At 35.9% G+C, this 288358-nt stretch overlaps 2 protein-coding genes across 4 annotated transcripts; one reads left to right on the top strand and one right to left on the bottom strand.

Annotated features, from left to right (window-relative positions):
- Positions 1–31844: 31844 nt before the first annotated feature.
- Positions 31845–32631, bottom strand: LOC149556581 (uncharacterized). Its single transcript, XM_089829913.1, has 2 exons — positions 32505–32631; positions 31845–32422 (listed from the first exon to the last, which is right to left on the bottom strand). The coding sequence occupies exons 1-2, from the start codon at positions 32629–32631 to the stop codon at positions 31845–31847; spliced, it is 705 nt and encodes a 234-aa protein (XP_089686039.1).
- Positions 32632–113223: 80592 nt separating this feature from the next.
- On the top strand, positions 113224–279746 carry NSI (nuclear shuttle interacting). 3 transcript variants are annotated; one of them, XM_089830969.1, is made up of 9 exons: positions 113224–113542; positions 173882–173973; positions 174399–174459; positions 230973–231165; positions 275916–276015; positions 276209–276309; positions 277911–278004; positions 279064–279117; positions 279600–279746. In XM_089830969.1, exons 1-9 carry the CDS (start codon positions 113487–113489, stop codon positions 279665–279667), a joined length of 819 nt encoding a protein of 272 aa, XP_089687095.1. In that variant the 5' UTR covers positions 113224–113486; the 3' UTR covers positions 279668–279746. The 3 variants fall into 3 exon arrangements, with proteins under 3 accessions (XP_089687095.1, XP_089687096.1, XP_089687097.1); XM_089830970.1 differs by having other exon boundaries at positions 113228–113542; positions 279064–279162; positions 279224–279746; XM_089830971.1 differs by lacking the exon at positions 113224–113542 and adding an exon at positions 114439–114573.
- Positions 279747–288358: the final 8612 nt, after the last annotated feature.

The raw sequence follows: 288358 nt of genomic DNA, 5'->3' as shown, positions 1-288358 counted from the left end.
CAATTTTTTTCCACGCGAGTCAACTTTGCATTTTTGCAATGGGTTAAAATGTTGTGTTATCCCACCCTGCATTTTTTGATAGTGGCATGAATTGATTTTTCGTGGTCATGATGTGTTACATAGACCATTCATTTATTGTAGAATGGTATTTGGGGCCTTGTTCCACAATTTCAAGTCATCTCCATGCCCTTTTAATGCATGTAATGGTCAAATATTTTTTATTTGATCCCTTTTATGCCTGGATATGTTGTTTTGGGTTTCTTCCTATCACTTCATGGGCAGATTGTATTTCATGATCATATTTTATTCTAATTCTTGAGTTATTGCTCCTCTGCAACTATTGACTCCACCTTGGTTGGGGTATGAACTTCATGGTTAAATTTGAGCTATGCTTGATTTATAAAGGCAAGTTGTAAATATTTTCTAAGGGTTCTTTTATGTTTTTAACTTTGTAGTGGCATTATGCCTGCAACTTTTTGCCTTTAATGAATAGAAAACTTAGCTTTTACCTCATCTTGCCAAATGATATATTGTGCAGTTTATGCCTTGTTTGGATTATTTATTTACTTCTCTTTCGAGTTTGTATGTTGTGTGTCTTGTTGTTGAATGTTGCCTTGTGAACTTGTTTCCTTGCAACATTTCATTAGGTTTACCTTCACATATATTCTAAAATAGTAGATTTAGGTCAAGATCAGTCTATTTAGGTGATTTCTTCATGTTTTTGTGTAGTTGTAGACAAAGTTGCAACCAAAAATTCAATTTGGTGCATCACCCCCCTTTCTCTTTCTATTTTAAATTTTAGTTTCTTTCTCCCTTTTCATCTCAAGTGTTAATGTAGGTGCATCGTAATTGTAAAGAAGGTGGCCTTCTCCAAGACTCGACCTCAAAGTGCAAGTCCCAAACTTGGAGGTTGTTTCCATGTTACACGAGATCACTTAAGTTTCATACCTCAAGTAAGGGTGCATACTTTTGTGTCAATATTTTTTTACATGCCTAGTAGGAAAAACATTCAAAGCTTGAAATCAATTTCTAGAATGTCCACTGGTCATACCATAGTTTTTGGCATGCCCAATGGGACAAGAAGATTCTACTACATAAGTTCAATGGTTAGCCAATTGATCTCTTTCCATTGAGAGTTTGGGTGTTATTCTTAGTGAAATGAGCCCCTTGGAGGCATTCATCTAACACCATGGTGACTTTATTCATTCACTAGTTTCAACAGAACAAGTGTTGATTTGTGTTAAGATCTTTTGATTTATTTTTTGTGTTTCTCTAACTTTCTATGAAGTTCTTGGTTTAAATGCTTCTTCATGGACCCCTTCATGAAGATGATTTTTTCAATCCTTCATATTATGAGAATAAAGATGAGTTTGTGGTCTACCTCCACTCCCAAGAGAAGGAAGCGAGGGTGGTCTAGTTATAGGAGGACCTCATGAGAAAGTTGGTTATTGCAGTACTGGAGACAAGGCTCAAGCTTTCTGAGTTGCAAGAGGTTGAAGCAAAGGAGCCTTCAAGGAAAAAAATTTCTCACTTCATAAAGAGAAGTCCTCCTATTTTGCAATAGGTGGAGACACAGACATTACTAACCATACCATTAGAGATAGCACCTATTGGCCAAGATGATTTAGAGGTTGTAGTGCACAACATGGTCAAGGTTGATTGTCTAGACCCAATGTCATCAAGAGGATGCCCTATAAGGCATCTATCACTACAACAATGTATACTTTCCCTGGTCATGCTCATTCTAGAGCATGATCGTGAAGACCAAAAGGAGAAGAAAGTTTGTCTTTCTCAAGATCAAGGTGTCCCAATGTTGGAGAGCTTCTTTGTTTTCAACATTGGAAGGAACTCAATGTAGCAATGTGCTTGTTGTGCATGCTACTATTTTCAGCTGCTCACGAGCATGGAAGGAATAATTAGTTTGTGAGGAAGGGCAACTATTTCAACAATCCAAACAATGGATTTGTTTTATTTTTTGTATTGTAAATATATGTACATAGTAGGGTAGGTTTTCAAATTTCCAAGAAGTGTGTGCGCAAAACTTTCCAGAGCTCCCTGGAACCTCTTTTGTTTTTTGGTTGGTTGAAGAATTTTATGAAGTTGCAGGTGGGATAAAATGTCTTTTATTCCTAGTGACTCCATGCCCAATGGATTTCTTAAGGCCACCGATCTATGCTTAGTAGGTAAGAATCCCCTCTGAGTTGCTGAGAACATTTGTCATTTTTGCCCCCAATATAGCCCATCATTGATAACTGATTTGAGAGATCTTCAATGGATTATTTTCTTTGTTGTGGGTTGCACATTTTTTGAGGTTAACATTTCATGTTAACATTGTTCATTGTTTTGGAGAGGCACTTTTATGCTTTTTTCGAAATAGTGAATTTCGCTATTTTGGAAGGCTTATCTTCTTGCCTCTCCAAAATAGAAAAATTTGCTATTTTTGAAAGTGACTTTTTGTGCCTTCCCGAAATAGAGAATTTATCTATTTTGGAAGACTTCCTCCTTTGCTTCCATGAAGCAGCAACATCGGTATTGTGGCGAATGGGCTTATGCCACGTGGGGGTGGACAAACTTGTGTGTTATCCCCATTTTCCCCATTTTACAAGGGTTATTTATGGTGGCCCACAAAATCACAAAATTGTATGTTGCCTCTTCTACTATGCATTGGGGAATGTGCCAACCAATAGATTTGTGCCACGTGGTGGATTCTTCTTTTTCTCCTGGGTTATTTTTGATCTGATGGCTCTCACATTTTTGTGTTATTGCATTTTTCTCTTGTGAACATATGATTATCATCAAATTTGGATGCATCTTTTGGGATTTCGTGAATGCATCTCAGTTGTGTGTTTGATATAAAGAAGATCTTGATCTTTTGTTGTGTTTTAATCATGCACTGGGGAGAATTTTTGTAGCATTTGGGTCGTCCATGTTCAAATGAAGATCTATATTGACAATTTGCATCTTTTTCTAGGAAAATTAATTTTTTCCCACCGGGGTCAACTCTGCATTTTCGTAGTGGGTTAAAATGTCATATTATCCCACCCCACATTTTTTGATAGTGGTGCAAATAGATTTGCTACTACCATGACACATTACATAGACCTTTCCTTTATTGCATAATGGTATTTGGGGCCTTGTTTCACAACATCAATTCATCTCCATGCCCTTTTAATGCATGTAATGATCAAATCTTTTTTATTTGATACCTTTTATGCGTGGATGTATTGTTTTGGGTTTCTTCCTATCACTTTATGGGCAGATTGTATTTCATGATCAGATTTCATTCTAATTCTTGAGTTATTGCTTCTCTGCAACTATTGACTCCACGTTGGTTGGGGTATGAACTTCATGGTTAAACTCGAGTTATGCTTGATCTATAAAGGCAAGTTGTAAATATTTTCTAAGGGTTCTTTTATGTTTGTAATTTTGTTGCAACATTATGTCATGCAACTTTTTTCCTTTCATAAATAGAAAACTTAGCTTTTACCTCATCTTGCTAATATGATATATTGTGTAGTTTATGCCTTGTATAGATTATTTATTTTCTTCTCTTTCAAGTTTGTATGTTGTGTGTCTTTTTGTTGAATTTTGTCTTGTGAACTTGTTTCCTTGCAACATTTTGTTATTTTTACATTCACTTGGATTCTGAAAGAGTATATTTAGGTAGAGATTACTCTATTTAGGTGATTTGTTCATGTTTTGTGTAGTTTAGGCAAAGTTGCAACCACAGATTAAATCTAGTGCATCACCCCCCTTTCCCTTTCTATTTTAAATTTTAGTTTCCTTCTTCCTGTTCCTCTCAAGTGGTAGTGTAGGTGCATCCTAATTGTAAGGAAGGCATCCTTCTTTGAGACTTAACCTCAAAGTGCAAGTACCACACTTGGAGGTTGTTTCAATGTTACACAAGGTCACTTGAGGTTCATACCTCAAGAAAGGGTGCAAACTTTTGTGTTAGCAATTTTTGGAACACTCAGTGGGACAAGAAGATTTAGCTTTATAAGTTCGGTGGTTAGCCAAGTGATCTATTTCCATTGGGAATTTGGGTGATATTCTCAGTGAAATCAACCTTTGGAGGCATTCATCTAACACTATGGTGACTCTATGCATTCACTAGTTTCAATAGACCAAGTGTTGACTTGTGTAAAGATCTTTTGATCTTTTTTGTGTTTCTCAGACTTTCTATGAAATTCCTAGTTTAAATGCTTCTTCATGGACCCCTTCATGAAATTGATTTTTTCAATCCTACATATTATGAGAATAAAGACAAGTTTGTGAACTACCTGCGCTCTCTAGAGTGGAAAGCAAGGGAAACCCAATTAGAGGAGGAGCTCATGAGAAAGTTGGCTATTGCAACAGTAGAGACAAGGCCTAAGCTTATCGAGTTACAATCGGCTAAAGCACAGGTGCCTCAAGGAAGAAATTTGCTCACTTCTTATAGAGAGGTCCTCCCATTCCACAAAAGGTGGAGACACAGACATTACTAGCCATACCATCAGAGGTGGACCATGTTGGCGAAGAGGATTTGGAGGTTATAAAGCATAACATGGTTAAGGATGATTTCCTAGACACAATGCCATCAAGAGGATACCCCATAAGGCATCTAGCACTACAAAAATGCATGTTTCCCTTAGTCATGGTAATTCTAGAGCATGAGGGTGAATATCACAAGGAGGAGCAAGTTTTTCTTTCTTAGGATCAAGGTGTCCCAATGTTGGAGAGCTTCTTTGTTTTCAACATTGGGAAGGAACTCCATGTAGTAGTGTGCTTGTTGTGCTTACTACTATTTTCAGCTATCCATGAGCATGGAAGGAAAAATTAGCTTGTGAGGAAGGGCAACTATTTCAACAAGACATTCAATGAATTTGTTTGATTTTTTGTATTGTAAATATTTGTATATAGTAGAGTAGGTTTTCAACTTTCTAAGAAGTGTGTGCACACAACTCTTTGGAGCTCCCCCGAAACCTCTTTTTCTTTTTGGTTGGTTGCATAATTTTATGAAGTTGCAGGTGGGATAATGTATCATTTCTTCCTAGTAACTCCATGCCCAATGGATTGCTTAAGGCCACTGATCTATGCTTAGCAGGCAAGAATCCCCTTTGAGTCACCAAGAATGTTGGTCATTTTTTGCTCCCCCCCCCATATAGCCCATCACTGATAATTGATCTAAGAGATCTTCAATGGGTTGTTTTCATTTTTGTTGGTTAACACATTCTTTTTTTGGGGTTAACATTTTGTGTTAATCATTTTCATTTTTTTGGAGAGGCACTTCCATGCTCTTTCTGAAATAGCAAATTTCACTATTTCAAAAGGCTTATCTTCTTGCCTCTCCAAAATAGCAAAATTTTCTATTTTAGAAGGTGACTTTTTTTCCTTCCTAAGACAGAGAATTCATTTATTTCAAAAGACTGCCTCCTTTTCTTCCTTGAAGTAGAAATATTAGTATTGTGGCAAATGGGCTTGTGCCATGTGGCAGTGGGCAAACTTGTGCGTTATCTCTTTTTCCCCATTTTGTAAGGGTTATTTTTGGTGGCCTGTGAAATTGTGAAATTGTATGTTGCCTCTTCCACAATGTATTAGGGAATGTACAAACCAAAAACTTTGTGCCACGTGGTAGATTCTTCTTTTGCTGGGTTGCTTTTGATCTGACGACTCTTTCATTTTTGTATTACTGCATTTTTCTCTTGGAAAGATATGATGACTCTCAAATTTGGATGCATCTTTTGGGGTTTCCTGAATGCATCTTAGTCGTCTATTTGATATAAAGAACATCTTGATCTGTAGTTGTGTTTTAATCATGCATTTGGTAGTTTTTTGCAACATCTATCTGTCCATATTCAAATGATGATCTGCACTAGCAGTTCGCATATATTTTGGGAAAATCAAATTTATTCCACATAGGGTAGCTCTGCATGTTCGCAGCAGGTTAACATATTGTGCTATCCCACCCCACATTTTTTGATAGTGGCATGAATTGATTTTTTGTGGCCATGACATGTTACAAGGACCATTCCTTTATTGTAGAATGACATCTAGGGCCTTGTTCCACAACATCAATGTATCTCCATGCCCTTTTAATGCATGTAATAATCAAATCTTTTTTATTTGATCCTTTTTATGATTGGATGTGTTATTTTGGTTTTCTTCCTATCACTCCATGAGAAAATTGCATTTCATGATCAAATTTCATTCTAGTTCTTGAGTTGTCACTACAACTATTGACTCTACTTTAATTGGGATTTGAACTTCATGGTTAAATTCTAGTTATGCCTAATCTATAAAGGCAAGTTGTAAATGTTTTCTAAGGGTTCTTTGTTTGTAATTTTGCAATGACATTATGCCCTATAACTTTTTTCCTTTCATGACTATAAAACTTAGCTTTTACCTCATCTTGCTAATATGATATATTTTGTATTTTATGCCTTGTATGGATTATTTCTTTTCTCCTCTTTCACATTTGTATGTTGTGTATCTTGTTGTTGAATGTTGTCTTGTGAAGTTGTTTCCTTGTGTAAGGAAACTTGGCAACAAATAATATAACTGTTTCCACATAACCCATAATAGATCTAAAATAAACACGCAATTAAAATCCACATGCAAGAGAATAGACAACATACCCACAAAATGTGACACAAGATATACCCTGGGAAACCCTCATTGAGGGAAAAACCCAGCCTCCAAAAGCATCCATCACCATGTATTATTCAGCAAAAAATACCATTGCCATACATCCATGGAAGCCTTCATGGCCATAGCCACAACCGAGAAAACTATGTGAACAAGCATGAATCCACACATCCCATGCCATGCTTTCAACCTTCACAAATGCTCTCTTGGCTAACCTGTCAAGCCTTGTCCCGCTTGACTCTTGCCGTTTGTCTTCTCCTTGTCACTCTCTCTCTCTATACAACAACTACCCTTGTGGTTGCTTATATAGTAGCAAGTCCCACAAAACCACCAAGTGGTATTACATAAACCATGTGCTAAAACCATGTGCTACCTAACCCACTGACCCCACATTTAATATTGGGCATTTAATTCTTTTCCCCAATATTAAATAATTACATGAAATATTATCACAATGTTACAATACAACTCATCAAAAATATTCCATTGGAATCTTTACATGTTGCACGTCCATCTAGGCACAACATTACATAACAAAATAAAATATAACAATATTATGCAATGTGTGCAACACCCATTATCTCAACAATCTCCCACTTGTTGTATACATTGCATAGGGTCAATCCGTAGCCACATAAATGAACAAGGGAACAATCCCTCCCAGCACATCCACCATCATGGATCAAAAATACACCAAGTGCTCCATCCTGGTACCCATAACAAAATCAAAGTATCCAACATCTTGAACATGAATGATCTCACCTCCTATTATGCCACTGCCACTGGACATACATAGAAGCCATCCAAAGAGAAAACCACCCAACCTGTCGCATTAGAAGATCATAAAATCCTGTACCAACTGAAATTCCAAGCACAAAAAACCTGATCCAAAGGTAATCACATGTATCCGTAGTTGTCAAAATATCCATAGCTGAAATAGCACCCACAGCGAGTGCCAAACCCATCCAACTATCCATACCTCAAAGGTATAACAAGTGAATCTCATATCACCGACATATCCAATCTGCAACCTGCAATCACAAGCCTCAAGAGCAATACCTGCCACATATATACCAAGAAGCTCCCACAGCAAAAGATAATGTCAAATCTATAACCAATCCACTCACAACATCTCAAAGAAGTGAATCCATGTAGTATCAAGGACATCCACAATACATAAACTAATATCCTGCAAGAACAACTCTCATAACAAGTCTTCAATGCTCTCCCAAGTTCACTACAACCAACAGAGGAAAGAGATAAAGGAATAACCATGTCATCTCTCACATGACATGCATGAGCACAAACCAGTGATCACAATCTCCAACCAATCTCAAATCCAATGTAAGAAAAATTGAACATCCAGGAAGATAACCAAGACCAGAGAAACCATGCAAATCATAACCTGTATCATGTCCTTCTACACACACCTCTAGATGTAAACTGTGCAAGTATGATCTCCTCCATTAAAACCCCAACAAGAAGCCTCAAAAACACCCAAACCATACCATATAACTCATCATGGATGTAAGCCTCTCACAAGAAGATCAAACTCAATAAACCCATTCCTAAACCAAGGAATATGCCCAATATAAAACCATCTCCCAAACTCAACCAGCATAACAACATATGCACATGGAGATAACCAATGCTTAACCATCTCTCAAATGAACCCTCCAGAACTAACTCATGTACCATAGCTCAAGATCCATATCCATGAAAGATAAGCATAAATATAATGCAACTGAGAGAAACAATGGGCTATACCTCTCAAGTAGCAAACTGCCGAGTAGACCAAGAGTGGGGAATGAGAATGCTCATCAAGATACCCAAGTCTCCAACCAAGACTCATCTAAGAACAATCTCCTCTCAAGTCCATATCAGGTGACTGCCCCTCAGACTTCTTACTAAAACCATCAACCATCCCAACAAATACTTCTCTAATCCAAGAGAAATCAGCATCACCACCGTCTCTAAGTATCCATGAGCACCTGTAACCAATCAATCCATGCCAACTCCAAATGCAACATAGCAATAACATGAAGTATCCATCTTATGATCATTGTATTCAATACCAAGAAACTAAACCAAGATCAATGTCAAAGTTCCAACCATGGCCTCAGGAACATAAACATGACAACATGATCTTACCATCTCAACTAAAGAGATAACATGCTCCACATGAACATACTATAACATGTCACAACTCTAAACGCATATCAAGAGTCTACCATGACATAATAATGAAACCATCCTCATACCAAGGATAACATGCCAAATAAAAGCATAAACCACACCTTTTCCAAGAACCCTGTGAGTCCTCAAGATGCAACCATCTCCACACACCATGAAGAAAACCATCTCCACATACCAAGAAGATAACAAGTGCACCATGCAAATGTCAAAGATGCTTCTGCAGCAATAGGATCTAAGACAAACCTCCAACATCTGCAAACACTCAATAAATATATCAATGCCAACAACTCCCACTCAACCGTGGTACCAAGCCACCTATAGCATCACAAAATCCATCCTCTCCAAACCAAGAAGATATAAACCAAACCAGGAACTAATCCTGTACTGTCACCTCATCACTGTCACAAGCTCCCACTAAACCGTGTATCCAAGCTATCCATGACATCATGATGAAAACCCATCCTCCAACCATGAGAATCAACCAAGGCATCAAACCATCAAAGAACTCAAAGTGCACATCATGAGCTCCTCAAAAGAAACCAAATAACCATGATCCTCAACCACGAAGATATACCACCATAACTGAATCAGAAATCCAAGCTAATGAACATCAAGGATGTACCTGTATAACTAATCATGTCATGCCAAAATCCATGACACCATGATCACATCCATGAACTGAGCATCTGGCTCTCAATATGTCTAACCTGTCAGCATAATCAACCATAATCCTCTGCCATGACTGTACCTGGTAACAACATCTCATCCCTTCTACATGAAGATAAAATCATGTGACTTAGGGCATAGACAACCCAAATCCAAGCCACCAATTTGAATATGCATCAATAATGAAAGATCAATGGGCAAAGACAACCCATAACCAAGCTATAAATGCAACCTGTAAGTATAGACCACTTACAACACTGCACAACTTGTAGACCCAACAAGTCATCATGCATATCCAAACCAAACACTAATAACCATATCATCATGAGACCAATCTAAAATATGAACTGAGTATATAATGACATCAAATCTTAAATCTCCAATGCCATAAACTCACAATGTTACCATAGTCAAAATATACTTATAAACTGTTCAGATCAATATATCAACAAATAAATCATGCCAAACATGCACCAAATCTGAACCAATTTGTAGAGCTCTCCAAGAGCTTTCCATTGACTACTCGAAGTCCAAAATTTGACTCTGTATGCCCAAGTTATGCCCTAATCCGTGCTCAAAATAAATAACATCTAACTTTAGGGCTCTGAAAACCTGACAAAATTTCAAAATCATGGAACCAAACCTACACCATCTTGTAGTGCTCTGAATTAGCTTTCCAACACCTGTAAGAACTCTAAAATCTAATATTCTGAGAGAAAGTTATGGCCATTTTACTAAGACAATCTTTTTACCATTTTCAGTACGATTTTTCATTTTTAATTTTTTCAGTGACGAAAATTCCGACGGGATTAAATTTGATGGCCATCATGGGCTGAAATGATATATTTTGTATTTTATGCCTTGTATGGATTATTTCTTTTCTCCTCTTTCACATTTGTATGTTGTGTATCTTGTTGTTGAATGTTGTCTTGTGAAGTTGTTTCCTTGTGTAAGGAAACTTGGCAACAAATAATATAACCGTTTCCACATAACCCATAATAGATCTAAAATAAACACAGAATTAAAATCCACATGCAAGAGAATAGACAACATACCCACAAAATGTGACACAAGATATACCCTGGGAAACCCTCATTGAGGGAAAAACCCAGCCTCCAAAAGCATCCATCACCATGTATTATTCAGCAAAAAATACCATTGCCATACATCCATGGAAGCCTTCATGGCCATAGCCACAACCGAGAAAACTATGTGAACAAGCATGAATCCACACATCCCATGCCATGCTTTCAACCTTCACAAATGCTCCCTTGGCTAACCTGTCAAGCCTTGTCCCGCTCGACTCTTGCCTTTTGTCTTCTCCTTGTCACTCTCTCTCTCTATACAACAACTACCCTTGTGGATGCTTATATAGTAGCAAGTCCCACAAAACCACCAAGTGGTATTACATAAACCATGTGCTAAAACCATGTGCTACCTAACCCACTAACCCCACATTTAATATTGGGCATTTAATTCTTTTCCCTAATATTAAATAATTACATGAAATATTCTCACAATGTTACAATACAACTCATAAAAAATATTCAATGGGAATCTTTACATGTTGCACGTCCATCTAGGCACAACATTACATTAAAAAAATATATATATAACAATATTATGCAATGTGTGCAACACCCATTATCTCAACACCTTGAAACATTTCATTTGTTTTACCTTCACGTGGATTTTGATGAAAGAGTAGGTTTGGGTCAAGATCTGTGTATTTAGGTGATTTATTCATGTTTTCTATAGTTATAGGTAGAGTTGCAACCACAAATTCAATCTGGTGCATCACCTCCCTTTCCCTTTCTACTTTAAGTTTCAGTTTCCTTCTCCCTTTTCCTCTCAAGTGCTAGTGTAGGTGCATCTTGATCTTAAGGAAGTTGGCCTTCTCTGGAGATTCAACCTCAAAGCACAAGTCCCACACTTGTAGGTCATTTACATGTTACACAAGGTCACTTGAGGGTCATATCTCAAGCAAGAGTGTAGACTTTTGTGTCAACATGAACCTTACATAGAGGATGTTGTTGAGGGCTATAATGGTAACGATGGAGGTGGAAGATGTGGAGGGAATAGAGGTGGAGGTAGTGAGGGTAGTGAAGGGTCTTAGAGCATACATATGTGTGATAGTAATGCCCCTAGTAGTAGTTGGTCAAGGCCTCACACAAGGAAGATAGGAGTGGGGGGATAATTGGAGTTGTGGAGATGAAAACAATGATAGAAGGAGATGAGACAAAGGGGACACACCTTGTGAGACATCGAGTCGATAGAGCACAACAATAATAGAAGGGGGCATAAATAGCCAAAGTAGAGGGTGTCAAAGCAACTGATAGATGATGGCATAGTAGCTCATCTCTAGGAAGAGATTAGAGCAATATAGGAGGAGCTATATTAATAGAAATACATCACTATCTTCTTGAGGAATCAAAAACTATAGGATGTGAGATAGGAGCCCATAACTAGAGAGAAGACTTGGATGCATGAGAGGGATAGAATCAAGGACATAGAGAGGCATGGTGCTTGGGAAGGGTACTATTATGGCACCTATATTGTACTGGTCCTTGAGGATAGGTGAGTCCATGATTGCTCTTAGTGTGCGAGCCAATTAGAGGGAATGATACAACCTCCTAATAGAGTCTATCCTCCTCCACCTATCTAGGAGGGAGGAAAAAAATCTTGAGATTGTGCATGTAGATTATACTTAGTATTGAATCTTGATATTCAAATTTTGGCACTTCAATTTTTTAACATTTTTAGTTTTTTTTCTCTAATCTATACATATAGTCTAATATGCCATTTATATATGAGATACTAGATTCAATGATTGACCATTGCCTACTTGTCTCCTTTATGTGTTGATACTCATATTTTGGATGCTCTTTAATTTATGTACTTTACTTTCATGTTCATGTGATTGTGTCAATAGATGCTCTCTTTTTTATAATACCATGATATGTAATGAGATCTCATATTTGATATGATACGAATAATCTAAAAACTGAACATTTTGAGTAGATCAAGTATGATGATATGATTAACCCCTTGATTGAAGGATAGAAGGAAGTTATGTGAGGTAGATGAAATAGATCAAAAAATAATCAAAAGTAGAAGAAAAATGAAGTTGATGATTAGAAAAGTAAGAGAAAATGATGACTAAAGTCCCTCACACAACATAATATTCAAAGATTAAGATGCAACCTAGGATGAAAAATACAAATGTGGAGTGCAAGGATCTTACCTAATCCTTATTTTCATCATCAGGCCTTCTTAAGGGATGTTCAAGATCATACAACCTTCAATAGTGCCAATGCGGCTCTGAAGATATGAATACAATCTATATCAAGAAAGATGTAGGCAACTAACATATGCATCAAAGACATAGTTATCAAGATGAATTAGATTAAGTTTCCAATTAATATTGCAAGACTACACAAACATTCAGGCATAAACAACATAATAACCATAAGTGTGGTCTTCTGTAAAAAAAAACATGATGCATATAGTCAAGGATATAGTTTAAACTCACCTAAGTATTCAAATAAGTTAGGTTTAGGTATATGTGGCATTCCAATTGTGATGGGGGAACTTATCATAGACACTTGATGTATCAAACAAATAGGATCACCGAAACCACACCCACAAGCATAAGAAAAAGAAAATATGTCCCATGCCCTCAGTCTTGTCGAGTGACATCCATGAGAGACTAAGGAGGGAAAATCAATGAAAATCACTGATAAAAGATAACATACAAATAAAATATCATTAAGCATCTAGTTGTCATTTCAATTTAAGCACGGTGTAAAAATTGTCACTGATGTTTTTAAGAATTATGCTTGTGAGAGAAATATAGGTTAATTACTTAGACTAGTAGCAACATGTTGATTTGAGGTAAAAAATCTGATTAGTATTGAGAAACACTCAATGTCTAGTTAACAAACACTAGTTTGGGTGGTGTTGACCAACACTTTTTTTTCTTGGAGACAATGATGACACAAAACATGGCCCCTAGTTAGACTTTGATGAAGACTGGTTCTAGACCATAAAGATATGTTACAAAACTCAACTAGTTCATTGCCAAAGCCATAAGTTGGTAGATGAAGCACAAAGATCACAAGTAGCACCTATTTCTAGGCTTTCACCACTTGGTAGGACTATTCTTGCTATCATGATACTTGTTTCTAGGTTTTCACGAAGGAACCATTTTTTTTATTTTTAATTTTTTAAGGATACATCAAAGCACTTATTTTCCATATTTTCACTATGATGATCAATTATTGGGAATTTTTATGATTTTAAAAAAAAAAAAAAAAAAAAAAAACCTTTTAAGGATCATAGATCAATTTTTTGGGGATTCTTTCAGGATCGTATATGTTATGTATAGGAACTCTAGATGTAGATAATGTTATGCATAGAACTTATTCAAATGGATGATGTTAATAGGTTTTGGGATCTATTCTCCCTCTAGTGTAGAGAGTTGATCAACACTTGAGCCAAAGGAAGTTGTGATAATTTAAGGAACCAACCAATTAGGTTGGAACTTCCCTTTCTGTACATAATTATGTTGATTCTTGGGATTTTCTCTCAAAATTAGATGAGCAACCTTAAAAGAATGATGGTATAATTTCTTGTTGTATCTCTTTGACATTATTTTTAAATATATTTTAAGGTGATCAAACATGATTTTTTTGGGTTCATCTAGTAGTTCAAGCTCCTAAATGTGTGATATTATATAGTCTTCATCCATTACAAGCCCTTTTAGGGAGACTCTAAGAGAATGCATTTCTACCTTGATAGGTAAGACCACTTTAGCCCCATAGAAAAAGGATGAAAGTATTAGTTCATTGGTATGTCAATACTCTTCCTATATGTCTATAAAGAAGGAATAATTTGAAGATGCCAATCTCTACCAGACTTGTTAACTGTCTTGTACAAGATCATTAGGATAGTTTTATTTGATGCTTCAAATTATCTATTTTTTTGAGGATAGACGTATATGGATGACTAATTTTTCTTTATTTTAAACTTCTTACATAGCTTTTTAAGGTTTTTATTCGTGAACTCTCCTCTATTATTGATAATTATAGAGGAAGGCACACCATATCAATAAACGATGTAATTTAGGATAAACATGGACACCTATTTTCCTATAGCAGCAAAAGGTGGTACAACTTCAACTCATTTAGTGAAATACTTGGTAGCTTTACTGATGAACTTGTGTTGTCTTGATTGATTAGGATATATCTGACCTACCAAGTCAAAGGTCCATTGTTGAAAAGGCCAATTTGTGATAGAAAGAATGAGCTCCCTGCCTAGAGCATGTATCAAAATGTCATGCATTTGACATTTATTACAAGACTTGGCATTAATAACAATATCTATTTTCCTAGTAGGCTAGTGATAACTATCCCTAGGCAACTTTTGAGCTAGCACAAGGCCATTAGAGTGAGACCTACACACGCTCTCATATACTTTAGCTAATGCGTGCTTAATTTTTCTTTCTCTAGACATATAAGAAAAGTACCATCTAGATCCCTCCTAAACAAGTCGCCAAAGATGATGCTATTGAACTGCCTCACAATATGTGTATCATAGTCATGCACTAGGCCTTTCTTAGGAATAATATATTCAAACTAAGGACTATTTTCCCCACCATGAGGTGCATTTAATCTTATCAACCCAGGGACATATACTTGAAATGGTCAGCATAGTATGTGCACTAGGTCTCTTAATGAGTCACTAAGCTTATGCTGCAGGAAAGTAAAAATGCAAGGAAAAGAACTTACACTACTGCTGCAGGAAGATAAAACACTTAACTCTATGAATACTAGAAATACAATGGAAAAGATAACAAATATTCCAACTTGGCTCATCCACTAAAATTGTTCTTACATATGCTGCAAGAACATTCACAGAGTACGATGCTATAGGAAGGAACTTACTACTTCTACTTAAGATACTACTAATGCTTGAAAATAAATATATTCTATCCTAATCTAATCCACCTCCCAAGTGGAACCCCTTGGTTGGCTTCTCTAAACTATTAACACAAGATAGAAGCCAAAGAAAACTATTTCATTCCATTTAGATATTCATTATATAACACAGAACTATAAAACACAATTGTAAAAGTTAACAGTCTGCACTCAAAAATTTTCTTCTTAATCCTAAAAAAACTTAACACATTGGGGTTGATTCCTACATATATAGGAGATCAACACTTTATTTCATAACAGAAAAGTAAATGTCCTAGCTTTAAATCCGCAGGAGACAAAATAGGAAGAACAACTGAAGGCAGGAAGAAGAAATAATGGCTTAAGGTAGGAATAATAAAGTCTTAACATCTACTCACCATAGAGTAAATGCAGAGAAGGAAATAAATCTTCATAACTCCTCCTTACTCGTTGCCTTGTTTTCTGGAACCGTTACAACTTTCTCCACCGTGGTTGCTCCTTAGCGCTCGCTTCTCCTTGAATGTTGTTGACACCTAACTTTTGAATACCTTCAATAATCTTTTAGTCTTCATTCATAGGTTAGTTATGAAAAAAATCATGTTTGCAAATAAACATTTATCAAATTAAATTCAAACATAAGAACACACTAACTATATGAAATACTACATACTAGATATAATATGAGCAAAAGATGACATAGTTTCTACCGCATAGGTTCATCAAAGGTTCGGTAAACATAGGTCCATAAGTGTTTTAATAAAGAAAAACAAAGTATCTTAAACACCACAAAATAAAGGCAAATTTTAGTCTCATAATCTGCCCCCTACCAAACTAATGCTTGTCCTCAAGCATTGTACTTCCTTGTTAGAGACTCAAACTCTCCAATTTCTATCCTCCCCTTTCTATTTCTCTTAAAAGTGTACTAAAATCCTCTAGTTCTCTCCCACACTTCTCTCTGGTGATCTTCTCACAACTTATCAAGTCTATCAACATTGATATCATACAAGGGCCATAGGAACATTTGAGGTTGCATTGTTAAAGGACACCACAACTCCAGTCTTGGCTACTTTCCTAGTTCTAAATATTTTGGAACTTTGTGTAGCATGGCTTCCAAGTTAATAGGACTGTGTGGTTTTGATTTCTTAAGAGATTTAGGTAGTCTTGCCCACCTGCTCCTTACACTAATCATGGCTCTCTGAAATGAAAAGTAGGGCAAATTTTCATATTCAGCATAAACCTTAGTTCTAGAAAAAAATATCTTCTCCCTTACTATTGGATTCTTGTTTCCATAGGTCAATGTAAACCAATCCCAAAGCATCTCCTCTAGCTTACTACTTTCTGCTCTCAAAGGTAAAGGTTCTGCTCTCTCCTCATCTCTATTGTCATTCAACTGCCTACCATAATTCACTTCATTAGACATCCATGACATGAGAGTTTTTAAATGTACATCTCCTATGTAAAGCAAAGGATCCCACTAAGTCTCTATAGGAATAACAAAGTTATGAACATATAATTCACACAATAAGTTCTATTGCCATGGTGGTAAAGTTTGATACAGCCCATAAAATTCTTGTGCTGACTTAAACTTTGCATTCACATTCTTGAGAGTTATCATTAACTAAAATAAAAGAAATTTCTCTTTCAAGCAAAGAGCATAGACTCTAGGTGGTGGCCTACAAGCAAGGGCTTGGTCAGCTAGCTTAAGGGCATGGTCCATGCACTTTTTTTGGCTTTCTAGCTGTTCTTTCAATTCAGTAATTTCCTCATTTTGTGATACTATAATCTTATTCATCTTCTACTTTTCTTCTTTCTACAATGCTTCAGCAAACAAATACTGTGCATAAAGTTGAAAAAGGAGCTTCTGCAGGGTGACAACACTCTTGTCTTCTCCTTCATGATCCTTTTTCCTCCTTTGTTCCTGCCATAGATGCTTTGCCAAACTATTGATCCATGTTGATCTATGTATAACTAAGGTAGTATTCGGATCAACGTACTCAAGAACTATTTCATCCCTATGGCTAGAAGTGTTTGGTAAATCTGCTGGGGTATCATCTATACTTTCTTTAATTTCTTTTCCACACTCTATAGTAAGATTATCAAGAGTATTTGTTATCTCAGGATGAGGGGGAGAATGATCAAAAAAAATTTGCACGGGAGATTCCCTAGTGGATGTTTTAGACAACATAGGATCCTTAGAAACCTACCCTCTCATTCTAGGGCTTCTCCGTATAGGGATCTCTTCCTATGTTACAACCTTTTGCCTACTTTTCTACTTCGGTGTCACTACTATAGGATCAATTGTTGTAGGACCCTTCTTTGTTCTCTTTTGTTTTAGAATTGTAGGACTTGGTTCTTGTTGAACAGAAGTTTCTTCTAGTAATTTTTGTTTCCTCTTAGCTTTGTTGGTAGCAAGTTTAGGGATTTCTTGTACAGGTGGAGGCACATTTTCTTGAATACTGGTAGTTTCTTGTTCATTTCCTTAAGTCTTTTCAGTTTCAGCTCCTTGAATGTTTTGAAATGCCTTGACTGATCCCTTTAGTGACTGTAGAATGTAGTCCTTGGCCTTTCTTCATAGTTGACCTTGAATAGTTCTGATAGATCTTTTTGAGGTCATCCCAAGAAGCTTGATATACATCACTGCCAGCCATCAGGTCTAATGCTTCCAAACAGTCAGCATTCACACCTCTCAAAAAGACTAGCTTTTGTGAGTCTTCAGACAACATGTGCTGAGGATTCTTTTGCAATGTATATAGAAAATGTGAAACATAGTCTTCCAATGTCTCCTCCTCCTTCTGTGATATCCGGAAGATATCATCCCCTCTTATACTAGATGCTTTGCAATATTCTTTACACTTCTCTAGGAACAAAGCTTGCATTTCATCCCAAGTTGTGGCTGCATTGGCTCCTAAGCCCATGAACCATCGTATAGTTGATTCTTTCAATGTTACTGGAAATAATTTAAGCTTATGGGCATCATTGTTGTAGTCAAAACTATGAAAAAGTATGTCAAACTCAAATAAGAAAGTATCAAGGTCTTCAGTTGCAAGGCCATAGAACTTTGGAAGAGTAGTGGGAGGTATGTTCTTGAGATTGGCATTGGTTACAAGACTTGGAAGTGGAAATGGAAAAGTAGGTTGTGCCATGACTGGTGGTAATGGATTTTGAGGTTGTTGCTAAAAAGGAATGTTGGGCACTAGATGATTAACAACTGGTGGATTTAGGGTAGTGTTATAAAGTAAATTGGCCAATACTTCAATGAAAGATTGGAGACCAAATATATCTATGGGTTCAACTCTTAATGATGATGTTGTGGGAAAAAATAGGACTTGTGTCTTCAAAAGGTAACTCAACTTCTTCTTCTTCAACTTCTTTGTTTAAATTAACAGATCCTCGTAGAAGAAATCTGCCATGTTCATCTCGTCATCTTTCCCTTCGATGCATGCAATTAAGCTTTTCACACTGGTAAAAAGAACTCAAACTAAAAACTATGACTCAAAAATGCTCCTAGCTTGACACCATCCCTGGCAACGGCGCCAAAAATGAATCGTCTCACAATAGGTGTATCATATTCATGCACTAGGCCTTGCTTAGGAATAATATATTCAAACTAAGGACTATTTTCCCCACCATGAGGTGCATTTAATCTTATCAACCTAGGGATGTATACTTGAAATGGTCGACACAATATGTGTACTAGGTCGCTTAATGAGTCACTAAGCTTACACTGTAGGAAAGTAAAAATGCAAGGAAAAAAACTTACACTACTGTTGCAGGAAGGTAAAACACTTAACTCTATGAATACTAGAAATACAATGGAAAAGATAACAGATATTCCAACTTGGCTCATCCACTAAAATTGTTCTCACATATGTTGCAAGAACATTCACAGAGTGCAATGCTACAGGAAGGAACTTACTACTTCTACTTAAGATACTACTAATGCTTGAAAATAAATATATTCTCTCCTAATCTAATCCACCTCCCACGTGGGCCCCCTTGGTTGGCTTCTCTAAACTATTAACATAGGATAGAAGCTAAAGAAAACTATTTCATTCCACTTAGATATTCATTACATAACATAGAACTGTAAAACACAACTGTAAAAGTTAACATTCTACTCTCAGAACTTTTCTTCTTACTCCTAAAAAAACTTAACACATTGGGGTCAATTCCTACATATATAGGAGATCAACACTTTATTTCATAACAGAAAAGTAAATGTCCTAGCTTTAAATTTGCAAGAGAGAAAATAGGAAGAAGAACTGAAGGCGAGAAGAAGAAATAATGGCTTAAGGCAGGAATAATAAAGTCTTAACATCTACTCACCGCAGAGTAAATGTAGAGAAGGCAATGAATCTTCATAGCTCCTCCTTACTTGCTATCATGTTTTCTGGAACCGTTACAACTTTCTCCACCGTGGTTGCTCCTTAGTGCTCGCTTATCCTTGAATCTTGTTGATGCCTAACTTTTGAATCCCTCCAATCATCTTTCAGTCTTCATTAACATGTTAGTTATGACACAAATCATGTTTGCAAATAAACATTTATCAAATTAAGTTCAAACATAAGAACACACATTTTGATCACTATATGAAATACTACATACTAGATATAATATGAGCAAAAGATGACATAGTTTCTACCCCATAGGTTCATCAAAGGTTTGGTAAACATAGATCCATAAGTGTTTTAACAAGACAAATAGATTATCAACAAAGTATCTTAAACACCACAAAATAAAGGCAAATTTTAGTCTCATCAGCTATAATGAGAGGCTTTATAGATAATTTTCCATTATTTTTTATGGGTTAGATTATCAGGGATGACTTGGTCACGTAGGATGGAACATATAGTAACACAGTGACATGAATCATGGTCATTAATGGTACAAATTATGTAGGAATATAGGGAATCAAAGGTTAAGAAGTGTAACTCTTCCACTACGAATTCATATCTAGATTCATTCTCTTGAAGTCAAATAATTGAAGCAAGAGTAGACATAGTATCAACAACCCTATTCTCAACTTTTGGAATTTGTTGAAAAGTTACAAAGATAAAGTAGCTCTTGAGGTCACCAACCATCTTCTTATAGGGCATTGATCTTTCATCCTTTGTTTGATAATGATTATTATTTGTTTGATTATTATTTGTGAGACTTCAAACACATGAAGCTCTTTGATCCTTCATTCAATGGCTAACTTGGTATTATTAGTTAAAGCCTCATAATCAACAATGTTACTTACACAAGGAAAGAACAACTTATATGCTTTAGGAATGGTATATCCCTAAGGTATACCAAATAGGACTCTTGCACCTAAACCATGCTATGTGTAGGAATCATAAAAGAAGAGACTCCAAGTGAATTTAATCATATGTATAATGAATGAATCTAGAAAGCCTATTTGCATAGGTGTTTGATCTTGTAGAGGGAAATCAACCAACTGATTAGCAATAGCTAGTCCTCGTATAGCTTTATGGTCAACATACTTAATGTCAAATTCTAAAAGAAACATCGTCTATTTATTTAATCAACGAGTGAGAGATACAAGTTGTGTGGTATGTATCCAAGTTTTTGAGATTCAAACACTACTATGAGGTAAACTTTTTCAATATTTTTGTAATTTATGTCATATGCTACTAATGTTCTTTTCATGTTGTAGATAGTTCTTTCTTTTCCATGTCCATATTATTGTGCTAAAAGTGCCCCCAGGGAGGTTGTTGTTGCTATAATGAAAACTACAAGAGGATTTACTAGAATATGAAGCATCAAAATAGGTAGATTAGCCAAATATTATTTTATTTGGTTCAAGCTCTTTTCACAATCTTCATTCCACACACACTTAGCTCCTTTATGTAAGTTTTTGTTAAAATATTGTATTCTATTAGCAAGTTGGGTGATAAATCTCCTTATTGATTGTAGGAATCCTTATAGACTTCTCATTTGACTGATGTTTCTCTAAAAGGTAGAATTTACATGATTTCTTAAACTTTCTCAAGATCTACCTCAATTAATTTTTCTAATATGATGTAACCAATTAGTTTCCCAAAGGTAACCCCAAATGCACACTTCTTAGGATTGAGTCTAAACTTAAATTGTTCAATGCGATCTAAGATTAACCCTAAGTCTCCAATATGTATGTTTCTCTTTTTAGATTTTGTGTTCAGCTGTCATTCCAAAATATTACATAGTTTAATGCATCATATCATGAAATATGGTTATCATGGCTCTTTGATATGTAGCTCTATCAATCTTAATTCCAAATGACATGACGTTCCAACAAAAGGTTCCACATGCACATGTAAAGGTTGTTTTCTCTTGATCCTCAAGAGATACCTTGATTTGGTTATGTCTCAAGAATCCATCCATTAAAGAATACATATCATATCCTACAATCATATCCATTATCATGTCAATGTTAGGAAGTGGAAAATCACCCTTAGGACATGCTTTATTTAAGTCTCAAAAGTCAATGCAAACTTGAATGGATTTATCATGTTTAGAGATGGAGACAATATTGGATATCAATTTAGTGTAATCAATAACTCTTAAAAATCTATCTTGAAGGAGCTTCTCAAGTTGAGCTTTAGCGAGTAAAGCCACACACATATGCATTTTTTTAATTTGTGTTTTATAGGTCTAATACCAAGAGCTATGGATAAGTGATACAATCAATCTCCAACCCTGGTATGTCTGAGTAAGTCTAAGAAAAGTTTATTTTCTTTCCCATAAAGAACTTAGTAAAAAAAGTTCTTTTAATAAAGAATGAGCTAAGTGTATGATGTGCAGCATCTCATTTTTTCCAATATTGATTGGTTGTGTTGGTTCCATCAAAATTGATAATATTTCTTTGAAATAACTAGGTATCTACTACCAAGCATCTCATATCTAGGCACCTTAAGGAGGTTTTCACCTTTGGATATATCCTCTGGTTTTACTTTTTTTGGCTTTGACACTGCCACAAAGTGGTTTGTGCCATCATAGCGCTTATTCGTTTTCTTTTCATTTTTATTTTGTGGCTAAGATACTTGACATCCAATAGGTTTTAAACTATTATTAAATTGAAGTGATTCATAGTTAATATAGTACACAACCTTGGCAGGAATCAAAGGCATGCATAAACCCTTTTTGAAAGATAGTGGACATATGGTCTCAAGCGAAAATGATGTCTTAGGTTGTTTCGTTTCCCTCTCAAGTTGGCTCATTTTCTTTCTCATCACTTTGATTTGCATGTTTAGGATCTCATATGGTAATAGTTCCTCCCTTTGAATCAATTCCTTTATATTGAGATTGTATTGAAGTTTTACTCCTTGAGAGGCTAAGTGCAAAAAGTATTTATCCTTGTCTTGATTCAAAGTTAAGTTCATGACCTTTTACAAAATCTTGTCTTGTTGAAAGTGTAGGAGATCTTCCTCATTGATCTCTACATATGAATCATGATCTTGGAATTCTTGTTGTGATGAATGTCTAGTGTATTGAGAGGCATGTTATGAACTATGTGTAGAGGTGTGATGCATAAATTCTTGATTCAAACATCTAACTCTATATTCCAAAGATTGCCTTGTCCAAAAATTTTGTCTCCTAATCATGACAAGAGTTCATCTATCTTTCTATTTTGCTCCACCATTGGTATGGCCAAAGAAAAAGAACCTTTAGACCTAGGTGAAGAAGGCAATGACTTACTAAATGTATTAGCAAAGGGATTAAAGCCCCAAGGTTCTGGCTCTTCCAAAGGTATCTTATGAAAGAGAGCCTTGAGATGCTTTCCTTGGTGAATCTAATATCTTGAAAGAAGCTAATAGGAAAAATAAAATATGCTTGGTTTCCAAACAAGGTAAGAAAGGTATACACTTGTCGAAAGTAATGATGTAAAAAGAGAAATGATAACTTGTAACAAGTTGTACAAGTTGAGGGCATGAATACTCGAGGTACAACACTCATGAACAAGAAAAGATAACATAAAAATATCCAAAATAGATGATAAGGAAAAGATGTGGACAAGTCATACAATCTAGTGACCAAGGCTTGTAGTCAAGTAATTCAAGCTATTTTTTAGCTAAAAACTCTCTAACTTGTTATAGTAAACCAAAATTAGAAAAAAGACCAAGAATGGGAAGACCTAAAGAAATTTGGATCAATTTTCAAGTGTTGGAAATGTATGACAATAGAGGACCAGTTCCTATGATAAAAATTATTGAATGAGGTGATAAAATTGACACAACATGATAAAACTCTAAAAGGAAGGAAATAGAACTCTCTGAGGTGAAATAACTGTTGAAATCATGTGATAGATTTCCAAAAGAATGATAATAAAATATAGATAATGAGAAGATGACAAAACCCTATATTGTATGATAAAATAAGGGTTGTATGCAACCAAAGAATCTAGAAGTGAAATTTTTTTGATAGTTTGACCCAAAGCATGTGATTAGATTTGTTGTTTTACAAATTTAACAATGTTTAACGATGTCTAGGATCGATTGTAGCAACAATTTTTTGTTCAAAGTCACTCACACAAGACATACTATGATGTAAGAAGTAGTCTTAAAACAAAATCACAAGGGAAAAAATAATCTTGAAAGATACAAACACTTGTGAGTTCTAGTTTGGTATAATCCCTAGGTATTGTCAATGTGTATATTCAAATTATTTCCATGGGTCTAACACATTTCAAAGAAATACAAGCACTTTCTACCTAAAGGACATGGATAGTATCAAACCTTTTCCCACACTAAGTATCTCATGAGTACTGACATGCTAGATAGTGAGTGGCCCTTAGGTCCAAAGATGCCCCATTCACATTTGTAGACCATGGAGTAAAAATGATGAGTGTAAAACCTTCAGGTGATTTAGATAGTCCACTCAGATCAATCCTTGCATAAAGATTATGGTAATTTTGGAAATATAAGGGTGGCATCTAAACTAATGTTCTTTGTAAGGGTTTCATTTGTGGAACTCACTTGGTCTTGTTATAGGATTAAGGCCTCACAACCCAAGTGTACTTAGATATGGTGGTCTCACTAGGAAAATTAAGACCTCAAGGGCTCCACACATAAACAAGGATACCCATATAAGTAGTTCCACCAGGGTCCCACTAATTGGATAGAAATAACTACACCCTCTAGGAATTTGGTCTCAATGGGAGGCTTTTTTTTATAGTGGGTTAGAATAGCGAGGTCCACTTTCTCCCACTGAGGTCATTCCCATAAGATTTTTCCTTCAACGATAGGCTCTCTAAAGTATATAAACAAAAATAAATGATAAGTAAAGGTCTACATTTCTGATTTTCTTTAAGATGAAAAGAGCATACTTTCCTACTTCGCATGCTTCTCCCAAACATGCCATAAACTTGGTTCATTAAGGTTACTAAAGAGAAATCTTCTTCCAACTCACTTTTTATGATTAATCCAAAGTGCCTATGTTTCTGATTGTCTTAGAAAGAAAAGAGCATAATCCCCCCCTAATGGAGAAACCCCTACTAATGAGCTTTTAATGTGCCTAATAAAACGAAATGAAATCTAAAAATAAGCACAATGTTTACTTAAACCTCCAAGACAACCTAGAAAATAAATGGCATTAGTAAATCTAGATTTTCAAACTTTGATAGGTGAACTTGCAAGTTAGGGCATAAAATATTAAAATAAAAACACATAAACCTACAAAGCCACTTGATTAGACAGTATAATATGCTATGGAAAAATAGAAATTCCAAATGAAAATCAAATGAAAGAAACTTAAGCTGCTAAAACTAGAAAATGCTTGCTAGAAAAGTTTTACGATGAAACAAACTTCACCAAGATATTATACGATAGAATTCTAGAAGTTGTGCAGTATAGCCCACAAAATTTTTAGAACTATATGAACCAAATGATAAACTTATAGAAGGTAAGTGATTTTACATAAAAAAGCATAACATTATATTATAATGACAACTTATCATATACAGACCAGAGAAATATCAAAGACAAACCATGTAATTTTGTCATACAATATTTCATATTCAAGTGCAAAAACAATAGATTGGTAATAGAAAAATTTAAAAAAATCAAAGTGTAGAGCTAAAACCTAGTTTCAGCCCCACAATGGGCACAAAAAATGTATACCAAAAATATGGATACTTCTATAAACCCTTCTATTTGAGAAATCCAATAGAAATTGAATCCCAAATGGAAGTTTATAGCTTCGTATCTATGCTATTCAAGAATCAAGTAGATAAAGACGGTGGCTCTCAAATGAACCTAATAAGAAAGATCCCTACAAGGTGCACCATTTAATGCAAGATTGAAAAGATATCAAACAACGAGAATACAAGTATCCAAGATCTCCATGACGGTATGCAATTGAGAAAACTAAGCTAGATGATATGCAAGAGATGTAAGAGTACAAATAAAGTAAAGCTAAACTAACAAGATGATATGATTACTATACTGTCCTAGTTAGACAAGATATGCTAAGCTAGATGTAATAAAGTAATATCAACTAAGATAAATGAGGATGTAGGAAAGCTCAAGAAAGCAACTAACAAAGTGACAACATAGCAATGGGATGAACTTTAGATTGATGCAAGAGTGAGGAGAGAGCCTCCTTTTATAGATATTTAGAAATGATTGGACAACCAAGATTAAGAGGCAAAAGAATGAGTAATGGTAGAGATTGATTCTTGGTTGATACATGTGCTCATGGCATAAGAGGAAAAAGAAAAAGCTGAGATTAAGAGACAAAACAATTAGTGGTTGAGATAAAGAGGCAAACCAATGAGTGGTTGAGATAAAGAGGCAAAGAGCCCTTTGAAAAATCAAAAGATTCCACTCATTAGAAATTGCACTTTTAAGTGGGTGGGATTTTATTTTTATTTTTATTTTTAAAATGCTTTTTCATGTGTACTTAGGATAAAGGGGAATTTTTTATTTAATTAAAAGGGGACATGTTCTTTTAATTAAATAAGCTTAGGATAAAGTGGTCAAATTTAGGATATTATCAAATAATGATTATGTAATTATTTGGTCAATGATTAATAATTAATTAATTATATAAAATTGATCTATTGCATAATAAGGTCTAATATATTGTTTTAAAATGCCTTGAAAAGGGGATTATAATTTACCAGACCAAAATTATGTGATTACAATAACTTATATTAAAAAAATTAATTTGTGAATACCTACGAGAGTTATTCCTCAAAAATAATTTAAAAACCATTTTAATGAGCACAACATATAGAAATCATGTTTGATCCATTTTTGTAGCAAACTCACCGAAATATGCACTCTTCATCAATCCATCCTAGATCTCTTGTATTTAACCATTTATTTTTACTCCATGTATTTTTGTTGGAATTCCTTTGGCCTTAATACTTAAGCATCACATGTGAGCCTCCTCATTTGATTTGGGTTCTAAATTCCTTTAAGAAGACTATGCAATTTGAATTTTTTTGGTGATGTATATCCTTTTAATGCTCTGTGCGAAACAAAATTTTGTTCATGTTCCTTCTTTGCAACTTTAAACTTAGCTTTATGTCAAATATATGCTCAAATTCTCACTTTGAACATTTTTGGTAAAATTGGTCATAAAAAACCTATATCAAAAGTTTTTCATTTTAACCTTTTCTCTCAAAAATATCTCATGTTCCTTTATTACATGTTAAAGTTCTTTGTGCCTTATTATGCTCTTAGTTACAAAAGGATCTATCCTTATATGTTACTTTGGTTGTGACTACTAACATAACAAGTTCTTTACAACTTGGTGTAGAGACCGACATAGTCATTAATTATATTTCAGTCCATAAATCCTAAGAACTTTAATTTACATGAATTTGTGGTATTGATCTGGAGCTTTTAGGAAAATGAGGCCTTATTGGAGAATATGTCTAGAAGCCACAAAGGCTCCAACTAAGTTTTCCCAAATTGAAGAGATTATTTTGAAGGGAAGGAGAAAGGTCCCTAGGATTTTTGGGGGACTTACAAATGTCATCGGACATGGATCTAGCATCTAAACAAGGAGTTATTTTTGAATATGGTAAAAATAAGTTTTGAAGGGATCCAAATAATTTAACAAAAAGTCCTAAAAAGATCTTACATTAAGAAGTATATCCTAAAGATGGACAACTTCCAATAGAATAAATGTGATAAACCAATAGAAAAAAGATGACAAAAATTCCAAAGAAGGAAACACTAAGCTAAATTCTTTAGGGTACTAGCCACCTCCACGTTGAGCCGATTCATATTCAGTGCTACCTTCTTCATCTCATGAATGTCCTAAGAGGTCTTTTCAACTTTCAAATTTTCCCCAGTTCTCTTATCGAGTCCATATTAATCTTTTGAACCTTTAACTTTTTCAATATCAAGCTCCACTGTCAACTTAAACTAATGCAGGCTCTCCAAATTACTCACCATTGTGTTCATACTATCAGCATTGGTATTGATAACCTTGTGGCCAAGGTTCATTACCTTCTAAAGTTCTTTCTTAATGTTCTTTAGCTTCTCTTCAAGAGAAGATAACTTTTCCTCATAGTCCTTTGGTCTATTTAGGGCCTCAATAGTTTTGTTAAAGCAGTCAATGACATAACTTTTTGCCTCTTCAATCCATAGTTCCTTATCTTTTTTGGTTTTCTTCTACCACCAATCTCAACCACCTTTAATTTATTTCTCATTTTCATGTAATTAATTTTATTTTCCTTGATTTCATCAAAGGGTAGTTTGACAAGTCTAAAATAATCCATAACCCCATTAATCGCTAGAATCACATCTAGAAACTCTCAGTCTAGCTTAAAACAATGAGAATTTGCACCGAGATCACATAGTAATATAAGGCTATCCTCTCTATCATTGGAAGGGTAAGACAACTAAGATTCATTTGAGGTAAGGGAGGCCTTAGACACATTCTTACCAAGCCACTACGACTTCTTGTTGACATGGAAGGATTGTGGCTATTTTCTAAAACCATACTTTATATTGATTTGGTAATTATACCAATACATAATAGTCACTTAAATTATGATGGAGTGAAATGACCAGGCCATCTCTAGTCCAATTTGTACAAGGACAATATCAGATGGCTTAAACATAACACATTAAGACTTGATTTCTAGGCTAAAAGTATTAAATAGTCAAAGTTAACTTATTTTTCCAAACTTAATTTTTCTATTAGTATGTGATGTTTAAGGATAGCCGAAAGACGAGGCCTTTGCACTATGTGTAATGGTATTATACATCTCTTTGGAGAAGCAATCAAGTTTTTGCTTGATCTTTCCACCACCTTCGATATTTGATCCAACTTATAGACTCCATCATCAACAAAAAATTTGGGAGAAGTGTTTGAAGATCCCATCTCTTTAAAATCTAGTAAAAAAATTGTTTTGTCTTTAGAAAGGATTCAAATATCCCATCTCTTAAAAATCTACTGCAAAAACAATTTTTCCTTTAGCAAAGAAGTTGAATCCTAAAAGTTTTAAATTTTCTCATCTATACATAGTTGGAGAACTAAGTAAAAATTAAGGAAAAAACATTATTGATAATATGGATTGATAAATTTTCCAACAAATTTCAATGAATTCTTCAACACTGCTATTAGATCAAGCTTATGATTTTCCCTAATGAGCTTCCCTTGTATTTTTGCCTATATAAATCTCTACAAGCCAATATGTTTATTGTTTCTCACAACATTGAAATTAACTTAGAAGAGAGCATCAAGTCTTTGAGTGGTTCTACCAACCATGGTAGGTTATGGCTTATTATAGTGAATCCTAGAATACATCCAATTCATCACTCTATTCTTTGAGATTTAATTTCTTATTTGGTTCCTCTACAAAAGGTATGAATATCTTTTTCTCATAGCAACTATAAACCACATTGTGTTTTGGCATCCCCTTATTGTGTATGCATGTGTATTATCTTCATATGTATTTGGTATAGGATTTCTGAAGTCTTTATGATAACTCTCCATTTTGTTATATTAGAGTGTGTCAAGGAAGAAAGGGAGTTCAAAAATCCCTTTGAGCTCTAAAGGCTTCCAAAACCAATTCCACAACCTGATGATTATTTGATTCATTTTTTTCTTACTTTATTCTAAAGTATCACACTGCTCATTTATATAGTTCTAAGAAGTATGTTGATCACTACTTTTGGATTTGTAAGTAATCATTAGATTTTATATGGTTCAGGGAACCATGTCAATATAGAAGAGTTCTTAAACTCCTATCAGATTCATGTTAAGTTTCAGGATTTGCACCCTACTGAACTAGTAATGTTCAGTAACCCTTACTTAACATGGGAGTCATTTCACTATGTGAGACTGGATAATGAAATGAAACCTCCGAATTCTAGGTCGGCTCCTATTGGATTTTCAGTGGTAATCTCTACAACTCAATGAAAAATTACAGGAAAAAGGTAAGAAATGACTAAAAAAAAAACCTAAAACCTAAGGTTTAAATTAAGGAGGTGATACACCAGAATTTAATATGAAGATGTAACACACACATAACAGAGAGGATTATATAGTTCTATGAAATACAGATAAGGCATATCTTCCTATAAAGGCTTGCACAAGTGATTTATGATAAGGTTTCAATACTGAAACCACAAAAAGAGGATAAATTACTACCTCACTTTGACTAATTTCACCTATAAACACATATCATAACCTACAAGCAGACTTACTTTTCCATAAAAAGGTGCTGGAATGAGACAGAAAACAGGGAATAATGTAAACATTCACAAGTTAACTTATCAAATCATTCAAAAACAACACAGAATTTGTAGAAAGGAAAAGAGCTTAACAATTTACTTCATAAAGCATAATCACACTACTGTCACTGGCATTATTTCTTCAAAATGTTGAATTACAGACCCTATAACAAAGCTTAGGACTCAAAAAAGTCTCAAAACTCTATCATAAAATAAAAATTCCTTCTAAATGAGTTGAAAAACTCATTAAGTACAAAACCCAACCCTTGGGTCATATGCAGAATGATAGCCCCAAAAAGATGACTTAATCACTTTCATAATGAAGTCCTACCCCTGGGAAAACTCCATTATCTCATAAAGAACCCAATGACTTACTGATAACTGCCCTAAAAACACTCCAACAGCTAATAAATCCCCTCCAACTACCAAGGCAAACTCAAATTTGACCCCAAAGCCTATATTTTCTCCTAAAAGGATTCACAATGTCTGCAAAAATTTAAAGACCATAATGGGAGAAAGATGACTGACTTCTTTTCTCTTAAACCATGAAGAGAAGCTATTAAATGATTTATAACTTTATCATTTAATTGTTTCCCTTTTACAGAAAAACATTAACAAAACTCACACCTCTCTTATTTTTATATTTTGCATTTTAAACAAACAAAAATAATATTAATGATAACAATGTATCACTTTAATATTATTTTGTCTATCATCTATGCAGAGTATAACACCATTTACTTTATTAGGAAATACCCCCTTTTACAATAAAACGTTGATGCAAAAATTAATCAAAGGGATAAAAATCCCAAACTGAAGCCTGCAGATTTCAAAGAATTATGTAAGTTTGAAAAGGCGTAACAAGCCTTTAACCCTAAAAAGCTTTCACTTTACATATGCAGCTTTCACAAACAAAAATCTAAAGAAATCGAGGGTTTAAAGAAAATGGAGAAATTTGTTGGTCTCTGAACCGCCATGAGAAGTATTTCAAGGCATTTCTGCTCCTTGCACTATGAAAGTGTGTTGTAGATTTAGCAATCTTTATGAGAAAGATGTATTGATTTGAAATGAAACTGCCATTGGTACGATTGTTGGAAGGTAAGCTTGTGTTTAAACTATATCCTATCTTGATGTTCAGATTTCTTGTTTTTTTGTTGGCGTTTGGGAGTCTTCATGTGATTTTTTACATGATCTTGTATGCTGGAACCATGAGCTAATAAAACCCAAATGGGATTTCATTATATGTCACCATGTAATTTTAGAAGGATTTTCCATAAAAAAAAAATGTCTTAACAGGCCATGAAATGCTGGTATGGGTTTCTTACATACTAAAACATGTATGTCTTAGTTTTTTAAGGATTTTTTGAAATTTCAAATATGCTTCCCGTGCCTCTTTACCCGCAGGCTCCAATATAACTTAAAGCCATTTCAGTCAACCTCTCTTTTTTAAAACTTCAATGCTCTATTTGATGCTACTACCAAGTCTTGCATTGATTCTGAGATTGTCCAAATTGAGCATGAATAGTGGAGAAAATTAATCTGTATTTTGCATGGATGGAAATCCCAACTCTGCAGAACTTTTCTGAATTTCAATCTCGATAAAACCAAACTCATGCTCCCTCATCAACTTCTCTTTAAATAACTTGGAAAATACAAAGACAGTCAATCTCATTTTTTTTGTGTTTTCTGAATCCTTCAACTTGGCTTCAAGAGCATTCACACACTACATAAGATGATCTTCAGAAGCACGTGTCTCTTCCAGCCGCTTATGTAGTTTCTCTACAAAATATCTGGAAGATGTTAACTCCTCTTGCATAGCAACCATTTGAGCATGATAATCCTCTGTTTTGCTAAAACTCCACATGTGTGCAGGGTCCTGTAGAAGGCACACCACCTTATCTTCATCAGTTTTGTCATTGAGCACCCCAATAGCTCCTTGCCAAATTCTATAAAACTTTTCAACAACCTGTTCCAATTTTGCAATTTCTGCTTTCGGCTCCCCTAAATTATGTTGCAGTTCACAGCAAAGTTTTGCTTCCTCTAAATGATTTGCAATGATTTCTTCTATCATGTTTTGGAGCTCATTCAGTTTATTAGACATGGCTTTTTCTTTCTCATGAGATATCTCAGCCTCCATTAGAGCACGATCCCTATTAGAAAATGCAGCTACTACTCGACTTTGAAAGAATTTTATTTGCTTCTCTACCTCAAAACTCTTCTCAAGCTCTGCTTTGTATAAATCTACAAAATGGCTTTTGATACGATAAACTTCTGAAAGCTCCTCCTGGAGAGTGTGATTATCTTGTTTGCATGCAACTAGCTTCTGCTTAAATGTTTCAATCTCCTACTCCAAACCTTTGGGCCTGAATCCTTGTTATAATACCTATGTACCCAGTTCCTACTTGTTGCATATACAACTGTTCAATATCTTTGTGCAACTCCTCACATTCTTGCTCAAGTTGATCAACAAGATGCATCAATGCAGAAATGTTGTTAGCACTATTCCCCATGGGATCTCTAACTCATGTATGATCATTGTTGAAGATGTTTATTTTCTTTTCCCTTAGTGCTCTGCATGATGAAATGATGTTCTCTTGACTATTAGGATACTCTAAATTTCATGTGATATTTAGGCTATCCTTCATGAGGTTCGAGCACGGGCTCGTGACACTCATAAATGATTTTATTTCTTTTAGCACTAGATTTCAATATCACTGCTTACTTTTCTTTCATAGTGAACTGCATCAACAGATAGAGTATGTGTAGTTGTAGAGATAGGCAGTTATTGCTTAGATCCTTCAGGATCTAACATTAGTTGTTTCATGTTTTTTCTTGCAACTGCTAGAGATCATGGAGCTCGGAGTTGGAGTCTGTTGTACCAGCAAAAGAGTGCATAACCAGTCAAAGCAACAGGCAATGAATGGTTATCTCTATGCCTATTTCTTTCATGCATATGTATCTGTTCATGTATTTCTTTATGAAAGAAATGTAGTATAGTGAGCTATACTCATGGCTTGTGTGAGATCTTTTTCCATTTAGCATATTAATTCATTTCATCGTTTGAAAACATCAATGTATATTTGAAAGTAAATAAGTACAAAGACATTTCTATTGTTTGAATAATATGAATGGCACTTCTATAACTTTTATTGCATGTATGCTTAAAATTTTACACGTGCAAATTTTAGTAACATTTTTGGCAACTTCTGTTGTATGTCTGCTTGCTTGACATTTGACCAGTGTTTAAATTATCTTTATTCTTTGGGCATAGAGTCTGATTATGTAATCCTAGCACCTAAACCTTACACAAAGTGACTCCTAAAGTTTCTGGTTTAGTTTTGAATGTATGTTCATCAATTTAATAAGACTGAAAATTTTTATTAAATTGATGGGTATGTAGGGTTGAAACTCAAGTACCAAATTTAGGAGTTGAACCATAATAGTCGACCATTTGGTTGGTGTATGTGTAGATATATGGACTTATGTAACTGTATGTATGCAACGTATGCATGAATATGCAGATATGTATAGCTGAAAGCCAGACATATTTATTGTTAGCGATATGTATGTGTGTACGTGTGTATATGTTGGATACGTGCATGTATGTAGGCACATGTATCTATGCATGCGTGAATGAAATAAGTGGATATGACTACAAAAAAACATAAACCAGCAACTAAACTAACCTAAACTACCAAACCAAAATAGAACAGAAAACAAAACTAAACTAAATGTAGATGCATTTATTGAAAACAAGGGAAACTATCCTAGTATGTACAAGGTAGGGCTGCAACTCATACCTCAAAGCATGGTTTGAGGTGGATCTCGTTCACAGGGATCGGTAATATGTCTCCTTCCATGGTAGCTAGCTGGTAGGCATTATGTTGTTTACAATCAGCAATCTGAAACGGCCCAACCCACAATGTGATCAAATTTATTGTGTTGGCTTGGCTTGCTCTTCAAAACATCCCACTTTAGTACCATGTCACCAACATGGAACTCCCGAGCTTGAGCTCTTTTGTCAAAGCTCTTCTTGATCTGCATTTGTTGATACTCCATAGTTTCCATGGCCTTTTTCCTTGTTTCCTCTAGCTCCATTAGCTAGGCACACCACACTAAAATAGGATCACCATCTTCAAACAAAACCAGTTGTGTAGCAAGGTCAAGTGTGGGTAATTCTATTTTAATGGATAATCTAGCTTCTTTCCCATAAAAAAATCTATAAGGCGAGTTTCAAATAACTTGCTTTGGATTAATCATGTCAACCCATAAGGTGGCTTTCAACTTTGAATGCCAATCCCTCTTATTCTCTTGCAAACTGTGCTTAATAATCCTATAAGGCTCTTGTTTGAAGACTCCACTAATCCATTACCCTATGGGTAATAATTAGAGCTGGTGCTAAGATAAATCCCATGAGTAAAGGCCCAATCAGTTACTTTCATTCCAATGAAAGCAAGCACACTATTTGAGATTATAGAATCAGGTACTCCAAACCTGTTCACAATGTCATCATAAAAACTTAGGATTGTTGTTTCATTTACGTCCTTTAACGTTGTTGCCTCAGTCTAGCGAGTGAAATAATCAATGGCTGTGATAATCCACTTGTGACCTGCACTAGATGGAGGGTTAATGGGCCCTATAAAATCAACTCCCCACTTTTGAAAGGGTTGTTCTGTTTTAATTGGCTACAAAGGAAAAGCTGGAAGCCTTTCTTTTCTTGCAAACATAGCACATTTAGTGCATTTTTTGACATGTGCATGACAATCCTTGAACAAATCAGGCCAGTAATAGCCTGCTTGTAGAATCTTATAAGTTGTAGTCCTTGGAGAAAAGTGTCCTCCTGAATGACCATCATGAAATTCATGCAATATTTAAGCAATCTGATATGAATCCACACACCTAAGAAGGACTCCATTGAAATCTTTTCGGTACAAAATGTCGTTAAGCAGCACAAAAGGGATTGATTGCAAGCGATAGTATCTTTGCTTTGCTCTATCTAAGGTAGCTAGACATTGACTGGTTTTCAAAAAATGCATCATATCCTTTAACCAGCTTGCTAGTTGCTTATTAGTTCTAGCAGCTCCAATCAGCAAAACTATATTTTCTTGCTTCTCAAGTTTTGAAATATCCTTATCCGTAATTTGTTCACATAATCCCTTTCCTCTAACTAGCTTAGTTATCTAAATATCTACGTCATACTCCATGATGCGTGTAATCCAACCAGCTCTCTTTTCATTTAGGTCCTTACTTAAGAGGAACTCCTTAACACTAGGGTGCATGACATGAAAAATAACCTTGTTATGTATCAACAAGTGCCTGAACAACAAGGACATGTTTTTCAACAAAACTATACCTTTGTTCATACTCTTCTAGTCCTTTGCTGAAAAATGCAATTGGCTGTTCCAATCCTTCTGCATTTTGTTGTACCAACATGGCTGAAATCACATCATAGCCCCCATAGGCATAAAGAATGAAATCCTTACTGAAATTAGGATTAATTAGGACAGGTGCTAATGCTAATGCATTTTTAATGGTTTGAAATTATCTTTAGCCTCCTTTGTCCATGTGAAAATTGCATTCCTTTTAAGCATAGTTGTTAAAGGCTTCAGAAGTGTTGCAATATCAAGCAGAAACCTTTGCACAAAATTGATACGGCCAATAAAACTTTGAAGGCCTTTCTTGTGTTGTGGTAAAGGCGACTCCAAAATTGTTGCAACTGCCTTAGATACAATGTATCCAAGTAATTTCCCTTTATGCATAGAAAATATGCTCTTTTTTGGGTTTAAAGAAATGTCAAATTCTCTACAGCGCTCAAAAATTTGCCTTAAATGATCAATATGATCTGCTATTTTTTGTGAGTAGACTGTGACATCATCTAAATAGACCAAAACAAACCTATACATCAAATTTTTGAAATCCATCTTCATAGCCTTCTGAAAGGTAGCTCCATCAACAAACAATCTGAATGGCATTCTTTTGTACGCCATTATGCCCCATTTTTTTGTAAACACTATTTTATATTGGTCCTCTTCCTTTATCAAGATTTGGTTATAACCTGAATAAGCATCCAGCAAAGAGAACCTTTTAGCCCTTGACACACACTGTAATATCTGCTCCATGGATTGAAGTGGGTGCCTATCTTTCAACGAGACCCGATTCAAGTCTCTAAAATCTACACACAACCGTAACTCTCCATTTTTCTTCCTTACTGGGACCAAATTTGCAACCCAACTCATGTGCTTGATAGGAAAAATTATCTTACTCTCAATTAATTTGAGAACCTCTTTGTGCATCAAGGGTTCCAGCTTTGGATTAATAGGCCTTTGCCTTTGACACGCTGGTTTTGCTGATGGTTCCAGCTCTATTGTGTGCTATGCCAATCTCAGATTGAATCCTTTTAAATCACTATATTTCCAAGCAAACACATCACTGAATTCTTGGAACAAGTGAAGAAAATCTTCTTTTTCTTCAGCTGAATTTACTTTACCAAATTTCAGGCATTTACTTGGTGCAATTTCTAGGTCTGCATACTAATTTTTTGTAACCAGCAAGTTAGCCTTTCCATATTTGAGCTGATCATTTGAATTTAAAATGATCTCCAGTTTTACTAAACCCTTTGGCAACTTATTATTTTTTAACTGGATCACCTAGTCACCATACTGATCCTTATACCTCTGCTGATTAGAATTAGCAAAAATGTGTTCTTCCAGCAAAAATTGTAAAATTTGTTCATCACTGTCAAAAACTTGCCAGTTAGTATCATTATCAGGAACTGAAGGCCTAGTAATGATCTTGATATGTTTTTTATCAGTATGTGTAGACATGATGTTAAAAATATCATACTGGGCTCCTACAGCTGCTAGCCTGTCAGCATGCTGATTTTTGTTTCTAGGAACAGCCAGTAAGTTAAATGCATCAAAATGTTCAAGTAAATCCCAAACATGATGTCTATAAGATTTCAAAATATCATTCTTTATAGCATTTAGACATTTGATTTTATTTACTACTAATTCACTATCACCATATACTTTTAAAAACTTGATTCCGTGCTTTCTTGCGCATTCTAACCCTTGGATTAATCCTTCATACTCTGCTGTATTGTTGGTACAAGAAAAATTGAATCTAAAAGCAGCATAATATTTCTCATTATCAGGTGAAATCAACATTACACCCCCACCAGCACCTTGTCTACCTCTCGAACCATCAAAAAACATGCTCCATAGCTGATCTTTGGATTTTGCCGACTGACTTGCTGGTTTGACCAAAGCTGGAATGACTTCATTTTGTTCATGGATAATGTAGGTCCCTAAGTCAACATTTTTTATATCAAAGGTTTGACTAGAGGACCATTCATCAAGAAGAATATTTGGGACGTTATCTAACTGGGTTCGATTTTCAACTGTTGTATGACACTCCTCTTCATTAAATGCAAGCAGATTTGCATTGACAGCACTGGGTGGATAAGGCTCTATGTGATTTTTTTCAATTAACTCAGATTTAATGGTTACTTTAGTGCCATATCTAGTCCTAAAAAGCATATGAGACCAATCAGATGACAAATAGCTACCAATCTTAGCAGTGAAATCCCTAGACAAGCAGATAGCAAAATACGGGGTTAAATCTATGACATATATATCCTATTGAATGGAAAAATTAGGACAGGCATGAAGGGTGACACTTTCATCTTTAATCATGCCTATAGTACCTACAGACATCCCATCAAGTTGAACAACACCCTTTTCAATAGGTTGGTATTTCAGTCCTAACTGGTCAACTATCTTTTTTGGCATTATCGAGCTTGTAGCTCCACTATCTACCATACAGTTATGGACTAACTTGTCACCAATTATCAAGGAAAGGTAAAAAGGAGGCAGTTTTATTACCTTATTTGATTCCTTGGCAGTTTTCTCACTGTCATCTTTCTTTTCATCAGCATTGGTTAACACCGCCTTTGTTGAAACATTCATCACCTTTGCAGAATTTGCTTCATCCAAGAGAACCCTTTGCAAGATATCTATTTGATCGAGAATAGCTAAAGTATCCCACATTGACATAGACACGTTCATCTTCTTCATATTCTCCACTATGTTAAATGGTGCAGCAAAGTGTGATTTTTGATGTATCTTAGCAGCAGCATGTTCTGCTGGTTTGTGAATGGTTTCCTTGGTGATAGGGACGTGAGTGTCTCCCACCATGTTTGTATCACTTGATGATGGCTCAGCTGTATTAGTTGCTTTACCCTTGTTTTTTGTTTGATCTATTTCAAGAGCTCTTTTCTTAGCTCAGGTATTTGCTGATATTGATAAGTCATTATTGACTGCACAAAACTCATCTCTCTACCAGTTGAGGAAAGCAGTCTCAGAAGTCGATACATCGTGCTACTATTCAGGTGCATCATTTGTGACATTTTTTTGTCCTACTACTATATTTTGCACCATTAATGTCTGATTTATAACTCCATTTGTGCATGTAGCTTGATTGTGTGGTTCATTATAGGGATAACACCACTCAAAGTCCGCTATAAGATTATTTTGCATGGGCACTATGTCTCTCACTAGATTCGTAGAATTAAAAGGAACTAAATTATATGGACAGAAAGGCCTTTGGTTAATATTCTGCCTGTAGCCCATTGCATTACCTTGAAATGGCAGCCTATTTCCTTGAGGTTGGCTTTGATTTTGTTGCTGGTAAGGCAGATTTACAGCTGGATTCTACTATTGGTAAGACGGCCTAGGCTAAAATTGTTGCTCTTTAAGATTAACCAGCTCATTACTTAAGTTTTGCATCATATTTTCAATTTTGAGCTGACTATTCTTAATCTCTTGCAGCTCTGGAGAAGGACCTGTGATATTTGAAGGGCCTGCCATTATAATTTCTTGGCCGAGAATAGTAGGTAATGGGTTAAATGGTAGAATTACCAATGGTATATTTGACTGAATGTCCAAAAAAATGGGCATTTGAGGTCTAGGGGCTATTTTACTAGCCTAGATAAGACTATTTTCAGCTCTAATAGCAATCTCATAAACTTGAGGCAGTGAAACACCTCCCATAGACTGAATCATTACTGAAATATTGCTATTTGAACTTCTCAAATAATAAAGAAAAGCATGATCTACTGAAGGTCTTACCGTATTGGGCATTCTAGTCTAGGTCCTTTGAAACCGATTATTAAAATTCATCATTTGTTCTTGTGGTGCACGCTTTATGGTTGTGAGCTGCTCCACAAGCAACAAAAAGTCTAACTTATCCTCAAAATGTCTTCTCAAAGCGTCACCCAAAGCATCCCATGAGCCTATAGAACCAACAGCTAGGCTTCTGAACCATTGAAATGCTTTTCCTTTTAATAATGCTGCCAGTAGCTTAGTAGACACATGCTCCTCTATAACATGATGTATGTTGCATAAAGTTGCAACATCTCTTATGTGCTTATATGTTGTAGTTTGATTTTCTCTTGTGAAATCAAGAAGACTCTTTAATGCAGCCAGTGGTATATCATGGTGTTGAGAAAAATTCAAGGGACTCCCTTGATTAAAAGGCACAAAAGCATATGCCCTTGCCATTGGTGGAGGTTGATGTACGGGCTGTTGTACTAGTTGTTGCTATACAGGTTGCTATTGAAAACTTGTATTGATTGTACTTGCTGGTATAAAACCAGTACTTGCTGAATTTTCAGTTGAATCAGCAGAAATGTCAAAAGAATCAACTCTTACTGATGGGCTTGCTGAATGTCTAACTTTTCTTTGACGTGTTCTATTGTATACATGAAGACCAGGGGCTGAAAGTCGCTTCCTTGATGCTGGATTTGTCCTGGATAAGCTCCTTCCACGTCTTTTTGGAGTTTCCAACTGCAGATATTCAAAAGAAGTGGAAATTCATGTTTGAATCTTTCTCGTAAATTCATCACCTTCTGCTGGCTAGTTGAAAAATGACCTTCAATTGTACCAGCACAATTATAAAAATGTGCTTGTGTCCCACTAGGCATGCCAAAACTATTAAGTTTCAAGATTTTCACCCTACTGAACTAGTAATGTTTAGTAACCCTTACTTAACATGGGAGTCATTTCACTATGTGAGACTGGATAATGAAATGAAACCTCTGAATTCTAGGCTGGCTCCTATTGGATTTTCAGTGGTAATCTCTACAACTCAATGAAAACTTGATGGAAAAAGGTAAGAAATGATTGAAAAACAAACCTAAAACCTAAGGTTTAAATTAAGGAGGTGATACGCTAGAATTTAATATGAAGATGTACCACACACATAACAGAGAGGATTATATAGTTCTATGAAATACAGATAAGGCATATCTTCCTGTAAAGGCTTGCACAAGTGATTTATGATAAGGTTTCAATACTAAAACTACAAAAAGAGGATAAATTACTACCTCGCTTTGACTAATTTCACCTATAAACACATATCATAGCCTACAAGTAGACTTACTATTCCACAAAAAGGTGTTGGAATGAGACAGAAAACAAGGAATAATGTAAACATTCACAGGTTAACTTATCAAATCATTCAAAAACACACACAGAATTTGTAGAAAGGAAAAGAGCTTAACAATTTACTTCATAAAGCATAATCACACTACTATCACTAGCATTATTTCTTCAAAATGTTGAATTACAGACCCTATAACAAAGCTTAGGACTCAAAAAATGTCTCAAAACTCTGTCATAAAATCAAAACTCCTTCTAAATGAGTTGAAAAACTAATTAAGTACAAAACCCAACCCTTGGGTTGTATGCAGAATGATAGCCCCAAAAAGAGGACTTAATCACTTTCATAATGAAGTCCTACCCCTGGGAAAACTCCATTATCTCATAAAGAACCTAATGACTCACTGATAACTGCCCTAAAAACACTCCAACAGCTAATAAATCCCCTCCAACTACCAAGGCAAAGTCAAATTCGACCCCAAAGCCTATATTTTCTCCTAGAAGGTTTCACAATGTCTGCAAAAATTTAAAGACGATAATGGGAGAAAGATGACTGACTTCTTTTCTCTTAAAACATGAAGAGAAGTTATTAAATGATTTATAACTTTATCATTTAATTGTTTCCCTTTTACAACAAAACATTAACAAAACTCACATCTCTCCTATTTTTATATTTTGCATTTTAAACAAACAAAAATAATATTAATGATAACAATGTATCACTTTAATATTATTTTTTCTATCATCTATGCAGAATATAAAACCATTTCCTTTATTAGGAAATACCCCCTTTTACAATAAAATGTTGATGCGAAAATTAATCAAAGGGATAAAAATCCCAAACTGAAGCCCGCAGATTTCAAAGAATTATGTAGCTTTGAAAAGGCGTAACAAGCCTTTAACCCTAAAAAGCTTTCACTTTACATATGCATCTTTCACAAACAAAAATCTGAAGAACTTGAGGGTTTAAAGAAAATGGAGGAATTTGTTGGTCTCTGAACCGCCATGAGAAGTATTTCGAGGCATTTCTACTCCTTGCGCTATGAAAGTGTGTTGTAGATTTAGAAATCTTCATGAGAAAGATGTATTGATTTGAAATGAAGCTGTGATTGGTACGATTGCTGAAAGGTAAGCTTGTGTTTAAACTATATCCTATCTTGTTGTTCAGATCTCTTGTTTTGTTGTTGGCGTTTGGGAGTCTTCATGTGATTTTTTACATGATCTTGTATGCTGGAACCATGAGCTAATAAAACCCAAATGGGATTTCATTATATGTCACCATGTAATGTTGGAAGGATTTGCCATTAAAAAAAATGTCTTAACAGGCCATGAAATGCTGGTATGGGTTTCTTACATACTAAAACACGTATGTCTTAGTTTTTTAAGGATTTTTTGAAATTTCAAATATACTTCCCATGCCTCTTTACCCACAGGCTCCAATATAACTTAAAGCCATTTTAGTCAGCCTCTCTTTGTTAAAACTTCAATGCTCTATTTGATGCTACTACCAGGTCTTGCATTTATTCTGAGATTGTCCAGATTAAGCATGAATGGTGGAGAAAATTGATCTGTATTTTGCATGGATGGAAATCCCAACTCTGCAGAACTTTTCTGAATTTCAATATCCATAAAACCAAACTCTTTCTCCCTCATCAACTTCTCTTTAAATAACTTGGAAAATACAGAGACGGTCAATCTCATTTTTTTTGTGTTTTCTGAATCCTTCAACTTGGCTTCAAGAGCATTCACGTACTGCATAAGATGATCTTTAGAAGCACGTGTCTCTTCTAGCCACTTATGTAGTTTCTCTACAAAATCTCTGGAAGATGTTAACTCCTCTTGCATAGCAACCATCTGAGCATGATAATCCTCTATTTCACTAAAACTCCACATGTGTGCAGGGTCCTATAGAAGGCACACCGCCTTATCTTCATCAGTTTTGTCATTGAGCACTCCAACAACTGCTTGCCAAATTCTATAAAACTTTTCAACAACCTGTTCCAATTTTGCAATTTCTGCTTTCGACTCCCCTAAATTACGTTGCAGTTCACAGAAAATTTTTGCTTCCTCTAGATGATCTACAGTGATTTCTTCTATCATGTTTTGGAGCTCATTCAGTTTATCAGACATGGTTGTTTCTTTCTCATGAGATATCTCAGCCTCCATTAGAGCACGATCCATGTCAGAAAATGCAGCTGCTACTCAACTTTGAAAGAATTTTATTTGATTCTCTGCCTCGAAACTCTTCTCAAGCTCTGCTTTGTATAAATCTACAAAATGGATTTTGATACGATAAACTTCTGAAAGCTCCTCCTGGAGAGTGTGATTATCTCATTTGCATGCAACTAGCTTCTTCTTAAATGTTTCAATCTCCTGCTCCAAACCTTTGGGCCTGAATCCTTGTTATAATACCTATGTACCCAGTTCCTACTTGTTGCATACACAACTGTTCAATATCTTTGCGCAACTCCTCACATTCTTTCTCAAGTTGATCGACAGGATGCATCAATGCAAAAATGTTGTTAGCACTATTTCCCATGGCATCTCTGACTCATGTATGATCATTGTTGAAGATTTTTATTTTCTTTTCCCTTAGTGCTCTGCATGATGAAATGATGTTCTCCTGACTGTTAGGATACTCTGAATTTCATGTGATATTTAGGCTATCCTTCATGAGGTTCGAGCACAGGCTCGTGACACTCATAAATGATTGTATTTCTTTCAGCACTAGATTTCAATATCATTTCTTACTTTTCTTTCATAGTGAACTGCATTAATAGGTAGAGTTTTTGTAGTTGTAGAGATAGGCAGTTATTGCTTAGATCCTTCAGGATCTAACATTAGTTGTTTCATGTTTTTTCTTGCAGCTGCTGGAGATCATGGAGCTCGAAGCTGGAGTTTGTTGTACCAGCAAAAGAGTGCATAACTAGTCAAAGCAACAGGCAATGAATGGTTATCTCTATGTCTATTTCTTTCATGCATATGTATTTGTTCATGTATTTCTTTATGAAAGAAATGTAGTATAGTGAGCTATACTCATGGCTTGTGTGAGATCTTTTTCCATTCAGCATATTAATTCATTTCATTGTTTGAAAATATCAATGTATATTTGAAAGTAAATAAGTACAAAGACATTTCTATTATTTGAATGAAATGAATGGCACTTCTATACTTTTATTGCATGTATGCTTAAAATTTTACACGTGCAAAATTTTAGTAACAATTCCACAAAATGAAAATGTCAATGAATCTTTCTACTTTCACTTCTTAATAGTGCATGTTCATTGTTGGGTGTCTAGGTTATTCCCAAATTATGTCGGGGGCCAGTAATGGTTTAAGAACATACTTGAGATTCTCATAGATTTTAACTCACTTTTAAATGGAAAGTTTGACCATCAATTTTGTAATTGAGTTATTGTTACAACATTTCTTAAATTTATGGTTCTATATGACATGTTGAGTTCCAACTTGAACAGTGGAATTTAAAAGAGACCGACAACTTGGAAAAGTAACTCCAATAACTTCTTCTAATTTTGAAGAATGAGCAACGAGGACCAAAATTTGAATGGGGAATGAAATTTTGGGCAAAAATTTGGCTTAGTTGGGACAAGAGTTGCAAAAATTAGTGAATTGAAGCTAGACTCCTTTATTAAGACTAGTTCTTGAATCCATTGAGTTATATAGAGTTAGGGAGCATGTTGGAGGGAATGAAACTGAGCAAGTCAAAATTGGGCAAAGTGGGAGAAAAAAAAATAGCATATAAAAAGCTTCCTAATTACTCACATGGTAGGGAATCCTTAACACTAAAAATATTACTCGATTCTCATGTGAAACCATTGATACACTAGGAAAAATAGGATGTGTTGCAAAAAATGGATAGCATGCCAATGGGACATCAATAATTTTAAAATAACATTTCAATCCATAAGAGACTCTCTATGTAGAAGAAGGCTATATATATACACATCTATACATATATACACACATACATACATATATATATGTATGTATATACATATGTGTATATACATATATGTATATGTATGTGTATATATATGTATGTATATATATGTCTGTATATATGTATGTATGTAGGTATGTATGTATCTATATATATATATATATATATATATATATATATATATATATATATATATATATATATATATATATATATATATATATATATATATATATATATATATAGAGATACGTACATACATACATACATATATATACATATACATACATACATACATATATATTCATGCCTAATTAATCATATCTCATCGTAAGAGTTTGTGACTTCTTGAAGGCTATTATCAATATCTTCTTATGGTTCCCTAAACAAACTATGTTCCAAGAAAATTTCATTGTTAGTTGAGATAAAAGGGGAATCATTTTGAAGCAAACACCTTTTGTGTAAACCTAAATCTAAACTAACCATGTTTGATAAGAATTTTGATTTTTCACCATCATTATCAGCTCTATCAAATATAAAAATCTTTATTCATTAAAAAAACTATTTCATTGTTCCCTGCTATTGATAACTCAACATTCTCATATTTTGCTATAATTTTCAATGGAGGAAAATTACCAACACTAAAGACTCTAGGACACCAAACTATAATGCAAAGAACATAAGAGAAAACTGTTGTTATTCAGGACAAACTAAATCATTTGATTTAATGGCCAATTGGTCTACCTTCCATTGCTCATAAATTTCTATCTTGAATTTACTAATTTATCTTCAATAATACTTCCTCTAAAAAACAACAACAAAAAGCACAAACTTAAATCGTTTGATATAACATCATCTAAAAGTTTGAATAAAGCTTGTTCTTCAATTTTAAAAATTTAATCTTGTTGGGAGAAATGCAACATTAAAGTGGTTTGAACTATCTTCACATCTTTAATTATTAAAATTTGAGATGTCATTATAACATTCTTTATTGATTAATTATTACCCTTAAAATGGATACTTTTGTTGTACAGGTGTGGTTGTTATTGGACTAAAAGATCAATCTAATAGTGCCCAATACAACCAATAGACTAATAGAGGCCATATGAGGCAGTTGGTCCCTTGTCATGAATACTAAATGTGCTAACATCTTTTTGCAGTAATGTCCCCCTCGTTGTTACCCAAGGGCAAAACCATGACCAAGGTTTAGTACCACTTGTTAAAAGTGTGGTTAATGTTGCACCAAAAGATCAACTTGTCAATGCTCGATAGAACCACTGGAGTTAAAGAACTCACAAGAGACAAGTATTCCCTTGTCATGAATCCCAAGGGAGCAATAAAATTCTATCATACAACCTCATAGTTTGGTTGTAACAAATATATGCTTGTATTTCTATATTATTTATTATGAACCACAATATCATCAAATTTTCTTTCATTCTTAGTTGATAGTAGTTCAATATCCTCTTATGCTAAAAAAATGTTGATGGAATTCTTGGTGATGTAACAGAGTCTCCATCTTGCTCATCACTTGATTAAAAGTATATTTCAGCCACATGAGATCTCACTTTCAAATAACGTGAGCCAATGGGTGAAAAATTCTTGTGACAAAGAGTTGTGAGATTAGAACATTCATTAGTGTAAGGTAAATCATGTGCCTTTGGAATTTTTTTGGAATTGTCATTCATAATTTTTTGTTTAAATTTTTTTTTATTTGATTTTTCTCATACCAACCAGATAATAATAAGTCTTCTTTGATTTTAATAGTTTCTTTCTTTGCAACTCCAAGATCACATACCTTTATTTGTTTCAAATAGAATATGGTCTCAAGATATAATATTGTGAAAAAGATAAATATTACATATTCTTAGATGAGTTGATTGACATGTGGAATTTTTGTCAATGATTGGTTGAAGTGATCTGCAAAATCTGTCATCTATTCACCTTTTGTCTTTTTAATTTTGAAAAATTGATAGTGAAGAGCACTGAGATTGACAATCAACTTGAATTCAAGTAAACATTTATCTTTTAGTATATGGCTCAATTCTTAATATTTCCACTTTGTAAATTTTGAAACTAATATGCTACTACTTTGATGATAGATTCAATAAAACCATAGGCAAAGACATCATATTTTAACACTCCCAAAACCCAACGGGCTATGGTGATAGCTTAAATATGATTATTTGTGTCTTGTGTATTTTCTCTTAAATTTTTTGAGAACATTATTTCTTGATCTTGCAGAAAAGGCCACTATGGTGGCAAAGTCAAAGGTTCAAATTAGATTCCCCATTAATAGGAAGCAATCAAGGACATGGTAATCTAACTAAACTTCTACAAAAAAAATTTAATTTGTAAGTTTTGAAATATAGAGTCTCCAACCTCCATCCTGAGGGAAGCACCTTCGCTTTTTAGAGTGAACAAAGTAGCCACACTTCATTTCCACCAAAGTCATCAAAAAATGTTGGTTAAAAAATTGCTCCTCCAAAGAAAAGTACAAAACAATACTCAAAATGCCCAAGAGGAAGGACTAATAGAACCAGTAGTTGGAGAGATCATTATGGGATTGATGATCTTCTTCCAAAATTTTGAGGTATATCTACCTCATATGATCTAAAATTAAAATGGGGGTATGCATTCAACCAGAAAGAAGGAAAGGAAAGATAACATTTTCCCATCACCATGATGGAGATATTAATGGAGATTTAGAAAATAAAGGAGTGGAAACTAATGAAATACAGTCCACATTCCACATACATAAATGATTAATCCAAGAGTAATTAGGATTCCAATTCATATGTATATCTACTTTAGGTTTAAAATACCTCATAGTACATGTGTGCATAACAAATACATAAGAAATCACCAAAGATGATCACACTGGTCAAAAAACTAACTACAATTAGAAATGAATATATTCTAACTTAAATGATATGTATGCATCCATTTCCTTCCTTAACGGAGACAAACAATTCAAAGACTATATTGCCCCTATATAAAAATATCATGTCTAAAACATAAAACTTTTCTCTTTCCCCTTAAAAATTAACAAAATGCCCTAGGCTCTAATTGAGCCATCCTCATGCCTAAAAGGAGAAGAAGGATTAGAATGTGGAACCTTCTTATGGTTCTTTGATTATAATTTAAAGGGTTTTACCTCTAAGACTTTTCAACTACAACTTCTTTAACAACCTCTTTATAGGATTCCACATATTCTTGCACATAAAGTAATAATGTTTAAGAAAATTGAAATATTAGTATGAAAATTTGGTAGCTAGGTAATAAGTTTTATAACGAACCTAATTATTGAACATCTTCTTGAACAATCCCTTATAAAAAAATGCAAAACCATCACGTTCAACCCACATTTGCAATAAGGTCATAACAAAATGTAGTCTTCATCAATCCATCCTAGATTCCTTGTATTTAGCCATTTATTTTCACTCAATGTTCTTGTGGTGTAATTCCTTTGTCCTTAAAACTTGAGCATCATATGTGGGCCTCCTCATTTGATTTAGGTTCCTATTTCCTATATGGACAATATGAGTTTGGAAGAATTTTTCCATGGAGGTCCTTTTGGCTCTCTTCCCTTAACAAGAGTTTATTCACGTGATGCAACTATAGACTTAATTTTAAGTCTCATATATGATCCAATTATCCCTATGAACATTTATGGTAGAATTGTTCATAATAGACCTAGTTGAATTATTTTCATTTCAACCTCTTCTCCTTAAGAATATTTATGTTCCTCTAATACATGTTAAAGTTATTCTTTGTGTCTTATTATAATCGTATGTTCAAAAGGTTGTAGCCTCATATGTTCCTTTTGAGATTGTGACTACTAACATTAGGGTTGCTCTATGACCTTGTGTAAAGAGAAATATATAATCAGTATATATCAATCCATATTGTCTAAGTACTCTATTTATGACACAATATTTTGGTATTGATAGAGCTTTAAATAAATGATTCATTTGTGATTATGTCCATGAGTCTTGAAGGCTCCAACTAGGTTCTTCCAAGGTAAAGCATATTATTTTGAAAGGAAACAAAAGGGCCTTGGGATTTATGAAGTACATTTTCATGTCATTGAACATGGATCTATCATTGAAACACAATGGTTTTGAAATGGAAATAGAACACACAGGGGCACAAAAAGATAATGCATAAGAGAAATGTACATGGACATGCAAAAGTAACTTGTTATATAATACACAAGGAGGCCACATATATGCCCCCTCATTAAGATGAAATCATAAAGCTAGGATGACACCTTGATGAAAAGTAGAGAAGGGATATCAACCTTCAACACGAAGCTGATATCATTTAATCAACAATATACACATATCCTCAGTGAAAGAGAAATGACTCTTTTCTATGTCTAAGGAAAGAAGACTGCATAGAATATATCTTACAAAATGTATAAAGGGATCCATAGGAGGAAGAGATATGTATTCCAAGACATTTATCTCAAGGAATTATTGAACAAAAATAACATCTTTGAGAGAAAAAGGAGGAGAATAATTACTCATCTTTTCATCCCCTATTCCTACATAGGAAAAAATGATTATTGATTAAGGATGACACACTTTAAGCCTCAAAGTAATGGTTCTATTTACGATTAATGCATAATTGAAAGAAAGGAAGAGGTTGTAATCAAGAATACACACTTCTTATAGAAGAGATAATCCCTAATGAAAATAAACAATTCCATATAAGATTGCACTTCACATGATAAATAAAAACCACTTCACTAGGAAAAGTGGATCCTTAGAAAGAGATAAAATTGTAAAGAAAACACATTGTCCCCCAATCATAGAAGAAAGAAAGAAAATGACACATTATGTATTTGGCTTGTTTATGATCAATACATAATTGAAAGAAAGGAAAAGATTGTAATCAAGAATACACACTTCTTTTAGAATAGATAATCCCTAATGCAAACAAACAATTCCATGTAAGATTGTACATCATATGATAAACAAAAATTACTTCACTAGGGAAAGGGTATCCTTAGAAATTTTAGGATTAACCATGAATAGAAATAATAATTACATGAAAATATAACCAATATCATAAAATAATAAATCGCACAGAAGAGAACACAAGACACAAAGATTTAACGTGGTTCACACAATCCCTGGGCTACCTCCACCAAACAATGAGTCCAATATTATTATTATCTAGCTATTAGAACATGATTACAATCCATTAGGATTAATCATAGATAGAAATAAAAATTACATGCAAATATAACCAATATCAAAAAATAATAAATCACACAGAAGAGAATACAAGACACAAGGTTTAACATGGTTCACCCAATCCCTAGGCTATGTCCACCAACAACAATTCCAATATTATTATTATCTAGTGATTACAATCTGCAATCCCTTATAGCTCAATACCACCACAAGCAACTACAATATCACCATACATTATGAAATCCCTAACCCTAAGCCATTTTATACAAGATTATGTCACTTACAAAATTCAGTCTAGAATAATTCGTCCAATAGAAAAATTATAGACAATATGCTTTAAAATAGTAGGGTCATTTTTGTCTTCAAGGGTGTTGCCTTGAAAACCTCTATGTGGGTGTTTCCCTTCAACCCCACCCTATACTGTGATAGGGAGTGCATTTGAGGTGCTTCCCCAAGACCCTGCAAGGGGCACTACCCCCCAATCCCCATAGAAATAATATGGGGGAAACTGTGTTGAATAAACCTCTAAGTCTGATTAGGCTCTACATCACAAAAATCTCCCACTTGGAGACTTATCAGACTCCACAATAGTAACCTCCTAGGTAGAGATTGATCATAGCATCACTAAACCTATAGCTCCCACTGGAATATCAAATTACCCCGAACATTATTGTGTTTTTATTTTTCTCAATCTAGAAGACCAAGAAAAGTTGAATAGGAGTTCATCTTCTCCCTTGTTACTTCCTTGGTAAGCATATCTATTAGATAATCATTTGTTTATATCTTCTCCAGCTTTAACTATCCATCATCCAAAATTGACCAAATGAAATGATACCGCAACTGTATGTGTTTTTCCTTTGAATGTAGAGAAAAATTCTTTGCAAGATGAATGGTTGGCAATTTGTAAAAAAATATTTATTCCTCTATGGTTGTCCCAATTCTTCCATGAATAATTGAAGCCATATCATCTCCTTGGCTATTCTATAGAAACAACATACTTTGCCTCTATAGTGGATAAATAATTCACCTTCTATAACCGAGAAACCCAACTCATTGTTGCCCCACCAATAGTAAATACATAACCTATAGTACTTCACTCGGTATCAATATCTCATACCAAATTTGAGTCAACATATCCCTATAAATAAGTAGTAGAGCCCCCAAAATGTAAAACCTTATTGGATATTCCTCTCAAGTATCTAAGAATCCATTTGACTGCATTCTAATGCTCAATCCCTGGATGACTTGTATACTTGCTAACAACTCCCACTACATGTACAATATTTGGCTTATACATACCATGGAATACATTAAGCTCCCTACATCTGAAGCATAAGGTACCTTGAAAATTTTAGCCTCATCTTTTGGTGTCTTTGGACACATCTCCTTAGTCAATTTCAAATGACCAAGTAAAGGTGTGTTTACAATTTTAGCATTCTCCATAGAGAAATGTTGTAACACCTTCATAATATATTCAGCCTGAGATTAAGTCAATTTTCTCTCTTTATTATCTTTGCAAATCTTCATACCAAGGATTTGTTTTTCTACCCCCAAATCCTTGATAGCAAATGAATGTGCTAACTATTGTTTTAACCCCTTAACATGATCCATGATAGACCCAACTAAAATCATATCATCAACATATAAACATAAAATAATGTAGTTGTCATCATCCAACATCTTAAAATAAACACAATGATATAAATGACACCTATTGTATCCATGTTCATGCATAAAATTGTCAAATTTTAGATACCATTATATAAACTTTTTTGTAATCTACACACTAAGTTCTACTTACCTTTGACCTCAAATCCCTATGGTTGTGCCATAGCCATATATATGTATATGTATATGTATATGTATATGTATATGTATATGTATACATATACATATATATATGTATATATATATGTATATATATGTATATGTATATATATGTATGTATATATATATGTATGTATATATATATGTATATATGTATGTATGTATATATATATGTATGTATATATATATATGTATGTATATATCTATGTATGTATATATATATGTATGTATATATATATGTATATATGTATATATATATATATATGTATATATCATCAACATCATCATCATCATCCAAATATATATACATATATATGTATATATATACATATATATGTATATATATACATATGTATTGTTGGCATTATGATACATTTTTGTCATTAGTTACAACACTTATTGGATTCTGAATGCTTACCGAGCTCTCACCGGAAGCCAAGCTTTACCTAGTTCTCAGTGTTTACCGAGTAATCAAGGTGAACAAAGAAGTTAGTGTTTACCGAGTAATCAAGGTGAACAAAGAAGTCAGTGTTTATCGAGTAATCAAGGTGAACAAAGAAGTCAGTGTTTACCGAGTGATCAAGATGAACAAAGCAGCCAGTGTTTATCGAGTGTTCAAGGTAAAGAAAGGAATCAGTTTTGACCGAGTGAAGATGTACTAAGATGTAACCGAGAACTTCATGATAACCGAGCTCCTGAGGTTATCAAGGAAATTAATTTTTACCGAGCTCAGACGGATATCAAGGAAACTAACTATCACTGAGTCACAAGGTTCTATCAAGTGTTTCCTTTGATCACCGAGCTACAGTTCAGATAGAAGTATTCACCGAGTGACATCTCTTCTACCGAGTCTCCAGTGGTTACCGAGTTCAGAACTACTCAAAGTGTTTAGTATGAACCGTGCCTTCACTTCTACCGAGTGCATGACGATGCCGAGTAACGCAGTGGACGCCGAGTATCAGAAGGACACCGAGTCAGTTCAGTGAACCCGAGTTTTTACCTTCGGCCGACTTTGTATAGAGATTTGCACTTGTTGTTTTGGCCGACCTTGCATGCATTGTTTATTTGGATGGTATATATATGTAATATATTGTATCATTCAGATGTAAAGAAGTAAGAAATGAGATGAAAAGCAATTGCAATGGCAATAGAAATTGTGATTAATGAAACTGCGAAAGTGTGAAAAAAATACATGCGTGCGAAAGTATGTGGGCTGAATTGTGAAGATATTCAGCAAGGTCGAGTTTTGGAGCAGAAAAGTTTTATCTATCAAATCAAGGTGAATCAGAGCATAGCGGATCTTATCAGCAATCAGTTGCAATCAGATCCACTGTTTCATTCTAATAGGTGAATCAGTTTTTGTAAATCCTTTAACAAGGTAGACTTAACAGTCTTTTGTAAATCTCCTAACAGAGTGCATACTTTATTGTATGTTTGGAAATCCTCTAACAAGGTGGATCTAGCAATCCTTTGTGCTCCTAACAGGGCAGATCACCAGAAGTGATCATTGTAAGCCTTAACCGGCCAACTTCATACTGCAGTAACGAAGCTTGTGGGTTTCATCCCCACCCCAGTTTTACTTTCTATTTGGAAGGTTTCTGGGTCACCAAATCTGTGTGTTCAAGTGTTGCAAATGATTTTGTTTCATGCTTACAGTAGGTTACTTGGATGAATGGTGAATATATCAGTATACAATTTTATTGTTTGAAATTTTAGAAGTTACTGATTCACCCCTCCCCTCTCAGTAACTTGTCATATCTTGAATATTTCCAACAATTGGTATCAGAGCTTTAAGGTTCTCAAGATAAAAGTCTCACAGCTTGAGCAAAGATCAAAGACAATGGAGATATTCAGACTTGACAAAACTATTGAGAATGAAAAGCTAGATCTGAAAATGGCCATGGCTCAACTCAATGAAGAAAAAGAGCATCTTTCACCATCCTTGAAAAGAAGAAAAGAACTTGCAAAGCAAATGAATGACCATCAGTATGTTGAAGAAAAGATTGAAGATTTCTCACCATCAAATAGTTCAGATGAAGCTGACAAAGCAATCAAAGAACTTTTAGAAAAGAATGGATCTCTGCAGGAAGAAGTAAGAAAGCTCAAAAGGGAACAAGGAATCCAGTCCATTAGGCTATGCAAAATCTTGGAGCAAAGGAACAAGATAGCTGAAGACTTAGAGGTAAGGAATAATCAATCCTCTCAGCTTGAAAATCTTGTAACTCAATTATCTAATGCAAATGAAGAAATTATGAATCTGAGATCTGAGAATGAGAATTTGAGAAATGACTTAATTATTGAAAGACAAATCAATGCAAGCTTACAAAGTGATCTAATCTCTGAAAAACAAGTCAATGAGAGAATGGTAAAATCTCAAAAGGACATGGATCAATTGAATCTGCAAAATGAAGAAAACTTTCATAAACAAAATGGTAAAGCAGGCCTTGGATACAAGGAAGAAGGTGAATCCTCCAAACAGGGTACTCAAAAGAATCAAAAACCTACTTGCAGCCACTGTGGTAAGTTAAGTCATACATCTAACGGATGTTGGAGCAATGGAAAAGGCAAATTTAATGGAAAGTGCTACAATTGCAATCAGCATGGACACAAAGCCAATGAATGCAAAAAGAAACTGAAATTTGAAGGTAAATGTCACAAATGCCAAAAGCAAGGTCATAAGGCATCACGATGCAAATTCAAATCATTTAATCCAACTGAACAACTTGTCAAAGCAATATTTGGTTGGGACTACAACACTTGGTGCAGATGTCATTATTGTGGAGAATATGGTCATACTGGCATAAACTGTGCAAGGCATCACCTAAGAAAAAGGGATACCACTGTAAGATGTTATACATGTACAGAACTTGGTCATATATCTAAAAACTGCATGAACATAAAGAAAGTCGAGGATGAAAAGAAAATCAAAGTGGAAAATATTCGGAAGCAAATGAAGCAGCAATGGATTTCTAAGTCTACCGAGCCAGATAATTCAAGTGATGGAATGGTCACTCAAGAAGTGAGTGACTCTACCATTTCCAATTAAGACTCATCAGGATAAGATCAAGACTGTATCTACAAAGCAATATCCTAAGCAGTCCTAGAATGAAAATATGATCAAATCAGTATTTCAGATACATCAGGATCATGGTCAGTACATGACCTTACCGAGCTCAGTCAGGTGCAATAAGGCCTCTTTCACCAAGTTGCACTTACCGAGCATGGTTGGTTCTTCTCTTACCAAGTTAAGAGCGGTTTAACCTATTTTATTTTGGTCACCGAGTTGCGAAGTTTAAGCCGAGCTAGTGGATGACAGCCTGTTGATCGCAGCTACCTCCATACTGAACATTAATGGCAAATTTTTCATCAAAAGGGCAGATTTCAACCTCATTTTTCATCGCAAATTCGAGATTTACAAAAGGAGGGCTTTCAAGCGAATTCAAGTGAGTTGAAGAGATTTTCCAGCAAAGTATTCTTACGAAATCTTCTTACTCACCGAGCAGCAATGGCTTCCACAAGCACCAGCAGCAGCAAGGCGAAGAAAGGATCCGAAATGCTTGTGAAGGGAACGGAATGGAAGGCACCGACGTTCAAGCTTGTTCCTGCCATCGCTGAATCACTCGACCCGCATGGAGCTCAATCACAGATTCCTCCAAAGGTACTTCTAATCAATGATATTCATACTCATTTCAAGTGTACTGTGCAAGAAATAGGGACACTAGATATGGATAGCACCCTAGCCGAGTTATGCGCGGATGGAACCCTAAAACTTGAGTTCAAACATTTGGAAACCAAAGGCTTAACCCATATCCCGCATCTGCCAAGAAGTTTTCAAGTGAAATGGGTGAGGTATATCTTGAACCGAGTACATAATGGTCAGTTGTGGTTGGAACAACCAGTTTTGATAACCAAGAAGATGATTCACAAAATCACGGGTCTCCCAATGCTCAGCAAAGCCAAAACCACCAAAACCCTAGGACGGGATGAGTTACAGAAGAAAACCCAAGCTGAATGGGATGGCAGAGGTTTAAAACTCAACAATGTTTCAGATATAGAACTAAAATTTGGTATTTATGTTATTGCATACAAATTGTATAGTTCCAGCAGGCTGAATAGTGTACCTTGCGAGGCTGTAGATTTGGCATATAAAATTGTAAAGAAAAATATGGAGTTTGACCTAGCTGATGTGCTATTAAAACAATTCAATAAAAACATGGAAAGCATAAGGACTGCAAAGACAAACACTTGTAAATTTGGTTCTTTGCTAGTTTGTTTATTTTTCTATGTACAAAAATTCTTTCCATCCAAAGGTACAGTTGTATGGAGGAAAGATACTCCAATTTTGTATCAAATAAATGAATTCATAGTAGAAATGGGTATGAATTTTGACAAAGTAATGGATAATTATTTTGAAGATTTCAAGGAAAGGATGAACAACAGATTTAGAATACCTCCAAAACTTGTTGAAGAGTATAAGGATGATGTCTGTTTCATGGTTGACTGTGACAAGGTATACATACAGGCAGTTAGACCCCGAGTTGCTTGGGTGAAACCTCTTCCATATGAGGTAAATATTGATGAAACAAGGGATATCATTGAAGCACTAGTAAATGAGCCAGTAGACCCAAGGCAACAAATTTTTGGTACTTATGATGAAGCAAAGGCCAGAATTGAACTGGAAATCAAAATTCCACAGGCCATCAACAAAGGTAAGAGGAAAGTGGCCAAACTGAAAACTGAAATGAGTCCTCTTATGGTCACCGAGGGAAAAGGTGAAGATAAAGAAAGTGAAGAAGAAGAAGAAGGAGAAAAAGAATCAGAAAAAGAGCAACCAGCAAAGAAGAAAGGCAAGGTAATCATTACCAAGCCCAAGACGCAGCCTACTGCAGTATTCACTCGGAGAACAAGAAAAGGTATTCAGGAACCTGTATTGGTCAAACCTGCACCTACATTCGAGCAAAGGCTCAAATCATTGGAAGAAGGAGCTGGCATCACAAATTTCAAGGCATTAAGATTTGAGACAAGGACTGATGCAGAGAAAATGCAAATTGAGGAACTGGTACTTAACAAAATGGGAAAATGGAAATACTCCCCGAACCAGATTGCTCCTCATATCTCTAAAGAACTACTGGAGAGAGTACAATCAAGATGGGAGTTAGCCACCAAGACGGTAAAAGATATATATGAGCAATCCCTGAAGAATCTTCGGCCTAGTCTCACTGGAGCAGAGGTAAAATCTAAATTGAAAACCTATGAAGGTAAAATGATGATCAAATTCCACACTTGTTTGGTTTTGATCAAAGATATAGAGCATGTTGTAAATGATGCTACAAACATGTGGAAAAACATCTATCATCTACATAAGCCCAGTGTAGACCCAGTAGAAATAAAGGATGATGACAGCGACAACAGCAGTGATGAATCAGATAGCACTCCATCCATCACAGTTACACCAGGAGAGTTGCATGCAATGATGGAAGAGAAAGAGGAAGAAGACAAAGAGGAAGAAGCTGAAGAGGAAGATAAGGAGGATGATACGGTAAAAATTGCAGCAGCAGTTATTGCATCCCTTCCTCACTCCCCAGCCAAACCTGTGACATCATCAAGGTTGGAGTCAGCTTCAGCAGGTTCATCTACACCAGATTTACCATCTACACCTGCCATATCTCAGCTCCAGGTATCATCAGTAGAAGTGACTACCACTTCATCTACCGAGCTGCATCCCTCTTCGACTACTGAGCTGCACCCATTTTCATCTACCGAGTTAGCCTCCTCGACTCCATCATCATCAGTTGGTATTGCTGTAAGTTCTCAAATTTTGACAACTCAAATTTGTTCTACAATTTTGTCACCATCTACTTCAGGCACAGTGAGCTCAGATACTATATTACCGAGTGTATCACCATTTTTGGCCAGCACTCAAATTTTTGACCCTGTACATACTTCTATTGGCACTCAAACCTCAAGCATCCCAGTTTTTACTGCTAGTCCTTCTATCTCTACTGTTGTGTCTATTCCAAAGGTCAAACCAGTCATCTCAGAAGTCAAACAAAAGCAACCATTAAGACTTATGATCACTGGAAAGGAAATTCTTGAAGACATTGACTTGGACACAGAGATAGTAATTCGAAAGATTGACTTTGATAATGCTACCATTGAAGAAATGAGGTATGCTAGTCAACTTATTGAGAAAAAGGCTACTCAGATGCAGTTAAGATCAGAAAGGGATAAGGAATATAGGATAATTGAGGAAGCCCGTAACATAATTACTGAGGCTATAGGTGTTGATGTTGATACTTCTCAACACATTTTGATTCAACTAGAAGAGGCAGTTAATAAATTCAATGAAGATGCCTCCGGACAAGAAAAGCTAATTGAGCGTGCAGAAAAGAAATTTGATACTAAGGTATTAGGGCACATTGCCCAGAACATTGCAATAAATCAGGTTGCATTAACCTCAGTTTTGGCAGATATGAAAAATTCTTTTAATAATGTAACATCTCTTTTTGCTAAGCTTTGTGATGTTACCGAGTACACTAAAGAAATAAGAGAGAAACTAAATAAAATTGATGAAGATCTGAAGGTAAGCACACAGAACTTGAAGCTTGACCCCAGTTCAAGCTCATCTCATCACCTCAGAATCAAATTTTTGTCAGAGAAGCAGGCAGAGCTGTTGAGGGAAGAGGCAAGGATCCGATCTACATTGATAGATATCCAAAACATGATCCTTCCCATCATGGATTCAATGCAGAAGCATATTGCACATTCAAAGACATTAATCCATGATAATAACTTCTCCATTGCAGATCATGTGATTGAACTTTCGGCTGAAGTTCAAATAGCTCTTTCCACCTGCAAAATTTTGCAAGAGAATTGGGATAAGACTCTCCAGCTTATTCTCCAGGTACATTCAGAGTTCATCTCTCATTTTGGTGTTTCTATATAAGTATATATATTCTTTTATTCTTTGGCATTATTGTCAAAAAGGGAGAGATTATTGTTGGATATGTATACTATGGGTGAATAAGTGTTTTCAGAAAAATTGTACAAAGGAAGAGATATACAACTCATGTAAATAATGTATGTACATTCTATGGGGGAGTTGTATATAACAAAGCTATTCTATGGGGGAGTTGTATATAACAAAGCTATTCTATGGGGGAGTTGTATATAACGAAGCTATGTATATTCAGAATCAGTCATCAGCATGTCAGATAAATTTTGTCTCATAAGTGTTTTTATCACTAATGCCAAAGGGGGAGATTTTTGGCATTATGATACATTTTTGTCATTAGTTACAACACTTATTGGATTCTGAATGCTTACCGAGCTCTCACCGGAAGCCAAGCTTTACCTAGTTCTCAATGTTTATCGAGTAATCAAGGTGAACAAAGAAGTCAGTGTTTACCGAGTAATCAAGGTGAACAAAGAAGTCAGTGTTTATCGAGTAATCAAGGTGAACAAAGAAGTCAGTGTTTACCGAGTGATCAAGATGAACAAAGCAGCCAGTGTTTACCGAGTGTTCAAGGTAAAGAAAGGAATCAGTTTTGACCGAGTGAAGATGTACTAAGATGTAACCGAGAACTTCATGATAACCGAGCTCCTGAGGTTATCAAGGAAATTAATTTTTACCGAGCTCAGACAGATATCAAGGAAACTAACTATCACCGAGTCACAAGGTTCTATCAAGTGTTTCCTTTGATCACCGAGCTACAGTTCAGATAGAAGTATTCATCGAGTGACATCTCTTCTACCGAGTCTTCAGTGGTTACCGAGTTCAGAACTACTCGAAGTGTTTAGTATGAACCATGCCTTCACTTCTACCGAGTGCATGACGATGCCGAGTAACGCAGTGGACGCCGAGTATCAGAAGGACACCGAGTCAGTTCAGTGAACCCGAGTTTTTACCTTGGCCCAACTTTGTATAGAGATTTGCACTTGTTGTTTTGGCCGACCTTGCATGCATTGTTTATTTGGATGGTATATATATGTAATATATTGTATCATTCAGATGTAAGGAAGTAAGAAATGAGATGAAAAGCAATTGCAATGGCAATAGAAATTGTGATTAATGAAACTGTGAAAGTGTGAAAGAAATACATGCGTGCGAAAGTATGTGGGCTGAATTGTGAAGATATTCAGCAAGGTCGAGTTTTGGAGCAGAAAAGTTTTATCTATCACATCAAGGTGAATCAGAGCATAACGGATCTTATCAGCAATCAGTTGCAATCAGATCCACTGTTTCATTCTAACAGGTGAATCAGTTTTTGTAAATCCTTTAACAAGGTAGACTTAACAGTCTTTTGTAAATCTCCTAACAGAGTGCATACTTTATTGTATGTTTGGAAATCCTCTAACAAGGTGGATCTAGCAATCCTTTGTGCTCCTAACAGGGCAGATCACCAAAAGTGATCATTGTAAGCCTTAACCGGCCAACTTCATACTGCAGTAACGAAGCTTGTGGGTTTCATCCCCACCCTAGTTTTACTTTCTATTTGGAAGGTTTCTGGGTCACCAAATCTGTGTGTTCAAGTGTTGCAAATGATTTTGTTTCATGCTTACAGTAGGTTACTTGGATGAATGGTGAATATATCAGTATACAGTTTTATTGTTTGAAATTTTAGAAGTTACTGATTCACCCCTCCCCTCTCAGTAACTTGTCATATCTTGAATATTTCCAACAATGTATAAGTATGTATATATATATATATATATATATATATATATATATATATATATATATGTATATGTATATATATATATATATGTATATATATATATATATATGTATATGTATATATGTATGTATATATATATATATATATATATATATATATATATATATATGTATGTATATATATATATATATATGTATGTATATATATATATATATATATATATATGTATGTATATATATATATACATATACATATGTATATACATATATATATATGTATGTATATATATATATATATACATATACATATGTATATACATATATATATATATATATATGCATATGTATATGTATATATATATGTATATATGTATATATATATATATATATATATATATATATATATATATATATATATATATATATCATCAACATCATCATCATCATCCAAATCATCATGAATTTTTTTTTTTTAGCATTAAGTTGTTCCAAATGCAAATCTTCAGTAGCTGCCATACTTAAAACAATATGGATAGAAGTCATTTTAATAACGGGAGAAAATATCTCATCAAAATCAATACCCTTTTTTCTGTGCAAATTCTTTTACAACTAACTTGGCTTTAAATCTTTTCTTACTGCCATCCTCATCTTTCAACTTGTAAACCCATTTATTCAGTAAAGCCCTTTTACCTGCAAACAACTTGCATAAGTCCCATGTCTGATTTTTCAGCAAGGAGTCCATTTCTTCTTTCATTGCAGACTCCCACTGAATCTTTCTATCCACTTGCACAAATTTATTATAACATTCAAGTTCACCAACATCAATAAGTAAAATTGAGTACAAAAAGGGAGAAAATATTTTTGGAGGTCTACCTAACCTTGTTGACCATCTAACATTCACTAGGCTGTGAGGTATTTGTTGTTGTGGTTGTTGCAAAGAATGAGGGAATGTTGGAACATCTTCCTTTTGAGTATCATCCAACACTAAATAGTCATTTTCTTTCTCATCACATGTTGCTGCAACAGATATTTGTACAACACTTTCTCATTGAATATGACATCCTTGCTTCTTACCATTTTATGATTATCAAAATCCCAAAGCCTATAACTAAATTCATCAATGCCATATACAACAAATACACATTTCTTTGACTTAGCTTCTATCTTGGTTCTATTTTCAGAATCAATGTGTGCAAATGCTTCACAACCAAAGATTCTGAGAAAAGAATAACCCACCTTCTTACTGGTCCATGATTCCTTTGGAATACCACAACCCAAAGGAGTAAAGGAACCTCTATTAATCAAATATACATCAGTATCAATAACCACTACCCATATATTCAAGGGTAGCCCGACATGCAACATCATGCTCTGTGCATGCTCCATTATTGTCTTCTTCATGCATTTAGCCACTCCATTTTCCTGTGGAGACCTTGAAACAATTTTTTGTCTATGAATACCAGTAGTGGAGCAATAATCTTCAAATTCATAACTACAATACTCACCACCATTATCATACCTGAGACATTCTAATCTCTTACTAGTCTCATTTTCAACCAAGCATTTCTATTTCTTAAAAGCATGAAATAAATTAGATTTTTGTCTAAGGAAATAAACCCATACTTTTTTAGTTACATCATCAATAAATGTAACATAATAATGAGAGCCACCAAGGGAAGGTATCTAAGTTGGTCCCCAAAAATCTATATGCACAAGCTCTAATTTCTCATTTTTCTTTTCCTTCCCACTCTTCACAAAACTCACACTCTTTTTTTTCGATACACACAACTTTCACAAAAATCCATATTGACACATTTTAGACTTGGTTAATTTTTTTTTAATGAAGTAATTTCATACATTTCTCACTCATGAGCCCAAGAGTATTGTGTCATAGCATTGTATCAGAATCTACACCAACTATTTGTTCTCCCTGCTCAATTGCAACAATTATTCCTGAACATTCATTTTTCTTTGAAACAATTAAAGTAGAAGGAACAATATGACTTGTACAAAGATATAAGGTGCCTAATTTCACACCTTTTTCTACTACAAGGGAACCTTTTGAAACCTTTCAATTTTATCATTAAAAGTAACTACACAATCCTCATCACTGAGTTGCACTACTAAAATTAATTTCCTAATCAATTTTGGAACATGTATTACCTCATGTAGTAGCCAATGATTCCCATTCTACAACTTAATCTTAACTTTTCCCTTTTCAACAATCTAATAGAGTTCATTATTCCTCAAACAAACAAGCCCAAAATCCCCTTGGACATAATCAATAAAATAACTTCTATGGGGTGTAGCATGAAATGAAGCCCCAGAATTTAAAACCCAAGAATCATCAACCATTTCTAAAGAAAGAAGAAAAGTATCCTCTTCGAATTTGTTACTTACCACATTTGTCTCCTCATTCCCTTCAAGTTTATCTCCTTAATTTTTTTTCACGTCCAGCAATCTTTCTTCTTATGCCTCGGTTTCACATAGTAACAACAATCTCTTGGTCCTCTAGATTGAGACCTCTTCCCCTTTGATTTTCCTCTTGATTTTCCATGATTTTCGAAATTGTTTCCTCTCTTAGTCATTATGTGTCTTCTTTGTATGTTAAAAGCACTTCTTGATGTAGATCCACCTGATGTTTTCCTATGAATTGCCTCACTCAGAATAACACCAATCATATCATCAAAATTTAGGGTATTAGACCCAAAAAAAATACTCATAGCCATTCCAATTTTCAAACAAAAAACACAAAATCAAAATAGCCCTAATTTCATCATCAAAATTAACATTTACAAAAGATAATTGAGTAGTAACTATATTAAAATCATTTAAATGATCTACAACATATCCACCTTCTGTCATCTTCATATTAAATAAATGCTTCATGAGAAATATTGCATTTCAAGCGGAGGACTTTTCATACAGTTTTGCTAGGGTTTGCATCAACTCTTCTATCTTCTTCATTTTTGTGATATTAAATGTCACCAATTGTGCTAGGCATTATTTCATACTTCCAAGTGCCTTTCTATCCAAAATTTCCCACTCCTTATCCATCAAAGTTTCTTATTTCTTGGCTTTTCCTTCCAATGGTTTCCATAAATCCTTCTACAAAAAATTGTCCTCCATTTGCATTTTCCATAATTGAAAGTTCTTCCCATTAAACTTCTCAAGCTTTAGCTTGCCCTCGTCTACCATCGCTTCCAGCCAACCAAGAGACTCCCACTCAACCTTGAGACCTTCCTATAAAGGATAGCTAAAAAAATTAAAATAAAATAAAACATGATGATAGCCTAAGCCAAAAAAAATGATGATCGTCTGACTCTAATCCACATGTTAGGATTATCTGTGGATAGAAATAACAATTACATGCAAATATAACAATATCATAAAATAATAAATAGTATAGAAGAGAACAAAAGACACAAGGATTTAATGTGGTTCACCCAATCCCTAGGCTACATCCACCTACAGTGGGTCCAATATTATTATTATCTAGTGACTACAATATGCAATCCCTTATAGCTCAATACAACCACAAATAGCTAGAATATCACCATACATTATGTAATCCCTGACCCTAAGTTAGTCTATACAAGCTTTTGTTGCTTATAATATTAGGGCTAAAATAAGTCATCCAATAGAAAAATAACAGACAACACCCTTTGCAATAGTAATATGGGGATGTTGCCCCCAAACCCCTATAAGAATAATCTTTGGGGAAACCATGCCAAATAAACCTCTGAGTTTGATTAGGCTCCACATCACAACACAATATGTAATCCTTTACAACTCAATGCCACTACAAGAAGCAATTATCACATCACACCTTATGAAATCCCTAACCCTAAGCCATTTTATACAAGTATCTTTGCTACTTAAGGGTTAAAATTAGTTACAACATTTTGGCCCAAAAATGTTGATAAAATAGCCCCCAAAAAATTATGGAGTATGTATGGTACTTCTCTGATTAGTCACCACAAATTATCAATCTCCTACTTAAGGACTGATCAGGCTCTACACTAGACAACAATCTCCCACTTGGAGACGTAACACTTGGAGATTGATGATGTAGCAATGTTGCTACTCCATGAGGTTCCCACTAGATCAAACCACCCTAGACTCAATTGTACCTTTATTATGTTCAATCAAGAAGATCAATCAAAGTTGAAGAGGAGTTCAACTTCTCCCTTATCACTACTTTTGTAAACATATCTGTTGGACTATAATATGTATGTATCTTGTCCAACTTTAACTGTCCATCATCCAAAAATGACCAGATGAAATGGTTCCTCAACTGTATATATTTTTTCTTTGAATGTAGAGCAAAATTCTTTATAAGATGAATGACACTTTGGCTATATGTAAACAAATAATTATCCCTCTATGGGTGTCCCAATTCTTCAAGGAAGAACTAAAGCCATATCATCTCCTTAGTTGCCTCTGTAGTACCAACATACTCTCTCTCTATAGTGGATAAAACATTCACCTTTTATAATCAAAAAACCCAGCTCACTATTTTCCTACCAACCATAAATACATAACTTGTAGTACTCTATCTGGTATCAATATCCCCTACCAAATATGAGTCAACATAGCCCTGTAAGTCAATAGTAGAACCCCCAAAGTGTAAACACTTATTAGATGTTCCTTTCAAATATCTTAGAATCCATTTAACTGCATTCCAATGCTCAAGCCTTGGATGACTCATACACCTACTAATAACACCCATTACATGTGCAATATCTGACTTTGTACATACCATAGCATACATCAAGCTTCCTATAGTTGAAGCATAAGGTACCTTGGACATTTTATCCTCCTCTTTTTGTATCTTTGGATACACCTTATTAGTCAATTTCAAATGATTAGGATAGCTTTAGCATTCTCCTTAGAGAAATGTTGCAACACCTTCTCAATATAATTAGCCTAAGATAAAGCCAATTTTCTATTTTTTCTATCTCTACAAATCTTCATACCAAGGATTTTTTTTGCCCCTATATCCTTCATAGCAAATGAATATACTAACTATTCTTTTAACCCCTTAATGTGATCCATATTAGACCTAGCTACAAGCATATCATCAACATATAAACATAAAATAATGTAGTTGTCATCATCCAACCTCTTAAAATAAACACAATGATATGAATGACACCTACTACATCCATGCTCATGCATAAAACTATCAAATTTTAGATACCATTGTTGAGGTGTTTGCTTCAAGCCATATAAATTTTTATGCAATCTGCACACTAAGTTCTCCTTACCTTTGACCTCAAATCCCTGTGGTTGTGCCATATATATCTCTTCATCCAAATCACCATGAAGAAAGGTTTTTTTAACATCAAGCTACTCCAAATGCAAATCTTTGGTAGCCACAATATTTAAGACAGTGGAATAGAAGTCATTTTAACAATATGAGAGAATGTCTCATCAAAATCAATGCCCTTTTTCTATGTGAATCCTTTTGCAACTAAATTACATTTTAATCTTTTCTTACCTCCATCCTCTTCTTTCAAAATGTAAACTCATTTATTCTGCAAAACTCTTTTACTTATAGGCAACTTACATAAATCCCAAGTCTTATTTTTTAGCAAGGAGTTCATTTCTTCTACCGTTGTAGATTCCTACTGAATTTTAGTATCCACTTGTACAACTTCATCATAACGTTCAAGATGACCAACATCATTTAGTAAAATATAGTACAAATAGGGAGAAATTTTTTTTAGATGTCTACTTAACTTTGTTGACTATCTAACATTTATTGGGGAGTGTGGTATTTGTTGTTGTGGTTGTTTTTTAGTATGACGGACTGAAGGAACATCATCTTTTGGAGTATCATCGAACACTACATAATCATTTTATTTCTTCTCATGTTGTTGCAAAAGATCTGTGTACAACACTTTGCCATTGAATATGACATCACTACTTCTTATAATTTTACAATTTTCAAAATCCCAAAGCTTATAATCTAATTCATCAATGTCATATCCAACAAATATACATTTCTTTGACTTAACTTCCATCTTGGTTCTATTTTCAGAATCTATACGTGCAAATGCTTCACAACTAAAGGTTTTAAGAAAAGAATAACTCACCTTCTTACTAGTGCATGCTTCCTCTATAATACCACAATCCAAAGGAGTAAAGGGACCTCTATTCATCAAATATACATCAGTATTGATAGCCTCCACCCATATATTCAAGTGTAGCCTAACATGCAACCTCATGCTTCATGCATGCTCCGTTATTATCTTGTTCATGCATTCGACCACTCCATTTTCATGTGGAGTCCTTGAAACAATATTTTGTCTATGAATACCATTTGTGGAGCAATTATCTTCAAATTCATAACTACAATACTCACCACCATTATCATGTCTAAAACATTCTAATCTCTTACCAGTCTCATTTTCAACCAAGCATTTCCATTTCTTAAAAGTTTGAAATACATTATATTTTTGTTTAAGGAAATAAATCCGCACTTTTCTAGTTACATCATCAATAAATATAACATAATAATGAGAGCCACCAAGGGAAGATATCTAAGCTAGTCCCCATACATTTGTATGCACAAGCTCTAACTTCTCATTTTTCTTTTCTTTCCACTCTTCACAAAACTCACACTCTTTTTTTTACATACACACAACTTTTAAAAAAATCCATATTAACACATTTCAGACTTAGTAAAACTTTCTTTGAATGAAGTAATTTCATACCTTTCAGACTGTGCTCAAGCCTATTGTGCCATAGCATTGTATCAAAATCTACAACAACTATTTGTTCTTTCTACTCAATTGTAGCAACTATTCCTAAACATTCATTTTTCTCTAAAACAATTAAAGTGGAAGAAATAGTATGACCTATACAAAGATATAAGGTGCATACTTTCATATATTTTTCTACCACAAGGGAACCTTTTGAAACCTTCCAATTTTTATCATTAAAATTAACTACACAAACCTCACCACCGAGTTGACCTACTAAAATTAAATTTCTACTCAGCCTTGGAACATGTCTTACATCATGTAGTAGCCAATGATTCCAATTCTACAACTTAATATTAACTTTTCCCTTTCCAACATTTTGGTAGGGTTCATCATCCCCCAAATAAACAAGCCTAAAATCCCCTTGGAAATAATCAATAAAATAACCTCTATGAGGTGTAGCATGAAATGAAGCCTCGGATTCTAAAACTAAAGAATCATCAACACTTTCTAAAGAAAGAAGCAAACCATTCTCTTCAGATTTGTTACTTACCACATTTGCTTCATTGTTTCCTTTTGTTTTATCTCCTTCATTGTTCTTTCGAGTCTAGAAATATTTCTTCTTATGCCTTGGTTTCCCACAGTATCAATAATCTCTCGGTCCTCTAGATTGAGACCTCTTCCCCTTTGATTTTCTACTTGATTTCCCACAATTTTTAGAATTACTTCTTGACTCAGTCATTCTATCTCTGCTTTGTGCATTCAAAGCACTTCTTGATGTAGATCCACCTGAGGTTTTTCTAAAAGTTTCCTCACTCATCATAACACCAATTATTGTTGATTGGTGAAAGTATAAATAGGATAAAAAGATACTAAGAGGGGGAGGTGAATCAAAATCTTAAACACTTCTACTTTTTAACAATTCATTCACACATTCACCAGTTGTCTTATGCATATAAAACTTGTAAAGAGTAAACTTGTTGTAACATGTAAATCTAATCTATACATGCATGAAAATAAACACATAACACAATATTTGTCACTCAAAAACCCTCCAAGGTGAAGGTAAAACTAGGGTGGGGATGACACCCTCAAATCTTCACTACTATAGTAATAAAGTTAACTTGTTAGGGTTATAATGTTTGACCATAATATATGATCTACCCTGTGAGGGGTCTGCCATGTTAAAAGATTTTGAGACTGTTAGGTCTCACCTTGTTAGAGGATTTAACACTTACAATAAAGCAAGGACTCTATTAGGAGATTTACAAAGGTCTGTTAAGACCACTCTATTAAGAGATTTACCCTAATTCAAGTTGACTAAAATTGATTTAGTACCCGACTCTTGGTATGCTCTATAAGCTAATTTTGAGTCTCCTCTTTGCAAACTGATCCTCTCTTTTAATTCGATAAATATTTTCTTCCCCTTCACTGTATTGATTAGGTCACTTTCTCTTCTATGCAATAACAAAAAACTTCCATTGACTTCTGATATGATCTTAATCCATCACTTCACTATTCTTATATCTCATTTGATTCTTTGCTCTTTTCTTACACACTATAATCTAGGTTAAGATCTTCTCTATTTAAAGAGTTTTGTAAAGGGCTTTCTAGATGCTTCCTTCTTTTTCGTCTTCATCTGAGTCATTGATCACAAAACATAGGGACCTGTGATCCACATCATAAATGCATCAAACTCTCTGTAATGACTTCTACAAATATTAAATGTTCCTTTTATGTTATCTTGAAAACTATTTACCTCAAAGTTTGTATCATTTTAACTTGCATGTTATAAAAATTTGGTATAGCTATGATACCATGAAAGAATTTTCCTAAGGCAAGAATGAAATGACAAGATCTAGAAGCTCAAGAGATAGCACAAGAGAGATAAGATATGATCAAATGAGAATTGATTGATTAAATAATTGGATGAATACATCATAGAAGAGCCTTGTATATAAAGGCAATTGATATGTCTAGGAGTCATGCAAAGAGATAAGCAACAACTAAGCACATGTCCACCAAGAGTGGGTTATCCTCTATTGTGCATGAATGTACATGCAACAATGAGAGGATAAGAATGTAAAGGTGTATCTCATAAAGAGATGTAGCAGACAACATGTGTTCAATTAGAGTGCAAACTATTATGTTGTCTACATGACAACTCATATGAATATGCAAACTCTTAGGTGTCTACATGAAAACTAATATGAAAATGCATTAAACTAAGTAAACTTAAGAAAAGTGTAAATAGTAAATACTTATTTACACCAACACCCCCCCTTAAGTGCAACTTAGGAGAATGTACCTAAGCTCACAAAAGCTATATAATAATGCAAGATGGGTCCCGACTACTAGGCCATGTTAGGTACCCATGTACAAAATGCAAGTACAAAACATATACAATGCAATCTCTCATAAAGTAGAGAAAGAGGGAAAACCACATGGGAAAAACCCCCCTCCAAAAAGAGGGATCGATCCCCCCCCAAAAGAGAAAAGAAGAGGAAGATAAACCAAGTAACCTCCCCTCAATGTAGAATGTACACTAATGGAAGATGCTCCAAGAATGATGTAGAAACTATGCCATGAGTGTAGAACAACATTCCTACTCTTAGGAAGAAAAAAAACCAAAGGTGTACCAATGAAGACTCTCCCATCTATATAAAGAAACATCAAAATGTATGCAATCTCTAAAACCTACTCAAGTGTCCTCATGTCGATACTGAAATGTACCTCCTCCAAATCAAGTGTACTATGCCACTCTACTCAAAAAGAAAAATCAGGCTTAACTGAGGATGAAGGTAGAGCATGTATCAAAGAATCAAATATCTCCTCTAAAAATAAAGTAACCTCCTCCAACTGTTGTATCAAAGGATCTACCATCATGTCAACCTTGAAAGATTGATCAAAAGTAGAAAATGAAGTTGAGGGTCACCCTGCTCCCTCACAACAACTGAAGAAGGATCATCTTCACCAAAGAGAACATGAATATCATCAATAGTGTCTCCCAAATCAGCAATGTGGGACTCCACAAGCAAACCTACAATGTCTATCAAGTAGTCATCCCATGGAACTAAGTCTAGAAGACAATGAATATCATATTGTACTAAATCACTTGAATCCATGGCTATGTGAATACAATCATCATCAAGAAAACCAGTAGATGCAATATCAATAGGAGGAGAAGAAATGGAAGGATCAAGAACTTGATCATATCTGAGAACACCCAAGTTTAAGTAGCCAAAGTCCTCCTCAAAGTCTTAATCAACACTAGAAGTGTGATCAAAGTCTGCTAAAGAATCTACTGAGAAATCATTGTCAACATCATGAGAAAAATCTAAGTAGTATAGCCAAGATGTATGATCAACCACCCCTATAGAAATGATCTATCTAGTCTCCAAGTCTTCGATAAAATTGAATCAGATGTGAATTCCATAGTCCTTCCTCTATCTCCATGAGTGAGCTGATAGATGGAAAGAAGATTATGAATTAGGTGAGGTACACACAACACATCTTTGAAGTATCCCTCCCCCTTATCAATAGTTCCTTTCCCAATCACATTCATGTAAGTATGATTGCTTATCAAAATAGGTGGATTATGACAAGGATCAAATGATGAAAACATAGACTCTAAAGATGCCATATGATGAGAAGTCCTTGAATCTAGAAGCCATCTCCCCGAATCTTGACTTGAAGTAGCTACTAAGGCTTGACCTTTGCCCATGTGATCCTTTCCTTTATCAAAATTTGAATGTGAAGAAGAGGGTGAAGTAGTCATTCTTGAAGGTAGATTAATTTGATTCTTCTTGAGAAGATTCTTAGGTTCATCAAATTCCTTCTTATAACAATGATGTTCATCGTGTCAATTCTTCTTGCAATATACACAAGTACAAAACTCCTTCGTGGATGATTTTCCCTTATTGTTGGATTTGTCTTGTGGTGAGGAGATTGAGTGTTCTTTCTCTTGTTGTGAATTTTGTTGCCATGATTTCTTCTTCTTATTAGACCCTTTTCCTTGATTCCCTTCACTAGCCACCAATGCTTTGGACTTTGAAGACTTGAGAATCCCAATACTTACCAAATTTGATTGTTCTGCCATCAACATCTTTGTGAAGGAATCAAATGAAGGCATGGTGTAGGAAGAACCTAAGGTTAACTTATGAGTGTTGAAGCTCGAAACAAATAATGCATACTCTGGAGGAAGTTTTCTCATCAAATTATAGATCAATTTTTCGTTCTCTATGGTAATTCTAAAATCCTTAACCATTGACCTTAGCTCATGTGCCTTGGTGATATAGTATTGAATTGTGTCAAACTCCTTTGGATCTAATGACATGAGCTTTTCATCAAGTTCAAAATTCCTAGCTTTGTCTACTTCTGCATACAAGCTAACAAACTTATCCCATGCTTCTTTTACTGTTTTACAATTATCAATATGGAAGATAAAATCTTCATGTACATACTTCCTCAAAGTACCAATAGCAACCTTACTATTATGATTCCATTCATTTAGTTTATTAGGATCAGATGGTGCAACCACGGTTCCATCAACATAATCTATTAAACCCTTTTCCATCATTTTACTCCATGCCCTTTTCCATCATTTTACTCCATGCTCTAATTTTTCATGTAAAATAATTATGTGGAGTGAAAAGTAGAAACTTAGAAGAACCAATGATCCAAAGTAAAAGAACACAAGAGAAAGAGAAGTGAAAACACTCAAGACACCCCCCCAAATCACTTAATCAAAGACCCCACTCCACTCCCCCCCCCCCCCAAAAAAAGGACTTTATACTTAGTGCATGTACAATTGCCACTTGTCAAAATTAACCAAAGTGGACTTTTGATTTTAATGATTACAACAATAAATATGAAGCTATATCAGACTCAACAAGACAAGACACAAGACCTCTCAAGGATCTAATTAATTACAAATGCCAAAATAGGCCAAAAATGACCAAATGTTGAAAGTACTATGTCTACTCAAAATTACTCCAAACTGATACTAGACTTAGAAAGTAGAGAAAAAATCATACACTTTCAAAAAAAATAGCACTTAAATATGTATCCATATGAGCCCGAACGAAGCCTTTAAAGTTGCAAAAATCAAGATTTGAATTTTTTTTTTTTAAATCAGGAACAGAGATTGCAAACAACCTATAGCAATGTGTAGATCATGAAATTCTACCCCAAAACAAAAAAAAATTGCTCAAAAAAAGGAGTCTGTGATATTGTTGTTAGAAAATCACATCTGTAATTATTTTTCCTGAATTACCGTCGTCACACCTCCAAAAATCAAATGACTCTAGATTTCACCTTAGATGTCTAATTTTGATAAAACAAAAGTCAATTTAGGAGTTTTTTGACCTTCTGAATGTGATGCCAACATCGTAATTGCACCAGCAAGCTCCAATCTTGACCTACAAAAAAAAATCTCTCCAATGGCTATGCAATGAAACTCATACGACTCTGATACCATGTAAGAATTTGGTATAGCTATGATACCATGAAATAATTTTTCTAAGGCAAGAATTAAATGGCAAGATCTAGAAGCTCAAGAGATAGCACAAGAGAGACAAGATATGATCAAATGAGAATTAATTTATCAGATAATTGGATTAATCAAATAATTGGATGAATACATCATAGAAGAGCCTTGTATATAAAGGAAATTAATATGTCTAGGAGTCATGCAAAGAGATAAGCAACAACTAAGCACATGTCCACCAAGACTAGATTATCCTCCATTATGCATGAATGTACGTGTAACAATGAGAGGATAAGAATGTAAAGGTGTGTCTCATAAAGAGATGTAGTAGACAACATGTGCTCAATTGGAGTGCAAACTACTCTGTTGTCTACATGACAACTCATATGAATATGCAAACTCCTAGGTGTCTACATGAAAACTAATATGAAAATGCATTAACCTAAGTAAACTTAAGTAAAGTGTAAATAGTAAATACTTATTTATACCAACACATGTAAACTCTACATTGCTTGACACTTACTATCTCTGATACTCAACATTGTTGTTGATGCTCGATCTATATTATGCTTGGCACTTACTATGTAACTCAAAAATTATATGCTTGAACTGTTCAATAAGTGTTTAACTCGACTTATATAAAAGTACTCAACATCCACATACTTGCTTGGCTCCTATAGAGCTTGGTACATACATACTTATGTACATGACTCAACCTATATAGAGTAGCTCAGTTGTAGTGATGACTGTCTGACTCTGCCTAGTAAATGACTAAGTGTTTAACACTAATAGACAACAATAGTTAGAGATACCAACAATCTACCCCTTTGACATTAGTGGTATTTAACCACTTTTTCATGATTACATCGTTACAAATACAATCTAATATGAGTACTCCCCCTAAGTCTTATGACTCAATATAATGTAACACTTCAAAATTATGATGCATGTTGAATGAATAATGAACAAACAATGTATAAATACACATGACTCTAAATAGTCTGATATCTCAATGTCATACCCTATTTACCTACTTAACTTTGAACTTTATTGCCCATTCATATGTCAACTCCTCCTTTATTACTTTTCCTACATTTTTTTTCTCTGCATGACAAATATTCCCCCTTATTTTTTACACTTATGTCATGGTTGTTAAGGTTGAATGGGTGGAAGAAAACCATATTTATTAATGAATTTTTGATGAACTTGAGTGGTCATGGATAGTGCATGATCCCATGTGGTTCTTATTGCCTCCAAAATGTGATTTTGTAATTGTCACCGTACTGCTAAGTCAATTAAGCTATTAGCCACTATAAGATTTTGATCCTCTTTAATAAGATCTTGGGATGATTGCATGACCTCCAAATGAGGTATTAGCATAGCTTGAATAGAGATCAATTTGGATCTCATGCTATTGTTAGCTACCTGAAGCTCGACCAATGTGCCTTGGGCATTTAATAACTTATTGTAGTGCTTTATATTGGAATCTGCTAACTGTGAAATGCTATTGTTGGATCTCTACATCTCAACATGAATCCATTGAATTTATCCCTAAATGCCATTTGTAAATCTAGGCACATTTGACAAAATGTTGTACAAATGTTGTACTCTTAGTAAAGTGTTGTCATATTCTATACACACTCTTGTAACTGAACTTTCTTCTCAGCAATTGTTATGGAAACTTTATCCACAACCTTATTCTAAAAATTTCTTGTTGACCAATCCATGAGTTTCTCAATGGATTCTATATTACCAGGTAAAAGTACAAAGTTGTGTCACCTTTCAGGTTGACTTATCAAAATGAGTGAATTTGAGTATTTTTATCTAAAAATATATTTATTTTTTAAACATATGATCTAGATAAATTCATTCTGGCTAAGTTATATATGTTCTCACACTTTTCCAATTTGAAATGTCTATTAAATGCATATTTTATACTAGTTTATATCCAATTACTAAAGGAATAAAATTATTTCAAAAAAATGGCATTTCAATAACTCTTACTATTTTTTATGATATTTTTTTAATAATATGTAAAAACCATTTATAGAGCTCAGAGTCAAGAATATTCTCATATAAATTGTATAGTTTTTTAATTAGATATAGTATATAATAATTAAAAAATTCTACAATCACGTATTTTAACACTTGAAAAGATCTCAATTTTGAGAAAGAAAAAAATATTAGATCATATCAAAAAAATCTAAAAATTATATGGCATTCTAGAGGAGAGAGCCCTCTTCTAGAATGTATAATTTTTCTCCTCGTTAGAATAGATTTGTTATGAAAAAGGTGGTGGGAGATGAAAACTATCAATTTCAGGTGAGTTGAAATTTCAATCCTTATAAAAGAGAAAATATAGGTCTAAAGCCGATTTTTATTTTGGATTATTTTAGATATATATTTTATCGATAACATAGTTTGAGATCAAAGGGAAATAAAGTTTTGTGGTGGGAACTAGACCCCTAATTTTTAGCATTTTTCAGCACCTAAAAAATTATCTATAAAAAATAGGAAAATATATTAATTCTTATTCCAAATAATTATTAAAAATTATAATCCTAAACTTCATCCACTTTTACACATTTCATTAGTTTACTTCATTTCCAAATTCAAAATAATAATACCAATTTTATGTCATTGAAGGTGAACAATTTACAAAAGGGTGACACAAGTTTGTGCTTTTACCCGACCAGCATTTACTTGTTAAAAAATATTTACAAGCTGGGTAATAGTTAGGGCCTTGCCATCAAAATTTTGAATATCAAAAGCATCAACAAAAATGTTTTTTACATGATATATATTTTGTTTGTGCTCTCTTCTTAGCTCTTCTTGATTTTTCTTCTTTGCCAAAATTTCTTGTAACAAAATTGTTTACTCCAATGTAATATTTTCCATGTCTAATTGTGGCATTTCAATTACTTCATCCAGAATAACTTCAATATTTGGTGAGGTGCCAATTATTGATTTACCTTTGCTCAACAAAGGAGTGTTATTGATCGATACTGCTTTGGGAGTTGGTGAGGGGGTTTCACTACTCAATAATTTTGGTGCATTGGTTCTTGAGACAATAATGGTTTCACTCGGCTCAGCTCTATTCACCTCTTTATTTACCTCAATGTGAGGTGCTAACACAGTTTGACTATCTACACTTGAGTCCTTCTTCATCTTTATTTTTTGCCTCTTTAACTATGAGCCTTGATTACTCAACTTTTGGAGTGTAAGGGGTGTCAACATGTACTAGGGACATGCTTCCTTGTAGACTTGGCACACCTAAACTTTATCGACTATTGTGATAATCTTCTATTGTCACTATCTCAGTTCCTTTCTCTATATTTGTTGCTTTGGTAGACAAACCAAAAAAAAATTTCCAAAGCAATTTATCTTGATGTGATACAGATTCCATTTTATTTTGTAATATAAAAAAAATTCTATAGTTAGGAACAAATATGTTCCTATATCTCTCCAAAAATGTTTCCCTCTAGTCTTGAGATAGATCAGACATAACTTTGACTAAAGTGTCAGTTCTTATATTTTTTCTTCTTCTTCTGCCTGCTGCCACCTTCTTTCTAATATATCATACATATATGTGGAACCAATAGAGAACTGATGAATTCCATGACCTAACACAATTCACGATGACCGTAATAGAGTATGAGCTCAAATTCTATGAGCTCATGCCCTATTTGGGAATTAGTAATAAACTAGCACAATTGGCTTAGCATTTAATCAGAGGCTTGAACAACCATCTAGTTGGAGGTGTTAAGGTATTTGAGCCTAAAACCCTCAAAGATGCAGTACATTGAGCCATACTTGTAGAGCATAGTGTCAACCTAAGACATGGGGGTTTTGTGGGAGCACCTACAGTATCAGGGTCCAAGAGCAATCAGGTCTATTAAATTATTATGGAGCAATTGACTTAAAAATTGAATAAGGGTAATTGTACATTTTATTGAGATAGAAGAAATGGGTTAAATTGTAAGGATTAAGATGTAATCTTTTATATTCAAAAATTCACATTGAAAACAAAAACTAAAACCTTATTGTTAACTCGAAACTATGGGTTTTCAAAATCAATCCAAACTATGAACTACACTTTTATTTGTATGTTGTCTATGCTTTGGGTTTTGGGTTGACTAGAGTATTGACCAATTTAGGACATCTACCAGAGGCTTGGGAGTTTTGTGTTTGTGATGTTATGATGAATCGATCTTGATGTTTTAAACTCAACCACAGCAATGTGTTTGGTATGCTTTATGATGAGTTTGGTTATATTGTTTGTTATTATTATCAGTTTTATTATGGGATAACAAGATGGATGTTATGACATACTTGACTTGACCTTTTTGAGTCTTCAATCAGTATTTTTGGGATGCTTTCCAATTGCTTGTAGAGAACTGATGTGTTATTGTGAATTATCTTTTAATGCTTTCTAGTCACTTCTATAGGGTTAAGGTGAAATATGTGATTCTTTGATTTATACATTTATGAGCTTAGGGTAGGTTATCTACATGTAATGTTGGGAAGTGGCTTGCAGTTGAGGCCAGGGCCCAAGTGGCTATTAGGATAACCTAATATAAGTTGTTTAATAAGTGAAAATACTACACTAGATGGGAGTAAAATGAACCTAATAAGAGTCTTTGTATGTTCTTGTCCACACCTTGAGTACTAGTACAAACTAGGATGGGAGTAGAGAGAACGCTTGGTTGCGACCATGCATCGTTAGTATGCCTTGTTAGTATGAAAGGATATTAGCACCATATAGAGTCACTAGGGAGCCAGGGTCAAGTTGGACTACCAAGGTAACTCTAGCATTGATTTGTGCAATGACTCTTGCCCACTTGCATAGTAGATTCCCTATGTGTCTATGTTAGCCTCTGGGTCTAGATGTCGATTTATCTTGAAACCTTTGAGTTAGATTACTTTTAGGGTTTCTTGGACATAGATATTACTTTAGATTTTGGGATTGATATCTTGTTTGGGACTTGAGACTATCTCCTTATCATGGTGGGGGTGGACCTTTTTGGGTTATCATGTGGTCGAGTGGTAGTGATTTTTACTCTTACCTTTGAGATCTGTCTGTTCATGCTATGGCTAGAGTTCCTTGTCTGCATTTCCTTTCATTCTATCTTTGTGCATTATGATGGATGGTTGTATCTTTATGATGGATAGTTATATCTTTATGATGGATGGTTGTATCTTTATTGTATTCGACTTTGTTTCATGGATCCAAAAGGGATGATGTATCTATTTTATAAATGTATATTCTTTTAGCCTTTCATACCCTGTGACATATACAGTGGATGATTGTGCATTCTGAATTTATTTGCCAAGTGGCATTCAAAACAAATATATATTATTTAAATTCACTTGGACTTGTAATTATTTCTTTCATGTGGATGTGGTATTTATTAGACTTAGTATTAATTAAATTTAAATGTGATTCAACATCTTGGGATCCTTAAGGAATCTAATCTGTTATGTTTGTTTATGTATGATTATATGTTATTACTTCTACTACTTTATGATTGATGTGTATGCTATTCTTTCTTTTAAAAAAATATTTTGAAAACTTAGTAAAACTTTAGGTTAATTCTTTTTGATCCCTTGGTGGGCCATTACATGGGGTATCTTCTTCTCAATTTCATTTGGAGCTAACTTATGATTAGAAATCATATCTATCATAGCCTCCTCAACTATGGTTTTGTTAGTCTTATCCAATGTATCGTATTTCACAAATCTAAAATTGGATAATCTTGAAGATCTTCTAAGATCTATTCATGCCTCATCAATAGACTTTTTTCACCCTATGAGTGGTCCTTTGGCCAATCTCCTTCTCTTTGGTTTAGATGCACTAGTTTTCTATTACTCTTTATTTTGTAACCTATTAAGCATTAGCAGCTGCCTTAGTCCTTGGCTTAGTAGGTGGAGGAGGAGAGGGGGGTGTCACCACTGACTTCTTTTCAATTCTTTTAGCCTTCTTAATAGGTGGAGTGGCAACAACTAGGGCTTTACCCTTGTCTCCTTATCCTTCCTCTTCCTCTTCCTCACCACTAATACCCTTTTCTTTATCTTCTCCAAGACCTTGTGTAATCTGCAATGGTTCCTTGCCCTTGCCTAGGGTGCCTAGTTTAGCTTCTAGGCCTTCAATCATTCTCTTTCATTTATTCTCCTTAGAAGATGTCTTGATATTCACATTTATTCTGGCCTTAGCTTCCTCATATTTTCCAAAAGATTCACCTTCAGTGTTTATTTCTTCTTTCAATAATGCAACTATGTTTGCATTCACTAAGTTATTGTCAATTTCATAATCAAAACCTTGTAGCCAAGCCTTCCTCGACTTTACTGCCTGCACAAATGTATTATATGTATCTACAAGAAAACATATATCATTGTAATACCTAGTTACCTATTCTTCATGTATTCTCATCCTCATCTTCATTCTTTGCTTGAATTCCTCAAAATAAGTATCCATGACATTCTCAAAATATTCTCATAGTTGAGTAATGTAATCACTTATTTTCCTTGTCACTAGTTTGTTTTGTTCCCAAACAGTGCTTCCAATACTAGGAAAATATTTTTTTGTATAAAAGAACAATAACGAGGGATCCAAACTTATACATTGAATTATTTTCTTTCTTGATGGATGCCATATTTTATGCCAAGTAAAGTCTTTGAATCTTGGCAAGGTCATATTCATGATCTTTCATCACTATTTTCCATGCTTGATCCATTGTCATACACGACACACTATTCAGTCTGCTTGACTAGTAAAATTTGTGAGCTTTAACCCTCAATACAAATTTGATCAATGAATTAGATTTTTTTATAATGGACAAGCCTTGTTCATTTGACTCAACACTTGTGTTTGCCTCAACTTCCTCTCGACTCGGGCATTGCATGGTTTTCTTATTGTCTAGGGTTGGATAGTTTGTAACCTTGTGGATTATTTTCTTCGTGATCTCTATGGGTTCATTCTGTAACCAAAACTTCATATCATGGATCTTGCTTAGAATAATTTTGATCCATTCAATCTTGAAATTCCTTGGGAACTCTAGGGCATGAGTTAACCTTTTCTTTTCAACAACATTGAATTCATCCTTCAAGATTTCTTCATTACATAACTTCTCATATGCTTCTCTTATTTCATAATCTCCTACTTCTTCAAGCTTACACATACAACAACTCTTTACATCATGAATCATATTAACTTTTGGTGGTATCAAGGATAGCACACCCATTGAATCTCCTTTTATTGTAATTTCTGGAATAACATGAAACTTTGGTGGAGGACAAGCATCATTCTTCACCAATTGAATTTTACTAACCTCTTGACTCATTCCAGTGGTGGATGAAACTGCTATCTTTTCTTTGTTAGGGTTTGAAAACTTTTCTTTCTTCTGAATTACTCGACATGACTCAAATCTTTACTTGATTAATCTTCTCATCTTAGATTTGCTCCAAATCACTCTTAAATCTCTTTGCTAATCACCAAATCACTAAATTTTCTCTATTCTCTTGAATATGTATGCAAGGTATCAAATAATGTCTTTAAATTTTGATATATACCTTGTTTTGATCGATTAATGGTGTCCATTACTGTTGTTTACTTAGGTAGGTGGAAGCCAATTGTCTCGGTCGACATAGGTGTCTTCAAATTAGGTCTTTACCATATAGCTCAGTCTCTTCCATCTCAATCGGTTGATACACCAATTTACTTTTGAAGTACTTGGTCCATGTTGTAATGCTTAGTCAACATAGACAATTTTACTTATGTTTGACACTAATTGTATAAATAGTTTTGTTGCACTAATTTTTTCACAAATCTATTCTCATGCATCTTTACTTATGCAAATAAGAACTTTGGCACATTTCATGTTAGGAACTGATTTATGATATATCAATTAAGTATGCAGTTCCATACATACATCTTTTTCTTAGTTTGAGATGACATGATCACCTTCTCCATTGGATTGGGTGACCTCAACTCCATTTGCTCCACTATTTCCATCTTCTGCTTTCTTTTTACATGTTTGATTCATCTTCTTCTTTATTTGATCAATGTCCACTTTACCTTTACCTTTGTATCTTATGTGACTTTTTGATGGTACTTGAATTCTGCAATTCTTACTTAAATGTCAAACTTGTGACACTTGGAATATGAATTGTTAGGTGCATAATTTTGCCTCTGATTTGTCCAATTTGGTTTTTTCTGTGATCAGCATTCACATGCTCTATGCCCATACTTCTAATAGTTATAGAAAAATCCTTCAAATCTAGATGTGGTAGGTGTATTCCTCATTATTGACCTACACTCATGTATTTGATGTCCTTATTTCTTGCAGTAAAAATAAAAAACCAATAAATTTGGGTTTAGGATTTTGCATACCATGTTTACTTTGGCAAATATTTGTAGTATGACCAAGTTTTCCATAGTGATAGCATGTTGGTTTTCCCTTTGATATTTCATTTCTTAGTTTTCCATCCTTGGATGATTCTCCTTGCTTTGTGCATGAATGTCCTTAGCCATTAATACTACCAGATGACTTCATCAGTTCTTCAAAGTATTTTATTGCTTTTTTTGGTTTGTTGAATCTTTCCATAAGTTCTTTCTCATTTTCTTAGTCCATTCTTTAGTATGTCCTACTATGATTTGATTTTAGGTATTTCAGTATCCTTTTAAATTAAATTCTTGATTTGCAAGCATTGGTTGATTCATCATGTCTAGTTGAGTGTTTATGAGCCTTTTCACATTTGATATCCTCTCTTCAAGTTTGGTAGCCATTACCCTTTTGTCTTCCTTAATCATAGTCTTGTCTTCTTCAACTTTCTTCTATTGCTCAGTCACTTCACACAGTCTTAGTGATTGGATTTCATGTTCCCTTTTCAGTCCTCTTATTTCTTCATTTAGGAGTTTTTTATATTCAAGTAGATCTATAGATGCTTTCTCATTTGGATTGATTACCTCAAATAGTCCTTCAGTCTCAACTTCTTCATAGGAAAATTTTTTATCCTAGATTACTAATTCCTTTCTTCTTTTTGGGGATTTCTTCAGATCTTGTCTTTCTTTCTTAAGTTTTTGTAGTATGAGTTGGATGTCAACCACCTGATTGTCAATAACCCTATCTAGTTTATAAGCCTCTATCTCCAAGATCTAATCTCCAAGCAATTAGGCTTCTCTAAGAGAACCCAGATGCTTTGATACCAATTGTTTAATGATGGAAGTATAAATGGGATAACAAGATATTGAGAGGGAGGTGAATCAAAATCTTATACAATTTTACTTTTCAACAATTCATTCACACATTTACCAGTTGTCTTATGCATGTAAAACTTGTAAGAGTAAACTTGTTGTAGCATGTAAATCTAATTTATCACATGCATGAAAATAAACACATAACACAATATTTGTTACCTAGAAGCCCTCCAAGGTGAAGGTAAAACTGGGGTGGGGATAACACCCACAAATATTCACTACTACACTAATAAAGTTAACTTGTTAAGGTTACAATGTTTGACCATAATATATGATCTACCCGTGAGGGGTCTTCCATGTTAAAGCTTTGAGACTGGTAGGTCTCACCTTGTTAGAGGATTTAACACTTAAAATAAAGTAAGGACTCTGTTAGGAAATTTACAAAGATCTATTAACACCACTCTATTAAGAGATTTACCTTGATTCAAGTTTATTAAAATTGACTCAGTACCTAACTTTTGGTATGCTCTGTAAGCTGATTTGAATCTCCTCTTTGAAAACTAATCCTCTCTTATGATCTAATAAATCTTTTATTCCCCTTCATTGCACTAATTAGGTCACTTGCTCTGCTATGTAATAACAAAACACTTCCACTAACTTCTGATCTAATCTTATTCCATCTTCACTATTCACATATCTCATTTGATTCTTTGCTCTTTTCTCACACACTATCATCTAGGTTCATATCTTCTCTATTTAAAGAGTTTCGTAAAGAGTTTTCTAGATGCTTCCTTCTTTTGTCTCTTCATTTGAGTCATTGATCACAAAACATAGGGATCTATGATCCACATCATAAATGTGTAAAACTCTCTGTAATGACCTCTACAAATATTAAATGTTCCTTCCATGTCGGCTTGAAAATGATTTACCTCAAAGTTTGTATCATTTCTGACTTGTATGTAAACTATGCATTGCTCCACACTTACTATCTCTGATACTTGACATTGTTGTTGATGCTCAATCTATATTGTGCTTGACACTTATTGTACGTAACTTGACACTTATATGCTTGAACTATTTAGTAAGTGTTGAACTCGGCTTGTATAAAAGTACTCAGTTGTCGACATACTTTCTTGACTCCTATAGAGTTCGGTACATACATAATTATGTACATGACTCGACTTATATAAAATAGCTTAGTCATAATGATGACCATCTGACTCTACCTAGTAAATGACTAAGTGTATGACACTAATAGACAATAATAGTTAGAGATACCAACAAATCACATCATTAAATTTTAGGGTATTAGATCCAGAAACATAATTACTCACAACCATTACCAAGTCATTCTAGCTTTCAAGAAAAGAAAAGAAAATCAAGAGAACCCTAATTTCTTAATCAAAATTGACATTCACAGAAGACAACTGACTAGTAATTGTATTCCCTACCCTAGTTTCCCACGATACCAATAAATTACATTCACAAAAGATAACTGACTAATAAATTACAATCTTTCTTCTTATGCCCTAGTTTCCCATAGTACCAGCAATCTCTCAGTCCTCTAGATTAAGTCCTCTTCCCCTTTGATTTTCCTCTTGATTTCCCACAATTTCCAAAATTACTTCCTCACTCAGTCCTTCTACCTCTACTTTGTGTGTTCAAAGCACTTCCTGATGTAGATCCACCTTAGGTTTTCTTACAAATTTCTTCACTCAGAATAACACTAATCACACTATCAAATTTTAGGGTATTAGATCTAGAAACAAAATTACTCACAACCATTATCAAGCCATTCTAGATTTTAGGAAAATAACACAAAATCAAGAGAGCCCTAATTTCTTCATCAAAATTAGCATTCAAAGAAGATAATTGATTACTAATAGATCCATCTTCTACCATCTTCATATGAATTAAATACTTCATGAGAAATACCTTATTTGAAGTGGATTTCATACAACTTTTCTAGGGTTTGCATCAACTCTTTCATCATCTTCTCTTTTGTACTATTAAATGTCACTGATGGTGCCAAGCATAATCAAATGCTTCTAAGTGCCTTTCTATCTGAAATTCCCCAATCCTCATCTATCATAGTTCCTTATTTCTTGCCTTTTTCTTCAATGGCTTCCATAAATCCTTTTGATAGAGATAGTCTTCCATTTGCATTTTCCATAATTGAAAGTGATGCCCATTAAACTTTTCAACCTTCAACTTACCCTTGTTTGCCATCGCTCCCACTCAATTGTGAGACTCCCACTCAAATGTGAGACTTTCCTATAGAGGATAACTAAAAAAAGAACTAAGCTCTTATACCACTTGTTAAGATTAACCACAGATAGAAATAATAATTACATACAAATATAACCAATAAAAATAATAATAAATTACACAAAAGAGAATACAAGACACAAAGATTTAAAGTGGTTCACCTAGTCCTTGGGCTACACCCACCAAACAATGAGTCCAATATTATTATTATCCAATAATTACAACCTCATTACAATTCATAATCACTTACAACTCAATATTGCCAAAAGAAACAATTATCACATCACAACTTATGAAATCCTTAACCCTACGCTATTTTATACAAGTATTTTGTTGTTTTAGGGTTAAAATTAGTTACAACATATCGGCCCAAAAATGTTGATAAAATAGCCCCAAAACAATTATGGAGTATGTAAAGTATTTCCCTAATTAGTCACCACAAACTAACAAGAAAGACACAAGATTGTAAAGAAAATACATTGTCCCCTAATCATAGAGGTAAGGGAGAAGATGACACATTATGTATTAAAGATCAATTATAATTGATCTACACCCCAAAACAAGGAAGAAATTATAAATACGACTAGAAGACCTAGTGCAAAATAAAACTAGCTGTTGCAAAGAAATACACTATGTCACAATTGATACTAGGAAAAGAAAAAAAAAGAATGAATCTTCTACAAAGACAATACCTTGTTACAACTGATACTAGAAAAAAAGAGACAACATATCTTCTAGAAAGAAAATAATGAAAGGACAATGTATTGAGCAATCCAACTAATATGTTAGGGTGCATTAATATAATGCAAAAAATATAGAAGATAGATAAAAATAAATAAAACAAAGATTTAATGAATATGGGCTAAACTCACTAGAGAAACAACCACCCACTTATTTTATCATCCAACGAAGAGAAAACTGCAATCTGATCCATTTTACATTACATTGCCCCTTATTAATAGGTCCTTTATGTGGTTTACCAGTGTTGGTTAACAAGTTAACCCTAAAAAATACTTGAGTTAACCTAGAGAAACACTTGACAAGTCAACACCAAAAATTATTGACAAGCTAACCCCTTGTTACATGGAGAGTGTACAGTACTTGCTTGATCAACTAGGACAAACCAAAATGATAGACTATTTATACCAAATACATGGTTTCAAGGATGAGGAATATTGTAAGAAAAAAATCCTTTGTGCAAGAAAAATAATTCCACACAAGAAAAAATATATAAATATAAAATATACAAGTCAACAACGACTCCTCTAGAATGAGATAGAAAAGGGAAACCTTGCCCACTAAGTGTGAAGATAATGAAAGGGTCCTATTATGTTATTCATTGTAGTGCCTACCCCTAGGTCGCATTTTTTGCTATCATTGTCGAGCTCTTTTGGGGCTAGTCTCATGTTGATGGTTAGCAGCATTGTTTTGAGACTATCAGATATTGTGCTATGGATTTAGTTTATTATGTGATGAGATCACTTAGACTTTATATTCCATGTATGCATGATGATCATTAAATTGCTTTCAGTTATTGATGATGATTAGTTAGATGATTTATTATCATATGTGTTTTCTTATGGATACTTACCCCATACTTGCATGTGTATGGTGTGCATGTTTGTTCTTATGTATGGTGTGTTTGATGTGGTTAAGGAAGGGAGTCGTAGTCACCTGCTAGTCGGGATCTACACGATGCACCACTTCCTACCATTGCCTGTTTAGTTTAGTATATATTGTGCTTGTACATGCATGGTTTTTATGCAGGTTGCAGGTACCGAGTATCGACTTCCCTGAATTGCCAGGATGAGCATACCCTATCACATCATTTCAATGATAAGAGAGGGGAGATAAATTCTCAAGTCCAAATCCCAACCCTTTAAGCCATTTGTCCTAATTAGAAATTAGGATAAGTATCTGAGTTGAGTACCCTCTGAATGCGTCAGATGACGTAATTCGTGATATTAACCCTTGGTTTGATTTTGTATGCATTTTGGCTATGATGGATTTTTCATATTTTATTTTATGAGTCTTTGATGTATTTTCTATTAATTAAGCCTAATTAAAAGATTTAATTAATGGTTTAATTTAATGAAAAATTAATATGATATTTTAATATTTATTTTATTTAATTAATTGAAAAAATAATTAAATAAAATAATTAAATTTGAAGATAAAAGTTATAAGTTTAAATTTGGAATGTGACAATATTTATTTTAATAATAATATATTTGGAGTTCATTTTTAAATAAATGACTAAATAATAATATTATTAAAGCTAATAAATATTTTAGCAATTAAGTTTTGAAAATGAATTTAAAAGTGGAAAATATATTTAAAATTATTAAAAGATTCTAGATTTCATGTGATTAAAATATAAATATATTAAGATTGAAAAGTGGAATTATTAAAGTTAGTGCATGAGATTTAATAATAAATAAATTAAATTGAAAAGAGTAAATTAAATATTATATTAATGATTGTGCATTATTTAAATATTTGCTCACATAGGAGTTGGCAAATTCTCAGGAGTTGTCATGTAGACAACATAGGAGTTTGCACTCTAAGAATGCACTAAGTTGTCTACACTTAGGAGTTAGCATTTTATTTGGGCACATGGTGTCTACAACCTTATGACTCATCTAGAAGGTTGGAGAAGACTCATGTTTGGTTGTCATGCTTATCTTCTAGTTGTTTCTAGAGACATTCTAGATGCATCTTAGAGGCCTTTAAATAGAGGCTCTCTTAGTGCGTTTGGACAAGCTTCAAAGCTTACATGCATTTGAGAAGCTCATATGCTTCTACATGCTCATATGTTCCTACATGCTTCTATGTTTCTATAAGCACTTCTAGTCATGTGGGAATTTCGGTTGGCTTGGATCTCGGAGGAATTGTGAATGTTAGAGAAGGAAGGGATTTTCTATGGACTTCTGAGGCATGGCAAATTAGCATCAGTGTCCAGGTGCACTCCTGATATTCGCATATTCCCTTTGCACTCTTTCTCTTCCTGTCTTCATTGTGCCTGTTATATGTGTTTGAATACTCTTTATGATTGAATCTGCAATTTGAAATTGGAATCTAGATATTTTATTAGAAAACAATAGAAAACCCTAGATCCAATTAAGGAAGAAATTAGTTTTAAATCAGGTTTGGGTTCAAATTGTAGCAGAATTGAGGAATTGATTAGACAAGTGTTTGTATTTAAATGAAGAATTCTAAGTTAAAAGTTTAATAGGTAAATCTAAAGATTAAGCATTATAAGAAGAAATCTTAATTTATAGAATTGAAAAGTCCTAATTTGTTTAAAAGTTATGCTCGCAAACATCATTGTAAATGTTTCTTTTGCTTATTAATTTATAAATTTTGCAATTATATATGTGTGTGTGTGTGTGTGTGTGTGTGTGTATACACACACATAAATACATATATATATATATATATATATATATATATATATATATATATTTATTTATATATACATATACATATATATATACACACATATATATATATATATATATATATATATAGTGAAAACGTCGCTTAAAATTATTGAAAAGAATGAGAATTGCTTTTGAAAAGCGTTTATTAAGAAATGCTTATATAAAAATTATCATATACATATGATATACCCCCACCCCATCGTACCTCTGTTCCGTGCAGGGTACCTGCGATGGGGTCATTGTTTTTAAAATATATATATAGCACCTTACATCCTCGACTTACCACTTAGTGCTTCACTAATTGCTGTGCGAGGGTACTGTACCCTGTGTCAGCCGCAGGCGACCCTTTTGTAAGGCCGCACGATTATAAAGCCGTCGGCCTTTATGATTCGGCAGTATAGTTCTCTGTTCTTATATATTGATTTATGTTTATCATATATAAAATTTAGTGTTATTTAGCTGTAATAACTTTATTATTAATTTGTAATAATTTAAGTTTTATTATATTTATGATTTAATCATTATTTAATTAAGTTAATTAATGATATAAATATATATGTGTTATTTATTAGGGAATTTATTATCGGTTGATTAATCAATTTATTTAATAATTATTAAATATTAATTGAAAACTAGTTGAGTTAATGATTTAAGTGATTCAATATATATATATATATGAGGAGTATTTTAGGAAAATCGTAAATTATTTATTTGAGAGTTGTAAAGTCTTAATTTGATAATTTGAACAATGGAAATCATTTCATGGAGTCAAAAGGGGGTATTAATTAATTGATTTATTAATCAACGTACATAGGAGGAATTTATTTGAGATATTAATATAGTTTATGTAGCGAACTTTTAATATTAATTATTTAATGTATATTAAATACTATTTAATATATATTAAATAGTTAAGAGGTGGTAATTTATAAAGATATTTAATGATGATTATTAAGAAGACTTAAATAATATTGGATTAAGATGTAATTAAAGGGTCATAATCATTGTTATAACATTTAATAACCTTGCTATGATTTGAATTGTTAATACGTTATGTATTACTAAATAACTTATTGATATACGTTGATAAGTTTTATGAGTTAGTAAAATATTAACCAATGAAGCTTTGTAAGGTTTCTTTAAGATCGATTATCTATAGTTTTGATGAGTTATTATTTATTAATGTTTGTTGGGTCTAACAAACTATTAATAAATAATAGTATAAATGGTTAATCTGATTAGAGTTAATCTAGAAGAGATTATTTAATGATTAAAGTTTTGTAAAAGATATTAAATTTTGGATTTGGATTATAATTGATTTTAATCAATTGATATTCATTGAGTTGTCAATATAATTATATTATGCGATAGAGTTTTAACTTGAAATGATTATCATTAATACGAAATTGTTAAAGAAAATATTAGTATGACGAATGTGGTCATTATGGATAAGATTTCCAAGATAACTTGTTATTATTATTATTGAAATATTAATATTTATGTATTGGATTGAAGTTGACTTTTATGTACAAACTATTGTTAGTTAATAGTCAACTGATATTATTTAGGTTGATGGTATGGTTGTGTAATTATTAATTAAATCAATTGGATTTAATTAATAATTATGTAATAGAGATTTAATTGATATAATTCTTTTAACGAGATTGTAAAAAAATATTGATATTGAAGTTGATAAGTCTTATTCTAATGACTTGAATATGACTTTAGATATTTTAATGGTTATTAGTTGTAACGATTAAATCTAAAAGGCTCAAGACTTAGTAATATTTAATTGAAAACTATTAGAATGTTAATAGCTCATGGATGGTGTACCTATGTTAATTGATTGATTTAATTAATAAGTTATAATATTCTTATTCAAAGATTGATAAGTGGCTTTCTTGTATTATAACGAATAATGATCCTTTGATTATGTTGAAAAGTTGATATAACATTAAAGAAGAGTTAATCAATGAAAATATGGATCTTAGTTAAATGAAGAGAACAATTTAATTAAGAGTTAATGATGATCAGTTTAATGAGTAAAGTATTTATCCTTAAGCTATTCTTAGAATATTATTTTTAATGATGGAAAGAATAATGCTATCGGGGAACAAATGGGATGACGTGTAGGTCAAATGGTAAATCCTATACACTTGAAGTATACTTGAAACGAAAACTGAAGCTCTACACTTGATTCAACTATGTGATTTTAGTAAACCAAAACATGTGTTTACATTGTGTATTCTATATGCCTCTTGTTTTGGGTTTTGGGTTGACTAGATTGTTGACCAGTCTTAGGTTGTTACCAGAGGCTCAGGGGTTATGTGAATGTGATGGCATGTTGATCTTATTTGGTCTCGATCTTTATAAACCCAACCATGCTTATGTGATGGAATGCTCTATGAGATGTTTGTAATTACTGATTGTTATAGTTGAGATTCTTATGAATGAGACACTTGAGCTAATCATTTTTGAGTCATCGATCAGTTATCCTTGGATTATTTTCTAGTCGCCATGATGGGACTAAAATGTTGATTTATTTCTTGATGATGTCATGTTGTGACATGTTTGACTCAACCATTTTGGAGTCTTCGATTAGTATGATTTTGAGATATTCTTGGTTGCTTGTTGAGAACCAATGGTTATGGTGATTTATTTTGAGATATATTTTGGTTATTGAGAACTAATGGATACTTATGATTATCAGTGATGCCTTCAGTTGCCAATAGAGAACTGTTGTGGTCATGATTTTCTATGGATGCTTTTTAGATGCTCATGAAGATTTGATGATTCTTATTGTGGATATTTGATGCTTTTATCATGGATATTTGATGATTCTTTTTGTGAATTATCTTTTGGTATTTTTTTTCAGTCGCTTGTATAGGATTGGGGTGATTTTATGATTCCATGAGCTTAGGGTAAGTAATCTACTTGTAGTGTCATGAAGTGGCTTGCAATGGGGGCCGGGGCCCTAAGTGGCTGCCAAGGTAACTCATTTTAAGTTTGGTTAATAAGTGATAAAATTTACACACTAAATGGGGATTAAATGAACCTAAAAAGATAATTGTTTTGGTTTTCGCCCATGCCTCGAGTGCTTGTATAGACTAGGATGGGAGTAGAGAGAACGCATGGTTGCAACCTTGCATTCCATAGTATGCCTCGTCAGTATGAGAGGATACTAGTGGCCACATGAGATCAGTATGGACTCGTGGAGTTTAGCTAACTGCCAGGGTAACTTGTACGTGATAAATGCGATGACACTTTCCCGCTTGCATAGTAGGTTTCCTACATGTCATTGTGTGCCTCTGGGAATTAGATGTTGATTTTGTGTGATGGAACCTTTGAGTTAGTATGCTTTTAGGATTCCTAGACTTAGAGAGTATTTGTGCTATGTGATTTTTTTGATAGCCTGTTTGGGACTTGAGATTATCTCCTCAACATGGTGGGAGTGGACCACTTAGGTACCACGCGGTCGGGTGGTAGTGTTTTTCCACTCTTATCATTTGAGATCCGTCTGAGACACCGTGGCTGGAGTATTCTTGGTTGGTATTTATCTTCATTATGTTCTTGGATCATTATGATTGATGATATACCTTATGATGGATGTATTTATTGGTATATTTCTTATATTGATGATTTGCATATGTTAGATGATGTTACTTTATGCTTTACTTTGCATGTTAGTAGGATGTTTTAGGAGTGACATTCCTACTTTGTTAATACCGATGATCTCTTCGATGCTTTGGGATGTTACGCACAAAGGGATGGCTAGGATCCACGATGGTCTAATGATGCTATTTATGATTAGGAGGAACCATGCACTTAGTTATTCATGTTGTGATATATGGTTATCTTTTATGATGGATATTTATATCTTTTATGATGATGTATCATGTATGATTTGTGGTTTCATTTATGTTATTGCATCATGGATTAGAGTTAGTATGATGATGTACTTTATTTACATGGATGTTTATTCTTTTAAGCTTTTCATACCTTGTAACATGTACAGTGGATGATTGAGCTAAAATGTAGTTACAAAAAGGACACTTGTAGGTTGTTAAAGAATGTTGGATGTATCATTGTTATTTCATAAGGATGTGATGTTAGATGAATAGTCAATTTAGATGTGATTCAACTTTAAGAGATCTTTAAAGAATGTAATCTGTTATGTATGTTATGTTTACTTGAATTGTTGCTATTGCTTCTGTGAATGTTATGAATGGTTTTACTTTCATGATGTTTTAAAAAAAAAATTGTTGGGCAAACTTAGTGAAATTTTAGATTAATTCTTTGGATCCCTTGGCGGGGCATTACATTCACAAAGAGGGTATGAATACATAATCATAACACCATAAAAAATAGAGTCCCTAATGAAGTAGACTTCTAAGAGTTACATGGTGTAAAAGAATAGAATAGGTAAAATGAATTCTAATGTATGATGTTTTTAACATTAAGAAAAAAGTAAAATATCTCTTGTAATAGGAATTGCACTTCTACCTATCAAATTTTAAACAAATTATCTCAAATAAGTATAACTAGCAACATAATGATAATTAGTGTGATGGTAAACACTATACTCAAATTGGTTCTTAGATTTTTGGCTATTTGTGACGTGAAAAGTTAGTAATTTATGATTTTTAATATTTCGATAGATTTTTTAGCTTCAACCAAATAATGTTCAGTGATATTTTTGGGTATGAGTTCTATAGATAAAGAGAGAAGGTTAAGATTTAATGTGAAAGAAGAAACAAGATTTGAAGCAGGAAAAATATTGGTTCGAGGGACAAACTAACCATTTCTAGTGACTTGTGTAGGAGGATCTATAGGAACCTTTATACCTTTCTCATTAATCCCAAGATCTCATCCATTATAACGTTATTCAGAATTCATGTCATAGCCTATATTGTAATTAGAATTTAGTTGAGAAGGAGAAGGATTTATGTCTTGTGGTTTGTAAAAATATGTAGTATAAGAAGGAACAATAGGGTTGGTTTCTTCATTCATATCCTCTTTTGGTTGGGAGGAAGGAGAGGGTTTATCAAGGTCTTCATTCTTAGTTATGTTATCTTAAGAGATAAATAATCAAGGAAATTTATCACATTAGGAATATTGAAAATGATTTGATAATGAGAAGGATTATACATGGAAGGAAAATTTATAAGCTTCTTTATTATGGTTGTTCTAGGAGGAGAAAATTTAGGAAACTACAATGTGGTATAGTTAGGAGGATGATCTTTATTAAGAGAAGTGGTAGGGTTATTCATGTTAATATTATAATTTTCAACATGAGCCATCCATTTCATTAATATTTTTACTATAAAATTACAACAAATATGAATATAAATCTTGAAAAATAATCTACAAGAGGGAAGAATATTTGAAATGTTGATGATGACATATGCAAGAGTGCCATGAAGGAAAGAAGGAAACATGACATGAAAGCAAATATTATCTATTTCATGTGATTAATAAATGAAAGAAAGGGGAAATACAATGGCATGTGAGATAACTAAACCAATCCAATTGAAATTCCATCATCAAAATAAAAATCTACGCAAATTGAATTTACAAGTGTAGATGTAATATTTACAATGGGATCTAGACACCAAACCAAAATGGAGATGTTATGATTTAGGTTCACAAAAATGTAACATAATAAATGAGGTAATAGTTCTTATTTCCTATATCAAACTAGAAGGAATATGACTCACTAGGCTCAAGAGGACTTGAGTGCTAAGTGGGTGCAATGATCCTTTGTTTTAATTGAGACTACTTATGTAAGTATAATTGAACAATGCAAGATTGAAGGCTAGAAAGGGAGGAAATATGAATATCACAATGCAAAAATTGATAAGAAATAAATAGACCAATTTCTCTACAAAAAATAGAGCCCAATATTATAAATGAACAATAAGTTTTCAATTCGAAGCTATTTTGGATCGACTATTACAACTTGATTGACTTATTCTCAAGACTATGGTGACTTGGTTGACTTATTCCCATCACAAGCACCACTTGTTCCCACATACAAAAATAAGAGGAAATATTGTGTAGAGAGAGGTTTTCCTTAGTCAAAACCTAGTTGGAGAATCAACTTTGAAATTGAAATAAAATGTGTTTGAAAGGAAAGCTTACTGATATGAAATGCAAGCTAGATTTGAAACATGAACTACCTTATTATTTGATGAAGAAATTATTCTTTAGATGTAATTGTTACCAATTTAACATACCTCCTAAATTGCTATGTTATGTTTGCCTTTATATTGAGCTGAATATTTTTAGTTGCTGAGAATACATATTACATGATGAAAAGGATCCATAAAGTAAAGTACAGAAATCAAGTAAACAAGAAAATTGATCACTTTTATTCGAAATACAAGTACCAAAACAATAAATTTTTTATTGAAATATTCAAAACTATTTTGATAAGGTACAAAGTGTTCAAGTTTTACACAGTACTTAAATACAATGCATTCAGATACCACACAAGCATTCTCAACTCCTAACATAATATATGAATAAACACACTGTATAAACAGAAAAGTACTAAGAAGATAAAAGGAAAGGCCTTTATTTCCTGAATGGAAGATTCATTGTTCAAAATATTGATGGATTGAGCCGGCACCTCCACCTGGTAATAGACTTGTAAAAATGAAAGAAGAGGAGGGTCATTTCATATGAACTGAGCAATGGAAATCTTTCTAATTATCTATACACTATTGTTCCTACAACATGGTTATTCAAGTAACTATATTAAAAGACAAGAAGGCAAGAGAGAAATCTAAAACCTAAAACATGTTTATGCTAATGAGTTTGTTTCATGTGTAGATACAGGTATGAAGTTTGAGGTTGTTGAAGGATCTTGCATAAATTATGTGCATGAAGCCTTTCGACTGAATCTTGTAGAGGTCAAGACTAAAGGATCTACGAGGCTATCGAAGGGACATGCATAAATTACAAGCGTGAAACCTTTTGGTCAAATCATGTAGAGGCGAAGATTAAAGACATGGGGAGACTATAGAGGGGGCATACATAAATTACAAGTATGGGACCTTCTAGTTGAATCATAGCAGAAGGTTGAAGACATGAGGAGATTGTTAAAGGGATGTACATGTTACAGGTATGAAACCTTTCAGTCAAATCATGGAGGGCATTTGGAATTCTTAGTCTACAAACAAAAATAATTAAATCTTTACAAGTACGCAGTCAGAGATAAGTATAATGCAAGCTATAGCATAAATAGAAAATTGTTCGCTGTTATTAAAAAAAAATCAGATAAATAGAGCATAAACATGTTTATGAATAAAGGCAGAATTTAGAGAAATAAGATGCAGATTTCATGGGAGCAAAAAGAATATTTTCAACTTAATATTTAGAAGTAAAATAGTCAAAGTAGCTCAGCATGTCATTGATCAACAAAACATCAAATAAAAGTAAGATGTAATGAGTTTTAACAGAAATAGAGAGTGTTATTATGAGTTCATGTACTATCTTAACATCATGCTAGCAATGGATCAATAGTCATATTACTTATCACATAATTATAACAAAGTAACATCTCAACCAGTTTAACATCATGAGCGGTTACAAATAAAAGTGAAAATTATTATTTTGGTACAACAATGAAATTCAATTGTGTTTGTTGGTCAAGATACAGGCACAAGACTACAACAAATTTTGCACAAGAATGGATAATGTTACTTTAAATTTCTCCATCATACATGTCACAAACACAAACAATGTTAAATGTTATGCTAGAGATAGAATTGAATAAGTGTTGATGCCGAGAAGAGATATTAAGAGATAAGAATGTTAATAGTTTGAGAATTCTGTCTTGACCTTCATATCATAGAAAGAGTAAGCATTCTAGATCAAGTAGACCTTACATAAAGTAGTAGTATAAAGCTTATAAGAAAGAATTACTATTGTCATGAGTTATTCTCAAAAATAGGTTTGACATATTCAAGCAAAGAGTCAGCCAGAGCTTACCAAGCATACTCAAAATGTCATGACAGTTATGGATTTGGCCTGTAGAGAGAAGGTTCCAGAGATTTAGTAAAAGAAAAACAAGAATGCTTGTAAGGTATGGATGAACATTTATCAGTTTTAAAAGTTGTGTGGTGGTAATAGCAAGATGGGTTGTAAAGAAGGGTATCATAGTCAGAAATGTTTGTTGTGGTCATCAAGGGAAAGACAACATCGTCCTCAATACTTTAAAAGAAAATGTTCAAAGAAACATAAAGTACAGGCATATGATAGAATGACAAAAGCATGAGTTATTTAACACCTCCAACTCTATAGAAACACCCAGTGCACAAGGTCGAAATATCTCCAGATTCACCAGATAATTATCATTTGAGAGAGAAATCAGAATTGATACCCAAAAATGAAGAAAGAATCACAATACCCAAATCAAGCATGTTGGAAGGAAAGGTGTGATGATAATTTCACAAGGTTTTTTGCTATATCCAATTCGAGTGTAACCTCTAGGATGCAGTTCTTTTTGCCAAAAAACCCATACAAGAACCATCAATTGTAGAATAATGGAAGAGGAGAATTTCAAACTGCCAAAAACCCCAAGAAAGAATCAAGGACTTCAAATAAATAGGTTGAGTAACAGAGGTAAAACTAGCTCTTCTATTACCAAATACATATAATAGAAGCAGTTACTGGATTAAAAATTTTCTAGCATGGATAAAATAGCTACAAATCTGTAGGATGTCATTATTTAAAAAAAAGGACAAATGAAGACTTTCAGCAAAAGGATACCATATTCTAATTATACAAGCATAGTTACATGCAAAAAATGTAGAAGAAGAATATGGTAGAAAACCCATTAGAAGCCAATCCCTCTAACAGTATTGTTGTATTACATGGGTATGCAAACAGATTGAAGAAGAATGGGGAGAATATATTATCGGTTGTGTAGGTCAAATATGAACAAAATGCTAAATCTACAAAATAATATTACATTGTTCCACAGCTTATACACTTAGCATCCTTTTGTGTGGAGTGCTCAATATTTTCTTTCATAGATACTCCAAAACAAAGAAAACTACTTTGAAGATAAAAGAGACTCACAACTAAGCAAGCTGAAGTCGTCCAACAAGAAGGAGGTCTGAAGAAAATGGTGCCCATCCAACAAAAAATTGCAATCAAAGAAATGGCATCCATTCAACAAATATCACAAGCAGCTTATGCCAAAACATGGCATCCAACATTCACGCCCAGAATGAAACCCGCATGGAGAAATAAAACCACAGCTATATAAACCCATGAAAACCCAACAACCATGACCAAATCTGCAAGAAAAAATGGCATCCACGGGTAGCATAAAAGCAACAGAAACCATGAATGAAACCCTCATGGCATCAAAATTTGCAAGGAGAGAAAGACATAAAATACTATACAACTCACAACATATAGTTCACAGTAGAAAAATGGCATCCAGTCAAGAAGAAAGCATGGAGAAAATTGCAGGACCAGTAGACATGATGGCTAGGGTTCCAAAACCCTCTTCTCATTCTTATGTGTGAACACCAAATAATGAAAACTAAACAAAGTTTTTGCACCTTTTTGCTTTTCATAACCCATATAAACTCCATTTGATATAATTTTCAGGTCCATGCATAAGAGCTTTGATTATTATTTTAAAAACTCTTTAGTATATGTTTATAAGTTTTATGTATATTAAAAAAATAATGTCTATGTTTTATTGATTTAATACATATAAAACTTATAAAAATATACTTTACATTCCCTTTCTTTATATTTATTAATATTAATGTGAAAAAAATTGTTAATTATTAAACACACTAATATTAATAAATATAAAAAGAAAAAAGAAGTTTTAAATTGTAAAATTTATAAATCAAATGGCTATAATTATAAAGCCTTTTATTTTATTGATTAAATAAAGGGAATTAAGAAGAGTTCCAGATTTCTAATGCCCAAATGCAAGGAGAGTTTTCAATGGCTATATTTAAACTCCAAATCTGACATTCAGTTATCTCTTTCATGCAAAGATGTGTTCTATTTTAGCAAAGATGGACTGTTTGAGTTAACTAAATGTTACATGCAGTTATAGAGTTAAATATGGAGCTATTTTTGGAGGCTAAGGATAGTTTGATTTTCTCATGCAGTGATGGAGCACTTTAGTGCTATTTTTGGTGATTTATGGAGTAGTTAAGGCCAGTTTTGCATGCAGTTCATGATGAGAGTCTGTTTTATGCATATTTTGCATAATTATGAGGAGTTTTACATGCTATATTTTTGGGTTGCTTGAGGGATCTGAGTTAGGGTTTTATGCATGATTTTAAGGAGCTAGAGGCAGTTTTCTAGTTATCTATCAGTTGGGCAGGTGGTTGATGGCAGTTTTTAGGGACTTCTTCATAGTTTCTGTCATTTTTTATTGTTTTTTCTAGGCATGATCTTGAAATATGAATTAGGGTTATAAGTTCTATATATTATACATTCACCTCATGATGAGGGATCTTCTTTCATATTCAAATTTTTGTGCATTGCAGATTTTGAGTTGATTGTAAGAGCAAATTTGTAGTAGATTTTTTTTAGCATTAGTTATAGAGATTCAGCTATTCCTTCTCATTGATTCTCATGCAATATTATGGATTCTTTACTTTCATGTTGTGTTCACCTTCATTTAAGTTATATCCCTTATTGCAGATTTGAATCTTGATATGTGTGATTACATGTCTTTGTTTGTGATCATTGTTCTTTTTGCAAAAAAGTGGTAAAGCCTAGGTTTTCCTTTCAAAGCAAAAGATCTAGGTCCTTGCATAGAAACACTTTTGTGGTTGTATGTTTGTTTGAGTATTGTGAGTCAATCAAATCATGTCTTTTGCAATTCATGTTGATTTAATTAAAGTTACATTCAAACCATCGGTGTATCACCTCACTTAGGTTAGTATTCATTAATTGCTATTCACTTCTCATCCCTTATCTCATGTATGATTTAGGTTTAGGTGATCATTATCTAAGAACCGACCTAGCTCCCAAAGATTCATCTCTCATTTTAGGATAACCCACCACCTAAGAGAGTTTCCATCTTTCAATAGGATGGCTAGATTATGCATCTTGCTATAGGCACAATCCTAATTGACAACAATTTTTTGGCACAACTGATGGGACCACCAATTGCTTCACGATTCTCTAAATTACAAGATTTTACTATTGTTTTAGTGTGAACGACAATATTTTAGCCTTTTTGAAGGTATTTTATTAACACCTGGTGACTCTATTTTGAAGGTTTATCGCAGATACAATTGCAGTTTTGGTTATTTTCTTAATGAGAAGAACTCCCAGAAGGTCAATAAGAGGAAGAAGGACACCACTAGTTACAAGAGGAAGGTCTGTTTCACCATCTAGATTAGATTTTTCAGCATTTGAATATCCTATAATTGAATATTAGCCATCAAATTCTAAGGAATTTGAGATAGTTATTGAAGATATTGGTTTTCCTGAAGATTTAAGTGTTCATGATCATTCTGAGCCTAAAGTGCCCATTTTTGGAGAATTGCCAAAAGATCAATTTGTTTTTTCAGCATCTACAAGTGGTACTACAACTGCTATTAAAAGTCTAAAAACATATCAACAAAAGGTAAATTAGCCTACCCAACCTTTATTGTCATTTATAATACAATAGCAAGTACCACCAGTTCATCAAATGGCCTAAAATTTGTCGTTTGTAGCTTTTAATGTTGGTAGCCCTTTACAAATTGTTGCTCATCACGATATTCCACCAGTAGCATTGAAAAGTTTGCCATATTTTACTGTGAAAATCATGTTTTAGCAGTGGAACATATGAAGGATATAGCTACCCTTTGCAGATTACATCTAGTTCAACACGAAGATGTGGCCTTAAAGTTATTAGCAGCTTCTTTCAGAGGAAAAGCATTAATTTGGTTCAGAAGTTTAGTGGTAAATTTAATTGCCTCATGGGATGCATTGGGAAGATTGTTAATCAGCAAGTTTGAAGATAAGTCTCATAATCTCTCCTTGGTTGAACAATTGACTACCATCAAAAGGCATCCTAATGAGCATATTTTTTATTTTAACTTTTGTTTTCAGCAAACTTGGGACAGAATTCCAGTATCTGTTAAGCCTTCTAATGATTATGCATTCTTATTTTATTTAAAGGCTTTTAACAATGATATTTCAGTTATGATACAATCTATGGAAGGACGTACTTTGCCTGATGCATTTGATTTTTCTATAAGAGTTGAAAACAACTTAATACAAGTTGGCAAGCTACCTCCTAGGCCTCCAATGCCTTATTCTACAAAAATACAACAAATTGTATCAACTGTTATACCACCGTTAGCTATAATTCCACCTATTCTAGCATTACCAACATTCAATGTGCAAGTTGTAGCAAAAGAATACACTGCTACAGCTCCTATCAGAGAGCTAAAAGAGTAGAATTTGGACTTAATTGAGAAAAGTGATAGTATGATGCGAACATTGCAGACCTATGAAAATGAAATAACAAATTTGAAAAGGTAACGAGGTCAATACAATAGACCTAATCAAGCTTCCTATTAGGAAAATAGGTAATTCAATCAAGCTTTATGATCAAAATTGCAAAGGCAACCTTAAGGACAACAAAGAAATTATGGTCAAAGAGCTAACTAGCCTTACAATTATGCAACTCCTAGTAATTCTAAAGATTTGGTAATTGTTCCTCAAAATAACTATGCACATGATGAGGAGTGGCACAATACTTGTAATGTTGGTCATTATTGGCTTGATTGTGTGCATGCACTTGAGGCAAGAAAAATATGTTCTTAAAGGGCAACAAATAACTACTCAAGGAGAAGTTCATCATGATCAAGTGTAGCAACAAGGTAATCTAGATGCTACTCTAATGAATTTTAGTGAAGATGAAGTTGTTATAGCAGCAAATTTTGATCAAAACCAAGTTTGGAGACTTGTATCAACGGGAACAAGATCAAAGACCCAAGTTGCAAATGTACAACAACAAGTTGATAAGGAAAAACAATAGCAGGTTAACACTGATAATACTCAACCTAGACCATCTAATGTGCAAAGGATGGAATATGTTCCAAAGGGACAAAAAGGACAACAAGTGCAAGCACAAAAAGCAAGTTTACAACCATCACAACAACAAAAGGAGCCTGTTGTACCAAAAAACTAGTCTAAGGTTAGTACACAAAATTTTAATATTTTTGAACATCTGAAGAAGACTCATGTTCATGTTTCCATGTGGGATGTTTTAACACTCCTAGGTCAAAAATATATGCTACAGGAAGCATTACAATCACTTACCTTATCTAATGACATTTTAACACAGCAAACTCCTACAGTTCTAATTGCTACAAATGCTTATAAGTCACAATAGCCATCCAAGATAGTTAAACCACCACCTTTTTACGTTACAGTCATAATAGGCAAGTACCTTGTTCATAATTGCATGATGGATTCAGGTGCTACTAGCTCAGTTATGCCAAAGAAGATTGTTGACCAGCTAGGCCTTAAATATGAGCCAATTGAAAAGGGGGTAGTTCAGCTAGATGGCATAGTTATTGAGACAATTGGAGTTATAAGGAACATGGATTTGACCTTACATGCTTGTCCCAGTTTTTTGGTTCCTATGGATATATACATCATTGACTTACCTCCCTATTTTTCCATATGTTTATCACGTGATTTCACTGCTAAAATAGGAGGTTATGTATCTACAAATTGGTCTCACATGCTTTTCTGCACTAGGTATGGTACTAAGGTCACAATTCCATCTGAACCTATTGCTAAGGATTGCCTTGAACATAATGTTGTCGCTGTTGAAAATGAGACAACAACTATTTTATTTGACCAAGAGGAAATTAATGTTGTTCATGAGTCCAAAGCGTAGATAGACAATGCTCTTGATATATTATTAGATGAATGGGTTGCTGAAAATACTGAAACTATGGAAGAACAGGTTAAAGAACCAAGTTTGGGCAATTATGTCATTCATGAAACTACTAATTTTCTGCCAAATGTCATGAAAAGTGCAGATTTAAGTTTGGAACAACAAGGTAATGAGGTGTGGAAATTATTTTTTGATGGTTCACATAGCAAAATAGGTACGGGAGGAGGTTGTATGCTGATTTCACCGGCAAATGAAAGGTATTACGCTTCTTTTAGATTTACTTTCAGCTGTACCAATAATGTTGTTGAATATGAAGCACTAGTAAATGGATTGAAATGGGCCATAAAGCGAGGTATCAACTATCTACAAGTTTTTGGTGATTCTAAACTGATTGTTAACCAAGTTAGAGGCATCCATGCTACTAAAAATGATCTATTGAAAAGTTATAAACATGTAGTATGGGATTTAATTGAAGGTTTTGAAGCATTTAATTTGCAATATATACCAAAAAATTAGAATAAACATGCTGATAGACTTGCTACAATTGGTCTACAATATGATATACCATCTAAAATTAATAAAAATAAAGGAAATAATCATGTAAACATTATTGCAGACCTGCTTTACCAAATAATGCTGAAAGTTGGCAAGTCTTTGATTTTGATCAGCATATTGTTAATTTTTTAAGAGAAGAAACTGAGTTTTCTCAACCTAACTAGCAGAAACTACATGAACAATATGAGGACTAGATTACTCAATTAAGGACAAATAAGATGCCTAAGGGTTTGGTAACTTTAGAATCCATTTTTAGGGTTTGGTTACTTTAGATGCTCTCTCATCCTTACGATGGATCATTGAGTATGATCTGAAACATTGATGCTGATAAACTTACACACAATCTCACCAGAAGCATAAATAAGAATAGCATGGATTATGGAAATTTGTTATAGTTAGTCCATTTTTAATACTGATGATCAGCTTGAAAATGATAAATCCAACTTGCATATCAAGGAAGAGCACTATGAAGAAATTGAAGTAGTAAAGGATAAAAGATGAAACTTGGAAAGGTATGTACTCTTGAAGAGCGTCATACTTTTGTTAATTTGTGTAGTCAATTCCACGATATTATTACATGGAGTTATTCAAATTTGAAGGGGTTTGATCATAATATTTCTCAACACACCATTGAATTGGAACCTGGTGCAAAACCAGTTAGACAAAAATAGTGGCCAATAAATCCCAAATTAGAACCTCTTACGATCAAAGAGCTGAATAAATTAATTGAGAGAAATATTATATTCTCTATCAAGCATACTTCTTGGGTTTCAAATTTGGTTTCAGTTAGGAAGAAAAATGGAGAAATCAGATTGTGTGTTGATTTTCGTGATTTAAATAGAGCTTCATTGAAGGATTCTCATCCTTTGCCTTCAATGGAACAAATCTTACAAGTTGTATCAAGTTCAAAGCAATTTTCATTGTTGGATGATTTCTTTGGTTATAATCAGATTTTGGTCAAGGAAGAGGACATATTTAAAACAACGTTTACTACCAAGTGGGGAACTATGGCTTATCAGAAGATGCCATTTTGTTTGTCAAATGTAGGTGCAACCTTCTAGAAAGTAATGGATAAGGCTTTCTTGAAATTAATGTATAGATTTGTGCTTGTTTATCTTGACAACGTTACTATTTTTTCAAAGAATGCAATAGATCATTTTCAACACTTAAGGGTAATATTCGAGAGATGCAGGGAATATGGTATATCTTTGAATCCAAAGAAAAGTGTTTTTTCTATTCATGAAGGAAAACTGTTAGGATTCATTATATCTAAAGAAGGTATTACTATTGAACTTGAAAGAGTAAGTGCAATTCTCGCTCTACCACTTCCAGCACATAAAAAGGGACTTCAAAGTTTCTTAGGTAGAATTAACTTTGTAAGGAGATTTATTCCAACTATTGCAGAATTATTAATGCCATTAACAATTATGCTAAGAGAAGGTATGGTTTTCAACTGGACAAAAGAGTGTAAACGTAGTTTTGAGCTGATAAAAGAAGCATTAGCTATTGCTCCTACATTGTTAAATCCAAAATTTTCAAAAAAAATCATATTATATGCCTATGGAAACATTGATTCCATTGCTGCCATGTTAGTACAATAGAATGATGAAGGTTTTGAACATCCATTAGCATTTTTCAGCCAAGGGCTTAAGGATTATGAATTGCATTATACTTTTGTTGAGAAGCATGTTCTTGTTGTTATTAGAAGTTTGAAAAAGTTCAAGCACATGCTTCCAAATAATAAGATTAAACTAATGGTTGCTCACCCTTCTATTAAAGATTTCTTGCTCAACAAAGATCTGAATACTAAAAGAGCACGTTGGATCACAAAGACCATGAAATATGACGTTAAAATCAATGTAACCAAGCTGGTAAGAGGCAAAGGTTTATGCAAACAACTCTCTAGTAATGGAGATAATGATTTAAATCATGATGATGATGCTATTTTGACCCTATTAGATGATGAACAACCTACTGTCCACAGTATTCAAAATGATTGGGTGGACGACATGATAAAATTCTTGCAAACAGAATGTTGTCCTGAAGGTTTGGAAAGGTCAAAATGAAGGTACTATAGATTATGGGCCATTTCTTACTATTTAATGAATGATATTTTATTCAAGAAAGATTTGCAAGTTGTGTTGCTAAGATGTATTAAACCATATCAGATTGAACATATTTTACACTAATTTCATGAAGGGCCAGTTGGAGGTCACTTCTCACCAAGAGCTACAACTCTTAAGGTGATGAAGGTAGGCTATTATTGGTCAAGTGTGTTTAAGGACGCACATCTTTGGGTAAGAAAGTGCAGGTAATGTTCAATTTTTGTAGGTAAAGAAAAGTTAGCAGCGCTACCTTTACAGCCTATTCAGGTGGACTAGCCATTTATGAAATGGGGTCTAGACTTTATTGGTGTCATTAACCCACCATCAAGTGCAGGTCATAAGTGGGTATTGATAGCCACTGATTATTTTACTAAGTGGACTGAAGTGGTAGCTCTTAAAGATGCAAATGAAACCATTGTTTTAAATTTTTATGAAGATTTAGTTTGTAGATTTGGTGTACCAGATTTAATTATTTTAGATAACGCACTTGTATTCATAGGAAACAAAATTGTAGAATGGGCTATTAAGAAGAGTGTAAATTTGAATACTTCATAAAATTACTACCCACACGGTAATGGGCAAGTTGAATCCACTAACAAGTATCTGATTCATATTATAAAGAGGACATTAGAAGGGAATCATCGTTCTTGGCATGAAAAGTTGAAATCAACACTGTGGGCTGATAGAATAACTCCTAAAAGATCAACTAGTATGTCTCCTTATACATTGGTTTATGGTAAAGAGGCTAGATTACCTATCTCAGTTGAGTTTTTAGCATTAGATTTTATGCATTAGTTAGATATGATTGATGAAGAGCCTATGATTGTAAGGTTGGCTCAACTAATTGAATTAGAAGAAAAAAGGGGAGGTGCTTTGCAAACAATTGAGCATCATCAAGCTCAAATGAAGAGGATGTTTGATAAGAAAACATCTCTAAAAAAATTCCAGCTAGGAGACATAGTATTAAAATGGGATGAATTGAAAAGTAGACCTAGAAAGCATACAAAATTTGATGCCATGTGGGCTGGTTCGTATATCATAGTGGGCAACACACAACATAATGCTTTTCATCTATCTACACTTGAAGGAGAGGAGTTAAAAATATCGGTTAATGGGATTCACCTCAAGTGATGCTTTTGAGGTATTTTTTCAGATTACAATAAGTGCTTTGGCACAATAGAGTAGAGGTGTGATTTAGTTTTCAGATTTCAAAAAGTGTTGTTGCAGCACATTCAGATTCAAGCTTCAACATGTTAGTTGTTAGCAATAAAATTGGAAACCACAACACATCATTATCAATCTTCCATGAATACATGAAGTACATATCACATAAAGCATGGAATGAATTTTAATGCCTTGAATAATACATACTCCATGGGTTCATAACAGGTTCATGATGACATGGTATAGTTTTCAACCATTTAGCTATAAGGAAATTAGAGAACATTCAGGCATATTGCTGGTACAAATTCTTTTGAAATGCTTTCAGAAAAATAGCAAGTATAAATTCTGATTTTGAATTATAGTTGACTTGAATAAAATCTTTCCACACAATAGTAATATGATGTATTATCCACCATCATACTAGATTGATACACTGCTGTATAAAAACATGAAAATACTGAAAACTAGGAGGTATGGTCACTCCAAAACAACTGGTATATCACCCTAGTATAATCATAAATAACACACCACATTGTTGTTATGATGCAAGGTACATATTCAAGCTTAGCAGTTGAAGTTTTATAGTTGTTTTCAATAGATTTTTCAGCCAAACTTATAAGGTGTCATAACAACCAGCAGCTATTAGTCCTCACAACCACGATACAGTTGTGATGCCATAGAAAAGAGGTCATAAAAATAAATCATATTTATCTCTTTGCTGTGATACAACTCCATCTTGGTTATCAAAACGAACAGCTACTGGATCCTATGGAAACTAACAATTTGTTTTCAGTTTTCAGTTTTCAAATTTCAGATTGGTGTGGTGAGGTGTGTTTATTTTAGCAATGTTTTTCAATTTTTCAGTTTGGTAATTTTCTAAAATTTTGAGAAGGTTCAGTTTTCTAAATGCTGAAGATGACTCTATACCCAATGGATTTGCATAAGGAAACTGGTCTATTACTATTTGGTAGGAAAACACCCCTAAGAGGTCGCTAAAAATGTTACCAACTTAACATACCTCCTAAATTGCTATGTTATGCTTGCCTTTATACTAAGCTGAGTGTTTTTATTGAAATATTCAAAACTATTTTGATAAGGTACAAAGTGTTCAAGTTTTACACAGTACTTAAATACAATGCATTCATATACCACACAAGCATTCTCAGCTCCTAACATAATATTTGAATAAACACACTGTATAAACAAAAAAGTACTGAGAAGATAAAAGGAAAGGCTTCCATTGCCTGAATGGAAGATTTGTTGTTTGAAATATTGATGGATTGAGCTTGCATCTCCACCTGGGAATAGACCTGCAAAAATGAAAGAAGAGGAGGGTCAATTCATATGAACTGAGCAATGAAAATCTTTCCAATTATCTATACACTTCTGTTCCTACAACATGGTTATTCAGATAACTATATTAAAAGACAAGAAGGCAAGAGAGAAATCTGAAAAGTAAAACATGTTTATGCTAATGAGTTTGTTTCGTGTGCAGATACAGGTATGAAGTTTGAGGTTGTTGAAGGATCTTACATAAATTACGCGCATGAAGCCTTTCGATTGAATCATGTAGAGGCCAAGAATGAAGGATTGAGGAGGCTATCAAAGGGACACACAAAAATTACAAGGGTGAAACCTTTTGGTCAAATCATGTAGAGGGGAAGATTGTTGAGGAGGCATACACAAATTACAAGTATGGGACCTTCTAGCTGAACCATAGCAGAAGGCTGAAGACACTAGAAGATTATTAAAGGGACATACATGTGTTACAGATATGAAACCTTTCAGTCAAATCATGGAGGGCATTTGGAATTCTTAGTCTACGAATGGAAATAATTAAATCTTTACAAGTATGCAATCAGGGATAAGTATAATGCAAGCTATAGCATAAATAGAAAATTGTTCGCTGTCATTAAAAAAAAATCAAACAAATAGAGCATAAACATGTTTATGAATAAAGGTAGAATTTAGAGAAATAAGTTGCAGATTTCATGGGAGCGACAAGAGTATTCTCAACATAATATTCATAAGTAAAACAGTCAAAGCACCTTAACATGTCATTGATCAACAAAACATCAAATAAAGGCAAGATGTAACAAGTTTTAATAAAAACAAAGGGTGTTAGTCAGAGTTCATGTACTATCTTAGCATCATGCTAGCAGTGGATCAACAACCATATTACTTATCACATAATCATAACAAAGTAACATCTCAACCAATTTAACATCATGAGTGGTTACGGATAAAAGTGAAAATTATTGTTTTGGTACAACAATGAAATTCAATTGCGTTTCTTAGTCAAGATACAGGCATGAGACTACAACAAATTTTGCACAAGAATGGATAATGTTACTCTAAATTCTCCATCATACATGTCACAAACACAAAGAATGTTAAACATTATGCTAGAGATAGAATTGAATAAGTGCTTATGCCAAGAAGAGATATTAAGAGATAGGAATGTTAACAGTTTGAGAATTTTGTCTTGATCTTCATATCATAGAAAGAGTAAGCATTCTAGATCAAGTAGACCTTACATAAAGTAGTAATATAAAGCTTATAAGAAAGAATTGCTGCTATCATGAGTTATTCTCAAAAATAGGTTTGACATATTCAGGTAAAGAGTTAGCTAGAGCCTACCAAGCATACTAGAAATGTCATGACAGTTATGGATTTGACTTGCAGAGAGAAGGTTCCAGAGATTTAGTAAAAGCAAAACAAGAATGCTTGTAAGGTATGGATGAACATTTATCAATTTTAAAAGTTGTGTGTTGGTAATGACAAGATGGGTTGTAGAGAAGGGTATCATAGTCATAAATGTCTGTTGTGGTCATCAAAGGAAAGATAGCAGCATCCTTAATACTTTAAAAGAAAATGTGCTAAGAAACATAAAGTATAGGTATATGATAGAATGACAAAAACATGAGTTATTTAACACCTACAACTCTATAGAAACACCCAGTGCACAAGTCCAAAATATCTCCAGATTCACCGGATAATTGTCATTTGAGAGAGAAATCAGAATTGATACCCAAAAATAAAGAAAGAATCACAATACCCAATTCAAGCATGTTGAAAGGAAAGGTGTGATGATAATTTTACAATGTTTTTTGCTATACTCAGTTCGAGTCTAACCTCTAAGATGCAGTTCTTTTTGCAAAAAACCCCACATGGGAACCATCAATTGCAAAACAATGGAAGATGAGGGTTTCAAACTGCCAAAACCCCCCAAGAAAGAATCAAGGACTTCAATTAAACAGGTTGAGTAACAAAGGTAAAACCAACTCTTCTATTACCAAATGCATATAACAGAAGCAGTTATTGGATTGAAAATTTTCTAGCATGGATAAAATAGCTACAAGTCTATAGGATGCCGTTATTAAAAATAAATGGACAAATGAAGACTTTTAGCAAAAGGATACCATATTCTAATTATATAAGCATTGTGACATGCAAAAAATGTAGAAGGAGAATATGGTAGAAAACCCATTAGAAGCCAATCCCTCTGACAATAGTGTTGTATTACATGGGCATGTGAACAGATTGAAGAAGAATGAGGAGAATATGTTATCGATTGTGTAGGTGAAATATGGACAAAATGCTAAATCTATAAAATAATATTACATTGTTCCACAACTTATAAACTCAACATCCTTTTATGTGGAGTGCTCCATATTTTCTTTCATAGATACTCCAAAACAAAGCAGAATACTTTGAAGATAAAAGAGACTCACGGCTAAGCAAGCTCAAGTTGTCCAGCAAGAAGGAAGTCTGAGGAAAATGGAGCCCATCCAACAAAAAATGCATTCAAAGAAATGGCGTCCATTCAACAAATATCAAAAGAAGCTCATGCCAAAACATGGTGTCCAACATTTACACCCATAATGAAACCCGCATGGAGAAATATGACCACAACTATATAAACCCATGAAAACCCAATAGCCACGACCAAATCTGCAAGAAAGAATGGCGTCCCCGACTAGCATAAAAGAAATAGAAACTGTGAATGAAACCCTCATGGCATCAAAATTTGCAAGGAGAGAAAGACATAAAACACTATACAACACACAACATACAGTTCACAGTAGAAAAATGGTGTCCAGTCAAGAAGAAAGCATGGAGAAAATCGCAGGACCAACACAAATGACAGCTAGGGTTCCAAAACCCTCTTCTCATTCTTATGCATGAACACCAAATAATGAAAACTAAATGAAGTTTTTGCACCTTTTTGCCTTTTGTAACCTGTATAAACCCCATTTGATATAATTTTCGAGTCCATGCATAAGAGCTTTGATTATTATTTTAAAAACTCTTTAGTATATGTTTATAAGTTTTACATATTAAAAGAATAATGTCTATGTTTTATTCATTTAATACATATAAAACTTATAAAAATATACTTTTTAATGTGAAAAAAATTGTTAATTATTAAACACACTAATATTAATAAATATAAAAGGAAAAAAAAGTTTTAAATTGTAAAATTAATAAATCAAATGGCTATAATTATAAAGCCTTTGATTTTATTAATTAAATAAAGGGAATTAAGAAGAGTTCCAGTTTTCTAATGCCAAAATGCAAGGAGAGTTTTCAGTGGCTATATTTAAACTCCAAAGCTGATATTCAATTAATTCTTTCATGCAAAGATGAGTTCTATTTTAGCAAATATGGACTGTTTGAGTTAACTGAACGTTACATGCAGTTATAGAGTTAAATATGGAGCTATTTTTGGTGGCTAAGGATAGTTTGATTTTCTCATGTAGTATTTTTGGTGATTTATGGCACAGTTAATGCCAGTTTTGCATGCAGTTCATGATGAGAGCCTGTTTTATGCATATTTTGCATAATTATGAGTAGTTTTACATGCTATATTTTTGGGTTGCTTGAGGGATTCAAGTTAGGTTTTTATGCATGATTTTGAGAGCTAGAGGAAGTTTTCCAGTTATCTATCAGTTGGGCAAGTGGTTGATGGTAGTTTTCAGAGACTTCTTCATAGTTTCTGTCATTTTTTATTGTTTTTTCTAGGCATGATCTTGGAATCTGAATTAGGGTTATAAGTTCTATATATTTTACATTCACCTCATGATGCGGGATCTTCTATCGGATTCAGATTTTTGCGCATTCCAAATTTTGAGTTAATTGTAAGAGCAAATTTGTAGCAGAATTATTTTTAGCATTGGTTATAGAGATTGAACAATTCCTTCTCATTGATTCTTATGCAATATTGTGAATTCTTTACTTTCATGTTGTGTTTGTCTTCATTTAAGTTATATCCCTTATTACAGATTTGAATCTTGATACGTGTGATTACAGGTCTTTGTTTGTGATCATTGTTCTTTTTGTAGAAAATTGGTAAAGCCTAGGTTTTCCTTTCAAAGCAAAAGATCCTGGTTCTTGTATAGAAACACTTTTGTGGTTGCATGTTTGTTTGAGTATTGTGAATCAATCACGTCTTTTGTAATTCATGTTGATTTAATTAAAGTTACATTCAAAATTGTCGGTGTATCACCTCATTTAGGTTAATATTCATTAATTGTTATTCACTTCTCATCCCTTATCTCGCATATAACTTAGGTTTAGGTGATCACTACTTAGGAATCGATCTAGCTTCCATAGATTCATCTCTCATTTTAGGACAACCCACAACTCCAAAGAGTTTCCATGTTTCAATAGGATGGCTAGATTTTGCATCTTGCTATAGGCGCAATCCTGATTGACAACAGTAATCAAAATTTTTAATACAATATCTTTGACTCTACACAAAAACTCAAAGAAAATCATGGATTATAAGTCATGCATAATGGATGTTGTAGTTTTCCATAATGCTTGATGAAGAGAGATGAGAATTTCTCAAGGATACTTGAATGCTTGATTGTTTAGATGTATTTGGATAAATGCTTATGCTATTATCTTCTTCCTTGATAGTGAACTCCTTTACTTTGGCCTTTAATAAGGGAAAGAATCTCGATCCATGGAGAAGATTGACTTGGAAATTTTTTTGAAATGCTTGAGATCTACTTTAGAAGACTTGAGATGCGAATTTGTAGAAGAGAGCTTTAATTCCAAAGGCATTATGATCAAATGAGGAGAGCTAAGATGCTTATATTCCCTTCATAGATATTTTGGAGCTCAAAACTCAAAGAGGGCCAATGAGGATTTGGATTTTCTATTGAACTGTTGAGCCCAACACCTGGTTTAAATTTCAGATGGCTTATGGTGGAATATGTTGATTGGGTCATCCTATTCACCCAAATAACTAATGAAATTTAAACTACAGGTCCTAATTGAAATAAGAAAGTTTGAATGTAAAGAAAAATTAGTGTTGGAGTACCAAAAATCAACATGGGGCCTATACATGCTAGAACGGGGCCAAATTGAGCATCTAATTATAAGATGCCTACAATTTAGGATGGTGTAGGAACTATGATTTTATTTATCACTTTGGTACTTACAACTTTCATTCACTTGAAAATATTTGAAGTGATAAAACAATTGTGATGCCAAGGAGCAATGAAAGGCTTTCTATGCAATGAGTGAATTTTACAACTTTTGTGTTCCCTAGTCAATCCCTCCTACTATGTTAATTGCATAATCAAAATAGATAGTGTGGTTGAATATTAATGTTGAGGGTTCGTTTGGTTGTTAGAATTGGACAAGAATCAACATTACTAATTCTGGAAGACTTGTAATCTGTAGTTTGGATGCGCCAAATCATAATTAGAAATTGGATTTGGTATTCCCAATTACGCCCAAAAATTAGAATTCAACCTTCCATTTAAGTAGGTAGAATTGGACAAATTCCCATTCTAATTCGAATTTGACAAAATAAAGCATTGAAGAATCAAATAAATTTTTTTTTTTCAAGTCCACAATCACATTTAAATTTGAAATCAAAATGTGATTTTAGTTCATTATTCTACCGAAATCACAACTTCTCGATCAACAATTATAATTTAGGCGGTCTATATCATTTTGTTCAGTGGGCTAACTCTATGGAATAGTTGAGGGAAGTTTTAGGAATTGCTACATGACCGCTACTCAATCAAAGTCTCATTCATGTGACGCTTCAACAATTCATCCTTCACATAATTGGATTAGTCAAGATCCATGACAAACTAAAAGCAACAAGTTACATTTTTTGAATAAAATTACATATCAATCAATAGGTTTTGAGGATTCAAGCAAAGATGCATAGAGGAGAAGCTGCAGATGTCCATGTTGAACAATTTTCTACTATGCATATTTCTTTATTGCAACTTAAGGTTAGGGGAAATTTTATTTATTAATGATTTCATCAATATACATTCGAGATGCATGGTTCTATTATGTTAGACGAAAAGGAGAGAAATTTTGGATTTCTTTGAAGCTTTTATTTATGTGTTTACATGGTTTAATCACAATATTGACTTGATTTCAAAATCTATGCCCAAGTCCAATATTTGTGGATTCATTAGGATTGATGGTTATCAATTGGCCTGTAAGATCCATTAAAACATGAGTTACATGGGAATTTCGCTTCATATCACTGCAACCAAATCAAATTTTTTTTTAAAAATGTTAATTTCAACTCAAATTTTGATTTTAGTTCTGTAGAACCAAACAAATAGAAAGACCTTCCCCAATCAAATTCCAGGCGAATCAAATGGCTGTTGAACAACATATCTAAAATAACAAATTCCAACAACTAAACATGCCTTGAAGGAGAACGAGGTTGTGAACTTTCAAACGACTAGAAATAGATGTACAGATGCATTATCTTAAAATATGATTTCAACGTGACCTGGTTTGATGATCAAAATGACACAAAGATGATTCTTTTACACACTAACCTTAATAAACAATTCTAACTATTTAATACATATACTGGTAATCTTTAAACTTTCAAATTACTAGTAAATATATGTTGTTCTAAAACCTATTTTAAATTTGATATATTTTGATAATTACAATATTACAAAGATGATTCTTTTTAATACAAACTTTAAGTACACAAATTAAAATTATCAATTATAAAAAGTAAAAAAATATTAAAATTGATAAAAAAGAAACAAGATCACAACTCTTAACCAGAATAATAAAAATATTTGAAATGAAAATTTAGATATAAAACCAATGAGTGCACTTAAAAGATTAAAAGCATGTTAAAATCATATGGGAAAGGGAAGTTTTGGAAAGGCTGCACTTTTCCCCTCTATGCTAACTACTGAATGTCATTTCCAATACCTCAAAGATTCTGCCTATTTCGCAAATCTACCACAGGACAGATTTTAAGGATCTTCATGAATGGTGTACAATAAAGCTACTCCTTTCTAGAAGACCAAGAATAATATTTTGCTCATGCACTTGAACTTGGATAAGGCGAGTTGAACGTTTTTCTGAACGTTCAAGAGAGGTGAGGTGGAAGAGTGAAATGCGCAGATTTTGAGGAAAAATGATGCTGAATTCCTCTAACTTATTGGGGTTGCACCGGAATTCTGTGCCGCTCTTGTAAGTCCTTAAATAGTTTCAACCATCAAGTTCATCATTCTCACCCTGAAAAAGCCCTATTATCATCAAAGTTAAAATGTCGAAACTATGTTTGATTTGAGCGGATGAATGTTATATGTGTTAGAGATTTCAACCTTCCCCAGCGCATTAAAGCAAATCAAATTCCAAGACAAACTTGTAGAGAAGTTTGAGAAATCGAGACTCAAAATTCTGGAGAATGTTAAAGTGAAATTGGGAAAACAAGATTCTGAAAAAAGAGCACTGTTATATTTTTTAACTAAGATTCTTATTATCTTATAAAACTATTTACCCAATTTTTCATCGATTCTTGTTTTCTTCGCCTTAAATGTTATTCTTAATAGACTGTTTATGATTTGAATTCAAGATATCCTATTTTTATGCTAGGATGCTTTTTTAACGAACTGCACGCTACATTGTGGTTGGGGTGTTTATCATTCTCCCAATATCTCCTCTTTTAACGAACTGCACGCTACACTGTGGTTTGGGGTGTTTATCATTCTCCCAATATCTCCTCAAACCGCGTTCTAATTTATTTATAATACCATGCTATTTTCCATGGACCAGATAATACTAAAATATAGAACTTCCATTAGCATGTTGAGCTGCTTTGCCACTGGGCTACTCATGTTTTGTGTTCCAATGTTTAGATTGTTCTTCGACATTACGATTTACGAATGAATGTGCCTTTATGGTGAACCTTTTTGAAGAATATGCTAGTCCTTTATTCTTTCGTACGTAACGAGTATGTGGACTTTGGATGTAGCGGCTATCCAGCCACGAAAACAGTTTTTTCTATATGGCTTTTCCTAAAGTTTTGGGAAAAAAACTAAGTCTTTCCCCTCGTACGCTAAACGTTTTTCGTGCCTGCATAGTGTTTGCTGACTTTGGAAGCCTATTTATTTACCTTGCACCTGAATTAAGCCATGTCGTTATTTACAACACACAGTTAATTTTGGCAGAACTGAAATGGCAAAAAATGCAATAGGTTGCATACAGCCTTTTTCGGTTTGGTAACGTTGTTAACTTATTATGCCTTTCCTCCGTTCTTTCTTTTGTTAGATGGCATTTATTCAAACGTTTTACAGTAGAATCATGAAGTCGGGGATTTTTATATGCTGGCTAATTTAGTCTTTATAAAATTCTAGACCCTACGTGTTAGTACATTTGTTGTTTTCATTAAATTTGATAATATTTAGCTCAATGGGTTGTGGTTCAGTTGTGAACTGGAGAAATGGCCATGCTTTTTGAAATTTAGAGCTGGAGAGTTTCAAGGATAAAGCAATAATTTGTGCTTATTAGCTGAACTTATTAGAGAGCATTCTGGACACACCTTTCAATATGACAGGGAATTGAGTACAGATGTTTGTAAATGTGGTTTGAGTGGATCTACATTGTTCTGTACATCTGAAATTCTGTATGGACTATGTCTTTATTAGCTTCCCTATTTCTGGTTTGTCTGAGAAATTCTTTAATGGAGATGCACTCTGGTGGATATTGACTAGTGATCCCAAAGAAATCGCCACAGCTCCATAAATGGTGAATGCCTGAAAGTTTCACCTTTGTGTGCCCGTAGGAGGGTTTTCCCTACTTAATATGACACATGGTTGAAGCTTGTCTGAACATACTTTTTTGGGACAATGAGGCCACAGTAATACTGATCTTGCTAGAGAAGGCTGGCCGTGAGTCCTCTGCCGAACTTTGATACAACAAATATTAGATACTCCTTTGGGTGCAAAGATAACTCATTCCTTTATTTTCTGGTAATTGGCAAATAGACATTCTTTTAAATACTATGTTCCCTGGTGCATTAAATAATACGTTGGGTTTTAGTGTTCCAAGAAAAATTACGATTTGATACATAGAAATTGATATTGACATTCAGATAAACATAAGTAAGTTGGGAAATATTAGAGGTTAACATAAACTGACTGATATAACTGAGATACTAGCTATGGCGTATAATTGAAAAGTATAATATCAAATGAATGAATGAATGTAAGATTTTAATAAAGTCCACAAGGCTCAAGCTGTCTTTGGGACCTGCAAACTGCCACTCACCCTTGGAGAGGGTGCAAAGAATCCTAAACAAGCTGTAAACCATTTATTTAGATTTTCTGTCTGACGGTGGATTTTAATCATCACGTTTGCGGTTATGCCTAATTGCTTTTTTTCAAAAAGGTAATATAAGCTGCTTGCCTCTAAAATACCCACCTAACCAGATCTGAGGTTGTTGTATGCCGGGCATTTCATGACAAAATGATCCGGTCTCAATCATCTCCATGTTGCAGAATAGTCATGTCCTTTTTCCCACTCATCTTTTGATATCAGCCATCTGCCCATTTCACACTCAAATGATGGGAGCTAGTTCTAAGTTGGGTTATTAGCATTTTTGCTTTCCATTTAATATTTGCCTCTATATAATATGCTTTTTCCTTGTGATCCGCTGTGGGATTAAAATCTTTGGCATAGTATATTCTTTTCTGTCCAAACTCCTAAATAGTACAGTATAGCATATCTTTGACATAGTATATTTGGTGTTGACCAAATGATACTCCTAAATTTTTCCGGTACAAACTTCTTTATTTCTTTATTGCAAACTGGACACTCTTGAATGTCAATGTCCCATTTTTTCATCCATTTGTCCTTTTGCTTCATCCACATGCCCTTTCTGCTATCTAGTCTTTCCTCCATAACTAACTTGAGCCAGTGGTGATTTTCTATATGTTGAGTTTTCTTAAGGTAACTTAATGGCCGGATCATTGCGTATGTTAAAGAATAAGGATCAGATATAATACCTTTTGAATTTTGTGTATGTATTTACTCTATGATTCACTTACTAAATTCTTCTAAGTCTTCTATTGTGCACATATATTTGTATATACTTCCTCACAGTTATGGTGTAACTAGGCGCTGAATTATTCCTTCAATAAATCTGGTTTATGACTGTAGATATACTGCAGATGTAATAATATTATTGTGACTAGATGTATTTTCCATCTGCAGATATGTTGATAGACATATTGCCATGATGTGTCACATCCTGTGTAGGGACATTCCCCTATGTAGCTTTAGACCACGTAGGGCCATGTTCATACATGGACATGCCTTGTCACTTTAAAACAGATACACTGATTCATATATTATGGAGGGTCACAATAATTAGCCAAGAGATCTAAGATTAATCACCACCCTTTAAACATTAACAGAGTTACAATTGTTTACCGTACTGGGGTAAAGAAATTAATGCACACAGACAATAGATAGGAACAGCAGAACTCCTTATATTATTCGCATATGCCAAAGACATTACATTATGCTTCTGATATGATGATTACAGTGATCCCGAAGGGGGTATATATACATCTCGAGGAACCTTCCCAAAGGTGTTTGTCGGCTACATACAAACATGTCAGCCACATAATAAGAACCTTCTTGATACCGACGTAGAACCTTCCCGATACCGACGACATACATCCCGATACACACCCTATCGGCCGATACTGACGACATACATCTTGATACCGATGATATAGATCCTAATACTAATGACATACATCTTGATACTGACGGTATACATCCTAATACTGACGGCATACATCCCAATATTGCCGACATACATCCTGATACTGATGATATACATCTTGATACTAATGGCATACATCCTGATATCGATGACATACATCCTGATACCATATTTACTGATGACAACAATGGGGTATGTAATACCCATTCTCATCTATCTCTTCGGGTATTTTATTTGAGGCTTAATATGAGATTGTAATCGGCAGTCTTGGTAATAATGAGATCAATTTAGTAATAATCAGTTTGACTAATAATTGTTAAGCATTATAATCAGCTATTAATATTTACATATACATACATACATATAGACACACACACACACATATATACATACATACATACATACATACATACATACATATGTGTGTGTGTGTGTATGTATGTATGTACAGATATATGTGTGTGTACTAAAATTGAATAATAATTATTAGTCAATGATTAAGTTGTTAATCATAGTTTGATCTTTGATCAATTAGTCCAACCGAGGCTACAACATTAACAACGTAAGCTTCTAATGGGGAGGTGTCCGCTTCTGCCAGTAAGATCTCACAAGGTACTGCTCTTTTTATTTCGAGGCTGCCACTGATGAAATATTGCTCAATTCTTTCTACTTGCCTCCATTTTTGATTTTACGTGCTGCTGCCCCAAATCTCACACCCATAGAGGATCATTAGTATAACTAATAGTGCAAACAACATTTTCTTGATCTTCCAATCCCATAGCTCCACATTCCTATTCTTTTTTTTTTTGTAAAGAGTACAATGCTTTCCACCCCTTATGAATTCCTTTTGCTCTCCACGTTTCCCAGCTAAGTTTATCTTTAAAATCAATCCCTAAATATTTGTACTCATTCACAATCTCTAAAGGATTTCCTTCAAAAAGGAACGTGTTCTGTGTCTTCCTGTTTCTTTTCAAAGAGAAGATCATCACCTTAATTTTATTGGTGTTCACTTGCATTCACACTTCATGACAAAAGGTTTCCAAGGCCTTCAATTATTTTCTTAGTCCATTGGTTGTTTTGGCTATTAAAATGAGATCTTCAACATTTAGAAGTTGTTTTATCACATAGTTAGCTAATTGAACTCCCTCTCCATTGGTCTTGTTTAGCCATTCTTCTAGCTTATCAATATGAAGTCGAAACAAAGGAGAGAGCGGACATCCTTGTTTGACCCCAATGTCGCTGCCAAGACATTTTGACATCCCATCTGTAGTTTTCCTTTTAGCTTTCACCTTCCCATGAAGTCTATCAATTGGATGTTGTTTTTTCTGTTCTCATTTAACCATGGGCATTGATTTGCCCTCCCAGCCATGGACAATACCTGATTGTCTCCCTTGAGCATTGTTATTCCTCAAAATAGATTGTGTGTATTATCCATTGTATTTCAAGAGAGGAAGATTAATCTTCCTTAATACCTTTTGCAATGCCCCTTCACCAAGGGACACCACCCTTTCAGGTCACTCAATTATTATATATATTTTTCCCTATAATAATTTTTAATTTTATTGATATTCCTCGAATTTATATAGTAATTTTTTAAACCAAGCCCACAAAGCACATAAACTGTTGAACCAAAAAATTCATTGTAGTATGGGTGAAATTACTGGATTGCTCGCTGTTTCAATTTTTTGCATTTTATTTCAAAAATACTAGTGCTAGATCATGAAGACAATAATAAGGTGGGACCTATGGCTGCGTTGTGAGAATTTGAGCATCTATGTGTAATTCTCCTTCAAAAAACATGATCTAAAAGCAGTACCATCCATCTCCCATCCACCAAAGTTATGAAATTGAGTAGCCCTTTATGGCCAAAAAAGTGTAACCTTGAAGATAGTGGAAATTGGTTATCTCGAACCAGACTCGCACAATTGCATGTCTGAACTATTGCAAAGGAACCATGGAGGAAACCAAAAAGATGCTTATAAACAAACAAACTTTTTGGAAGTTACCTTCAATTAAGAAACCAAAAATCCAAAGTTCTGAAAATGCCTTGTTGTAGGGAGCCAACATGCAAATTTCCCACAACAAGAAACATGTTGACTGCTGTCTACTAGACACTAGAGCATCATAACATTTTAGCCTGAGAAGACAAAAACCTCAATCATCATTTTACAACCAAATCCACACACCATCGCCATTGAAGGGTTTTATGGAAGCATTCTTGCTTCATCTTAGGGCTCTTGGGATGAAGATCTCAATCCTTGTCTGAAGCATGGTGTTCACCCTGGCTTCAATCCATCGGTCATCCCCCTGGTTGGTCGCCACACGAGCTTTCTTGTGTTCTTCTAGCTTGGCTTCACCCTCTTTTGCCCATCTAACCCTAGCCTTTATTTGTTCAATTTCCAGGTCTATAATATGTTGCATAGCCAGCCATTTTAGGGAAAACCATCCTTTCCTAGCATGCCTAAACTGTTTGTGCCTCTGCTTTACACAAATCTCCAAACAAACGGGGTAATTTTGGTGCTTGGGATTTCGTCTATGCCAATTTCTTTTTCACCCAAATGAATTCCCCAGGTAGGACCTGAGGTAGCAAGAATTTCCTCCAATCCACCTAGGGCTCACTTTGGAACAATTGGTGCATCATAAACCACACAATGTTCTTTGACTCTCCCTCTTGCAATGCCCATGCTAGGATCATGGAGTAAACATTCGTGTTAGTGTAGTAGAGGTTCTCAAGTAGAAAAAAAATCTCGCCCGAGAGCAATTCAATCACATCTATGAGTCTAGGATGAACAAATTGAAACATGTTATCCAATTCCATTGACTCCATGAAATGGATTTTGTTGTTTCACACATTGCAGAGTGAAGGAAGACTCTATTTCTTCACCTAGTAATTGGCCTCAATAGTATTGAAAAAAGCCTTCTATTTATTGACTCAAAAGGAGTTTTTAAAAGCTGCAACAAGGGTGGCAAGTTGTGTCTCTATAAATGCTCGTCACATCCATCTTTAATTTTTTGAATGTGGAACACTTAACACTAAACCTTATTGCATGTTCATTTAATGAGGCCAACGATGTGTCCTATTGTGGGAGCCGACCAAGGAGTTTGATAGAGTTACATCATTCCATTGTACATTTCTGAAGTCTTCAATTACTATTTCATACATGTTGAGATTCAATGCCCAATTTTACATTCTATTTGTTTTAGTGCTACCTCCTCTTTTAATGTGTACGATTTTTAAATCCTTCTGAGTGGTCAATTCTTGATTAATGTTGAGGATGTAGTTTTGTAGATGCCATGCTTCCATGTTACGTTTGATGACAACACTAATAATAAGTGAGTCACCGTTCACATGTAACTTGGTAACCCCCAGTTTTTTAGAAGCTCCAATTGCCAGCAAAACTACTTTTGCTTTTGCAACATTATTAGTACCATCTCAATTACTATATTAATAATATATAATAATAATTATTATATAATATAATTATATTATCACATTATAAAATAATATATTATCTCACAAAATAAATATAATCATTAGATAATATAATTACATTATTACATAATAAAATAATTATATTATCTTACAATAATATAATAATTATATTATCACTCACAATAATTTTATCAATATTATTATATCACAATAATTGTATTATCGCAACCTTTATGTTATCTATGTTGGCCTAAACGAATCTGACCATAGCTACGATAATATTAATACTCCTTTTAGCTAAGGAAGAATCCTTCTTGATATATGAGTTATGAAGAAATATCCACCATGGTTACTCCTAGTGGGTGGGTCCATCATGGCTACTCCCATGAATGGAAATGTAAATGAATACAAGTGCTTATCACAAAATTACTCAACGTGGTGTTCACCATGGTTGCTTCTAGAGGGTGAATAAACACAAGTGTTAAGTCATGGGGTCTCTCACATGACATCCACCGTAGCTAGTCTGCAAAATCTCACTCGGATATTTTCCCAATACTCTTCTCACAATAAATCTTCAGAATGCAATAAACTTTCAGATTTAAACAACAAATGTTCATGTTGAAAAATTCTGAAACTTCAGTTTTATTATGATTTTCAACGATACAAAATTATAATGAGCAAAGCTCATATAAACTCTTTAGAATACGTTATTGTATTCTATATCAGCAATACAATAACCAGCTATCGAAAATTCCAATCTTAAACACTGTTTTACAGTCAGATTGGAAAACTAAGAAAGAACTTGTAAGCACATGTAAGACACTTGGTGTGACATTGCCGCAACCAATGGGGTTGCGTTCATTGTCTATCGACATGAGGGTTTCTGTCCTCGGTTGGATGAAAGTCGAAGTTTTCCAAAACTCTCCTAGAGAGACTGAAATTTGAATCGTAAACCAAAAGCATCCCCAAATTGAATAAGACTTCCTCTTTTAATGTTCAATATTAAATCTTCAGATTTGTATTCTGTCGTTCGTCTTATCTCCCCTTTGTCACCTTTTCCCCTTTTTTGATTAAAAGAGACTTATTAAATATTTTTAACTCCAAAGTCAGTTTTAATTATTTTATAAGTTGGACTTGTAATTTTCTAATGTCCTCGAAAAGGGACATTACAGTTCTCTCTCCTTGAGATTGCTTGTCCTTAAAAAAGCAGTACTAGTATCCCATATAAATTTGTAGGTAGCTCTATATCCCAATCTGAAAACACATCTTGCCACACTGCAAAGCAAAGTGTCCAGTTGCAACTCATCCATCAACCACATCCTTGGATCCCATGTCAATTTGTAAGTACTGCAGCATTTGTAGGTTGTGCCACTTTGATCATAACTGCATCAAATCTCAAACTGTGTAGTACTACAACAAAATCTTCAAAATGCCACGTATACATCTGGACAACACCTGGATCCAAAACTATCCTATTAACACGATCTTGGGAGGAGTAATACATGTCTAACAACCTATCATCCTGGATCAACCAACTGAATAAATGGATCATCCAACTAAAAGTACGAAATTGCATGAAGTTCGACTAATAAGTCCACCACGTATCGCAGTCATAAATCGGACCAGCAACACCAAAGATGATGCTACTGTCACTGTGCTTCTGTATTGGAAGGGTAACCATCTCATAAGGTGTGTATCTCAAGATGAGGAATCTCCATGAATCAACGTACAGCTTGCTAACCTCAAAAGGCTGAACCATATCTGACAAAATAATAGTAGACTGAATGTAACAACCATTGATAGCTGGAGCCTGATATATTAAAAAAGAGGTCTGTAACTTTGAGTGCTGCTGGAAAATCGATAGATGGAAATGTTTATTAGTTGAGGATTGCTATTGGATATTGTTTGTTGTCTTGGATCAATAAGATTTGGCAATGGCATCGAAGGATATGTCACATCAATTTTGACAACTTGGTAGAGATAAGATCAATACATGCCATGAGAGGTTTGCTGAAGCTTAAAAGGCCTATTAAAAATGTTTGCAAAAAAAGGAGAGGGGCAAGGGTGACTTTCAAGGTTAAGGATCAATTTTCTAAAAAATTGTTGGAATTGGTGCACAAAGATCTATGTGGTTTAATCGGAATAAGGAGAATGGGTACTTTGTGATCTTAATTGATGATTATTGTAGAATGACATGGGTTGCATTCTTATAAAAATATTGGGAGCTTTAGAAAAGTATATTTGAGGCTATGGTTGAAAACGAGATGGATAGGAGAATCAAAAGTTTAAGATGTGACAGAGGAGGGGAATTTACTCCTTAAGAATATAACATTTTTTGTGAGAATCATGGAAATGGGAGAAATTCATTGTCTCCTAGAACACTGCAGTAAAATAGTGTAGATGAAAGAATGAACAAGACAATTCAGGAAGCTTCTAGAACAATTATATAGGAAGCAAATCTATTGAAATTTTACTGGAAAGAGGGAATAAGACTGCAGTGTACACATTTAACATAGTTCAAATTAGAAGAAACCTCAAAAAGAAATCCTATGAGCTATGGTATGGAAGAACCCCTTAATGTAAAGTATTTCCCAAGTATTTGGAAGTTTATGTTATATTATAAGAGATGGAGAAAGTTTGATGCCAAAGTTAATGAAGGCATATTTCTTGGCTACTCTACTAAAAGCAAGACCTACTTATGTTACAATAAAAGATTGAGAAGGATAGTTGAAAGCACAAACACAAAGGTGGAGGAAGACATTCAAAAAATAAAATTATAGAAGTTGGATATGAATTAGATGAGTCAACCGTGTTGGGATCTTTTCACACCATCTCCCCAATGCAAATGGGGATCCCCTTTTTTTGCTCGTATTTGTTAGGTTTTGATCATTGAGGTGACAATAGCTTAAGAGGATTAAGGAATGGTCAAGAGATCAAGTTGTCAAGTTGCAAGTGCAGATTGGAGTGTCAAGGTTAAGGTTTCATTGGGACAAGTTGTAGTGGTTTGAGGTAAAATTCCTAAGTGCACTAATATTTCAGCTGGTCAAATAGTGTTATGTCTCCACTTTAGCAGTCAACCAAGTGTGTGTTCATTAGCCTAGTTCTACATGGTCCCGAGGGCTAACAAAGGGTTTAAAGGGATCTTAGAGTGTTTTGGCCTAGTCATCTCCAGTTTGGGCCAAAACGGAGTTTGATTTACTCAGTTTCAGGCATACTTACTATTTTTAGTAAGTCAGCAGGACACAGGGGAGGCTAGTTTTGGTGATTGAATTTGATACTCCGTGGTGAGAGCTTTTCGACGAGCTATCACTCATGCTATTTGGAGTCCAATAACTAATATATTTTTATGCCTGAAGTATTATTAAAGTAACAATTAATTTAATTGTAAAATATTAAAGTGTTATTTTAATATTAAATTTTATGGGGATGTGTGCAAATCAAAAGGGGTGCCTAAGGGAGACATAAGTGATTATTTTAATATGTTTTATATTGCACATCTCTTATCCCACATTGCTTATGTGAGTGGAATGGACCCTTGCAGAAAGAATAAAAGGGAGCGTCAATGGCTTCATACGGCAGGTGGAATATGAAAAGAAAATTGATGTGTGAGTTGCAGATCTGTTTTTGGCATTAGAGGATATTTATCCTCTCTTGTGACATTCTAGACATCATTCCCTTGGGGTTTGGTCTTTGGAATTCATTGCTATCAGTTTCATTAACAGGCAGATTGGGTGCATTTCCAGCTACAGGTGGATTGGGTGTTTGCTCATATCATTCTCGCATTTTGTTCGATGCTTATGCCATTGTGAAGGGGTGATTTAAAGAGGATCTTGGACTGATTGAAAGCAGATTTTACAATAGCAGCACCATAGTGCGGCACTATTCATATTACTGTAGCAACAAGATGGGAAGTCATTATTGGGAAATTATGTTATAATGCTAGAGTAATTAGTGAGTTGAAAAGTCTGCTATGTATTTGATTTTATTAGTTGAAAATTAATATTATTTCAGTTGTAGTTCAATCTTTAGTTTGCATACTATTATAAATTCCTTCTTGTTCATGTCATGTGGTTTTAAATCTATGCAAAGACATAAAAACAAACAAACTTTTACTTCTGGAGCCATAAAAGGGTTTAAACATTTAACAGAGAAATTAAGAGTTGGATGTGAATTATTTGACTAAATTCCTATCAGCAGTTGGTTCAGTTTTTGGGCAATTCTAGAGTGTCCATTACAAATAGTCCAAAATACATTATAATGACATTTATGCACAAGGGATTTAAAATCCCTATAAAAATTGATTTCCATACTTAACATATATAATATTATAAAATCCTCATGAAAGCCAATTGTTTTATAAAAATGCACTGTCTTGATAGAAATAGAATATCCACTTGGATATCATGAAAGTCCCTATGAAGGTTGTTTTTTCTACTCATGAGGAGAGATTTTGCAACAAAAAGACTTTTTCAATAAAAAACCTAAGTGTTGGCACAATTTGTCCCTATGAGGGTTGCTTTCCCCCTCCTGGATATCAAGGACAAGGACAAAAGGTAAGAGTTGCTATGCAGATCGATTTTCCATGGAATTCTTAGCATTTCTGAGCTGAAAAGTTAGGAAACTCCTTACTCCACTTGTTCTAATGCATATATGAAATCTCTCTAGTCCCTATGAAGGTCCTTTTTCCCCCTTGAAGCCATTTTGGTTGAGTAAAAAATGCTAAAGGTGAAGAGCACATGATTATACTTGGGGGGGGGGGGGGGGGCGGTGCCAATTAGTAGAATAACAACTTTTGCAATTTAAAACTTATATCAACACAATAGCTTCAAATACTGAAATAAACAATTATGCACATGAACACAATGTCACAATATTTATGTTGAAACCAAATGTGGGAGAAAGCCACTACAAATAAATGCTTTTTATATAAACTTGTTCTTTTGCAATGATTTGTAGGCACCAACCCACTAGAGGCTACAGTGTCTGTTTATGCACCGACTCACTGGAAGCTCCAACTCCCACACTTTGCAGACACTGACTGACCTACTAGAAGCACCAACCCTCACTGCTTTCTTCATGAATGCCGACCCAATACACACAAACTATTTTTCCACCTTTGCATGTTGCTATCTTCAACCCATGATGGATACTTTCTTAGCACAACTTCTTGTCTTCAAATCGATATTTATATCTGTTTTAAGTCCACTTTCATATCTGCAAATACCCTTTTTTTAATTGTCTTTAATAGAGCAGCATTAATTCTCATTTTATTTTTGCAAATATATATGTTATATAATATCTTTATATAAACTTCCTTCAAATTACTTCAACATAAATCATTAATGTCATTTATATTCTTGTACTTTGACTAATATATTGCTTCTTCCTACTCAAATTAATATATATCAGATCAAAGATCTGCATACATATTTTAATAATCTACACTTTCTTTCTTTACCCTTAGATAGTTCTCTTTTTCTCTGCTCCACCAATCTGCTCTACATACTCTCACTGCTCACTTCAATCTTCAAATGAACTCTGTATTTATATATCTTCTATTTCTTAAGAATCATGTCTTTTAAATATAAAAACATGTCTCTTTTTTAGAACATAGTTTATTATTTTTCTTTAATAATCGCATGATTAAATTCATCCTTGTATTCAAATGATTATTTAATTTATTTAATTATTCAAAACTGTTGATCATTACCCTGATGCATTTGCTACTCTGCATTCGTATGATACCCTTAAAACTGATAGTCATACTTATTAATTCCTGATGCCATCAAGAGTCTTCTTTTGTATTTGCCAACACTATCCGGCATTTTCTGTCGAGCCCTCTCTGATATGGAGTCTTCTCCGCTTCACTGCTTAACTCTTCTCTCTTGTCTTGTCACATACAAAACGGTATCGACATCCTTCATGACTTTCTTAAAACTTCTAACGCTGGCATAATTGTTTGCTTGTCGCTGCAAATATTCTAGTTCGCACTTTCCGAGTAAGACAGACTGAAACTTTTTTAGGGGGGTGTAGCAGGAATCTCTATTGCTACTGTATGTAATAGCCATTCAATAAAGAAATCCCAACAGCACCTCTTCAATCACATTGCTTAATAGAAGAGGTGGTTCATCTTGCTGATGGAACAATTCTTTTTCGTTTCTCTGAAGTTGGTTGGCATGGAAGTCGAACCTTAGATGTCTGTCATCAAGGGTTCTGAACAAACTATACTTGCATGGAGTTGATCTTCTCCTATATAGGGTGACATGAAGAAGAAGCTTGTGTACTTCCATATCACCTTTCATGTTGCCAACTGATTTGCTGTGCTTTAGTTTTTATTGATATGATCATATGCATAGGTTATCACTGCTGTTTGAATAATGGACAGGTTCTTCATTTTTGTTTTAATGAATCAATGTCTTTCTATATAATGATCTTGTCTTCATATGTATTCAACAGTCTTGTTTCAATCACTCCTTGCTATCAATGCTCAGTATTGCTCCTTGCTTCAGTATGCTGACTCAGTTGTTTTTTGATTGCCAACTATATTTTCTATTAAGTTCGAACATCATTGTCATGTAGTTCGATACTTTCCAGTGTAACATGGGGACGTGCCCCCCCCTCTTCCCCCCGCCCCCCAAAAGAAAAAAAAAAAACTGGGCCATCTCGGAGTCGGGGACATCCTTGGGACAGGGGACAATGTCTCAGCGTTTCAGGTGGCACCACTTAGAGCGCCACATCCGCTGGAGATGGCGAGATGTCTTTGTGTGTGGGCGGGGATGCGACAAAGTCTCCTTTATTGTGGGGGGACGTGACGGAGTCTCCTTTATTGCGGAGGGACGCGATTCTCCTTTATTGTGGGTGCAGGGTGACTTGTAGTTTTTGTTTGCATTATAATATTATATACTTATTTTGATATCATGATTCATGACACATGATACTTTTTGTAATCATCTTTATGCCATTACTCATGAGTTAGGACCCATATGATCATTGATTACTTTTATATAGTAGAATCTAGATACTCATACTATTGATTTGAAGACTGATATATAGACTAATATTTGCTGATGTTCGATGTCAATGTGCATTGTTTGTTTGTCATTTGATCATGAATCATGATGTTCGAATTCAAAACTTCAATGCAATGTTCAATTTTAATTTTTTATTGTTTAAGTTTACTGTTTTTTACATCTTTATATGATTATATCAAGTTGTATAATTGTATTACATATTTTCATAACTAGCGTTTTAAGTACCATATGTATAGTATATACATCCCTGTTTCCCCCACGCCCCACTGCCATCCCCCCATCGTCCCCAAATCAAGGCTGCTCTGTCCCCTCGTCCTGCCATCCCCCCCGTCTCTTAGGGCGATGTAACTATGATACTTTCTTAAGGGGTTTGGATACCATTGATATTTAATTAAGTTGTGTGTATAAATCTGTATTATGTCTCTTTCTTTAGTACACAGATTCTTAATTCCTTTTCTCGATTGCAATAAACTGTCATAATGCTGCTCCATTTGCATCTTGTCTATCAGATTTTTATATTAATTTAATCATTGACTTCAATATATACTTCATATATATGCATCTCCTTCATGCCTTTGACTTTTGACATCAATGACACTTTCTCTATCAAAAGGTTGGGGACCATGGTTGTCCTTTTGGGGTTCAATTTTCATTTCCCCTTTTGGGGATCATATGTAGTAACTTGGCGAATAAAACAAACAAAAGACTGTTCCCATAAAGTTCGATTTCTCCTTGATGACATGAAATGAAATTTAATGAAATAAAAGTGAAATTAATTGAAAGATCTTATAAACAAATTTCAAGCTGGTTTTTTTTATCCCCACACGGGCTTGTGTGGGTGAGAATTAAATTCGAAACTCCTTTAAAAATGCCTACTACAGCAAAAAAGGAATGCAAAGTGAGTGGTGGGCTGACTTCAAAGTCAATGGTGGTCAAGGAAAAAAAACAAGGAGTTGATAAACCAATCATCCAAGAGGAATGAGGACTGAAATTCGAACCCAAGAAGAAGGACATCAAGCTTGGTCAAGAAAACCAGGTTGCAAGTGAGTTGTAAATAGAAAATCAGAACTCTTTTTTCCAAGTCAATAACAAGCTTTCAGGGGGTAGGTGGATAGAGGACACAGGTGTATTTAGACTAAAATCTGAAACTTACCCTCTACAGGCTGATTTTTGCAAAATTCATTAAAATTTCTATATCCATCAAATCAGCCTAGTTGGTTGCAGGCTGTTTGCAAGCTAGAATTTAAGGTTCCAAGATCCAGTTTAAGCAATTAATGGTCCGGGAATGCAGTCGTTTTCAAACTTAGTATGAAATTTACTAAGAAGCTTGATTTTCGTCAAAATATCATCAAAAATTCTAAATGTCTCCAATCAAATCAGGGATCATTGCTGAGAGCTAGGGAGTTATTCTTGCACAAAATCACTGGGTTCTGAGAATAAAATCATCAAGGAAAAGGTGTGTTCACAGTCTGTCCTCAGAAAATCATAATTTTGGCTTATGGCAAAAAGTTGCATTTTCATGTTGTACCTTTATGGCGTTGTCAAGAAATTTAGTTAATGATAAGGCTGCATTTGTCATGAAATCTGTGTTAATTTCGAAGTTTTTTGACCAAGTTGCAGGGTTTTCGTCATAAAATTAGAGTTTGTACAATAAGTAATGAGGTCTGATCTGTGCATTCGGAGTTTGAACTGAGTCAATTTGGTCATAATTTGAAGTCATAACAATCTGATTAAACCTAGATGCAGACCTAGTCTTCACTGTTCAGACTTAGTCCTCAGACTTAGTTCTGAGACTTACCCCTCAGAAAAGTTTAAACTTCATGGCGTCAAGATTTTGTCATTTTTTAAGGTTTGGGGCATTAAAGGGTCAATTTTGTGCTCATCATTGCAACTGTCCACAGATATAGTCCTTAATACTTTGGTTCTAAGTTTCGTGTGTGATTTTTTCTAAGTCATGGGTTGTGAATTAAGTGATGAAATTAAGGGTTAGAAAGGTTTGAAATCAGTCCCTTTATTTAATTCATTACAAGATGCTCACTTTGAGCTTTGTACCAGGAATCATGTCCAGATCAAAGGCATGGATAGCTGCAAGGCAGTGAACAAAAGAAGGTGCAAGACAAGTTCAAGCTCAAGGCCAAGGATGGCAATAAAGGAGGACTAACATAAAGTGATCAAGTTCAAAAGAGGACAAGACTTCATGATATTGTAGGAAAGCAGATGAGGAGAAAAGAAGGATCGGACAATGCATTACGACATGTAAATTCCTCTACAAGGTGAAAAGAACTTGATACATTCAAGGAGACTTAGAGGATTCAAGATCAAGCCTTCATCAAGCAGAGACGTTGTTAAGTCCTAATTCAATGAAGAGGAATCCATGGACAAGTTTGAGGACATTCATGTGTTCCTATGCATGTCAAATTTCCACTTGATTAAATGCTTGAAGAATAAGGACCATTTTATAACGAGATCAACTTGTCCCTACTTATATTAATTTTCCATGATGATCAAGCAAGATTCAATTCAAGGACCAATTCTTGGACGTGAGAAATTCAAAGACCATGAAGAGGGCAAGTTCCATGAAAGGATTGATTAACACAAGGTAGGAAGGAGGATGCACGGGGACAAGAAGTGGATGCAATATCAAAGATATTCAGGTAATGCAATTCGAGTGAAAGATGGAGCCAGAGATGCAAAGTGCAAGGGCTTATATAGTACATGTGCAACATCATGATGATCAGACATTAGTAGAGGAACATGGATGAGGACTTAAGGACAAGTTTGGGGTCAAGAGCAAGAAAGAATTCAAGGACAAGATTCTCATCAAGAGTGATCTAGATGATGATATAGTCATGCAAGGAAATAGGTAGAGGAAGACTTAATATGCCAATGAGTTTAAAAGATTGGCCCAAGGATCAAGCCGGAAGATGAAGAAGACTATGAAGAATTCCAAACGATGAAGGTGGAAAATACGAAGAGTTTGAGTGTTACAAGATCAAGACATCCAAGAGAAAAGATTCCAAGAACAATGAAAAATTCCTAGATAAGGAAGTGGAATCAAGATAAAGATTTCAAGAGAAAGAGGCATACACGTGCATAAGGATGAGTTTTTGGCTGTGTAAGTTAGGAAAATGGAAGCCATCCTACCACACATAAATGAAAGGGGGAAGATCGAGATCCAACCCTTTTGATTAGATTGGATTAACACCAAGGGAAGTATCAATCCAAATCTAATGTAAAGAAGAATGATTAACTTGTGTTTATTTCCATCTCACCCCCACCTTAAGAGGGTTTAAATGAAAGGAGAAATGAATTGATGCTGTAATGGAAAGTATGGAAATAGAAGGGAGAAGATGATATACCTTGTAAGATACAAACTTTAAAGTTGCCATTGAATGATGTCAAAGATGTAACTAGAGATTGAGGTTAAAATCTGCAAGGCGGACAAAACCCAGTAATATTTCAGTGATCTATCAATTGCAAAATGGATCTTCAGGGGCGAACTAGTGGATCAGGGGTGTAGTGCGCCCCTAATTCACTATGTGCGATGTTAATTTTGATTTCATAATTTTGAAGAAAGCCAAAAAGGGTATCCACATCCGTAACCTCTTCGTCAATCCGAGATCCAACAAAACAAAAAGATTGTTTGTTCATTGTTGGGGGAGGGGGGGTTTGCCTTGGTCAAACCCCAGTATTGGAATTAACCTCAAATTGAAATAATAGAATGCTAACAAGTAGTAGTGATAGATCTAACATGAAGCAATGTAAGTCTATGAATATGTCCTTGAATTTAGAATGCAATCAAGTATGTAGATGTAATAGCTTTGACTCAACTTCAAAACCCTAGGCAGAAAATCAAAGTGAAACCAAAACCATCATGAATGTATGTGCTTGGAATCTGCCTTGTAGACGAATGTAGATCATGAAAGAGATAGATGTAGACGGTATAACAAAGGATCTTGAATGGATTGAAGAAGATCTTGAAGATAAACTCCTTTGATTGCTTGAATCCTTGGATGGTTGAATGGAGAAATGCTTGAATGCTTGAAGGCAAGAATGCTTGAAAACTTAAATGCTAGAGCGCTTGTAGATATGAATCATGGATGAGAAATGGAGCAAATGGAAGGGTTATATAGAGCTTGGAATTGACTAACTCTCACAGGCCGACTTACATAGGAATTAACACTCCAGATGCATTTGGACATAGGTATTGAAGAGGAGACCCAAAATAGGTCCCAATTAGTGCACCCCTGACAACTAGGTCCTAGAACTTGTGGGATCCCAAGATCCCGAATCTCCAAAATCAGGTGTAGAGTCCGAGATATAGCCATTATAGTGCAAGGAGTAGATTCCAAGTGGATAGATGAAAGGGAGGATCTAGGATGAATAGATCCTACCTCGAGCTTAACGCTATGAAAATAGGAGCTTTACCGAGGATCCATTAGGTTTTACCCCAATCCCACCTAGGAGGAAGGACAAAAAAGGGAAGAACGGATGAAAGACACAAGGAGATTGATGATCTCACATTAAATAGGTGCTAAACCTTCATTAAATTGGAGTGCGTCCAATTTAAGACAATACAGGATGACTAAGCGTCTTTCTATTGGTTCTCATACTTTTGTATTTTCTCATTGACCCACAAGGTGCCACCTCATTATTATTGGATGAACGTTTAATGTTTGTAGCAATCCTAATTAGGGTTTTCTCTGAGTAAATTCAGCTTGTTGGTTCTGATTTAATCTTGGACATTCATTGTAATTGAGGCTCATATATAGACCCCACTCCTCTCGTTTGTAAAGAGAGACTTGTTGAAATTGTTTCCATAATGCTATCAAAGTAATTTCTCACCCATGGTTGGTCTTCATGGTGGATTACTTGTGTTGCTTTGAAGTATTGCATGTTCCTACATTTCCTTACTTAGAATAGGATTTTATTTCATGTTGAGTAGAAGTAATGCTTAGTTGAATGGAAGTGATTGTGGATGCATCTATTCATGAGCTTTAGTTAGATTATTGCTTGCACATTGATATATGTTAATGGATGGTGTCAATGGAATGGCACTAGTTTGAGCATCCGCATTTATCCTTAGGAGATTGCACTAGCTTGGTTGATGTCGATGGCTAAACTAAGTCTATTAGAGTTATAAAGACATTCATAGTTTCTTGCAATCCGGAAGTAGGATAGGTTATTGAACTCTTATCTCTTTGCAGTTTGTTTCGTTGGAAGAAGTTGAAGTGGTTGATATCCATTGAATAAACAACACATTTCCTTTGTGATAACCAACAATCATATCATTATAACTGAGTGAAAGTCCACAATAAGAAGTAACATTGAGGTTGTCTCATTTGATGACCCAATCCATACACATTGTTTAGCATATGAGCATCTTTATTCAAGAGAGAGATGGAGATTTGGTGATTTGGTGTTTCATCGTGAAATACTAAGTATTTGATTCTACTTGTTGTAGTGGCATAAAACTCGCATCAACAGACTAACAAAGAGGAAGAGAAGACTGAAGAAAATGAAGAAATAATACAAAGGTTGCTTTGACAACTGTTACTAAGACTCCTAGATATATGCAGAGGAATCACTTAGAAGATGAGATTATTGGAGATAAGAACAAAGGTGTCATCAGAAGAGGTAAAGTTGCTGAAGAACAAGATAATTTATTCTTCATTTCAAAAATTGAGTCAAAGACTGTGAAGGAAGCTTGCAGTGATCAAAATTGGATGAAAGCTATGAAAGAAGAGCTGGATTAGATTGTGAAGAATTAGACTTCGGAATTGGTCCCTAGATGTGGTGAGAAGAATGCAATTGAAGAAAAATGGGTATGTCAGAACAAATTGGATGAAGATGGATACATAGTAAGGAATAAAGCAATACTTTTATGTAAAGGTTATACACAGGTGGATGGAATTGACTTTTGAAGAAGCTTATGCTCTTGTGGCAAGAATGAAAGCAATCAAAATGTTTTTGGTTTTTGCAACACATATAGAATTCAAATATTATTAGATGAACTGAAATCTGCATTCGTAAATGGAGAGGTGAAAGAAGTGTACATGGAGCAACCGAAAGATTTCAAGTTATCAGATAATTTAGACACGGTCTACAAGTTGAAGAAGGCATTGTATGGATTGAAGCAAGCTCACAGAGTTGGTATGCAAGGCTTGATGGGTATGTGATGACCCCATCTATTAGGTGGAAACAAATTGATCCTCAAATGTAGATGAAGACTCTTAGTATTTTATTTTTGATCTTATGAAATAAATTGTAAATATTATAACCTTTTACTATCAATAATTAAGAGTAACATCTGTAGTCCCCAACATGAGCGATTTACTCCTCCCCCTGTGCAAACTCCCTATCCATCACGTATTATCACAAGAGGTCCTACAAATTTACTAACAAATTAATAATCACTACTCATGAAACATGGGTCATCGAGTTTGACTCAAAATCACACAGTTAAATCCTGATATTCATATCACAATTTGACTAGCTGTGGAAATTATCTCCTACTTATCAATTGATGAGCTTAAGGGGCTTTCTAATGAATGGTTCATAAGGCACAACACTTGGTGAAGGTTTTGCAAATGGGGTTGCAAGCTTTGGGTTTAACTATGGAGGAAACTTCGTAGTTAAGCGTGCTCAGGCTGGAGTAGTATTGGGATGGGTGACCTCCCGGGAAGTCCCGGTGCTTCACCCCTGTGAGCATCACCTAGATCCAATGAGTGCTAAGTGTTCCATTTATTCTCATGAGAGATGGATTCATGTTGAATCACTACTCATGAAACATGGGTCATCGAGTTTGACTCAAAATCACACAGTTAAATCCTGATATTCATATCACAATTTGACTAGCTGTGGAAATTATCTCCTACTTATCAATTGATGAGCTTAAGGGGCTTTCTAATGAATGGTTCATAAGGCACAACACTTGGTGAAGGTTTTGCAAATGGGGTTGCAAGCTTTGGGTTTAACTATGGAGGAAACTTCGTAGTTAAGCGCGCTCAGGCTGGAGTAGTATTGGGATGGGTGACCTCCCGGGAAGTCCCGGTGCTTCACCCCTGTGAGCATCAGCTAGATCCAATGAGTGCTAAGTGTTCCATTTATTCTCATGAGAGATGGATTCATGTTGAATCACTACTCATGAAACATGGGTCATCGAGTTTGACTCAAAATCACACAGTTAAATCCTGATATTCATATCACAATTTGACTAGTTGTGGAAATTATCTCCTACTTATCAATTGATGAGCTTAAGGGGCTTTCTAATGAATGGTTCATAAGGCACAACACTTGGTGAAGGTTTTGCAAGCTTTGGGTTTAACTATGGAGGAAACTCCGTAGTTAAGCGCGCTCAGGCTGGAGTAGTACTGGGATGGGTGACCTCCCGGGAAGTCCTGGTGCTTCACCCCTGTGAGCATCACCTAGATCCAATGAGTGCTAAGTGTTCCATTTATTCTCATGAGAGATGGATTCATGTTGAATCACTACTCATGAAACATGGGTCATCGAGTTTGACTCAAAATCACACAGTTAAATCCTGATATTCATATCACAATTTGACTAGCTGTGGAAATTATCTCCTACTTATCAAATTAATAATAATAAAAAATTATATTTGATTTTTAATTATGTTTCTCTGTTATCTTAATATCAATAAGGAACAGCCCACTATATTAACAAAGTTATGTTTATTATAAGTAGAAATCACTATCTCATGTTAATTAGGAAACTTACCTTAAGTTTGGGCGCCTTGGGCCCACCTCCAATGTTTAAGTATGTGAAAATCGCTGCTTCTTTATTAGTACTATTGGTTTCGCAGACAATAGTCTCAAAGAGTATAAATTGTTTGTTCTTTACAAGGCGGATTTGCAAATCATTTAGTCTTCGATGTTAAACCTCTGCGTGCTTCTTGCCTTGTATTTAGTGGGAAATGATGCTGGATGCTGATGTTTTGACATTTTGTCCCCTGTACTGCACATCATGCTGACGTGGATGTTGATGAGGCATTACCTCCTTTAATGTTGTTGCTCTATATTGATTTCTTCCTTTTTCAATCTTCGTGTAATACTTTGGGGTTTGATGGATATGATCTACATGCCATGCGTGCAATTAATCTTGGTCCCTTATTCTGTCTAAAGATCAATGTATTAATTGTCTCCTTTTTCTCCTTTGGGAACTATTTGTATTGAATGTATGATCATTGGTGTTTTGACCTTTTCATTGGTCAATCTGATTGGTGTTTGATTTTGGTTTTTTTTCCCCTATTTCCTCAAGAGGTGCTCTATATATATACTGCGCATAACCCATGGGTTGCGTCCTTTCGATAAAGTGCCACTCGACATGTGGAGGTGATCTGTCTTTATTTAGTGTGTTAGGATTTATCATTAGTACCTTTAGTACTTTCTTTGGCGCGTTTAGGAAATTAGTGATTGTTAATGTTAGTAAGTTATGTTTAGTGTACTTTGGAAATATGTTTTATTTTTTAAATTTATTTATCTGATTGTTACAATGAATAGTTTTGGCTTGGTTATAAGCAATATAATTTTTTGGATTTATTATTTATTGTTTATTTCTTCATATTCAATTTATCTTAATGTCTAAAATTTAATAATATTTATTTATTTAGGTATTTCTAGCAACAATTAAAATATCATATATATAAATATATTATAGTAATTATGTTAATTAAATGATATTCTTTTAATCATTATGTTCTTCTATACATTATATATATACATTGATATATATATTGATCATATGGGACCATGACAGGGTATTTGTTGAAGCAAAGATTTCAAAAGGGTACTCTTGATAGTATTCCCTACTTCAAGGTTGAATCTCATATCCTGATTGTAGTTGTTTATTTGGATGGTATAATATTTGGAGAAATGATGGTATATGTAAGATGTTTACTGATGAGATGCAAAAAGAGTTTGAAATGTCTATGGTCGGGGAAATGAGTTTCTTTATTGGTTTGTAAGGTAATCAGAAAAATGAAGGTATCTTTATTTTAAAATCAAGGTATGTCAAAGAAATGAAGAAAAAGTTTGTGATGGAAAACATGTGTTCCTATGGCTATTGGTTGTAAATTGAGTGACGATGTTGAATCTTCTAAGGGTGATGAGAGCAAGTACAAATCAAATGTTGGCGTATTGTTATACTTGTCAACTACTAGGCTAGATATTGTGCATGCTATTTGTCTTGCAGCTAGATTTCAAGAAGATTCCAGAGAAACACATGTTGCTACTGTGAAAAGAATTTTCACATTTGTGAAAAAAATAAGACTTTGGATTGTGGTATATCAGAAAATCAGACTTCACTTTGGTGGCCTATACCAATGCTGATTGGGCTGGACGCTTAGATGACAAGAAGAGTACAAGTGGAGGTGCATTTTTTCTTGTACCATGGTCAATCAAGAAATAGGGTTCAATATCATTATCTATTGTTGAAGCTGAATATATTACTGCTAGCTCATGCTATACACAAATATTGTTGATGAAATAGACTTTAAAAGATATTGAAACAATGTTTGATGAGCCCATTTCTGTTTAATCTGATAATATTAGTGCAATATATATTTCAAAGAATTCAATACTGCATTCAAGGATAAAACATATTTTAATCCGATTTTACCCTTTGAGAGAAAAGGTTTTGGAGAATGAGGTAAAGCTTGATTATGTACCTACAAAGCAACAAATTGCTAATTTTTTTGTGAAGGCACTCTGTATGGATGCTTTTGAGTATCTTCAGTAGAAGTTGGGGTTGATTGCCCCTCCTTATCAGAGCTAGATCCATATAGAAGTGCATTAGTCTAGTGAACTTCATGCATATTTTTGTATCTGGACTAATGATGGTGGTTTTCTCTTAGGGGGAGATAAGTACAGTTCTGAGGTGGTACGTATATCTCAGAGGGAATTGAGTATGATGAGTAAGTAATTTCTGTATTTGGCCTTTTCCATTGATATCAAAGGGGAGAGTATCATTTGGTGGAAAGAGCTTGGTTTGAAGAATTTTGTTGTTGTTGTCCTTGATATGTTGCCATTAATGACAAAGGGGGAGACTCTTGTAGGATTGAGCAAATCAATTGATGGCTGAGTAAGTTTGGATGTTTAATGAGTGATTAAATGGTTGTCGTTGATGTTAACATATTATTGCTGTTGTTGGAGACTATTTTCTATGCAATGGTGTTGAGAACCTTGCTTCATGTATTCTTCATGTTGCAAATGTATTGATGAGGTTTCGGCATGTTATTGGATAGTGTTTAAAGATATCAGATTCATTTTTTTGTGTTTTGGATCATAGTGTACTAGAATATAATTGTGGCTGACAATGTTTTCTGCATGAAATGCATGCTCCACATTTGTTGCATAATGGTTTAATGTTGTGATTTTGGAATTGAGTTTTTAATATCCCTTGCTTCATTTAGTTTAGTTGGGATGAGATTCGAGTTTAAGAGACATGGTTTCAAAGCTCGATGGTGTTCTCACTCTAGGTTTGGTTGACCTTGAGTGTTTACACTCAATTAATTGCCTCGGCGAATGCAAGATGAAACGTAATGTGTATGATGTTGTTTTTTGTCCAAGACAAGGCATATTGTAGTCTAGTTCTCATTCCTTTCCACTCTGGGAATTTAGTGCCGACCTAATTCAAATTATGTTTGGTTAATATTCTTAGTTGACAATGGGAGATTTCGCAAATGAAAGGATGGTATAAATAAAGGATGAATTGTTAAGGAAAAGTCTGACATGTATGTACTTGTGTGAGTGATGTGCAAGTATGTGCATGTGTGATGGGGATGTATAAAAAAAGTGTTGGCTGGATATTTTGCAACTGATAGTTTTGGGTAAAACTTGAGTTGCAAAATAGGATGACCAGCCACAGCGTGTGAGACAGTCTCTCCTATCTCAAAGGGAAGGCTCCCCCTTCTCATCGTTCCTTGGGTCAACTCAAGTTAAGCAAGAAGTCAATAGATTTTATAAAATGGGTGTTACTGATATCCTTTCTTATCTTTCAAGAAAGAATCCACTTACTCATGGAGCGAGTAATGGGCAGGGTGAATCTCTAACTACACTTATATCAAGAGTTGGAAACAGTGATACCAATAAACCTTCACTAACTCAAAGGTTAGCTAAAAATGTATCGATTTGGCTCTAAGTCCGGTCATACTTCTATATGGAAAAAACTTTACAATTAGGGCACAAAGACTCCTAAAATTAAAAATAACTTAACTATTTTACAAACTAAGAAAGAAGTATAAGCTAGAGACAAAGCATCTAGCTATACACTTCCACAATTGCTCCTGGTCAAAGCTTTGGCTCCAGTTGCTTCTTAACTCTTTTTATATTCAATTCACAAGATACAATTACCCAAAACACAAGATAACATAAATAAAAAATAACTGAGATGAATTATAGACAAACTTTATAACTCACACAAGTAACAATCTCACTGAATCAAAGTTAAGTCTCAAATGCTCCTTTGTATTCACTTTCTCTCAAAATGGTGCTACACAAGCAAAGTTCTCCTGACACAATTTCTCCAAAGCTCTCTTGCATAAAGATAAAAGATGTTTTTTACAATGAGGGGGGACTCCTTTATATAGGCATAGGAGTTGAGAAAGAGGTGGAGGAAAAAGTGGGAGCAACTCAACCAACTTTGACCTAGTGTAACTAAAAGAGAAAATATAGGGTTACATGCAACTGCACATGTGACTCACATTACATCTTTTACATACACATGTAACTCGCATTACATGTAATTACATCTTTTCATGTAGTGCATTCTATTAGACCTACAAACAGAAATAAAAACAAAAACAACAATCTTAAAAATTGTTTCTTAGTGCCTTGAATTTGACAATGATATCATGCATTGTGGGAAGATCAACAATTTCCATGGTCTTTGATATGGCTTCGATCCTCACTGCATCTACATATGCTGATTGTACAACTTTGGAATTTGTTGCTAGAGAATCTAACAAGTGTTTTGTCGATGATTTATACTAGAGAAATTTGTTCATCGTGTGCGAACCAAAGTCTTCAGAATCTACATCAACATTGACCTTAATTGTATATTCTGAGCTTACCCTTTCAATTGCAATGAGATTACCAAATTCATCAATCACTTGGCATCCCATCTGTTCCAAATCACAAGTTACACCTATTTCAATTGCAATCTCCAAGTGCTGCCTGCAACTTTGTAATCAGCTTTCTCAACTTTTCTTCTTTGTAGCCAATAAGTCCTTGAAATTTGAAGAACATTTCACATGACGGAAGAATGTCACATGAGACCAAGGCATCTAGATCAATTCTTGTTATTTCATCCCAATCATTGAGGATTTCCTTTAAATCATCTGCTTCTCGAATCAAAGAAGAGATCAAGTTTCGCACCATTTCATTCATCTCTTTGACATGCCTAAGAATTGCAAATGTCTCTATGATTGCTCAAACTCCTTTAGAGATGATTTCTCCTATCCAAGACTTGGCAACTTCAATCAACTTTCTCTCCTTGGATGTTTGAGACACAACAACAACACTTTGAGAAGATTGTTGCTGAATGACCTTGTTCAGGCGGGAAACCTCTTGTTTTAGTTGATTTTTCTTTTCCCATAACTCATGATTGTTTTTTGATACATTAGCCAATGCATCCCGAGCATCTTGTAAACAACTCAAACGTGATTGTTTCCCGATTTCAACCTTAGTGAAATTTTAATCAGAACGAGTAAGTTCTTCCACAGATTTGTCCACCAAGGGCACGATAACTTTAACAAATTTGGACTTATCTGAATCAACCAAAATCCTTGAAACAATCTTAATTTTCAAAGATTTGGATTTGGTCATCTTGATAGGGAGATTATCTAGAGGTACAACCACTTTTCTTCTCTTTGTTGTTATTTTGCTCAACCATGCAGGCAAATTGAAACTTTTATCTGTGGAAGCAGGTACAGTGGAGACCATTGGCATTGATCCAGATTGTATTTCCGTTGTGATTGAGCAAGATTCAGTCTGCACAGCTGAAGGCATATGAGCATGTTGAGAGGATTCTGTCATGAGAAGTTCAAAACCCGCCAAAGATGTATCAAGTTGGGAAACTTGACCACTTGTAAGAGTTGGAAAATCCTTAAACACATTTGCTAAATGCTCATATTGTTCATTTGTGAGGATGAGAGGAGCAACATAAGTAATAGGAAAAACCATTGTATTAACTCCCGAGACTAGAATAGGAGGAGTGAAAACAGTGGAGAATGAATCTACATCGTCGTCTATCTCATCCATAAAAGGTGCTTCATGTATGGACGGCGCACGAGTTTGTGTAGGCCTTGGGGGAGATATAATCATGACTTCCCCTTCATCTATATCTTCTTTATCCGATTCTGTCTCTAGTTCCACTTCTGATTCTTCCTCTGATTCTTGAATTGGTTCAGAGCTCTGAGATGACTTAGATCCTTTTCCACCCTTCAATTTGAATTTAAGAGAACCCTTGTTGTTTTTGGTTTTAGTTTTCTATTTGATAAGCTATGTAAAACTTGTAGGTTCCAGGTCATTGTAAAACCTAGTTGCGTTTTCTGGATACATTCTGTGGTTTTAGGTCCCTGTAAAACCTGATTTTGTGTTTTTTTTTTGGTCTTAGGATCTTGTTTCCTGGTTATGCTATGTTTGAACATCTTTTTTACTATTGTTAGGGGTTTTGGGTCCCTTCAAAACCTTAATCTAAAACATCAGAAGATGAGGCACCATCTTTCTTTGTAATCTCTAATTGTGACTTCTTGCCAGGAGGGCCAAAGCTTCCACAATCCAAGCCCTTTTTACCTTAATCTAAAACATCAGAAGATGAGGCACCATCTTTCTTTGTAATCTCTAATTGTGACTTCCTGCCAGGAGGGCCAAAGCTTCCACAATCCAAGCCCTTTTTAGGATTAACTCTTTTAAGGCCTTTATTTTTCATCCATTTGTTAGTGTTTACCAAGATGGATTGAAATCTATCCATGTAGATGTACCTTCTTTTTGTTGCCAATGAATAGGGAAAGGGCACTTCTTATCAAAGTCGAATTGATGAAACTCTAGCTCAAGGATGTTGCCATCATCTTAAAATTGGAAATTTGAAGCAATCTCCAACATGTTGAGATCGATTACTCGTTGCAGGGTTAATCTGCAGTAGTCCATCTTCATTATCTCAAGCTTTGTTCTCATATCAATCTAGATGCCCTCGATGCAATGAACATTTGTGTATGCTCTTTTCATTTGAGAATTCATTTCTTGGTAATCAAAGTCGAATCTGGCTTTGAATTTCTTCAAGCTGATCAATTGCACATCTGCTTCCATGTTCTTTTCTTTGGGCATAGAATTGATCTAATAGTTGCCAATAGCCAAGGGTTTGGTTGAAGTAATGTTGAAACCAAGCCTATGCATGGCATGCTGATCACTCTGCACATCCATGAGCTGTCTGGCGAGCTCCATCAAGATGATTCTATCTGTAGCATACCTTGGTAACGTATATGGTTTGCCTTTGAAATACCCAACCCTCAAGTATGTAAAAGTTGGAAACTGAATGGAAATACAACTATATTGATTCACCTTTTCCCATGCTGCATCGGATACCCTCTTGACGGATAACTGTCTATCAAATAAGCTCTGGCAAGAATGAGTAACTATTGGCAAAGTGCAGTGCTAATCAACTCTCCCCAAAAGATGTGCTCTCTATTTTCCATGATTTGGAAGATGAATTTGTACATCCATGGCTCAAAATCAGTAGAATCTTTGAGACCAAAAACTCTGCTGAGAAGGATGATGAGGTCTTTGTACTCTTGTTTGAAGTTAGACCGATGAATGGTCTTTGGCCATCTTGAGAAGTTGTTCCTTTTATTGTCTAACCAGTATTGGTTGATATATTTTTGATAATCACATTTCTTCTCATTCCAGCATGCCAAAGATGATTCCTTGGTTAGATTTGCACACTTTGCTTTATGTGCTACTTTGAAGATCTGTTCAATGACTTCCGGATCAAGGCTAATGACAAACTTGCCGTCAGCGTACTTGATAGTCTTTGATTTTGGACTGAAACGCCGTGCACATCCAAGAATAAAATTAGGTTCCATAGCTTCCATAGGAAATGCAAACATTGAGTGAATGTTACTTCTTTTGATATGCTTCATCTCGTAGCCAACAAGAGTTTCAACTTTGCAGAAAATCAGCCACGTCCACTATTTACCGTACAGGTAAAGAGATCAACGCATACAGACAATGAACACGAACAGCAGAATTATATTCGCAATAGTAGATGATTGATGATTTACAAAGATCCCAGACGGGCTATAAATACTACCGTCGAACCTTCCCGAAGGAGTCCGTTGGCCACAATATTACATCCGCTACAAACTCTTTACCCGTCGGCTACAAAATAGACAACACTGCCGGAACCATCCAGTCGGCTAACACCATCCCCCCCAAAAAACAGTCGTCTCCTGACGACTAACAAAATTAGGAGACAACTTATAGACCACAGAAGAAATACTAGAGAGAAGGGGGCGTCCCAGAAGTGTGCTGCTGGCGATGTAACTCGTACACCTGCTCTATCCTGATGCAGAGATCTGTCTAAATCTGAGAATTAACTTTGACGACCTCCTTTAGAAGGAGCGCCGCATCCATGGCCTGCGTCCTGGCTAACTGCATCTCGTGCTCAGCCGCGTCCTTATCTCGAACCGCTGCCTCCATACCTTGCTTAGCCACGTCCCTCTCCTGCATCGCTACTGCCAAATATGCCAGTAGTGCTGCCTGTTCTGCGGCCCATGTTGCCTGCTGGTCGGCCAAGTCGGCGGCTAGCTTCTGTCTAGCCTCAGTCTCAGCTGCCAATGATCTCTCTGCTGCAACCCTGTCCGCCTCCGCACGCCGACGACCATAGTAAACATCTTTGTATAGTCCTACAATCTCATGTGCCAGCTTCATCATGGGGGTGTCAATGGGTCCCAACTCCAGCTCAGTGGCCCAATTTGCCAACATCTCAGCTATCTCCGTCGCCGGCCAGCCCCTGTCTACAAAGCAAGTCTGAAATCTCCGAGGACAAATCCCACAGATATATGCTCTGATCAAGTGCCACTCCCTCCGCCGAGTCAGGGCCTGAATTGCCACATCCTGTCCCTTCTTCAATGCAAACTTCATTGTCCTGAGGTAATCCCGACACCTATCCTCATCCGACCCATAGTCCTCCTTGGCGAAGGCCTCCAATGACCATTCCACATCACTGTTCTCCTCCTCATCAGCGGGAGCCATGCCCACATCTGGTGCCGCCTTCTCTGCTGTTGGTGCAACCACGGTATGTGGCATTCTCTCCTCTGAAGCTGAGGCTCTGGTACTGCTGGTGATGTTCTTGAACGCTTAGGAGACTAAATGGACGGACCCCGCTTGGCAGGAGTGAGTCCGAACTGCTGCCTCAAAAATTCACTAGCTCTATCCATCACCTCCGGTTGGTCAAATTGCGCAAGCTCCATGTTCGCCTTTGGTACTGGCTGGGCTGACTTGGCCTCTGCTAAAAAGGATGATGAAACGGTGACCACTGCATCACAATCAATGACCTCCAACCGAACCTGCGGCTCAAACTCTGGCGGTGGCAACTGTGCTCTCGGTGGGACTGCGACGGTGACATCTGCTGGTACAACTGGAATCACCTCCGCTACAGTCGTCGGCAATAACTTGGCAATTGTTTGCGGGACATCTGTCACTGCCTGTGGGACCATCTCCGTCACTATCCGTGGGACATCTGCCTTCGCTGGAGGAGTCATAAGGACCGGGGCATGGCGCTGACAAAACGCCGGAATGACTGTCGAAAAGGTAGTCAAGTGCGTCGAAGTTGACAACTGAGGAGGGGTAAAGAATGTGGGCCCACTACCCGCTGCCTCACCATCAACTTCCGCCGATGTGCTCACCTCTTCTTCCACGGACTCAACCCCGTCACTCATCGAAGTGCCCTCCCGTCCGCTATGTATCTCTCCGGAAGCAGCCAACCCGCGGAGTACTTTCTTGTGACCTGTTGCTGATCCTCCTGTATCTAAGTGTCGCCAGTAGAATATGGGAGGCCCCCCATCTGCCAACTTGCCCCTTGGAGGAGCCTCAAAGCCGTCCATTGGAATCTGGCTAGTTGCAGCCTCGAGAAATAGCCCGATGGCATGGTGCGGCATAAAAAAAATTCGGTGCTGAAGCGTCATGAATTCCTCCATCCTGTTGGCAAGCACTGAGGCCCAATCATATACCACTCCCTGTATGATACCATTCATAAACACAATCTGTGACAATGCTATATCTGAGGCTCTGGTGGCTCCTGTCAACTTGCTCTTGATGATGTCCATGATACACTGCCAATGACCCTCTCGAATAAAGTCTCTGCGAAGCCCTCTACACTTTGTCCCCTGAACTGCTGTCTCCCTCTCCCCGGGTGTAAGGTCCCTGCACACTAGATCTATCCAATGCTCCTTCCGTTCCCGTGACAGTTTATGATTCTTGATTTCCACTTTCCTCTCATCGGGGCCAGGAATGCCGAAAACCCTAGTGAAATCCCTAGGTTTAAAAGACACCGCCATCTGATGCTGCTTGTACAGAAATGTACTCGTTCTAGTTCGGGTGCTATATGTCTTTATCATAGTGCGCAATACTGATTCAAACAACCGGATGGAAAAGATGGGAAGTTGAATAGCCCAATGTACCTGTGCCCGCATCAAAATTTGTTTAATTTGGTTTGCCTCAGGGGTCTCTTGCTACCACTTCCGGCATTGGCTTCCACTAAGACTCTCAAACTGGATAGTGAGATAGGTGAGTTCTTCCTTGGTCTTCTGTTTCTTGCTACTTGAACCGGAGGGGCCTGCAACTCAAATTCCCGATGCCAAAACTCTTGAATTCTTTTCCATATTAGCTGCCAACTGACTCTTCCACGGCTTCCGCTTGCCCGCTGACTCCATGCAAAGATAGTTTATTTCTCCTTATATTTGCTGCCTCCGACTGCTACAAAAATGTCACTCTGGATGTGTTCAAGTCACCTTTCCCACGGACCGTTATGGTACTGGAGGCAAGGACGAAGTTTGAAGTCTGAGAAAAATTGCTTGTTCTGCTTGTATATCCGCGGGCCTTTCTTTGTTTTACGCCTCCATTGAACTTCTAAAAAAAATATCTCGCTTGCTGTTTGCCACCATAATCTTTGATTGCTCCGAATCCTTATGTGCCACCACTGCCTTCAACATCTCATTCCGAATGAAGGTAACGCCATGTCATGCTCCAGCTACTTGACAACGTTTTTGTCTCCAGCGTCTATATCTTTAAGTACACAACTTGGGATGTTCCCTGTAATCAGTTAAAATTCCGTCGAACCTTGCACCAGTCATCCTGTCGAGCAAGGTATTTGGCTCAGGCACAAAATTCTCAAACTCATTGCTGGCAGCAAGATTCATAATTGTTTGATGCCCACGGAGGAGATTTTCAGCAGTTTTTGGAGGAAAAAAAGTGTTTAAGCCTGCGGGGCTTTCCTTGGCAAGAACCTATCCTTGGCAAGATTCTTCCTTGCAGGTTAACTTATCTAACGGTTGGGACACCTTGGCAAAATTTTTAATAAATCTCCGATAATAACCTATATGCCCGAGAAAAGATTTTACCTCCGTCACATTAGTAGATGACTGCATTTCAAGAATGACTCTCACCTTGTCGGGATCCGTCTTTAATCCTTCCTTACAGACAATGTGTCCGAGTAGTCTGTCGTGCAAAACCATGAATTTGCACTTCTTGAGATTCAATGCTAGCCAGGCCCTGCGACATCTCTCCATACACTCACCAAGTGCTGCCAGGTGTCCGTCCTCCGTGCTAAATATTGACCAATCATCCAAGAAGGCTTTGAAATTTCCCACAGACATCTTGTCGAAGATATGCAGTATAATCCGTTGGAATGTGGCCGGCGCGTTACACAACCCAAAAGGCATCCGGTTGTACGCGTAGACCCCATCTTCGACAACAAATGTTGTCTTCAACTTATCCTCCGCTATAGAAATCTGATTGTATCCGGAGAACCCGTCCATAAAAGAGTAGATTTCATGTCCCGGGACCTCCTCCAAAATGCTATCAGTGAATGGAATCGGAAAAGGATCTTTGATCGTCACTGCATTCAGGCATCTGAAATCAACGCATAACCAGATCTGAATAGTATCCTTCTTCAATGAAATGACTATCGGTGACACCCATTCGCTGGTCTGTACCTTGAAGATAATGCTAGCTTCCAGCATCCGGTTGATTTCCTCCGTAACCCGTGTGGCATAGTTCTTGTTCATCCTGTAGGGTCGCTTTCGTACAGGTACAACTCCTTCCACCAGCAGGATGTGGTGCACACACAATTCCGGCGGTACTCCTTTGAGGTGCTTGTATGTCCATGCAAACACATCCTTGTAGTCCATAAATATCTTAAGGCGGCGGCCTTGAGTATTGGATCCCAATTATCTCCGACTAGTATGTTCTTCGGCTCTGCCTTGTCCCCCAAATTCATCGTTTGCAGCGTAGCTTCATTATACTTGATTGTCCTTCAGTGAATGCATGGGCGGGTGTAACATCCAATGGTGCCTCCCCCTCCTTTACTTCACTAAACTCCTTCGGATATTCGTTCTCAATTGACAAAACATTGCAGCTGTGAAATAATTCATAGTCCTCCATTTGCCAGTGGTAGAGACCGTTGACGGAATCCAAGTCGTCATCTGTTGTTCCCCCGTCCAATCGGAGGACGCCCTCTTGATCCGGTTCCATCCGTCGTCTACCTTCGTCCTCCTCTCCCTCAGAATCTGACGACAGGGCCTCTTCCCCTACCATTTGGGTATGCAGATCAATGACGAATTGGCGGCCTTTACTTTCGAGGGATAAAGTGTTCTTCTTCCAGTCGTGTCGAGCTCTTGCTTTGATAAGCCACCCGCGGCCCAGGATGGCGTCATAGCCTTTCCTTTTCAACGGAATCACCACGAAATCCATCAGGAACGGCTGGGTGCCAATGGTTACCGGCTGTGCCATGAGAATGCCCAGTGGTTTAATACCATGTTGATCGGCAGTCAACAGCTGAAATCTTGGAGGCCACAATGTCGGCTGTCCAAGTTTCCTCCAAGTTTCTTCTGGCAATACATTTACGCTGGACCCTCCGTCCACTATGGTGTCTGTGAGAACATGTCCAAGTATCCCCATCTCGACAACTGCAGGGTGCCGTCCGGATGTCAGCGCCAACAACATTTGATCTTCTCCTCCCGTAACAATTTCCTTTTCTTTTCGTTGACTCGGTTCTCCCGGTGACTTTTCCTTCTCAAGGCTTGATTCTCCTGCCATATTTGAAAGAGCAGATCGAAGTTGGGGCATGGTGAGAAGCAAATCACTTACCTTTACTTGCACCTCCGTTTGCAAAATTTGTCGTACTATGTTTTGTTCTGCGGAATTCCTTGCTGAAGTGCCGACGGTGTCCAGAGGTGTTACTGTTTGAGATACTTTTCCAACCTCCGCCCGTGCTGCCGCAAATTTCTTCTTTTCTTTGGCGAGGTCTGAGTATTCTTTTGCTTGTTGCCGCGTAATTGCCAGAACCTCTTCCTCATCCGCTCCAACAGTGATCAAGTTCACTCCGGATTTTGGACATTTTGAGTTGTCGTGATCGTCGGGTCCGCACCATCGGCACAATAGTTGAGGTGTATTTGCTGTTGGACACTCCCGCGCAAAATGCCCCCACAAGTTACATGCTCGGCATTGAATAATCGGCCGTCCGTTTGCATCATACTGGATCCGGCTTCTGCTCGTATTGGTATTGTTATTGTTGTTATTTTGTCCACGACGATTATTTCTGTATCCTCCAGATGTAGCGCCAACGGCATTCGTGTTTCCATTACTACCTGATGGGGAAGCCTCCTGTGCGAGAAGCACCTGCGGAGATCCTCTTGTTTTCATGTTAAAAGGGCAGTCTTTTGTCGAATGGCCCATGATCTGACAAATGTCACAGAATTGGTTCTTCGGACACGATCTTTTCATATGACCGTCGGTCTTACATTCCGTGCACCACAGTTCACTACCTTTTGGCTCCTTCTGCATATTTTTAAACTCCATCATTCGAACCATATCCTTTTGTAAGGAACGAACCTTTTTGCTACTAACTTCGTCGTCGCTGCTATCATCTCCAGCAGATTTTTCGTCATCAGAGTCAGAGGAGCTAGTTTTCTTCTTCTTTGTCTTGTGCGCACTTTCAAGGTCCAGGGCTCTGTTATAAGCATCCACATATGACGACGGTGGCACAATTTTCATTTTCCTTCACAACTGCGAGCGTAGGCCGTCCACAAACCACCTTTTTTGCAATCTGTCCGCCGGCTTGCTTTCCATTTTGTTTATTAAGTCTTTTAATCTCTTGGCGTAGATGTGGACAGTTTCGTGCTTCCCTTGTTTCGTATTGAAAATCTCTGCTACAATTTCATTATCGTCTCGCAAGAGTTTAAATTCCGCCAGGAACTCCTTTTTAATCTTATCCCAGGTATCCAGCTTCTGCGGATCCATATCTGAAAACCAATCAATCGCGACACCCGTAGGGTTGCCGGAAATTGCCTGGCCCATTCATCGGCATCTGTGATTCCATTTGCCCGCCAGATCGTCTCACATGTCTTACAATGTCGGATGGGGTCCGCTGTACCATCGCCTTCAAATTTCGGCAGCTTCTCTTTGGGTCCCGCCATCACCACACTGGAGGTTTGCACTGTCACACTGGAGGTCTGCACTCCTACACCGATAGCCTGAACTCCCACACTGGCGGTCGGCACTCCCACACTGGCGGTCGACACTCCCACACTGGCAGTCTGAACTCCCACACCAGCGGTCTGCACTCTCGCACCAGAGGTGTCGACAGCTGCGAACCTTGGTGAAGAAGAAGGATCCTTTGAAATTGTTTCTCGCGGAAGTCTATCTCGGACGAAGAGGTCACTCCACGTTCGTGCTCTCTCGGCACTACGAGCCGTGCGAGTTGATGCTCTTCCATCGGAATTTTCTTCCCTCGGCAAACACAAAATCAAGAACTCCTCCCGTGCTTCTTCCACCAATTCCACCCGCTGCCGAGTCTCCTCCAACAATTCCTCCGCGCTTCGGTTTCCGTCGGCAATCTTCTGAAATCTTCGTCAGCGTTCGGCTTGCTGTGCCAGAATTAAATTCTCCTGCGCAGTACGGATTCCATCTTTTCCCTTCTCCTTATTCCGATCCTTGTTAAGCTGATTTGGCATTAATCTTCATTCCTCCCACCTTCTAGATTCATAAGGCGACGACGCCAAATGTTTACCATACAGGTAAAGAGATCAACACATATAGACAATGACCACGAACAGCAAAATTATATTCGCAATAGTAGATGATTGATGATTTACAAAGATCCCAGACGGGCTATAAACACTACCGCCGAACTTTCCCGAAGGATTCCGTCGGCCACAATATTACATCCGCTACAAACTCTTTACCCGTCGGCTACAAAATAGACAACACCGCTGGAACCATCTAGTCAGCTAACATCCACATGACTGATCATTGTGTCTATTACATTATCAAAAGAACAGATGCAACTGATGATGTAATTGCACGAGCCAACTCTTTATCATATTGATATTTCATCGTTCCTTTGGATTTTGATGATTAGGGTATCTCTTGTGCTTGCATTGCAACACAAAAATCCCAAAATATAAACGCATCATTAGAAGGAATCGCCATACAAGTTGATATGCGATCAACAAGAAAGATTCAGAAATGGATTGGAGACTTGTAGATTCAATAAAATGATCTCAAAAAGAAATCATAGGCATATGTAGTGAATGAAGATGAAATGTGAACGAAATGTAGAATGAAGTGTTATGAAGATGGAAAATTGATGCAGAGAGCACAACTAAGAAGCTTCAAATGGGCTTCCCACTCTTGAAATCAACCAACTGGCTATCAAATATTTAACCTTATTACAAGGTTTCAGCACACTCGAATCCTCCAATGGATCAAATAAATGCACTCTCCAACTTCACCAAGAATCCAAGGACAAAGAACCAAACTTGCCCACTTTATGGGGTTTGCACCAATCTCCCACCACTAAGTCAATACTAGGAAAACACCCTAGAAGTTTTTCCCAAGGGTTATAAGAGGTTAAATGATCTTAGGGCAGCTATTTACCACAAACTACGTCACTGGTTTGAATCATATGCTTGCACAAAGCCTCAAACCTTGATTTGGCCTAGTAGCCCTGTGAGCCCCTTTTAGCCCTCCTAAAATGGCTTTTTGGATCTAACTTCACAAAGTTTCAAACAAGACCCAAAACAAATTAGGTATTTGAATACCCTTTTCAAAGTTATTTCAAACCCCAAAGCATCAAGTTCTAGCTGCACTCTAGCATTCCCTTTCTTTCACAAAGCAACACAGACCTAAGTGATCAAGTTAGGCTTGGTTTACAAAGCAACTAGTAGGAAACGGGGTCATGGAAATGAACTCAATACTTAGGAATTATCAACAACACTAAAATAACTTATTTCCAAATGATCAGCCCTTCACCAAGTCTCAAACTCGTGCCATTCACAAATCAGCACACTACAAGAGGTCAAATCCTTTATGGTATTTGACCTAGGGCTTGATTGGAAAAATAACAAAACACATCCTCCAGTTTTGAAACCCTAGAATATTCAAAAGTACTCTACTAACTACCATTTCCCAAGTGGCCATGAAATTCCAAAGAAATTGCAGTTAGAGGCCCAGTTTTCCCGTGTGCACCAAAATGCTGTCCTAAAAACCTAGTTTCACTAAAAATGCAATAACTTGAGTTAGAAAACACATAGAACAATGAGACTGGAAGCAAAAGAAAGCTGATTCAAATCTCTATTTCAAACATCCATCATATCTGGTCTGATAGTCTGTATAGTTCGTGCAGCGTGAAAACAACAGTAAAAATGACTCCAAAATTGAATTTCTTTCTTTTCAACTTCTTCCAATTTGTACATTAATGCCCTCTAGACCTCAAAAATGAGGTATATATATCTTCCATGTCTATTTTAATGGTTACGACCAATATTTTAATAGTTATAACTCTTTTCCCACTAACTTGCAAATTTGAGCAACTTTTATAACTTTCAACAATGGAACTTTGCACAAAAAGTGCAATTTTTATATTTTTCACTTGATTCCACTTTTAGGACTTGGAAAAGGTTCCAACATACCTAAAACCAACTAAAAACACCTAATCGTAGGCTTTCTTGACTAAAAACATTAAAAAACCCGAATTTGCCTAATGAGCAACTTTTGCTTATAAATTGCATAAAGTGCCTTAAACATACAAAATAGTGTCTTTCTTTGACAACCATGGACTTCTCATCCAAGGTTTGTTTATTCTAGCTTAAGTAGGTAAAAAAAAAAAACATAAACATGAAAACCAAAATATAAACCAACTGCCTTGGTGCTCTGCACCAAAAATGGAAGATGGAATGAAATGAAAATGTGTGAAGGTGGAACGCATGGAAATGCGTGCGAATGGAGATTGCATATTTTCAAATGTGACTTAGGGTTTTCAAGGCATTGTTGCATGAAAATTACATGTAAGTGCAACATGCAACAAGAGATGAAAAGTGAGATGAGATGCAAATGCAGATGGAGGATGCACTTTACATGCAAGTGCGGATGGAGAATGAAGTGCGAAGCATGGAAAGATGTGGAAACATGTATTTTCTCATGAAGGTGCGAATGTATATAGAGAGATGGAAATGGAAAAGACGGATAATGAATTTTATGGTCATCTTTGATGACAGGTGAAGTCAAAGTACGTGAAAGATGAAAATGACATCTTTTTGACTTTTCAAAAAGTGACTAAGTCAAAATCTAGGTTTTGAGATGCAATTACACGTAAGGATTTTCATGTAATCATACTATGCAAGTGAATGCGGAAAATGAGATGAGTGAAAATAGAAGTGAAAAATGGGATTACATGCATGTGCAGATGGTGAATGAGATGATAAACATGTAATCACATTTGTCGGATGAGATGCGAAGTGTTGCGACATGGAAGATGGAAGTAAAACGTGATGATGCTATCGCATGAAGTGAAGCAATAACAAGTTCTTGGGAAAAAAATTGTAACTTCTCCAAAGTGGATAAAACAAAAAAGCAAGCACAAAACACAAAAACTCAAAAGAAAAACGTACCTTTGGAAAGTGACTCAAACATGTCAAGATGCAAAGCACTTCAACACACAATTTCAAATTTGGAGTTTGGGGAAAAATCAAAAATATGAAAATGAACAATTTCTTCATTTTTAAAGGAAAAATGCACTTTCCATGGCATTGATTTCAACAAGTGGCAATCATCAAGCAATAATGTGCATAAAATCAACAAGATAAGCACAAATTAAATAGCAAGAAAGAATAAGTCTACTTACATGAAGATTAAGTGCCAAAAATGGTGGAAAAAGATGCTCCAAAGTTGAAAAATTCTTCAAAAACACTTGAATCTTTCAAACATGTGCAAATTCAAATGGGAGAGGGCAACAAACAAGGCATTTTAGGTGGAAGATGCCAAAACGTGCCCTATTCTTGTTCCAAGATCCAACGATTTTGGATTGCATGCATATGGGATGTTTTTAATAAAAATGTTTTTCTCCAAGGCACATGATCAAAACATTTTGATCATTAAACATAAAAACATGTACCAAAATGCAATGCAATCTCCAAAATATGCCAAATTGATTCCTTCTTGAGCAAAAATGTGGGCCAAAAATGGATTTATTTGGAGTTCTTACCAAATACGTGCCCTAGGATAGAGCTTAGAAAAATATCTTTTTGCAAGATGAATCCATTTTTGATGCTAGAAAATCCATTGCCAAGCAAAAACGACCCTATTGGAGAAAATCTCATGCAAAACCATCAAGTAAATCTCTCACAATCTTCAAAATCGGGATCTTGAAGGCCCATTACATGGGTTCTTCCAAAATCAGACTTTTTAAGAAGCATAACATGTTTTAAAATATGCACAAGGTTAAAATCAAACCTTTTAAGATGGAATGCATATTTTAAAAACTCCCCATAAGGAAAATCACACCTTTTGGGAGGCATGACACATTTTAAAATATGCACTTGGTTAAAATCAGAGCTTTTAGGGAGGATTGCATATTTTAAGTTAAAGCTGATGTTTTTGATGCAATGACACATTAAGTGAAAGCTCACATTTTTGATGTAATGACACCAAAAATGTCCACTTTTGATAGTCTTATGCTTTTAAGTTGAACTTTATATGTAGTGACATGTAAAATGTCCAGTTTTGATAACTTAAAGTCATTTAATAAACATATATCAATTTAATTTCATTAAAATGTTACTTTAATGGGACATAAACCATATTTATATATCATATTAAAAATATAACACATAAATATCATTTAAAAAGTAACATTTAAATGAGCATTTGATTTAAATGTCAAAAATGAAACTGAAACTATATAATTTATATAGTGATTTTAAGTGAAAATCAAAAAGTGACTCTGATGGAACTCTAAAATTTGGCAAATTTTAGATTCCCAAGCACCATGTTCAGGACGCAAAAGAATATTTCAGGGTGATCATGAGTAGTGATTGACAAACATTTTCATCACGTTGAGGACTTGGACCAAGTGACCAAAAACAAATGCAATTGGTTGATACTATAATTGTAAATGTTGTAACAAAACAGAACATTGCGAATAATCATACGGATTTCTCCAGCATTTCATTCACTTCTAAAATTTCTGGATAAATCATCATCTGAAAGGTAAGTGTTTTCTTTGCTCTCAATTGGTTGTTCTCCATTTTAGACAAAGATTCATGTCCAGACATTATCCCTAGATCCAAAGTTTTAAAGCTTAAATGTGATTTGGATTTCTCTGATTAATAACATCTAGGATACAGGATACCTGAAGCTTGGTGATTGTAGGGGTAAATAACAACAATATTTAAGACACATCTAGATATTGTTTTTCTCTTTTGGAAATTTTGCTACCAAGGAACGATGAAGTGTATTTTGTTCATATTTGCTGAAGATGAACCATTCAAAATTTCCAAGGAATGAATGAAGTCCTTGCTCCACTCTGTTATGAGTTCAAAACCCGACTTTGCCCAGCATGAAGAATGATTGCTTTACCACTCTCTCATAGAGAGAATCTGATAAGCAACTCGAGGATTTCAATGTGCCCAGAATTGGGACGCCTAGGGCAAAGTGAATTACACAGGTGCTTCCCTCTATTTTCTTTCATAGCAACCAAAGAGGATCATCCCACGAAGGCTAACAAAAAATTCGAGGATATGCACAGACGACATGTTGGAAGGCACTAGAACAAGCATATGAATTGCGTTGGGAGATGGATGGTGAAATCCAAGGAAGAAACAAATAAAAATCAGCAAGCCAAGCACGGAGCAAGGCAAAGTCGATGCGGAAGAATTGTAGTAGCGACAACCCCAAATATTCGTAGACCCAAATGACAAGAGAAACATAAGATGTCCAAGCACGAGAAGAATTATATTTGAAAGGGTGTGATTTATGTTATTTGTTAACATTAAAATAAGATTTGATTAAAATATGTGAATTATTAATAAAAGGAAATGACTTTTCATTTGAAAGGTCACATCTACCCTTATAGCTAAAGCATATAAGGGGTAAGTTATTTGTGAGAAAAAGCAAGACACATCTGAACATCGGGACATCCATATTTACTTAGGAGAAAAGTATTTTTATTTTTTCTACGGAGGAATAAGGAGCAATAATATGACTTTGTAACATGAATTCAATTATTTTATTATTATTCAATTATTTTATTTTAATAATAAAATAATAAGTCTTTTGTTTATTATTAAAGGCATGGAGATTTCAACTACAGGCGAATTGTCCTTTGTAATTTTTTTTTGGAATTCTGTATAGAATTTAAATATCGGATAAGTGGACAAGGTCATTTAGCATTTAAATTCGATCATCATAGATAGTGTGAAATATTAAATTGTTTCCGTATCGGTGTCTAATTTGTCTCCTTGCCAGAGGAGTTAAAATTCAATTTGAACTAATTTAAGATTGCGTAATATTTGGTCTGTCGCATCTCAATTATTTAATTGTTGGCAGTTAAAGTGTGTAAAACATTATAAAGTTGTATGTGAAAATTCACTGAAGTTGACTCTATTGCCCGGATGAGCAGAGGCACTGGTCTTTTTATTATTGAAGTCAGGAAATCTGTAACTTCTTTCCTATAAGTATCAAATCAATTATTTAAAACCTTATACAAAACATTCAACTATTATCCAACATCCAGTTTCATTTTGATTGAGTTCAAGGACTTTGCTAGTCGGAGAACTTTCAAAGTTTAAATTCGCTTTAGAAAAGCTCTGAACCAAGTAATTAGGTTCAAGGAGAAGGTCTACCCACCTAGGTGTAGCGGAGCCTGAAGTGTAGGGGAATCAAGAAGTATTCCTGTTCATTGGCTAGAATTGATTGAGAAGTCTTATCAAAGAAGTGGTAGGCTCTTGGATTTCCAATCTGCGGTTTTCGGAACCAATAGATTGGCAACTTCGCTAGGGAGAGTTGCTCGAAATACATATTGCGAAGTTACCTAGAATTTCTAAGTTCGTAGATCAGTATTAGAAGTTGTATTAGTTTGTTTGGAAGTGTACTCTACTGGAAGTAAGAACTCGAAAGATCAATACATTCCTCAAAAGAGTTGGTGACTCTATTCAATAAAGTTTCAGTTGGTAACTCTGTTGAGGGAGAGGACTTAGAAGGAAATGATTAGATTGTCTAACATGGAGAATGCATACTATGATCAGGAAGCGGATCTATGTTACACCATGGACGAAGTAGACATACACCCTTTAGGTGATTTTTTTAATTTGGAGAGATATGAAGGTGAGACATCAACACATTTGTTTATAAGGATGGTGGATTTTTTCAGGAAGTACATTTATACATCGTGCCACGCAAGGAATTGATAAGAAAGTTTTGTGAGTTGGGAATCTCGCCAAAAGATCCTGATTTGATGCTTCTTTTCCAAATATTGGATGAAGGTCCAAGTTATATATCTCCTTTGGATGCATATTTGACTTAGTTGCCGATTCATGAGAAGAATCCGATTCGGGCATGGAATCGGATCTGTGGATTTGGGGATTTTTTTATTTTCCCAATTATGATTCGTGGAGGATTCGTATATATATATATATATATATATATATATATATATATATATATATATATATATATATATATATATATATGCATTATATAGACTAAAAAATAAGAGAAATATACATAATTCTAAAACTAAATCATTTCATAGTATGCATCTATGAATCTAGTAGACTTGATCAATGACATTGATAATTAATCTATTTTCATGATTATAAAGAAAATCAACACATTCACATTGAATTATTGAAAGTGAAAGTTTGTAACATTCAAAATATAGATCATTAAACTTAAAGTTTGTAACATGATTTACTCATAAAAGAGTCAAGAGTTAAGACTAAAAGTTTTTGATTTAATCATCAAATGGATTTTCAAGAAAATCCGCATTAGAAGGGTACTGATGAGCTGCAAGTATTGCATCTGTATTAGTAGAGGAACCCAAACCACTAGTAGTACTAGTAGAGGGATTGTTAACTCATAATCATCCTCCTCATCATCCACATCAATCAAAGTGGATCTAGCAAGATCTCGGATGGTCATATCTAAATCAGGAGTCTTGGGTGCTACATCCCAAAGCTTTTCAGGTCCCTTCTTGTACTTAGTATCCTTCCGTGACAAGTGCAAATTGTTGTGACAGAACACAAGGTCTTTTGATTTTTTTGGAGCCAACCGGTTGCATTTGACTGAGTGGATAAAGGAGTAAGTACTCCAATTCCACTCAGCTGCAGAAGAGCTAGCAACCTAAAGAGAAATTAAAAATTATCGATACAACAATCAAGATAAATAAATTAAATAATAAATTCAAGGAATTGAGAGTGTTAACCTTAAGCTTAATTTTACAAACTTACTTGGGATAGGACCTTTATGGCAAGAGGTTGGAGGTACATGAAGGCTTGCCCATGAAGGTACCACCATTTGATGGCACCCATCCTACTTCGGTCTGCTATGGCAATAGGGTGGAAATCCTCACTTGAGTTGAAGGCAGAAAATTCACTCCTCACAATTGCCCCAATCTCTGGATCTTGGAATATTTTAGTTAGTGCCTTCTTATACCCATCTGCAACCTCTGCATCTCTAAATGGTGGCACTCTACTTGGAAGGTTAAGTACCTCTGCACTATAGTACCTGGGGATAACAAAAGACAATTCAACACTATCAAATATCAATAGCACAAACATTGGATAAAATTAGCACAAGCATTTGATAAGAACTACAATACCTAGGGGATAGCGCATATGCAAGGAGGTGCAAAGGTGTGGTCATCTTGTTCCATCGATGATGAACAATTTTTTCCACCTTTTTGTAAAGGGTGTCCTCAGGATCATTCTCCCTCCTCTGTATGGCCTAGGATATGAAATATGAATAATAATTATAATTAGTGAATATGTCAATTTAAACTTTAGAATTTAGATATCTCTCAAATAAAAAATTCAAATTGTTGTAAAAGAGCGTAAAACTTACCATTTTAATTTTTTCCAGCTTACTATTCATGGAATCATAAATGTCCCCAAGGCATGGCTCATCACTGTCTGCGAAGCGAAGCATTGCCATTATTAGATCGGTGATTTCCAACACATAACTCACAAGACCCCACCAATCCTCATCTAGTATCATTCTTCTCACATTTATGGCCCTTGCTGTATTGGAATTCTTCCAAATGCCCCATTGGGCGCTAATGACCATCTGTTTCAATGCTTCTTTTACCTTCACAAGTCGTCTCAAGACGATTGTGTGAGAGGCAAAGCGGGTTTTAGCAACCTAAGAACATATTAAACTCAAGTTAGTAATACATTTAAAACTTAAAACATGTTAATGTAAACAACAACAAAAATTAATAATTATGGAATCCAATAATATTCAATTATATAATAAATATACAAATTTACCTTCAATAACTCCAAGTCCGAGAAACTCCTAAAAATTTCTTGTGACATGTGGTGATTTGTCACAAACATTTGAATCTCTTCACCTTCCTCATATATCCTTTTCACCCAATCTATTTCGGCGCCAATTGCTTTCATCACTAAATTGAGAGAGTGGACGGTGCATGGTGTCCAAAAGATATGATCATATCTAGACTCTACAATTATCCTTGCAGCCCAACAAACTTTTGCATTGTCCGTGACCACTTGGACAACATTATCAGGACCCACTGACTCTATAGCATCAATGAGAATGCGTGAAATAAATTCTGCATCTTTCACTTGCCCTTCACAATCAACTGCCTTCAAGAACATTGCCCCCTTAGGGCATACATCAACAACATTGATCAATGGACGGTTTCTACAATCTTTCCACCCATCCGAAATAATAGACACACCCGATTGAACCCAAAAATCTTTTATTGGTTGAAATTGAGCCTCTACATATTTCCTCTCATCATGTAATATGGTAGTGCGCAACTTCTCATAACTAGGCGGTTTGTAACCATGGGGTGCATCATTTACTGCTTCACTATCTCCCTAAAATAAGGTGATCTCACAAAATTAAATGAAACACCATTTGCAATTAAACAACGTCCAATTTTGTGATCAGCAATGTCTCTCTTTTCATTTTGGAATGCCCTATCTACTTGGCCTCTCTTGCGGGTGAGTGGAGATGGGTCTTCATCTTCATCATTTGTAGTTGGCATAGGCAAAAAAGGATGTGTTCTTGTGTTTGTTTGATCGGATGATGGTGTGGGCAAATTTGTTCTTTTGGAAGCACCACGTTTTGCTTTTGCAACTACTCTATTAGCATCCTCTTGCTCTTTTGCTAATGCTGCTATATGTGCAGCTGGTAATCCCTTCTTATCATCACCCAAACACATGTTAATTCCTTCACCTGCAGGGCCCAACAAATGTAGTTTCACTCGGGAATAGGAGCTTCTATGTTTTATGTTGCAATAATTACATTTCCATATGTATGCCCCACCCCCAGGACATTGTGCAATTTTTGTTGTGTGTCTCAATAAAGGAGACCCGTTATCAATTTTGAAGCTTGGTGATGTAGCCCCACCCCCACCCACTGAGCTTTGACTACTCATTGTTCTATTCTTCCAATGTAGAAAAAAAAAAGAAAGAAAACCATGTTTCACACTTACACAAAACCTTGAAAATTTGGAAAACTAAAAATAAATCAATAATCTGTGAAAGAACTCAAGAATATTGTTGAAATGCATACCTTAAACACTTCTTGCAAGGTATTTGGAGCTCCAAAACTGATCTCTTTCGAATCCAAGCTCTTTACTTAGAACTAGCAAGTATGAGAGAGCAAAATAGATAGTAAATGAACTTGCATTGTGATTTAGAGGGTCGTTTTTAGGGTTTAGGGCCTTTAGGAAAAAAAAAAAAAAAAAGAGGCTGGGCCCACTTTTTTGGACCCTGCCATGGATTCATGTGGATCCGCGCATGGATCCTTGAGGATCCGTAATCCTGCCTGTGGATCCATAAGGATCCGCGGCGTGTGGATCCTTACGGATCCACTGGCAGGATTTCGGATCCTGCCCGGATCCTCAAGGATCCATACGCGGATCTGGATCCGAATTGGACCTAAATCCGGATCCGAGGGTAAATGCACGAATCCGGTAACTAGGATATTTTAATTTAGAAAAGCAAAAAGATGAATCTGCAACACAATTCTTTATGAGGATATTCAATGCTTATCAAGAAATACCTTTAGAATACAAACCTCCATCATTTGATCATCTCTACAAGATTCAGGAATTAGGCCTCTTATATGATCATCAGTTTCTTAACTTTCTCAAACTTATGGATAATGAACTAGTTGAATAGAAGAATGAATTCAAGATTGAAGTAACATATGAGTCAAATGAAGTTTCAGATTTGAATGGAGATGAAAATTTTGAATATTCTGAAGGAGAATCAGCCCATGGTGATACTTATATGCCTACACGTGACAATGAACGTGAAAATGAGGAAGAGGATTCTCTGTGGAAGAAATTTCAGCCTTGTTAGATCTGGAGTATCAGAAACATATTGAAAGAAATGGTCCAAATTTTTTCTCAAATCACCATGGTGGGCAAGATGATGGATTAGTGCATTCTCAAGAGGTATTGGATGAAAGAAATAATCATTCTGAGGAATCATATAGTGAAGATGATATAGAATTGCATACGACATTTGAACATGAAGAAGTCTTAGGATATATTGTTGATGAAGATATCCATCTTACTAGTCAAGAAGACGATGGTTCCTGGAGGGATGAATTTAACACACTACTTGATGAAACATTTGCTGATTCAAATGAGAGCTCTCATGAGAGTATGCATCAATTTTCTATACTCTTCAACCCATTGTTCGAAGAAAAAGTGATAGAAGGCAGATCTGAATTCACTATATTCTCAAATCCATTGCGTGAAGAAGACTTCCAATGCAATCAAATCCATTAGCAAAATGACAAAGATAACAGGCCAAATTGTGAAGTTGATAAAACTTATGTTGTGCATTCAAAAGGTGAGATATCTTTCAGGTCATCCTATGAGCAGCAATTGTTCCAAACATGTGAAGAAGACACAAAATCAGATATGTGTGATAAGAAGAGCATATTGGAGCTAAGTTCTGAAAACTTTCCTAATGTATTATCTAATCAGGTTCTTGATGAGAAAGAAGTAACATTTCTTGAAAGCAAGTTATCTTCGAACTCTTTTTGTGAAGATGGGTCAGATTGTGTACATAAAGATCTTCCATTCAGCAGAAACTGCAGTACATCAGATGATCTCTCAAAGCCTAAATATAAGACGGATAACAGAGATTTCTTTGATCAAACAAATCTATTAAATGCTGTCCATAAAAATGATGCATCAGATTCAGCAAGGGCTCAGATGTTGGGGTTGAATGATTCAGAAATTAATCTATTTTTAAATACTCTTGTTGATGAAGAAAGAGAGAATTCTGATCCTAAAGAAATGATGAAAGGAAAACATGTCATGATCAAAAGAAAGAAGGCGTTACATTATCAGAATCAAGTGTTTGATGGAGGAAAATATTGATGTTCACTTTTGGGGGGCCTTGGGCCAGCCAATTTCACCTTGCATCGTGTTAAGCATGGGTGCTCGGTCTGCTCTTCTAGAGATAGCTGGAATCTCATTATGCCCACAAGGGGCATACGTCCCCAGAAAGAGCCACTGATGGAACTCTAAAATTTGGCAAAATTTAGATTCCCAAGCACCATGTTCAGGATGCAAAAGAATATTTTAGAGTGATCATGAGCAGTGATTGACAAACATCTTCATCACGTTGAGGACTTGAACCAAGTGACCAAAAACAAATGCAATTGGTTGATACTATAATTGTAAATGCTGTAATAGAATAGCACATTGCGAATCATCATACGGATGTCTCTAGCATTTCATTCACTTTTAAAATTTCTGAATAAATCATCATCTGAAAGATAAGTGTTTTCTTTGCTCTCAATTGGTTGTTCTCCATTTTAGACGAAGATTCATGTCCAAAGATTATACCCAGATCCAAAGTTTTAAAACCTAAACGTGATTTGGATTTCTCTGATTAATAACATCTAGGATATAGGATACTTGAAGCCTGGTGATTGTAGGGGTAAATAACAACAATATTTAAGGCACACATCTAGATATTGTTTTTCTCTTTTAGAAATTTTGCTAGCAAGGAATGATGAATTGTATTTTGTTCATATTTGCTGAAGATGAACCATTCAAAATCTCCAAGGAATGAATGAAGTCCTCGCTCCAATCTGTTATGAGTTCAGACTTTGCCCAACATGAAGAATGATTGCTGCTTTACCACTCTCTTGTAGAGAGAATCTGATAAGCAACCCGAGGATTTCAATGTGCCCAGAATTTGGACGCCTAGGGCCAAGTGAATTACACAGGTGCTTCCCTCTATTTTCTTTCATAGCAACCAAAGAGGATCATCCCACGAAGGCTAACAAAAGATTCGAGGATATGCACAGACAACATGCTGGAAGGCACTAGAACAAGCATATGAATTGCATCGGGAGTTGGACAGTGAAATCCAAGGAAGAAACAAAGAAAAATCGGGAAGCTAAGCAAGGAGCAAGGCAAAGTCGATGCAGAAGAACTGTATCAACAACAACCCCAAACATTCGCAGACCCAAACGACAAGAGAAACATAAGATGTCCAAGCACGGGAAGAATTATATTTGAAAGGGTGTGATTTATGTTATTTGTTAACATTAAAATTAGATTTGATTAAAATATGTGAATTTGATTAAAATATGTGAATTATTAATAAAAGGAAATGACTTTTCATTTGAAAGGTCACATCTACCCTTATAGCTAAAGTATATAATGGGTAAGTTATTTGTGAGAAAAAGCAAGACATATCCGAACATTGGGACATCCATATTCACGTAGGAGAAAAGTATTTTTATCTTTTGTATGGAGGGATAAGGAGCAGTAATATGACTTTGTAACATGAATTCAATTATTTTATTATTAAAAGCATGAAGAGGCATGAAGATTTAAACTACAAGAGAATCGTCCTTTGTAATTGTTTTTTGGACTTCTGTATACCATTTAAATACTGGATAAGTGGACAAGGTCATTTAGCATTTAAATTTGATCATCACAGATACTTGACATATTAAATTGTTTTCGTATTTGTGTTCAGTTTGTCTCCTTGCTAGAGGAGTTAAAATGGACTAATTTAAGATTGAATAATATTTGGTTTGTTGCATCTCGATTATTTAATTGTTGGCACTTAAAGTATGCAAAATATTATAAAGTTGTACGTGAAAATTCACTGAAGTTGACTCTATTGCCCAGATGAGCAGAGGCACTGGTCTTTTTATTATTGAAGTCAGAAAATCTGTAACTTCCTTCCTACAGCTATCAAATCAATTATTTAAAATATTATACAAAATATTCAACTATTATCCAGCATCCAGTTTCATTTTGATTGAGTTTGAGGACTTTGCTAGTTGGAGAACTCTCAAAGTTTAAATTCGCTTTAGAAAAGCTCTGAACCAAGTAATTAGGTTCGAGGAGAAGGTCTACCCACCTAGGTGTAGTGGAGCCCGAAGTGCAGGGGAATCAAGAAGTATTCCTGTTTGTTGGCCAAAACTGATTGAGAAATCTTATCGGAGAAGTGGCAGGCTCTTGGATTTCCAATCTGCTATTTTGGGAACCAACAGACTCAACTTAAAATTATAACATAAAGTGCACTATAGTACTTTAAGTGAAAAATTTAATGATAAAGTAACTTAAAAAGATAACATAAAGATATAACATGATATTTTTGATTCATGCTATTGCATCAAAAAGGTCCACTTTTGAAGCATTAAAACGGCCATAACTCTTGATTGACAACTCTGATTACGCTCTAGGTTAGACCAAATCGAAGAGGAAACCGAAACCATGACATGAGCAAAATCAAAGGACTAAAAACCAACAAACACAGACTTAAAAGCAAAGAAAAGGACGGTGAAGGCCTCAAAAATCAAGCAAAGGCTTGACATAAAGCAAAATGAAAAGACTTGACGAAAGCCTTCAATAAAACAATTTGTTATACAAATGGGAGTCGATTGATCGATCAATATTGAGCAATTGAATATCAAATTCAACTTAGAGAGATGCGAAACTAGGTTGAAAAAGTTTCGTGCTGTTACCAACATTTTGTGGTGACAAAATGCAAGACAACAAAAAACATTTGTCTCCTTGTAGGTATGAAGTAGTGCAAAGTGTGGTGTAGAGTGGAGTGGACTTTCATGTGTTAGCTACCGTAAGCAGTGAGTCAAAGGTATCTACAACTCACCTAGTTGTGTTATTGTTGTGCATCAGTGGTGTATCTATTTTCTTTTATCCTTCTTCATCCGGATAGCAAGCCTTTCTTTGTAAAAATCACTTTAATTGTCCCAATTTAACAAGTGTTCATATATTTGAGAATTTATCTTCGTCGTGACTATTCTCTTAAGAGAGTTTTCCATGTAAATCTGGTGTTCCTTGTCTATGATGGTTTCTGTGCTATTTCATGCTTACAACTTTCTGTGATTAGGGTCTAAAGTAAGTTTGTTGCATTAAAGAACTGAAGTTTATAAGTTTTATTGACAAGTGACTCACGCTTCAACAATGTCTACATCTTCCATTCAAAGTTTGCAATTTATACCTGTATAAATTTTAACCTACACTGATTTAATAAACTTGCTGGTAATGACTAACTTATATTATGCTTGCTTCTATAAAATAGAGAACTATGCTTAAAGTCAGTATGTCATAGATTTTGAACATTAATTAAGTACTGTTAATGAAATCAGTATGTAAGAAATGAATGGTTGAGCAAGTGAAGAACACAAAGCAACATTGAACAGACACAAGATATATTATGGAGAAACTGATGCCTGAAAAGTGTAGCATGGAAATGGTTTATGCCTTATATCAACTAGAATTAGCAAGATTACAAGCAAGTTGCTCTCATGGAGCCTCCATGAATAATTTGGAATCAATTTATGTATCTTACATGCTCTTATAAGCTTGCCCAGCCCTGACAATCTCTTAGACAGCTTCATGCTCAGCTGGAATGCATATAATGTTTCCAGAGTTTGCTATTCAATTCCCTTGTTTGTTATTAAAAGAACCATATAAACATTTATCCGTGTGTTTTGGGCCCATAACCAAATGTAAAAGAACCCAACAAACATAACATTTCATACTGACCTGAAGGGTAAATGCACCATCTTTCATTCTGCTTATTGGGACATGCATGTGATTATGCTCAAATACATAACTGATGATTAAGTGAAATGTTTGCGGTGGCCTTATGTGTTATACTGCAGTTATGTATCTGTTCTGTCTATGGCCATGGCCAAATCTTTCATTAATGCATAGATGAGTTTTCAGCCAGGATTGTTGTCTGAATCCTTCATTGATGCTGTGATTTGTATGTGCTTGCAAAAGACTTTTGGAGAGATGACATTGTCGTACGGAATTCATTTTTGTTGGTGTAAATAAATACTTTACTATTTACACTTACTTAAGTTTACTTAGGTTAATGCATTATTTAATTATATTGCATTATTTTATTATTTTTATTTATGAGACACTTAGGAGTTTGCACACCTTGTGATTTGTCATGTTGACAACACAGGAGTACGCAACTTTATTTGAGCACATGGTGTCTACAACATTGTTTTGTGTGTCCCACCCTTGTAGGCTTATCCTCTCATCACCGCACTTACTTCCGTGCTTAATGGAGGATAACTGATATCTGGTGGACAGGTGCTTGGTTGTATGACACATCATGATGCTAACTTCTATGCATTCTAGAAGCTCTCCTGAGGCCTTTATATTTCAGGTACTCCTAGTGTACTCTATGTCTGAAGTTATTGAATACATTGTTATTCTGATCATACTCTCTCTCTTTGGTGTACTGTGTGCTTGTGTTTGAGTTCTTAGTTCTTGGGTGAATTTTGCCCTTAGGAAAATTCTTATATGGTATCAGAGCATAGAGATTTTCTCATCACAAGCCGTTCGAGACCTCTTGCTTGCTTCATCAACTCAGCCCGAATCCGGAGTGCTGCAGAAATTGGGAGCGTCCAGCACCAGATCTGACCTCTCTATTGCATCCGAAACGCTGAACTGGTGAAAATCAACTATAAGCACGCCTACCTTGGCCCAAAGTCGATTGTGAGGCAAAATTTTTTTTACAAATCGAAACCCGGAGGCCCGATTTGCGGTATGGGTATGGTCATTTTCGCAGATTTATGAATTTATTTTTCGGATCTGCATTTTTATTTCTCTGTTTTTCTGTCCTTTTTCGGAAATTAAATTTTTGCCCTTCGGGCACACGTCAGAGAATTTTTTTTATAGAATCGGGCGATCAAATCTTGGATCTGTATTTGGCGGATTATTAATTTGCAGGGTTATCATATTAAATTGGCGGAATAATTAAGGCCGAAGTGGACAGTACAGCGAACCATCGGCCGAACCTTGCACTGGGCATTCCAAATTCGGCCGAGATCCCATCAACAGGGGCCCGAAACATCTCTGCGAAACTCGACAGCTAGCAGACAAACCGGCGATGACATTTCCCACCACGACAACTGCTGAACTTGCCCTTGCATTTGTTTCTGTGGAGGGTTCTATTTACGCAGCACATATTGCGCCTACCCATCGAATGTGGGACTAATTCCCACATTTCGGCGTCCGTTAAAACGATCTCCACCGACGCTTTGCGAATTTCGGCGTTGCAAGTTCAAACTCCAGTGTCCTGCTCCTGTCTGCCATGCGGCGGATTTGGATTAGCATCCGTAGTCGCCACGCCTGTAGATACCCCTCCATGTGGCGCGATTTGCCCGTGTCCCGTCACGCCACGCGGCGCAATCTGACACAGTCCACGCAGTGACTCATCCGACTATGCAGTCCAGTCATCGAACATGTCTTCTGCCACCTTAGCTGGTACGTCACAGTGCCACGTGGCTCCATGTCATCTGGACCGTACAAGACATGCCAACTTACTCCGTACTATCCGTACAATACGGACAGACAACTCAGCCTGCCACGTCAGCACAGAGCTTATTTACCTTGCTGATGTCATCATTTTGCGGTGTTAAATTTGACGCCCGTTTGAACGTCATTCACAGGCATTTTGGAACTGTTTTGACGGCCGTTTGATCGTCAAATTTAGACTCACAGTTTCTCCTCCAAACCCCTCTCCAGATTGCTTTTCAGTTTGGCAGCCTGACTTTGCGAGCCGATATCTTAGACATCCGGACTTCGATTCAGGTGCAATTTTTTTTGAAATCAGGTAAAATTTGTTGAATTTTCTAGTGGTGGTGTTGTTTTCTGGTTTTGGTGCACAGATTTTGCAGAATTTGCATTTTTTGGCGACTGTACCTGCATAATCCTGCGTTTTGCAACTTCGGAAGCTCCGTACGGGCACATCTGGTCACTTTTTCAGGTTTTGTTTTTTTGGAAAGTTCCTATTTTTTTGTCTACTTTCTAGATCTGAAGTCAAATTCTAGGGTTGTGTGGACAAATTTCTCACTTTCAGAATTAGGCCTTCTTTGGCATTGTATAGCTTTGATTCTTTTTCACAATTGTTGTAAAACTAAGCTACGGTGCTTAAGTGACAGATTTTAGCCTCATAAGGCAGTTGTAAAAGCCAAATCAGAAAGTCCACTTTGTTCATTTTTGACAAGTGGCCCATTGTAAACGCACTACTTATAAAGTGCCAAAACTTCTCTTGTGGGGGGGTCTTTTGATTGAGTGAAAAGGGGGGGTGTGTACTGTGTTTTTTGTGTCTCTCTTTTGTGCTCTTTCATTTCTGCATCATAGGTTTTAAATGTCTGTTAGCCGACTGGATGGTTCCGGCGGTGTTCCTGTAGCCGACGGTCCGGCGGTGTTTCTGTAGCCGACGGTCCGGCAGTGTTTTTGTAGCCAACGGTCCGGCAGTGTTTCGGTATTCCGTAGCCGACGGTCCGGCGGTGTTTCGGTATTCCGTAGCCGACGGTCCGGCGGTGTTTCGGTATTCTGTAGCCGACGGTCCGGCGGTAAATAGTTTGTAACGGATAGAATAATTGTGGCCGACAGACTCCTTCGGGAAGGTTCGGGAGTAGTATTTATATCCCGTTTGGGATCATTGTAAATCATCATTCACTTACTATTGCGAATATTATGCTACTGTTCTGCTGTTACTTTCTGTATGCGTTCATTTACTTTACCTTTACGGTAAACAATGTCCTCCTCTAACTTCACGCAACTATTTTACATGGAAAGATATTGCATGGAGTAGATTAATGGAAAAAGGATATAGTTTGTATGTTGATGGTACAATTACCAAACTTACTGATGCTAAAGAACTCATTGATTGGAAAAGACAAGACCAACAAGCTTTAGGTGTTATCAGGAGTTGTGTACATAGCGATCTTCTCTTTCACATTAAAAATTGTTCAGAATCTAAGGAAGCTTGGGATAAACTTGAATAGTTGTATGGTAAAGTGGATGAAGAAAAGGGATTTCAGATTGAGGATGATCTACTTCTCTTGGATCCTAAGAATTATGACATAATTTAGGATTATATCATCAAAGTCAAAGAGTATAGGGCACTTCTAAAGGATTGTGGAAATCCCATAAAGGATGATAGGTTGATTCATCACATCCTGAAGAAGCTACCTTATGAGTACGCCAACTTTGTTTCGAGTTTTAATACTCACAAGTTAACCATGGGATCTGCTTACCAGAAGCCTTCCTTTGATGGATTTGCAGACATGTTGATTGTTGAACAATCTCACTTGGTGGATTTTGGACTTCTCAAGTTATCTAAGACCAAAGCCTTAGTGGCTAGTGATGGTCAGAAATCTAGTCAAGGGGGAAAAAGCAACAACAATAAGAAGCAGTGGAAGCAGAAAACACAATCTGAGACACAACATGACTCCTCTCAACAAGGCGGTTCTTCTTCAAATAAGAAAGGAACTAATGACAAGAAGGACAAACTCTTTTGTGCATACTGTAAAAAGCCAAATCATGACGAGCATCATTGCAAAACAAAAAGAATCGACGAGTTAGAAAATCTACTCAAGAAGAATAAGATTCAAGTGCCAGGTACTTCCAAGGACTCTACTCCTAACTCTTCAAAGGGTAAAGGTCAAGCACTTATGGCCAACACAAGTTCTTCTTCGGAATGGATACTTGACTCAAGTGCCTCCTACTACATGGGTTCTTCAAAGCAAGACTTTTCTTCATTGAAGCAGTCAAAGGTGCCACACATCTTCGTGGGAGATGATGCTAAGATGGAAGTAGAAGGAAAAGGACATGTAGAAATGGAAAATGGGGAATTCAAAGATGTTCTCTATGTTCCAAATCTAAGCTCCAATCTCCTATCAATTTACCAAATTATTCACCTTGGAGATGGTCATCAGGTTGAGTTCCTTCCTGATTCAGTGATGGTGCGAAGTCTCAAAGATGATTCATTGGTAGCAGTTGGGAAAGTCAACGATGACAGGAGGCTTTATTCCTTCTCCCACTTTGTGCCTAAGAGTTCTTCTCAAGCCTTGTTAACTCACTCTAATTCAAACAACAATTTATGGCATGAGCGGTTTGGTCACCTTGACTACCGCTATCTTCAGCAACTTTGCACATACCAAATGGTCAAAGGTCTACCTAAAATCAACTTTTCTAAGGGTAAATGTTCATCAGATTCAATGGATATGCATCTAGAGGGAAAGTTACAAAGAGGGAAGTCTTCTAGAGCAACAAGTGTTCTTCAAATGTTTCACATGGTATTAGCAGGTCCTTTTGCATTCAGCCACGGTCGCTACATACTCACTTTTGTTGATGACTTTTCAAGGTTCACTTGGGTCTACTTTCTACATAGTAAGAATGAAGTTTTGGACGCATTTCTAGACTTCAAGGCTCATGTAGAACAAATATCCAACAAGGCCATCAAAGTACTCCGAATGGACAATGGAAACATGGATGTGAACAGAAGACTTAAGGAATTTTGCAGACATGAGGGAATTGATCTTCATACTTCTTCAACATTCAGTCCACACAAGGCAGATATTGCAGCATTGAGGATTAGAACTCTTAAGTCTATGGCAAGTTGCATGATTCATGCCAAGTCTCTCGATCCATCATTAGAAGTCGAAGCAATCTCCAGTGCCACTCACATTCTTAATCGTTCTCCTCATCCAGCCTTAGATGGCAAAACTCCTTTTGAGGCATGGTGCGGTAGAAAACCTATTGTGACACACTTCAGAGTCTTCGGTTGTCCTGCATGGGCAAACAGATCTTCCAGGGGATGCAAGGCACAGACATCTCGACCTTGTACCTTCATTGGTTATGAAGACAGTGTGAAGGCATATAGACTTCTAGATCCTGAGACACATCAGATTTTTGTGGAGAAGGATGTATATTTTGAGGAAAGTTATCCGAGCTTGTCCTCTACTCCTCTTCGCAGATCATACACAGTGGAAACTGATAGTGACACCAGCGATAGTGCTTCAACAGGTTCAAACACGTGGGGTTCTATCGACAGTTGCAGTGAGAGGTCACATCAGTCCAGTCCACATGCTTATATTGTCACAGTGAAAGGTCCATCTCAGCATGGCACATCTCATCTTCCAGCTCTAGCTTCATTTGACTTGGGAGACAGACTTGAGGACTTACATCTTCTAATTGATAATGATTCTTCTACAGTTGTTGCGAGGGCTCACTCTGACCCTCATGTCCATTCTCTACATGATCAATCTGAACAAGTTGGCGTGATTGTGGATCCTTATGAACAGCAATTAGTGGAGGTCTCTTTGTTAGTAGAGGAGACAGATGGTTCAGTGGAACAGGTTCAACAGGCATCTTTGTCAGATCTGCATTCGTTCTTTTCAGCACAGTGGGAAGGGGTGAACTTCAGCATTAGTATAGGGATACTTGAGCAGGTTTTAGGGCCAACACACATCTTCTGGACTGTACCTTTGGCATTGTTTCTTCCTAAGGGGAGGAACACCATTATGCATTCTTGGACCAGCTTCTTCATTGGAGCAGCTTTCACCTGTTGGCATTCTTCTTTTGGGGAGGGAGCCTATTTTGTCTCTCTTCCTTCTCTTATTCTCTTTTGTATATACTGGATGTATGTTGTCATGGGGGGGTCTTGATTACTCCATCCATCGATGCATCCTCTTTTATCTCTCTTTTTGGGGGAAGGTTTTTCCCATGAGGTTTTCCCTCTTTCCTCGCTTTATGGGAGATTGCATTTCATTATGTACTTGGGTACCTAACATAAGCTTAAGCGCATTCCCCTAACTTGCACTTAAGGGGGGGTGTTGGTGTAAATACGTACTTTACTATTTACACTTACTTAAGTTTACTTAAGTTAATGCATTATTTAATTATATTGCATTATTTTATTATTTTTATTTATGAGACACTTAGGAGTTTGCACACCTTGTGATTTGTCATGTTGACAATACAGGAGTACGCAACTTTATTTGAGCACATGGTGTCTACAACACTGTTTTTCGTGTCCCACCCTTGTAGGCTTATCCTCTCATCACCGCACTTACTTCCGTGCTTAATGGAGGATAACCCATATCTGGTGGACATGTGCTTGGTTGTATGACACATCATGATGCTAACTTCTATGCATTCTAGAAGCTCTCCTGAGGCCTTTATATTCAGGCACTCCTAGTCTACTCTATGTATGAAGTTATTGAATACATTGTTATTCTGATTAACTCTCTCTCTTTGGTGTACTGTGTGCTTTTGTTTGAGTTCTTAGTTCTTGGGTGAATTTTGCCCTTAGGCAAATTCTTACAATTTTCCATTCCATTTGAAGTGTTGGAAAGCTACGGAAGGGCTGTACCCTTGATGTAGGTTGCATTATGTTTAGAAGCTAAGTTGCCGGTTCTGATTCTAGTATAGATGGGGGATCGAGATTTGAGTTCGAAATTCATCCAATTTTTTTCGGGGTTGGGTTCGGATTCATTTTGGGTTCATCCATACAAAAACATATATTTAAAAAAAAAAGTATGTATGTGTGTGTATATATATGCAACAACAAATAAGTCCATACATCACTATGCTAATAGTAACACAACATAGCAAAATACACAACCATATCTATGTTTCAGTTCAATAGGATATTAATTGCATCATTTTTCCATACATACACCACGGTACACTTGCTTGGTCACATGCATGGAGCATATTTCCATATCAAGGGGACAGTTTGAGAATGAAAGGAATTGTCAAAAGATACGTGCAGTTATCTGAATGTTTTATTTTGCATTGGTTAGAGGATTTCTAACCAGGCTAGATCAAAAGTTGAGATTCAAATTTTAAGGCCCGGATTCAAAGTTATTAAATCTTTTTTAAAGAAATTCCTCTATAATCATAAATTTGGATTTCACCTATTGTCAATTTGGATTTCCTCTATAAGCAAGTGTTCATTTTCATTCACAAATGTATAAATGACATATAGACCATCTTTTTTTGGTCTTTTTAGTGGTCACTTTAGGGTTGGGAAGGATTGAATAGACCAAATTGGGCAAAACAACACTTCAAGAAGTCTACAAAAGTTTTTTGAGACCAAATTCAGCCCAGGTTTGGCCGCTGGGTAGCAAATTCTTCAAAATTCACTGGAAATTCTGCCTTGGTTCCTCTGACAGAATTTGCAGCAAATTCGTAATTTTGCAAGAGAATTTGGGGAGAATATGAGAAGGAGCAGACTTTGCACAGAATCAAACCAGACTTTGAGGGTTGCTGGAAAGAATCTGGTAACTTAGTTTAGAAGTGTAGCAAACATAGGTTTTCTATCAAGATCTTCAAGGTAAATTTTGTTTTCTATTTTTGAATATGATATGGTTTTTTGTTAAATTACTGATTATATAATGCTCCGTGTGATCAAAATATAAACCACATATGCAACTTTAGTACCCATGAGAACTACTACAAAGCTTATTTCCTTCTGTAATTACAAAAAATTAAATGAAATTGGCTGAAAGTGGAAAGCATAGATCGGAAGATTAAAAGATGAACGAATTTAGAGATTTTTTGGGAGATTCAGAAGTATAGAACAACTGTTGGAAACATAGAATATTCAGTGGTTAATTCTTCTTTATTCACATTAGTACCAGAACATATACTTGTGAGTGGCATTTAGTTTGTACGGGGAATCCCTGGAAACACTTCCTATTGCATTTTGAAGTAAACATTCATTAAATCTTGATGCTTGATTTTTTTGCTTTCCTCTCTCTAAAGCTGAATGTATTTGAGATTTTGTTTAATGTCTTCATGATGAAACCTTAAAAAATGTAGAATAGAATGTATATAACCAAACATTTTTCAGTTAGAATGATGTAGTTGCTCTCACTATGGAGATTTTATAACCTCAGTTATATGTTTGTGTTCAACCATACAATGTGTCTCTTTGATTAGTTTTGTGCATTAGCTGGAAAGACACAATGGCTTATGTACATCTCTTGTGGGTTTTGAAATATACTCACATAGTCAAAGTTTTCTTAGTGCATGCACTTGTTTTAGTGTTTCCGGTTAGTCGTTTTATTGATTGTAATGCTTTCATCTTTAAAAAAAGTTATGTCATTTCCGTTTTCTTAATTGAGCGTCAATAGAATTATTTAGAGCTGTCTAGTTTACAAACTTTTTTAATTATCCATTGCTGTTGTTGCCTCAAATGAATAATTCGTTGCTTTTGTATGATTGAATTGCAGATCTCAGACACCACCACCATCATTTCTCTCTCAAAGTCGAGCATTGACATCATGCATTTTCCTGTCCTATCCCAGCTGTTACTCCACTTTAGGTTGGGAAATGACATACATGGATTTTTAAACAGTATCAAACAGCCCAGCAGTAGTATTAATTTAAGAATTAGATATTTCTGGATTTTTTTTCTGCTTTCCCTTGGGTTGTTGTTTGTCCTTCACTTCTTTGCTTAATGAAATGTATGTTATATTTTTTACCAAGCAGCATTTCATGTTGCATTAGCATGCACTATAAATGGGAGTTTGCTGACTCATTGTAACCTCCTCCCTAGTATGTCTCAGAAATTTGCTTCTCCACTAACACGACTTTAAGGAAACACCATATTGTTTTTCCTCTTAACCATGCATGCTTTTTATAAAATAACTTATTTACAACATTGTGAAGTTTAAAAGAAAATGAAAAATCCCATTTTTTTTCATTTAGAGGTCTAAGTGTCTAACCAGACCATCTTGCAATGAACAGGGATGCAAAGGCGACGTTTTATTAGCCTGAAGGCTAACTTTTGGGACTCAATTAAATCTGGGTGAGAATTTTTTTTTGAGGAATCAAATGAGATATTTTCTAGATACTTTTCGTCATTAGTCTGTTGCCATATAGATCTAAGTTTGGAAGCATGAATATGTAATCAAACAACTTTTGTATCAAACACATTGACCACATTAGTTAATTGATGGCATGGACTAGTTTCAGAAGATCCCATAGACTTCAGAATTAAATTGTACTTATCCTAGCATCATCTTACAAGATAAACTGTTTTGGTATATATACTCCATAGACAAGGAACAGAATGAAGCTAATCATTACATGCATTTGTTTTGATAGATCTTATATCTGTATTTAGGATATAACATACACATAAAAAAGTGAATTTTTCCTCTCCACGTAACCGGAGAAAGTTTTCCCTGTTTAAACTAGTCAGAAGTTAAAGATAGCATTTTTGTTTATGGCGCATATATTGCTCCTTGCAAGCATTATACAGTTGTATTTTAATGCAGTGTATATAGATCAAAGTTCTATCAGATGCGCGGACTGGTGGACACTATGAGCTTAAAGGGTATTTTCAGGACTGATATAAAACCAACAAAGTATTGATGTAGAGCATAGGCGAGTGTCATAGAAGCTGGTTGCTTTATCAGCTCCTGAGATTAGCAATTTGATAAATGTATCTTTTACTCATGTACAATATCCATGTAATCATGGATTGTTGTTAGTTTCAGAACCAAAACAAATGATGGGGATACATTTAAGTCAGTTGAATTTCATATCTACAGTGAATTATTTGTGTGAACTCTGGTATCTAAAAAGTCTTCTTTTTCATGGTCTGTATTGTTTAGCCCTTTTTATCGTTGATCAGATTGTGGTGAGGTTTATGAACATTTTTTTGGTTTTAACCTGTCAGATATGATGATCTCCCATTTCTGTCTACGTAAGCACACAAACATCACAGCTACAAGACCTTGACCGAGTTAGCTGATTTTTGACTCAAACTCAAACTCAGATTCAGCACTCAAACTTGGCTAAGAATTGGCAAATTGGGAAAATAGATGAATTAAAATATAGCGACTTTTTAGGATTTAATGTTTTTAACTTTTAACCATGCATCCTTCAACAGATAAACTTTAGAAATGTAATAGACTAATCAAATAGAATATGCTTTGACCAACATACACAAGTATACATGGATCATGAGTACAGAAACAGATTTTAGCTGAAGAAAACATCATTTTTCAAATATATAAAAGTTGTTGAGTGCATGTAAAACTCATGAACTATGAAATCCGTGGCATCAAAATAAAATATACAAAAAATCTAATTATGGCTTAGAGGAGTTTGCACAACTTGTCTCAACATTTGTAGTTGTATGGAAAGTTTTGCATGAGCATCTAAAATAGGTTCTTGCACTAATGCAACCATAATATCTGTATATATCTCAGTGACACCAAGAATTGAGGGATCTGCATGTGCTTTATTCCCCTTTTCTCTGGCTGTTATCTTTGCTTCTAGATCTATTTTTCAACCCATGCAAGGTCCTCTCTAAACTTGAGATCATGAACATTGGTGGTTATAATATCCTACCCGGATATTCTTCCCAATTTTTACCACAATAATTTTCAGAATATAAGCAGATAAATTATGCAATCCAACAATTTAAACTAGTAAATGCACATAGAAATTACTCAAAAATGTTATTTCACTATAATATTCAACAAAACAATAACAATGCAATTGTAAAAATAGTGATAACAATCAGATTGGATAACTAGAAATGAACCTGAAATGCAACTGTGAACTCCGTCGTGAATACACTACAAAAGATGAAACGGGGCTATGTCCAATCCATCAAAGAAGAACCTGAGGATTTGCGTCCTTAGATCCTGAATAGAAGCTGAAACTTCCTTAATTTCTCCAAGAGAAATCTCAAACCAAGACCAATAGCCTAGTATGTTCAAATGAAACCATCTCTCCTCCTTTTATTGTCCAATCCCATGACTCTTCAGCTTCTTCTACCCTGTCTCCTTGTCATATTGCCATTTCGTCTCTTATTAATGCCCTTCTAATATTAAATTGACTCTTTTATTATTTTGCATTAATCTCTCATAAGCCAAATCAAATATTTCATAAATCTAACTTCAATTTTTCTAATGTCCCAAAAAAGCGGGCATTACAGTGCTTCCGCCTTTAGATTGCTTGTCCTCAAGCAATTATGAATCCTATAATTATCCTGGATGTAATGTTCCATTCTTGCAACTACTTTCAGATAATCGTTTCTCCTGCACAATGGAACAAGTATGGTGTTCTGAAGGGTATTATGGCTAGGTGTTTTGACTGAAGTACGGGCCAAATGAGAGGCCATATGGTACAAACTGTACGGTATAGTGTGGGGCTACAAGTTTGTCGTACAGAGATGTGGGAGAGTGAGGTGTGGTGAACAGCTTTGGCTGTACAGTGACCAAGGAGGCCGTACGGTGTGAATGCTAGAAAGGGCCATGCAATGTATGATGTCCAACAAGAAGCTGTACCGTTGGCCGTACAATGTGGAGTTAAGCAACAGTATGGTATAACGATCAATACTAGCCATATGGTAGTAGGAAGGTAAAGGCCCAATGGCCGTACAGTGATGGAATGAGGGAGTTGGGACGTTGGCTATACAATAGGGCAATGCAGCTACACGGAAAGATGAACTTTGTGTCGAGAGAAGTGGATGGTGTATAGGTAGAGAGGAAGTGCTCAGACATGCAATAACACAGAGACCCAAATTCATAAGATAGAATCAAACAAAATGGAGATTAGAACACAAAAAACCTTCAATTAGATTTGCCAAAAGAGGGTGCTCTGACTTGCTAGATCTGAGCAAAGTATTATAGGCGACAGAATAGGGTGAGGGTTGAATCCCACTGAAATCGGAAAATAGCCAAGTAGGGAAGATCTTTCACTTCTGAAATGACGAACGACAGAGAATCCCAACGGGAATTCGTAGTACAAAGAAATAATCCAAATTACATACCTAAAGACTACCTACACGGTGTGCTTAAATACCTGTCGGGGAAAACTTTCTGAGGGTGTCCAAAGATAGCCGATGACAACACAAACTACGGAAACAAAACAAAAATGGGTCTGAGATATATTACATCAATCGGCCCATCAACAATATGATTAATAATCTATTTTATGATGGGGATATTACATTGGGATCCCATATAAATCTGGTAGAAGCTCTACAACCCAATCTGGAAGTAGTGAGATAATATCCTCTCATATTGTGAAGCAAGGGGTACAAGTGTAACTCATCTATCCATAGAATATATGGATCTCGTGTCAACCTGAGAATCACTGCTACACTTGTCTGCTGCCCTACTCTGATTAAAACTGCTCCAGACCCAAAATTTTGTAGCAACTCTTCATAAACCTCAAAACCTAAAGTACTCATCCTATCAACTTCTGGATCCCCAACCAGTTTATGCATCCAATCTTGGGAATAGATGTGCAGTCTCCTACAATCATCTCTGGATTAGTCTTGTGACCAAGTCTCAACAGCAGTGTGTACACCTTGGTCCCAAATCCTCCAATCAATCTCATCTTCGTCATGTAAATCGATAGTATCTTCATCATCCGGTTCAAAAAGTGGGTCATCAAATTTTCAGTCAGCATCTACCTCAAACAAGGAATTAAGTACCAACTGAATGTGATCCAACATTTTGTTGCTTTTTTAGGGCAGCTATCCAACTCATAGATATATTGAATGCTATCCAATTCCTTAATCACTTCTTGGAAAAAATCATGCCTTTCTTTGTCCTCTTGTTCCTTGGATTGAATGGTGAGAACAATCAGATTTTCTATTTCATGAAGGGTGACTCATGTACTATTCAAGGCCTCCCAAGCATCCTTAAGCTCCCTCTTGAGCTTATTAATCTCATCCTCTTTGTTCCTTAATTCATCAGCATCATTTTCAGCAACCTTTACGATGTAATCCCTGTCTGAAAGTAGGCATAAATAATCCAATTTTAAAGAGTCTAAGGCTACTTTAATTCCCTGTAAATCAGCAACATAAGAATCTGCTTCCATTCCCACTTGCCCTTGTTTACCGTACAGGTAAAGAAAATGAACACATACAGACAATGAACACGAACAGCAGAATTATATTCGCAATAGTAGATGAATGATGATTTACAATGATCCCAGACGGGTTATAAATATTATCGCCGAACCTTCCCGAAGGAGTCCGTCGGCCACAATTATTCTATCCGCTACAAATTATTTACCGCCGGACCGTCGGCTACAGAATATCGAAACACCGCCGGACCGTCGGCTACAGAATACAGAAACACTGCCGGACCATCGGCTACTGAATACAGAAACACCGCCGGACCGTCGGCTACAGAATACAAAATACTGCCGGAACCATCCAGTCGGCTAACAGCCCTTTTTACATTTGTGCCTTCATGTGAAGATCATCAACAATCCCGTGAGTCTCATCATAGCTCACTAAGGCTGCAACAATCATTTCTTGCAGCAATCATTTCAGTGACTTTCAACTGTTCCTTCAAGATTGCTTCTCATCATTGTCATTATAAAGAGCATTTTCTGATTGGTCATCCAAAAAACCCTTATCATCCTTGAATGCCATCTTTTTTTGGTCTTCTAAATTACTACCATGTATAAGTGAAGTGCTGATATAAGAAACACATGATTCATCATATGTCTCAAATTCCCTGTTTGATTGATTTGTGTGTAAAGGCAAGGGTGTTTCTATGTCATTAAACAATTCCTTGTGAGATGAAGTTTGGTAAACCTCTTTAGAAATACCCAACATGATAAGTAGGAGATGATTTCCATAGCTAGTCAAATTGTGATGTGAATATCTGGATTTAACTGTGTGATTTTGAGTCAAACTTGATGACTCATGTTTCATGAGTAGTGATTCAACATGAATCCATCTCTCATGAGAATAAATGGAACACTTGGCACTCATTGGATCTAGGTGATGCTCACAGGGGTGAAGCACCGGGACTTCCCGGGAGGTCACCCATCCCAGTACTACTCCAGCCTGAGCGCGCTTAACTACGGAGTTTCCTTCACAGTTAAACCCAAAACTTGCAACCCCATTTGCAAAACCTTCACCAAGTGTTGTGCCTTATGAACCATTCATTAGAAAGCCCCTTAAGCTCATCTATTGATAAGTAGGAGATGATTTCCACAACTAGTCAAATTGTGATGTGAATATTAGGATTTAACTGTGTGATTTTCAGTCAAACTTGATGACTCATGTTTCATGAGTAGTGATTCAACATGAATCCATCTCTCATGAGAATAAATGGAACACTTGGCACTCATTGGAGATGGATTCATTTATTCTCATGAGAGATGGATTCATGTTGAATCACTACTCATGAAACATGAGTCATCAAGTTTGACTCAAAATCACACAGTTAAATCCTGATATTCACATCACAATTTGACTAGCTGTGGAAATCATCTCCTACTTATCAATTGATGAGCTTAAGGGGCTTTCTAATGAATGGTTCATAAGGCACAACACTTGGTGAAGGTTTTGCAAATGGGGTTGCAAGCTTTGGGTTAAACTGTAGAGGAAACTCCGTAGTTAAGTGCGCTCAGGTTGGAGTAGTACTGGGATGGGTGACCTCCCGGGAAGTCCCGGTGCTTCACCCCTGTGAGCATCACCTAGATCCAATGAGTGCCAAGTGTTCCATTTATTCTCATGAGAGATGGATTCATGTTGAATCACTACTCATGAAACATGAGTCATCAAGTTTGACTCAAAATCACATAGTTAAATCCTGATATTCACATGACAATTTGACTAGCTGTGGAAATCATCTCCTACTTATCAATTGATGAGCTTAAGGGGCTTTCTAATGAATGGTTCATAAGGCACAACACTTGGTGAAGGTTTTGCAAATGGGGTTGCAAGCTTTGAGTTTAACTGTGGAGGAAACTCCGTAGTTAAGCGCGCTCAGGCTGGAGTAGTACTGGGATGGGTGACCTCCCGGGAAGTCCTGGTGCTTCACCCCTGTGAGCATCACCTAGATCCAATGAGTGCCAAGTGTTCCATTTATTCTCATGAGAGATGGATTCATGTTGAATCACTACTCATGAAACATGAGTCATCAAGTTTGACTCAAAATCACACAGTTAAATCCTGATATTCACATCACAATTTGACTAGTTGTGGAAATCATCTCCTACTTATCAATTGATGAGCTTAAGGGGCTTTCTAATGAATGGTTCATAAGGCACAACACTTGGTGAAGGTTTTGCAAGCTTTGGGTTTAACTATGGAGGAAACTCCGTAGTTAAGCGCGCTCAGGCTGGAGTAGTACTGGGATGGGTGACCTCCCGGGAAGTCCCGGTGCTTCACCCCTGTGAGCATCACCTAGATCCAATGAGTGCCAAGTGTTCCATTTATTCTCATGAGAGATGGATTCATGTTGAATCACTACTCATGAAACATGAGTCATCAAGTTTGACTCAAAATCACACAGTTAAATCCTGATATTCACATCACAATACCCAACATGCTCTCACATTGAGGTAGATCATCCTCTTCAAGATGCTTGTCTATAACCACCTCCAAGTCACCAATATAGAGAGTTGTATAACTGATACTTATTTTGTAGGGAGAAAGCTGTGAGATTTTTATCTTCTTCATTGCTGGCCTTAATTTCGTTGTTTGCCTTAACTTCATTATGATCCTTACAAATGTGATTAGGTGTCCAAGTTTGCTGGCATGTAAAACAAATCTGTTCTCATCGCATTTGGTTTTTGCTTATTTTTGGAGATCTTGTAACTTGTATGCCTACTAAAATTAGCTCGTCTTCAGTCATAAAGCCCTTGAACCTTTCAGTTTTATGCTCAATCAATCTTCTAGAGAATTCATATGCAGCTGGTGATACAATATGTTTCTTCCTCCGTCAACAATTCAAATTGCAACTTCTTGCGGATTGCATTGTTTTCTTCAAGGATTAAGGACATAATAGTGTGCATGCAAGCCTTCACATTATCTGAATGATGCTTCCTGATTTCAACAAGGAAACATTGAAACATGTGAAAAATAAGACCAATACATTCAAGATCCAACATAATAACGAATGGTCTAGCCTTTGCCATGATTTCTAGAATCTTAGCCCTCTTCCCAAAGGTGGGGGATTTGAAATCATATAATCCATGTAGGCTCTCTACAATTAATTGTAGGATCCTTCTTAGTCTGTCATCATTATAAGGTGCTACAGCTGTTATCGTTTAATCTCACTATGGCATGAAGTAACTGCAATTCTGATATCTTCACTAAGATTTTCCAATAACACATGTTGAACCGAAGCAAGCGTTGAAGGCTGCAAGTCCCAATTAAGAAGTCTCCAATCTGCCTTGTCTACTTTGGACAGACATTTTTCCAATTCTTCCAACATAGGAAGAAGTGCATCCACTGACTTCAAGGATTCCAATTGCCAAGCCCATTATGTACAACTAGTTACCCACATCCTGTTCTTTCTGCAAGTTCCTTCTTTACTATTAAATGTATCTTTAAATTCTTTAGAAAAGAAATTAATTTTCAAATCTGTCATTGCCATCATTTTTTTCTTCTGGCAACTGATATAATTGCCCGGGTTTGTCTCTTGAATTTCTTCTTCTTTCCCTTTTTCTATTTCCTCCACTTCAATACACAGCTGGTGATTTCAATAAATCAAATGTCTTAAGTTCCGTGATTCTCTGATGTATGCTAAATTCCTTAGTCCAAAGATTTCCCTCTGTACTCTGTCATGTTGCACCGTATTTACTTTGCCTGACACGATTGCTGATGTATAAGATTGCAATGGATTGATGGATGCCTTAATTTTTCTGTTACATAAATTCACAAGTTGTAGTTTCCCTTCGTACTAAAATTTTACCCAACTTTATGGAAAATAACAATCCAATGCTCGTATATCTCTGCACACTCCACTCACTATATGTTCCATCATGTAGAATACTTTCTTCAACGTTCCATACATGACACATTGTAATGTTTTCCAGTGCCATTGACAACCTCATGCCAATAACTGGAAATATTCATGCACTGAGCCTGCTTGCTGGAAATGGCTATTTCAGATTTTGTAGCTGTGCTGTTGCAATCACCAGCACTATAGTACTAGCAGTATGGATTTCCTAGCTCCGTGTAACAGTAAATAGCTCCTTCCCAGATTGATGTGAGTATCAAAAACCACCCAACATTTCCATTATTGACTGCAACACACCATGTGACTGTCATGTCCCAAAATGAACAAACTGTTGAGGGACCTGTATCCCTTTAAAAATCTGTCTCTCCCTTCTATAGTCTGTATGCCAGTATCATGTGAACCAACAGACCATATTGTGCATGTGTAAATTACACCCGCTGACAGAAGTCTCTCTTTCCCTTGGTGATTTCGGTTATCTTGATTGGACAAAATGCAAACACACGAATACTCTCAGCTCATCATCCAACAGTAATATTTAAATCCACCGCTTCAAACTGTTTTCTGTCTCTCTCGTTGACGCTCTGATATATTTCATTTGATTACTCAGTGCCCCCAAAAAATTGCGCAGCCAAGGATCCAGTTCAATGATTATCTCCTTCAGACTTGTTTGCTCCTATTGCTGTCTTCTATCTCTTCATTAAGTTAAATTGTCATCTTCAGACCCTGTCTTTCCTCAATTATAATGCAAAGGTGTCAGTTATGTTAAGGTTGTAGCTTCTATCGGATTGATTTTATCATGAGATACCTTGTTGATGGTAAATCATCTTTAAGATAAATATCTTATATATCTTATATATGTAATATAATATATATAATATATATTATTATATAATAATATATAATATATAATAATATATTACTTATATGCTTAAAGATGAGTTATACATATGGTTATTTATATTATTAATATATTAACTAATGATGATTAACTATAGAGACATGTCTCCTCTTCTCATATTTATGAATCTTCAAATCTGCATTTGGAAGACATCAATCACATTGGCAATGTTAATACATTTGCAGAAAATGATCCATGTTATGTATCTTGGTATCAGAGCACCAGGCTGCAAAATGTAGAAAATAGAATGAGGGAAGATGGAAATAATTAGATATTGCCAATCATGGGCAACGAAGATCATTACAATGACATCCTTCCAGATTGATACAGAGTAGAATATAAAAGATAATTGACACAGAGAGGAGTGCACAATTGGATTATCTGACACAGTTTGACAAATGCAGATGATATCCTTGAAGTGATGTCTGCTAGTGCTAAAAGAATCAAATACATTAACATTTGTTCTTCTTTAATTTATTTGGACTCTACTTGGTTGAGCACTTGCCTTCTTGGCATAAAGATAGTTGCAAACAATCGCATATCAATTTGAGATGACGTCATAGTTGCATGAATAAATACTTGTATCAGAAACAATAACCTATCGATATATTCCACTCCTTGACGTACAAAATATAAGTTTCATAGGATCATATTATCATTATTAGATTCGAGAAAATCAGTAACCAGTATACAAATCAATATAATTAAGGTCTGCAATGATTACAGTGTCCTGGAAGAAAGCGGTTTGAGAATGTGATGATAAATATGCCTATGCTTGGCTAAAATTCAATATGCATTAGTAATTGTCAACTACAAAGTGAAAGAAATTAATAAGTATCTGGTCCACAAGAAGTAAATTACAGACATTGCTAGCATCAACGGACAAAACAGAGAAGACATTCAGATCATAAGACACAACTTTGCATCTCTGTGGTTGTTGTGAAGAAGAGCAAAAATTAAATAAAGAAGAGTGATAAGTGTCGGATATTGTGGGCTTCGATAGATACAAGAATGTACGATAACATATAATATTGCCACCACATACCAGTTGTAATGGAAATTGGGTGTCAACTCGAATAGACCACGAAGAAATAAGGAAATTATTTAAACAAATCAAGCTATGGGCAATTCTGTGAATTTGACCCACTCATATATGTAAAATCAATTAACTGCCACCATGGCAAGTATATGAGATCAAGAAGAAAAAAAAAATGAAATGGGGAGCAAACAATAAAAGAAATAGTAAGTTTGAAACAAAGAAACTGCCGCTTATGCAACGAATGGTTGGTGGGACCCACCATTCGTGAATGGAGAAATATCAATATAGAAATCAATACAAGCGAAAAGGATATAACTAAATTGTATTTAGAGGAAATATGGTCATGATCATTGATTGTGATGATACATGAAAGAGACATACATGATTAAGGTTTGAATACCGTCAAAGACAAGTATGAACATAAACGGATAAAAATATGCAACTCGTTAATGCATGAGTCGATACTTGGAACATGAGTAGAGTGGTGTATTACATGGGCACACTCTAATTCAAATTACCAAGAACACCTACTTGGATATTGCTTTGGTCATGTAAGGAAATGATTGATCTTCTAGAGGTAAGTTGTAATATTTCCTTATTCATTCTAAAACTTTGGAATATGATATTCTAAATAGTTAAGACAATATAGGTTGATAAATACTTTCTAAATAATGAGAAGTAATGTAATCTTGCCCCAATATTCCAAGTTAATAAAGTTGATGATACATATGGTTTACTATATGAGATGTTATGTAAAAGTCTTAAGCCGGATGCTTTTAGAGGTTTGGAATAGAATGGAGGGCATAGTTGTTTCTTTATTTTTTTGTGACAACTTATACTTCATTCTATGGTGGTAACAATCATGTTAGTACAAATATATGCTATCACAGATGGATTACAGGTTCACTCTTAAGGAAAATTAGAAGAAATGTTCTAATTCTTTAAAATGGAATGAGTGGGAATTTTACATTGTTGGGGGGATAACAATAACCAATGTTCCATTCCCACTTAAACCATCTTTAAAGGAGAGATGTTAGGGAAGGGACATTATTAGAGTTTCAAATTTGAATCATCATTTGATTTGATGCATATGGGCCTTCAACAAGGAAGTTGATGTATAGATAAGTAATTATTATTCTCAAGTATCACATATATCTACTCATTATAGTCTCTCTTATTTGTAATTCTATACATACTATATGAGTTATTTTCCTTGATCTTTTCCTTTGTATTTGAGGATGTTTTTACAGGAAAAGAAAGTTGGTACTTCATACATGCTACTAGATATTGTGAAGACTTAATCTAATGATAGGAGTTCCAAAGACCCTGGTGATCAAGATTGATAAAGTGAGGCTCTTGAAGTAAACATCTTTGATGATTGAGATTATGAGATCCTTCTTCATTAAGAGGGAGTATGCCACTTTTTCTAAGGCAACGTAGGAGCTTAGAAGATTGATACTCAGAGGGAGTATAGAAATACATGTGTGTGACTACATGATGTTGATGGGCCTACTCCTATGTATATCATGAGGAAGTGATGACTTATCACCAAAAAATAAAAAATTGATATCAGATTAAGAGTGAGTCTGACAAGAATCCTTGGGGAAAGAGAGCCTCTAAGGGAGTAACTAGAGGACCTGACTTCCTAGGATCATTGTTCAGAGGGAGAATTTTGAGGTGCAACCCTTTGTGCATGATATCTTCTCTATCAAGAGAAGTTATAAGTAAAATTTATTGTAATGTATTCTTCTTTATGAGATAGAATTGAGGTGAAAACCTTTGTACCATCCTCTGGCTGGGTTCATGGTGGGTACTATTTCACATAAGATATGTAATCAAAGGTGACGATCTTTCATTGACATATATAAATAGAAGGTAACCATTATAAGATGACGATTTTTCATTGACATATATAAATAGAAGGTAACCATTATAAGATGATGATTTTATAAATGGTAGACCTATTATCAGGATAGACTTAATTAAATTGTTGTCCCAGAGTGCTGGAAATCATGATATCAAATAGACAGAAGGTAACCATTATAAGGCAACGATCTTATAAATGGTAGACCTATTATCATGGTTCTTTGGGTTAGATTTTGCTAAACACCATGATAACCAACTTGTTATGGTTCTTTGGGTTGGATCTTGCTGGACACCATATAGACCACACTTAAGGTGGTGTTTTTAAAGTTATGGAAATTGCTTCAATTGTGTGTTATGAAAGATGAGAAATTTAGCCTCATAGTGAATTGGATATCATACTGAAATGATATCTCTTCTTGTTCTTGAGAGCATAATGTGTTCTGTAAATCCTCCCTAGCTAAGAGGGAGTGTTAAGGTTGTAGCTTTTGTCAGATTGATTTTATCATGAGATACCTTGTTAATCGTAAATCATCTTTAAGATAAATATCTTATATATATTATATATGTAATATAATATATATTATATATATTATAATAAAATATTATATATTATTATATAATAATATAATAATATATTACATATATGTGTAAAGATGAGTTATACATATGGTTATTTATATTATTAATATATTAACTAATAATGATAAACTATAGAGACATGTCTCTTCATGAGACATGTCTCCTCCTCTCATATTAATGAGTCTTCAAATCTGCATTTGGAAGACATCAATCACATTGGCAATGTTAGGGCATTTGTAGAAAACGATATATGTTTTTTATCAAGTTATACCTGTTTCATCTGACTAATATTTTGTTGTGCTGGTCAATACTTCCGTTCAAGAACAACTATGATTTTAAAGGATACAATACAGTTGTCTGCAGCTTAGCATGCCAATACAGAGAATTGTTTAATTCCAAACAGCTAGAATGTAATAGTCCACACTAGAAATTTCCTCTAGTGATGTAGATTGTTTCACAACTCTTGTCGTCTAACGCTAAGTCACTTGAATGATAAGTAATTAGCAAGATAAAACGGTTTCCGTCTTACGAGTGTGGTAGGTTTGCCATAATTGCAGATGGTTGTCGAATTGCTCCAATAGTGATGATGAGTGCATTCCCCAAGATAATTGGACTTTAAACATGAAATGACGGAAATTGTTACTTTTCAATCTCTCAATGGCTGGAAGATAACCTAATGCACTACACTATCGATTCAGTAGGCTAGTCCCAATTTTGCTTGAAACGTAGCTAGAAGATGAGTTCACTTCCAAAAATCTAGCTAATAGTACTCGTGACTCTAATAAGATTTAACATAGGCTTTCATTTCTTCATTGGGTTTATTGCTCCCAAACCCACTCGACAAAGTACTTCAACTCACCATGTTCAACTTTATAGTGTGAAATAAACTACAAAAATTCACAGGTTATGTGACAATCTTAAACAACTGCGTAGATGAGAAGATGAACCATTTTTATGTGGAAGACTATTGTAGACCATCCAAATTATTTCTCTTGTTAATAAATTTGTGTCCCATATTTTTTGAAAGTTCCAAGAGTAATGCCTAGCAAAACTCTACAATTAAATGAAAGATGCCATGTTACATTCGCAAAAAATTAGTCTTCGACCCAAAATTGCCCTTTGATACAGCTGGCAACTCCAAATTCTTCTGAATATCTCACCATAGTAATGATATTATTCTTCCTTCATGCAATGACAAACAAGGACTCCAGGTGATAAGCAAACAATATGAATTTTGCTAGTATTTTCATATATAAATAAGCCTTCGATGGAAACTTACATAAAATTTATTTCCCACCTTCTACCGTTTCAAGAATTGGCAATTCCAAGAATTGTGTTACTTTCAGCCGGCTGATAAAATAGTTTCAATTACTTTAAACTTACTCAAACATGCCTTCTATTTCTGCTCTAGAAAAAACTCCACTCCTGTGTGATTTCTTGTAGAGAAATATTTGATTCGAGCAAGAATTTGCCTCCTAACTCATTTATAGTATTTTTCTATGTTCTCCACCAACATATCTTCATTTCAATGAAGTTTGAAATGCCCTTTCTATTATTAAATCTCCTCCTCCGTAATAAATATGAAGGCCTGAAAATTTATCATTTGAACCCAAAGTAGGCTTGAAGTGCAAATTAACCAAAATATTATTGGCTTCAATAAGACAATTATCCATAAATACAGATTGGAGAATTAATTCGAATAGTCTAGACGATTTATCCTCTTCTTTAGTTTGCTTACTGACAATAATAGTTTGGCACAACATATCTAGACAATATTCAAGAATGAAATCTCAATCAATATAGTGCTAATTTTGTTAACAATTTTTTTGTTAAAACTCACTATAATTTTGTCTGTGATATAACTCCACAGGATGGCAGGACCGTTAGCTCTGATACCACTATAATATCCTACCCAGATATTCTCCCTTTTCAGAATATAAGCAGATAAATTTTTGCAATGAAGACCAACAATTTTAACTAGTAAATGCTGATTTTGAATTACTCAAAATGTTATTGCACTATGATCTTCAGCAAAACAATAACAATCCAATTGTAAAAATAGTGATAACAGTTAGATTGGATGCAACTTTGAACTTTGTCGCGAATACACCACAAAAGATGAATTGGGGCTACGTCTAATCCACCAAAGATGAAGTTGAGGGTTTGTGTCCTCAGATCTTGAATAGAAGCTAAAGTTTCCTTAATTTCTCCAAGAGAAATCTCAAACCAAAATCAATATCCAAGCATGTTCAAATGAAACCATCTCTCCTTTTATTGTCCAATGCCACGACTCTTCAGCTTCCTCTACCCTGTCTCCTTGTCACTTTGTCATTTCATCTCTAATTAATGCCCCTTTAATATTAAATTGACCCTTTTATTACTCTGCATCAATCTCTCATAAGCCAAATCAAATATTTCATAAATTTAACTCTTAATTTTTCTATTGTCCCAAAAAAGGGGACATTACAGTGATCTAGTCTTATTGTGAAGATCGACGTCCTCTAGAGTAGCAAAGATAAGCTAGGAGGACTTATGTTTACCTTTGTCCTTATTTGAGGCTTTTGCTGTGAAAGCCTACTTGGTATAGGAAGTATTGGTGCTAGACTCAAACTGTGGTTTCCCTATTGTGGTAGCTTGTTGTGCAGCTCACTGAATTTCTCATACGATAGGGGCCAACACTTCAGTGTAATGATTGCCATGTGCCTGTCCATTGTGCAATCAATAGCTTGCAATTGGTCATCAATATCCTTGATCTCCATTAGATACACTTATAGGGATACCTCATATATCATGATAAAAAATGGCTAGTCCTTGAGAAAGAACACTTTGTGTTTATTTGAGGTCTGATGGAGATCTTTCAAGTGTTTTTGGATCTCTGGAACTGTCTTGCCTAACGACACATGGTAACTGATAATCGGTGATAAATAATTTGACAAGCTTTACTACTTTACAATAGCGCTCAATATACTTGTCGTAGTCTTTTCTCACTATTGTAGGTCAAGTTGTAGTACTTAGAACAACTACATGAAGACATCGATGCTCAAAGATAGTCAACATGCATCATTTCCTTGTGTTGTGGCTACGGCCATTGAACTTCTGACCGTGTTCCAACATTATGTTGGTCAAAGATGCCATCATGATTTGAGGTCAAATTGGTCAACCTTGTGAAGACACAAAAATGAGGTGAAAGCTGCTAAAAAAGCACCGAAACATCGAACATAGATTCCAAGGCAAAATAACAAGCTCAAAACCTTGGCAAAAATCCCAACACAGAGATGATTACAAGAAAATCCTGATTTGTTAAAAAAAAAATATTCAAATAGTAGGGCATAGGTCCCTAGAAGAGCAAATATTTTTTTGATTTTTAAACCCCAGGTCAAGAAATCACAAAAGGTTTGATGGCAAAAATTATCATAACCTCAAACCATAGCCACAACAAAAAGAAACTCTCCATTCTAAAAGCAAGCCCTAGCTGCTAGAAAACAACAATCCGTGTTTGCAAATCTTGGCACACTTGGTGTGAAAACATGAAACACAAGCACAAAGGAAAAAACTCATTGAGCAAGAAAAAATGATTATAGAAAGACAAAAAATGCAGGTCTTGAAAACACAGTGAAAAATGGTACTTGACAACAAACGCAATGAATTGCATTGGCTTCATGGCAAGCTTGTGTGAGATGAAAAAGAAATGTAGTCTCTTTCAAACTGTTTTTCTAGGTGAGCGGCCCTTGAAAGAAATAGACAATGCGAGCAAAGGAAGAACAATGGATGCACATTTTTTTGAAAAAAATGATGTGGCTAGAAGTAAAAATGTAGATTAGAAAGACATGGCCCTCAAACCACACGAGATTTTGCAAAAAATATAGAATTAGGATTTTAAGATCCATGATTACTTATTCCAGAGAACCACAATTAGAAACCTATGCAATTTTTTATTGAAAATGAAGTTAGATTATATAGGCAATTACATTACGATGTTTTTTAAAAGAAAGAAATGTAACCGACATTGCAAATAGAAACTACCTAAACAAAATAAGATGATCATTAAAAAAACATTGCATTATTTTAATACACTTCCTTAATGGTCATCATTCTAACCACCCCACAAAAGACACAATTAGGAAATCTTTTGGTCACAAGTGCATAAAAGGCTGCCCCATTCCGGTCATGTATGCAGGGAATGCTTTGCAAAATGAGCTTGCTGCTGAGATCCTCCTTGAATCAACAAAACTTCTGGAAATGAGCAAGACAGCCCTAATCCTTCCAACTTGATGCTGGGAAACTAATTTGTCCCCTCTTGTAGCCAGAGATATTGAGAACAACTTCTCAAACTGATACCACGATTTTGAGTAGAATATTTCCAACTACTTCAATGCTTGAGAAAAATAGACATGATCAGCAAAAACTTTTGCAAATGAGTACCATGACCCAAAACAGATTGCAAACAACCACAATTTTTGTGGAGAAAATCACCAAACCCTTGATGTGATGCTTGGATCACCCACAAAATGCTGCCTATTTTTTTTTTAAAATAAAAAGCCCAACAGTAATTTTTTTTTTGAGAAAAAATTATAAATCTAACAATAATTTTCAAAGGCAAAATTATTGAACCTAGAAATGATTTTAAAGTAGGAAATAGAAGAAAGCTAGAAATTATTTTGAGGAGAAAATTGCAAAAATCATGACATGATTTTTAACAACAATCAATTTAAATTAGACACAATTTTTCAGGAGAGAAATCAATCTAATCCGATTTTTTTTATAGGAAAAATTATAAAAGGCAAAACGCATATATTTATTTTGTGGAAAAAAATATTAAACCCATTCAGATTTTATAAGGAGAAAAATTATGAAATCTGAACACAGCTTTTTAGGAAAACATTAAAAATCTAGGAAAATGCAGAGCTGACACCAATTCGCTGAGAAACCCTTGAACAGAGGTAAATAGAAAACCCACAATAAAATTTAGCAAGACAATTCCATGACAACCTAGGTGCAGGTTTGAATTTTTTTTTGCAGAAGCTGTTTCCCGCAGATTGCAAAACAACACAAAAAATCCTTTGAATCTAGTTTGCAAATAAGATTCTGAGGTCAGACAATCATGCAAAATTGAGGCAAGAAAGAAGGGCTGTCGCAAAGCACCAAAATGTCGGCACACACGAAAGAAATGCTAACATAAAGAGTGAAAAAATTGTGCATTTTTATCAAGAAACAGCCATTGGATTGAAGATACGAGCCAGAAAACCACAAAGACAAGGTCACATGTCTAAGAAATAAAAACAACTGGAAGAACTAAAACACATAATATGGCTCAAACAAAGAAACACGTGTAAAATTTCTGCAAATTCTATGACTGAATATAGACTAGATTTGATCTTCTTCTTCTCCTTGCTTTTGTTGAGAATAACTTCAAAGTATTGTCTTCAATTGAATTAGAAATGTAATTCGGAATTCTGTCTTTTAATTCTGCAATTCGAATGTGGGCAGTATTGACTAAGGAGCAGACTTGTATTGGTTTTGTTGTGCTCTTAGACTTCAACCTTACCCTTTATAATAAAGAAATCAAGGGACATGTCCTTAGAAAGGACATGTCTCTTCCAAAATCCATTTATGCCTAACCTCTAGAAGTCGGCGACTTTTCAAGAAAGGAATAAGTTTAGCACAAACATAAGCTAAGGAGATTAAATTAGCATTAAACTATGGCACAAGGATAGACACCGATGTCTTAAGGAGAACAAGGCAAGGATTTAAATCAATATTTATTCATTCCATATCAGATCAAATTGATCTATTATCAGATTAGTATGGTTACAAGTTACAGAATTTAACACTCTCTCTTAGCTTGATAATCATATTGACAGATATTATATCTCGCAACATCAATAAAGATGAACAAGTAAGAATTGATACTCTATATTTATTTGAATCCTTTTAGCATGTGTTATCATAGAACACATGATACAATGTCATGTCACTAAATTTGTAATATGACAAATCACTGCTACTAGTGATAACAATATTGTAAAGAATACAATGTATAGGATAAATCTGAAGAGTTATTTAAGTTCTTCATTTATCCAAGTTGTGACTCATAGATATTGGTATTTCTATATCACAACATGATCCTGAGTTTAAGATCTAGCAGAATACAAGATAAACCCTGGAGAATAATAAAATTCTTCCTTTATCCAATTTGTGACTTATAGACATAACAATGTCTATATCACAATATGATCTTGAACTCACCTAGATCTTACAGTAGAACTCTATTGCTCAACACATTATCTAAGAGATCTTCATCTCTCATAATGTCTTTTATACAAGTGTTCATTATCTTAGAGATCGTCACCTCTTAAATAATGAACACAAATGGTGGAGCCCGTAACAGTCAATAGCCTAACAAAAAAATTATTTTATTAATAATTTAAAGAATACAAATGGATTACAATTCAACTATATCAAGTCTTCTCCTGAAGTGGTCTATCTTCACTCTAGATAGAGGTTTGGTGAATATGTCTGCTATTTGATCTGCAGTGCAAATGTATTCTAATTTTACAAAATTTCTGTCTACCATATCTCTTACATAATGGTAAGGAATTTCAATATGCTTGGACCTGTCATGAAAAATTGAATTCACCAAAAGCTTGATGGAACTCTGATTATCACAATGAATAATTGTAGGACTCATGGCTTGCTCAAATAATCCCACAAGTAACTTCCTTAGCCAAATTGGTTCTCGAGAGGTCATTGCTGCTACATTCGGCTTATGTGGAGCTTTGAGCTAGTGAAGATTGCTTTTTGCATATCCAAGATATCATTGCTGATCCTAAATTGAAACATCCTAAAGTACTTTTCTTGTATTTAACACTTCCACCCCAATCTGAGTCAGTGAATTCATGTAAATCTAAGCCAACCTTCTCCTATTTGAGTCCAAAATTAAGAGTGCCTTGTAAGTATCTCATAATGTGTTTAACTGCAACTAGATGAATCTCCTTTGGCTCACACATAAACTGGCTTAAGGCATTAAGAGCATAGAAAATATCCGGTCTTGTATTTACTAAGTACATAAGGGACCTAGTCATCTATCTACAGAGAGTAGAATCTATGGAAGGTGATTTTGCTGCTGCTTCTTTAAGTTTATGTAGATTAGTCTCCATTGGAGAAGACATAGACTTGCAATTCCACATTCAAAATCTCTTCAAAATATTTGATGTATACTTCCCTTGATTAAGTATGATACTGTCAGAATTTTGCCGTACTTCTAGTCTTAGGAAGTAACGAAGGAGTCCCAAGTCTTTCATCTCGAATTCTCTAGTTAGATCTTTCTTGCATTGATCTATAAGATGAACATCACCCGTTATTAGTAAATCATCAATATACAATATTAAAATTACCATATCATCCTTATCTCTTTTATAATATAAATTTGAATTGGTTTCATTATTGGAGAATCCTAAGCCGATGAGATACTTATCAATTCTTTCATACCAAGCCTTTGGAGCCTGCTTAAACCCATAGAGAGCTTTCTTGAGCCTGCAATCAAAAACGTTAGGATCATGAGTTTCAAATCCTTCAAGTTGCTCCAGATATACTTCTTCTGTAATCTTTCCATTTAGGAATGTTGTTTTTACATCCATCTGATGTACTTTCCATTCCTTCGATGTTGCAATTGCTAGTACTGCTCTTACAGAGGTATATCTGGTAACAAGAGAAAATGTTTCTTCACAATCAATCCCTTCTTTTTGAGAAAATCTTCTGACTACAAATCTAGCTTTATACTTCTCAATGCTATCGTCAACAAAATGCTTTATTTTAAATATCCACTTGGAAGAAACAACAGATTTTCCTTTAGGTTTTGGAACAATTTCCCTAATATCATTTTTCATAATAGATTGGTATTCTTCTGTCTTTGCTTCATTCCAGGCTGTATGTTTAATAGCTTCTAAAGGATTGGTTGGTTCTGCTTTGGACAAATCATTTATGTTTGTTGTATAACTAGAAAATCTTTTAGGTCATTTGCTTTCTCTGACTATTCCAGAAGGTGCAACAAAGTCTCGTGCTTCCTCTACTGTTTTGATGGCCCAAAGTGGTCTTTTCTTTGAATTTTGAATTTCTTCAAGATTTATTTTGAATTTCATCTTCAATTTCTTCTATGTTCTCCCTCTGAGTCTCAAACTCAGTATTTCTTTCAGAACTGGGTAAAGAAGAAGGTTCTTCAGAACTTAGGGCTCTTTTGAATGCTAGATCTTCAAAAATTACATCCTTACTAAGTTCAATAGTTTTCTATGTAAGTATGAAAATCCTATATGTCGATGTTTCACTATACCCTACAAGAATACCTTTCCTCCCAGAGGATTCTAACTTGGTTCTCGTGTCTTTTGGAATATGGATATATACGAGGCACCCAAAAATCCTAAGATGACTTATATTGGGTTTAACCTTAGTAAAGACTTCTTTTAGAGTTTTATCTCTAAGGTAAGAGTGAGGGCTTCTGTTTTGAATATAAATAGCAGTACAAGAGGCTTTTGCCCAAAGATGATATTCTAGATTTTGATCAAAAATCATAGCTCTAGCAGCTTCTATAATTGTTCTATTCTTTCTTTCTGCTACCCCGTTTCGTTCCGGATTATAAGGAACGATGTCCTCCCTTTTAATTCCCGTTTCTTTACAAAACCTTTTAGAGAAATTTGAGGTGTATTCACCTTCATTATCAGTTCTAAGAGTTTTAATTTTATGTCCTGATAAGTTTTCAGTTCATGTTTTGAATTCTTTAAATCTCTTTAGGATTTCTTCTGATTCTTTGCACTTTAAGAAGTAAATCCATGTTTTCCTAGAGAAGTCATCTATGAACAAAATATAATACCAAAATCCTCCAAGAGAAGGAATAGACATAGGTCCACATAAATTTGAATGAATTAATTCTAATTTCTAAAACATTTTTTGTTTTTCTAGTGCTATCTTGAAATGTTCTTTTAGTGTTTTACTGAGTGCGAGTTTAGGTAAACCAGTGACCATCTTCTCCATAGTTGATAAGGTTTTGAAGTTTAGATGCCCTAATCTTCTGTGCTAAATTTCATTTATGTCTTCAGCTTCATGAATTGAGGCTTGAATAGGTTGACTAGATTCTGAATTCAATTCATACAAATATCCTTTTCTCTGACCAATCAACTTTGCTTTCTTGATTGAGGAGTTCTTTGCCCAAGTTATTACTTTGCCGTCCACAAATGCAACATTATGCTCATCATCTTCAAGTGCTGTAATTAAGATTAGATTTCTTCTAATTCCTGGTACATAGAGTACACCTTTGAGAAGAAGAGAATTTTTTGATTTTAGTTTCAAGGTGAAATTTCCAATTCCTTCGACAAGATGTGATTAATTATCACCAATGGTAACTTAGCCATTGACCTTTTCTGAAATAGAGTCTAGAACTTCTTTGTATCCTGTTATATGTCTAGAAGATCCACTATCAATCACCCATGCTTTATTTGAGATTTCATTTGATAGTGACAAATATAATACACGATTCTCAAGATGATAATTATCTTCTTCCCTGTAACATTTGTACAGTTTGCTGCTTGTTTAGAATTTTGCAAGATAATTAAATCTGTAGTGTGTCCAAACTTTTCACATCTGAAACATGTTATCTTGGATAGATCTTTCTTGGGTTTTCCATTCTTTTGATTTCCCTTTTCTTCTTAAAATGCTTCTTCTTGCCTTTATAGGAGTTTATATTAAGAACATGAAGTTCTTCATCTTCTGTTTTTAGTTTTCCTCCTTTCTTTAATTTTCTTGATTCTTCTTGAAGATAATCCCCATTAAGTCTGTTGAAGTCAGGGAGTTTATCTCTGGCACTTATTCCTTGTGCAAAAGTTTCCCATGAATCTGGCAATCCATCTATAGCCATCAGTTTTAGTTTCGTGTCACTAATAATGGTTCCTATACTTGATAGTTCATCTCTAATGCCGTCAACCCTTAGGAAATAAGAATTCATTATTCTCCTGTCTTGATTTGAATGTGATTTAGTTGTCTTTTCAGTGTGAGAACCTTAGTTGCATTATTGACCTCATATGCATTTAGTAATGCATTCATCATATCAAATGCTGTCTGATGTTTAGATAGCATAGGTGCAATGTCATTTTTTACTCCATCTAATATGATTTGAATGGCTTTTCTATTTTCTTTACTCTATATAGTTCTATGAGGTTCAATACTAGGTTGTTCGGATGCTCTATCAACAAATTGTTTTACATCATTTTATTCAAGAATCATTATGATTCTGAATTTCTAGGCATCAAAGTGTTCTTTCCCATCAAACCTGTCCTCAGGTCTGATTTGTATGCCATTGAAGATAGGAGATAGTTGCTAGATATATATGAAGTCTGATTATTGAATTTTGCAGAGCCTAGGATCGACTACCATAGCTCTGATACCATGTAAAATTTCTACAAATTCTATGACTGAATATAGACTAGATTTGATCTTCTTCTTCTCCTTGCTTTTGTTGAGAATAACTTCAAAGTATTGTCTTCAATTGAATTAGAAATATAATTCAGAATTCTGTCTTTTAGTTCTGCAATTCGAATGTGGGCAGTATTGACTAAGGAGCAGAGTTGTATTGGTTCTTGTGTGCTCTTAGACTACAACCTTACCCTCTATAAATAAAGAAATCAAGGGACATGTCCTTAGAAAGGACATGTCTCTTCCAAAATCCATTTATGCCTAACATCTAGAGTTGGCGACTTTCCAAGAAATAAATGAGTTTAACACAAACATAAACTAAGGATGTTAAATTAGCATTAAACTATTGCGCAAGGATAGATGCCAATGTCTTAAGGAGAACAAGGCAAGGATTTAAATCAATATTTATTCATGCCATATCAGATCAAATCAATCTGTTATCAGATTAGTATGGTTACAAGGTACGGAATTTAACAACATAGGCTTCTTCCATTGTGTGGGAGAGAAAAACACAAAAACAAACCCTAGCATGATGCCTAGAATTGAACCACGATTATGTAGATGAAAAATTGGAGGAAAAAACTGTTAGCAACAAAATATGGTTTGAAAAACCCTCAATTCTGATTCTCACGAATTTAAAAAATTGCTCAAATAACAGGATGCCACAATTTTTTAAAAGAATTCATCAAATCTTAAAAAAATCCATCTCCTGCTCTAATAATGTATAATGGTAATTGTATATACATTAATGAAATGGAGTTATATTATTTAGGAAGATATACTATGATGTTTCTAAAAGAAACAAACGTAAGAAAAATCTAGGAATAGAAGCTATGTAAACAAACTAAGATGAACATTAGAGAAATGTTACGTTATTGTAATAGCTTCAACATCTTTTTGGCAGTGCTGAACTTGCAAGACTTTTGAACGAATCCGCTCTCTCTTTTGTGAATGATTTGTGTTAAGCATTTTACCATGCAATTTGATAAAAATAGAACTCTAATTTCAGGTCATGTTGTGGTGACCATAATTACAACAGTAAAGTGAGTCTTACTCCTTTCCTAACCTTTATGGAGGATGGCGAATTATTATCATAGGGTGTCGAGACCATCTCTGCAATTTAGCCAAGAGTTTCATGAACTCCTGTCAATAACATGTAATTTCCCCATTTTTGCACCTTCTTAGGCATTAAGTGTTTTTATTTTAAGAGGTTGGCCTATTTTCATTGGTCCTGAGATGACCCTTATTATAAGATCACAAGGAAAGATAACCAATACTGAATGATGGCATGCGATCATTAAGTATATGTAATGTCTTAAACAATATTCATCAAATGGGTGCAACAATAATCAAATTCAAGAAGTCTGATTGTAACAATTTTCCAATTGAATGCTAAATCTGATTAAATCATAATCTGAACTGTAAAGAACAAATCATCTATAATTTTTTAACAATTATTGAATATTGAATAAAAACCTGAATTTCGAGCCACCTATGAAATACTGTTGGCAATTCTCAGGCTGAGTCGGAATGGGTTTCAAATTCGCCTCTATGTTTTGAAGGGAAAGATCGCACATTACTGGCTGCGCTATCCGACTATGACTGGTTCCAATCCAGGCCCGTGCCCTCTTGTGATTTTTAAATCGGTTTTGTTTCAGACCCACGCGGATGACAGAAAAACTGCGGGTGCTGTAGGAAGTTGCCAAAAATATTAATTAACAAGGTAATTCTCCCGCCCGATCACCTTCCTATGCAACAATTCGCATTTCATGTAGACGACCAACTGGAAGAATTTGGGTGCATTTTACTGTTTGCCAGCTTGATCATTTTGCAATCCCGTCTATCACCATGGATGTATGGCCGATAGTTACTCAATTTCCTCTCCAATAGTAACGGGACCTCCAACTTTTCATAACACCTGCGGCTGAGAATTAGATGCTTTTTTCTTGGTAAAATCTGAGACGCCTTAGGGTATTTTATGACCCTTCTCAAGCAGAAATTCTAACTCTTTAGCTTTCAGAAATGATCCTTTATGAAATGGCAGAATACCATCTCCAATGAGCAACCCTTCAGAAGATATCTCACTTCCTCAGTTATGCAGATCCAAGGGAGTTTTCGTTCTCAAAGACCTAATGGAAATTTGCAGACCGAAGACCACAAATTGCTCCAATATGATAAGTAGTAGAATCCACAAAATCACTTGTGCAAATGGGTGCCTCTTGTCCTCTATTTATTCACTTTTTTTTGAGAAGTCGCTGGAAGCTTCTAGAACAACTTATTATAATAACTTATTATAATGTATTTTATTATTAATTAACTTTATAAAATTAAATAAATAACTTTATAAAGTTAAAGTACAATCTCAATTCGACATTAAGACAAGTAGGCCCCACTTACTAGATAATAACTTTCTGAGAGCAAGAATGTAATCATCTATCAACAGAATGACTCTCTCTTCCAAAATTATTTGCCTACGAGAGTCAATGATAGGCAAATCCCTGGTAGAAGTTATGTCGCTAGAAAGGGGACATGACAGTCCGCCCTTCCTGAAATTGCTTGTCCTCAAGCAATCTTAAAGCTGGATGCTGCAAAATTGTTTCATTTTCCCAAGTGGCATCTTCAATTGGTAGATCTTTCCATTTAACCAAATATTCTCTGATTACCCTTCTGCGGAGCTGTTTTTCCCTACTTTCCAAAATGAATTCCGGCACTAAGATCAATTTCCCTTCATCATCCAAAGGAGGTAATACTGTAGAAGGTACCACATTCTGTCCCAGTGCCTTTTTGAGGCGTGACACATGGAACACATTATACACTTTGCTATCTGCTGGAAGCTCAAGCTCATAAGCCAATTCCCCTATTCGTCTGGTGATCCTGAAAGGCCCATAATATCTAGGCTTGAGCTTTTTTGACCCACTTCTTTTAAGAGTAGATTGCCAAAAGGGCTGAAGCATGAGGTAAACCATGTCACCAACCTCAAAACTTCTCTCAGTTCTCTTCTGATCTGCATATTGCTTATATTGATTTTGTGCCTGAGCGATATTATCTCGAAGAGTGCTAATAATGTCTTTACTTTCTTGACTCAAATCCTCGGCACGTGGAACCCGGACATCCCCCATCAGCAAGTCAATAAAGCTCGGTGCATCATACCCATATAATGCTCGGAAAGGTGTCATCTGAATTGACATGTGAAAAGTGGTATTGTAACAATATTCACACAAATAAATCCATCTTACCCATGCCTTCTGCTGATCAGCCACGTAATTCCTCAAGTAGCCTTCCACCCACTTGTTTACTATCTTCGTCTATCCATCAGTCTGCGGGTGATAACTAGTATTGGGTGTGAGCTCAGTGTCACATAATCGAAACACCTCCTTCCAAAAATGACTCAAGAATCTGCTATCCCTGTCACTGACAATACTACGGGGTATCCCATGTAACCTGAGAACTTCTTCTGAAGAATACCTCAGCTACCTGTACTACTGTATAAGTCGTGGTGATGGGAAAGAAGTGAGCATATTTCGTTAGTCTATCCACCACCACATAAATGCAATCGCGTCCCTGAGCCTTGGGCAACCTTGTAATGAAATCCATGGATATGCATTCCCACTTTTGTCTAGGGATGGGAAGTGGCTGTAGGAGTCCTGCTGGGAAGGTGTGCTCCTGTTTATTCTGTTGACAAACAGGACACTCACGAACATACTGCAATACATCCTTCTTGAGTCCTTTCCATGTAAACCGTTCCCACACCTGTCTATATGTTTTAAAGTACTCGGGATGACCAGCTATGGGTGAATCATGAAGAGCCCGCATAATAGACCGTTTCACCTTCGATCCTGGGACTAAAAAGATCCTGCTCTTGTAAATGATCAAGTCATCCACAAGTGAATACCTAGTGTCAACAATTGTCCCATCAACTATCCCAGATGCCCAAGAGTCTCTAACATATTCTGCAACAATCAAATGCTTCCAATCCTCAGAGATCTCAATCATCGCATTAAGATGTGGCCTGCGTGACAAGGCGTCTGCTACAACATTCTGAGTGCCTTTAATGTATGATATATCAAATTCGTATGCTTGTAGCTTACTCACCCATTTTTGCTGCCTATCATTGAGATCTCTCTGCCCAAGAAAATGTCTCAAACTGTTGTGGTCAGTTTTTATACAAAACTTACCACCTACTAAATACTGCCTGAACTTAGCTAATGCATGCATGATAGCTAACATCTCCTTGTCGTAAATGCTGAATGATTTCTCTGGCCCATGGAGTTTCCTGCTCTCATATGCAATAGGGTGTTTGTCCTGCATCAAAACAGCCCCAATACCATCTCCTGAGGCATCATACTGAAGTTCAAATGGCTTCGAGAAATCAGGCAATGCTAGTACCGGGCATGAAGTCATGATCTCCTTAAATCTGTCAAAACAAGCCTGTGCCTTTGCTGTCCAAACAAAAGCTCCCTTCTTAAGCAAATCTGTCATAGGAGCCGCATGTCGCGAATATCTGCAAACAAATCTGCAATAGAAGCCACATAAACCAAGGAATCCTCTCAGCTGGGTCAGGTTCTCAGGAATAAGCCACCCCACAATAGCACGAATCTTATCAGGATCCATCCGTTCTCCTTCTCTGCTGATAATATGACCTAAGTATAATAACTCGGTCATACCCAAATCACATTTGGACTCTTTGGCATATAAAGACTACCTGCAAGGTCTTCAATACTGTCTCTAAATGCTCCATATGCTCATGCCATGTCTGACTGTATACCAAGATATCATCAAAGAAAACCAACACAAATTTCCGCAGCTGATGATGGAAGACCTTATTCATGGCGGACTGGAAAGTAGCTGGTGCATTGGTCAACCCGAATGGCATCACTACAAACTCAAAGTGTCCACAATGACATCTGAAGGCAATCTTCTCTATGTCCTGTTCTCTGACTCTAATCTGGTGGTAATCGGATCTCAGGTCTATCTTACTAAAGTAGCATGCCCCATGTAGTTCATCTATCAACTCATCAATTCGTGGTATAGGATATCTATTCTTAATGGTCTTCTTATTCAACATTCTGTAATCAATGCACATCCGAAGAGAACCATCTTTCTTTTTTTACCAAAACTACTGAAGAAGCAAAAGGAGACTTACTAGGTCTAATGTGTCCCATTGCGAGAAGCTCCTTGATGGTTTTTTCTATTTCATCTTTGAGCCTCTTTGGATGCCTGTATGGAGTGATCATAACTGGTTTAGCACCCTCTTCTAATTCGATGATGTGCTCAATCCCTTTATCAGGTGGTGTACCAGGGGGAATATCGTTGAATACCTTACTATACTTTTCCCTCAATATTTGGATGTCTGGATGATATTCTAGCTTTTGTTGTTCCTCCTTTGTAGGCATGAGAGTACACACGGCTGCCCATTCAATATCGTTATGCCTCACCAGTCTTTCCAATCTTCTGAGAGAAATAGTTTGGATATCACTATTCCTGATAGCTCTCAACACATGTTGCTTCCCATTTACCTCAAACTTGATCTCCATGTCCTTGAGACAGAAAGTGACTTCGCCCAATAGACGTAACCATGCCATACCCAAAACGATATCCAAGTCACCCATATTGACCACATGGTAATCTGCTTTAAACTCATAATTATTCAGACGTAAAGGCATGTCTCTGACCATTCTATTGCACTTAAGAGTGTATCCATTGGCAACCTGTACTCGGAGACCCTCAAACTCCTCTGTCTTGATTCCACGGCGCTCAACCAACCGTGCATCAATGAAGTTGTGTGTGGCACCTGTATCAACCAATGTGATCACCTTCTGTCCTGCTAGAACACCACGTAACCTAAAAGATCCCTCCTACCGAATACTAGACAATCGCCCCTGCTGTAAATGTAACTCAATTTCTTCCTTTTGTTCTGAATTCCCTGTTTCTCCTTCGGGTTCTGAACTACTGTGATCATCCTCATTTGCTGCAATGTCGGAATCTGATCCTTCGTAATATGCCCACATAACTCTGTTGGCCTTTCCTTTAGGTCTTAGAGGACAATCATGGTCCCTGTCATATGGGCCTTTGCAATAGAAGCATAGTTTCTTTCTGCGCAAATCGTTTAATGCTTCTGCATCCAAGGGTGTAGTGGATTTTCCTTTGGTTTCAATACTCTTCCCTTTATTCTTATCAAACTTCTTATTGTCTCTAAAAGAAGTAGTACCCTTGGAAGTGAACCTACTAGAAGGTGCTGTTAGCTCCATACTCCGCGCTTTCCTCATGGCCTCCTGAAGTGTTGGTGGATCAAATGCCTTAATCCACCCCTTAAGGGGTTCGGACAATCCTTTTGTGAATAGGATAACCAACCGTCTTTCAGACACATCCTGTACCATAACTAACAACCGCTGAAATTCACTAATATAAACCTCCAAATTGCCTGACTGTCTTAATTGTGCGAGGTCGCGGAAATAAGTCTTTGGATCCTTCTTATCAAAACGCTCAACCAATCTATCCACAAAGTCTTGGTAGGATGTCACCTGATTGTGCTGTAAAGTAACCATCCCATGTGACCACCAATCATGAGCTGCGCCTTCCAAATGCAAGGTGGCGTACCTGATGGCATCTATCTCAGACATAGGCCTTAATGCTAGGAAGGTATCCAATGTTTACTGTACAGGTAAAGAAAATGAACGCATACAGACAATAATAGCAGAATAGCAGAATTATATTCACAATAGTAGATGATTGATTAATGATTTACAATGATCCCAGACGGGATATAAATACTACCGCCGAACCTTCCTGGAGTCCGTCAGCCACAAATATTCTATCTGCTACAAACTATTTACCGACGACATCGGCTACAGAATTCAAAATACCGTCGGACCGTTGGCTACAGGATACAGAAACACCGCCGGACTGTTGGCTACAGAATACAGAAACACCGCCGGACCGTCGACTACAGAATACAGAAACATCGCCAGACTGTCGGCTACAGAATATAGAAACACCGCCGGACCGTCGGCTACAGGATACAGAAACACCGCCGGACCGTCGGCTACAGGATATAGAAACACCGTCCGACCGTCGGCTACAGAATACAGAAACATTGCCGGACCGTCGGTTACAGGATACAGAAACACTGCCGGACCGTCGGCTACAAAATAGAGAAACACCGCCGGAACACCGCCGGACCGTCCAGTCGGCTAACACCATCCCCCCCAAAAAGAAAAGTCATCTCCTGACGACTGACAAAATATCTAAGACAAATTAACAAACAAAATACATTAACAGAGTGACTACAACAAGAGAAATCTGCTTCTGCCACATCACTTCCACATTCATCCCGTTACATCTGTAGCCTTTGCTAACACAATACTATCTCCTCAAGCTGACCTTGATAGCCACCTGTGCTGCTTTCTCTGTTTTCAATTCCTCGGTACCTTGAGCCAAGTGTTGTTGCACTGCCTCCAACTGGATGATCAGCTCCTCCCGAGCTCTCTACGCATCCACCCAGACAGCCTCACAACCAACACCTGCTCCCACTGCCTCTGGTACACAGAAAGTCCATGCCTGCAGCAACTTCAACTCTTCTCAATTGGTCAAACTCCCATGACTGATATCCGCCACGACTGGGGGTCCAGGGGGCAACGCCCCTCCGGGGTCCTGGCAAGACCAAATTAACACTTCGCAACCCACACAGAAATGCACGGATCACACCATTTTTGTCATTTTCTGTCGATTCTACACTCTTTCTGGCAACCACGGATGCGTCCCTTTTCCTTTGGCATCATCTGTCACTCATTCTGAACAACTTGAATCTGTTGTCGTTTTTTATTTATTTTTTTGTTATTTTTGGTAAATAAGTATCCTCCGTTCATTACAAGCACACTCTCCGCCGAAAAATAATGTCTGCTACAATGCTCACAATCAGCAAGAGATGAAAACAGCCTCCACGAATGAGCATAGGAATTGAAACCTGCACCACTGCTATAGATCAATTCTTCCCATGGCAATGACCCGCAACAGCAACCCCAGGATCTGGTTGGACGACGGCAAAGTTCTGCCAGAAACCACTTCGCAGCAATTTAAAAAAACTCTGCTAGACGCAACCACAACTTCGCCGCTGGAGCTCTGAGACATTGACCTTTGTGTGGGTGAATTTCTTAAAAGGGGCGGAGTGTGTTCTGGAAGCTTCAGCGGCACTATTGCATTTAACACACAAAAGAATCTTTGCGGACAAGCCGTGGAATCGAAACACCAGTCGTGAAAAAAAGAAGGAACTAAAATGTTTTAGTGCAGAACTTCGCGGCCAAGAAAGGAACTCCGCAGCTTCAATTCTCGTGGGCAAGAAAGAAACTCTGCGGGTAAAGAGAAGCACACAGATGTTTCCGTGGACAAACAGTGGGGAGTTGACCGCAGGGCAAACTCCCGCGGAGAAGTGCCCACGGGCCATCTCTCGCGGAGAGTTACCTGCGGACATGTGCCACGGGGCTCTCCCGCGGAGAGTTGCCCGCCAGCAGCCTTCGCTTCCCCGCGGGCTCTCTCGCGGCCGCCTTCTTTTTTTTTTTTGTTTTCTTTTTCTTTTTTTTTTTAGTAGATTTTTTTCAAAGAAATCAAATAACAGAGGTACCTCCATTTTGCCTCCAGGCGTCGCCATTCTGCAATGACGACGGAGTCAGCTGGCCATCTTATGACAGCGACGGAGTCTTCCTGGCACCATATATTTTGAATTTGGATCTGTTGACTGCCGGAGGTACGTTTTGCCCGTCCAAAGTTGATAATCTGATCGCTCCATTGTCGCCGACCTTTGCCTTACGTTTGTTTAGTGCCACCCCCATCGCCCACTGTGCCTGCGGTCGTCGCGCAACTGGATTATTTCCTTGCTGTCGGTGCCCTTCCACTAATTTTATGCTTGCGGTGTAACCTTTTCTTTCTACGCGGTCCATTCACCATGTCCCGAATAGGGGGATCTTTTGTTTTTCTGTGTTCAAACTGTATGTTCTTCCCCTCAGCTTCAGCCATGGCAACTTTTCCTTCTTCCGCTTTTCTACATTCCTCCGGACATTCGGTTTCCTCCTTTTTCTCATCTTCGTCGACCCTTAGCATATTGCAACTCGGAAAGAGTTCGTAGTCTTCTATCTACCAGTGGTAAAGGCCATTCACCGAGTCCAGGTCGTCGTCATTCGATCCTCTGTCAAGTCTCAATACACCTTCTTCATCCGGTTCCATTCTCCTCTTTCCTTCGTCATCACTCTCGCCTTTACTGTCAGAATCTGACAATGCTGCCTCCTCGCCAACCATTTGTGTGTGCAGGTCAATTATGAATTTTTTGCCTCCGCGCTCCATTGATAGGGTATTGCGTTTCCAATCATGTTTTACTTTTGCTTGCACCAACCAATCTCGTCCCAGAATAGCATCATAGCCTTTTCTTTTTAATGGAATGACCACAAAATCCAATAAAAATGGTTGCGTACCAATTGTTACCGGTTGCGCTTTCAGAATTCCCAACGGTTTGATTCCATGTTGGTCTGCCGTGAGCAACTGAAATGTAGGTGGCCACAATGTCGGCTTCCCCAACTTCTTCCAGGTATCCTTCGGTAAGACATTCACGCCGGACCCTCCGTCAATAATTGTCTCTGTCAAAACGTTTCCCAAAATCCCCATCTCGACGACTGCCAGATGCCGTCCGGAGGTGAGTGCCGGCAACATTGGGTTTGTTGTCGTCACTTCCCTACTATTCCTTCCTGTGTCCTCCGGTGCTTTTGAAAACGGTGTATGATTCAGAATGGCCGTCCGTAACTGGGGCATTGTGAGGAGGTCACTTATCTTGACTGGTATCTCCGTTTGTAAGATCTGTCATACAATGTTTTGTTCTGCGAAGTTCTGTGCCAAGGTGCCGGTGATATCCTTCAACTGAGATGTCCCCACCGACGGTGCCTTTGCAATGTCCACCTGCGCTTCCCCCACTTTTCTCTTTTCCTCCGCTTGCCTTCGTGTAATTGCCAAAACCTCCTCTACATCCGTGCCAACAGTGATCAAGTTTACTCCAGCCTTTGGACACTTGGAATTTTCGTGATCGTCGGGTCCGCACCATCTGCATAATAATTTGGGTGTGTTTGCCGCTGTACAATCCCGCGCAAAATGACCCCACAAATTACATGCTCGGCATTGAACGATCGGCCGTCCGTTTGCATCATACTGGGTTCGACTTCAGCTTCCATTATTATTGTTATTATTTGCATTGTTGTTATTTTGCCCTCTGCTATTATTCCTATACCCTTCGGATGTAGCACCGGCGGTATTCGTGTTTCCGCTCCTACTCGACGGGGAAGCCTCCTGTGTGAGAAACACTTGCGGAGATCCTCTTGTCTTCATGTTAAAGGGATAGTCCTTTGTCGAATGGCCCATGATCTGACAGATGTCACAGAATTGGTTCTTCGGACACGATCCCTTAGTATGACCGGCGGTCTTACATTCCGTGCACCACAGTTCACTACCTTTTGGCTCCTTCTACATATTTTAAAACTCCATCATGCGGATCATATCCTTCTGTAGAGCCCGAACTTTCTTGCTGCTGCCTTCATCGTCGCTGCTATCATCTCCAGCAAGCTCGTCGTCATTAGAATCAGATGAGCTAGTTTTCTTCTTCTTTGTCTTCTGTTCACTTTCAAGATCCAATGCTTTGTTATACGCGTCCACATACGACGATGGTGGCACAATTTTCATTTTCCTCCGCAATTGTGAGCGTAGGCCATTCACAAACCATCTTTTCTGCAATCCGTCCGTTGGCTTGCTTTCCATTTTGTTTATTAAGTCTTTTAACCTCCTAGCATAGACGCGGACAGTTTCGTGTTTCCCCTGCTTGGTATTGAAAATTTTCGCTACAATTTCATTGTCATCCCGCAAGAGTTTAAACTCCGCCAAGAACTCCTTTTTAATCTTATCCCAGGTATCTAGCTTCTGCGGACTCATATCTGAAAACCAATCAATCGCGACACCCCATAGGGTTGCCGGAAATTGCCTGGCCCATTCGTCGGCATTTGTGATTCCATTTGCCCGCTAGATCGTCTCACATGTCTTACAATGTCGGAGGGGGTCGGCTGTACCATCGCCTTCAAATTTCGGTAATTTTTCTTTGGGTCCTGCCATAACTCTGGAGGTCTGCACTCCTACACTGGTCGACACTCCCACACCGACAGTCTGGACTCCCACACCGACGGTCTGCACTCCCACATCGGCGGTCGACACTCCCACACCGGCAGTCTGAACTCCCACACCGGCGGTCTGCACTCCCACACCAGCAGTCTGAACTCCCACACCGGCGGTCAGCACTCCCACACTGGAGGTGTCGACAGCTGCAACCCTTGGTGAAGACGGAGGATCCTCCGAAATTGTTTCCCGCGGAAGTCTATCCTGGACGAAGAGGTCACTCCACGCTCGTGCTCCGTCGGCACTGCGAGCCGTGCAAGTTGATGCTCTCCCGTCTGAATTTTCTTCCCTCGGCGAACACAAATTCAAGAACTCCTCCTGTGCTTCTTCCACCAATTCCATCCGCTGTCGAGTCTCCTCCAACAATTTCTCCGCACTTCGGTTTCCGTCGGCAATCTTCTGAAATCTTCGTCGGCGCTCGGCTTGCTGTGCCAGAATTAAATTCTCCTGCGCAGTACGGATTCCATCTTTTCCCTTCGCCTTATTCCGATCTTTGTTAAGCTGATTTGGCATTAATCTTCATTCCTCCCACCTTCCAGATTCATAAGGCAACGGCGCCAAATGTTTACCGTACAGGTAAAGAAAATGAACGCATACAGACAATAATAGCAGAACAGCAAAATTATATTCACAATAGTAGATGATTGATTAATGATTTACAATGATCCCAGACGGGATATAAATACTACTGCCGAACCTTCCTGAAGGAGTCCGTTGGCCACAAATATTCTATCTGCTACAAACTATTTACCGACGACGTCGGCTACAGAATACAAAATACCGCCGGACCATCGGCTACAGGATATAGAAACACCGCCGGATCATTGGCTACAGAATACAGAAACACCGCCAGATCGTTGGCTACAGAATACAAAAACACTGCCGGACCGTCGGCTACAGAATACAGAAACACCGCCAGATCGTCGGCTACAGGATACAGAAACACCGCCGGACCGTCGGCTACAGAATACAGAAACACCGTCGGACCGTCGGTTACAGGATATAGAAACACCGCCGGACCGTCGGCTACAGGATAGAGAAACACCGCCGGACCGTCCAGTCGGCTAACACCATCCCCCCCAAAAAGAAAAGTCATCTCCTGACGACTGACAAAATATCTGAGACAAATTAACAAACAAAATACATTAACAGAGTGACTACAACAAGAGAAATCTGCTTCTGCCACATCACTTCCACATCTAACTTATGAACCCAAGCTTGTGCTGTCATCTGACCACTACCATCAGAAGATGGTAAAGTGAGTTTGCTAACAGCTCGCTGCAACTCACTATCATGACCTCCTCTAGGTCTCCTATTCTGACGACTGCTCCTCATATGCTCTCTCCTTTGGTTCAGATAACGGTCAAAGTTCAATAGTTCACGCACATGCAGGGGTAATGCTTGCCATTCAGCAGTAGCAGTTCTGAGATCATCCTGAAAATCATCCGGCAATTCATCCTCTCCTATCTCCTGAGCCTCCTCCCTTAGAAAAGTAGGACGAGTAGGCCTATTTTCTGTCCATGATCTGCGCCTAGGAGCACCCTGTGAGCCTGCCACACTTCTATTATCATGGTCAAGTGTACCTCTACCTTGTTCCTGAATCCTGGGCTGAACAACTCTCTCCATTATGGTAGTCAAAGCTTGTAGTGACTGAGCTATTTCTTGCTGTCCAGTAGTAATGATTCTGTAAAACTCTCTGGTTTCGTCATCATCAATTCTGGGAAATCTAGGTGGACTTTGTGATTGTCTTTCAACCATATCTCTGCCCTTAAGTATTGTTCTCCTGCGAATATAATATCTGGAATATGGTTGCATAAGATGTCCTACCCAACAGGATGGAAGGAACACTGCTCTGATACCACTGAGATGGTCCTTATTATAAGATCACAAGGAAAGATAACCAATACTGAATGATGGCATGCAATCATTAAGTATATGTAATGTCTTAAACAATATTCATCAAATGGGTGCAACAATAATCAAATTCAAGAAGTCTGATTGTAACAATTTTCCAATTGAATGCTAAATTTGATTAAATCATAATTTGAACAGTAAAGAACAAATCATCTATAATTTTTTAACAATTATTGAATATTGAATAAAAACCTGAATTTCGGGCCACCTATGAAATACTGTTGGCAATTCTCAAGCTGAGTCGGAATGGGTTTCAAATTCGCCTCTGTATGTTTTGAAGGGAAAGATCGCACATTATTGGCTGCGCTATCCGACTATGACCGGTTCCAATCCAGGCTCGTGCCCTCTTGCGATTTTTAAATCGGTTTTGTTTCAGACCCACGCGGATGACAGAAAAACTGCGGGTGCTGTAGGAAGTTGCCAAAAATATTAATTAACAAGGTAATTCTCCTGCCCGATCACCTTCCTATGCAACAATTCACATTTCATGTAGACGACCAACTGGAAGAATTTGGGTGCATTTTACTGTTTGCCAGCTTGATCATTTTGCAATCCCGTCTATCACCATGGATGTATGGCCGATAGTTACTCAATTTCCTCTCCAATAGTAATGGGACCTCCAACTTTTCATAACACCTGCGGCTGAGAATTAGATGCTTTTTTCTTGGTAAAATCTGAGACGCCTTAGGGTATTTTATGACCCTTCTCAAGCAGAAATTCTAACTCTTTAGCTTTCAGAAATGATCCTTCATGAAATGGCAGAATACCATCTCCAATGAGCAACCCTTCAGAAGATATCTCACTTCCTCAGTTATGCAGATCCAAGGGAGTTTTCGTTCTCAAAGACCTAATGGAAATTTGCAGACCGAAGACCACAAATTGCTCCAATATGATAAGTAGTAGAATCCACAAAATCACTTGTGCAAATGGGTGCCTCTTGTCCTCTATTTATTCACTTTTTTTTGAGAAGTCACTGGAAGCTTCCAGAACAACTTATTATAATAACTTATTATAATGTATTTTATTATTAATTAACTTTATAAAATTAAATAAATAACTTTATAAAGTTAAAGTAAAATCTCAATTCGACATTAAGACAAGTAGGCCCCACTTACTGGATAATAACTTTTTGAGAGCAAGAATGTAATCATCTGTCAACAAAATGACCCTCTCTTCCAAAATTATTTGCCTACGAGAGTCAATGATAGGCAAATCCCTGGTAGAAGTTATGTCGCTAGAAAGGGGACATGACAAGTCCCCGTAGGCTAATGTGGTGATTAAGGGGACCTTTGAGGGTGAGTTAGGGTTATTTAATTGATGACATTTGGGCATCTATTTCTCTTCATCTTAATGCATCACTCTATTTGTGGTCTGCCTTCCAGAGATCTTTCTGGCTACATTTATATATACTTAAGCAAGTCACTTAGACATTTGAGTCTATGCTTAATATTTATGGTAAGTCATTTGGATGGTCAAAGGGCAGTACGGTTATATCCAAAAAGTTGGCAGGATCAATTGTTGGTTTGATATTTTGCATTTAATGAAGCTTAATGATTTAATTTAATTAATTAAGGTCTAATATAGTCTTGGCTCTAATTTAATCTATTAAATTAAATAGCTTTATGATTAAAGGGGATATAAGGGTCCAAACGGGAACTTAATAGATGAATGTCATGAAGTATTTAATTATTATGCCAAACGAGGTGCTAATTTATGGAGTTACAAGGATATTAAAGTGGCTTTATATTAATAAAGAAGTTATATGAAGGGGTCAATTATTATTTCCCATATGCAAGTTAAATATCAAATTATAAAAAAGTGGAAATTTTAAATAGGGTTTCTCAAAACTTCTTGAGAGGATTATAAGAGGTGAAGAATTTTTTTGAGGTACTTGTTTTATTTTTTATCACTAAAAGGTTAAGAGCCTTGATTTTCATTTACATGAAATTTGAGGATGAAAACCCTTGGAGTTTCTTGGTAATGTGGATGAAAGCCCATTCAGTCTATTAGGTGGATTCATTCCATAATTCAAGTTTAGCTTATTATAGGTATTTGGCATTGAGAAGTAGCTGTAAATATCATTTATTTGTAGGTGGTTTCAGACTTTTTGGACCTGTTGGTGATTTTATATGAGTTTCCTATATTTGGGATGGCTAGAGTTTGAGGAATAATTACAGTTTGCAGATCAGATTTTGTCAGGTTTATGTCAGATTCCAGTGGCAAGAGTTTGGTGGCCCATTTGGCATTATCAGTTTTATAACAGCATAGAGATTCATTGCTTCCACTTATGTCTTAAGTGGTTACATTGGAGGAGATCATTTATGAGTATTAATGGCTGCCATCACTTTCAATTTGGATATGAATTGCTTCAGATTTCATCAGCAGTGTTGCAGGCCATTCCCCTCATCGAGTTGCATTGGGTGTCATTTAGAATACATATACATGCTAGGAAACAAATTGTGTTTGTGAGGAACTGAATCAGACTTTGCATTTTCCATATGATATTACAGTCTGTTATGATTGCATCAGACCTGATAATGTGTATTCGATTTTTATTTATGGCTAATGCAATATCATTTCTTTGAGTTTGTCGTGTCAAAGTTCAGTACAATCGTTGTTTATCATTTTCTTTGTATTCTATTGGATTTGGCAATAGAGAGAGACCCCAAAACATAAACAATAGTAAAAAAATCAGATAATAGTGAGTTGTGTGCCAAATGTTTAACAAAATGTCAAACATCCAAACACGAATAAAACAGATCAGAATTAGAAGTGGTTATTACATAGCACCACTTGGGTGTTACCTAATTTGGGATGAAACTACTGCCCTCTACCTATCCTTCCAAAGGCATTAGTGAAAGCTTTAAGGTTAGGTCATTATAATAGTTCTTAATACACTGTTGTCTCATAGTCTTGAGCTTTGATCGCCACACATCATATTAAATAATTTCTACATTCACTGACTCTTAATTCCTTATCAAACTATGGCCTCTTCAAAATCTCTTAATTTCTGTGGTTGATATCCTTGGTTCAACTATTCTCGCTTGCACTCTGTTATGCTGCTATTAATACGCCAATCTCTGACTATTCCATTGATAAACATTGACATGCATTGTTTGCTGCAAATTAATAACCAATACAGGTTGCTCTGTTTGTTAAATTTTTATTTTTCCTCCTTAAAAGAGCCAATGTAGCATATGAATTGCTGGATGAATTGTGTCATTGATTATATAATTGCTGTATTGTATATCATATATGATTTTCATTATATATATATATATATATATCAACCACTTTTTGTCTTAACTTTCTCTTAATCAATCAATTGCTTTGTTTCTCTAATACCAAATGTTGACATTAATCTCTGGTACTATTAGTTTCTGTTAATATCTTCATTAAATTTGTTTTCTTCAAAACACATTGATTTGCTGTTTTTTAAAAATACATTTGCTACTTAATAGAACTGGTCATCCTTGCCAATAATTATATATAGATGATATAGCTGCCACCACTCTATTTAAATTGATGTTTGTTTAGCCTTAGTTGATGTTCTACCATAAAGTTGCTTCTGTCAAAATTAACAAAACATTAACAAATCTGTGCATATATACTCTTGTCTCCTGTCTAATTATACCCACTCCTCGATAATGTACTTTCACAATAATCTTGATTTATAGCCTTTAACAGAATAGTTATGTATGGATTTATCCAAATTCTTGAAATGTAAATTTTTTGTATTAGGAATGTTTTATATTTATTTATTATTAATGTTTTTGGTACTATATATTTTTTCTGATAGGTAATTGGCCGAAGCCTAGATTATTTATTATTCATTTATTATTATTGTTAAGATTTATTATTATTATGTGTTAACGTTGAGTAGATTCAAACCCGAGACCTCCCTGATGAGAGGCTCACAATTTACCATTGCGTTGTAGGCTCTTGCCTTTGTACTATATTATTATTAATTATTATTTCAGAAAGGGGATGTCACAGTCCGTCCTTCCCCATAATTGTTTGTCTTCAAGCAGTGTCCTAGTTTATACAAATCTTTCATGTGAGTAGCTTTTGCTACACAATCCTTATATTTCTAATGCCTTATATTCTTAAAACAAGTTTCTTCTCATATCTTAAAGTGAACTATTAAAGTCTCCTTTGTAGTGGCATCAAAATTGATTTGGATTTGACCAACATTGTGAATAAATTCATATCTTTTGGTTCACTTTAGTTATTCTCTCATTTTAGATCAATCAAAAGTTGAACCACCATGGAGCGTACACTTGAAAATATGAAATAAGACACAAAGGATACACATTAATGAATGAAAACATAGATCATACAAATAAATGTACGAAGACAGAGAGCATACACGAAGTATACACATAATATACACGTTATTAGATTCCTTCCCATTGACTAGAAATAGTTCATCATTTTTTTATTTTACGCGAGTAGCTTCATGGATGGACAAACAAATACATGGATTAACAGAAAATATATCACAAGACTGATAAATGTGTCTTTCATAACCAAACATGGTTCAGTTTGATAAGAAAGCCTTGAGAGGGTGCTTACAAATTGCTCTACCAAACTAAGCCGAAGAGGGTGCGAAATTCCACTGCGACAACTCACCTCTTGGCCCACAAAAGGGGGTAATGTTCCACTATGACAATTCAGTCCATTTGGGTGGCCTTCGTAGCTTGAGAGAACCAGTAAATGACAATTCCATAGCCTCTTCCATTTATCTTAATTGCTTATGAGGTAAGACACATATACACCCTAAATAATTCAAGAAAATTTAATCAAGAAAATTTATTTAAATCCTATTTTTAATTTTAATAATTTGTTCACTCATGGTCGATATAGCCCACCTTGTTTGGTAATTTGCATTAACTACTCTTCAAGAGATGGTAGGATTATGCTTTGATGCCACTTATAATGTCCCCTACTAGGGACTGCCCATTTAACAGGCATCTTATACATTGCTATGCAATATTGTGCCTTAACTAGATTAAGAGATGGTTAATTTGCTCATCATATGAACCATAAATACTATATTTAAAACAACTTGTATGTAATCTTATCTGGCATTAATGAAGTTGGCAGTTCTCTGATATTACATTGTCTTATACATAGTTGAAAATATCTCAGATATTTTTTTGCTCCCAAGAAGTAATGTCAACTTATCTCAGATAAGTCATTGGAGAGAAGTTTTAAAATATCTCAAAGAAATTGGTGAAATATCAGCAATATTCTCTATTTTATTGCGATAAATAGAAAACTTATTGCTTGATGACCCAAGAAAGGGAGAAATACATTTTTTTGATTGGAAAAATGGATTTGGAGAGGATAGAAATGGCAAAGTAGAGAAAGAAGGTTCCATCAGGATTATGAAAACATATTTTTGACTGGAAAATCAGATTTTAATATTCTAACATTTTCCTAGGAAGTTTCTGACTTATCTCTGATATTTTCTGATATATATATTTTTTTGTCCTGGGCGATAAGTTGCCAATAACAATATTTTGAACTATGGTCTTATATTGTGTTATATTCTTTGCTATCTGAATTATGTATTAACTCATTTATCCTAAAGCAGTAAACACTTTCCTAACCCTCATGTAGGATGGAGATTAATGGTCATAGGGTGCTAAAACTATCTCCGCAATTAGCTTAAAGGTTTTGTGAACTCTATTCAATACCACTACTTGTCCCAAAGGTTTCATGAACTCTGATCAATAACACTGCTTGGGAGTCACCTAACTTGGGATGGAATTACTCATCTCCCCCTACACAAACCAACCTACCCTTCGAAAGGCATTAGTAAATGTTTTAAGCTTAGGTCAGTATAATAATTTTTCAAGTACAATGTATATAATATTACATATCTATAATAGTCATTATAAAATATAATACATACTTAAGGGACATAACTCTGGGGGAAGGGTATGGCCATACAAAGGACACCAACCTTTGAAGGATATATATATATATATATATACACACACACACACATACATACATATATATACACAAAATTCTTTCTTGCTCTCTCTCTCTCTCTCTCTCTCTATATATATATATATATATCTCATAACATATATTATTAATGACCTCCAACAGATATTTATATGTGAATATCTTTATATATATATATGTCTTGATCTTTTTGTTATAATATTATAGTTTCCTATTTGATTCTTATTCCTCTTATATATTTTCCTATGTGATGATACTTATTGAAGTGGAGTAGACCTACTTCTTATATCTAATGTTTGGGTAAGACCCGTTGGACAAGACATAACTCATGCCTCTTACTAATCACCTTCTTTCATGAGTAATCACACTTCTGTTAATTAGTTGCTGTTATCCATAATATATTTCTTGTTTTATTGACTAGGCAATATTATTTTTATAAGTGTTGTCATAGTTAATAATCTCAACATCCTTTGATTAATTGTTTTGTTATCACCATTAATCTTTCATTGCTATATGATTGACATTGCTCTGCAAGGTACTAAAACCCATGAAGCAGAAATGATCTGGAAAAAATGCAAATCATCTATAGTTGATATAGATAAATATTACATAGGAGCAAATAACACAAAATTTTCTCACATTTGAGATAATACAACATAATTACCTCAAGATCGACCTACTCGTCAATACATCAGATGATAGTGATACAAATGGACCACTACAGGTTCAGTAAATCATATGAAACATAAAGTGATATTATACATCATTCCGCCTCCTTTAGCCTTAGACTGCTCTCCATCTTCTATGTGCAAGGATGGGAGTGAGGTCCAGGTGCTTTCTCTCTCCCCATCCATAGAGTGGTTAGCTCCTTGAAAGCATTAGCTCCCTTGGTGCTCAAGATAAAAGGTTGAACGCCTGACCCAGCACAAAGAACCTAGCAAAGCTAAACTAACAGGTAGGATGGAATTTGTTGCAACACTATGACTATCATATCAACTACTACGATGATGCATCCTCACAGTAGTATGGCAGGGATAAAATAACCATAAACATTCACTAATATCAAGTGATGCAAACAATTGATTCGGCCAAAGCATAATTTAGCTAGTTCCCTAGCATATATGTCAGAAAGATAAAATGCCTATCCTCCTTGTTACTCCATATTCGACACCCGTCCATAAATGCAAGCACATATGGTCTAGAAAATAATAACACAAGAGGAAGCTATTCTCTTCCTCTAGGATAAGTGATGATTTGCTATGGCTAAGCGTATACAAAGAATAAACTATCAATTTAGGCTCAAGGTTAATTTTCCATGCTGTAACAAACGCCATCAGTTAATATGACATTTATTATTGATATACCTTATAAGCTAACACTTGCTACCTAAAAATAAGCTTTAATAAGATCAATCCTTTTGGCTATGGTCAAGGGTCTTGAGAATAATTTGCCACTTAAATAGTATACAATAAAATAATAAATATGTATTAAAATGACATAAACCTTTCTATTAAAACAACATGACAGTACACCATCTAAATTACCTTATTTTGTAGGTTGATATACGAGTTAGTAATTAAATAACAGTTTGTATTGATTGTACTCTTTTCCTTAAAAGAAATCTGAATTGACAGAATCCTATTTGTTATTTCATTTAATAAGTCACATTAATATTGAATAAATCAATAAATTATAATAATATCTACGAAGGAAAAAGTAATTAAAATTAATAATATTACATGCAAATTAACCACAATAGATATGAATTAACAGTTCAATTTCCTTTATTCGACATTTACTTATTATATTTTTTTAGATGGTTGAAATTTAACGAAAAGTAATGTAAAAACGTGAATCTTAAAATTAGTATTCTAAGGGAGATTTGACTTTTTCAAGCCCATAAGTTCAGATAGTTTATTTAGGGACAAGAATTCCGAGTAAGGAGGCCTAATAAATTAAATGCTAAGAAGAGCTAATAATGTGAGCAGCTCATATGTAACTTCTAACACAAATCTTTGTGCGAAAATTTTCTTTTGGGTTTTGCAAAACACAGCCAAGCAACTTTGTGTCCATGTAATATGGATATAACTTTTTAATGTAAAATGTGAAAATCTAAGTTTCTTATTTCCTTAGTAAGGGCCATGATTAAATTTTAATCAATAGTAATTGAAAATAATATCTATTCTGAGAACAGAAAATGTCAAACCAAGACTCTTTTTAAGGGGTGATCTTCCCAAAGTATGTTCATCTGTGTACATCAGTAAAAAGGAGTTGATAAGATCTGAAAGTGGAAAAATATGCATCCTACAATCTTGACAAATGAGAGCAAAATTCTCACTCCCCAGAGTCAAATGAAACAAGCAATAATCATGGATTCTTTTAAAATTAGTGTGCTAATATACATCCTTGTGTAAGAAACATCCTGAAAAATTAGTAAACTTGCAAAAATTAGCACAACAGTTGTTTGAATGGGATAAGCTTCTGAAGAATAAAATTACTTGGTATCAAAGCAGATTTCTACCTTTATCATTCATTCGCCTTTTTTTAAAGCAGATCCAATGCCCAATCCATGATACACACCAAAGGTAATAGGGTAGTAAAAATTGAAATAAAAAACAAGTTATTAGGTAATATCAATCCACTAAACAAAGAGGTATACAATGAAAAAGATCAAAATCTCACCCATTAGATTGGGACACGCCTTGAATGGAGGACCAATACAATATAATTCAAAATTGGGCATGAAAAAGCATCTATGACAGGAAGTCATTCCCCAAGAGGTAATGCATAGCAGAAGGTGTAAACGATTTACAGTTCCTTGTGTATAAATTTGGTGGCTCTAAATGAGAGATCGATTGGTTCGGGTAGATGAAAATGCCCCAAATTGAAAGTTTGTACAACTAAACAGCTATACTACTTAATTCCAAGACACTGACCAAGCAAGTAAAGAATAATGCAACTTGTTCCATTTTCAAAGAGATGGATTTCACACCTTTGGATGCTTGTAATTTACAATTTCCTCAATGCAAAGAAATTCCTAGAAAGGCACACAATTGCATTTAATTTCAAATTCAAGGAGAGAAAATCAATCATGAATTTCAGGCTATCTTTCTAGACCTGTAACTTCAGATTCAATTTGATATACAAAACAGTGGTAAAATACTAAAGCGCAACAGTACTAATTTTTGGTGTGAGAGATTGAGCAGAGGAACTTGATAATTTTCATTATGGTAAATTTATGCTGTATGTTATATTAAACAGGGGAACAAAAGTTCCTTATATAGATTGAAAAAGATCTTTCTAAAAGAACCAAGCATTAACAAAAGACATCATAGGAAACTTTTCTAAACAAACTAATGACGAGTAGATGACTATTAAAAAAACATTTTATTATCCTAATACCCTTTCTTATTGGTCATTATTTAACTACCCTGCAAAATACATGTCTTCTGGTTATAAATTCTTTAGAACATTCTGCTGCTGCTGAGACCCTCCTTGGATCTGCAAAATGTTAATAATCAAGAGGTCATCCAATCTGATTTTGAAACAAAGATATTACTCCTTATAGCTCAAAACATTGCAAACATATTTCATCCCTACCCCACAAGCATATATAGTTGTAAAACGTTAAGAGGGCATTAACACCCTACCAAATTACCAAAGCAAACCAACCCACAAAATATTACAAAAAGTAATGTTTATCTGCCCAAGGCAATGCCACCGTCCACCTCCGCCATCCACTTGTGCTTAGTTTTTATATCATTGTGCCGCCCCCTCCCTCATAAAGTTGGGTATGGTCTGGTCATCCTAAATTGACCTTGGTGTGCCAACTGGACGGGTTTCGTGGCTCCGCTTGCTACCCATATCACTTGTGCTCGCCTCTTCAACCATGGAGATGTCCAGCCACATTCCATGCACTGTGGATTCGCCAACATTCTTCTGTGCTTTCCTCTCAATCTGGTGTTGCAATGGCTGTCTTGGAGCTGTCACACCCTTGCGTGGGGTCGCCTTCATAATTCCCCACCTCTACTCATGTGATACGCAAATCTTCTCCTGCAAGAAATTCACAACCTTCTTCTGGCCTTACTTTGCCTGCAAAATATGCACACCTTGTGGATTCACCGATTACTAGCCACTAGGGGTTGAACTGAAGTATCCCCTCCCCCGATTAGTCTCCATGGCTCTTGACCCATCTCCAACGCCTTACCTAGAACGACTTTGTTCATAGTTTCATCCAACCCTTGCAACCATTGTGGGTCAACACATGCCGCCACGACCCTTCGAGCTTCCTCCTTGGTCTCCCCCACAATCAATGCCAGTGCAACGAAGAGTGAGACCACATCCAGATTGGAGCGTCTCCTCCAGTAGGAGTCCAAATACTCCACTTCATACATTTGTTGAATGCCTTCCAAGAACTCCGCCTCATCAAACATGAAGATGTTCTTCAGACGCGTAGCCGTAATCTTTCCTTTATACGCTTGCGTCTAATTATTCGACTCAAGCGCAAAATTGGCCTCCATTTCCTACTTCTTGTAGAAAACCTTGTGAAGTGCCTTGCATTTTCTCCTTGAAAACACATGTTTCGAACAATCTGGAAGCCTTTGCAATGCGGGGTGTCAATAAATAATTGCAAAATGGTGTCATGCGCGAGGGATTGATATTCCCTTAGTACCGTCAAGAGTATTGATTCATAACTGTGTTGTACTTCCTTCATTAATCAACAACAATGCTTATTTTTTGCTCGTCCTTGTGTTTTCCAATCTTTATTCTTGATCAAGAAGTATAAGGTCTTCAAATATTTCATTCTGAATCCCAAAGCTGCATTCACACCCATATTCGCCAGCTTGTTCATCACTTTATTGGCTTCTCTATAGACGTGGGAAACCTTAAAATCCTCAAACTCCGTTACAGGCTCCTGATCAGCTTAATGTGTTTGTCAAGATGACACACTTCTAGCTTCCCTTTCTTAATTCCATTACTAATTATCTTTGAGTCACCTTCAAGGTGCACTCTATGGATACCCAATTTGACCCCTAAGACTAAAGCCTCTTTAGTTGCTACACACTCTGCTACATTATTCGTTCCATCCTTTAGTCGTTTGGTCCCAAAAGCAAGAATATTGCCTTGATGATCTCTTGCTATACAACTATAGGCAGAGGCCCTCGGATTACCCTGAGCAGCCCCATCAAAGTTAATTTTCACCCACCCTTCCTCTAGTGGTTTGCCAAAATACCTTTTCCTTTTTCTGATTTGGATTAACCTTTAAGATCCCATTAATGGGGCATTTTAAATCTTAATTTACTGATAATAGATTATATTGATTTTATGATTTATAGATTTTATTATTATTTCTTATTTTCATAGTCAAATATTAATTTCAATATATAATTTTACTATCATTATTTATTTAATAATATTATGTTACCTAATTACTATTAAAATTATATCTTAAAATGGGGACATGATAGTCCACTCTTCCTCAAATTGCTTGTCCTCAAGCAATTAGAGGTTTTCTTCTATTGATTTGAAAGATGTGATACCTTAGTCCAAATTGTTAGGTTGTTGTCATGGCTAAGATTTAACCTCGTCTAATCTTCATTGGCTTCCTATATTCATCTTTCATATGAATTATTTTCCTATATACTCTTTTACCATAGAGGATGGTAGTACCATGCTTTGATACCACTGTAATGTCTCCTCTCATTAGGTTTTCTCTCAATGAGATCAACTTACAAAGATTTGTTAGTAAAAACGATTAAATTTAATTATAGTAATTAATATTTGGATATTTCACTTGTTTCTACATAATCCTTAAGGATTTCTTCAAATCAGGCTTCCTAATCCTCTAGGAGATCCCCTGTGTTCTAGAGAACGGTCCTTGGTTATTCTTTTGTCGTTCCTGAAACTATTGTTCAAGACGAGCTTCATAACCCTCTTTGAGGGCCCCCTATGTTCTGTAGAGCAACCCTCTATTAGTTAGTCATCTTCCTTGAAAGCTATCCCTTAATTCTACAAGAATCGCTTATTAAATCCCCTATATTTTCCTTGCATGGGATCACATTTTATTGATATCAATTGATACCATTATATCTTATTCTGTTTTGGAATGATTTCCAATTTGAATTATCTTTTATTTCATAATCATAAGTTCTCTTTCTTTGTTTCTTATTCAGTGGTAATTTATAAATCCTGTTTTATTTGTCATCTATGTCCTAAACATTCAAAACCCTTTCCAAAAGTCACAACCCTTAATAATTATAATTTGCTTGAAAAATCACAACACTTCATAATTACAATCCTTTTGAAAAGTTACAACACTTCTTAATTATCACCTTTTCAAAGAGTCACAACCATTCATAATTGTAACCTTTTCAAAGAGTCATATCATTTCATCATTTCAACCTTTTGAAGAAAGTCCCTTCCTTTTGGTCTTCTCATTCCTTTCCTCTTCCATTAAACCTTCTTTAACTCTTATCTTCTCCTCTTCTTCCTTTATCTTTCAAATGAACTCTCCTCCTTTTTATGTCTTAATTTGAAAGAGGCACATCTTTTATTACTCATCTCTTGACTTTTCATTAGATTTATTTAGTTTATATCAGTCTTATTATATTATTTATTATCATTTACTATTACACTCTATTTAGAAAGGTAACATATTTTCTACAATATTCTCTCTTTTAGTTAATTTTATTTACTTATTCATTCGTTATATTCTTATTCTTATTTAACTATTTTAAATCTTATTTTATTGATCATAGATTATATGTATGTTTTTTTTTTGATTGGCAAACGGCTGAAGCTTTATAGACTAGCTTAATAAAATAAATTACAAAAATATCTATTCAAACAGAGACTAGTAGGAAAAAACAGAGAAGAAAACCTCCAGTCTAGCCTGGGATCAAACTCCTAAACAAAAGTACCAAAAATAAAAGAGGCATACCCCATTTTTGAATCTTTGCGAAGGGCAAACCCTTCTTTATTGCATTATCCGTTTTATGCTTCTTTCCATGCTATATAATCACTATTTTATGAAATTTTCTTTATATGCCCTCAATACAGTTGGGGTCTACGAAAGGCATTCCTTCCTTTACATCTTTGACAATATAGTTGAACGGAACTCTTGATTTGATGTTACCGCGCTTTTGAATTTCCAAAGTGTAGCCACAAGTGAAACCTCTTACCATATCGATTATAAGTTTGACTCTTTTGATGTATAGTTCCTGTCTGGCTCTTTGCATCTTAAGAACACTCCATGCTAACATTAAAACATTAGTCCTCAAAATCCAACATGTATTCTATTATCTAGGAATCTTACTCCTTTTTTAAACTTTTGTTTCCTAAGAAATATTATTGGTATTTTCCATTTGAATTTCCAATAGTTATGTTCAAATACTTAAATAAGACATCTTTAAGTTTAAATTAAATCATATGAGTAAGTTTTGATACTAATGTTAGAAAGGATCTTAAGCTTCATATTGGTCTAGAAATACAATTAGTGTAGGCTTTTTAGTAATTATAAAGTTGAGGAAGGCTTAAATAAATTAAAAAGTTTTAACAAATTCCAAATAGTGAAAAAAGTTAAGAGGGAATAATACTTAGTAAATCCCACTAAGTCTGAACAAGGTAATAAGTAAGTCTCACCATATTAATCCTGTATTGAGTCTGATTAAGATGTTATCAATTCATTTTATGTTTAGGGTGATTAAAATGTCAATTTTGGAATCAGTATGCATAGCGTTTCCATTTAATGCTATCTTCTACTTCCTTTTAGGAGTACTATTGTCATCTTAATATGCTTTTAAATTACTTTAATCTGTATCTTTTGACTTTGGTGTTTTCATTCTACCATTCTCTCTTTATCTGACAAGTTTTCTCCTTCCTTTCTTACATTCAGCTTTCATTATCAATTTAAATATTTGTTCTTAATTTCCTCCCACCCTTGTCTTAGTTTCTATTAGGCTTATTGTCGATTCCTTAATAGTAAATCCCGCTTAAATTGATTCATTTATATTTCTAATTCGTACATGGTTCCTTTGTTAGAAACATTACCTTAATTCTAAGGGCTTTGAACGTTTTTCTTCTGCTAGTTATTTCTGCATCTAGATTTGATAACCCTTTTGGGTTTAAGCCTTCTCTGCTGTTTGCCTTATTGCACAGAAGGTGGGGTTATCTTTTCTACTATGTTATTAAGACGTTGCTATCATCTTATTTCTGCACATAAAATCTGAATTATGCTAACTTTGTACTTAACTGATATATTGGATTTTCTTATAAACTGGGGTTCAATCCAAATATGAGCCATTGTTACCAACTTATTTCTTTGTGTATGTTATTTAATGCCAAAGTTTAAAACTGCTTACCCGATATCTCTGTTTTGATTATAACAATTTTTTAATTCTTAACAAAAGCTCCCATCTAACTAAACTATGATAATACTGATCAGTCTGAATTTGAGTCAAAGATTATCCATAACACCATAGTTTACACTATAAAATCCTTTTTATTTTAATATTTGTAGATTTACATGGCCATTACCTTGTTATAGATAAGAGAGACAACAAAGGATATTTCTATACAATCCTGCAACATTTATTTACAAACCAAAAATTGGGGAGGTTGTGATACTTACTAGATTCTCCCTATCTGTAGTCACAAATATGATTTCTATGTTGTTACTTTGACATTACTCGATCACCTGGATTAAACCATACAAACTAAGATAAAAGTGCTTGCTTTCTATTACAATTCAAAAAATTGGAGATTAGAGCCTTCAAAGTGTAAACACCAAAGTGTACTCCTCTGCTTCATCCTCATCAATATCCATCTGCCCTAGCATATGAATTATCGCTCCCCTTCTTTTGCTGGATTTATTGAAAGTTGGCAACAAAAACTCCAATTTCCCCAAATCACTATATACCCCTCCAACAGAGCAAGAAGTGGATGCTCACTCTCATCTTAGGCCATATAGTGTTAGAGTGAAACAGATACTCGATTTGTAAGATTGGATGTCTACTAACTCTTCCTTGCAATAGACTCCAAGGGGGCCTAACTGTATACACTTCTGGGTAAGGAATTTGAAGGCCCTTGGTTATGATCAATACCACATGATAAAGCCCTTCTAGCTAGGTTTCCTCAAACAAGTTATTACACATCCTAATGATATCCAATGATCTACTTGAGGTCTTGCCATGCAGGTGATGAAAGAACCTATAACCCCGTTGTTTGTCCTTCAGGTATATTCATAATCGAACGTTTCCTCACATAGAGCCCTGATAATGGCTAACCTAGACATGTTATCTGCAGGATTCAACATTTTGTTCCATCTTTTCGGTTTAACATTCTCTCTTAAAGCCATTGTGCGGTCTTCATATGCATGGTAAAGCACAACAACTGACTCCATTCTAAACTATAAAAGGAAATGGGCTCAAAATCTAAAAAGAGGCTACTTTAACCCAGGGTACACTCTGAAAAACTACACAGACCGGGAGCTATATGTAGAAGATTATATATATGTTATTACTTATAGATTTTATAATTATTTCATTTTTTATATAACTTATTTTCATTTATTTAATAATATTATATTATCTAATTATTATTAAAATTATATCTTAAAATGGGGACATGACAATGGAAGCATGAAAGGAGATTGATATAGCAGCAAATTCTACTTAGCAACAAGCTCAATTATTGATGTGTACGAGGATGATAGCACACATGATTTTATGTGTTTGAAGGCGAGTGATATGATACAGTTTCCTAACATAGTATTGAGTTTGGGTAAGAAGACGTGTAAGAATCAACAATTATAGGTTACAGGTTAGCGATGGCATGATTGCCACAACTTTAGAGAACTTTGACGTTGCATGACAATGTTGGCTACTTATGGTTGGAGTGCTCTTGTTACAGATGAGCACTATGATGGTAGTCTTTCCCTTGAGGAGTTTCATGCTCTCCAAGAGGCTATCATGATTATGAGATATAATTATTTATAGTTATTAGAAGATTGGGATTTCCTGCTCGAGAGAGATTGTATATGTTATGATGCCTTGAGGGGAAAGGAGGAGCTTGACAAGTTCATCCATGCTATTGAGGTGACTGTGGACACTTTGTAGTGTACTTAGTTGGCCCTCCAAAAGTCACAGCCATGATTGGATGAGGTTATCGTGGAGTTGAGTAGAGTACAGTGTTCATAAATTGCAGATTCAATATCGACTTCTATAGTGACGGTGATGATCATACATCCATAGATAGGGGTGATTGATGTGTTGGGGGAGTGGCTACATGTATCTCAGATATCAGTGCAGTAGAGGCAGTTGGGATTGGTACAATGGATGAGTACAATGGAGAGCCACTTGTTGCACCATGTTCTCCTGAGGTTAGTGCATTGACAAGTGATGTAGTGCAGATTTTTGATACCATTGTGATGAAAAGGTGGATTTGGTTGCGAGTTGTGCAACAGTTCACAACACCACCCCTCTTTTTCTCTAGACACATGGCGAGTATCATCTAGTTTAGATGTTGACTCTTGTATTTATTTCTTTCCCCCTACTAGAAGCAATATAGTTATTCCATCACATGCAGTTGATTATGTTTGATAGTTTGTTGAGCCTTAGAGATGAAGGGACCGGTTGAGGGTTTCGGGAGAGAAGGTTGATTCAAGTTTGTCTCGTTTTGACTACACATAAATATGTTGAGCACCTACTTTGGAGAGCCAAATTTAAGGAGAAACATTTTGGACATCAGGTTATTACCCATATTTATGACTTGAGGTTCATCCAAAAGGGGTTGGAGACACTTAAGATAGAATACCTCCACTTGTTTCATGATAGAGAGTATGCTAGTGGTTATGTAGAGAGGCTTGACAGGACATCTGCCTAATCAGTTGTTTGGGCTTTAGAGATTGGGGTCATCCTCAAATATCCTAGTTGTTAGTGATGAGCCATTGACAAAGATCAGAGCCTTTTATCGTAACTACATAGTAAGTAGTGCTCATCATTTCTCTTTTGACCTACATGTAGAGGACTTGGTTATGCATCAATGTGGATGGGCTTCAGGATCATACCATCCTTTATGGGATAGGGATATGCTATTTTAAGTGGATGGAGTTAGTTGTTGCAAGTTGGCAGGCGACTACTAGCAAAGTTAGTACATCTATGGAAATTTAGCAGAGAATGGATATCTTGGGTATGGTATAGACAATCATGAAGTTCTTCTCCTTGTACAATTGGACTTCTTACTCATGGGGGGTTGGTAGAGTGTAAAGGGAGAATTGGTCTATCAGATCTTGCCAGATATCCTTTCTTCCTTGTGATGGATAGATGTGAGCCTCGTTTATATTGGGATCCAAGTGGAGGCAAGTTTAATAATGCAGGTTGGATGTGTCTCAGTGGATTGATTCACCTTTTGCAACATGACTTTGTTGGGATCTTGTTAGCATAGTTGACGCCTTGGTTTATTTTCCTTGGTTGGCATGGGTTCAGGATTTGGGATCCCGACATCCTTTGTTGGAGACTCTTTAGGGTGTTGTTGGATTCTTTATGTGCATTGGGATTCCATCTTGGTAGTGCTAGGGAGTTTTGCAGTATGTACATGGTGTATTTGAAGTTTCATTTATTATTCTCGTGTACAAGTTATGGTTAGATGCATAGTTTTAGAGTGCAAAGTTTGGACAGATGGATTGTTGTCACTTCTTCGCAGTGTTGGTTATTCTGGTACTTCAGCAGTTGTTTTTTGCATGGGACATTTCCCAATCTCCCTTTGGATTTCCAACTCAGTGGAGCTTCCTTACAATGGAAATTGCTTGGGGCCAAGCAATTTTAGAGAGGACAAATTATAGTGTCCCCATTTTTGAGTTGCACTAGAGTTAATGGATTTAGCCTATCATTGAGGTCATAGTAAGCTAATATTGGTGATTAGAGGACCTTATCGTGGAGTTATTTGGCTGTCCAATGGCTAATTGTCAGTTTTGATAGACTTACTATTAATAGTAAGTTAATAGATGATTCTAATTAGCTCCAGTGATTTAGAGGAGTTATATGATGCATTCAAATGTTACTTCTGACTTTTTGTTTGGACTCCAAGATTCTTGGAGGTAGCATCAATTTTAGTAAGTCACCCAACCAACACCATTCATCATCTTTTATCGTCAGGATTACTCATGTGCTATTAGATTTTTGATTTTGGTGTTGTTAGGCCATTTTCAAATGCCGGGTGTGTTATTGGTTATAATTTAATTATATTTACTAAGGTAGCTATTTTGATTGAAATTGTTTGATTGGCACCTTAGTGTTATAGCTTGTTGGAATCATGGTGAAAACTTTAAAATCATGGGCACATCAAACATGGACCTTGTGTGTCACGATACCATTATATCAGTGAAAATGTTAATTTTGAAGCAATGGGGTAGTTAATTAATGAAGTGACTTTATTATTTGTCAACTTTAAATTATAATATATAGTTTCTTTATGAGAAATAAAATTAAAGTAAATTAAAGGAGACAGTGACAAATGGAAGTTGAGATTATAAAATGGGTCTTGGATTTCATTTCATGTATTCTTGATGACATTTTGTATTTTGATGATTTGAGGGTTTTAAGGATTGAGCTGAAGAAATTGTGAATTTGTTTCAAACTTTGCTAGCACTTAGAATTGGTTTCAATTTCCAATGAATTATGTCTTCTATTGCTGTTATTTGGGATTGAATTTCTGAATCGATCCATACTGGAAGATAATGTGATTGCTAGATTTTGATTTGAGGAAGAAAGGCTGCGATCAGTAAACAAAGGGCTAACGTTGATATTTTCAAGGGTTGCGTTCCATTGGAGGGGTGGCATCAACATTAGAGGAGGATTTATGTGCTTTATTTACAGCTGGAGACCAACTCTACCTTTTGCTAAATTGGGTTCAATACTTTTTAATAATCAAGTATGTTCATTGTATATACTTGCATACATTGCATCATAGTTTACAAACTCCGACTCGAGGAGTACTCGACAAGCCCCAAATTTTCAACTCTGAAAAAAACTCGGCATATATTCGACAAAAACTTGGGGGAAACTTGGCAACTCAGAAAGTACTAAAATTCAAATAACAGAACATATATTTTTTTGTAGAATACAATTACAAAATGTATTAAATTAGTAATTTTCATTTCATAGAGAAAATTTGTAGTTTTATAGCACTAAAAGTATGTGAATAATGCATCTAATCCAATGTTTTTCCCGCATCAACATTTTTACCTACATTTTTTTTCATCTATAAATACACGATTGTTAAAATTTGAGAGTACTCATCCAGTAAAAACTCTTGAGAGCATTCGGCAACTCTGAGAGTACTCAGAGAGTTTGCAAACTATGCATTGCATAATAAAAGATAGAAGAGAAATTGCAATTTCAATTTCCGATGCATTGACATATATTATATATTCTGGAATAAGCAAGTATTTGAAAATCACATAAATATCCATTCTTCATCATAGTTTGAGTGAGAGCCAGCAGAGCTCACTACACTTGGAAAATATACTTCTATCTTTTTAAAGTGATTTCATGTTGCTATGCACTTGCCTTGTTTGTGAGTCCTAGTTTTGGTCACTCAACTCAAAAATAGTTTAGTTCGGGAACTTTGCTCCTTTGTTAAATTCACCAATGACGTGCATTTGGCCTTGTTCATTGAGGTGCTAGACATACAAAAATTAATATTGAGCAGGGTAGTTTATTGGATTAAACATTCATCATTTTTAAGTACATGGTATGTTTTGTAGCGATTTGCACATGGTTTTTTTGTATGTTGAAAGCTTTGATGATTTATCATTAAGCTTGTTTCATTTGGTTTGCACACATGTGCATGCATATGCACACACAAAGTAATTATTGTTATTATTATTTTCATTTATTTACATCTTACTAGTTGTACCCAATCCCTACAAATCCATTATAGAGCAATTATATTTTTCTTCTGGTTCTCTAGGGGATTTATGCGTGCAGTAGAAGGTATAAGTAGATGAATATATGCTTGGGCACTACTAATCAATCAAGATCACATTAATAGAACTAAATATAGATACACCAGCTATTTTGTTTCTCCATTATGATGATGCGTGTTTGTGTGTGTGTGTGTGTGTGTGAGAGAGAGAGAGAGAGAGAGAGAGAGAGAGAGAGAGAGAGAGAGAGAGAGAGAGCAGCTTCTATGGTGACTTGTAAAAGGAAAAATCCCAGAGGCAAATGCTATGCTAATGATATGGATTTCTCATGAAGTCTTCATGATCAGAATGAGATACTTGTATAGCTGAGTCCTTATAGTTCAAATCAAATTAATTGTTCAAACACTCAATGAGATGTATATCTGCATGGGCATTGTTTAAAATTCTAACCATCGGCACAAACTCACTTAAATCCCATTCAATACAAAATAACATTGGCTTACTTCATGCCCTTAACTCACTAACTTCTGGAATAGAGTTAGATTGGATGGGCTTGCCTAGTTATGTTCAAGCTTTTTTCTTCCGGGGCTGTAAGATTATTTATGTATCTCTGCATATTTTCTTGTTGAAGTCAAATTGCTGTTGTTGCTTTTCTTTTTTCTTAGTAAGAAGAAAAATATCATTTCTTGGAGGTTTATGGTTTAGTGCTCACCTTTAGGCATCTTCCTGGCAGTTTGCTGAAGAACAATCCTACCCAAGTTATGGACCCTCTTTTAGATCTCCCCGAGGAAAAGCAGGAGGAGGAATCTGAACCGGAAGAAATTGTACTGATGGAAAAGGAACAATCAGATGGAACAATTGTAAGGATTTTATTTGCATCTGGTGGCGATGTTGATGTGCATGATCTACAGAAACTATGCGACAAGGTACTCTTTATGATTCAATGCAATAACAAATATTATCTCCCTTATGTTAATTTGGATGATTCTGCTTATTCAATTTTCAGTTAAAAATAATAGTTAATCAATTCAGATTTTAGCTCAATTGTGTTTTATCTTCCAATCTTTTTGTTGAGACTTATGCTGTTGTTACTCATACATTGTGTGCTTTACTGTTTTTTGTTTTACTTTACTTGACAAACTCTAAGAAATTTTTGAAGGTTTCATGGAACGTAGAGGAATGAAACTTAACATAGCACACAGAGGTGCAATGCCAAAGGAAAGAAATCTGGAGTAGAAAAAATCATATCAGGGTGATTTTTCCAGATGTTTAATATACTTGGATTATAGAAACTTACGGTACTACCCTGAAAAATGTTTTGTATAAAGTTTCACTGGATTGTGTTACCGTTAGTAAATGCCAGTCTGATAGCATCATTAATTCTCCCTTTAGCTAGATAGATTGAGCTGGATTCTGTTTATTGAGCCAAAGGCAGAAAATGGCTTGTTTACTTCAACATGGTTACATTTTTTTGTTTTTTGCTCAATGAAAGGCCTTGGCCTTGAAATTTTATTAATATTTCAACCAATTGTTTTATGCACTGTTCATGTGTGGACACTGGGGGAAAAAGAATGAAAAAAAGGAAAACCTCTAGTGTAGCCAGGGGCTTATTCAGTCCTGAATTCAGAAATATATTGAAACTTTGCCGTAGACTAGCGAAATCATAAATACACGTCCAGCTTTGGGAATGCAGTTTAAATTGCTTACAATATCATTAATCTTAGTGATTTGAGTATATATTTAGCCTTATAATGTGATTACACTTCCATCCTTTCAGGTCACTTCCTTTGCTCGATCAACCTGCAAAGTAGAATACCTTCCACTGCCAGCTAATTTCAAATTGTTAGTTTCCGAAAGAAACAAGTAAATCTTGTAATATTCAATAATTTCACATAAGATGATAACATAGCCAATATTTTAGATATATGATAACTTCTAAGAAATGGAATAAGATGACATCTATCTGCAAACTTCTCCCATTCCTTGAATTCTTGCAGTCATGAAGTCTCTTATCTTGGAGCACCATTGATTTGTATAATTATCCAAAGTAAGAGATTACCCAGGCTACAATGAGACAAGGCTTGAGAGAACAATAATCATATATTGTACCCATTTTTGAATATATCACAGAAAATTATATGAATTGTTTTTTCAGAGAAAAGGTTATGCGAATTATTAAGGGAACTTCATGTGAACTTGCACGGTAGCAAATTCACCGATTGGTGTTTTAAGATAATCCAAGTGTTTGTTAGTGGATATGTATACTCAGCTTAAAAGGCTATATGTAAAATTCATAGAAATAAAGATTTGTATTTCTTAAATCTCATTAGGAGAACCTTGGTTTTTAAATAGGTCGTGTTTAAAAATGGGTTACTCTGTTACCACTATCCATCATCATTGACCAATTGAAGATAGAAAACCTACCATAAATTTTCGATCTAGTTCTAAGCTCTGTATAAAATCATAAACACTAAAGCCTCTTCATAACCATGCCTGTTATTATTTTTAAAAACAGTAGATCAGATTTCCCCCTTTTCAATAAAATCATAAAATGCCAGATGGATAACCAGATTTAAAAGTCTTTACGCCTTTTATCGCAGGCTAAGCTCAATTGTAATAACATGCCAGTGCTATGTATGTTAATTTAAGAGATAGCTAATAAAGATAGATACCATAGATTTAATTAAGAAGCATATATTGCCATAAGGAAAAGCCGCTGCAAATCTGAAAACATCTGAGCAAAAGAGAAAAGGTAACATTTAGCTCTTAAGTTACTGATTCCAACTAAATATAGTGCTTGAACATATATATAAATCTAAAATAATTTATCTTAAGAACGAGAGTAAAAATAATGATAGCGAGTAAGATGAGCATCAGCTGGGGATTACATTTGAAAATATCAGAATGTATATAAATATATTTCTGTATATATACATATCTATTTATATACACAATTATATATATAAAAGTAAGTAGATAAATCGAAAACAGAAACAAGCTTTTATATATATATATATATATATATTGACAGGATCGAGAGAAATTAGGTTCAGAACAAATCAAGACATCAACTGGCTAGTTGAATGAAATAGGCAATTATTTTAAAGTTCATCTTATATAAGTATTATCATAAACACTTTTTATACTGACTGCTAAAGTTTAGATTTCTAAACCAAATGATAGAAGCGAATCAAAATACTAAAGAGTCATACTAGGTTTTAACATAATAAACTACTTTAATCCAGTCCATCTGGTATTATATTTATGCTTGACCAAAACTAATTCCTTGTCCGAACCGTCATCCATATTCACTTCTATTTCCATCGAATTGCCTTTAGAGGGATTTTTAGCAGTGCTTTGTTGAGCAAAGGAATTTCGCTGATAAATCTGAATGTTGTCCAAATCCAAATTCTTAAAGGATGACGGGGACACCATACTCTTCAACATCAAGATAGTGGAGGAGCCACTTGCTGTCATCCACATAATCACTTTAATCCAGTGAAGAAGAAGGTTTATATTTCTTTTCATTTTTGGCCAGTGGATATTGAAAATAGTTTTGTCCTTAAAATTCATAATTAGATGCCATTCAATGTTAGTAATCCCAATCAAGCTACCAACCTCAGAAGTCATATATATCTCAGGGAGAGGAATCTTGTGTTTCTCATTAATGGCATAAACAACATTTTCTAAACCACAAAGAATCTTCTTATGAAAGATTTTCCTATACATCACTACCATATACTGCCTGCTAATGCCTGCCACAGCCATGCACGCAATAAACATCCTACTAATTCACCATTTGATCTACGAGTTAAACTATAATCAAAGTAATTTTCTCCAAAAGATTTAACTATACCTCTCCTAACCAGATCCTCCATTGGCTTCAAAATTCGTTTCCACCTCTCAGGAGTGATCGGGCCTAGGAAGGCCAATTTCTCTAGTTCCAGTTGTTTGAATAGTGCAAATGTATGGTTCCATCAAATCAAAGACTAAGCTTTGGGTATCCAAAATTGATCCAAGATGAGCCTCTTAAGATGTAAACCCAGAAGATCACAAAGGTTCTAGCACCACTAAAAGAAATAATGACCACAAAGCTTAGCGAAATTAGGCCGCATGGATCCCAAGGCTTTTCAAGCCATAACCAAAAATAATGGCTCACTTTTGGTACCAAAACAATAGGAGTGCATCATTGCCGAAAAAGAAAAGGAATGATAACAAGGAGAGGGGCAAAAACCATGTGATGAGAAATCCTAGGTGTGCAAGATAGGGATATTAAGAATTAGAAAGTGTAGGACAAAGGGCCAAAGAAACAAAATCATTACAAAGCTAGGATAATCAAAACAAAGGAAAAGAAACCCATAGATGGAATACTCTCATTCGACAAAAAACTTGCCAACCCTCCAGAAAAACTCGCGAAAAATTCAGTCAGTTTTTAGAATAACTCAGGGACCTAAAAAACAACTTAAATTTAATTAAAAATACATTTTCTTTACAAAATTCAATGAGAAGATGCATCCAATGAGTAAATTACTGAGAACATAAAAGAAACAAGTAGAGTTTAGACGTATATATAAATACAAAGTGGGTACAAAATTGCATTCTCATATGGAATGACGGTAGGAAACAAAATAGTAAATAGTTTCTGTCAAACTAGAAGTAAATACATCATTATAATCACATCTTCCTCTTCCCATCTTACTAGCATAAAAGGGAGAGGGTCTAGTCATAAAAGAGGAACCCTGCACTGAGCGTGACTATGCTGCCTTGCTCAGTATCCTTGCTAATACACTCTCCATCCTGGATGTATAAACTTTTGCCTCTGGCACTGGTATTGACTTCTTGTTTAACTCCTCATTGTCCTTTATGTCATCTAATATGAAATCCAATCCACCCCCTCCTTCATGGCCTGCCTCTCCAAATTAGCAATGTCATCCTCTGAAAACAATAGACTGCAGTCATGTGCTCTCCAATCAGAATAAGGATATATATCATTCAAATCAAGTGGACCAGGTACTGCATCGTATGCCTTTTTTAGCTGCAACCTAAGATTATATAGCACATAAACAAGGTCAATGAGGCATTTATGAGTCAATTTGTTTCTCTTCTTTGTGTGGATGGACACAAATAAGCTCCAATTGCTCTCACAATGGGATGAGCTACAAGGATGGCACAAGCTTCTAAGATCAAATTGCTTTATATTGGGGGTATTGCTATCCCATCTTTGTGACCAGGTGTTACATCCTCTATTTTGTTGATTTTAAATTTTTTATTTAGCTGTTGATGTTTCAAGATAATCCGTAATGGTTGGTTAAATTAGTTATTCATTTTGATTTTGTTGGAAATAACAATAGAGAAAGTAAACTTTGGGGTAGGGGGGTGAATTAGTACTTACTCTAACCATTAAAGCATTCACCACACATCCATTCACAATTTGCATGTAAACTGAAACACCAAACTAAACATATTCTTCCATAGCATGAAAAAATTAACACATATGACACAAGATATTTGGTTACCCAGAAACTCTACAATGAGAATGTAAAATTGGGGTGGAGATGACACCCACAAATCTTCACTACTGGAGTTGTAAAGTGTAGCCAATTAAGGTTACAATAAGTGTGATCATAAACTATGATCTTCCCTGTGAAAGGTCTGCCCTATTGAAGGCTTACAAAGACTATTAAATCTTACTCTGTTAAAGGATTTCAACACCCTGCTAAAAGTGTGCCTGGTTAAAGGACTTTAACTTACAATAAATTAAGCACCCTGTTAAAGGATTTACAAAGTTTGCTAGGACTACTCGGTTAAGAGATTTTCACTGGTTCACCTGTTAGAATGTTTCAACCTTGATCCTTCACTTAGCATCTCTTTGCTAAATATCAAATCTCCTCTTTCCTAATGTATACTTGATCCTCCTGATCAGATGTATCACTTCTGTCCTTTCTTTGCTTTCCTCTGTTCTCTCTAACTGATTCTGCAATTCATAACATGATCACAACCTCCTTAGTCACCATGAGTGCTCTATCTGTGCATGCAAACCTCTTCCTTCACACATGAACTCTTTTAGGGTTTGGCCTCTTTAAGAAGACTTAGGTGACCTGAGGTTAGGTAGGAATCAACGATTTTGATTCACCCATTTTGCCGCTTAATTCATCCCTTTATCTGATTGGTTGCATGTACTGCATAGGGATCCTCAATGAGAACAATCCTTAAGTCGGCCTGAAAATGGTTTACATAGGAGTTTGTATCATTACAAACGACTATGTCCAAAACTGTTTACTCGGCACTTGAAGTCTTTGATGCTCGACATCCACTATATCTTCAATGTTGTAACTCGTCCTTTGAATGACTCAGCATCCTACGTTCATTCGGCATCTGAATCACTCGGCATGTATTAGCTTGCTTGTCACTGGAGTGACTTACCACTGTCTACTCGACACAAACTGTATATCTTGCTTGACATGCATTATCTGACATCTTACGCTTGACATACACTACTTGCTTGGCATGCACTAATTACTATTAAGTAATGACTTAAGTGTATTGTCACTCATACGTCAAAACCACAATGAGATCAATAGATTTCATATGAATGGAGATATGGGTTATTTGTTCTGTTTCATGTGGAATGGAAGATGGTGGTTAATCACTATGTTATTACATAAATTGGAAATAGTTAGTCAAAATTATTATTAGTTATGATAACTAAGTTTCATTTGAATGATGTGGAAGCATTCTTTCACTATGTTATTCTTCTTTCAATAGTGTGTTGAAGGGGGGGAAGCATTGGTAAAGAGGGAATAGGGCATGGGTGTACCAACCTGCCACTGAGATGACAGGTATGAGTCTAAACCACCATGGTTAAGGAAAAGCAGGTTGGGATAAACTAAAGGATGCCAAAGTGTCCACCATGAGCTAACTAGGTGACCAAATGTGCATACATAATTAAATTTCTCGTTAACAAATAAAAAGAGTAAAATTGTTACTCGGTACAAAATGGGGACGCGGGTACCCCTTTTGGCCATCCCTCGTGCTATGCCAAATGGGCAATTTTGGGCAGTGTCCTCGAAATGTTGTTTCCTGTTTTGCCAGAAAGTTGGGTACGGAAATCCATACTAGGGACACCATTCCCATCCCTCACGTGTTCCCGAAACCCCATCCCGTCCCCTTTTTCCTAGTACGTGGTCAAAGTTGAATAAAGTTGAAATTTTTTTGGCTTTGTCTCCCATCTGCGCGGGCCCCACATGGACTTTAGGTATTTATAAAATATTGTAAACCCTACTTTGGTTTTAAAGCACAAAAGAGTCAAGTCTTTTGTTCATTTGAGTTATTTGGCAAGTTGGGAAGAGGAAGAGGAAACAATAGCAGCCAAAGAGTAGTGCATTTTGGATGCAAGAGGAGGTTTTGCCTTCATTTCATGCACGATGATGGTGATGCATTGATACTTGGAGCCTTGGACATTTTTGCTAATTCTATGCGATATTCAGATATATCATCATATCATGTTCTCATTTTGATTTTGACGCTTGGAGCCTTGGACATTTTTGCTAATTCTATGCGATATTCGGATATATCATCATATCATGTTCTCATTTTAATTTTAATCTTGATAGTTTTCAATTTCCATGTATTCTATGGTGAATGGTTTATCAATGTTATGATATGCATATTTGAAATATATCTTTAAAGTTTAATGCTCCATGTATAAAAATTTAAAAATCTCCTATATTTTAGAGCCGTCTCCTGAGGTCCTGTCCCCTACATTTTGGCTTCGACCCATACCCATATCGGAAACATGTTCCCATCCCCTAAAACGTTCCCATCCCAGAAACTCCGTGGAGCATAGGTATATATATATATGTGTGAGTGTGTGTGTGTGTAATGTCATGTACAACTAGACTTAGATAATATGAATATTATCTATAATAAAATGGTTGTTGACAATTGCTAAGAAATTAAATTCCTCATATTCAATTGGCCTCTTATATTATTTTCCCCAACTATTTTGGCCTAAAGATTCTTTTAATATTTTGATTCTTGTATTATTCAAAATTGATCAAGATTGCAACTCATATGTGCCACCTTGCATATCTTTTCATGCACATAACTCCTTGATTGGGCTCTATGCCCCTGCAATTGAGCATTGTTGTATAAGATGGTAAATCACAACCACTCATGGACTTGCTCTCAAAAATACGCTTGCAAATCTACACTTCTATTTGCTATAGTTCATATCAGTAAAATTTCATCTTATTAGTGGTGTTGACAGCAGCCAATAAGTCCAAATTTGGAGCTCGTAGCTTGGATTCATAGGATAAACTTTGTTTTGCATCACAGTTTTGTTAGGTTGTATTCTTTAAATGCTTTTGTTATTCCTTATCGAACATTTGTATTCAAGTCTACAAGTTACACATTGATGATAAGGTTTATATTTATATCTTGAAATCTTTGTCAATTGGTATTTTATTGTTTTTGTGAGCCAGTCAACCTAATAATTCATAATGGCCAAGAATGAATGAATGAGAAATGACCACACCGGCCTTTCACAGAGCCGTGTTATATGCTATAGCTTGTCAATTCAAATCAAATGAGGCTCACATATTGAAATAAAAAGGAAAATCTATATAAATTGTGTGCCTCTTATATAGAGGCATTCAAATTCATGTTTTCGAGATAAGGAGATGTACCCCTTGCAATATAATGTTGAATTCTGTTAAAAACCATGTTTTACTCTTATTTCCATTTATAAAACCCTTTTTAAAGCAGGGGACTTATTTCTTATATTTTCCAACAAGCCATGAAAGATGGATAGTACATCATGGAACATCGAGGATGGTCATGTATTGCTGAGATGAATGGTGTAATCTATGAACAATGGATTGTGGGAGCAACCTTGCAAATTAGGAGATAGTATCAGTAATAAACTAAAACAAAGAAAAGTTAAGTCTGAAAACTATAAACCTAGCCAGCTCATGGTGGGTAGGTCTAGTAATGTCTTTTTTGTCATGTCAAGCAGTGGGTGATCTGGCACATAGTGTCCATGTAAGTCCCTGGCTAGGGTAGGTTTAGTGGCAAATGATGATGTTGTGATCACTAGAGATCAGGATAACTTGTAGACGGATGACTAGGCTGGTAGGAGGGAGTCCACGGTCTAGCCAGTTGTGTAGTTGACACTCTAACACCAGGATGCTCAAGTGGTAGGACAAGATGGTGTTCTTGTGCCTTATCCCGTGCAAGGCTGGGCCATTCTCCGCTGAGAGTGGGTTGGGTGGTTAAGCCTATGACAATGCTTCTCCTCTCCACAAATGCCAAGACTCACGCAAGACAAAACAGGTTTGCATTCTTAGCCTGATATGATTTAATAGGTATTTGTAATTCCTTTCATGATTCATTTCAAGTTCAGCTATGTTGATTTTCATGGATCTGCTACAAATGTATTAAGCACTGCATGTAATTGGTATGTGTGTTCTAAATGCAACATCCACTTAGATTCATATATAGAGAATAGGCCATGAATAGACATGTCCCTTTATAGGACATGTCTATTCAATAATTAGTTAATTAATATAATAATAACTTTAATCATATATATATTGTATTAATTTTTCTTATATAACAAATAACCTTATATATAATAGGTTTATCCGACTAAAGCAATCAAACATCAACACTCCCTGTTTGCTTAGAAGGATAACCACATAAGAATAAATATTACTTCAATGTAATATTACAAATAACAATTTTAAGGATATCTCATTTGAAATCTCAGAAGATTTCCACCATTTGATATCGCATTTGATATCATGAGTATCTCTCTTCCAGAATATCAATACATGATATTCTTTATGTAACCAAATAATGTTTGATATCGCATTTGATATCAAGAGTATTCACCTCTCAGAATATCAATGATATTCACCAAGTACTCAAAATAAGGTTTGATATGACATCTGATATCAAGAGTCTTGGCCTCCTAGAATATCAATGATATTTAGAAAGTACTCAAAAATTAGGTTTGATATCACATCTAATATCAAGAGTATTGGCCTCCCAGAATATCAGTGATATTCACCAAGTACTCAAAATAAGGTTTGATATCACATCTAATATCAAGAGTATTGGCCTCCTAGAATATCAATGATATTCACCAAGTACTTAAAATAAGACTTTATATCACATTTATTATCAAGAGTATTGGCCTTCCAAAATATCAATTATATTCACCAAATACTCTTTGAGTAATGGCCTTCTAGAATGTTAAGATGCAAGACATTCATCATATACTCAATCTGTTTGATTCATAATACAAGTAATTGTAGGATCGTCACCTTACAATAACTTCTGCAGATACAAGTGACATCATTTGGAAGTTGTCACTTCCTCATGATGTACACAAAGGGTAGGCCCATTAAAATCACACAGTTATGAGGTGTATTCATGAATCACAGTCCTCTTGACTGCTACAATTTATTGATCACCAGAGAATCCATCTTAGTTTGGTTTACTCCCTTTGAATCAATATGACCAAGATCACTAGAAGTTGACTGAATTAGATACTCCATCCGCTCCCTCTCTTTCAAGGTTGCCTTTAATGAAATGTCAGTCTCCCTCTGAATGTCAATTTCTCTCTTCCTCCTGTAACATTCTCAAAGGAACAGATCAAGGCACATAGCTCTTATAGTACATATTGAAATACAAAAAAGTAATTTTACATAATGATAATATTATTCTAATAAAATATAGATAATACCTAATTTAAATATATGCTTTTGAACATATGTGCATATATTCAGTTTTTCATATATATGTTATTAATCTATATTTTCAACATATTATGCCACATACAATAATCTAAGGTAACTAAAAAATAAATAAGAGTAGTAACGAAGATAACAAAAATACGTATCTCATGAATCATTAGATAATGCCTCCAAGATTGTACACCTCTGCAACCCTTGCAATATTCCCACTTGAGAATCACTCTTAATTTTCAAACTCCACTTAGAATGTAAAATGTTGTAAACAAAAGATGTTTCAGATTTCTCTCTATTAAAATTAGGTACGGGATACTCTCTAACATAATATATATTCCCTTACAAATAATATTTAATCCATATACCACTTAATATCTTAATGGTGCTCCTTTACTTAAGGGTTCTCCTGTTTATTTTTGTGCATATCTTCTTTAATAATTTCCCCTATTTCTAATTCAATTGCCCCTTTATTTAATTTCTTTCTATTGTTCTTCCAAGCACCGCTAATTTGTTTCATTCATATCTCTTCTATCTTACATGTGCAGCTATCTCGTCACCATAATGTTATTATCAATCTTAGATGACTTGGTGTTTATCAATGTTCTCATATTTAGTCACTGCCTTTACCCTTTAGCATGTCCGACTATGTGTAATATCTTTCTCAAACTTAGCGGCTCTATCTGCTATTTTATTATGCTCACTCTACTACTTCACGTGCTCTTGGACAGACAAGTTTTTCTATTTCATCATGTGTCCATGCTTACAATCCATTAGGCCCTTGACTATTGCATTTTGATATTAGTCATGTTGCAATACATCCTCGTCCATCATGTATGTGATGTCATGTGGCATGTATGTTTGTGCGTGGTCTTGGACTTGTTAACCTTACTCTATTATGGAAATGGTTCTTATATCTGTGGGAAGAATGCATTCCATTGTAATTTGTAGTAGATGGCATCAATACGTTCGTACGCCTTTACATTATGTAAGTTGGCTTATCTAATTATAATTCATTGGTCAAATTACGACTTTGCCTTAGGATATATTTTCTGACCTATATCATCCTTTCGATAATTTTTGTATTACATCGGTTTCAGTTTGATTCTTTGCCTGATATGTGGCGAGGCTCTCTTGCCCACCTAGCATGTATTCAACCAATAAGCATTTTACCTTTGAGTGTTTCAGTTTGAGTTGTAGAAGTCCAACCTTGGAGACTATGTTCTTGCCAACACATTCAAGGAATTTGAAGTGAGAGAGAGAACAACACTTCCTATTAATGAATGTCTAACTTTGTCAATATCATAGGCCTTTAAATAACAATGCTGGGGAGACTGTGAAAGAATATCTTAAAAAACTATCCACACTGCTATCTTTTCTCAAATAATTTTATGAATCTTTGTTGTAGATCTTTGTGGAGGTTCATCTTGCACAGGCATATCTTCTGCTCTGATACCATGTTGATTTTCATGGATCTCCTGCAAATGTATTAAGCACTGCCATGTAATTGGTATGTGTGTTCCAAAGGCAACATCCGCTTAGATTTATATATAGAGAATATGCCATGAATAAACATGTCCCTTTATAGGACATGTCTATTCATTAATCTGATAATTAATATAATAACAACTTTAATCATATATATATATATATAAATTTTTCTCATATAACAATAACCTTATATATAATAGGTTTATCCAACTGAAGCTATCAAACATCAACAAGCTAGATATGTATTTATATATTTATGTAGTTACATTTACTCCTTTCAGTTATATGAAGTGATAGTTAAATGTATTAGTTAGTTAATGATCTCTCTTTCATACAATTTAATTGTTATGTGTAATTAAATAAAGGAAGTAAATCTCCATTTGTTAGCTAAGGCATTTCACAAGAATCAATTAATCGGTTATAATTGATAATCCCATGCATGTGAATATACAAATAGCTTATTTTGATTGTTAAAATATAAGGAAACTAAGGATTAGGAACTAGGCATTTGCAAAATAAAATATTAAGTAGTTACAAAGAAATGAAAAAAGTGAAAACATAACTTATCAAATGGAAAAATCGCAAATGTTTTAAACTTTTACAGTTTAACTGGGTATTGAGTGGTTCTTGCTCTCTTTGCTACCTCAGAAGTGAACAAACTACCCTTTGATTCCATATAGATTTGTTGTTTAGTCACAACAAGGTCTCTTTCCACAACATCGAATAAGCCTCTCAATGCATATAGAGAGGCCCTCTGTGACCTCTCCATTAGGGTCTAAAAAGGAATCATCATGCCTAAAACAAATAAAAAGTGAAATAAGTCTTAGTACACAACCTAAAAACACAAAGTAAAATGAAGTCTTAGTAAAATATGAAGAATTATAGTACTTGAAACAAGGGTTGAGGAACTAGCTTGCTGCAATAATGTATTGGTGGAGCTGATTGTTCCACCTCCTATCAATTATTTCCCAAATGGGATAAAATTTGAGTCTACCCCCCCTTGTAGTAATTTTAATAGACTCTTCAGCCCTATCCATGGCCTCATAAAGACACCCCGTTGGGTTTTGTTCCACATCAACTAAGCACAATTTTTTTCAGGGGCTCAGACATCTACAATTGAAATTTGAAAAATACAAATTATTTTACAAAATGATTAATTTATGAAGTTACTCACATAGTAAGTTACAAATTAATATTGAGAGACTTGAATAAAAAATAATTAAAAAATTAATGTTTTGAAGTTACCTTGACAATCTCAGTAGGCTTGTCCAATTTATTTTTTGTCAAAGACTATGCATGTCACAACCTCTTCTTCAGATTTTTTGAATAAGGTGAGTTAAGCTATTGTGGACTCGAGCATTTGTTTCAAAGGAGATTTTATTTAGATAATACTTGGCTACGTCAAGCAAACTGTTGCAAACCTTGTGACAATAGGTCTCACCAAATCTCTTCCTTTAGTGAAGTATCTCATCAAATTCTGATTGGACAAACAAATGAAAAAGTTGCATATATTTTTATGAATTATTTCAAATATAATATATATGAAAAATTTATAGTTGCAAAAAGTAATTGAATAATAATTTGTTCTAATTGTACAAACAAATGAAAAAGTTGCATTCCCTACTGTAGCACAAAACAATCAATCAAATTGTCAATAAATATATTGTGTTCAATACAATAAATATTAAAACTTAATAGTTCAAAAAGTACTTGAATGATAAATTGATCTGATTGGACAAACAAATATAAAAATGAAAGAGCATTGAATGCTATAGTTTCCTACCTACGAGAAGAACTAATAATATCATAGAATTAGATTTATTATTCATATGCAACATGAAAAATTAAAATTACCTTTTGCCACATACACTGCTGCATCATCTATGATGATTTGCACCGTGTTCTCTACTCCCACCTCCATGATAACATTCTCCAACATTAATGCCCAGGAACTAATAATATCACAGAGTTAGATTTACTATTCATATGCAACATGAAAAATTAAAATTACCTTTTGCCACATATGCTGCTACATTATCTATGATGATTTGCACCGTGCTCTCTACTCCCACCTCCATGATAATATTCTCCAACATTAATGCCAACGTGTGTGCATTTTCCACCTTATTGGAGGCATCAGAAAATTTCCAAAATGCTACATCTTTGCAAGCAACCAAAAAATTAATAATGGTTCTATTTGTCCCATCTATCCACTCATTAGATAGAATGATGCAGCCATATTTCTTCCACACTTTTTTTTTTTTTCCATCATTGCTCTTGCCTTATCAACCACATTGACAAGAAACCTACACAATCAAAGTGAAATCAAGTCTTAGCACACAATTTTGGTTTAATAAACATGAAATAACAATTAAAATTTAAAATGAACTCAAGTAGATTTTGATTATTTACTAACCCTTTACTCAAATCCTTGCGAGAAGGGGCCTTGTACCTTTTTCCTGAAACTGCTATAGCAGTCACCAAATTCAGCCAATAGGGACTATTAGGCACAGTCTTTGGGGTATTGCTGAAAAGCAAAAAAATTGCACATGCAATATCAGTTTTCTCATGCACCTCCTTGTTCCATCTAGTGGCCTCTAATGATGGGTGTGCTCCGTTTGCTTTCCTAGGCACAAAATAACTACCTATCCCTAGTGCCGATGGTCGTGAAGAGCTATGTACTCTAACAAAGGAAGCATAGGTGGAAGCAGTAAAAGAGGCACTCTATTTACAAATCTGCAAGACATGAAGAATTCTCATTATGTTCTCAAGTGCTGCTTCTTCTTTAACATCAATTGGAGCGCCTTGAGTTTCAGCTATCGATGCCCTCATAACTAATCTTCCCCTCTCCCTATTCAATTTTTTCTCTTCCTTAGCTGCAAGCAGGGCATTCATAAATCTTTTTTTTACTTAGGTTGCTTTGTCACATGGATTTGAATCATGTCTTCTAATGCCTTCAAGGTAGTATTTGAGGTGGTTTATACCTCTAGAAATTACTTTTCACATTTTGTGCATATCACCTTCCTAGGCTCATCGAGAGTTTCATAGGCGTATCTCATGTCTTATCTCTTGCATTTTTAGGCCGGGTGCTTATATATCCAGAAGGGCATGGTGTTAGTGGCCATACTTTTTTTGAATTTACCATGCTTATTTAATGGTTAACTGTTGTCCTACGCATCGAAATTTAGAACACAAATTAAAATTTTTAGAAAAAGAAATAAACAAAGTTAGAAATAGAATCTATGTCAATGAGTTTGAAATTAGAATATTTTAAGACATCATTCAAAGTTAAACAATTAGTAGTAACTACACAAATTGCTAGGGTTTGTTTTTTGAAAAAAACTACACACTTTTCAAAAAAGCATAGATTCAAAAAGACATGTTAGAAGTAGTGTTGAATTGTCTACAAATGATTTAAAATCATTTCTAACTACTTAGGAATGAATTTGAATTCATTTACATGCAACTAAAAAAGAATGAATGTTTTTAAAAACAATAAAAACAATCTATGCAAACCTACCTAGGAATGAGATTTTTTCCGGTTAAAATCTGCCTTACATCCACTCGAATGTACCTTCAATAGCTTACAATCAGCTAGCAAGGGCTTTGGAAGCCTTTTTCCTCTACTCCAATTCCACAATGTTGCAATTGCAAACTGGTAAAAAAAGCTTCCTTGGGTGTTTAATGCTTGTTTTCGTCACATGGGCGAGTTTTTAATAAAAACTCGCCACTAGAAACCTATGAGTCTTAGTGAGTTTCTTGTCATTTCCCCTCTTTAGCTTTGCCTAGCAATGACATGAGAGTTAGCCTATTATGGAGTCTCGTAGGTTGGCAGTGGTGATCAGGGACTCAGTCAGGGTTTTCAGTGTCCGGATTTGGTATTTCAAGCAATAGAAGATTAGTTTAGAGCAGTTTCTTGATTTTAGGAGGTAGTGCCCTGATTTTAGTAGGAGATTCCTACCTTTTAGGAGGTTGTGATGTCTTCCAGAGTTGAGGTTCTATGAGATCACCATGATCTCAATTTCAGGAGATTTAGGTGTGTTCCCTATTTTTTAGGAGTATCCCTAGATTTGAGGGTGAGACTGCCAGTTGGTCCAGGTTGTCCGACATCAGTCATAGGCAAGTGAAACTCAGTTTCATGTTTTGGAGGTGTTTGGGTTGTTCCTTGGCTACTTGAAAATGTTTTAATATATTTAAATATTCTCTTAAGTTAGCATTTTAATAATTTAAACAAGGCTAAGTGTTTAGCCATTTTGGAGTAATAAGGAGTGTTCTGGCTCCATTTGAATTGATTTGCGTATATGTGATAGCTCGTTGGGAAGAGCTTAGTCTCTACTATTTGATTATCACTTGTCGATACTTATTGGATGCTTGGAGCTATTTGTCATTAATAAAGCAATGATTTCTCTCTATTTGGATGCCTTTATTTGGGAAATAGTGTTATGTTATAAAGTTCAAATGAAATCCACTTTAGGGTTCTTTAGGGTTCAATTTGCCTTGGAGAGGGGATATAAGGAGAGCGGTAACCTAAAAGTGAGTATCTTTTATCTTTTTGTCAACCTATTTTGGATGCCATTGCTTTGGAAGAGCATTCCTCACCTAGGACGCAAACCCTAGTGTTGAGAGCTGATTTGTTGGGACAAAGAGCACATAAAGGTACAACAATAGTGCTAAAAACCAAGCCTAAGTATGTGTATATATATAGACATACATATAGATATATAAATATATATCATTAGTAGATTCTAAGTATATATAAGCATGAGATAAAACAATACTTGCTATATATATTTATGTATATGTATATATATAATATATGAATATATATTTATATATACATTTATCTTAATTGTATATATGTATATATATACTAAGATATAGAAAGGAAATAGGGAATATATATTCATACACACACACACACACATTATATATACATATTTGTGTGTGTGTGTGTACATGTATGTATGTATGTATATGTATACAAGACTAAAAAATCCATCATCTTTAGTGTTAAAATCATGTAAATGTGTAAGATCTATATGGTGTGCCCGATATATTTAATTAGAGAAAATTTCATTCAAACTAAAGCCATCTACTCCTTTATTTGCCAGTTCATCTGTCAGTTTGTTCCCTTCTTTGTAGATATGCTTAATTTCAATGTTAGTGAAGAATTTCAGCAAATTAATTGCCCTTTCTAGGATGGAGTTTAGTTTCCAGTTTGGACTGCTTTGGTATCTTAATGCATTAATGATGATTTGTGAGTGCACTTGAATTTCTAGACATTTGATGCATAGTTCTTTGCATAAAATTAAGCCCTTGAATTTCTAGACATTTGATGCCTAGTTCTTTGCATTGTTGTCAGGAAATAATGGTTCTAGATGTTCCTGACGGGGTATCGGGAGGTTCCCGATGGTGTATTAGGAGCTTCCCAATGGTGTTTCAGGATGTTCCCGACGGTGTATCGAGAGGTTCTCAACGGTGTATCGGGAGGGTTCTGTCAGTGTATCGGGATGTATCCAGAAGGTTCTATTATTGTAGTTGACATGTTGTATGTGGCCGACGGATACCTTCGAGAAGGTTCCTCGGACAGTATTTATATTTCCCTTCGGGATCATTGTAATCATCATGATCAGTACCTCATGTAATATCTTGGCATATGCGAATAATAAAAGAAGTGTTCTGTGTTCGAGTTCGTGTGCACTATCTGTATGCAGTTCTTAATTAATCTATACGGTAAACATTTGGCGCCGTTGCCCGATGGACCTGGAAAGGCAGGAGAATAAAGAGTAATGCCGAATCAGCTGAACAAGAATAATAACAAACTAAAGGACAAGGACGAAATATGCACAACACGTGGCGATCTGATTTTGGCGCAGCAAGCCGAACGAAGAAAGAGATTCCAGAAGATTGCTGCCGACGGACGCAGAAGCTCGGAAGCATTGTTGGAGGAGACGCGACAGTGGGTGGAATTGGTCAAAGAGGCAAGGGAGGAGTTTTTGAATTGGTGTTCGTTGAGGGAAGATAGTCCAGACGGAAGAGAATCGACTCGCACGGCTCGGAGTGCCGAAGGAGCAAGAGCATGGAGTGAACTCTTCGTCCAGGATCCACTTCCAGAAGGAACAGATTCACTTAACGGAGACCCTTCTTCACCAAACACAGCTATCGGGATACCAAGTGTGAGCGTCGGGATACGAAGTGTGAGCGTCGGAATACCAAGCGTAAGCATCGGGATGGCGGGACCAAAGGAGAAGTTACCTAAATTTGATGCTGATGGAGCAGCTGATCCCATTAGACATTGTAAAACCTGTGAAACGATTTGGAGAGCTAATGGTATAATGGATACGAATGAATGGATGAGGCAATTTCCGGCAACCCTACGGGGTGTTGCGATTGATTGGTTTATTGATACTGATCCACAAAAGTTAAACAGTTGGGATAACATTATGGAGTTCATCGTCGAATTTCAACTCCTGCGCGATGATAATGAAATTGTAGTGGAGATATTCAATACTAAGCAGGGGAAGAATGAAACAGTCCGAGTCTTCGCAAGGAAATTGAAGGATTTGATCAATAAGATGGAGAATAAGCCAGCTGACGGGTTACAGAAACGATGGTTCATTGAAGGCCTTCACCCAAAGCTGCGAAAGAAGATGAAGATTGTGCCACCATCGACATACATTGAAGCATATAACCGAGCAATGAACTTGGAAAGTGAGCAGAAGACCAAGAAGAAGAAGAAGAATAGTTCATCCGATTCAGATGATGACGCCTCTTCAGGAGAAGATAGTAGTGATGATGAGGGTAGCAGCAAGAAGGTTCGTGCCCTTCAGAAAGACATGATTCGGATGATGAAGGAATTCAAGAACATGAACAAGGAAACTAAGGGCAATGAAATGTGGTGCACAGAGTGCAAGAAGGAAGGCCATACGAAGGGATCCTGCCCGAAAGAGCAATATTGCGAGATCTGCCAGATTATGGGACATTCGGTAAAGGAATGCCCGTTCAATTTGAAAACAAGAACACCGCAGAAAGTGTTCTTGACACAGGAAGCAACCCTGTCAAGAGGGAACGGGAACACCAGTACGGAAGGTGCCACATCAGGAGGATACAGAAATAATCGGCGTGGTCAAAACAACAACAGTAGTGGCAGCAACAATAATGGTGGAAGAAGTCGGATCCAGTATGATGCGGATGGCCGACCGATAGTTCAATGCCGCGCATGCAATCTATGGGGTCACTTCGCCCGAGAATTTACAACAGCGAACACACCGAAGTTGCTATGCCGATGGTGCGGACCTGGCGATCATGATGATACTAAGTGTCCGAAGTCCGGAGTAAACTTGATTGCCGTCGGGACAGACGAGGAAGAAGTTCTAGCTATCACATGGAAGCAGGCAAAGCTCTACCCTGACCCGACAGAGGAAAGGAAGAGACTCGAGGAAGCCCATGCAAAAATCCAGAAAGCAACACAGAGAGAACCGACACACTTGGCACCTCTGTTCGGAACTGTGCAGAACAAAACATTGTAAGGCAAATCTTGCAAGCCGAGGTACCCGTTAGGATCAATGATTTGTTGCTCACTATGCCTCAACTCCGTACGACACTCACTAATACAGCCCCGATTGCTAAGCAACCAGTAGAGCAAGAAAAGGAGAAACAGGGAAACACAAGTACAGAAGACCCGATGCTATTAGCTCTTTCATCTGGACGCTATCCGACGGTTGTCGAAATGGGCATTCTCGGAACTGTGTTAACGGACACGATCGTGGACAGAGGGTCTGGTGTCAATGTGCTGCCAGAGGATACTTGGAGGAAGTTGGGACAGCCGACATTGTGGCCACCTACCTTCCAGTTGTTAACAGCTGATCAACATGGAATCAAGCCATTGGGAATACTCACAGCACAACCAGTGACAGTTGGAACACAACCATTCCTGTTGGACTTTGTGGTGATTCCTCTAAGACAAAAAGGGTATGATGCTATTCTGGGTCGGGGGTGGCTGATACAAGCCAAGGCAAAGCACGATTGGAAGGAAAATATTTTATCGCTCGAAAGCAAAGGCCGAAAGTATGTTATCGATCTGCACACTTAGATGGTCGGGGAAGAAGCCCTATCGTCAGACTCTGAAAGCGAAGAAGATGAAAAGGAGCAAAGCATGGAACCAGATCAGGAGGGAATTCTACGACTGGAAGGAGATGATGAATTGGATTCCGTAAATGGTCTCTACCATTCGCAAATAGAAGATTATGAATTGTTTTTGAGCTATAACGTATTGACAATAGAAGGATACAATAATGATGAATTCCCAAAGGATTTTACTAAACTGAAGGAAGGCGATGCGTCACTCGATGTCACCCCGACACATAAGTTCTCTGAAGGGGAACCCATCAAATACAACGAAGTTGCATTATAGACCATGAATTTGGGCGATGAAGCCGAACCACGGAACATACTGGTAGGAGACAACTGGGACCCAGTACTAAAGGCAGGAGCATTCGAAATATTTTTAGAGTATAAGGATGTGTTTGCATGGACATACAAGGACCTGAAAGGAGTACCGCCGGAGTTGTGCGTGCACTGCATTCAGTTGATTGAAGGAGCAGTACCTATAAGAAAGCGACCCTACAGAATGAACAAAAATTATGCGGCATGGGTTACGGAGGAAATCAATCGAATGTTGGAAGCCGGCATTATTTTCAAGGTATAGACCAGTGAATGGGTATCTCCGATAGTGATTTCACCGAAAAAGGACTCCACTCAGATCTGAATATGTGTTGATTTCCGATGCCTAAATGCCGTCACCATTAAGGATCCGTTTCCAATTCCATTCACAGATAGCATCCTGGAGGAGGTAGCGGGACACGAGATCTACTCATTTATGGATGGGTTTTCTAGCTACAATCAGATTTCCATCGCAGAGGAGGATAAGCTGAAGACGACATTTGTCGTAGAAGATGAGGTATATGCCTATAATCGAATGCCGTTCGGTCTGTGCAATGCGTCTGCGACATTTCAACGAATCATACTACATATTTTTGATAAGATGTCCGTCGGAAACTTCAAGGCCTTTTTGGATGATTGGTCGGTGTTCAGTGCAGAGGACAAACATCTGGCAGCATTGGGCAAATGTATGGAAAGGTGCCGACGTGCGCGACTGGCCCTAAATCCGAAGAAGTGCAGATTTATGGTTCCCCAGGGCAGGTTGCTCGGACACATAGTCTGTAAGGAGGGACTAAAGACAGACTCGGACAAAGTGCGAGTCATATTGGAGATGCAACCATCCACCAATGTAACGGAGGTAAAATCTTTCCTTGGACATATAGGCTATTATAGACGCTTCATCATAAATTTTGCCAGGATAGCATATCCACTAGACAGATTGACGAGCAAGGGAGAATCATTCCGATGGGAAAAAGATCAAGATGAAGCATTTGAAGGGCTCAAAGTAAGGTTGGCTATTGCACCCATCCTGGCCTACCCGGATTGGAATAAGGAGTTTCATGTGCATGTTGATGCATCTAACTATGTGATCGGAGCAACTCTCGCACAAACCGGTAGCCACGGGTTGGATCATCTGATCTACTTCGCCAGTCGATTACTATCAAAAGCAGAACAAAATTATAGTACGCCCGAACGGGAAGCATTGGGGATGGTCTATGCTGTACAAAAATTCCGACATTACTTGCTGGCTACTCCATTTGTGTTCTATGTCGATCATCAGGCCTTGTTGTATATGATCAATAAACCAGTCATCCAAGGAAGGATCAGCCGATGGTTACTCCTCTTGCAGGAGTTTACCTTCAAGATCATCGTACGACCAGGAAAAAAGCATGTAAGCGCCGATCATTTGTCACGTATCAGAACAGGAGAACCGGCAGACGGTGTGAATGATGACTTTCTTGATGCACAATTGTTCCACATTGCCGCACTACCGAAGTGGTATACAAGCATCGGCGAATACTTGTCCACAGGACAGTTTCCAGATACCATGCCATCAAATGAAAGATGGAAGTTGGTGATACGGAGCGGAACATTTCAGTTGATTAATGGACTGTTGTATAAAATGGGACCCGATCAGATCCTCAGGCGTTGTGTCTTGGAGGAAGAAATTCCACGGGTATTGAAGGAAGCACATGAAGGACCGGCAGGAGGACATATGGGCCCGGACACAACTGCATGAAAGATACTTCTAGCAGGATTGTGGTGGCCAACGATAGACAATGACGCCAGGGAATGGGTTGTTGCATGCGATACATGTCAGCGTGCGGGGAAACCCTTGAAGAGAGACTTCATGCCTCTGAATCCCTCTCATGCCCAGGAGCTTTTTGAACGATGGGGTTTGGATTTCATAGGACCCTTGAAGATGAGCAGAACCAGAAGGTGCCGTTACATTGTGGTCGCCACGGAGTACTTGACTAAATGGGTGGAGGCGCGTGCACTACCGGACAACTCAGCGGTAAGTACAACACAGTTTATTTATGAGCAAATAATTACTAGATATGACATTCCGTTACAATTAACAAGTGATAGAGGCGGACATTTTGTAAATCATGTGATCCAACTACTTACCACGGAGTTCAAAATTTATCATTCGCTATCAAGTCCGTACTACCCAAGAGCTAACGGATAGGCCGAAGCTACCAACAAAATCCTGGTATCAATTATATATAAATCCTGTGCAGTCGAAGGAGAGGATTGGGAGGAAAAATTACCTTTTGCTCTGTGGGCTTACCGTACGACGTATAAAGTCACAACAAGACACACGTCGTTTCAATTGATGTTCGGGCAGGAGGCTGTAGTATCAGCAGAATTTATGATACCAAGCCTGCGGATAGCGCTAGAAAATAAGTTGGGCGACATGGAAAGTTTAAGGGAGCGGCTGTACAAACTAAATAGGTTGGAGGAAAAGCGATTGTTAGCACAGTGGGCCACTGAAGTAACCCAGAACAGGCGGAAGGCGTGGCACGATAAGCACTTGAAATTGAGTAGGTTTCAGCCCGGACAATGGGTGTTGAAGTACGATGGCCAGAATGAGATCAAGCCGGGCAAGTTCAAAGTTAAGTGGGTCGGACCGTATCAAATTCGAGAAGTAGGAGATAATGGAGCAATAAAACTATGGACTTTGGATGGACAAGAAGTGCCCCAGGCGGTGAATGGCTTGAAGCTCAAGGTATACTATGATCAGAAGAATTTTGTGTTAGAAAATGACCGTCGGGTGTCCCCGTCGTCGTTGCAAACCGACGATGCTGACGGTCGTAGAGAAAACTGACTCTGCTGTTCAAAAATTTAAAAAAAAGAAAAAAGAAAAAAGAGCCGTACTGTGGCCACCGTACGGTCCGTACGACACTCTATTTCATGGTACCGTACGGCCGGCTATTCCATGTCACTGTACGGTGCTATTTGTATGAGTATTAAATGTGAAAAAAAGGCCATTCGACGTAGAGTACCGTACGGTCCGTATGGCACGTTATTTCATGTCAGATACCACCGTACGGTGTTGTTGGTCTTCTCGGATTTGACTTATCTTCATTTGGCGGAGCTTGGCAGGAACGAAGAAACCATTGGCTTCGTCTTTCATTCTTTCTGACTTTTATTAGTTCTTGATCGGGTGGATTCTGTAGATGACGGACTGAAGATTTTTCTCCTTCAAATTGTTCACGACAAACTGGGCAGTGCTACTTTCCAGGAGAAGTGCGCTTTAGGAGTAGGTCAAGATGCTGCAAATGATACGTTTGAGGGCAGCAATCGCAACAAGCAAGTCGCCACCGGCATCAAGTTTCGCATGTATCTATTCATGCTTCATCAAGGCCTTCACATGGTAAATAAGTAAAACAACGTAGGGGAGAGTTTTCAGGTTATCACCTGCCCTTTTTGCATTCGTTCTTGCCTTTGCCTATAGCAGTATCGTTCGAGGGTTTCTTCAAGTGTCTCGGCGCCCTGTTGAATGCCATCAGTGAGTATTTGGAAGCCGTACTTTCAAGGGTTTCATCGGAAGGCACTTATAGTAGGAAATACGTGGGAAATTTTGGAATCCGTACGGCTGTACGGCAGGGACAAAAAACGTACAAAGGGCATAGTATGCAATCAGTCGGTAAGAGAGCTTGGAGGAAACACCTGGAACAGGATTTAGTCATGAATCAAGAGGTGCAGGCAGGACCCTCGCAAGCACGGCCACGGGGAAAGGAGACAGGCAAGCATAGGGAAAAAGTACAGACTCAGCCGGATGTCCATACAACACCACAAACTGTAGCGTTTGAAGGGCTGAATGGAGGAGACTGTCGGAAATGGTGGGAAGAACATCCAGATACTCACCTGGTTAAAGCAAGCATCAAGAAAGCACATGTCGAGTGGGCTATTCGGATGCCACTTTTTTGTATTAGAGACTTTGAGGGCGTTTTACGGCCGATGATTGAGGCTTATGACAGGCATTCTCGAAAATGCTCAATTCCATATTTGGGGTATGACATAGTGGTATCCTTTCGACCAATTGATTTTATGAGAGTCTTTGTTATACTAGGGGCGGCACAAGGTGGAACCAAGATTGATGGCAGACCCAAACAAAAGAGCAAGGAGACGAAGTTGCAGCTCATACGGATGGTGTGTAACGACGAAGTACAGAAGCACATCGATACTCTCATGGACACATCAAAGAAAAGAGGGCTGCGGAAGTCTGAGATTCGTGAAGGACATTGGAAGTGTTTGATGGATGTGGTTAAAAGCAGGCTTACAGGATCCAACAGGGCATCTGACATTTCCTTCCCCTTGGTCAGTATGATGAATGGAATCATGAACGGTAAGGTCTATGACTGGGCTTCACTATTAGCTATGCGCATGGAGGAGTTCATGACCTTATAGCACAAAACGTTCTATATGCCGCATTACGCCATCGGACTCTTTTTGGACGCCACGGCCAGGACGATACCCCATGAGCAGCTAGAAGTTAAGCCGACTCCGGCTGTACCTGGCGAGCCTCCGGTAATGCAATGGAAGCATTTGGATACACCTCTAGGTCAGAAGAGCGGGGGCCAGAAGAGGACACGACAGGAAATGGAGGAATCAGGTAACACCGATAGTGGCCGTCAGGACACATTTGGCGATGAGGATGATGACTCTGAAGGTATGGAGGTTGAGCAGGAAGAGGAGGAAGAAGATGAGGAAGGTAGCATTATCTCAACAGTCCCACTTCGCTTTCCGCGACTAGCTGCACTTGTGACTATCACTTCAGCTCCGGTAATTTCAGTGCCCCACATTCACACCATGGCAGATGTTCACATCCTAGGGTTTGGTCAGTTTCGGTGTCCAGTGTTAATGACCCCGGTTACTCTACATCCTGCGTCACGAACAGTAGTAACACCTGTGCAGCCAACAGTGCGCCAGCGGACAGCAGTACCTGTAGCCACGAGTTCGCCGCCTGCAGTTCAAGAACCGGCTCCCATACCTATACTAGAGAGTTTACCTTAGCCACTTCCTGTGGAGCCTGTGACAGAGGAAGGAGTCAGTGGGAGAGGTACGCAAGAGCAGGTTCGGCTGGAAGTAATTGGGTCAGATGTGGTAGTCAATGTAGCGGACACTCTGCTAAATGGGGATCAGAGTGCTCACTCCAGTATCCCTGAAGCGGCACCCCAGGCTCCAGCAACAAGTGTAGCAAGTCGGGCGAGTGAGTACCTAAGACGCCGACTACTTGCCCCTGTCGCCAGAGGTCATTCCATTCAGTCTCCCATGAGAGAGCTCACACCCTTGGAGGCCCATTGGTCCAACAGTGAGATAGTCGAGATACCGGCATCACCTGAAGGGGAGGATCAGAGCGCAATGGCAGCCAAGAAGGTGGCCACAGAAGTGCAAACGTCAGATCCTCTACCAGCAGAGACGGAGGACATGGATATTCATTCTTGCCTGGCTGTCATTGCAGAACAAAGCAAGTCCATAGCGGAAATGGTGTTGACTGAGCGAAGGAAGGCAAAAGTTGGGTGGAAGGCTTGGGAGACGACAGAAAAGGCTCGGGAGGAGATGGCCGACCAACTTACCACCCAACACCTGGCATGGGAAGTGGAACAGATAGCGTTGTTAGCACAGCTCGAGGAAAGTACGTGAGGGAAACAGCAGGCAGAACAACAGTTAACCACAGTGGAGTAGAAACTAGCAACCACCGAGCAGCAGTTGGCAACAGCACATCAGGAGAAGGACTCAACGCAACAGGCTCGCGATCAAAAGGAAGTTGAGTGTCAGGAGGTTGCATTGATGCTGAAAGAAATGGTGGAAGAGAACTCACAGATCAGAGCCGATTTATAGATACGGACAGAAGAGGTGTACCAGCTTCGACGCAGCCGGTCGTCACAGTCCGAGACTCAGCTTTCGGGTTGATGATGTATACCTCCATGTTGTTTTAGTTTTATGAATAATGTATATAGTGTGGGTTTTTTGTGGTCTCGTCGTCGGGAGACGACTTTTCTTTTTGGGGGGGATGATGTCGTCAGGAAATAATGGTTCTAGATGTTCCTGACGGGGTATCGGGAGGTTCCCGACGGTGTATCAGGAGCTTCCCGATGGTGTTTCAGGATGTTCCCGACGGTGTATCGGGAGGTTCCTGACGGTGTATCGGGAGGGTTCTGTCAGTATATCGGGATGTGTGCCGTCAGGCCGACATGTATTGGGATGTATCCAGAAGGTTCTATTATTGTAGTTGACATGTTGTATGTGGCCGACGGATACCTTCGAGAAGGTTCCTCCGACAGTATTTATATTTCCCTTCAGGATCATTGTAATCATCATGATCAGTACCTCATGTAATATCTTGGCATATGCGAATAATAAAAGAAGTGTTCTGTGTTCGAGTTCGTGTGCACTATCTGTATGCAGTTCTTAATTAATCTATGCGGTAAACATGCATAAAATTAAGCCTTTTGACAATGCTTCAATTTCTGCCATATTGTTTGAAGTTTTATGCAAGGTTTTTGCTAACTTGGTTTGAATTTCACCTTCCCATGAGTGAATGATGTTGACAATACTTGCATTAGAAGGGTTATTTCTGGATGCTCCATCAAAGTTCAGCTTGTGCAATCCATAGATAGGGGCATTCCATTTACAAGTATTTCTTTCTGCTTTGCTTTTTGACCCTCCTTTTCCATGTTGAGGAGGTGTGATTAACCCAAACCAATTTTCCTAATTGCGCCATCCCATTTTGAGAATATACCCTCTGCTAGATTGGAGTTTTGAAGCCTATTGTTCAATGTATCTAGAATGGTAGCTTCCATTTTGTTAATCAAGGAACTAAGTTACATTTTCCTATCTTTAAATATTCTTTTGTTTCTTTCCTTCCATAGCTTCTATGTTATAATGGAAGGTGAAATTTTCCATATGTTTTTGTCTAAATTATTTGTCAAATGTATAGGCCAATTTTTAAGAAATTCTACTAAGTTTTCACGGTGTGTTGAGTACCAACTTAGTTTATCGCAGATTTTATTCCAAATTTCTTTGGCATAAGGATAGTTCAATAGGATGTGGTCCATAGTTCCCTCATTTTGTTCACATAAGGGGCATCTTGAGCACCTCTATAACCTAGTTCTTAAACCATTCAGCTTTGAGTATTTGTTTGTAAGTACCACCCATAGGAACATACCAGCCTTAGATGAGCATACCTTATTCCGGCATACATAAAGTGGAATGTCTATATTGTGGAAAATTTGTGAGTATATGAATTTATATGGATAGGCAATGCTGTAGTATGAATGCCCCAAGGACAATACTGCAGACATTCTCACCAAGTCTCTCAGTCTAGAAAAGTTTATCGAGTTTAGGGGGCAACTTGGTGTAATTGATAGAATGACCATTCGGGAGGATAATAGAATATTTTTATAATTTTTAGTCTCTTAGGTTCTTGCTACCTTTAGCTAGCTATTTAAGAATGCATTGTTAATATAATCCATCATTCAGTTTTTAACAATCATAGCCATCACTATGCAATGAGAAGCAATTCAAAGAGGCAACTCCAAGTAATAAACACTATCTCTATCCAAACTCCATGTTTTCCCTGTTGATTTGGGGCATCTAATAGTCCTCCAAATGCTTGCGACATCCCCACTTTTGGCTTGAACAATATTTACTTAAAAGGTTGACCACGCCCAGGCCCATTTGACCTAAGTGCTTCCAAATTCAAAGGCATTGATTAAATAATTTACTTCACCTATTATTGGCTAGCTCCAACCTGAAAAGTTCAATGATTACTCCAAAATCATGACCAAACATTTGTCTTTTCTCAAGGATGCATCTGCTTTAGTCATTATGTGGCATAAATAATTGTTATTTACATCAAGGCTTGACCAAGATAAATCTCCACTGAATAGCCAGCGGGCAAGGAATACGTGTTAATGTTGTAGCTGCAGTCAGATTAAATTAACCTAAAGATAATCATTCTATGGTTATTAGTTAATCATCAATTAGACAAACTCTTATATAATGGTTATTAGTTAATCATCAATTAGACAAACTCTTATATATCTACTTATATTAAATATAATATACATGTGTATGTGTATAGATATGTTTATAAATTATTTGTCAACTGTATAGGATAGGCAATGCTCCAGTATGTATGCTTTGAGGACAATACTGCAGACATTCTCACCAAGTCTCTTAGTCTAGAAAAGTTTATCAAGTTTATGGGGCAACTTGGTATAAATGATAGAATGACCATTAGAGAGCGTATTAGAATATTTTTATTATTTTTAGCCTCTTAGGTTTCTTGCTATTTCTAGCTAGTTATTCCAAAATCTTAGTTAATGGTCATTTAGGCTTTCTTTTTAGTTTTTTCTTAATTTAGTCTATTTTTTAGACATGTATTTATTAGCATCTGTAAACTCTATTTAAGAATGCATTGTTAATATAATCCATTATTCAGTTTTCAACAATCATAGCCATTAGTGTGCAATGAGAAGCAATGCAGAGAGGCAACTATAGGTAGTAAATGCTGTCTTTGTCCAAACTCCATGTTTTCCCTATTGATTCGAGGAGGATAATAGTCCTCCAAATGCTTGCAACATCCTCACTTTTGGCTTGAACAATATTTACTTAAAAGGCCGACCACGCCCAGGCCCATATGACCTAAGTGATTCCAATTTCAAAGGCATTGAATAATTTACTTCACCTTTTATTGGCTAGGTCCAACTTGAAAAATTCAATGCTTACTCCAAATCATAACCAAACGTTTGTCTTTTCTCAAGGATGCATTTGCTTCAGTCATGGTGTGGCATAAATAATTGTTATTTACACCAAGGCTTGACCAAGATAAATATCCACTGAACAACCAACGAGGATGGAATACATGTTAATGTTGTAGCTTCAGTTAGATTGAATTAACCTCAAGATAATCCTTCTGTGGTTATCGGTTAATCATCAATTAGACAAACTCATAAAATACATGTGTGTGTGTGTGTGTATTTTATATATTAGTATATATAATATATGTGTGTGTGTGTGTATTTTATATATTAGTATATATAATATATGTGTGTGTGTGTGTGTGTGTGTGTGTGTGTATTTTATATATTAGTATATATAATATATATGTGTGTGTGTGTGTGTGTGTTTGTACAGATATGTTTATATATTAATGTTAATATTGTCTAAATGCTTATTAACTTATAAACTACCATAGAGACATGTCACTTCATGTGACATGTCTCCTCTACTCATATTTATTCATTAAAATCTGCATTTGGAACACACATAAAATGGAGTGTTATTACATTTGCAGATATCCTTTCTTCAACACCGTAAGTGCATTCCCAAGGAGTACATTTGCAGAGGTCCTTTCATCAAAGTAAAAGAAGGAATGCAGAAGAAACAGTAAGTGCATTCCCAAGGAGTAGGCGCACTGCGGTAAGACCAACACACATATAGTCGACAGGAACACACACAGCCAACCAAAGACAAGGAGAATTATAATCGGTTACAGGAAAAACACGTAGATGATTAGAGACTTATTCAAGGCCCATGGTAATTGACTTGTGCATGGTTTATATAAACCTCTAAACCCTTGGCAGAACAAACAAAGTTTTTTCTACTGCCTATCATTTATGGTGACGTCAATGTTGATTTTGAAGGTGCTTACATGGATTCCACCATGTGAGTGGTAAAAACACTCACAAACTATACGATGGGAAAAAGAATGAAAATAAGACACACAAACCATATATAAAAGAGGGTGTCATCAAAGACATTAAATACTCAACATATACGTGATAAAGGGTAAGACAAACCATGTTAATACTGAGGTGGCAAACAAAGATATTACCCTTACCTTGTTGCAAGTACACCCACATGTACACTTCCAAAGTAGGATCCCTAAGGGTTATCACACCATTAGGGTTATGAAATGGATGACCCACTCCAATAATAAACACCATTTAACATTAATTTTTTAGCTAATGACTCAAGAGTTAGAGAACTTATAATCACACTTTATGCTATAACATTCAAAGTGTATGGAGATAAAGGTTATTGTTTGAGAGGTATTCGTTTATGTTAGTGGGAGCAACTGAAGAATTTTCTTTAACTTGTATCCTTTAACTACACAAGTGTTGTATTTTAGTACAATTTATAAGTATTATACTCCTAATATAGAAAATCTCTCATGTATTTCTATACGTATTATAAGAGCTATTTGCCTTGATCTTTTCCATTCACTCTAAAGATGTTCTTGTAGGAAAAGGAAGATTGATATCAGATTTAGAGTGAGTTTGACACTTCATTAGAGGCAATATTGGATGAGAAGCTCAAAAGATTGATAATGATAATGGACATGTGGTAAGGAATAACAATTCAAATAGAAGCTCCCTGGACCAAGTCAAGGGTGGAGGTGTGACTTCACCAGTTGGGAAAAGTGAATATGATTCAATGATGGACTTTGTGAAAGATATTTTGGGAAGTGGCAAGATGCCCAAGTGGTAGATAAACTTGGAGGAGAGGAGCATAATGCAGCTGTACTATCGATTCCATCTTCTGCATAGACTGCTTGCAAATACAAGAAAGTTTCAACCTATCATTTGTAGATTCATATGTATGATCTTATTGAGAAAGTACAAAAATTATGGCGTATAAAGAGATCATAGATTAAAGGAATATGGTCATGGAAAGAAGCAACAATAACACTTTATGTAAAGTTAATTTCTCACTTGCATAATTATGTCACTATACCAGAAATAGTAAGACCAGTTTAGGCAGGGAATACACATCTATTACAGGTGTGCTGTCCATATATCAGATAAGACATCATTGTATATAGTCATATGAAGTAACAAATCTGTCAAGACCATAGTTCAAGGAATTGATATATTTGCCATTACTAAATATATTGTTGGTTCAATCCAAACTTAGTAATTGAGATATGGCAGAATTCCTATTGCTTAGTTCAAGAAGTGGAAACTCGCCCAGAATAAATGTGGGAAGTAGAGTAGTTGCCCCAATATTCAATAAAACAAAGTTGAATACGATTTACTAGATGAGATGTCATGCAAAAGTGTTAAGCCACATGCTTTTAGAGGTTTGGAATAGCATGGAGGCTAGAGTTTTTTATTATTTGGCAATACCTTATACTTCATCTATTCGATGGTGGTAATATGAGGGATAGCAACGATCATGTCCATATAAATATACATTGAGATCATGTCTTGCTTAAAAAATCGGGGCAAAAACACACGAACAATTTGTTTTTTTAGAAGTTAAATAACACCATGTTTAACACAACTACATTGAATATGTTACAGAAAGTTCAAATGGGATTGAAGTGAGTTTCAGTTGTATTTCATAATGATACAGAGTCGACATCTCAACCCTACTACACCATGACGGAACCTAAGGTCCTAGTGCTACAGGAATACCTAGGTCGGGTTGAATGAATTAGTTGATTTACTATAGTCTCATGTTTGATGAAGTGTGACCTAATCATTGGAGACAATTTGATTGGTAATATAAGTTATGTTATTTAGTCAACTTGACTTACACCACTTTTGAACATATACTAATGCGATGACATCTTTGAACCAAAACATTAATAGACATTAAATTATAATTAGTTAAACCTTCAATTTGAATATTATAATGTTTAAAAAACAACTTTATATTATACACACACATGCTTATACATAGGGTGTAATGTCCCTGCTAGTGACCAATAGACGAATTGCAGGAGACCCTAGAATGGCCGTACGGAAACAACAATGTGTACTAGGAGGATGTATGGCTAAGGAAGCAGTGACATATGGTGTACAAGTGGGTGAGGGAGATGCCTGTATGGATATGGCAGAGAAATGGACGTATGGATGCAATAGGACAGTACGGGAGTTAATTAATATGCATATAGTTATTTGGAAGTCTGTACGGTATCTAGAACCAAGAGTAAGAGGCCGTACGTTTGACCAACAATGGGCTGTACAGTGATAACAAAGGTGGTCGTACGGTGAACTCAAGTTGGCCGTATGGGATAAGGTAGGAAATAGACATGTTAATTAGCTGCACGGGGTGTTGAGTGAAGAAGCCGTACAACACAATACCGTACAGTGGAAAGGAAAGGCATACGAAGGTTGCAGAAGAAGGGTCCGTACGGAGATTAGGGAAGCCGTATGGTAGCTTAAGGTAGCCGTACGGTGAGAGCAACAGATGGAAATAAGAGCTGTACGAAGAGGAATGGAAGGGAGTCAGACGCAATATGTAATCACGTAGAGGTTGATCACAATGTTGCACGAACAGACCGATATCAAATATTATTAATAGAATGGCAAACATAGGAACATCAATTAATACCCGTACAAGCAAGGAAAGATATTCACCAATTTGATATGAACACGAAGTTGCAAATAATATGAGTACTCCAAGATTTGCCAGATACAGACTAGATGAACACAGAGGGAATAGGGTGAGGGTTTATTCCCACCAAAACCGAACAAGCCAAATAGGGAAGGTCTTTCACTTCCGAAATGGCGAATAGTGTTGAACTCTAACAAGAATTCGCAGTACAAAGAGATTGGATCCAAAAACATACCTACAGACTTCCTAAAGCCGTGCTTAAATACCCATCGGGAAACATTCCAAGGGTGTACAAAGATAGGCAACAGCGACACAATCTGCTAAGACAAAAATAAATTTGGGTCCGAGTTAAATTAAAATAATTGGCCTGTTACATAGATTAATTAAATACATTTATTTTTGTCGGGGATATTACAGTCCTCCCATCCCAAAATTTGCTTGTCCTTAAGCAAGTGCAACGCTGGGTGCTGGAGGATGTGTTCGCCTTCCCACGTTGCGTCGTCCAGTGGTAGATGTCACCAACATACCAAATACTCCTTGATGGTTCGGTTCCACAAGACCTTTTCACGCACTTTGAGAATCTCAGGAGGTTCCAGAATGAGTTTCCCCTCATTGAGTGGTGAAATGTTGATAGTAACGGTGATGTTTTGCTCAATAGCCTTCTTGAAACAGGAAACATGGAAGACATTGTGAATGCGGCTACCTTCCGGAAGCTCCAGTTCATACGCTACCTCACCAATGCGACGGATCATGCGGTAGGGACCATAAAACCGTGGCTTCAGTTTCTCCTTCCCTGTTCCCTTTAATGAGGATTGCCAGTATGGCTGTAGCCGGAGATAGACCAAATCCCCCACTTCAAAACTCCTCTCTATCCGATGTTTTTCGGCGTACACCTTCTGTCGGTTTTGTGCCTGCTATAGGTTTTCTTTCAAGCTCCTCAAAATGTCCAGTCCCTCCTGAAGCCAATCCTTCGCCCTTGGAGTGCGGTTGTCGCCCAGAACTGTATCGATGAAGGAGAGTGGTTCATGCTCGTACAGATTTTTGAATGGTGCCATCCCGAACGACATGTGATACGTGGTATTGTAGCAGTACTCCCCAAGATGGATCCATTTTACCCATGTGCGTTGTTGTGCCGAGACATAGTTCCGTAGGTAACCTTCGAGCCATTTGTTCACAATTTCAGTTTGGTCATCCATCTGCGGGTGGTAACTTGTGCTTGGGGATAGTTTAGTCCCTACCATCTGAAACAGTTTTGTCCAGAAGTTACTGACGAATTGTCCATCTCGATCGCTGATGATGCTTCGGGGTAACCCGTACAGGCGAAAGACTTATCTGAAAAACAGTTTGGCGACCTGTGCAGCCTGAAGGTCCGAGGGGATGGCGAAGAAGTGAGCATACTTTGTCAATCTGTCAACTACCACAAAGATGTAGTCCTTTCCATTCACCTTGGGAAGACTTGTTATGAAGTCCATTGATATACTTTCCCACTTATGTTCAGGAATTGAGAGAGGCTGTAATAGTTCGGCAGGAAGAGTGTGTTTGGATTTGTTCTGTTGACAAACAGTACATTCTCTGACATGTTGCAACACGTCCCCTTTTAGTCCCTTCCATGAAAACCTCTCTCGTATACTTCTGTAGGTCTTAAGAAAATCGTGATGCCCAACTAGAGGGGAGTTGTGTGCTTCCTTCAGGATCTTCAGCTGTAGCTTGGATTCTGGCACTAGGTAGATCCGATCCTTATAGTAGATGATATCATTCACCACCCCATATCGATCATCGTGGATGTGACCATCCATTATCTCACAAGCAAATGCATTTTTGGAATATTCCACCAACAATTGTGCCTTCTAGTCGGCTGAGATTTGTTCTAGTGAGCAGATGGTGGGTTTTCCGGACAAGGCATCTGTAACAACATTGTTTTTCCCTTTTTCATATTCAATGTCAAAATCAAAAGATTGAACCTTGCTTACCCATTTTTGTTGTCATTCATTCAAGTCCCTCTGCTCCAGGAAATACCTCAGACTATTGTGATCTGTACAGACAACAAACTTGGGACCAACCAGATACTGTCGGAACTTGGTCAATGCATGAACAATGGCCAACATTTCTTTATCATAAATAGAATACAGGCGTTCAGTTGGTGTAAGCTTCCTGCTCTCATAGGCGATGGGGTGTCTGTCCTGCATCAAAACTGCTCCAATGCCTTCCCCTGATGTGTCGCATTCCAGAGCGAACGATCGGGTGAAGTTGGGCAGTGCCAGCACCAAACAAGTACTCATGGCCTCTTTAAGCTTATCAAATGTGAGTTGTGCTTCTTCGTTCCACTGGAAAGCCCCCTTCTTCGTCAAATCTATTAAAGGCGCACTGAGCTGAGAAAAACCGTTGACAAATCTTCTGTAGTAATTGCACAATCCGAAGAACCCTCGCAAATCCGTGAGTGATTTCGGGGGAGGCCAATCAAGGATAGCCAGAATCTTCTCCTGATGCACTTGAACCCTGTATTGACTGATGACATGCCTCAAGTACAATATCTCTTCCATTCCGAACTCACATTTGGACTGTTTGGCAAACATGGACTGTTCTTCCATGATACTTAGAACCTTGTTCAAATGTTTTAGGTGCTCCTCCCACGTCTTGCTATAAATGAGAAGATCATCAAAGAATACCAACAAATACTTACGCAACTATTTGTTAAAGATGCGGTTCATGCACGATTGGAATTTGACAGGTGCGTTGGTCAGACCAAACGGCATGACCAGGAACTCATAGTGGTAGCAGAAGGCCGTTTTCTCCACGTCCTCTTCCCTCATTCGGAAATGATGGCATCCAAAATGAAGATCTATTTTTGAAAAATAGACCGCGCCATGTAGTTCATCCAACAACTCATCTATCCTCGGGATGGGGTACCTATTCTTAATTGTCCTCTTGTTCAGCACGTGATAGTCCACACACATGCGTAACGTTCCGTCCTTCTTCTTGACCAACACCGTGGATGATGCGAACGGGCTAGAATTGGGACAGATCTATCCCTTCTCAAGCAACTCCTATATCGTTTATTCGATCTCATCCTTGAATTTCTTGGGGTGGCAGTACGAAGTGGTTATGACTGGTTTTTCCCTTGATTCCAACTCAATTGTGTGTTCAAACCCCCGATGCGGTGGTATGCCACGTGGAATATCCATGAAAACTTTTTCATGCCTACTTAAAATATCCTGAAGCTCATCATTCTGAGTAGGTGTTCAGTGCCCCTTCATAGGTTTCGCTAAGATAAAACAATGTGCAGCCCACTCAACATCATTGTGCCACAAGACTGCCTCCATCCGATGTGCGGAAACTTCCTTCGGAGCCTCATTTGCCATCCCTCAGAGGACAACCTTCTTTCCATCAACCACAAAAGTGAAGTCCATTCGCTTGAAACTCTAAGTGTACTAATCAAGCATCTCCATCCATTGTATGCCAAGAATAACTTCCATGTCGGCAAGATCCACTATGAAAAAGTCCTCTGTAACCATGTGATTCACCATCATGATGCTCAACTGAGGGACAAGGTGCGTGCAGGTTAGGAAAGTCCCTCTGGCAACCTTGACCTGAAAGCCTGCGTGTGCTTCCGTAGGGAGACTTCTGCACTTTACCAAGGATGAGTTTATGAAGTTCAAAATAGCTCCAATGTCCAGCATTACCGTGACTCTTTGTCCTTGAAGGGTACCCCTCACATGGAAAACTGTGCACCTCGGACTGCTAGCTAAAGCAATGGATCCTCCGTGCTATACCAAGGCGGCAATCCTCTTCGTACGGTTTAAGTTGGCCAAGTTGGTGTCACCGCTAGGTTGGATATCTTCCACTGGCATTTCCTCTTGTTCACGTTCATCTTCTTCATTGGACATTACCTCGATGTAATGAATCTTCCCTTTCCCGAGGCATCGGTGGCCAAGTTCCTAAGTTCCCTTGCAATTGAAACACAACTTCTTCCGTCAGAGTTCTTATCGGGATGCTTCATCTAATGACGGCTTCTTGGATGGAGGTTTGTCTCTCGGGAACGTCGGCGGTTTCGGATGTGAGTGATTCCAAGAGGATGAGGATGATGCCGACGACAATGCCATGCTACGTGCCTTACTGATTGCTTTCGACAAGGTTGACGGATTGAATCCCTTCACCCAACCCTTTAGTGGTTCTGCTAGCCTGTCCATAAAGAGCATGACCCGCCTTCGTTCAGAGATGTCTGTGACCAACATGGAAAGTCTCTGAAATTCTGCGATGAACTAATCTACCGATCTCGTTTGCCTCAGTTGCGCCAGATCTTCGAAATTGAGTTTGGGGTCCTTTTCATCAAATCGTTCAATTAATCTCTATGTGAGCTCTGCATAAGTCTTTATCTGATCATGCCCAAGTGTGATAGTGTCGTGTTGCCACCATTCGTGTGCAACGCCCTCCAAGTGCAACGCGGCAAATTTGATCGCTTCTTCAGGCATAGGATTTAGTTGGAAGTAGGTGTCAACTTTCATCACCCATGCCTGTGCTGAAATGGAGTCCGAACCATCAAATGGAGACAGGTTCACTTTACTCAATTTTCTCCTTAGATCGTCGTTAAACTATCCTCCTCTATTTCCACCTCCTGCATATCTCATCCTTAGATCTGCGTAGTCCTTGTAGGAAATGTCCTCTTCAAGATTTGCATTCCTCTAGTCCTCCCTTATCTCTTCGAAGGTTGGAAGTCTTTCTCCGTGATTTGTCTCCGTCCGTGGTGGGAAAGTCAGTATGGACGGTCGAGAGCGTGCTAAGTGAGGGTGTGATCTGCCCGCCATCGAGTCCGCACTGTGCCCATTCTGTTCTTCAAATATTTTGTTTTCTGCCAACTTCTTGAGAGTTTCTTCCATGAGCCGTTGTGTATCAGTGATCTGTGCCTAGTTCTGTGCAAGATCCCTCAGAAGTGCTATGAGTTCGGCACCGGCGGGATCTCGTTCCCGTTCTTCAGCAGAATGTGTCCTCTTCTGACTATAAACTCTCATTCACTGTCCACAGGCTGGCAGGAATGAAGCTCTGATACCACTATAATGTCCCTGCTAGTGCCCAATAGACGAATTGCAGGAGGCCCTAGAATGGCTGTATGGAAACAACAATGTGTATTGGGAGGATGTACGGCTAAGGAAGTAATGACGTACGGTGTGCAGGTGGGTGAGGGAGATGCCTGTACAGATATAGCAGAGAAATGGACGTACGGATGCAACAGGATAGTATGGGAGTTAATCAATATGCATATAGTTATTTGGAAGTCCGTACGGTATCTAGAACCAAGAGTAAGAGGCTGTACATTTGACCAACAATGGGTCGTACAGTGATAACAAAGGTGGCCGTCTGGTGAACTCAAGTTGGCCGTACGAGATAAGGTAGGAAATAGATGTGGTAATCAGCCGTACGGGGTGTTGAGTGAAGAAGTCGTACAACACAATACTGTACAGTGGAAAGGAAAGGCGTACGAAGGTTGCAGAGGAAGGGTATGTATAGAGATTAGGGAAGCTGTACGGTAGCTTAAGGTAGCCGTATGGTGAGAGCAGCAGATGGAAATCAGAGCCGTATGGAGAGAAATGGAAGGGAGTCAGATGCAGTATGGAATCACGCAGAGGTTGATCACAATGTTGCACGAACAGACTGATATTAAATATTTATTAATAGAATGGCAAACACAGGTACACCAATTAATACCCGTACAAGCAAGGAAATATATTCACCAGTTTAATACGAACACAAAGTTACAAATAATATGAGCACTCCAGGATTTGCCGAATACAAACTAGATGAACACAGACGGAATAGGGTGAGGGTTTATTCCCACCGAAACTGAACAAGCCAAATAAGGAAGGTCTTTCACTTCCGAAATGGCGAACAGTGCCAAACTCCAATAGGAATCCGTAGTACAATGAGATTGGATCCAAAAACATACCTACAGACTTCCTAAAGCCGTGCTTAAATACCTGTCGGGAAACATTCCGAGGGTGTACAAAGATAGCCGATGGCGACACAATCTACTAAGACAAAAATAAATTTGGGTTCGAGTTAAAATAATCGGCCTGTTACACAGATTAATTAAATACATTTATTTTTGTTAGGGATATTACATAGGGGACCTAAGTTACTTGCCCTCATGCAAGACAAGGACACATTCGAATGTGTACTTTAGACCAACAACTCACATGGAAAGTGGAAAAGGAAGGGAAGGATGGGCGGGGTGGAGCCCACTCATCCCTATACATGTCTAAGTTAGTACATCAATGTTGGGCATAATTTGATTAATTCGAATTCCTCTTGTTTATCCATAAATGTTTAAAGTTGACTTTGCCTTTTTCCCAAGGAGGCTTGCATGAGTTTTTAGGGGATGAGGTAGTGGGTGGTGTGTGGGCCCCATGTGGGTCAAATCCCACACACCCCACTAGCCCTTTTATATATTATTGGTAGTGTTTGTATTATGATGATATCTTTTCTTGACAAAGATCTTTTATTGAATTCATGATTATGTATATATCTATTTCATATAATCTTCTCTTTAAAAAAATGTATATATTTAAGATGGGAATCTTCAGGAAGAATATTCTCTGTCATCAAATGGAGAATTAAAAATTTCCCCATACATTTTTCAGAGATCATTTTGGCTCTCTCAATTAGATGAAAATTGTAAGTTCTCTTTTCTCCTTCAAAGTGCTAGGTTTCCCCATAGGAATTTATAGTGTCATATGGTATTAATGTTTTGTTCATTCTTTTGAGTGGATTGTAGGTATAATTTTCATGTTAAATTTTGCATTCAAATTAGGAGTAATTTTTAGGTAGTTTATAAACAATGCAATATAAGGTAACATTCATTGAATTAACAAAATTTATACGAATTGAGGTTTCAATATGCAAGTAAGATAAATGTATCTAGACCAAACATTGATTTTACCACAAGATTTTAAAGATGAGTTATAGCATCTATCAATTAAGTAACTCCTATATCCATATTCTATATTAAGAGCTTTCGAATACAGTGAACTAAAGCGAAGATTTTATAGAGGTTTTATTGGATGAGATGTTATACAAAAGTGTTAAGAAACATGCTTTTAGAGGTTTGGAATAGCATGGAGCATAGAGTTTTTCATTATTCTGTGAGAACTTATACTTAATCTATTTGATGGTGGTAATATGATGGATAGCAACAATCATGTCCATACAAATATACACTGAGATGATAAACGGATTATAGGCTCACTCCTAAAGCAAATTGGAAGAAATGTTCTGACTCTATAAAATGGAATGAGTGGGAATTTTACATTGTGGGGGGATAACAATAACCAATGTTCCGTTCTCACTTGAACCATTTTTAGAGGGGAGATGTCAGGGAAGAGGCATCATCATAATTTCAAATCTGAATTATCCCTTGATTTGATGCATATGAGCCTTCATTTGAGCAACTTGTATCAAGGATGTTGATGTGCAGATAAGTATTTATTATTTTTGAGCATTATAATTACTTGCTTATTATAGACTCTTGCTTATATGAGTAATAAGAGTCATTTGCTTTGATGTACTGTTATTCCATTCCTTGGTCCAGAGGAATATTTTTCTAGGAAAAGAAGAACATTGTATTAAGAATGTTATTGAGTGATAACATAAGGGACTATGAAATAAAGACAAGGGACTCTTTTACTTAGAAGGAGCAAACTGCGATGGAATTTTGTTCTAAGATCAAGATTGGTCGTTCAGATGATCTTACGACAGTAGTTCAAGAGCGAGTAAGTAGAGGATCTACTTCAATTAACATTGGAGGATCTTGGACATTTTGTTTCAGAGGGACTCTAACAAGCAACCTTGGACGAAAAAGGCAACAGAGTGATCTTTTTAATGAGGAAGAAGTTCGAGATGAAATTCCTTGTATTCTTCTTTGTAAGAGAGAAGTTTGAGGTGGGTTCCACCCTCTAGGAGAAGCTATGGTGGATCCACCCTTTGACATGGATCATGGTGGATATCATATTAGTTACTACATGATATTGTTGAAAAACATCATGAGAGATGACGATCTTTCATTGATGTTTGATTATGGTCATTGTTGTAAGGCGACGATCTTAACAATGACTTGACCTATTATCATGATGGACCACATTAAGTTGTTGTTCTGGAGGTCATGATAACCTACCTGTCATGATGGGCTACATTAAGTTGTAGTCCTAGAGGTCATGACAACCTATTTTTTATTCATGATGGGCTGCATTTAGTTGTTGTCCTGAAGACCATGATAGCCACTTCTTATTCTGATGGACTACATTAAGTTGCTGTCCTAGAGATCAGATAACACAAATCCCTCTGGGATATGACATATTCTCTTGGTAGGCATCACGGACTTGATGCCAGTGCACATACCAAGAGAGTATAAGTATGATGAATATCATATGATTCATATTCCTTGTTGAATCATACTTCGGATGATATCGAAAGATAACATCTAATTTGATGGATATATGTTGATATCCTTAAATAAGCCATTCCAAGAATATCGTATTGAGATGATACCTCTCCTATGCTTGAGAGCATAATGTGTTCTATAACAATCCTCCCTGGCTAAGAGGGAATGTTAATTTTGTAACTTCAATCGAATTGAATTGACCTAGAGATAATCCTTCTATAGTTATTGGTTAATCATCAATTAGAAAAACTCTCTCTCTCTCTCTCTCTCTCTCACACACACACACACACACACACACACACACACACACACATGTTAATGTTAATATTGTCTAAATGGTTATTAACTTATAAATTACCACAGTGACATGTCTCTTCATAAGACGTGTCTCTTCATAAGACATGTCTCCTCTACTCATATCTATACATTCAAATCTGCATTTGGAACACACAGATAGAATGGAAAGTGTTATTACATTTGTAGAGATCCTTTCTTCAACAATATGCTTCAGCAAAGTCAATCAATTTAGCAAAGACCACCATTCTCACGTTCTTAGTGTCCAATAGCACTCTGCTTACTCATCGAATAGTGATGGTGAAAAGAGAAGGCTTCACAATTTCTTTTTCTTTTTTCTTGCACTGATTAATAGTGCAACTCAGCATGATCTTTGCAAATATCCCACAAATTCCCCGTTTGTCATTTGTGCATGGGACAGCTAGCAGAATGTGTTCACATTCCTACACAAGAATGTGAATCCTCCAGAGATCTTTGATGACCCCTTTGAACATTCAAAAGACTTGTTTAAAAACTATTAATAAAAAGCTTTTTTATACCTCCCTTATATCTAAATCATTCGATTGTCTAACTAATATAAAACAACTTTTGCAACCAAACCTCTGAAAATACCTGTAAATTACAAAATGACCTCAAAATCTTCATTGAGCACGAGTTAAGACTAATTGAATCTCACAGCATTGACCAGGATGATCTCTCACCCCTGTGGCCAATCTTTTTGACAGGGTTTCTGTCAGAAGTTTGAGATAAACCTGGTCCAATCTCACAGACCCACAAGTATTCCACAAGAGATAACATAATCTGCTTAATCCAGATTGCTGCAGTGGCAGATCAGACAGAGGTTAAAGGAACTAACAGGGTTAAATATGCTATAGGAAATTGATGTAATGTTTTAAGTGTGTTTTCAACTTTTAATGTTTTAATAAAGTCCTATGTTGTGGTTGCATAAATGGAGTAGTGATTTGATGAACTCTCCAACTATAGCCACTTAGGACAATGTGTGTTTGATTTTCAGTTGTGTCAGTCTTCTTTAAGTCAGAGTTTTGTGTGTTTAATAATGAAGCCAACTAAGCATTGGACAGCCACAGGAAGTTGACGGCAGATTCTCACTTCTGACCGATTCCAGTGATTTGGAAAGGCCTTTATATTCTTGTTTGTTGACATTTCATATCCCGGATGGAAAGAAAGAAAAAGTATGAAAAAAGCCGATTTCTAGAATGTAAATAGGGAGAGATTAGAGAGCAAGAGATATGGAAAGTTTTTTTGAGTTTTACTTATTATTATGAGTTGATGGTTTTTGGGTATATTATTTCCTGTGTTTCTTTCTTGAATTGATATTTTTGAAGTCAAAGAATCTGACGAAGGTTTTGATTTAGAACAGTAGTATATTGATTGGTTTTGAGTTTAAAATAAATTTGTTGTTTGGAAGCAATCTCAAGAAATACAATTTCTGATTTATTTTAATGTGAATATCTACTGGTTTGAGGGTCGTAGAAATTGATGGAAGTCTTTTAAACTCTCCAAGATCTAGTTTCTGAGATCATGGAGGAGTTATGTATGATATTCCTTTTGTTTTCATTCTACTTTCTTGTTCTTTCATTCCTGATCATAGACGTGCGGAAACCAATCTCTAAGGGTGGGTGAATATATTCATGTATTCACCGATACATATAATCACGAGTAATATGTGATGTTGATAAACATCGATGTGAGCAATGAAATGTGTAGTTTCAGTTCATGTTTGAAATGTCCTGTTCGACCATCGGCTCAGACCCAAACTTAAATCTCACATGTAGAACAATGGTGTGGATTCGAAACATAGTCCATTGCTGTTTGGTAATCAAAGTGTATTCAGATGGATGTTCAATTTATGTATTCGAAAATGTTCAAACCATTTTATATATTGCAAATCAAATAGGGAGGTGGTCGATTTATATTAAATTGATGCAAGAAACCATAGGTTGCTACAAGAGGTTAAGGAAGTTCCTGTTGCATGTCATTGGATGAGTTAGTATTAAGAGAATCAGTTGGATAACAATCCGAGATTGATTGAAAATTGATCCTGGAAGGTGTATGTGCCCCTTGATGTAACTTGGTCGAGTGATTAATTTCCTCTTGAGTTTTCCAAGGCGAGGCTCTGCATCACAGATGACCCTTCCGTGATGTCGCCTTCTGTGCATCCACGGTTTTGAACTTTTCATCTCAGTTTAAACAAGCTACAACAATAAGGTCCTCATGATGACAAATGAGAAATGAAGCCAACTGAATGACTCACTGTTAGACTTGTTCTCCAAGATTCTTGGAGAACATACTAGAAACTGGAAATCACTTTGGAAAGTGGCAGAAGTGTCCTCAAGACTGACTAAGCTTGCTGGAAGCATCAAATAGTCCCGTCAACAAGGCTGACAGTTACTGAGAAGGCCAGAGTCAACAGCAATGCAACATAACCCAAAAACAGGGACATTACAACAAATATGTTTTCTCTCTTGTATGAAACACTGAAGGCAGCTAATTTTACCTTGGGAAACTCGGCAGATTAGAGCCATAGTTTTTAAACAAAGCCAAATGTAATCTTGTATAATTGTTTGAGGTGTGAAGTTTGCTTGTCACCATATGCTGTTTTTTTTGAACTTGTTGATTTTTAGCATGGGCTGATGTCTGGTATACAAGCACAGTTAAACTGATTGAATATATATATATCTTCAGAAAAAAAATTCTTAGAGAAAGAAATCTCAACTTTAGTAGCTTGATTTTAGCTAGTGATATCCCCATCTTTCAGCAAAGAAAAAAATTGTAACTATAACTATAAATAGAAATAAACACAAAAGGCTAGCCACTAGGAATTACAAAATTACAGATTGACAATGCTTAACAGATTGACAATGCTTAACTATCTGGGCCCTCAAAACTGAACAAAAATTGTCATCATATAAATGTTCTTCAGTTTTCCGTTTATCAATTTACATTTCTAAGCTTTATTCATGTGTTTTGAGTAATCTTTCATGTTATTTATCTAACTTTGACTTTTATTTGGTTTAGGGATTTTTATTCACCATTTATTTTTGTGTTCTAACTCTGAGTATGACTATCATGTTTACAGTCGACAAACTTTCAATTTAAATATTTCTATGTTAATTGCAACTTTCAAACTTCAAATTTTTACAACCATTCCAAACTTTCACTGATCCATACATTTTAAAGTATTCTAGTAACAAGTTATATTCTTCAGTTTTCCTCCACAACTAATCAGTGATATGTATTCTATATGAGCTCCTCTGCTTATCTATACCAATTTCAAGATCTTTTGCATTGCAATACTTTTTTTTCTTGGCACTTAACCTTTTCAAGTACTGGCAAAATGAGTGTTTTATGATTCGACACATAAGATGACTTTTACAATCCTCTATCCTAAAATGCTTGCTAGCACATATCACAGTGTGTACTTGTTTACAAGATTGTTTCTATGAGTGTTAATTTTTAATATCTTGACATCCACCCGACATGCTTATTTATGTTATTTCCCTTGGTGAGTTAATAATAATTAAAATGGATATCCAATAGAATTAGTGTTTCAAGAAATTTATAACCTTTTTATGGCAGGTTTGTTTTAAATTTCCTCATCTTTAAGAAGATGTAAAGAATTGAGAAATGGCCAAAGTACCTACATGCACATTGCGTTCTTGTTAAATTACAAATAAATCCTCTTTTTTGTTTACAGCTGCAAAAGTTCCGCTTGCAATCTTCATATCATTAGATAAGACCTTGTGTCATGCCTTCCTATTTTATAATAATACTAATAGCAATAGTTGCTCCATACTTTAATAATTTTGATCTATAGCCATGTGATCACAATTTTACATTTAAATTGTATACCTATGATGTGTTGTCAATGCTCTGGGTGGGATTAGGGCAGGTAGGTTGGCCAAGGAGACCCCCTTCAAAAGTAGCAGCAGCGTTGAAAAACAGCTACATGGTGGCCTCCTTGCATTTGCTTACGCAACCATCAAATCCAGGTGCTTAGACATTTGTTCTCTCTATTAATACGGTCTGTACATGTGGCAATGACCATATTGATTAATTTACACCATTATCGTAATTTTCTACACAATGCTTATCTTGGTTGTACTTTACCTTTTTTATTGGTGGTTGACATTCAATTAATTATGTAAAAAAACATAAGTACCTAAATATGTTCTTATCTAACAGATGGTGAGGAACAGCGGGAACTAATAGGCATGGCTCGTGCTACTTCAGATCATGTATTCAATGCTACAATTTGGGATGTTTTAGTAGATCCTTCCTATCAGGTAAAAGAAACTGGTTATACTAGAATCAATGCTCAATGTATCATAATCTATGGTAAAGCAAAGGACATAGCTAGGATCATTTTTAATACAGAATTCAATCCCATTTACAGGACTGTCCCTTTGAGCTCAAAGCACATGAATGGCATCAGGAGCCTGAAATTTGTAACTCTTAAAATCATTTTGTATTTTCTATAGGTGCATTCTTATGCGCTGCTATATCTGATCATTTTGTCCTTTGTCAGTTAGACCTTATCATTTTGGCTTGCCAATTACTTATGTAGTAACCTTATATGGAAATATGGAAATTCCAAGAAGCAAGCTGGTTTGTTGCAAATTTGTCTAAAGGTGTTTAGAGTATTTAATCATCATTCTTGAAGGAACATAGTAACATAATCAAGCTAGATTTAGGTGCAGGCTACCTACCTTAAAAGCATAGGATTATTAAGGTGAGTTTACCTTGATATCTGGCTAAACTGTCAAGATTATTTATCATTACTGGCATGCGATCTGGGAAAATTATGGCTTCAGAGGAGTGATTAAGTTATGCGACTTACTCAATCCTCATGAGGTACCTGTTAGCATTTATAATTTGGATAACTTTTTTGTAATATAATCAGAGGGTTTCAGTTTAAATCTCTTGGGCTGGAAGTCGGATTAAGCTGTTTCAGATCTACTCCTCCAGCCTTAATAGAACACAATAGCATGAAACATACAGAATACAGATGCTGGCTACCCAATCTTTACGCAGAATGGTTGAGGAAGGCTTCATTTTATATTTGACCAGATTATGAAAGTTACAAATAGAATTTTTAACGAGGGTTGGAATTAGAGACTCATTTATTGAAAGATAGGATGCCCATTTTACAGTTTTCAATTGCTGGATCAAACATATGTGTGAGTATCTCTCAAGATGTAAAAGAACAGATGAAATTGTTTGGAGCCTATTTCCTTATTACTGCAAGAGATTTTTATAGTCTCTGAAACAACCATTCAACTTTCAGGAAGATTCTCTTCGGTTCCTTTTTGCAAATCTGCACAAACATTTCTCCAAATGCTTTAAGTTCAATTCTCTGTCCCATTTGAAGCGTTGCATGTTAACGTCTCTTCCTAGCTTACCATGATTTGATATATTTTCTTCATCATATTAGGCTAACAGAGTGAGAGGTCCAAATTTTTCCAACTCATTTGGTGTTTCCATAATGCATTACTATGTAATATCTTTTTCAAGAATCAGCTGACTGTTAATATTGAGACAATTTTCATGTCAAATCTTTCATAACAGTTCATAAGAACCCCTTTCTTTATGTAATTTTAAGAGAGCTTTTTATTTCTCTTGCTTGCCTCTCACAAGTTGTCTTATTGGGCTTCCAAACTGTGGCCTCTTTTCTCTTTATCAAGCATCTATATAGAATTGACCTTTGCAAGTCCAAACCCTATTCTCTGTGCATAATATGATAAATTGAAGAGAATATTGTCATAAATTGTAAAACTTTGAGACCTGTTCCACAAAAATCACAGATTCTTCTGAAATTAATTTGTTATCTAGAGATTCGCAGTGTGTACTTGCTCTGACCAATTAGTAGATTTTGATTTTACTTCAGGGCCAAGGGCTTGGGAAGGCTTTGGTTGAGCAAATGATACGTGCTTTGCTCAGAAGGGATATTGCCAATATCACCTTATTTGCAGATGCACAAGGTATAATTATGAACGTGTAGATTAGTTGCAACTCATCTACATTGCAGTTAGTACTAACAAAAATCATCAATCTTTGGATGAAATGTGTTTTTTGGCATGCATCATAGTGTACTGGGTGATAGCATGGTCAAGGATAAATTCAAAATTGTTATCTGTTACTTTTTTTCCAATGCTAGGCATGCCTTTGATTTCCTTTGGCACAGAAAACAAATATATTTTTAAAACAATTCCATTAAGGCTGAAATAATTACAAAAACGTGTGCATGCAATATGATGCATCAGTCTGGAAGCAAAGAAATACAAAACACAATCTTGGCTAGTATGATGAAGGGAAGGTTCAATAATACTCGATAAGTTCACATCAATTTGAGTCTAATTGTGGTTTTTCTTTAGAAGCTTTTCAAAATTTAAAAGATGTTCTTTGCCTATAGGCTGTTCATACTGCGAGTGGCTTATCATGCAGCTACTAAAACTGTGAACTTTCCTGATTGCTATGTTGGAATCTGAGTGCTTTTTTGTTGGTATTCAGAATTAACTAGTAATTGTTGACTTGCTGAAGCTACTTTGCAAACTAGTTTATTTGATGCAACATGATAGCTGTAAGCTGTATTTCATAGTTTCGGTTCCTGTTATCCTTGCTGGAATGACCACTTATCAAGTTCTAGAGCCATCACATGTTTTTCATTTTGCAAGGCCTTTTTCGTTCTTCCTTGTAAATTTAGAAGTTTTAGGAACGTGTAGAGGGTTGAAAAATTTGATGGTAGATCATTGCTTTTTAGTTTTTGAACTTTAGGTTGAGGATATTTATGCTCAACCACTTAGAGGGTTGGATCTGTGTAGTTCTGCAAGGCCTGTAAATTTCTTCTCAGATACAAGAGTTTGGCGAATTCACATTTTCTTTCTTGCCTGAAGCTTGTCTTCATTAATTGTGCTTCTATATGCTCTGTTCAATATGTATTGGGGATGCAGCTTTTTTTATCTATATTATCATTCCTTTAAAGCTTTTTTATAAGGAAATTGAATGGCCACCTTCTAATATGTGCTTCTTGTTCTCTACAGTTGTAGATTTCTATCGTAATTTGGGTTTTGAAGCTGATCCAGAAGGCATTAAGGGTATGTTTTGGTACCCAAAGTTTTAGCTTTTGTTGTATAAATATATTTTACAACGATGCTTAATTGGTACAATCTTCCCCAGAAATCATTTCAATGTATAAATATAGTTTACAACGATGCTTAATTTTGTGCATCCTGTATCAGGACTATGTATTTTATAATTTCATTTTTTTTTTGTCTGATGCAACAAATTCATTTTTGTATTATAACCCCAAAGTCCCGAATCTTATAGAAACACTTTGTCGCGTGTGATGCTTTCTAAACCAATTTCGATCAACAAATTCTTTCTTGGGTTACCTTTCCCTGGGCCTTTTTGAGGGACATTATAGGCACAAAAACTGGTGTTACACATCTAGATAACAGCACAAATATTTTTAAAGTTAGGTGGGTTGAGTTTAAACTCAACATTTCTTTTTGATTCCAAAGATTGCTTCTCAAATATTCTGTTATATATTTGATATTTCTTTGCTAAATCCATGCAGACATCATCTTTCTCCATTGTACCAATTGTTATGTATCAACACAAATGCGAGGCAATGTCACAATATGAAAATTTGAATGGCATGTGGATTCATGACAGAGGATGTATTGGCTTATTTAATAAACTATCTATTGTGGCTTTTAGAGCATGGGTGGGGTCTGTTTGATACAAAAATTTATCAATTTTGAGAATGGACTTATCGATATCTTAAGGCATCAAACCCAAAATCAGAATCAACTAACATTGCTCAATGAAAAAAAGATTCTTATTACACATGTTTACATGTAGCTGCTTGATTTTCATTTACCTTTCATCTAATCCATTGCACTTAACTGCTTGATTTTCATTTACGTTTCATCTTATCCATTACACTAAACTCGAGCATAGGTTGTGAGCTTGTTATATGCTTAGTTTAACATTGTTACTAGTGACCATGCATTTTATGTTTCGTCTGAATTTCATAACGTGTCCTTTTACCCCCTTTAAAACTTTGGCTTATAGAGCAGCTCTTCATCTACCACATTGTAATGTTCCTTTTTTTTCAAAAATAAAATTAAGTTTAATGAATGATCAAAAGGCATGAAATGAAGAGTGGAAATCATAAAATATAAAAGGGAGATGGTCTCATTTGAGGACATTCATTGATCATAAATTGAGAAAGAAATCGTCAATCAATTTGAAGATAAATGGTTATCCTCAACAATGAAGGGCGGTCACCACTTCATGAAATGGTTATAAGTGTGATTCAATCCTCCAAGCAAAGAATGGAGGAATCTATTAATTAAAGATCAAATCACAAATAATTCAAGATATAAATTTAGAGAAAATGGTAAAAAAAAGTGCTCGACCATGGGAACAAAAAATTATTTGTGGAATTAATAGGTGTAACAAATATAAGATTTTTTTAGGAAAAAAAAAATTGGCTTAAAAAAAGAAAAATGTAGAATAAGAGACCTTTTCAAAGCTTAGATGCATTTCTATTGCAGAGGAACATGGGGCAAATAGAATAGAATTTGATTAATCAATTGTAGAAAAGAGAATTCATAGGTAAATATCCAATTTACTTTTTAAGATGACACTAACCAAATAGTTACCAAAGCATGAGATCAAAATAAATTGTAGAAAGTAGGTTCTTTTTTGTTTATATTCATGTTGATTACATAGGAAAATATTTAGTTAACTTATTATGAGGGTAGTTATCAAATAATTTTTATAAGTCTAAGATCAAATATTAGTTGAGTCTATGAAGTATCCGAGATCAAAATTTATCAAACTTTTAAAAGGGGGCAATCACTAATTAGTTAGCTATGTTTAATATCAAATATTAATGAAGTCTATCAAGTAAGTAAGATCAAAATCTATCTAACATCAATCTAGCCATTGTAAGGAATTTATTAAAAGTGGAAACCATTTTGAAGATTTTTATTGTGATCGAGACAAGGAGTTTTGTAGGGGTAGTTTAATATTTGAGAAATTTTATCAAATCATATTCTACACTTGCAATGCTTTATGTTCTATAATGACAATTTGTAAATCTTGTGATATTTCTATAAGGATTTAACTATGTGATTTTTGAGTCAAACTCATTGACCCATGTTTCATGAGTAGCGATTCAACAGGAATCCATCTCCCATGAGAATAAATGGAACATTTAAGCACTCATTGGCTCTAGGTGATGCTCATAAGGGTGAAGCACCGAGACTTTCCAGGCGGTCACCCATCCTAGTACTACACTAGCCTGAGCGCACTCAACTATGGAGTTTCCTCCATGGTTAAAGCCAAAGCTTGCAACACCATTTGCAAAACCAACTGTTGTGCCTTATGAAACTTATATTAGAAAGCCCTTTAAGCTCATCAAATGATAACAATATCACAACCCTTGATAACAATATCACAATTCAACTTATTGTGGAAATTATCTCTATCACAACCCTTGATAGCAATATCACAATTTGACATAATGTGGAAATTATCTCCTGATCAAATAATGAGCTTAAGGGGCTTTCTAATGTATGGTTCATAAGGCACATGGGGTTGCAAGCTTTGGGTTTAACCACAGAGGAAGCTCCATAGTTTAGTGCGCTCAGGTTGGAGTAGTACTAGGATGGGTGACCTCCCGAGAAGGCCCATTGCTTCCACTAGTAAATTTTGACAAGAAAAGGTCGAAATTGCGACCAGAGTTGGTTAAATAGATGACTAAACCTCTTGTCGATCTTTTTTAGTTAGTTTTTCGCCACAGTAATTATGCGTCGAAATTTTGACTCAAAAAAGGTAGACTTACCGAAGTGAGTTTCGTTGATTTCCTCAGTCTAGCCTGAACTCTTATTTCCTCATTTGTGTTCATCATTGGTCAAAATTTCGATGTACACCCCTTGACTTTTTTGATGGTAAAACCAAACGTTCGACGACAAAAAGACCAACCATTGTCAAAATTGCAATCAAGATCCCTTTCAACTGTCGTCGAAATTGCGACCAAGACCCCTTAATTTTATATGGTGGTACCATACATGCAACGAAAAAGGGAAGACTTGTTGGTTGAAATTGAGACCAACGCTTGGTAGAAATTTAGATGAGCTGTGCCAATTATTGGAAAAGCTTTGCTCTCATAGGAGCCTTCTAAATTGCACAAAATTGGATTCTAAAGCATAATTACTCGATGTGAGACTCAAGGTATCATGCACATTTCTACCTCTACACCATTGTTTCGTTCATATCACATGATTTATTTCATACAAAACAATGGGAAGGAGGAAGAAATGTGCATGATATCCTGAGTCTCCACCGAGCAATTGTGCTTTAGAATCAAATTTTGTGCAGTTTAAAAGGCTCCTATGAGAGCAAAGCCTTTGCAATAATTGGCACAACCCGTCTAAATTTTGGTTCTTGAAACACCATTGCTTGTGAAGACAACAGGGAAAAATAAAATTAGGAAAGAATTATTTATCAGGAATGAAAGCCAATAACACTAACTAGTCTCTATTTTTCAAATAGATAAACGTGACACAAAAAATTACAGTTCCAATCACATCATCATAAGAGTGCATATATAACTATAACCCCTTATTTGGCTACTTCTTGATCAATTCCTTGGCAAGAGCATCTAGGACATAATGTTAAAACGCAATCAATCACTGAGCCTATTTCTAGCAATTAAACTATACTATAGAAACAAAAATTGTTGTAAAATTGACACCTCACTAGTTGTAGTTCATTTGCATCCATAATGGCTTCACAAAAGTTGAAAGCTTACCATTTGTCAAGAACATAGAAGGCACTCGTAGTTCAGTTGCATCAATAAAAGTAGAGTTATTTGAATGCTCAAAAAATGTGAAACTTTCGCTTAATAGCTAGAAATGCCATAATTCCTCAGTATACATCATCTTTGATGGAATGTTCATAAGTGAATGATTTTCTCTAAAAGCTCAAACTTATGCATAAAGAAGCACCATGCTCTTGAAGATATATATACAGGTTACAAGACTGATATATCGAAAGGAGCACGGTGAGGGCAAGAGACTCATCAATATCGATTATGGAGTTGCAGATAGGTAAGTGATAAACATAAAAAGGTAGTACAAGGCACCATTTGCCATGTTCTAATATGAACTACCTTGGAGATGGTTCTAAACCTTGATTTGCTTAATGTTGGATTCGATCCAATGGTACCATTATCTGGAGGAGGTCCCACACCCCACTTTTCTACTAATTCTGAAGGCTCAATGACATTAAGTCCTTCGTCAATCATTCCAAGAGCGAATTGATTTGAGTTAGATGGATGTGATGCAATTACTAGAGGATAGACACTGCATGAATAATCGAAGGATACATTTTGAGTTAAATCATAAAATACGAGAAGGTTGTCACATGAATATACCACACTTGAAATGGGAGCAGATAAAGAATCACGAGGTGTCCACTGTAGTACAAACAAATGTGATATTAGTTTACACTCATAGAGAGAAGGTAGCTTATATCATTATCACTTACTAAATTTGAATTCTAAATTGCTGACGACGACTTACATAATGCAAACGATCAAACTTAGAAGCATCATAAATAGCAAGCTGGCTCTCATGAACAACCAACAAGTGAACTTGATCATTATGGAACTGTACTCATGTATCCCCAACCGGTGGTGATGATCTTCCTGTTTGCACTAGTAAATTTTTGGACTTTCACTTCTCCCATCTATCAATGCTCCAAAAGCAGAGCTGCTAGAACATTGGCCAAACATTTAGTAATTTGAATCTATAAACATGTGAATGTACAAAATGAGATGGCAATGGATATACAAAATGAAGACAAATCTGGGCATTGGCCCCAGAAGATGTCAATACATTCAAAGTGTGTGAAAATGCCAAGCCTGTAATTTTCTTTTGGTGGCCCTTAAGCTTCATTTTTACCTGGTTAGTTTAAACAAGTTTTGAAAAGACACAAGTTAGAATGTCATCACATTGAACGACCCCAAATACTCTTCCTATAAAATAAACACCAAAACAAAACAAATAGAATGAGGATAGTTCTCTTTGATCGTGTCTAACATTTTTGCATCGACTTTGCAATTCATATTTTAGAATCTATAATCTAGACAACGAATTAGTGAAAAAGAGAACCGCCATGATGTATCATTTAGTATAGTGAGCTTGAAAAGAAACAAAAAGTTATGCTAGATCATAAATATAATTTTGGAGATACCTGCAATCAAGTCTACAAGCTTTCCAATTTAAGATACAAATTAAGACTTTTTCATATGAGTGTGGTTAGGTTTATAATGGATCGAACAAGATAATGAGCTAGAAAAGAGAAAAGTTATGATGATAGATAAAGCTATGATTTCTAATTTTGAGTTTAAAAAAATACACAATCAACTCAAACAATGAAAATTCAGAGCGAATAAAGATTCTGTTTATAAGTAGTTTACTTAGTGTACACTATTTTTCTCAGAATTTAATGAATTTCAAAGATTTTGATATGACTTCATAAATCTCTTTTGCATCAATATTTATGAGTTATTAACAAGACATTATGGCAAATGGTGCATACTCCATTATCTATCATGATCAAGATAGGAAGTAGAGAACACAAAAGTTGTGATGGTAGATCACAGAACATGATCTAAAATATTGGTAGGGAAAAATGATAAAAATAATTGAATCTGAAAACAAATCAGGCAGTCTTACTTTCCTGGTCTATAATAAAGATTTTCAAAGAGTTCAAACACCCATCAATATAATGAATTAAAAATAATAATAATAATCTTGATGATGGATTGTAAGAACATGGATCATACTCTATAATGCATTATAATGGATCATAGAAAACATTGGCACAGATAAAATATATGCAAACAATTTTAAGAGCATTCAAATTCGAAATAAATTTAGCAGTCATACTCTATAGATCTACATTAAAGACCTTAAATATTTGAATATTATCCATATTGAAGATACTGAGCTAGATAAGAAAAGTTTGATACATAGATCATAGAATTTTGACAACATACTATGTGATGCATCAAAATAATAAATCACAATAGAAGAAAGCTATATTAATAGATTGCAAGAATGAAATCTAGAAACCTCTCAAAAAGAAATCAATAATGTACAACTTCATTCATCCAAAAGTTGAATCAAATCACTATTCTGCAGAGTTGCAAATTGACAGGTTGTGAAATAGAGAAACTATTCTACTAGCTTTGCCAAACTAGTTTTTCCAACTTATTTTCAAGTTTTTCCAAATAACTCTCCAAACACATTAGAGTTTTAGATACCCTTAAAAAATTTATACAACATATATCAAATTTAACAACATTTCTTTTGAACTAATACCTCAGACCAAACCTTGCTACCCTTTTCAAGAGTTCCAATTAGGCTACTTTTACAAAGAGAGTGTCCTTTCATCTTGCAACCAAGTTCATAAATTTTGCACAATGTCTCAATTTGTTGCCAAACCACATATTCTTGCACTGGTTTACCTAGCAATACTCATTTTATGCATTAACTCCCAAACCCTCACTATTAAGCCTCAAACTAGGGCATCATCAAACTAAGCCTCCACTTACCTTCAAACCCACCTAAAGGACCCCTCACATGTCATTAACATTAAAAAAATCTATCATAAAACAATACCTTTGTGTGGACAACTTGACCAATCCAATAGTTGCTCACATATTCCATTTACCTTTCTTGAATATTTTCTCTTCTCCCTTGGTGATCATCACCCAACCCCTACTCTTTCTACACCATGTGAGTATGATTACATTACATTGATTGTAGGCCTATTCTGCAACGGTTAGTGGTGACATATAGTGGGATGACCATTATTCCATTCAAAACTTAAAAATGAGGTTGCCCTTCCTATGGTTCCTTAAATCAATCAACACATTACATTGAAAAGGATTGAAAAATGAACTTAAATCAATGCAAAGGTATGTAATAACATTGTTTAATTGCAAACAATAGAATCCTTAAGAATTTGGAAATAGTTAAACGATACACCATGAATAATGAGTAAAAACATTCATTTTATTGAAAAGTGGGATATAATCTGTTAAGAGCAATCTTGAAGTCATTAAATGGTTGCTTCCTCCCAATCCTCTATTATTCATTTTCTGTAGTTTATGAGACCTTGTAGAGTTTAGAAAATTGACTTTAACTACCCATGACATTAACAAATGATTAAAACTTCAAGTACGCCAACTAGACATGGATATTCAAATTCAAACTTGACAACTTAATTTAATGACTTCCAAAGCAACAAAAAGCCTTGTTATTTACCAATTTGACTAAAGGCACCCTATCAAGGACTCGTAGACCTAAACAAACACACATTTTTATCATTTGGTCAAAATTGACCATTATTACATATTTTAGGACATTAGGTCCTCTAACTCAATTATAAAACTAATTACATCTTTAGGCAATTTAAGGCCTATTTACATCATTTTAGGTCCCTCAGACTTTGGAACACACATTCCTTGCCATTTTGCCTTCTTAGGTCTCTAAGGATCATTAGGTTCTTCTATACCATCCAAGAAATATGGCTTGTCGTATGACTTCTATTGCTAATAACGATTTAAGCAAGTCTGACAAAACTAATCAACCTGTTAACTAATAAAATCACAATCTTTGTTGTAAGCACCCATAACAATGACCTTTCATCTACAACTAACAAGCATGTTACTAGCAACCAATGAGAAAAATACACTTATTCCACATTAGGGACTAATGAGGAAATCGTGCTTGATTTTTTGGCATCTTGGAAGTCTATAATAGAAAACATAATCATTTCTTTAATCAAAGTGACCTAAGGTTTGTTGAGAAAAATGTGTCTTAACCTTGCAACTTTTCTAGATAATTCTAAAAATGTATCATCACATATTGGTCACTAATTGAGATTTAAGGGTAGCTTTTTGAAGAACTATAAAACAATGGTGATTTATTGCACAAAATCCTGGGTTAAAGTTGGTAACTATGGACTTCTACTATATTTCAGCTACGAAGAATAGCTCACACTTAGAAGCCACAACCAGGTTATGAAAAATACTACATGACAGAAACATTCCCTATCCCTTGTATCTCTATGCTCAAAAGATGAAGCCCAAAATGCCACTGAAAACATACGAGGTACCTAAGGGCCATATTGAATCATTCACATTATTAGTTTGGCTTTAACATTCCATGGTCAATGCTGAATCTGTTGTTCCTTTTATGAGATGAAGTACCCATCAACATCTTTCTAACTCTGAAATTTATAAATATTGAAAAACATAGTTAACATGTGTATATCCATATCTTCTCATGAAAGAAGGCGCAGTGAATGAAACGACCTGGGTTTCTTTGAAACAATCTTGGCTGGTTTTTGATACAAACTTATAGATTGCATTGTTTAATACAGTTTAGAGCCATTCTCTAAATGACTATTTTCAATATAATTTTGAAAAACTACATTTTTACTTGACAAAAGCAAAATTTTATTCCAAGGCACTATTGAGATCTCTCCTTCTGCAGTGAGGGGTCTGAATAACTTGTGGTCTAAATTCTGGCTTAAGGTAATTTGTGAGTAGCTCTGCATACATTTCCTAACGAGCTATCATTCGAAATCCCCATTTATCCTTCACTTGTTTGCAGAGGTTAAGATCCATGTCCAGAATAAGCAATCCATCTTCATAGCAGGAATTACATGGAGTACAGGAAGCATCTGGTGCTAAAAATACATCTAACATTTCTCCATTCAAGCACTCTTACAACTAATGAGAGAAGGTATCAAAATAGGAAAAGTTGAGTGAATTATTTCATTGATCTAACTTGTTGGACTCCAAGACAAGAGAGAATTAAAAGTAATTGTAACAAGCCAACCACCAAACCAAGCAACAAAAGGCGCCAAGCTGCTAGCATTGCCCTTCATATTTATAGGAAATATCTGCATCAAACCAAACACAGATTAATCTATAGAGTATGAAATTCATATAAATTGATTATCAATATAAAAAATAAAAATGGTTATTGATATAATTGCTTTTAATATTTGGAAGGTTGAGTTCAGTTCTGACTAATGTGACCTAAAGACTAAAGTTCAATTACCAGAATTTCATTGCAGAATTGTCTTTTCAGTCTATACTAGTGGTATAAAACTTTTGGAGAACACTTGCAAGCTCCAAAACTAATTGGTTTACTAAATTGCTTTATCTGTTTCATAGTTAGGGATTTTTTTTTAAATTAATGTGGCCTAGGGATTAAGTTATAACCCATGTTTCAAAGC

This window comes from Cupressus sempervirens, chromosome 5 (assembly GCF_028749045.1).
Source record: "Cupressus sempervirens isolate cs-2001-9-10 chromosome 5, ASM2874904v1, whole genome shotgun sequence".
NCBI lineage: Eukaryota > Viridiplantae > Streptophyta > Pinopsida > Cupressales > Cupressaceae > Cupressus > Cupressus sempervirens.
Note: the sequence above shows the minus strand (reverse complement) of the source record. Positions and strands in the feature narration are given on the sequence as shown.

Coding starts and splice junctions, on each gene's coding strand:
- LOC149556581 (XM_089829913.1), bottom strand. CDS start 32,631: ATGGGGAATAGTGCTAACAACATTTCTGCATTGATGCATCTTGTTGAT. Junction 32,423..32,504: donor AGTAGGAACTGGGTACATAG/GTATTATAACAA, acceptor CATGCAAACAAG/ATAATCACACTCTCCAGGAG.
- NSI (XM_089830969.1), top strand. CDS start 113,487: ATGATGCTGAATTCCTCTAACTTATTGGGGTTGCACCGGAATTCTGTG. Junction 113,543..173,881: donor CGGAATTCTGTGCCGCTCTT/GTAAGTCCTTAA, acceptor ATTGAATTGCAG/ATCTCAGACACCACCACCAT. Junction 279,118..279,599: donor TGATCCAGAAGGCATTAAGG/GTATGTTTTGGT, acceptor AAATCCATGCAG/ACATCATCTTTCTCCATTGT.